General features: G+C 29.4%; 6 protein-coding genes and 1 long non-coding RNA gene across 11 annotated transcripts in view; 2 read left to right on the top strand and 5 right to left on the bottom strand.

The window, feature by feature from the left end:
- The window catches only part of LOC107436947 (potassium voltage-gated channel protein Shaw), a 295,041-nt gene extending 286,086 nt beyond the window's left edge, over window positions 1–8,955 (bottom strand). For 2 of the 4 annotated variants that reach the window (XR_011636124.2, XR_006226018.3), the window contains exon 1: window positions 8,772–8,955. The gene's annotated coding sequence lies outside the window, so the exon portion shown is untranslated. The remainder of the gene's footprint in view (window positions 1–8,771) is intronic. The other 2 variants (XM_071177434.2, XM_016048787.4) reach the window with 1 other exon arrangement.
- A 29,153-nt stretch (window positions 8,956–38,108) lies between these two features.
- LOC107436948 (uncharacterized) lies at window positions 38,109–55,980 on the bottom strand. The gene is made up of 6 exons (XM_016048788.4): window positions 55,877–55,980; window positions 54,142–54,428; window positions 50,625–50,872; window positions 48,982–49,119; window positions 45,688–45,836; window positions 38,109–38,384 (listed from the first exon to the last, which is right to left on the bottom strand). The coding sequence occupies exons 2-6, from the start codon at window positions 54,418–54,420 to the stop codon at window positions 38,191–38,193; spliced, it is 1,008 nt and encodes a 335-aa protein (XP_015904274.1). The 5' UTR covers window positions 54,421–54,428; window positions 55,877–55,980; the 3' UTR covers window positions 38,109–38,190.
- A 48,337-nt stretch (window positions 55,981–104,317) lies between these two features.
- Window positions 104,318–106,181, top strand: LOC122270820 (NADP-dependent malic enzyme, mitochondrial-like). The gene has a single exon (XM_043049737.3). It carries the CDS (start codon window positions 104,341–104,343, stop codon window positions 105,964–105,966), a length of 1,626 nt encoding a protein of 541 aa, XP_042905671.2. The 5' UTR covers window positions 104,318–104,340; the 3' UTR covers window positions 105,967–106,181.
- A 1,527-nt stretch (window positions 106,182–107,708) lies between these two features.
- On the bottom strand, window positions 107,709–175,651 carry LOC107436928 (sphingomyelin phosphodiesterase). 2 transcript variants are annotated; one of them, XM_087157218.1, is made up of 13 exons: window positions 175,389–175,651; window positions 166,304–166,504; window positions 152,787–152,981; window positions 146,336–146,500; window positions 144,676–144,903; window positions 141,764–141,933; window positions 138,981–139,091; window positions 133,791–133,871; window positions 122,492–122,579; window positions 114,653–114,735; window positions 113,031–113,217; window positions 112,071–112,255; window positions 107,709–109,633 (listed from the first exon to the last, which is right to left on the bottom strand). In XM_087157218.1, exons 2-13 carry the CDS (start codon window positions 166,469–166,471, stop codon window positions 109,507–109,509), a joined length of 1,788 nt encoding a protein of 595 aa, XP_087013344.1. In that variant the 5' UTR covers window positions 166,472–166,504; window positions 175,389–175,651; the 3' UTR covers window positions 107,709–109,506. The 2 variants fall into 2 exon arrangements, with proteins under 2 accessions (XP_087013344.1, XP_087013345.1); XM_087157219.1 differs by lacking the exon at window positions 175,389–175,651 and adding an exon at window positions 166,822–166,961.
- Window positions 175,652–201,917: 26,266 nt separating this feature from the next.
- LOC147815182 (uncharacterized) lies at window positions 201,918–208,404 on the bottom strand. The gene is made up of 3 exons (XR_015431349.1): window positions 208,285–208,404; window positions 207,215–207,359; window positions 201,918–203,126 (listed from the first exon to the last, which is right to left on the bottom strand). It is a non-coding gene; the product is annotated as an uncharacterized LOC147815182 (long non-coding RNA).
- A 298-nt stretch (window positions 208,405–208,702) lies between these two features.
- Window positions 208,703–232,761, top strand: PpD3 (protein phosphatase D3). The gene is made up of 14 exons (XM_071177432.2): window positions 208,703–208,907; window positions 210,636–210,805; window positions 213,404–213,475; window positions 214,783–214,930; window positions 218,335–218,456; window positions 219,246–219,311; window positions 222,101–222,199; window positions 222,690–222,795; window positions 222,874–222,938; window positions 225,815–225,892; window positions 228,020–228,107; window positions 228,748–228,967; window positions 230,082–230,163; window positions 232,538–232,761. The coding sequence occupies exons 1-14, from the start codon at window positions 208,838–208,840 to the stop codon at window positions 232,592–232,594; spliced, it is 1,443 nt and encodes a 480-aa protein (XP_071033533.1). The 5' UTR covers window positions 208,703–208,837; the 3' UTR covers window positions 232,595–232,761.
- A 3,540-nt stretch (window positions 232,762–236,301) lies between these two features.
- Ndg (Nidogen) lies at window positions 236,302–272,455 on the bottom strand. The gene is made up of 21 exons (XM_043049784.3): window positions 272,162–272,455; window positions 263,448–263,584; window positions 261,620–261,761; window positions 260,051–260,259; window positions 259,058–259,320; window positions 257,521–257,754; window positions 256,165–256,365; window positions 254,139–254,348; window positions 253,132–253,278; window positions 252,410–252,532; window positions 252,030–252,260; window positions 250,311–250,536; window positions 249,745–249,898; window positions 248,130–248,506; window positions 246,989–247,164; window positions 245,080–245,319; window positions 243,677–243,848; window positions 241,551–241,708; window positions 238,977–239,100; window positions 237,767–237,882; window positions 236,302–236,631 (listed from the first exon to the last, which is right to left on the bottom strand). Exons 1-21 carry the CDS (start codon window positions 272,354–272,356, stop codon window positions 236,498–236,500), a joined length of 3,969 nt encoding a protein of 1,322 aa, XP_042905718.2. The 5' UTR covers window positions 272,357–272,455; the 3' UTR covers window positions 236,302–236,497.
- Between the last annotated feature and the right edge of the window lie 15,903 nt (window positions 272,456–288,358).

Below are 288,358 nucleotides of genomic sequence, written 5' to 3'. Positions count from 1 at the left end.
GAATATAATCCAGAAGTTGAGAAAGCTTTTTACGGAATGATATGAACTAGTTTTTTTGGAGGATTCTTGAGTAAAATAAACAGCATTTGTGCTAAAAGGAAGGGAAAACCACGCGAAAGATCCTATAATCTAGCTACAATTACCCATAATCCAGCTACCAAAGGAGATGTTTTATATCATTACTGTGATCGATGTAAATTGAAAGCAATATGCAAACTGATAAGCCATAGCTGGAACTGGGACTTCATTGAATGGTGACCTTATTCTCTGAGCTCGAGTAATTAACTGTCATTAAAGGAAATTCTAAACATTTAAGAACCCAAGTAGAAGCAATACTAAGCGATAGTTTGCTATAAAACTGTCACCTTTAGACAAATAGTGTGGTTCCTACTATGTAGCAACCCAGGTTCGAGTCCCAGTGATGGCTCGTCGATTCGTATATTGCTCTCATGTTACATCCATCACAGTGTTGATATGTGGAATGGAAATATTTACTCAAAAAAAATCTTTGAAAACCGTTTGCTTAAATTTGCTTAATTTTGCGTTAATTGCAAAAATTTTATTTTAAAATAATTTAACTGACAGAAAAAAATTTTGATGAAAATTTAGAGAGCAGTAAACCCTTCCGATATCCTCTAAATTAAGTTTTTAATCAATCAAAATTTCAGAAGAAATTTCTAATTAAAGACCGATCTTAACATTGGTATAAATTGCATATTTTGAAGAAATTAATTTTAATTTCAATTATTTTACTTTCCCCATTATCCAAGATTAAAATTAATAGCAAACGTTTTTTTTAAATGTAATTAAAATAAAAATAGACAAATGACATTTAATAACTTATCAACAAAGATTTTCAATTTCGTATCTAATTTGTGTAAGGTACATTATTAATATTTATTCTTCCATATACAATGAGAAAAAAAGTATGATCAATACTTCCAGAATATAAGAAAATTTAATTTGACTTTATATTAAGCACAAAAAAGCTCGATAATTTCTACCAAAGCTCTTAGGTATTGATTTTGGTACAATTAACAAAAAATATGATTTTATAATGTGTGATAAGTTTGATAAATGTGAATTTGATAAATGTGTAATTTTACCACAATACCTTATAGCATGACATAAAAACCATTTATTTGGTTAAATTTTCTTTTCTGTTTTGTATTATTTTCTACATGTGTAGTAATAAGAACGAGAAATTTGGAAACCAGAATTTCTAATAAACCGTTACCATATGAACGGAAAAATGACCAAATGACTGATTTAAAGACCGTATGATATGGTTTTCAGTGACAGAATTATAGTCTTTTAAGAAAAATGTCCTTGAATTTTTAATAAACCGTTACCATATGAACGAAAAAATGACCAAGTGAATGGTTTAAATACCGTATGGTACGGCTTTTAGCAACAGAATTATAGTCTTTTAATAGAAATGCCCTTGAATTCCTAATAAACCGTTACTATATGAATGGAAAAATGACCAAATGAATGATTTAAATACCGTATGGTGTGGTTGTTAGTAACAGAATTATAGTCGTTTAACAGAAATGTCCTTGACACACAGTGCAGTAATTTGCCATACTTTTTTTTCCTCCATGTATTAATTTCACCTGCATGACAATTTCTCAAGAAAGAGACTTTGGATGAAAACAGAAGAGGATTAGCATCTGTCAAATGTAGTATACGCAGTAGAAAATACAACTCGATTTGCAAATAAGAACCTAAATTCTAATTAAACTGTGGTGATACTCAACTTTCTGGTTTATATTATTATATTTTCATAAATAAGGACAAGATATTTTAAAATTTTCTCAGAAGCAACTGGTACGAATTATTAATAAGTTTGTTAATGTCTTATAAGAATCTTTTGTTTCCTTCATTAGTTTGAAATATAGATTTTTGTTGGAAGCTTAGCTTGGAGTTTTGCAAGGATTCATATTTCTCCGAAGGCTTTATTAAAACTTTATAAATTCAATTGGCGAAAAATTCAATTTTAAGGTTTAATAAAGTATGCGGAAAATGAAATGAAAAGTAGAAAGAAACTTAAAGAAAAAGAATTTTAAGTGGATTTTGTGTGTTGATCATGTATATTTTTTTCAAAAAGTATTCATCTTAGTAGAATTCTGAGTAACGATACAATTATATAAGTTTGCTTACCTAAAAATTTGTTTTCAGTTCAGCGTAATTCGATGGAATTACATTAATTTTACGTGGAATTTTGTTTAGGGAAAAAAAGTTACGCATTTTGGTTAAAAAGTCTTTTATTTTCAAAACTTCACTTGAATCTTAGAATTTTAGTTTTAGAGATTTTATGACTCGCGTAATTTTCTGGGATATAATACATTTTTAAAATAAACAAATATGAATTCTTGAAAAGCTTTTAATCAAAAATAAACATTATCATAAATTATTTTTGGTTTGAAGTCTTAAATTAAAGTTAAAAAATATTAGTAGATGCTAAATCAAATAATTTCAAGCCGTAAAAGTATTAATAATTTTTTTGATAATTTATTATTTATTATATTTTAGTAGTTTAAATTAAAATATAAACCAAAATAATTTCGTTGAACAAATAAATAAATATAAATAATATGCAAAGATTTAAAAAAAATAGTAAATAACAATGATATTTAACATAAAGTTGAAAATAATGAATGAAATTTAATAAGAACAATTTCGAATAAAAAAAATGCATGATGAAAGAAGGTATAATTATAAAACATGAAGTATATCATTCATAATTGGATTGATTTTCTTAGAAAATTAGTAATAAAACTCGATATAATTCCGTGAAATATTTATTCAATATGAACTTCATTTCATCAAAAAAATAAAATTTCTAAGAAGTTTAGGTTTCTTTGAAAATTTTTATTTTTTATATTTAGTTTGGCCTAGTTATATTTCATTTAAACTTTTGCCCATTTTCCTAACTAACTATTCGAAAGACATTTTTCAGTTTGCTGTTACCCAATACTAGATCTCGCTATGCGGTTTGGGTTTTTCTTTTCAAACGAAAGCCAAATCAGTCGACAAAAAAGGGTACATAAATAATACAAAACATTTCATATTATGTATTAAGTGACAAAAAAATAGATCATTTTTATAATTTTTAGACAAAACACAATCCTTTGTATTAAGTAGTTCTACACTGATTAAATCACTTTTCGAAAGTTTAACACTGGAACGACGGATGGGGCCAATTTGGCCTCTCTTGTTTTTTGTTGCTCTGTAATTCAGAAAAACATCTTACTGAAAGTGTTGAGTATTTCTGACTTTTTATAATTTGTTTATATAATATATTATAATTTGTTTTATAATAATATATTTAATCATTCATGTGTTAGTCTTATAGAAGCGAATATATCGACCTTTTCATTTAGAATGATGTTTAGGGCCAGAGTAATATTTTGGTAGGTATCCCAAAACCCCAGGTAGGTTAAAACATAAGGTACCCTTTGATAACTATAAGTTACCCAGCTTCATTAAAAAAGGTATTTCAGGATATGTATGATTATGATTCATTCAGTAAAAGAAACATAATTATCTATGAAACTAACATATAAATATAATCAAAAAGTATTTTATTTAATCAAATATTTTCGTGAACCAAATAGAAGGAACCGCCAAATAGTTTTTATGATCAAGTCTAAAATAGGTTTTTACTAAATTAATTACATAATATTTTAAGATTTTGAATGTTTAATTGATTTACAAGCAAGCTAAATGGGAAGGGCCAAATTTGCCCCTTCTGTCTTTCTAGTTGTACAGCAATGTTCAGTCTTTCCATTAAAATTTGGCCTAGTTAAAATTTTGATTTTTTTAAGATTCGGCCTAGTTTTAGTTACCTTAATGAGATATAGTTAAACTGTCTAAGAACACATTTTATTTTCAAAAATGCAAGATTGATGCATTGTTCTTCCCTTTCTTTTTTAGTATTTAAAACAGCTGAATTAAGCAAATGAATGTTTCAGAAATTTGGCCTTAAAAATTTTTTTTGAAGTTAGATGATTTCTAAATTTTTATTTTGAAACTTTTAAAACTAATTAATTTTTGATTTTATTTTTTACATGATTCTAAATAGCGAAAAGATTCATTTTTCTTTTTAAATTTTGAAAATCTTTATTCAGAACATTCTTTCTATCCAGAGATGAAAATGCTTAAATTACATGAAATAAAGGAAGAGCTTCCTTTTTCTAAAATGTTTTAATTAATATTTACACATTTTTTAAACTGCTAAATTTTTTGTTCACTTAGCCGTTATTACTATTGTAGAACATTTATAAATAGTTTTTGCTACGCATGTGTATGATACATTAACATCGGTGTGCTTGTAATCTTCAACAATATAAGCAGTTTGTTTACCAATTTCACCATAAGATTTTTTTAGTAAATAAGTTTATTGTTAGTTTTCTAGATCAAGTTTTAAATAAAAACAAAAATTTGAATTAAAAATGTAAATATTGAAAAAACACGTCTCCAAATAAGTAATATCTTCTTTAAAAGTGTACAAATAAGCCAATAGTAGTTTTAAACATTATATTTCTTTCCTTTGCCAGTCCAGAATATTTAAAAACAACTACTTGAAAAATTGAAAAACAATTCAATCTATTTTTCCGTTATATATTTTCAAAAGGCATATTCAGTGAATATATTGTTCTGATATACATGCTTTTAATCTTCAAATAAATAAAAAAATATCTTTTCCAGTATTGATCTATTCCTCGCAGAACTTTTTGCTAGTTCTTCAAACTAATGTCTATTCAATACTAGGAGCTCTATTTTTTTCTCTGACTCTCTTTCCAAAATACAATCCATGGTTCGTGTTTAAAAGCAATTTCGCTGCTCCTAATAATCTTGTTTTTAATTACTTTCCATAACAGAAAGGGTATTTTTACTTTTTATTTATATGTAAAAAATATTTCCCGAAGATTTGTCAAAAAACCAGCATTACTGTTTAAGCGATTTCATACTATGTTCAATTCATTGTTCAAATTATAAACAAATAAGCAAACGAAAAACTGTTTTAAAAAAAGTACTATTTATTTTTCGAAAAATAATTCGAAAAATTTATAATATTTTCTGTCTTGAACTAATAAATAAATTAATTTAAAACTTATTTCAATTAAGTCAATTTTTACTAAACGTATTAAAAAATTTAGTTTGAGAAGAAATGCATTGGAGTATTTTCGTTTAAATAACATTTAATTGTTAATTGAATAAAAAACATTTTTTATTAAGTCAATCCTAATAGTGCTAAAAATCCAGCCATTAACTAAACTTTTAACTTTAAAGAGGGCAAAAATTTCTTAAAAAAAGCATCATCGCTTTTCAGGCTTTCTTAATCCATTCTAAATGAATACATGTTTATACAAAATGATTCCAAATAAAGTCAAATTACTATTTTTAGTAATAGCAGTTGCAGAATATAACTTTATATGATAGTATTGGGTAACATTATAAGGGATTATTCAGAAAAGAATGAGGTAAGTAATTATAAAGAAATATTAACATCTGCAAAATGCTTCTAATTGAAATTCACTTAAGAAAGTAATTGATGATTAGATAATTTGATATGAACGTTTTTTTCTTTTAAAAAATGACGCATGATTTAATTAATGTACTTTCATTTATTAAAATGGAAATTAAATTATTCGCACCACTAGCAATATCGATAAATTTTGGATAAAGGAAAGGAAAGTTTTTTTTTGTTTAAAAATTGGCAAAAATTTCAAATGTTTCAAAAATTGGCTTTATTTTTTAGTCCTATTCACTAAACAAAAATTGGTCTTATCAGCAATTTTCGGACACAAACATGATTTCTCTAACAATGTAAATACTTCATGAAAATAAAAGTTATGAGCATTATCTTCCGAAGCATTGTGAGAAAATTATTTTTATAGAATACATATATAGCTTGTCAAATTTGGGGCCTTGTAGCAACCAATGGACAAAGAACCACAAATCGTTTGGTTACTCAGAAGGAGCAGAATTTAATAGCAAAACGTACTTCAAAATAATATTTTTAAACGGATTAAAGCCCCCCGGACAAAAACTTAGTCATCTACGCATAGAATAATCATGAGATTCAAAGTCCTGTTCTCACCCTCCTAACTTGATTGGAGGCAACAAATGCCCAAAGTTATGTATAGTAGTGGCAATCTGGTTAGAGCTACTTGGAGCTATTTGTTGGTTGCGACATCCAACAAATTTCGGGGATTTGCTATTTTCAGCACTCCCTGTAGATTTTTTCTAAGGTTCAAGTAGCATTATTTTGCTGGCTATTCAAAATGTAATTAGGTTTATAGAGTAATAACAAGTCTTATATTCTTCCTGGGTTTTTTTTTTTTTTTTGTTACTGCCGTTGTCCGCTTTAAAGGCTTGAGAATCAAACGATGATGAAAACAAAAAGACTTCGACCGAAAGGCAGCACTTGATCACAAACGTAAAACGTTGGTTCAAAAAAGTTATCAAATCAGTGAGCTTTTACAAGGAGAAAAAAAGTCTGGTAAAATTACCATACTGTACGGTAATGACATTTCTGGGGGGGGGAATTAGCATTCTGGTTTATAAAGTCAAACTATAATTCTGGTTAATAAAGTGAAACTATATATAGTATATAAACCACTCATTTAGTAATGTTTCCGTACATATGGTAACGGCTTGCCTTAAACTCTGGTTTTCAAAATTATAGTTCTTATTACCACAGATTTAGTAAAAAAAAGAACTCAAAGTAAATTTGACCAAATAAATAGTTTTTATGCCATTTTTTACCTGATGAAATTAGTTTTCCACTATAAAACTACATTTTGTTGCTAAATTTACCAGAGTCATTGCCAAAGCGATTCGGTAAGAATTACTGAGCTTTCTGGTGGTTTCGTAAAGAAAGAAGCTTGTTTTATTTTACCATATTTTGGAAATGCAATATTTTAAATCTGGAAATCTGACCATACGTTTTTTCCAGTGCGCAATCTATGTAGTGTGAAAAGCACCCACAAATTATCAGAGACCCTGATTTCATGATTTAAGGGTTTAATAATTTTTTTTCCCGATAGCTTTTGTTTAATTTAAGATCGATGCTAACCTTTGTCCAATTTCGAAAATTCAGTAAAAAAAGAAAGAACAAAATACCACAAAAGAGTACATTTTCCCTACTCTAAAAAAGAATATTGCTATCGAACACAAAGGTGTTTTTTCTCTGAATAAACATACTTTTTTTCACCGGATTCAAATTTCCGACCCCCAAACTATAGAGGATAGCCGAACTATGGGAAGTATGGTCCCTTACGTCTGGTCAGAAGTTATTTTTATGTGAATTTTGTTTTTCTTATTTCGTCACATCTCGATATTTTTTTAACGAATTGAAAAAAAATAACACTGAATTTTAAAATTCTCCTATTCAAATAAAAAGAATAATTTTCAATTACAATTTATTACTTTTTATTATTGATAACTAATAATAATCGAACAATTTTCGTATTTAAATTATCTATACATTTGCATTTTTTCAAAAAATATAATTTTATAAAGCAAAATATTTAATTTGAACGCAAATGGTCGAATAGTTCCGAACTTTAAGCATCTGACTTTTTAAAAATTCGAGCATTTTACCATAAAAAAGTAATTCTTATATTTCATTTTTATAAATATATTTATATTCATATTTGATTAAAGTTAAAAATAAAATATGGTTTTATAATATGTGATAAAAATTTGATAAATGTGGTAAAATTTAATAAAGTTGTTTTTATTCCTTATAGCATGACATAAAAGTCTTTTTATGAGTCAAATTTTCTTTTCAGTTTTGTATTTTTTACTAATTGTCTGGCAATAAGAACAATAATTTGAAAAACCGAAATTTTTTGTCATCCGTTACCATATGATCGGAAAAATTATCGAATAAAAAGTTTAAAAACCATATATTTTTGTTTTTGATACCAAAATCAAAATCATGTTTTTTTTGGTATCAAAATATATATATATAGCATATATATATATATATATATATATATATATATATATATATATATATATATATATATATATATATATATATATATATATATATATATATATATAAATATGAATAACGATAGTAATTTTTAAAAAAAAATGTTTAACAAAAAAAACTTTTTTTTGTTGAACATATGTCACCAAGTACATATAAAGACCATTTTTTTTCTTTCTTTCTTTTTTTGTCCTTATCTTCTTCTTAATTAAAAGATGCTGAATGGGATTTCTGCGTCATAAAGTGTTTCTTCGCGTTTTGCGCACTCATTCAAACTGTATTTTGCAGCATTCAGCTGTTTTTTTTCTTAACATGTAATTTTTGACAGAACCGAGTTCTGTTACAATTATTTTGCAACATTCAAGATGTTGGCGATGTTTCGAATTTTGTTGCATTTAATAATTCTTACACACCGAATTTCGAATTGCATAATTTATAAATAACATTTAAATTTAATCTTTAAAAAAACTAAAAGACCAAATGCTTTGTAGAAAATATTAATGTTATATCATTTGAAAATTAAATAGAAGATGAATTTTTATCGCCATTATCTGCAATATGAATATTAGATACATTTCAAATTATTCCGGTAGCTTAGTATTTTTCTTATTACTCATTGCATCATTTTTTTAGATGTTCCGCTAAAACAAATAAATAAATCATCACATTCAATGAAAACTATTTCGAAATATTTGCAAAATACAGCGTAAATGCTCAATACAAAACATATTGCAAGCAATAAAAAAATCATAAACATTACCTGAATGTAAAGTCATATTCCAAATAAAATCCAAAACTTTTTGCAGAAATTCTCTTATGTGCGAGACAAAGTATCCATACCTATATCCAATTGCAGCGGCACGTATGTAGCGATCTGCCGCCAAAATAACACTTTTCAGACGATTCAGAAGAGGAGCTATCACTCATTCAACTGTGCGATACCGGCGACATCTTGCGGGAACAGATGGCGTTTCTTTAAGTTTTCTTCACTGCTGTGCTACTTTGAAACGACAAGAGAAAATGCATCTCCATTTATCATCATTTTCTGAATGCGTAAATATTATTTGTTGTAGATTAAATAAAGCTATTCAAATCCAAGAAGTACTGAGAAATAATTTTATTTATCGTTATGGCTCTTTTTCTTAATGAAAATTGAATTTAATCTTTACAAATGACTATGGAACTTTATTTACCACCATAGTAGCTCTTTTATTATTCTAAGAAAATAAGAGTAGAAAAAATTGTTTTACTATTATTTCATGATATTTATTTTTCACTTTAATTTTATAACTTATTTCGTTTTCTCCTAATAACTCGAAAAATATTTTTAAGCTTCATATCACTGGCAATTTAAGAGATTTATATTTAATGGACTTAGAGCAGTTCAAACATAAGAAGACATTAATAACAAACATTCAGAGAGGGAATATATCAAAAATAAAATTTATACTTTTTAATACTAAATAAAAATCTGATTTATAATAAATTTTAAAATATTAATAGTATCAAAAAAAATTTTTGTAGATCACAGACTGAAATTAAATAAAAATGGATTAATGTTATTGTTTATTGATGAACAAAGTCATCTGAAAGTACTTAAAAAAGATATTATAAACTTAGAATTACGATTTCAGTCATTAAAATATATCGAAAGCGAGAGGCTGCTCCAAAATAATAAAATAGTTAAATTTCAAATAATATGAACCGAAAAAAGAATTTATTGCATAAATTTGCTTTTTTATATCAATCGAAGAATCAAGTTGTTGAGAACGAACTATTTAAGCCATAAACTCGCTTCATTCAAATACCATTTTTGGAAAATAGTTACTATTAGTATATATTACGCACATCATCTGTTTTAAGAGTAACTGAAGTAAAAATATTTAAAGCTCTAAAAATAACGAAAAATTTCAAAAGCTACTTATGAAATGTCCCTTGAATCATTATTTAAGACGCTTTTTGGCGAAAATAAACACAAAAAAAACTTCAAAAAAAGAAAAGAATTTTTTTTTCAACAACTATTTTTAATTGAAAAATATTTGGATCTATTTAAACGAATTATGCGATATAAAATGCTTAAATTCCAAACTAAAAATTCCATAAATGAGTTAAAGAGTTAATTCCATTAATTGTTTGTTTTATAACCGTCATTGAACGGCCAACCTAATTTAGGGTTTACGACTACCGATGTTCAACTCCGTAGCCTTGTAATTTAGAATCCAATACAGAAGACAAGAGAACTCCTGGATCAAGTATTAGGAGAAAATTGCCTTCATGGAGGATTTTTTGATGGTATTAACCCTCATTCACATTACATGGAGAGGAAAGCCTTGAAAACCTCCCACGGTTATCCTGACACCAAGAGGACTCTAACCCATGATCCGTCTACCACTGAGGATATTTTAAGTCAGCACTCTTATCGAAGTGAGCCGGATAAAGAATTCGTATCGACCGGCCATCGCTGGGGTTTTAACCCTGGTCACCTCACTGGGAGGCAAACGTCCTTTCTTCTAAGCCACTATGGCTCCGTTAAATGAGTTTCTAAATTAACGTTTTTCGTGTTACTTTTTGTTCAATATAAATCTCAAAGTACACTGAGAGTGTGAAGTCAATTTAAAGAAAGACGGGCATAGAAGCAGTTCATGTTCAAAAATATGCTGGTATTGTAGTAGAAATACTCAAAATAGGTATCTGTTTTTTCTTACAAAAAAACTGGATTTACACGAACGCCATTTTGTCTGGAACTCAAATTTAGAATTTAAAATGAATGCAAGTTTAAATAATGAACCGCATTGAACTATTATTGATTGAAACTATTTGTGTCTAAATTGAAATGATGTTTTGCATTGAAGTTTCCTAAAATGACTATCTGACGTGTCCGTTATATTGTTACATTTAAAAGATGAACAATAATTTTTTTCCGGTTTTCTTGCTCACATTTTATGGTTATATGGTTAATATTATGGTTTAAAAAAATCTCAAAAGACTGTTTAGAATTTTTGAAGGTGTAATATATAACTTTTAAACATTTTAAAGAATATGAAAAAATTCCATTTTCATTCCTTATTTCTGGAAAAAAAAATTTTTTAATCTTTGCATTTTGAATGACTTTTATGTTCTTACTAAATTAGATTAGTTGAAAAGTAAGGGTATATTCAAAATGTTTTAATAATCACTACTGTCTCCAATGTATAATTTTGCTAAAATTTATACACAAATTAATATTGTCAAAACATTCCCTGAATTGAAACAATAATTCCTTTAAAGAAACTGAAAAGTGATTTTCACCATAAGTTCAAATTCGGAAAAATCCTAATGTATGAAGATTGACAAAATTTTACCACTTTTCACATTTAAATTTTTATCAGCATCAAATCCCTGACAATTATATTTTAAGAATTAAATACAATTATTCAACTACTTTTATTGTTTTTTTTTGGTCATGAGATTTAAGCAGTAAGTACGGAAAATTCATTGTCTTCGTTAAGTCTCTGAAAGTAATACGATTTAGGAAACTTGTTGCCTAATTCGTACCAACTGATTCCAAAACTCACACCAGCCTCTAAAATATTTAGTATTTAAGATTAAAGAAATAATCAAAGCACTTAAAAGTGTGTCACAAAGCAATTGTTTTAATAACATAGGTATAATATAACAGATATAATAAATGTGTAAAAAAATTTTCGAACTGTTACTATTACAGTATTATAAGTCTTTTAAATATTAATAAAACTGAATGTTATATACTTCAAATTTTAACAGTGACCTTCATATGTGCTGCTTTTTAAGATATATATGTGCTGCATCGTTATCTATAACCAACTTTCCTTCTCTGTCGAAAAATTGTCAATAGGTCTAGGTCTAGACTAGCAGAATCACCAATAATTAATTTAAAATTTTGATTTGATGTAATTTAAAATAGAGACATTAAAAAAAATTTATTAATTTAAACCACGCTGATTAGATCTGAAAACAACTTACAATATCTTCAAAATTGGCGTTAGTCTCGTTTCTTTCTAAAAAAAATTTATCAAAAAAAATTTTATTTACACGCGACGTTCATTATACTGCATTGCATGCTTCCTTATTTTTCTTGCTGTTGTTAGCCTAACTTTCTTAAAAGTCTTAACCTCCTTATGTTTCAAAAAAGGGTTCGATTAAAGCATAGGATATACTTAGAGTTTGATTCATCAAGTCACATTACGAACTAATATTTGCAAACTCATTATTTGGCTAACCAGAATCGTCACTTTTCGTAGTTTTTTTCTTACGTTATGTAAAAAAAATATATCTCATCGTAAAAGGATGTTAAATCAGTTCAGCTACTGAAAGAGTATTGTTTCTTTCAAATTGATTACCGTATCGATGTTTTTTGCAGTAAAAAAATGAGTTTACTTAAAAAGTGACGCACCAGAATAGTTTAATCCTTTCAGACAGAGTTCTCAATTGTTGCAGCTTGATTATAAGTTTCACTTACGAGATGATAAATTTCATATTTGGTGCAAGTTAGCCCAGAAATACACTGAATGAAAATTACTAAGGACAAACCATTATAAAAAAAAATTAAGCGGGGTTAAATGGCAAATGAAATAAAAGAATGCAAGAATGTTTGCACATTAAAAAAGGGATAATTTATTGCGCTGTTAAACCCAAAATGTTTGAAATATGTTCTAGGAACAAAATAGTCGTTTTGTGCTGAAAACATGAAATTAAGAAAAAAAATTTAAAATACCATTGTTAGGCATCCTGGAGTAAGATGTCAATAAGAGGTATGACCACAATGGAATCCTATGCAAGTTTCCAGATTTGCATAACAGTATTCTGCATCTAATGGGGCTATTCGCCCCATCCCTCTGTCAGTGCGCTGATCAACATATCCTTGTTTTTTGCAGGATGTCAGCAGTCCTCCCGAAGCATCCCCACATTTTCAAAGATATTCAGATCTGGAGAACGTTTTAGCCATGCGAGGCTTTAAATATCCTCTCTCTGTACACACTCTTTCACAGCGAGTGTTCGATGTTCTGTTGCTATCCATAAAATTTAACCACACACCACAGAACAAGTAACACCTCAGAACAAGTCAACATGAGGCAGCAGAGTGTCATTAAAGTAGCGTTGGCCATTAGCAGTCCCAATTGGAAGCACATAGGGGACGTACGGCAATTAATTATTATGCCAGTCCACACCTTACACGTGTAGAGTATCGGTCGTTCTTTTGTGCTTTCTCGACTCTGCACAGTACCAATTTCACGCCAGTTCATTTAATTTCGACAATCAGACGAGAGACTGAATCTAGTTTCATCTAAGAATAGTACGCAAATCAATTCCTCTCCGCTTCAAGTGCAATGCTGAAGACAACATTGTAACCGGGACAATGGTAAGCACATATGTCGGCAGACGTATAATCCTCCTGCTTGCAAGCGACTTGCTTCAGTTTTCAGGGAGATTAGCAAGAAAAAAAAATTACTTCGAAAACTTGGTAAAAACTGATTTACTTAAATAAGTACTGAAGGCAAGTAAGCAGCAACTTTCCTCTTATGCGTGGAGATTTATGCGAAAAAGCTTCCGAATTTATCCACTAGAGTGATCTCAATGCAATGCGTTTTTAAAAATCAGAGGTGGTACAATTTGAGAGAGGTACGATTTGAGAAATTTTCATCTACAACATGCTTATTTTATGAAACTACTCATTACTACACTGTTTTTAAGAATGTCTTCTAATGAACTCTAGACTAATGGGTTGTTGTTGCCGTTTTAATGTTTCAGGACATAGGCCAGTAATTTTTTTTAATAACTTAAATACCTGTTTAAGAAATAGGAAAAGTCCATAATTTCCGTAAAAAGAAAAATTTTAAAAAATAATTAAGTTAAACACTTCTACAAGAATGCCAAACTGTAAATATTTTGCCAGAACTTCAAAAAAAAAAAAATAGTGCGTGGAGTCCCTGCGCGCGTAAGAAGTTAAACTTCGTAATGTGGAAATGGAAATAGGAAAGGGTAGAAATTCATTTTTAGTGAAATAATATTGTTTCTTTAAGACAAACTTTATTAACAATGCTTACAATTCACAATTGATCGAATCTTTTAATTATCATTTTCGAGTGGAGAAATGTCCAAATCTATAACATTTGCAATGGGATTATGAAAACTAAAGTAAGATACGAAATGTTTGAATTCTATTTTTTCAATATTTCTTGCAAAAACTCCATCAATGGTAGTTACCCCTTTGGTTGTTGGATCATTTCTACCATTTATCATTTCCAATCCAAATTTGTATTTAAGAAAGGTTAATAATGTTTCAACTTCAGGTAATTAGAAATTCACATTAAAATCTCCTGCAAGGATCACAGGCCGCTCACAGTCACAATAATCAATTTCTTCACCAGTAACGTCTGCCAGAGCTTGTGAACCTGCAGTGGATAGCGGCAATAAAGATTTTGCTATAAATAATTTAATATCTGTATTTATTAATATCTCATGACTGCATTTGGTGAAATATAAATGGCAATTAGAAAAGAGAAAACCTAACAATCAATTGATATTCACAAGAGACGTACAGTCCGCAAAAAAAAAAGATATCACCCTGAATAACTTTCGTTCTAATGATCGGATTTTCACGAACTAAGTGTTAATCTTAATGGTTCCTGGGGGTGACCTCAAATATGCTAATTAATTAGTGCTAACTATGTATTAATTAAGTTACGAAATCAGACACAGAAACGTACTTTCTCTGAATAAACATATATTTTTTCTTACATATTTGGATTCTTAACCTTCAAAATATAGGGGGTAGCCGCAATCTGGGAAATATGATCCCCATAGTTTGGTCAGGAGAGCGATCGAAAGTTCGTATCCCTTAATGTTAATTTCACTTTTTACGTTTTTAGTCATATTTTAAAAACTAATAAAGCAATTCGAAGAAAATTTCACCCAGTCATAAAACTCATTTACCCAAAGATAATTTCACGAAAAAAATAATTTTTAATAATTGTTAATTATTTTTTATTATTTAATTAAATTAAGGATGAAAAATTTTTGAATTATAAGGTATGAATTTTTTTATACCATATTAATCTACAAATTTTTCAACTGAAAAATCTAAAGTTTCAACTGTTTTTATTTATTAGAAGCTGAGAAAAATTAAAATTTATTATTTTTGAAAAAATAATTTGGCGACAATGAAGAAATGATTAAATGGGGTGATTAATATTAAAATGTGATAAACTTGCGAGGAATTTGACTTCGCGCGCTTAGCATAAAATTTCATTCATATTTTTTTCGCTAATAATCGTTTGCTTATCTTTTCATTTTTATTTTTTTAAGCTATAAAATACGATGTTTCTTTTCTAGTCGTCTAAAATTCTATTTGCAATTTAGTAAAGAAATTTGAATAAAACATTTTATTGAGTAAAATACATTTTATGCAGAGAATGTGGAGTTATATAAAAGCATGCTTCTGATAGAATATGATCATACAACAGATGGTGCTTCTTTAACGTGATTATTTTTTTTTCAATAACTGATAAAATTTCAATAATATACATACGAATGAATAAATTTGGAATAAAATATTCATCAATTTCTTGAATATATATTTTATGAATATTAATAAAAATACGTAGTCAACATTTTTAAGCATCTCTCACAACATTGCAAATTTCTCAAAATCTTATAGGGAAAACTAACCAGTGAAGGAATATTTAAGCTTAGCTTGTCTTTAAAAAAAAAATCATAAAAATTTCAAAATTTGTAATTTTATGATTAAATACGTATAGCTAAATGACGTATTTGTTATTAAATGCATGTCGACAGCTTTGTTATTAAATGCAAATTATGTAAAAAAAATTTAGATAACTTACATAATATTGTTTTAAGCTTTTGGTGGTTTAAATAATAAGTAGTAAGATAACCAAGTGAAGGAACAGTTCTTAAATTGAATAAACACTAAATTTTCCAGCGAATGAACACTTAATTTTGAGAATGTTTGATGCTCGTTAGGAATCCTTAGGCCACGCAGATATCTATCGCCCTGTAGATGCCTGAATTGACGGATGTTATGACGGACAGGCGGGCATTAGGAAAAAAAAATTTTTAAGTTTTCGTGCCCCCATTTCAGTATCTTAAGGGCCTTACGAGCTCTGTTTAAAAAGAGAGTATCATATCAGATATATATATATATATATATATATATATATATATATATATATATATATATATATATATATATATATATATATATATATATATATATATATATGTATATATATATATATATATATGTATATATATATATATATATATATATATATATATATATATATATATATATATATATATATATATATATATATATATATATATATATATATATATATATATATATATATATATATATATATATATATATATATATATAAGAAAACAAAAATAATCATAGTAGCAGTATTTGGTGGTAAATGTAGCTTATCGTAATTGAAGAATATGCTGTGCGACATTTTATAGTGAATTTGCGAACGTAAGTTTCAGAATGTATCGAAACATGTGGATGCTATTTGCTAATCATCTTTATCCAAAGAAAACCATGTAACGTAGATATCTAGCAAAATGAAGCAATTTTTAAACAATGAATCATACAATATGCAACATATTATTTCAATATCTTATTCTTAAACATAACATATTTCAATATTTTTAAAATGCCACTAAACATTCAGCAATTCATTGAGTTATAGAAAAAAGAAATATCGTAAATTATAGAAAACCTTGTGAATGTGCATTAGAATTACTATACAATCTACATTTTATTTTTCAAGCACTTTTTTTTCCTTCAAACTTTCATGCCTAGAAGACTCGATTAAAGCTGTAAAAATCTCTATCCCTAAAATTTTGTATATAGCTATTATAAGTTATGTTAATTTGATTTTAGTATGAAATCCTCAAATAAACATAGCAAAAATAGCATAATCTAAATAATATCAGAAAAAAAGTTCATGTATTTAAATTCTAAAAACTTATAAATCGATTCAAATTTTCTTTTCAAGGGAGATTAAAAAAAAATTTTTTTTTTTTTTCTTTTTGGACATAAATAAACTTAAAAATTGTCTATTGCCTAGAAACTTCGAGATGTTTTCTATTAACTATTAATTAAACCTCTCAGAGCAATCACAAAACATTATTTCAAATTTTTTACAGTCAGAAATTGGTTGCCTAGCAACCTAGTAAAATTAAGTGTTTCTCTTTTAATCAGTCAATGGGTTATCTTAAAATATTTATTTGCGCAGGCGACTTTTTTTGGCGGTTTTCTGGACTATCGCCAAATATATAAACCTTTATTGCAACCCAATTTACGACCCAATTGTTTTAAAATTTTGTCTACCCCCCCTAATTCAAGTGTCTAGATTCCAAATATGTAAAGAAAAATATAGGTTTATTCAGAGAAAGTACGTTTTTGTGTCTGATTTCGTAACTTAATTAATAGTTAGCACTAATTAATTAGCATATTTGAGGTCACCCCCAGGAACCATTACGATTGACACTTAGTTCATGAAAATCGGATCATTAGAACGAAAGTTATTCAGGTTGATATCTTTTTTTTTTTTGCGGACTGTACCTTGACATAACCTTAAATCCGTCGCATTGTCCGTGGGATTGGTTTCACTCATTTTTTACAATTGTTATCCGCTAAGTTTGAAAATAAAAAATACTATCCTATTAAATTATATGTGTATCTAATCAAACTGAAATATTTATAGAAAAACAATTCGCGATCGTAACGAACTATAGGTGGCGTTGTTGTATGAGACGGATACTTGCGAATTCTATATGAACAGTGATTCAGTTACTCTAGAGACGTCGTTAATGTAGCACGTAGCATTGCAACGTTCCTTCTTTATTGTGGCTAATTAAATTTAAAAAAGAAAAATGTTTGATATTCTTCAATAAAAATCATTATTTAGCAACACGAAACGTAAAATAAAGAATGCTGACGAAACAAAAAAACAATTCTTTTTTGTCGCCATTTTTCGTGCTACGAAAATTCGTTTTCGGGATTTGCCAAAAACAAAACAAGAAGCAATTTTATTTTTTCAGGAGGGAAATATTTTACCGAAAAAACGAAAATGTACCAATTCCCACAACATGAAACCTTATCTTGGTAAGCGTACGTTCTGGAAATGTTCATTTGGATTTCATTTGGAATCTTATTTATCAGAGTTCATATGGCGATATGATTGTTTTGAATCTATGCTAAACTCTATAACGGCTCATTTTCCACCGAAATCCGATTGACTACTTTGATTTTAAATAAAGTGTTTTATTTTATGATTTGTCGCAAAAATTTTAAGTGTAGATTGGCGGCACTTATGAGCCACCAAATCTGTAGCGGTGATTGCGTTAATACGTAAGTACCGAATTTTTATTCCATACTTTTCTGAATCATATTACTTCAAACATTAGAATATACAAGAAGTATACATAAACACATAATGTTATACGATTTAATTTTTCAAGAAAAGTATTTTGACAACAATTTTTATCAAAAAATTATAAACTAAAATACGGAAAATAAAGAATTCTTAGGATAAAAAACGATTTTAAGAATTCTTTACATTGAAATAAAAACTTTCATATTGCTTCTTTTTTTAATATTCTTATAGTTCTTAATCAGACGTAAAAAACCATTCTGTAGAGAACTATCATCAAATAAGAAAAAAAAATATTCACAAGGAAATTTTAATTATAAAAATCATAACACTCACCTGTTTTATAAATCCGCAGAATTTCAAATGAAATGTTCTTCCTTTGAAAATTTTATTTTCAAAAAATATATGCATAGATTATCCCTTCATTACTTTTAGATAACATACTACACATCAAAATTTTATAAATGTAAGATCTCGATATGAATTTGAATATGTAGCTTTAAAACAGAATAGCTGAATTCTAGTTTAAATTATTCCTTCAGAACTAAAAAATACTTACCAAGAAAACGATACAAATTTATTAATAATCAGCACAAATGAATCTATTTCAAGTAGTTCGGATGATTCTTTATTGTTATTTTACGAATAATATAGATACAGAAATATATACTATTCTGTAAAGAAGAACAATATTCTATAACTATTATACAGTTCTGTGCATATTCTGAATTCTTATTTATTCATTGGAATGACGAAAGCAATGATGACTTCACTTTGATTTGTAATGAACTGAAGACAGAAAAAAATTATTTTACCTTAATACACACAATCTGTAACAGCAAGTGATCATGAAATTTGAAGTTATGTTGTTGGTAATAGAAAGGTAAAAATTATTGAGAAATTGTTCTTCAAATGCTTGGCGTGTTCTGATTCAATGTTTGGCATGTTCTGGTTAGTTTCTTCAAGAAGTTCTACCTTTTCCTTAGGGAAATTTTGCTTCTTATTTGCTGCTAATAAAATGGCGTCCGTCATTGTCAATGGTTTTGTGGGAACTAATGTCCGATATTTTCAGTCTTCCGCTAGATGGCGTACTCGAGCGTTGCGATCGCGAATACTTTTATGACTTTTATTATTTTTATGCTAGTGAGAACCGAAACTATATGAAAATGAATGAGGGAAAACTGGATCCTACTACGTGATTTCCCGGCCAATAAAAAAGCAGTGTTAAACGTTTAACGCAACCTTGTTGGAAGTCGCATAAGAAGTATAACTTCAAAATAGTTTTCCAAATTTTGAAAACTAGCGATATGGAAAAGAAATTCTACTATAAATAGATAAAGGAAAAATAAAATACAATTTTAATGCTAATCACTGTTACGAAAAGATGAATTTTATGCAAAATATTTTAAATTCACCATAACAAAATGCTCTATCAACATTTTATTTTGTATAACCATAATGAAATGTAAAAAAAAAAATCAGCATCTCTTTGCAATTTACAATGTACTAATCATCACTATTGGCTGTTTATATTGCATATTTTAAATTGGCTGATAATTTCACGTTTTAAATTGTCAAAAATTAAAACCTGAAGCTAAAAATACGCTTTTCTTACAATGAAAAACAAATTTTATAAATTTTCTCCATTAAATTTTTATACTACACCAAATTTTACTGCTCAGTTCAATATAGATGACATTGAAATTTCATAGCAGTTGCATAAATGCATATGAAAATTTTGATTATACTATCTATATTCACGATTAAAAAGAAATTTTAGATAAGAAAAACTATACACAGATCCAAAAGCTCTAGAAAAACTATTGATAAATATTTAGAAAAACATGATTTAGTTTTTGTGAAAGTTCTATTCAAAAGTCTTCTTAAGTTAAGTACATTTCTTCTTCTCTTAGTCTTCTATTCCGAACAAAAAACTTAGTTGTTCTGTGTACCATCGTTTCTCTATGAATATTGTTTAGCATTATGAACAATAAATGGGGAGTTTACAGTGAATAATAGGAAGTGATAAAAATAAATTTTACAAGATTTAAGAATAAGGGTTGAGATTTATTTAAAAAAAACTGATAAATCCAAACAAACCTGCAAGCGTTTTTTTTTTTTTCAAAACTGGAATAGGGAAACATTCTTTTCAAAAGTTTTTATAAAATCATGGTATCTGAATGAATGGAATCAATCTTTCTTTTTATGCCTCATTAATATCAGGTATTTTCTGTTTCTTCAAAAATTCTTTTATTTTCTTGAATGCGATTTATGTTCCTTTTTTGAATTTGAAAATGCTTAGTTTTGCTCAAATTCGTTGAATATTTTTATTGCCTTTGTTATGGATAACAGAGATGGAGTAAAGGGAGGTTAATCATATGTTTTGGCGAAGAATATTAATGCCTACCACCTCTCCAACGCCAAAAAATAGTGAGTTGCTACTAGATCCACCTATGAATAAATTTTGAAACTAAATAAAGCAAGCAAACGCTTCAATGAACAACAATACTTTTGATTGTTTAACACCTTTTCAGTGTTAATTCCTCAATTACTAGCCATAATTAAATTTTTAGACTTATTTTAAAATTGTTACGATATTAGCTACCGGCTTTTAGGTGGTGCATCATCCGTAAAATCCAATTAACCGTAAAATCCATTTTAACCGTAAAATAGCGCATCGTAATTTTTGCAGTAATATTTATTTAACTAGAGTGTTTCTGCGATTTTACATAATTCTTACTGTGAAAGTTACTGTATATCAGATTTTTGTTCTGTAAAATGTTCGGGTAAAAATAGATTTTACGGTAAAAGGGAAAAAATTGTACTTTTTACCGGAATTAAATTCGGAATTTTTAACAGTGTTTGATGCTTTAATTAAACCCTTTTAATTTTTGCAGTCATGTTCCAGGTGTAATCCTTGATTTCAGTTCTAAAAACACTTGTGAAACTCTATTTATTGACATCTGAAAACTCTATGTGCTCGCAAGTCAGATCTAAAATATTTTCAATTCAATGTGTACATATTTATGTACATTATCTTATGAGCATTTTTGATTTTGTGACTAATATGCATGCCAATTGATTTTTTAAGGTATCCGACTAGTTGCGGAGGCATTTTTTTTTTTAATTTTTTGTTATGTAATATTATTTGTACATTTTTTAAAACATCATAGCTTAAAACTTGCTACTAAAGTAATAAAACAACGATACAAACATAAAAAATATTAAAAATGGTTCATTTTTGGTAAAAAATCGGCAAAAAAATTGAATAACGCAAAACACTCTAACAAAAAATGAATTTAATATAATTAGTTTTCCTTTAACATGTATCATTTTATGACATAGGAGCCACAATTACCCAAAAACTAAGAAAAATTTTGAAAATTTAAAAAGTTATAAGCTTTTGAATGTTACAACACAAAAATTCTTTACATTTTTGGGGTAGCAATTAAGAAAAAAACCTCTAAAATAACAATCATGCTATATACACATTTATCAGTGGGTCATTGCCTTCACAAAACATTAATTAATAACTGTGAAAAATTTCAACTTGATTACTTTGCAAGTTTTTAAGATATAATGTTTTACGAATGCTAAATGTACTTAAAAATAGATTTTTCAATAAACGTGTTTAAAGTTTACATTTCAAGATTTTTGTGGTATATGTTGCTAATATTATTCTAAAATAACTTCATTTCTAGTTAGCTAATCTTCACAAATAAAACAGTTTTAGAAACAGAAGTGTGTGGAGAAAAAAACTAGTTAATAAAAAAAATTTAAAATTTTTGTCAAAATTGACATTCTAGACCTAGTCGGATACCTTTCTTATAATGAAAATGCAATTTATATAACTATAGTTCAAAAAATTCTAGAAAAAAAAATTTGACTCGTCTTGTTTAGATACCGTAAACCAGGGCGAGTCTACCCATTTTTAAAGTTTGTCAACTTTCAAGTGGTCAAACTTTTGTAAATATTAAAGAAAAAAGGCTTTTAATAAGTGTTTCGGAATCGCTATTTATCCCTCTTTAAAGCTGTGAAATCGATTTTGGAAAATATTAACAGTTACGCTGTTACTGTATATTTTTATAGAACTGCTGACAAATCTCTCGTATGGGGCGAGTCTACCCATTCTACTAAAATGAATGTTAACATTGTAAATAATTAAATTTTACTATTAAATTGTTATTTTAGTTACTATATAGGATATTTATGAAGTAAAATTCATAACTTTATTATATATTCCATTTTTTTATTCATGAAATAACACAAATTGAGTATTTGATCGATTATCACATTTTGATCACAGTTTTGTTTTTATAATCATTAACACTATAAAATAACATTTTTTTTCTGATTATTGTTGATAAAAATAAATTAAAATTGATATAAATTTACAATTAAAAAATTAATAAATAATAATAATTAAAGATTATTAACAAAATCGAAATTCAGGTGGCATTTTTTTGTAACATTTAAATCCATTTGTTTTGCGAATATAATTTCGAACCATCTGCAATAATAAATAATAATTTATTTAACTTGCATTAAATAAAAAAAGTTAATTTTGTAATATAAAAATTGAAAAAATAGGTAAAATAAACATATTTTATATTTACATTTATATTCAACCTATAAATTTTCTTATTAATGATAAATTTATCAATGCAGAATTAAAATAATATACTCAAATTCATTTAAAATGACTTAATTTTAATGTAAACAAAGTTCTAAATTATATTATTATGCTTTATTGAAACTAAATACCAATGGTTAGACTTGGTATTTAGTTTGTTAGTTTGTTTAGTTTAGTTTGTTTAGTTACAATGGGTAGACCGTAGACCCGCGAATTCTGGCTTTTTGTTTACAACAGCAAAACTTGCATTCTTTTTGGGTTTTTTCATATAAAATTAATGTAATCTTAGTCTTAGATAAGTTTATCACTTAACCAAAGTGTAAATAGTAATAATAATATACTTGCGGAGCACCAATTAAAAGTTTGCTGATTTTCAATACAAATCTCTCAAAAGACGTTTGAATAGGTCGGTTAAAAAGACACCAAATAAATAAAAACGGATCAAACTACTACAGCGCCATCTTCCTTAGAGTCTGAACTAAGTCCTCCGTCGGTAAAAAAATTTTTTTTTGCAATTCAAAATAGTGAAAATTAAATAAAACGAAAATGGGTAGACTCGCCCCGGTTTACGGTACATTTATTGTTAATACTATTCTTTATTATACCTTGAAACTCCAGAAAAAACCACCGCTATGTAAGTTCATGACGAAAACCTTTAGAAGACATAATTAAAAACTCTCCCAGAGACTGAGCAAACATCTGCACTAAATGCAAAAAAGGTCAAATAAGGAAACACGAAAAAAGTATCAAAACAAAAATTTAACAGAACAAATTAGTAGATTAAAATGTATTCGAAATATTTGTGTGAGGCTCTCATTCAAAGAGTTCTTTTTCAGAATACAACCTTATGTTTCAGTCAGAGTGCACTAAAAACTATGTTACCAATAATTTACTTTTAGAGTTGGAAAATTACGAAAAAACAGTTATTTTAGTAAAAACAACGATCTCAAACAAACAAACGTCGTCTCATTTTTTAAAGCTAACTAATTTTAATGATATAAAATTAAATGTAAACTTACAAAAAACATAAATGTTTTTTTTATTAATAATAGGTTTATTTATTAACAATTGGTAGATATGTTTTCACACATAATTTTAGCAGTTGGGATCATTGTTATAAACGCTAAATTTTATTCATTGATTCGTGTTTTCATGACGCCAACAAAAGTGGCATTTCCGAACCAAGAAAATGACACTGAGCAAAATTAAAATCATTTGCGCAAAATCATGTGTCTTTTATTTTATTACTCAACCCTGTCCGCCCCCTGCAGGGGGTATCCAGGGATCATGTGTCTTTTATGGCAATTTTCAAGTCAATGGAGATAACTTCTAAGAACGATCAACCTCCATTAACGACCATTTTACTGTGAAACGGAGAGTGGTCGCTCCCCGGAGGTTTCACTGTATTTAATTATTCATTAATCAGCTAATTGATGCGATATTGATTTTCTCCCATTCAAAATCTTCGACATCTAACACTTTTGTGTGCCATTAATGTTTAACATTTCTCTACGATAAGGATTCTAGAAAACTCAAAGCAGTTCAAGTTAAAGTATGAGCTTAGTAAATTAAAGTATAATGTTTTAGTTTTCGTAAGTTTTTATTTCTGCTACAAATTCACAATCTAGTCAATTTGACGGCTAAACTTTTGAAATCAGTGACTGTATATATATTTTATAACCATACCCTGTTGCAAGTTAATAAAAAACCATTATCTCTATGGAGAGAACCTGTTTGCATCTAAGTGCACGCTAAATGGATGCCAAAATTCCCAGCCTGAACTTTTCCATGCCGCCAGCTTTTGAAACGAAGTAATACAGCCTCCTTTTTGTTTGCTTTCTTAACAACAATAATCAATTAATAAGTAAAAATAATTAATCGAAATTATATCTAAAAATCATAAAAAAATTAACATCTTTTTGTTTGTATTTAAAGAAACTGATGAAAGAATAATAAATATTGTTCTTGCAGACGATTTTCTTCCACAGCGAAACAAAAGTAAAAATTCTTTATCTCGAATTCGATTTAAAAGCATTTCAGCATACGACGCGCCATTTTTGGGGTCCAATCAAATCAAAAGCTCTAGCAATGTTATAGAGTTGTTTCTTTTCCAAAAACGAATGTTCTCCTTATTTAACAAAATATGTCGCCAGGTCTAGGATTCTAGTAAGACTACGAAACTATAAACTTTTTTTTTAATACATTTATGATATATATCATTAATGATAGTAAGAAATTAAATTTTTGTCTGACGTGTTTAACTTTCAAAAGCTTTTTACATTATTTTGAAAGCATATTTGTATAATTTGATAACGAAATAAAACATAACTATATGCAGTTGCGGTTGATTACTTAAATCCTATACCACAAAGGTAATTTCTTAACTTGCAATGGAGTATAAATATAGGCTAGTGTATTGACACTCGCAACAAGAAAAGGAAATATATATTATTAAAGTGCACTTGATAGAAAAAAGAACCATATCTTCACTGAAAGAACTCGGAACAGAAAATTCTGACTACTCTTAATCTTTGCAAACTCGAAACCAAATTCAACTTTTCCTTTTCCAAGTGCTTTACTTTAGGGAACAACACTTAAAAAGCAAGGAAGATTTCTTATTCATTATGACGAAAGGGCTTATTTATTCCGAGTTATTAAAGATTTGAGCTAAAGCACATACTAGTTAACGAGGTTATTTCTTGAAGAAATATTTTCTTTACTCTTTGAACTAAATCTTAAGACAACTTTTGAATTTTTTCATCTTAATAAGTTAGAACATTACACTTATGCAAAGTTGAGTTTATACATTAATTTTCACACGAAATGGGGATTTTAGAAGAGGCAAGTACTTCTTTTTTAGCTCGTAGAAACGTTTCATTGTTGAGCATTAGTTTGTTTTTTAATGATCATTAAATGTTATATAAATGTTTCGTTAATTGTATTTTAATTTGAGGTATAAATCTTTTGTTTCTTGAGATTAATTATTTAAAATAGAAACAATTGGTTATTTCAATCAAATTCTAGTTGTGACGAAAAATTATCTAAAATGTTATATACTATCGTACAGAGAATTTATTGTGTATCTATTGTTTGGCTTTAGTTAGTTTTTTGATAGCTTTCACAGAAAATCTAACTTCCCTCTTTTCTACACCCGAAAAGAAAAAGATTTTTCTCCTAACAAAGTTTCGATTTCTCGAAAAAAAATATGTTATTAACAGTTTTAATCTATGGAATTTGATATTAAGTACAAATTAGTACGAAGAATGCTTTCAAAGTTACAAAAAAAAGAAGAAGAAAAACTACTGAAACTCACACACTGAAGCAATTAACACATCCATTTTTCTAAATTAGAATTGTCCGCAAATTCAAGTATTTTGTTAAAATTTATTTTTTCAAAATTTTTTTCTAGATTCAAATTTTCTCATTTTCCGCACAAGAATACTTGATTTCTAATAAACGTATTAAATTAAAACTTGGCAGTTAAGTTTAATATATCATATTACTTGAATTCACACTAACTCATTAATATTGGTAAATATTTGTATTATTTTTTGGCAAAAAAATTTATTTTGTTTCCTTGAGCTAGTATGGTTTTACAAAGAGCATATTTGTAAAACCATACTAGCTTAAGAACCATAAAGAGTAAGACGTCATGGCCTCTTCTTTTCTCCTCAAGTTTCAGCTCTAAAAAATTTTAAACTATAAAAGTTTTTTGCATTGTTTTACAAAAGTGTTTGAATTTGAATAATGTCTTTGTCTCTGATAAACTTTTGAAAAAATTCGGAATCCCAAGCTTAAATTTAAATATGTGTTAGAAAATAAAGGTACATTGAGGATTTTTTGATTAAATCAGAATCATTTATACCCCTTAATGCTTCTAAAATGTCTTAAAATAAAAACTAAAATAAGTTGAAAATGTTTCAATTTGCCAGAATCTGTATGACATTGAATACACTGATGCCATCTATTTATTTGAAAGCGGACTAATCGATTTAAAGAACAAACAGCTATATCAAAATTAAAATGTATAGTAAATTAAACTTTTCCTATTAGTTCCATTTAAACAATTTCTACGTATTATTCTCTCATTAGGATTCATCATTTCGACTTATATTCTCTCGACAGGGATCATAATTCTCTCATCTCTTAGAGACGAAAATTTTTGTCAACCAGACCCCATTTACAATTTACAGTATTCCATAAAAAAGCGAAATTTATTAAAAAAATTATTTTTTGGTCGCATCAATATATATAAAAAAAATTGAAACGGAAGACCTAAAATTAGCAACATTTGCAAGCAAAATAAAATGTTCGGTATGAAAAAGCTCACTTTTGATATCAGAAAAACATTTTATGAAGAAAGTTTAATTTATTTGTTCTATGTTTTGAAAAATTAAATATTTCGGATACGTATTTACTGTATCGTAAAATAATAAATAACGCTTTTTTTAACGAAGTTATTATATGCCACTCATTTTTCAATTTATTTTTTGATTTTTGAGGATCCTTAATAAGAAAATGTTTTCTTCTTTTTCTAGTATTGTAGAAAGGTCTTTTTATTTATTTATTTATTTATTTATTGTCCTAGTTGCTTTAAAATTCTTTCAAATTAATATAGACTTGAAAATGATGCTACTTCGATCATGTTTTGAAAGTATGAGTTAAAATTATTTTCATAACATTAATTCAGTTCGACCGTTTGTCTTACTAATTTTAAAATTCTCTATTGTTACTAAAAACTTGAAAATAATCGCTGCCTTAAATGATATTTAAAAAATATTCAATTTTAAATAATTTTTAAATGCTATTTTTGTTTTTTGTTTTTTTGTTTTCTCATTTTGTCTAACTGATTAAAAACTATTTATTTTATTTTTACAAAATCGAAATCATCGATGCCATAAATACTGTTTTAAAAATGTTTGTTCGATATTATTTTAATGTTAGTCTTGTTCTGAATTTTATTTTGGCCTTTTTAAAATGTTTTCCAATTCAAAAAAAAATTTGAAACATGCATTAAAAATACTTGTTCTGTATTATTTAAGCATTGATTTTGTTCTCTCTTTTGTCTAACTCTTTTTAAATACTCTTTAATTCCTGAATTGAAAACATGTATTAAAATGTTTATTCTACATTATTTAAGCAATAATTTAGCTCAGAGTTGTATATTAATCTTATTTTAAATATTTCCTTATTCTTAACACGAATTAAGAATATTTATTCTTTATTATTTAAACATCAGCTTTCTTATGTATTTTATCTTACTCTTTCTTAAATGCTTTTTTTATTCTAAAGAATTAAATATAATCAGATTAAAGTAAGTTTACAAAATATTTTTTCAATTTTTATGTATAGGTCCCTTTGTAAAAAAAAACAATTTTATTTTATAATCGAGTTGTACGCAATATTTTAATTCTTTAAATACATACTTATACTCTTGTAAACAAAACTTTTAAATATAAAACTAAGTATTCTTTGAGAAATTTATTACAAATGTTACGTAATACATTTTTATAGCGAAATATGAATATACAGTAATAAAATATAACTTTTACCCAATTTAAAACAAAATTGCAATTTTTAAAAAAATAACTTTATTTTATAATCGAAATGAATATAATATTTTTATTTCTTACTCTTATTAACGAAAATTTTACATCTAAATCTAAGTTATCTTTCGAAAAATTATCGCGAATACTTTGTAATATATATACTTATAACGAAATATGAATATATAGTAATAAAATATAACTTTTCAGCAATTTAAAACGAAATTGCTTCCATACTAAAATGATAGGTTATAACAGGAAAATCTTTTTCTAATTATTTCTGATGTTATAAATGAAATGTGAAGCTTCTCTGCTCCTCCCGGGAATCTTAAATCAGTTCTTAAAATACTGAATTATTTTTCCAATTTTGACATCATTTACCAAATTGAGCCCAATCTCATTTAATAAAGGACGGTAAAACTTGAGCCGAGCAGGACTATTATATGTATTTATAATCCAATCTAATTCAGTAATAATTACTTATGTTCCCGTTTTTCCAGGTTTTTATAGCTTTCGTTAAGAAATAAAAAAGACAATGAATAGGAGAATTTCCGGAGCTTGAGTGGTTCATTAGGGTCGATTTTCTTCCCAAAAGAGATTTTCACGAATAATGAAGAAAAATCTTTCTTTTTTTGGACAGAGAATTTCTTTCTAACTTTTAAGGGCTTTCAAAATACATCTATATTAAGGTTATGATAATAAAGTTCAAAGCAAGATATTTGATTTCGTTTTAATCTTTTTATTCAGTTATTCTTTTCATACATCAAGCTTTTTTATTGTATTTTTAGCAGCTGTGGTCTTAAAGAAAGGAATCTAAATTTAACGCTGAATCGCATTAATAATACAAATTTAGTTTTTATCACAGAAATGGTTTAAGTAATTATATTAATCTCATAATGAAAAAGCAATTCACTTATTTGAAAGAGTTTTTATTAACGTAAGACTTTTTTTTAAAGAAATATTACTTTCATATCTTCGGCGCAGTATTTTTTCAGAACTTTACTTGCACTTCAGTAAAATTAGAGTTTTTATTTGGAAAAATTAATAACTAAGTTTTATTTTTTCATCGAATTATGTTCTCATAAGTGGTACCTAAAAGCAACCACCTTACTCTCCAATGTACGCTTTCTCCTTTTCTTATTTTATTTTAAAACCGGTGTTCAACATCTGACTTAATTCTGAGTTTACGTCTATCAATGTTCCATTCCAAACCATTGTAACTTTGTACACAACTTAGAAGATAAGGAAACTCTTGGATCATGCATTAGGACAAACTAGCCATGGTTTTGAAGGAAATAACCCACATTCACGTTACATGGAGAGGAAAATAACGAAAACATCTTTCTGTTAGCCGGATGGATATCGGATTCTATCCCATTATCCGTCTTCCCATGAGTATACTTTACATCAGCATTGCGATCGTTGTGAACCGAAAGCAGAACTCGTAACAACCACCGCTGGGATTCGAGCCTGGGTCATCTCATTGGGAGAAAAATGCTCTATCCTTGGGCCACAGTGGCACCTTCCTCCTTTGCTAAGGGAAATGGGGTGATTTAAGGCAGAGAATTTGATTTCTTTTACACGGGCAAACGTGGCGTTGTTTCTGATATATTTTTTCTCTCCGAATCAAATGAGACCATCAATCACGATATCATCAGAGGAAGAGTTTAGAGGTAGCAAGAATTTTATGTACAAAAATGTACAATTTTGTATGCTTATACATCATACTTTGCTACTTAACGGGTGATGTATTGTTTTCTATGTTTTTAATCGAATGAGACTATATACTAGTCAAAATGTTTTCTGAGAGAAAAAATCTTGAGTATTAATTTTCCGTACTTATTCAGTACTTATTTAGTAATGCTGAAAATCTCTAAATGTATGTACTCGTAAACAAGTCATAGAGGGTTTATGGTCAAACACTTTAATATCTTATAATATATTAAATTGTTTTTTGAAAAAAAGTTTTTAGTTCTACTGATAAATGTTTAATATTGAAAAGATATCCAAAAATATTAAAATATATATTGTTTTTTTTGTAACCGAGTGAATGGCACCTTGGTACTTTGAAAAAATTATTTTATTTTATTTTAGTTTTTGTAACCTCAGCAGAAATATTATACGTCAACTTTTATTCAGGATTAGGATTCTTAACATTTATCTAAAATTAAGAAATGCGAAGAAAATTAACAAAATATTAATTCACTTTTAAAACAATTGATCTCCTTCCACTTCTCTTAATTATATATCTGATTATGGAGCTTTTAATTAAGCTAAGTATTATTAAAATTTGCTGTTCAATTCACGCTTACTGTTTTTGTCTAATTTCATTAAACTCAAATGTTTTCGCTCACTTTATAGCTGTCACTCGTCATTTGGAATCATTTTTCTGCAGGTAGTTTTTTTAACCTAGAATATAAAATATAAAACATATTTTACAAACTTTAAGGTAATTATTATAAGTTATAAAAAATATTCTTCTACCTTAGATAAGTTTTCAAAAAGAAAACAAAGAATTCCATCCGAAAACAACGTACTATGTTGGGTGTAAAGGATTGGTTTGGTTTAAGATTTTTTCACCTCTTAAAAAAATACAAATCTGTACTGTAAAATAAATCAGTTTAAACAAACTGAAGTTTGTATATCAAAGTAAATTACTGAAATAAAAATTTTGTCTTTTGGGTAATAAATTCGAAAAACTTTTACATAACTCTGCAGCTTACAAGTACTTTTTTTAAATATTATTTTAATCATTTAATTCGAATTGAATCTTTTGAAATATATATATATGAATATACATTTTATTATTGTCTTCTTAAGTAAAAAAGGGAACTGTTACTCATTTTTGCCTATTTAGCTTTGTTCTTCTGGGATTCTTCACAATTTTCTTCACAATTTTTTTTTCAAAATTATGGGTTTACAAAATATTATAACTCTATAACCAAAACGAACTAGACAAAATGTCTATAGATTACAGATTTGCCTGTCTTTCAAATCCCTGTTTCATAGCGAGTAAATTATTGTCCTAACTAAACATAACTCCGCACTTACTCAATTTCTACTCCTCCGATTTTGATTTATTTTTCCGTGTTATAAGCATTAAGCATGACTTTCTTCTTCTGAACTTTTTTTCTTACATGAAAACAGACTTTAATGGATCATTGATAATTTTTTGACGAAGAAATAATCTTATAAAGTCGTAAGAGAATTTTTAACTACAAAATTTAAATCTAAACACAATTTACTTATAGTAATATTTACCATTAAAGAGTAAACTATTTAGACAACTTTTCATTCTTATTTTATACGAAATCTTCAAATAAAACAGTTTGGATATGAAATCTAGCATACTTTTACGACTGAACGGTAATATAAATATCATTCCCAAGTTTATTTCATTTTTTTTTCTTTCTACTGCACCACAGTAGCGTCCAGATCAAAATATTAAAAACAAGAATACGAATGAATTTTTTTTTAATTTCTTGAGAGATCTTTAACATACATTTCGACGTTTTCTGGAGTTTTGAACATTGGCAGACATTTTTAGAATAGATGAGTTTGCCTTAAAAATTGATTTTAACTGAAGGGAGAACAGTTAGAAACATGCGTGGTATGTTAGAAGTATTATTTCTTTAAATGCAAAGTATATTGAAGTAGCAATTATTTATGCGATTTAATTATAAATAGTTGAAGTAACGAGTTTATTTGTTATCTAAGTTATCTAAGTTAACTATGATAAACTTAAATCCTATATATATATTTTTTTAATTTGCATTGAAATCTGCATGTTTTTTTATTTTGATTAGCCCTTTGATGCAGATGGAACATCAATTTCCCTTTTATATACTTTTTTCTGTCACTCTAGTAGCAAGTAAAAAATATATTTTAGTATTTTTTAATTATGAAAAGTATTCTACTAGTTACTAACAAAATATGCTAATTTCTCGAATTATATTTCTAATAAAATATAAAATCCAGAAAAAGGTAGTTTGAAAATTTTTCTTTTCATTCTCATTAAAAATTTTATCAATAATTGGTTTTGTAAATTAAAATAATTTCAATCATGAGAAACTTCTTCTTTTAAATATAAATAACTGCAAATAAGTGCAAACAACGAAAAATTATTGTTTGGAAGTGAGCCGTGTTTGAAAATTTTTACCTTTAACTGTAAAAAAAACAACGGTAATTTATTTCCAAAACCATAAATTATTAAAATGCTAAATATAATATATTTCACTTATTTTAACCAAATCTAATACAAAATAATGAAAATAAATGTGAAAAATATGTTGCATGGAAATTTTGCGTGAAAGTGATAAAATAATGTTAAATTATTAAACACAGGGAGGCAAAGCCCCCCTGTTCCCTGCTACTCACCAACTCCGATGATTGCTTCTCAATAATTTTTGCTTCCTGTCAAAAAAAATTTCTATTAAAGTTAAAATTATTCACTTAACATATATGTAATAAAGGGAATTATGTTCGCTTACGCTTGTACCTCTACTGCTCACGTCCATGTATTATTATCTATTAGCATTATAAATATTTAGATCGATTGGTGAATAGAAGTAATTATTTTTCAAGCAATCAATTTTTAAAATAACATTTTTATTGTTATTACATTATGTAACATTATATTATCCAAGCAAATGTTATGAGTTCAAAACCGAAATTTAATATTTTCGCTTACCAAACGGGAGGATATATTAAATACTATTATTGCTTGCATCTCATTTTGCATGAAGCTGATTGTTGCGTTCTAAATCATTTAGCAGATTCCTTTAACAACAATTTATAACAGTGCATTATTGTTACTTGCACTAAAAAAATTACTGTAAAATGGTTAATAAGATTAGACCACCTTTCTAAATAACTTTATCTTCAAATGTAGAGCAGGATTACATTATAATGATAATAAATTAAAACAACTATCTTATTCTTAAACTCTTGAATTAAATGCCTAGTAATAGCAGTACAGGAAAATAAATAACTTTTAATTAGGGATACAAAAGTATTTATAGAAAAACAATACCTTTATGACTTAATTTTATGCAGATGACAACCAAAACAATATAGATTTGAATGAGGGAAAACTGAATCCTATCACGTGATTTTCCAACCAATCAAAATGCATGGACAACAATGGAAAAGTTGGATATCATCATTATATTTTTACATATAGTAAGACAAATCCCGGAGCAATGAAAGCCCGTATAAGAAATTAAAAAAATGGAACTGGAATAAATATTTAAAATATATTTCTGTCACTTGTGAACATTGAATCAAGATAGTGACTTTTTCCAACTATAAAAAGGAGTATGGAAATAATACTATTCCGCCATAGAGAATTGCTCACATTTAATTCTGAGGCGTAAAATTCAGCATCTGACTATTTTGTCCTTTAAAGAGGGATTATTAAGCTGAAGGAGTTCAAAAATTTAATTAAATCACACCATTCCTCAATCTAAGAGACCATTACCATAACCATGCAAATGCTCTCTTCATCTTTCACCGTCATAAATTAAAGACTGAAAAATCAATTGTTCAATTTTTTATAGAGTGAATATACAAAAATACTTTGGGATATCCAACATATTCCTTAAGGGAATATTAGATTAATAGGAAGGAATATGTTATGCTCAGTTCAAGTTTGGTTTAAATGTTTATGTATAATGTGAATACTTTTAAATGAAAAATCTCTCCGTTAAAAATTATTTTCATTTTGAATTGTTTTTATTTAAAGTTTAATTAAAAAAATAATGTTATTAATTTCGTATTTTGTAGAAAAGAATTTTTCTAACTAATTAAATATTATTTTGTCAATAACTATCAATATCTTAGTTATGGTGCGAAAGATACAAGATATCGCTAAGCTTTTAAACAAAAAAAACTGCTCAAATATTTAGGGCACAACTTAGAATTAAGAATAGTTCTAAAAGAATTTAAATGCCGTAAAAATATTTCAATATGTACCAGGGCACAATAAAGGTATATATTTCTACAACTAATGCAATGGTATTATTGTTTCAAAATTAATGCAGTAATTGAAGAAGTTCTAAGACCATGGTGACTATAATAATTTTATCGGAGTTATTTTACTATTAAATTAGAGGCATATATTTAATAAGCTATGGTATTATATTTTAAAAATTTATGCAAAAACCGAAACACTTTCAAAACTCTTTTCTCTATAATCTTTTTTCGATATTATTTTACTAAAATATTGGAGACATGTTTCGTCAACCAGAACTATGGTTTCAAAATTAATGCAGTAAATAAAGCACTTCTAAAACCATATCGACTACAATCATCTTATCGAAATTATTTTACTTCATTTGTATTAAATTATTTGTATTTCGTCAGCTAGCAATATCGTATGAAAGTTTCAAAATTAATGCAGTAATTGAAACATTTAGAATAATGATGAGTACTTTTGTCATATATAAGTTTTTTCACAATCGAAAAAGAGATATATATTTCGTTATCTGGTACTATTTTAATAAATATTTTTTTCTGCCTCCTTTAATCGAATGGTAATATGATTTCTATGTGGTTGTATTAGACAGAGATGTTAGAAATACTAACTGTATTACGATCAAATTACTATAATTTAAGTAGTAATCAAATGAAAATATCAGCCTCTTTGTCATCTAATACTACAATATTCAAATGGAGATTTTTCAAATAAGAGTACTTTTTTACTTTCATTTATGATACAAAAATATGCAAATTTAACGATATCAGCTAATCGGTGTTCAACTGCATTAAAATAATCGCTTAAAAATATTCATTAATTTTCGTCTTTTTTAAAATTTGTTTTGAAAACTTGTTATAGTTGAAAAAATATATACTTTTAATTAATAAATCGTTTTCAAACTATTATTTTCATTATCGTACATCTAGGCTGCTTTCACCTAACACGCTAAGCAAGAAAAGATGAATTATTTTTTGAGACAGTCATTCAAATCATTAAAAAAAATAATCTAAAAGAAGGAACTTTTTTTATTTTTGCAATTATAGCTTCTTGCTGTAGGGAATTAAGTATTAATATTGCTGTATTGCCGCAAAGGAAATATTATAGATACTGTATAGGAGTTCAAGAGTTTTTAATTTTGAAGACTAAAAATTAAAATTTAAATTTACTGCCTAAACAAGAAAAGGAGAAATACAAATTAATGTGCAAATAGTTTAAATAAATATATGGTAAAATGCTTTGACATTAATTTTTATGCTCTATATTTGAATACTAGTTAAAATCTTTATTTACATAAAAAACGCAAAGTAAAACTTAATATAAACTATTTTTAATAAAATAGGGGCAAAGTAACTGTCCAAATAATTGCCCATCATATAAAAATTTGTAACATTTAAAACAGATTTACTTGATTAGAAACTTCATTCATTTCAAAAATATGCAAATTGGAAATAACGATAGTTATGTTTCAAGCACTCAAAAATAGGCACCCATTTTCAAGACTTGCCAGAAGTAAATGAAAAAAAAGTGACTTGAAACTAGAAAAAACGTTGCCAGTGAAAAATGGAAAAATAAAGATGAAACGCAAAACTACAAATATCACAGTGGTGAAAATTTCAAAACCATTTTTGCGATTTCTCAAGTTTTTTTTCTTCTTTTCTCATTCTTCTTTTTTTTAAATTTTCGTTGGCAACTTTATGTTTTGTATTTCAAATCACTTTTGCTTATTCTCACACAAATCCAGCATATCTTGAAAATGGGCGTGTATTTTTGAGATCTTGAAATCCGCCCATTGTTATTTCCAATTTGAGTGTTTTTAAGGGGAATAATTTAAATTTAAATAATTTTTTTGATTGCATCTCTTGTTGAAGTATAATAGTGCTAAAGTATAACATTAAATTAAATTTTTGAATGTCAGTCTTTATTTATTCATTTATGTCAAAATCAGAAACAGCTTTTTAATCCTTTCAATTTTTTTCAATAGTTTTGTTAAAGTAACCTTTTAGAAAATAAGGAGGTAATTAATAGAAATGTGCATAACAAACATCATAAAAGAAATCAATCATAGTAAATGTTAAGAAAATAACTTATAAAATTATAATAATAAATATTTAAACATAAATTTTAATTTGCTAAACACTTCTTTATTTTTATTATTTAAAAAATAGTTAAAAAGAGAATTACTCACTACACAGAATTATTCAATACATTTAACAGCAAATTTATCAGCAATTAATTGTTAATATTATGTAGTGATTTACTTATTTATATATGTAGTGATATATTATATATGATAGTGATATATTATATATGATAGTGATATAATATTATGTAGTGATTACATTATTTTGTGAAGCGACTTATAAATGTAATACAAAAACTCTTAAGTCAAAGCTAAGTCATGAAATCATGGTCATTTATTTGCCTGAGAAATATCTTATTCATAAGTGTTGAAAAGTATTTCAAAAAAACTAACTACTCTTCTAGCTCACAGAAAATTTGAACCCTAAGAAAAAAAGTATAGTAGCAACTACCAGATTATAGTAATATTTACAGTTCTTCTGGCTCTATGGGGACTCAATTATTTTTACCAGAGCGCTTTGATCAAAGTGAGAAAGCAATAACTCTTACGTCAAAGTTAAATCATGAAATTATGGGTATTTATTTGCCTGCAAAATATTTGATTCATATGCTGAAAAGTACTTTTTGAAAAAACTAAGTACTCTTCCAGTTTACAGAAAATTTGAACCCTGAGAAAAAAAGTATAGTCTTAACTACCTGAACATAGTAAAATTTACAGTGTTTCTGCCTCTATAGGGACTCAGTTATTTTTACCGGAGGGCTTTGGTAAAGATTTTGGTAATTAGCAATAAAATATAATCTTATAATGATAAAATTTAGTGATTTGAATAATAAAACTTGATAAATGTGACAAAATGTAATAATTTTGTCATGATACCTTACTTAGAACATTGCATAAGAAACATTTATTTATTTATTTATTTTAAATAGCAGGCACTGAACTTTATTCTTCGCCTTAGAAGATGCCGGAATTGTTACCCATTTTACGTTACCCAGTGGGCACCTGTGAACCTAAGTCACGGAGGCGAGCAACGTTACCCACGCCACACTGCCACAAACCCGTTCATAGGGTGGGACACATTCACACATCACACACAACAGAGAACAACACAAAGAGAGAAACATCCATGCCCAGAGCAGGATTCGAACCCGCAGCCATTGGTTTCTCAGTCAGGCGTGCCAACAGCTCGGCCACCTGGCCGGCTAGGAAACATTTATTTGGTTAAATTTATATTTCAGTTCGTATTTTTTATTGACTACATGGTAATGAGATCTGTAATTTTGAAAACCAGAATTTTCGGTGAACCGTTACCAAAGTAATGGTTTGAATAACGAATTTTGCAGTTTTATCAACCAGAATTACGCTGCTGTTTTTATTTTACCAGAAATGCAATTACCATACAATTCAGTATTTTTACTTAAATGTTTTCCTCCGTGAACGTGTTTTACTATTAAAATTTTATTATGATACATTATGATACAGCAAATGAAAAAAAAATATTATATGACTAAACACTCTTTAGCTAAATTTCATCACAAAACCAGCAATAGAATTCATTCTTTGCCAGCTTGCGCAGTTCCACCAAATCAGGGTATTTACATACTTCAATAGGACGAATATTTTTCACTGCATTTGAATTACACTTTCCATAGAAATGCTGAGGCAATTTCAACTCTGAAATCCACTCAAGATTGCAGCCGCAATCGATTGGATTACCTGAAGCAAAATCAACAATTACTTATACATAAGTTTTAGCAATAATATATAGAGAGAAATACTACTCTGAAATACTACTTTTTAACACAATCAACTCTTTTATTCATTTAGTTCAACTTCGCACAGTAATAAATAGATTTCTGCTGCTTTTCCAATAGAAAAGTTCAGTTCTTAAAATCAGCAGAAATATGAGTTTAAAATTACATTTCATTCCATCAAGAGACACGTTGTTTTAGTAAGCAATTAAAATCTGTTGCCACTGTGACACATTTCATACGTTAGGTGCAGATCTTTTTTTTTATTTCGAATATTTCTGATTTTTTTTTCCTTTTTTTGCTCTGGTAACAATCCTGCCATAAAAAATTTAAAAGAACAATACAGAACTAAATATAAAAGAACAAATTAAAACTAAAGAACAGAATAAGGTATGTTATAAACTAAGACTTAAAATAATTATCTGAATCATGTTTATTGTAAAAGAAAACCGTATGTAAAATAATGAACTCCGACTTTCAATTAAAAGTAAGTTGTTAAACTCAGATTTTTAACAATTCGAGGAAAAGCTTAGACTCCTAACTAATTTTTTTTTAAAAATACGAGTCTAGCATTTATTACCTCATTATTACCAAACAATACAAGCGCCATAAAATGAAATTACTTTGCCCAGTCAAAAGTACATTAAAAATGTGCATGGTGTTAATTTTTTAATTAAATGGGTTGAGGTTTTATGGTTTTAGACGTAATGCAGAAGAATCAATTTGCAAAAGAGTCAATTTCAAGACAAATAGTTTATTCCAAGCCAAATTTTAAATGTGTTAAGTTCGTACCGAAGCAACGACATTAGGTACCGAAAGTCTTAAAGTTTTACAAAAAAAATGGAAAAAGTGGATAGATATTTAAGTTACTTAATTGTCAAATAACACTGTAAAAAATAGATTCTGAAGTCTCACAAATTCTTCATTTTTCCTTGTAAATGCTCCGAGAAAACATTTCGTCAAAATTACGAAGTAACTGTCGTCTCTTCTTGGAGAAAACGAATTTCGTCAATAGTAAAGAAATACTTTGTCATTCTATTTTATTTATTCATTTTTTTCAAGAAAAAAAATCCTAGTGGTTCATATATTCAAGTTTTCAAATAATAACTTTATACAGCTTTGACAAAGTCAACTTAATAATACTAGGAAATAAATAGAACAGAGAGATAAATAGATAAGTTATACCCATGTCCAAAAAGGGATTCGAACTCGGGATCTTTCTATCACGTTGTCTACTACTTGACCACCATACTACCGGTCGGCATATTTAGTCACTTTATCGTCAAGTTTTCATCCTAGTTTCGTTATTCAAGTTAACGATTTCCCACAACGAACTACGATAGGTTTCGTGTCGAGGAAACATTTTCGTCATATATTTGAGACTTCCCATTATGTCACAAATTACATAATTTCGTAACGAAATAATACTCAAAATTAACTAAATATTGCTCAAGGATAGCTGAGTCGTTCAAAGTAAGAGTTGAATTTAAACTCGACAAATACTTTGAACGGTTAATTAAAATTTGCGAAGTTTTCCAGTCAGAACAAAGAGCGTTATAAGAACGTATAGCATATGATTGTATTTAGTTGATATACAGGGTGTTTTGCAATGATATATTTTTCAATTCTTATATGCACACATACATATCAAATTGTGCACATTAAGGGCTGAAAATTAATATTTAATCAGAAAAAAAAACACAAAAATGCTAATAAGTCTCATGAATCTATAGAGTAAGAGCCGTTCTGTCAACATTTAAACATGTTTGGTAGAATGAGAAAACGAATGTAAAATATCATCTCAGGTAATAAACTAATTTTGCTGATTTCCATCCCGTTTTACTCACTATCTACTCGATCGAATCAAATAGCTTGTTCTTATCTTGATCGAATAAAAATTTGTGATCCGAGTGTATGCATAATTTTGACTTCAGCCTTGGCAAGAATAAGGTTGTTATTTGTAATGACACTTGGACAAGCAGTGCTCACCAGCCATTGGCCTTTTGAGATTTAAGTCAGGGAGGTGCGCCTTTCATTTGACAAGAAAGCACATCGAGAAAAATACGATTTAGCTCAGAACCTCACGGATAGATGGCAGCACTACTCGTTAATGAGGCCACTTCCTAAATTTAGACATAGATCAGAAAGGAAAGGAAATTTTTCCTGATCCTTGTACCCATGGTACTCCTCAGCGACCAACCACAAGATTTTCGATTCCACAGATATTAAGAGCTAGCGCTAGAAAGAAAAAAGTGTACTAAACTCCTTTATTAGGAAGCAGCCATCATAAAGATTGGTATAAAAAAGTAATTTCTAATGTAAAGCAAAGCATTTTTCAACTATTTTAAAACTGAATACTTTACTTTTAACAAAATAATAATGACAACTGATATACCGGTATTTATACGTCTTTTATTTTACAAAAAATGTAATTCTACAATGTTAAATGTTGAAAATTGTGAGGTTTTAATGTCTTGAAAAACATTAAGAAACATAATAAAAAGTGGCAGGCCTATAAAAAGGTTCAAGTGGCAGGCCTATAAAAATATTTAAGTGGGAGGCCTATAAAAAGGTATAAGTGGCAGGCCTATAAAAAGGTATAAGAGGCAGGCCTATGAAAAGGTTTAAGTGGTAAGCCTATAAAAAGATATAAGTGGCAGACTTTGGGCATTGTTATTATACGAAAGACTTTTTTTTAAAGAAGACTTTTTTTCACCAAACTGTTTACTGTTGATTCACATTGCTCTATAAAAGGCTTCAAACGAAATTTTTTTCTAGATATTCACCACAATTTCAGAGAAAACATCTTATTGATTTCACGGAAATCGTGGTATTTTAAACAAAAAATACCTTCTGAAGAATTTGAAAATGCTGCTTATCTTTAAATTGAACTTAATCCTTCATATAATTAATAATTCGCACTTTCATACGCCCTTAGTTATGAAACTAGTATGTTTTTCTCTATAATAATCAATTCATTTGTTATATATTTTGATCAAACAAATTGAAAATTATAATTGGTTGTGGATAAATTAGATTTCTTCCTTTTCATACATAGTTCAAACCGTATTTAATAAGTATACATTATTAGATATATATTTTATGCAATTCAATAGAAAAGATACTTACATTTTGCATAGCGAAAAGTTAGTACATAATGCGAGTAATTTAATATTTCGACTACACAAAACACTTATGTATTGTGAAGATATTTTACAAAACTCCTATTTTTCATGAATTAAACATGCATTTGATTCAGTTTCCCCTCCTCTAAAATTGAGACTTATTTAAATTGAAATTGCAAACAAAATTATGGTACTATATAAACCTTTAATTTTGCTACATACTTTTCGTTGCACATTCATAATGTTAAATATGGTGAAATAAAATGAAATTCCTGAATAGTGGAAGTCGGTTATTTAACATAAATATTCCAAACTTGAAGATATTCAAGCTTCAAGTAGATTCAAGAAAGTTAATTTAACAAGTCAAGGCTTATTTCAGTAAGAGAGAGGCGTACAATAACATATGGAAGAGAAGCATTCAAAACGCTGTTAAATACAAACTGTGAAATTCCAAACTTTCCAACTCTCCAAATAGGCTTTCGAGCATTCATTTTCCGCGAGAGTATAAAGTTTATTGTTAACCAAATAAAGTATCCATAATTCAATTATCTCAAGAATAAGTTTTCCGGTAGAAGTCCCATTTTCTTGCCAATTTTTTTCACTCCACCGGAATTTAATTGTGGCCAGGATATAGAGTGTTACATATGATAAATATAATCGATGGGTATTTTATTTATTTCTCACTAATTGTAGTCTCTCATTTAAATAATTTATTTAGAAGAAAAATAATTCATTGTATATATAAAAGTTATAGGGGAGAGTCGGGTAACCCCGCCCACTTAAAGGAATATTGCTTATATTTCTGTATAATATTGAGTAATAATCAATATTTTTGTATGTTTCTATTGTTTTATCATCTAATTAAATAATGCAAGAAGAATAAACTAAAAAAAAGAATAGTTCTTAAAAATAGAAATTTAAAAAAACATATTTTTCAGCTCTTTTAAAAATGTGTCGGGTAGCCCAACCCAGTTACAAAAATTATGTTTTTTGACTGCTTTTTCAGGTGCAAATGAAAATGACCAATGTATTAACAATAGATAAACCTCATTTATCATTTTTATCACAAAATTATTTTATTTATTACATATTTATATACTTTTAGTGAATTCTATCATTTAAGAGCAATCATTTAATAACAACAATATTTGTTGTTAAAAATGCATATAACATTCCAATTTGAAGCAAGAAAATAATAATCTTTGCAATCGTACATTTATAGACGAAATAAAATTGGACGGTGATACCCGACATTCATGTGAGCGGGGCTACCCGAAATCCAATTTTTTTGTAAATTTGAAATCACTCGAACAATTTTTCGCATATAAACTTCTTTCATTGTGCAAATTAAACTTAAGACATACTTTAATGCTGCATGTATAGAAAAAATTATTGTTTTAGTATTAAAATGGTTTAATCGAAACATTCAACCAATTTTTCTTAATTTCATGACTACTGTGTTCAACATATTTTCAAAACTATAGTTTACCATGTTATCAGCTGCATAAATACTTGAAACTTTGAAAATATTCTTTTCTTAATATAACAATTAATGTCTGATGGCCCATTGACATGAAAAAATATTCTATTCATATGAAATTGACAGTGGGCGGGGGTACCCGACACTCCCCTACATTATTCGAATATTAGATATTTTGAGCAAATATATCACATGAGTATAGTTTACTACTTGCCTCATAAAACCACTACTTTTCCTTCATCAAATATGGGATATAGTTTTAATTTATTCGATTTCTTAAACTATGCTTCTAAAATTGAAATAATTCACATTAAATTTTCCCTCAAAAAAATAGTAAACAATTTATATTCACAAAAATAATGTAGCAAAAAATATACACTTTGTTGCACAAAACTTCTATGTAACAAAAAAATTGAAACATCAGATAATTCATAATAATAATTGGAAAAATTTATGTAGCTACATTCTTGACCTCATAATATTCTGTTATTTTGTTTGATATTCTACACAGAGAAAAAACATGTCCGATCAAACTACCGTGTTTGATCATACTTTTGGTCAAATGTCCAGCATGGGCAAATTTACCGCGTTTCTGGTTCTGAAAATGCTCGACCAAAGTGTTTTAATAATGACGTTATTCAAATTAACAATAAAATATGGCTTTAAATATATGATAAAGTTTGATAATTGTGGTCAAAATGGCAATTTTATCAAAATACTTTAAGTATGACATAGAAACCATTTATTTGGTTAAATTTTCTTTTTTGTTTTGAAATTTTTACTAAATGTATGTTAACAAAAACTATAATTTTGTCCAAATAAAGTATTTATAATCCTATTCAGCTCAAACTAATTTCAACCCTTTAATTAAATTGTTCATATAGAAAAAAATTATTATATATGGAAAAGTTACAAAATAATCTATAAAACATAGAATAGGGGAGAGTGGGGTCAATTGCAACAGGGTACGATTGTAACAGAGCAAAAATTTTGAGTGTCGGGTTCTAGATTTGGTTCCTAGGTGGCGCACAAGGTGTATTTAATAAATCTACATGTACACCCCTGCTGGCAACCATTTTTATGTACTTTTGAAAGAGTTGCATCACAAAAGATATTTTCACGCTACGTAAGTACTTTTTTTGGTATTAGAATATTATATTGTAACAAAGTAATTTTGTTTTAACAAATAAAAATTATTAACCGAATATGTAAGAGGACACCTTAATTAACATTTCAAAAAAAATATTAGTTTTGTTAATTTGTTAATTAACTAGCATTGTTTTTAACAAATGAAGCTGAAATGGCGTCTTGGGGACGATTGTAACAATAAGTAAACGGACGATTGTAACAGCTGAAAATAAATTATCTTATGTTTACAAACCATTACTTAACTCTTTAAGAACCACCAATAGTTTCCTATATCATTTATATTATGTCGCATGTGCATTATTTTATTCGTCACCTTTCACAGCATGAATTAAAATCTTTAACCCTTTATAGTTAAAAGTTTAACCCTTTAGGTCTCTGCTTCATTATTATTTTTACTCCTAAAATATCACTACTATTTTGATCAATAAAAAAATCTATCACAACTGTGATAATATGTATAATTAACTACGTTTTAGTTGAATTTATGAACTGTTACAATTGACCCGGTCAGTGGGGACAATAGTAACAAGTGCACGACTGTCAAAAATTTTTAATAACTAGTATAATAAAATTTAAAATAAGGTATTTATTATTTTTTTTCTAGTGGAGGATAGTCTCTCATCTGTCAATTAATACTAATAGTATATTGCATTTTTTGTTAGTTAAAAATAGTTAAGTAAAAACTGTTACAATTGACCCCACTCTCCCCTTTTAATTATAAAATAAATTATAAAATGTCGAAAATTTGAAGCTTATAAAAAGTTAATGCATAATTTGAGTGTTCAATATTTTTAACAAACACACTACGTGAGTACAGCTTAGAACATTAGTAATTCCATATAAAATTACGGTAAAATGTACTGCTTCCACCCCGAATACATCATTTATATTATTCATTTTACCTTAAAATCCATTTTTCCAAAAAAACTCTACACCATAAACATTGTAGTAATATTTACTTCATTTCAATGATTTTACAGTAAGCAGTTTCGTAAAAATTACGATATATCAGATTAATTTCACGGTTAAGAGTACCGGCACCCCGAGTGTCATACTTTTTGTCATAACTAGATCCGGAATTTTTTGCGGTGTAGACATTTCAAAAAAAAATTCTACTTTACCTTCATTGAATACGTAATATATCGCACAATTGATTCACCTTCATAAAATGTTTTCTTTTTAATTTTAATATTGCAATTTTAATTTCCATAAAAATAATAAATAGTCTCTTTTTATATTAAAACAAAAGAAAATTTATACTTTGTGGTGTGAAAAATCTGTAGAACTGATATGTGATATTAAATATTATAAAAATAATGTTTTAGATCGTTTGCTTGTAGAAATTCATGAAATCGTAAAAGTCCGTTATTTTGCATAATATTCTAAACTTGGAGCTATAAGACTTCAGGAATATTCAAGAAAGTTAATTTAGCAAGTCAAGTCTCATTTCAATAACAGAGAGAAGCGCAATAACATATGGAAGAGGGTTATTCAAAACGATGTTAAATACAAACCGTATAATTCCACACGTTCCAGTTCTCCTAAAATGGGTTTCCATACATTTTCTGCAAGAGTAGAAAGTTTATTGTTGTCTAAATAAAGCCTCCGCAATCCGAACATCTCATCGAATAAGTCTTCCGGTAGAGAGCGCAGATTGTTGTCACTATGACAGAGAAAAAGAGCTTTTACAACCCATGTTCAAAATAAAGTTTATCTTTAAATCAAAGCACTCTGAGTAAGTGTTTACGTTTCCTGAGAATTTAAAAGGACCTTTTTCCGATTTAGGCGAAAAGCCATAAAATAAATATGATGGAATTTCATGAGTTTCATTATGGGCGTTGAAGTGATAAAAAAATCTTTCTGATGATTGAAGCTAGATTTTATTTATTTTTTTAAGATCTGTATTATTGGAAATAACATTTTATTTTAGACTTATGGTCAAAAAATTCGCAACTTTCTGAGAAATTACTTGTTATATACGTATTGACGACGCTTTAAAAACAAAGCACGGTGAAAAAGTAACTACAAAAAGTAATTGCAGTAAGATATTAACTATTTTTCTCTTTCCACGAAAAATATTTTGTGGTCATTGAGTTTTTTCTATAAAAATATTTAATCCTTCAGATTTATGTTGGTTTCTTTCCCCTTGTAAATCAAAATAGATATCATTCATAACATTTCCTCAAATGATATTATTATCTTCAGTAAATAAAAATATTTTTACTAGGTCATATTTTCTATACTTCTTAAACTTGTGTTGATTTCTTGCAATTTTAAAGAACAACTCATATATCTGTAAAAATTCAACTAGTTTATGACCAAAACCAGCAAAATTAAAATTATAGAATTTGCTGATTACGTGCCGTATAATCATAAAAATACTTGCTTCTTTATGAAAGTTTGTTTTTTACCTTTGTTTTATGGGAAGTTAAAGTCTGTTATTTCTTATGTCATTTTTTAAGTTCTGTTTTATTGGAAATGAAATTTGATTTTAGACTTATGGTAAAAAAAACGTAACTTTCTGAGTAATCATTTGTAATGTATACGTATTGACGATGCTTTAGAAACAAAGCACGATAACGAAAGAACAACAAAAAGTAATTGCAGTTAGATATTAAAAAATTTTCTCTCTGCTCGAAAAATAATTCATAGCCAATATATTGAACTTTTTCCTTATAAATATCATAATCCTTTATATTTATGTTGGTTTCCTTCCATTCGTAAATCTAAATAGATATCACTCATAATATTCCCTCAAATGAAATTGTTATCTTTAGTAAATAAATATATGTTTGCTAAGTCATGTTTTCTAAATTCCTTTATTGATCTCAGTGTAACTTTTTATTTTTGTTTGTATAAACTTATGTTGATTTCTTGCAGTTTTAAATATATAATATATATATATATATATATATATATATATATATATATATATATATATATATATATATATATATATATATATATATATATATATATATATATATATATATATATATATATATATATATATATATATATATATATATATATATATATATATATATATATATATATATATATATATATGTTTGGAAACATTTACCTTGTTTCGCTCTATGGGAATGCCAAAAAGCTGAATGTGCTTCGGTTAAGATTTCGGTAAAATAACAACAAAAAATCGTTTTATATTATGTGATAAATGTGCGATTGTGGTAAAATTTAGTATTTTCATTATTATATCTTAGAGCATGGCATAAAAACCATTTATTCGGTTAAATTTAGTTTTAAGTTTTATATTTATTTCTAAAAGTTTGATAACAATGCGTCTATAACGATAGAAATCAGAATTTCCAATGAACCGTTGCCACACGAACGAAACATTAACGAATTAAATATTGTATATTTTGGTTTTATTATCAGACTTGTTTTTCTCTAAATGGTCACTTCCCTACAGTACGATAATTAATTACCAGATTTTTTTTTCCTGTTAGGTTTATAACTTTTTAAATGTAGCATATTTTTCTGATTGGTCTTATCTCCTTGCTTCAAAACCCTCAAAATCTTTAATCATTAATATATTTTGTATCTCAAATGGGACTCACAAACTTTTCATTTAGACCCCAGAATTTTAAAAGAAAACTCACCCTACTAACTCGCTAACAAACATCACGTGTAATGGTTCATCTTTTTTTCAAAATATTCAGATAAACCTGTAACTTTTACCGTTGTAATATATCTAATGGGATAATAATATTCAGAGAAAGTTATTTTAGAAGCACTCCACATAAAAATTTCATATTTTGCAAACTACCTTTTCCAAAAAATTATTAATATTTTTTTATTTCTCCAAAACATAAACATTTTAACGCTCAAGAAGTTCTGTCATGTTGTGATACAAAAATTTGAATGAACAAAAAAAGTTTTAATGACCTATAAACAGGTAAAATTTTTAAAGGTGCTTTTAACATATTTAAAAGGGATTATTTGCATACTCAATTGTATAAATTTTTACAATAAGCAAGTGTTATGGTATATAAATTTTAATATCAAAGAATAAAAAATTGTGCTTTTCAAAGAAATTCTGGCTTATAGTAATTTTTGACTTTTTAATTCAGTATCATTGCAATATTTTTGTTTATAAGTTATTAATTTCAAAAATGAATAGCACTTAATACCTTTTCGAACAATTTGTTCTTGTCAATTTTCATATTTTTGTTGAGTTTCTGATCAAAAATCAAGATAACTATTAATTTTTAAAAGCTCTATGCTTTGTTAATCCTCTAACATCGATATTCTAAAATATTTTTAGCCTTTCGAATATGTTATAACATATTGTTTGTTTAAAAACGTATTACTTGCATACGTTATATTAAGTTTTTATTTAAAAACATATTAAATGAAGCAACATTATACAGTGTAACAAATTCCGAATTAAAGCACTGCAAAAAACATTAGCACCCTGAGTGCAGCATCCATAAATTCTAAATTTAAAATTTTTACTGTAAAATTTTATAAGGTAATTGTTACAGTAATATTTATTTAACTATAATTATTCAGTGATTTTAGAGTTAAAATTAGTGTAAAAAGTACGGTATACTAGATTATTTGTTTCTTAATATTTTACGGTAAAATTTACTGGCACCCTAAGTTTTGGTACTTTTTACTGTAATTTGATCCGGAATTTTAAAAATAATAAAATTCACGAAATAAACTTTAAAATACTGAGCATAAGTTTAAGGATTTTTTTATATCTAAAACAAGATTTTCGATATATATATATATCACATTGCAATACATTTTCAACTCAAGTGAATAATAATATTTACCTGAGGCGAAGAAATATAAGTTCATTTCCCGGATAAGGAAATAAATTTCTACTAATTTCAGATATGCTGTTGCTTGATAAGTCTAGTTCGTTAAGTTTAAACATGTAACGAAACGCTCCAGGTTCAAGCTGTGATATCCTAGAAACATGAGAACTTTTGTAACATTTCATATAATTAAAAATGAATGCAATGTTTATAATGTACAAAGTGTTTCATAATTATCACCCTTATCAAATATTTATTGAAATAATCTCAAAAATGTATTCGAAAAATTATACAAATCAGAGTTCTCAAATTAATATTTTAGATAAGAAAAAACAAAAACTATACCAAAATCTAAATAAAAGGCTGGACAGAAAACATCAAAATCTAAATGATTCTCCGATGGAAAAAAAAGTTAAAAATCTATCATTGGAAAAACCTAGCAATTTCTTTGGGCAAATAAACTGGATTTGAAATATAAGTTCAGTTTTCCTCAATAATGATTCGAAGACTTTGTATAGAGTATTTGTTTTTCTTTGCCTAAATATTATTTCCCACTTTTTACCTATATGCTTTTTGATAAGTAAAATATACATTAAGGGTGGAAATTACGGAACACCCCGTAAAAATATTAAAATTTAAATTAAAGATAGTTTTTAATTGATGATTTAAGAGCTTAGTTCTGAAACGTGTTAAATGAAATTGTAAAGATCCTTACATTTCGACATTGCGAAAATTTGTATCGATCTGTAAGCTAAAAGTACTTCTATGTCCCAGCAAAAGATCTATCAATAGTTTAGATGAATCACTGCATTATAGAAAAAAATTATATCATCTCTTACGAACAGCTTACTGATTTTTTTATGCATTTTAAATCAGATTTTTTTCAAATTTTTTCAACCAAAGAAATACCATGCATTTTACATTTTTTTATCTGTTCGATAACTATTTCAATTTACATAAAAAATTAAATACTCAAAGCACCACTTAACACATTAAACTAACTACGGATTCCATTTTGAAGATATAATTAATAATTTTTTTTTTAAGGATTTCAGTTCGTAAATGATTTATTGATTATTAAACATTTGTTTTTAGCTTTTTAAGTCACTATATTACGGAGAACACAAATAATATCTCAAAAAAATTTAAAGTCACAAAATTTTGCAAATAAACCCATAGTCACATTTTAACTAATATCATAATATATTTACTTGATTAAAATCTTCATCCACTTTAAAAATATAAAAACAGAAAATCCAATTCGCCATGACGCACTCTAAACTAGGTGCTTATTTTCAAGACTTCAAAAATGGACGCCTATTTTAATCTTTAAAATGGGCACCTGTCCTTGAGCGCTTGAAACACGTCAACTGTTACTTCCAATTAGCATATTTTTAAAGCGGGTGAATTTTTTAATCAAGTAAGATCTTACCTCTTCAGTTTCTTGCGATTAGTTGTTTAATCATAATATTTTATTAAGGTTATTAGCGATTTATTTTCAAAATAATAAACATAATAAACTATAAGCACGGATATTTCATTTGGGACTTTAGAAAACTTTTTTGAAATAAGATTCTGAGACCAATTAGATTCGTTTGCATAATCCTATGAGCGAAAGAATTTTTGTTGAGATGTTCAATCAACAAAAACATACTTACTGATTTTCTTTTAGAATTAGCGACCTCAAGCTTGGAGGAGAATGGTAAAACCACTGTTTGGGTACTTTTTTCAGTTTATTGTAAGAGAGGTCTAAATAATGCAATGCACGTAATTCAGCAATCATTTCCCAACTCAATTCATCACCTAAACTGCATCGTCTCATTGAAAGAAGCTCTAAGTAGGGTTCTTGTCCAAAAAATGCTGATCGTCCAGCTTGAGTAAAGTGACTGATATTTGCATTTTCAACCTGAAATTTAAAATTTCTGTCATAAAATGCTATTTCTTTTGACTTATTATAATAATTATCAACAATATTTGACAGAATTAATGGAAAACAATAATTTTAATTACTAAAAGCCAAAAATACAACATTTTAAACAAAGAATGCCATTGGCAGATGTAGAAAAGCACATTCCCTACCAAATTCAGGATCGAATCAGGGTATAAAATACGGGCACTTTGGGTGCATCATCTGTAAAATCTATTTTTAAAGTAAAATAGTATACCGTATTTTTTTAGAGTAATATTTATTTAATTAGATTTTATAATAAATATCCTTGTAAAAATTACAGTATATCAGATTTTTGTTTCGCAATATGTTCCGGTAAAAATGATTTCTCTGTAAAATGGACCGGCAACGTGAGTGCCTGCACTTATTACAGCAATTTGTTCCGGAATATCTTACAATGCCATACCTGCCAACTCTTCCGGATTTTCCGGAAGATTTTATTTTCATATTTAAAGTGGTAGTAAATATATACTATTTTTTCTTTTATAAATTTAATTTTTTAATGATTTTGATCACCACTATTCTTACAAAAATTAACCACATATATCAATATGCGTTACTATCATGGTTGTCAACTTAAGTTTGCTCAAATACAACGTGTTTGTTTGCTTAAAATTGAAGTTTTAATTCCATTTTAATACCACTGGGAAAAATTATACTGGAAAGGATTAAAAGTTGGCAGGTATGCAATGCATTCTTAGCTTATGGAACCAGTTTTCTGTGTGTTCTTAGGTGGAAAAACAATCTCCTTAATTTCTCAAAGTTTGAAAACTATAAACGTATAAAAGTATGAGTTTATCGTATAATTATTCCTTAAACATATTCCGGTTAAAATAGATTTTATGGTAAAATATACCGACATTCTGACTGCCTCTACTTATTACCGGAATTTGTTCCGGAATTTCTTACAATTCATTCTTATATCGAACCATCTCTTTGTATGTTCGTAATTGGAAAAACAATCTTTTAAATTTGTCCAATTTTGAATACTACAGACGTTTAAAAGTTATAGTTTATCGTATAATTAATCCGCAAAATAAATTCATAAATACGTTCTGGTAAAAATAGATTTTACAATACCGGAACTTTGATTACCTGTATTTTTTATCATAATCTGATCCGGCATGCTTTTAGATGGAAAAACAATATCCCAAATATTTCTAATTTGGAAAACATCAGAGGATTAAAATTCTGAGTTTATCGTATAATTAATAAAAAACTCGTATCATTAGATTGTATAATTACAGTTGAATCACGTAAGAACATGATGTTAAATTTTTACTTTAAGTAAAACTCAAGAAAACAGCAAACTAGCAATTAATAAAATTTCATATGAAGCAATTCCATCTAGAACTTGTGCAGGTTTAATCCTCGCGTCCATTTATGAACAATTACAATTTACTAAATACTGAGTTGTTCACACACAATTTACTAAATACTGAGTTGAATAACTGTGTTAAATATTTTCAAAAATTTAGAAGATAAGTTTTGCGAATTGGGGAGCCCGAGGACTGTATAGAATGTCTACTGGTGGTAAACTGAGTTTAAACAGTTCATTTAGATTGATCAGGCCCACTGAGAAGGTATTCTGGAGTTAATTGGGCTTAGAGACAATGTCTACGTATCTGACGAACTTGTCTGGAGATATTTTCATATCCTTGAAGGTATCTCCAAAAGACATGAAGATACAAAGTATCCTCTTTAATATGAATCTCTAATATTTTTACACAAAAGGGTTAATACATCACGTTAGTTGTTTCTGGAAGGTGAATGCATTGCTGGCATATTTCAGGACCTTTATATTTGGTACATGAGGGCTTCATTAGGATATCATACTCGAAAATACATCATGTCATCATCATAAATCATCAACATACATCATGTAATGTTGATGATTTATTTAAATTGTGGGAGGCATATAGGATAGACGTGCTGAATTGCTGTTGGTAACATAAAGGATTCTTTTGCCTCCATTTCTCCACCCTATTGTGCTTAAGTTGTATGAATTTGAAAGAACTATCCGTCATCTTGATACCCAGATTGCCATTCTCACGTTACTGGAACGCGCAATGAATTTATTACAAGCAACCTACAATTATTTTAATCTAATCATAAGTTTTTAAATTAATGAATATCTATATAACGTAAAATATTAATACATATATTGTCACGAAATTGGGAGGTCACAATTCTCGCATTTGGAATAAGGAATTAAAAACGAAAATATAACTTGCACAAGCAAGTACACTGCAAAAAATTCCGGGTCAAATTGCGGTAAAAAGTAATGACACTCAGGGGGGTGTCAATACTTTTTAGCGTAAATTTTACCGGGACATGTTTTACATTAATAATTACCGTAAAAGCACTGAATCACTCTAATAAACTATAAAAATTAGGATATAGATTAAGATTTTGCGGTAAAAATAGATTTTATGGGTGATGCACTAAAGGTTTCGGTACTTTATGTCATAATTTGATCCAAAATTTCTTACAGTATAAGCAGTTATCAGCAGATAAACGAAAACATCTTATATATCATATATATTTAAGCGTAAACCATTTCCATTTAGGTATGTCTTTTCAATGACCTTAAATGAAACACAAAGGCAAAATTTCTTTTCTGTGAAACAGCTTTTTGCCACATTTTTCAAGAAAGAGATCTTTCAGTTCAATATATAGTTTAATTATTGTTATATCTTCAATTCAATCGGAATTATAAATTTTCAGACTATCCCACTTCCATGGTGCTTATTATGAATATCATTTCTGAAATTTAAATCAAAATTTCTATTTTAATTCTATTCTCCCTTATTTTCTTTGGTTTTGGTTTGTTATATTCGATGAGTCAACGATAGAATTAAGGATTTGAAACTGTTGCCTGACCAAAGATTAAAATTCAGAAATGTATGATTAGAAATTCCAAATGTAATTTCCAAGAAGTATTAAAATGCGTATAAATAAAACGTATACAAATTAAATTGTAATATGAATGAATTTAAAGAAACATAGTACTATTGTTTCGGATACATTAGAATAATAATCAAATAACGCAGCAATTTTTTTAGAAAAATATAAATTTTAAATTCGAGGTAAATAAAAAAATCGGTACTTAAGAAAAATCGCACCCAGACATTGTTTATAATAACGCTGCAGAAATTTTAAAAATTACGAATGTTTTTTAGAAATATTTTAAAAATTTATATTAATAAAATCGTTGAATATCTTACCTGGAATTCGTGAACAATGTTTTTGAAGAAAAGGTTGCTTGGAAGATAATCGATGTTGGGTGCTCTGAGAAAAAACTTATGAATTGTGCGTCCACAAAAACTGTCACGCAACATTGTTGTAAGCTGAGGCAACTCTAACGATTCACAAAAGACGCTCATTTCTCCATTCTGGTATTGACATTCACAAGGAGCAATCGATGCACTATTTGGACACTCACTTTTTGTCCAATGTACCAACAATAGAAGAAATATCACCAGAAGTCTCATTTTAAATCCCATGTTTTTAACTATAAACAAAATATCGGGTTTAATATCACTATTATTAGTTCATGCATTGCGATAGATTACTTGTAGTAATATATATTGTAGTACAAAATACAATGTATACCTTTGAACTTTTAGGTAACAGCCGTAAAGGAGATTGCCTTTTTAAAGCTTTAGAAAAATTATGCATTAAAAATATTAGTTGGTCTCATTATTCGACTCTTAAATTCAATTTTTTTTTTGAAAAAAGCGAATGCAATTTATAAAGAAAAGCTATATTAAAATGATCATTGTATATCTCTTGCAAAGTTCTGTGTGGTAACCACTTAACAGATTAGTGCTCATTTTTATTAACTTTGTTAAATTAATATAATGTCTTACTGATATACATAATTTATTATTGAAAAACTTGATGAATATTTACAAAATTACTTCTTTCTTGCACATGAAATCTATTTAAACGGGAATTAACACCAATTTAAGATGGTGATTTTCTAACTTCATTAAGTATACTAAGCAGTCAACAGGTAACGCCACCTGCTGTCAGTAACTGCAAAATAATGAAAGTGGCCCGACTAATAAGCCGGCCCAATAATAAATAGCAAATTTCTTTTATAAATAACAATAACCGTTGGTTTGTCTATTTTAAAAAAATATCCCTACTATTTATGAATAAAAATAAGTATTAAGTAATATATATTAAAAATGCATTTGTAAAAATAAATTTTATTATTAAAATTAATTTAAATTGAGTACATGCAAATCAAGAACAAGTAAAAGTCGTTATGCCCAACCATGTGATTTAAATCAGATTTAATTGGATACCTGAAATCAACGTCACTCGTGTGTGTCGAACCTGATTGGCTTCTGAATCACAAATACCACGATTTATATACGATGACGTCACTTACAGGTATCGAATTATCAATAAGCAACAAGATAATTCAAATTCTTATTAATATTAAGAGCTAATTTTTTTAAAAGTTATCTATATATATATAACTCAATTATATTAACATAATTATGTACTGATATTTGTATAATTAATTTAAGCAATTTGAAGCTTCATAAGTAAACTCATAGATAAACCATATAAACATTATTTACTGTCTGCAGAACATAAACATCAAGCCACCACTGTTTCAAAAATGAAAGTTGTGAAGTTCAAATTTTCGCCATAACTATTTCTTGTATTCAAGGAGGTAATCGGGCTAACTAAATTATTTTGCGTAATATCATCACGAATTAGAGCTTAAATAACAAATATAATTTACATACTTTGTTAGATAACGTGTATTTGTTTTAACTATAATATATTGCGTCGCTAAGTAAATAAAGGCTCTATATTTGTTCCCTATATTTTACTTTATATTATTATTAAACTTAATTAGAAAAGTACTTTTAAAAAAATATTAATATTTACGACGGTTTAACTGTTTCATAAATCTAGGAAATATAAACATAGACTTACCCAACAGCTATCATTTTTTGGCTCGAAGTTACTCTGGTTTAAACAACGGCTAAACATTTTTCCACAATGAAAAAAAAGTGTTGCTATAGAAACTATCATCTACGTTTCATTATCAGTAAAAGATATACCAGGCTTAGGAGGTTTGTTAATCTTTTTTTTTATTAAACTTGTTCTGTTTTATCGAAAGTCTTAATTAGTCTTATATTAAAACATTTCATTAAAAGAATTGCGTTGTTTTAATTTTTATTATTTTTTTATGTTCGGTTGAAAATGAAAAATTCTTCGGATTGTACCTTTTTTGTTTTCATAGTTTTTTTCTGTACTTCTTTAATTTCAATTCGATTGTTTGTCTGTGAACTTGAGAAAAAAGCATTTTAATAGTTATTAAATTAAATAAGAGTTTTAGCACATGCATAAGTTGACCGCCTTGAAATATGGTAATACTTAAAAAAAGCATTAAGAGAAATAATATTTTAGCTTGTTCACTTTATATTTATTAAACTTTAAATTTTCATATTACAACTGCATCTAAAAAATTATAAACACGAAAAGCATATAATATCATGTTTATAGGGGCCATAATATATCTCCTCCAGATCAAGAAGGTATAACTATTTATGCAAACGGAGAATAAAATCTGAAAAAATCACCATACTTGGATGTTAAGGACATTTGTAGTGAAAAATACCAGATTTCCAGAAATTATACCAAGGTACACGGTATTTAAATTAGTCATATGGTAATTTTTCCGTTCGATGCTGTTACTGTTTACCAGACGCTCTACTTTCCAAAATTTTAGTTCCTTTTAGAATATATTTAGTAAAATACGAAGTAAATACGAAGTAAATGTAACCAAATAAAAGGTTTTTATGCCTTGATTTCAAGTATCACGAAAAAATTACCAAAATGATCTTCAGATTTATCAATTATTTTATGATTTATTTGGTAATTTTAACCTTTTGATGTCCTTGCCTTTTACCCAAAAGAAAGGTAATAATCTGTTTACACGTCTGCAGTTAAATGATAATTTATTTAAATGGTTGAAGGGAATTAGATGACTGTTAACTATTTCTTCTAATATAATTTCTCAATTATAACAATGTTTGAAGGGACGCGAATTATGGCTTTAAATATTTAACTGAATTGTTTTAAAGGTACTGAACTCAGATATATTATGCTATGGTGATTATGCTAAATTGACGGATGTTAACACAGGTGGGCATGGGAAGAAAAAAAAATATTCTGCAGTTATCTTTGCTCTGTTTTTCTCATTTTTATGCTATTTGTTCTGCAGTTTGATAAGAGGCAAGAAATTATATGCATTAAACGCATTATCATGTATATGCATCTAAACCGAGTTTACTTATTTATTTTCTATTACACATCCATGGTTACGCCTTGATTCAAACCCTCATCCTGCATTTTATATAGCATTAAGCGGATAGACAAGATTGGTGTAAAAACTATTAAAAAAACGTTATTATTCTAAGAATATTTTTTTTATTTATTGTTATACAGATGCAGGATTTGCTTGCTATTTACTAAGTATAATTTATTATAAGTCCTAGTCAAGTTGTTGAGCAGATAGCAAAAGACGGATGAACATGAAAAAGATGCATCGTTTCAAAAGTTTAAAAAAATTGAATTGGCAAAATTTAAAGATAAAAAATTAAATCCCTAATTAAAGCTCGCTATATTCATAGTATAAATGCTGATGTAAATACGAACTCGTACTAGAAATAAATAAGCATGCGAACCTAAGTTGCAAAAAATTTAAGATATACTATATTTAACCAGCACAAGTAATTTTAAACGCAAATATGCGTATTCTTATTCGTAAAAACGGCATTTTTATTTCAAACGTTTCAAATTTATTAAACTCTTATAACTCTGTGTACTCATTTGAAGAACTATTAAGTCGCAAACCTTGGATCTAAAGATTTGAAAAAAATTGTAACATAAAAAAATATTTCGTTAAAAAAAGTTAATAAAGTTGATTGGTCTTTAAAAGTCCATTTTAATTAATATAATGATGCTTCAAAGAAATGTAAGTACCGATTTTAACTTTTTTAATAAATACTCATTTACTTGATCAGGCTATCTTTGCAGCAGTATCATTAAGATATTATTTTTTTCAATTGGTTTATTTATTTATTTCGCTAGTCAACATATTATTTACAGCTTTAGATTTGCTTATTCTTTTAACTTCAATGAAATCTATAACAGTTTTAAAAAAACTTACAAATAAAATGCTTTTATTTGCAAAGGAACGTTACTATTCTCTATTACTATTATTATTGATAACGCAATGATAATTAATAATGGAGAATAAGCACACAGTTTTACTACATAAAAATTACCCATTTGTTTTATTATTCATCAAAAGAGTCATTAAGCTAATTCGTATATTTTTTTGCTTAAAATTTTAACATATGTTGTACTAATCATTTTAATAACTAACTCACCACGATACCCATTTTCATCATATCTGAAAAATTCCTCAAAATATCCAAAACCTGAAAGTGCAAACATGTTCAGTGGCATAAATTAAATTCATTCCCACTTGAAAACTATGAGAACTATGAATTTATACTTGCATGTTAACTTGATTTTTAACTACATGAAGTTATTTTTGCATGAAATTAACTTGGGATAAACGAATTTTATGATTATGGGCAAAAATTTTTCAGTTCACCTTAAAAGTTCTCAAGATATGACGAACTACGCAAAAAGTGACATTAACATTATGGGATACAGATTTAAAGATCGCTCTCTTGACCAAACTATCTGGACCACATTTTCCAGATTACTTCTACTCTTTCTATTTTGGGGGTCAGAAATCAAAATCTGACGGGGGGGGGGGAAATGTACGTTTTTGTGTCTGATTTCCTAATTTAAATTTTCGTCTACACTAATTAATTGTACTCAATGTAGTTTACTCAAATGTAGTTTACAAAGTTGCTTTATGCATAACAAGCAGTTAATAAGGTTGCGTTAATTAATTTTGAAATGTTGCTAAAATAAAAAAATACTCACCATCTGAAAACCAAAAACTTTTTCAAAACATTCTTTCAACTAAAGATGGTTTTTAAAAAGAGCTTCTCCCAATTCCGGAATCCTAAAGACAATATTAAAAAATGATTTCACCACTTACTAAGTAACTTTAAATATTTTGATTAATTACTTAATTTTATTAATTACTTTTGGTTTATTATTTCATATGGGCAACTCAAAGCAATTAATGTTCACTGAAGATCAAATATACCCATGGAGTGAAAATACGCAGGCAGCAATGTGGGTGATCCTGTTAAAGTAAAGTCTCTCTACGTCAAAAGGAGGGTATCCCTCAAGGAGAGCCGTGTCGTCAAGAAGTGCAGGACCATCAAACACGTGGAGAGGAGTCAGTGGTGTACCTGAGCAATTGTGGTAAGATCGAAAAGTTCTTAATCCATCTCAGTTGAAAGTTCTGCAGTTAACTGATCGTTAAGACACGGTTCCCAGCAGATCACCGAAGTCAAACTTCACTGACTGCGGTCAGTGTGCGGGTGGGTGACCACTTTGATTAGTCTGTTTAGGGACTGAGGGCGTGTGGTATTGGTCCTCGTTAAACTGTTTTACCGAAAAGTGCTCGACTTCGCGTGCAGGTCGTCACGCTACCGAAGCGGGGGTGCCATCCCCTCTGCAGAGGATCAAAATTGTGATGGCATTTCTTCGGATGATCCTCAGGGATGCTTCCCAGACAGTCGCCAATGGCCCATTGTGCAGCTCTAGTGTGACGTAAATGAACAACAACAACAACAATATCTGTTGAATCAATTTTAAGAATATTTATGGAATAAAAAGTTGGAAAAAAAGGGTGGAGTTAAAATTTATTGTTATGAATAGCCTATTTTCCAGAATTGCTCTTCTGGCGGTATAGCAAATGGCCAAAATTGGGAGAATGTTAATCCCCATACTAAGATTCCCTATCTCATAACATATAAAAACCGGTTTTGCTATGCGGGGAAAACTGCTGGTTAAATTCTGACTTTTTGCTCGCAGAACCGTCAGTGGGTTAAAAATTTACATAAAAATGGCTTTATGTAAAAATGGTAAATTTAATATTTTACGTAATACGTCCTAATAATATGTATTGATAATAAAAACATCTAAGCCTACAGGTTACTAAAAATGACTTAAATTCAAAATTCACCCTTAAAAAACTATAGTAATACATGTTAAATATTTTAAAAGGAAGATACTTGCTTTTTTTTGTAAACAAACGATTAAATTAATAGTTGGAATATAAAACCAAACTTAAGTTTAAAAAAATTGAGAAAATTTAAGAATATGTTTAATACATTTTACAAAATATTTTAAAAATTTAAGAAGAGTTAATTTTACCAAGAAAATTACTAGAGTTTAAAGGAAGAATGGGAAAATTCTTATATGAGTAATATTTATGCCAAATGTTTCCAATCAATTATGCTGAGCTTTTAAAATTTTAAATGCATAGGATGATGTTTAAAATGTGGTAATTTATTCAGACAAGGAAAATAAAATGTTTTCATTTCACTTCTGAGTAGACGAGAGAAAATTTACGTTTAAAGCCATACAGTTACTCTCTGTAGAATAATACTCTCTATAGAATATACTCCAGTTTAAATGAATGAAACTGACATCAGTAGCAGATTCTATCACCATTTCTCACAATATGCATAGATAAATGAATGAATATTTGAATTAAGTAACACATCTATTATTCTAATTAAACCTAATTTATCCAGTAAATAATTAAGCCTATGCAAATTAATCGGAAAGGATTACTCAGAGATTTGAAGCAACTGAAGAAGATTTTGAAATTGCATTTTGAAGCTCAAGTTAATTAAGAAAGGGATAAATTAATGTTTGATGTATTTTAAAATTCAGTAATGACACTTTGAAAAAATGTCGAATGAATCGTAATTGACGTTTCAGCACCGTATTATTTAAAAAGAACGTATGAATTAGAAAGTTCGCAAAAGCAATAACATAATAATTTTGAATAAATAAAAATAATTAGAAAATTTGCTAATTAGATAATTAGAACACTTAAAAATTTCTCGTAAGCAAAGTAGTGTAAATTGAAAATTTAATAAGAGAATTTTTAAAATTTTGAAATTTTAAAGATTAAAATTAAGTGAAAATTTTCTATTGACACTGTCATATTACTTGAAAATTCTATATAAGCATTGCTACTTCACAATTCCTTATAAGCTGTGTGAACAATTTATTAGAAAATATTAAAATAACCCAAGCTATTTTGAGCTATTGATAACGTAAATGCACAAACTTAGCTTATTTCTTCCTATTTGAATTCATTGTTTAATATATCAGCGTATAAAAATAAACCACTAGATTTAAATATAGTACAAATAATATTAGTTTCCATTTTTCATCAAATTCATATAACTATTATAATAATGTTACTTAGTTTAAAAAAATGATAGAAAATCACTTTTTTGCAAACATATTGCAGACATACCAAACTATACAAACTCTTTTTTTAAAAAATGAATATATTTTCGTGTAAATAACACAAACTATTTTACATTCTTCGCATAAAAATATTCTTTTTGATGCTCTCTGTCGAAATTCATAATCTCAGTAGAGATACTCGTTTATGAAAAAAACTACACATGTCTTTCTTTTCATTTGTGTCGTATGGAACATGAAAAAAAGAAAAAAACATTTTTTCCCAAGTATAAATGGATGCAACACTTCCTAAAGTCTATTTTATGGGTTTGTTTGCTAGTAAAAAGCTGTAAAATAACATTCATGTTTTTTTTACATTTTTCTTGAAGATACAAAAATGTCAAACGTTTAAATTGTTGGTTCATGTGGTTTGGCAAGTAAAACTAAAAGTTCGCAGTTTTCTGAAATAACTTCGTAGAATATTTCAAAAGTCATAACTTTTAAAGTACCGTACTCAGGGACTGAAAAACAAGAAAGGAAAAATACTTTTTAATAAAAAAAATTTCAATTTTTTTTGTTCCAAGTTATCATACATGATAACTGTAATATTGCACTTTTTACGTTTACGCTCAGCAGCAGATAATGGAGACATTTTTTGAATTTGTAAATAAATGTTAAAGTAATATTACCCTTAAAATTTTTCAACTAAATGCTAATCTTAGTTGCTCAAAGGATTAACCTAAAAGATATTAATCAATTACTCAGTGTAAAAAACAAATTTTTAATATCTGTTACATTAAAATAATTGTTATAAAAATTATGCAAAATTTCTGACTGAAATGTTGGCAGAGATTATGGAATAAAAAAAGACTCACATTTCCTGTTACGAAAAACTGCAGAAAATATCTGTGTGCATCAGATATTTTCCGATGATCACGGTACGGCAAAAAAATTAGGCATAGCGGTACCTTTATACCCTGAATAAACGTGCCCTTTTTTTTATTTTATTTTTATCGGATTTGGATATTCGACCATCACAGTTTGGAAAATGTAGTCTAAATAGTTCACTCAGAAGAGTGGTAAAAAATTTGGGCTTCAGGGATTAATTTCTATCATTTAACCATGTCTCGAGTTCTTTGTAAGCAAATCCAAAAAGAGATAGAGCATTCGCCTCCCAAGGAGATACCAAGGTTCGAATCTAAGCGGTGATTGATTGATACAAGTTCTTTCTGCTCGGGCTCGCACCAACCACAGTACTGACTTAAAATAGCCTCAGTAGTAGACGGATCATGAGTTAGATTACCCTTACCGTTTGGCTAAACGTGAAAGGTTTTCGTGGTTTTCCTCCCCATGTAACGCAAATGCGGGGTAGTTTCTTCAAAAAGTCATCCACGAAGGCAAATTTCTCCCAATACTTGATCCAAGAGTTCACTTTTCTTCTGGGTTAGGTTCAAAATTACAAGTCAACTGACTGAACATAAGTTGTCGTGAACCTAAAATTGAGTCGGCTGTTTAACGACGGTTATAAAATAAAATATTTATACAAACCTCAATTTTTTAAACTTGTACATTTTGGCAGTAAATGGACTAAAACTGCCATATTAAATACATTTCAGATGCAAAATCAACGACGTGAAAATATCAAAGATCCGTAAACTTATGCAACAACAGAAAACAAAAAAAAAGAATTTCCCTGTGTAATTGATCAGAAAAACTTTTGTGTTGAAATTTCTTTGGATAAGCGAACTTTATAATGATACGCAGTTTTTTCTTTTCTATTGACTTCAAAAATGCCGGAAATATGGCAATAATCAAATTAAAGAACAAAAGTGGAGGAAGCGAAATGAACAAAAGTGAAAAGTGCGGGACGCCCTCTCTCTCGACTAAATTGCCAGGGCCATATTTTCCTGATTTTGAGTACGTATATTTTAATGGTCAGGAACCTAAATCCGTTAAAAAAAATTTATGATTATTAAAAAACATTTAGTATTTTTTTCCATAAGGTAATTAATTGTTAAGGCTAATTAACTAGCACTTTAGAGGTCAATTCTCAGAACCCATGAATACCTGGCACTTAATACGTGGAAATCCAATCATTATAACAAAAGTTATTCTAGGTGATTTATTTTATTTGTTTATTTTTTTGTTGTAGATCACTGTGCACTCGAGTAATTAAAAAGGATTATTTTGCATTTAATGTAAATAAGTTTCTAGAATAAATTATTATGAATAATAATAATATATTTATTCTTATAAGTAGCGTTAGTTATGCGGAAATTTCTGCCCTTAAAAAAGATACTGTGATTACTTTTTACGAATATGTTGGTTTACTATAAAAGAAAAAAAATACGAAAACAACAGCCCATAGATACTTTTTCGTGGATATTTTAAATTGTGACTAACATAACACTAAAATTCGTGATCATTGTGATCATTTATAAGCATATTTATATAGTTCAGTTTATTAATTTATTTTAAATGAAAAGTATTTTCTCTAAAACCTACTGCTCAAAAAACAGATGCTTTCAAAATATTATTTTCTCGTTAAATCGTTGTTAACATTGCCTACCTAATTTTAGGTTTTCCACACAGCCATGTGTATTCTTCTCAAAACATGAATATTAAATAAAATAATTCAAAACTGTTAGCAGATTTTTATTCTATTCAAATACATGTAAAAAACATGTTATTGTAATAGTTAAGCAATATAAAAATTTCATTTCCAAAGAGTGAACCCCTGTTATTATCGCTCTGAAACATATTTTCTTAAATCTGAATCTTTCTCTTTCACATTCAGCAATGAACGTACAAAGTAGTAAAATATTATCTTATAAATAAATTTATAAAATTAGTAGTAAAACTGTAAAATAATAAGACATTGTACGAGGGTTGCTATTTATATTTCTTAACTTGGCAACAGTAAGTGTTGCTAGGCGACCGCAGACGATTTTAATCGAATGTTTGATATTTTTAAACTTAAATTCAGCAGACAATTTACCATTATAGTTTCATTTGTGTTGTTGACAGTAAATTGAAAAGTTCTTCTCTTTCAAAAAATGGAATTGAATCGTGAACAATTTCGTGCCATTATTTTTCATAACTTTCGACGTGGATTCTCAAGACAAGAGTGCTTCGATGAACTTAATTCTTTATTCAGCGATAAAGCGCCATCCTACAGCACTGCAAAAAATTGGTATAATGAATTTAATCGTGGTCGATGTTCGATCCAGGACGAATCCCGTGCAGGTCGTCCACAATCCGTTGTTGTGCCAAAAAAAATCGATGCTGTGCGTGAACTGATAAAGCAAGATCGTCATGTGACATACCGTGAGATAGAGGCGTCTTTGGACATTAGTATGATTAGCATCAATAAAATATTGCATAAACATTTGAGCGTAAAAAAAATTTGTTCGCGTTGGATCCCGCATAATCTGACAAACGCTCAAAAAAAGGCTCGTGTCGATTGCTGCAAGGAAATGTTGGAAAAATACGTTCAAGGTACATCAAAGGCTGTGTATAGCATTTACACAGGTGACGAATCATGGATCTATGCATATGAGCCGGAAACAAAACAGCAATCAACTGCATGGGTCTTCCAAGACGAGGCAAAACCAAGAAAAGTTGTTCGAGGAAGAAGCACATTGAAACAAATGATTGTCTGTTTCTTCGGCATTAACGGTCATGTGGCAACAGTGGCGTTTGAGCAACGCAGGACGGTCAATTCTGAATGGTACACGACCATTTGCTTGCCAGAAGTCATCGGAGAAATTCAAAAAAAGCAGAAGAACAGGCGAATCATTCTTCATCATGACAATGCGAACTCTCACACATCGACTCAAACAAAGGCATTTCTGACGGAGCGAAAGATCGAACTGATGGGTCATCCACCGGACAGCCCTGATTTGGCACCCAATGACTTCTTCTTATTCCCACACATCAAAAATAAATTACGTGGACAACGATTTTCGACCCCCGAAGAAGCGGTTGATGCATTCAAAACGCATGTTTTGGAGTTACCTCAATCGGACAGGAAAAAGTGCTTTGAAAATTGGTTCAAACGCATGCAAAAGTGTATTGATCATCATGGAGAATATTTTGAAAAACAATAAAACCAATTTCGATCTTACATATTTGTTTTTTCATTATTAGGCCAGAAATATAAATAGCAACCCTCGTATAAAAATATTCAAAAGTTAATTGTCTTTAAAAATGACCACTAACTTATACAAAGCTGTGTTTAAATTTAAATCCATCTCAGCATAAAATAGGAAGAAAACAAAATTTTAAGCTATGATTAAGTCACAATAGATTATTATTGATATGAGGACAATTTCAATGAAATAAAGTGCAAATTTAGTACTTTAAATCTAAGGAACAATATCATTTAAGTTATTTTAATATGTTAAGTGCAATATGTTTGAGTAGCACGATTAAATTGAAATTTAACGAATTTTTTTAGATGAACAAATGAATAAGAAAAGAAATTCTGTCGTCGTTTAGCATGCATTATTCATTAAAAAAGAATTCTTTATATTTTTGCTTCAAACTTTTTTTTCGTTTCTTTATCTCCCATTTTTTTAATATCAAGTTCTTAACAATTTACTCAGTTGATTACTCGGTGCATTACCTTCCAAAGAATTATTTTTTAAAATTTAATTAAGGGAAGAGGTACCCAATAAGAAGTGATGTGGGAAAAGAATGGCTTCGAAAATAATTAATTGAGTTCTTATGAGGAGTTTTTAGAGACTCCATTCAAATGTTTTGTTTTCACGCAAACGGGTGTAAGAAAATTGCTACTCGAGAAAAAAAATTAATTTTACGACATTTTCAAGTTTCTAACAAACGTGAAATGCGAATAAATAATTAATTTAATTCGCTAATTACATCACGTTTTTTACAGTCGCTGTTTTTATGGTGCCCATTTTGATTATTTTATTGTCATACAGAGATTTTCTTGCCCAGCATAAGTGATACCAGAAATGCGAAATAGATTAACATTTAAAATGTGAAATGCTCAAAAATGTTTTTGAGCAATCCAACAGTTTATTTTTTAAATTTATTAATTAAAACGTAATAGCGCTAACTTTTTTTTTAAATGTTAAAACTGCTTGTAATTCCTTGCGATGAATCATTCCATTACTTACAATTTTACTTTCAGCTTCTTTAATTATTTCAGAAAAAAATTAAGATAAAAAACTTAAATTTATGTTAGAAATTTATCGGAAAAAATGGTAAAATAGCTTTTTATTTAATTGCTTTTTTAACATATTTAACCAAAACAGTCGAATAACCATAAAAAGGAATGTATTCAAACTGTTAACTAAAAAAAAATATTGCTTGTGACAGCTAAGCATGCAGAATTTTATCCGGGCCAGACGGGCCCACAGCTAATGAGAATCAAGCGTGCGTTCTTCAATAATTTGGAAGTCAAGCCAAAGAATGTAGAGGGGCTTTCCTCTATATTGTTTGGTTAAGCCTCATAATAGAGATTATAAATTCATAATTTAACTTTCCATCATCGAATGCCTAACACGGATGCCAAATAATCTGTGTTGTGTGTGTGTTGCGAACACGTTATTAAGCCACTTAGTTCCTTGATGCATACTTCAGCATCCAACAAGTTGAGTGCATACATTAATTTAATATCCCTAATATTTTTTTTCAAGTTTCGATTTTATCAAGGATTTTAAAGGTTGTTAGTAAGAAACAAAATTAACATTGTGGGGGCGGAGTTATCGAACATGCCAAACTTCATCTAGCAAAAGGTACCTCGTGATTGAATCAAGTTAGCATGTCTTATATACCAGTGAATTGATGTTTAATATTCGTAGTGGTAGTTACGCCACAATACTCCCCCACCAGAATTTTATCGGGGATAGAATTCGATGAACGGATACCACTAGTTGCTGTACTTGTTAAAGACCGGGAGAGCTGGTCTTAAGGTCACCGGGTTTTTGAGTGCTGAATGTGAGAGGTGTATTAACTTCACGTAGTCGCTCCTGTGTTGCCATTAGCAGTCGAGTGTATGCAGGCAAACGTTGTGTTTAATTGAGACGAGACTGAGTAGCAAGGATTATGGAGGTTGATTATGTCGCAGTCACAAGTAGCAAGTCAACAGTTCAATGTGGATCATCCAACGAAGTAGACGTTACCAGATTGAAGTGGGCGCTGCTGCGTGTTCAAATCACGTCCAGAGGTCACCAATGAGGGGCGGTTTCATCGACCATGCCAACCTTCATCTATCAAAAAGTACCTCGTGATTGAATCAAGTTAGTATGTCTTATATACCAGTGAATTGATGTTTAATATTCGTAGTGGTAGTTGCTCTTCAAATTATAGAATCTCAATCAAGCAACCCTAATATTTATAAAATCATAATTATAATTAATGTAAAGTCATAATCTACAAAAAAAAGCTTACTTAGTGCGTGAGAGAAGCACGCTAACATAAAGTCGTGGCGATAAATTAAAAATAATTTTGCTATGTTTTCATTCCCTTTTTTTATAGTTTTATTATTATGTCTTTTTTATCGTTCATATTTATGCATTTAAAAATCAATCCATTTTCAAGAATGAGGAAATTGAACAATTGTGCAAATATAGTTCTTTTATTTACGCCTCATACTTAAAATTTCTATTTTTAATTAATACATGTACTGCCGACACTGTAAATTATATTCTTCATATTAAATGTTTCGATACCAAATAAAATACATCTTCCTAGAAATGTTGCTCAGAAGCAACCTAGACAAAAGATTTCACAAATTAAAATACAAATCATTATAAAAATGAAAACAAAAATAGCATTACAGAGAATCGCTCTTTCAAAATCTTCTGAGCAGAATTGGTTTGTTTTGGATGCTTAAATTTAAAATACACTAAAAGCAGAGATTTCAGATCTTCTAAACAAACACTGTTTGATCTGACAAAATATCGTCCTTTACATCCGCGCTAGAATGTTTCCCGTCTCGCTGTTATTTTGTAAGACTTGTTCATTTCAAAGCAAAGTCAACAACATTTAGTAACGAGAGATGCTCACTGTGAATTAGAATTCTGATTTCCGAATCAATAGTTTTATTTATAGAAACATAATAAATATTTATACGAGTACTAGTAAGAATGTAAAATTGTGATTCATACTTAGCCTCTTTTTTGGAAGAAATATATATATTTAAGAAAAATATATGTAGAACTTTTGACACTTCATTTTTTTCAATACGAAATTTGCGATATCGTGCTTGTAAAATCTGTGGAATCAACAGTCCTGTCGTCGGTCGCTCAGCAGTACCGTGAGTACAGGGATATGGTGTAAATGCTCTTCCGCTTTAGATCTATGTCTAAATGGAGGAAGTGGTTTCACGAATGAGTGCCATCTATTCGTGGGATTTAGAGATAAGACGCACTTCCACCTTTGAGGTGTTATTTAGAAAACAAAGGGCACCCTTTTCTGCCTTAATTCGCATGAAGGCAGGTGGCTCGTGAGCTTGGTTTGCCCGCATGTCATTAGAAACAATAACAACTGCAGATTCGGAAATAATGGTGGGGGAAAATTTCATTTTCTTTTACTCTTTTTTTAAAAAAAAATGCACTATTAATATCTAATAATAAGAATATGAACCATGAAGTCTTTTTAAAATTCAAAAAAACTTTTTTTTTTGAGTAGAAAAAAAGATAGCAGCCTTGTACCTTCAAACATTAACTTTTAATTAAGTAATACAGTGATTCTCAACCACTGTGCCTCGGCACTTTTGTGTGCCGCCAAATATTAGAAATGATACAATAAAAATTATAATGCTTTTTTTTATTATGAGTACAGTTTAAATTAAAGAAAAGTGTATATATATATATATATATATATATATATATATATATATATATATATATATATATATATATATATATATATATATATGCTTTTAATAATTTTACCATGCTTTAACCGCTTGAACATCTTTGTCGGCGATTGTATTGTCTCTGACAATCTTAAAATAAGATGGAAGTGCTTAAATTGTATATGACACACAATTTTAAAAAATTTTGTAAGAGCTAATCATCAAAGTAAGCTATGCAATTAATAAACAAATTAACAAAGGATAACTAAGAAAACAAATATATAAAAACAAATTGACAAAGGATAACTAACAAAGATTAAGCTAACAATTAATAATTAGCAAAAAAACTAGATAGCAAGAAATCACAAAAAAATAACAGTTAATAATTATAGAAAGAAGCTAGCATATAATAACTAGCAAAAAAAATAAATAACTGTTACTAACTAATAAAAAATTGGTCGAAAGAAATAATTAATCTTTTAACAAATGTGCTTTTGTAGTACATATTATTTTAGTTCACATTCAAAATTATTATCACAAATTTAACACAGTGTAAAATAGGTAATTAAACAAATTTTAATCTAATTTTTTTCATTGTGTGCCGTCAAATTTCGAAATCGTAAAAAGTGTGCCGCAACAAAAAAAAGGTTGAGAATCACTGATGTAATATATAGACGATTTTCGTACTTTGTCAAAATATTCAATTTTGACTAGCAAAAAACAGACCAATGCTTATTAACTGCATGTTTTGGAACTATTTGAAATCTAAAGAAGTTATATTTTATAATTTTCTTATCAACACTAAAAACCTATGAAGATCTTGAGTCCCATTTTCAAATTACCCACAGCGTCTTTCCTGAAAAATACCATGATTTCCTGTAAGCAATAAGATACCTCAGAGAAATGATCTATTAGCTAGAAAAACTTAGGAAAAGTTCAATGCAAAAATGTCATCTTTGAAAAAAGTTTTGCTTATCACTAGTTTACTAAAGCTAATATGATTGTTCTTATTCATTAGTTGTCAAGGCAACTAGAATACGTATCTTAATGTTTAATGTCGAAATTTAATATGTTAAGTAACGTAAACGATTGGTTGTGTCAATAGCACCCTCAGGAGCATTAGAGTTGAGATTCAGATTTAGACTTAGGAGCATTAGAGTTGAGATTCGGATTAAATTTAGAAAACGCGCAAGCCTGTATGCAGGCGGTTACAGTAGAGTTTAGGCGACGATCGAAAATTTGACTGATGGAAAATTCCTTTTGTCGATAATTAGGTAATAAATTTTGTTTGCACCGTTCAGACATCAAATTTTATCACTCTAGCGAGTCTAAAAAAAGTAAAAATTTAGTAAAAAGATTAATTTTTTGGCTATAATATGGTAATAATTTCGGTTTATCGCAATAAAAAAGAAATTGAAACTTTTTGATGGAATTTCGATTGATGCAAAATTCTGTTTGACCATGAAATAACAATGCATTTCTACTTTTAGACGTCAGGAAATAATTGAAACTTTTGTTGTCATCTAACATAGAGCTCCAGTGAAGATTTGAGAACTCTTCGAATAAATAAGTGACCGGAATTTCCATTGATTTTACATATTCCATTTGACAATAAAAGGACAATTAATTCTGCTTGTAGAAATGTAGAGACAACAAAAACTTTCATTTCTATCCAAAATAGCACTCCATTGAAAATTTTATAACTTTTGTTGTTGATAAGCGTTTAAAAATTTTGATTTGTTTTAAATTCTGTTTGCTAATAAAATGACGATAAATTCTGCTTGTGTGAGTAAGGAGACGATTCAAACTTGACCTGCCTCCAGCAAAAACCTCTAGTGAAGATCTCAGAAATGAAATTGAAATATGGGGAAAATTTCCATTGACAATAGTTTCTATATTTCGCTATAAAAATGATAAATTCTTCTTGTTCAAGCCAGGCAATATTTGAAATTTAAATTCTCGTCAGGCATAGATTTCCGGTAAAGATTTGATTGCTCTAGCTCGTCAGAAAGAGAGTAACGTATCTGTAGCAAGATAGCAGTTTACCAAACACATAGCGAGTTAATTAAAAACCTTCTAAAACAACTTTTACAATTTTTTGTGTGTTTTATGTATAAGGTATAAGATTTATTGTTGCATAATTTAAGATAGATTCTTAAAATATTTAAACCAATTTGCTAAATATTAGTATTTTCTCCCGAGATAATGATTTTAGCTAGCTAATAATTCGTTTAACTAGTTAGCTAGCAATAATTAACAATTTAGTTAGCTAGCTAATAATTCGTTTAAGCCGATAGGCCTGTGTAGGGGGCAGGGAACTGTCCTTGTATCAGAAAGGTTCTGGGTTCGAATCCCGGGCAAGGCATGGATGTTCTTTTCTTCTCTGTACTATCTGTCCTCACTGTGGGAGCGACTTTGGCCCTCCTAATATGGTGAAAGAAAAAGAGAGGCCCCTGAAAGAGAGGCCAACAAAATCGCCCTGTATATGTCTGAATTGACGGATGTTAGCACAAGTGGGCATTGGAAAAAAAATAATAATTCATTTAAATTATTATTCATTATGAAATTGCCTTATGCATTATTTAAAGATCACTTAACAGCATTATTGAATATTCACTTACTGAATTTGAATTTAAATATGAAACAGAACATTTTATTTCTCATATTAATATTAAATATTGCTTAACATTATGGCCACTAAGTAGGCACTTTATGGGATTTGGATATCCACAGAGGTTCCTTTGCCCTCTAGTTATCAGTAGTAGAATTTGCAAAACTATCGATATCATCAGTGATCAAAGCAGAATTGTTTTTGCTGAAATTCTAATATTTTATTTCAAGCTAATTGGGCAACAAAGAAAATGGCCTTAGTAACCTAACTTAATGATAATCAAATGTGACGAAATAGTTTAGATAAGTTGATTTAAATTATACTATAACATTTATGTATCTTATCTTGTACTTTTAATTTAAAAAAAAATAATAAACGTTAATAGTGTCACGCATATATGGCAGTACTTTTACTTTCGTTACTTGTACCGCCGGTGCAAGTAAAAAGTACGTACTTTTACTTGTAGTTCGTTACTTTTTAAATTTAGTACTTTTACTTGTACTTTCGTTAATTTTTTAGGGAAAAAGTACAAGTATATGTAACGGAAATGTCGAATAAAATCGTTACTTTTTTCTAAAACTCGGCAAGCTTTCTAAAAAAAAAAAGATTAAATTAAAAGTAAATGCTTATGTTTTTTCTTAATTTATAAAATAATGTGCAATATATATGTATAACTCTAACTTCGTGTTTAAATACCTTGACCTTTGAAAATTGTCACTCCTGAAAGGGAAAAGACGGCTCTTTTGAACTGCGAAAGGTTTCGCGATGTGAAATCGCAGCACGATTTATTGTTTGCTGCAGGTCTGGTACTTTGCATCAAATTTAATTGGTCGGAAGAATAAACAAGGGAGGTGGCTACAAAAAAAATTGAAAAGAATTGTCCAAGCTGAACACCCTGCTATAACTAATAACGTAACAGAAAAAAAAAAACAGGGAATTTAAATTTTCTAAAGCTGAAAACATCATACCAATCACCAGCGACAGAAGAATTTATGGCATACATGAGCTCAAATGTCGAAACGGAAAGCATATAAATTTTGAATCGATTTTTTTGCGATTGGATAATCGCAAAAAAATTATATGTGAAATATAATACTACAGTACCTTCTAGTGCTCCCGAGGAGCGCTTATTCAGCGTGGCTAAGCACGTTATGAGAAATTCTCGCAGCAGACTCACTGACACCACTTTAGAAATGCAATTATTTTGCAAAATGAATAAAAATATTAATTAGCAAGTCATTTTCATTCATTTTCGAGTTTTATGCATTTATTTAATACATTTTAAATAAAAAATGTTGGATTTTGTTATTACGTTTTTCAATTTTCGTTTGAACTCATTAATAATACATTTTTGTCTTAATGCATTTTTTACTAAATACGTTTTTACCTAGTACATTTTTTACTAAAATTATGTTTATGCCCGACCTTGTCAAACAAAGCCCAGTCAAATCTCGAAAAACTTCAGAACTATTTGTGCTATTGAAAACTATTATAATTACTATTTTAACTCTTGAAAACTCGAAGGTATTAATTTAGCCGCTGATACTAAAATTCGTTTACAAATTTTAATTATTCCGGTAGGCAGAAATTTTCGGAAAATGATTTTCTCGCATGACTTCAGCATTAGCCATCGTTACAAATAAAATTGTAGACTGTTCTATTTCAACTTATACTGCACATGCAATTATTTTTTACTAGCTCAAAGATCACAAAGCTATATGAAACCCCGTGTTTGCTTTGTTTATGTTTGTGCTTTTAAAACGCGTTTCTATAGAGTAAAACAATTTTAAATCAATGGTAATTTGAATAAATAAAAATAATAAACTAAAAATTAAAATCAATAGTTAAAATTTCTTTTTCGTGCAAATCCAAAAATAATTGATATTAAAATTATATTTGATTTTAAAATTACACTACCGTAAACCAGGGCGAGTCTACCCATTTTTTTCAGTTTGTCAACTTTCAAGTGGTCAAACTTTTGTAAATATTAAAGAAAAAAGGCTTTTAATAGGTGTTTCGGAATCGCTATTTATCCCTCTTTAAAGCTGTGAAATCGATTTTAGAAAATATTAACAGTTACGCTGTTACTGTATATTGTTGTAGAACTGCTGACAAATCTCTCGTATGGGGCGAGTCTACCCATTCTACTAAAATGAATGTTAACATTGTAAATAATCAAATTTTACTATTAAATTGTTATTTTAGTTACCATATGGGATATGTATGAAGTAAAATTCATAACTTTATATATTCCATTTTTTTATTCATAAAATAACACAAATTGAGTATTTGATCGATTATCACATTTTGATCACAGTTTTGTTTTTATAATCATTAACATTATAAAATAACATTTTTTTCTGATTATTGTTGATAAAAATAAATTAAAATTAATATAAATTTACAATTAAATAATTAATAAATAATAATAATTAAAGATTATTAACAAAATCGAAATTCAAACATTGGGAATCATGAAAAACCCTTTCCCCATTCTTTTGGGAGGTGTGATTTTTCTTACAATGTTTTCTCGTTGAAATCTAATATTAAATAAAAAAAGTTAATTTTGTAATATAAAAATTGAAAAAATAGGTAAAATAAACATATTTTATATTTACATTTATATTTAACCTATAAATTTTCTTATTAATGATAAATTTATCAATGCAGAATTAAAATAATATACTCAAATTCATTTAAAATTACTTAATTTTAATATAAACAAAGTTCTAAATTATATTATTATACTTTATTAAAACTAAATACGAATGGGTAGACTCGCCTCACGAATTCTGGCTTTTTGTTCACAACAGCAAAACTTACATTCTTTTTGGTTTTTTTTCATATAAAATTAATGTAATCTTACTCTTAGATAAGTTTATCACTTAACCAAAGTGAAAATAGTAATAATAATAATATACTTACGGAGCACCAACTAAAAGTTTGCTGATTTTCAATACAAATCTCTCAAAAGACGTTTGAACAGGTCGGTTAAAAAGACGACAAATAAACAAAAACGGATCAAACTACTACAGCTCCATCTTCCTTAGAGTCTGAACTAAGTCCTCCGTCGGTAAAAAAAAATTTATTTGCAATTTAAAATAGTGAAAATTAAATAAAACTAAAATGGGTAGACTCGCCCCTGGATGGGTAGACTCGCCCCGGTTTACGGTATACGATTATAATAAAAAATTATATTATAATATTCGTCCGAATTTAAAAATAAATTAATGTCCACAACTTTCAAAATTAAAAATAATTAAATAAATAACAACAATTTTGCAAAAACATTAAAGAGCATAAGAATAATATTCAATAAAATTATAGGTTACTTTGAATTTTCGATTTCCTAGAAATGTACTTTTAAATCATTACTTTTTCTGTTTAGTACTTGTACTTTTGCTTGTACTTTTCACACGTTCCTTTTTAAAATAAGAACTTTTTACTTTTTACTCGTTACTTTTTTTAAAAATACTTGTACTTTTACTCGTTACTTTTTAAAAGTAACGTTGCCATATATGATCATAAACCAATAAAATTGGGTCTGCTGTTCAACGACGGTTATAAAATAAACCTTATGTTTCACACAGCTATCGCTATTGTATTTCTGCGATCTTGAAAGGAAAAAAAATCTCAGTAGATTTTAATCAGATTTTAAAAGATTTTAATAAAAAACTCCTCATGGGGAATATGAAATGGATTGGCTCTGAATCCCCTTTCGTACGCGAAAAAGAAGGAAGTGTTAAGGCGTGCGGCATTCTGATTGTTCACAAAGTGTTATGACATTCTGTTTGGCCATGTCACAAGAAATGAAATCTTAAAGAATAACAAACAGTTGTGAAAAAATATACCCCAGAGGGTTTTATTTACTTAAATTATAATACGATACATTCAAATTTACAATACAATATAATACCATCAATACTATACAATATTTACATTACATATGCGTTTCCTTTGTTTGTTTGTTTGTTATTTGCTGATAAATCCAATGGTGTTTCTGGATTAAATGGATACTGTCTTTTCCTACAGTGTTTCACAACTACTCGTAAATCCAATGCCTTCAAAGATTCCGAAAAATAGCTTAAAAAGTATCAGATGTATCCCATTCTTGATCCTCCTTTGGTGCAATGAGTGAAAAATCCACGTTAAAACACACGCCTAGGAACTCTTGAGATTCAACCAACACTTGAGGCATATTCAACACTTCTGATTCAACCAACACTTGAGGCATATCCAACACTTCTGTTTCATCACAAGGCACTTGGACTTCATTCAACACTTGAAGTTCCACATCCCCTTGAGGTTCGTCACATGAAGGTTCGTCATTCCCTTGAGTTATATCCAACACTTGGTCTTACAGTCACCGTAACTTACAGTTACAGACCAGGCTTCGACCGCAATCGATGCGAGACTACGTAACGTTTAGCTTAGCATACACCCCTCCCCCACGGATGCTACCTCATTGCAACGTAAAAGCCAAGCTTCAGCTATGGAAGCAACAGCCAGCGTAGCCTCGTATCGACTACAGTTGAAGCTCGGCCTGCAACCTGTAAGTGAAGGGGGCTGTGGAGCCCGGAGTCGATGATCGGCTTGTACGTTACAATTCTGTAACACCCGTGGTAGAGGTGGTGGATGCTCGACTCAAGCATTACGTAGCCTCGCAAAGACTTCAACAGGCTGAGCAAACAGCAAGCAATCAATGCGAGGCTACGCAACATTTGAGCTTAGTATTCACCCCTCCCCCACAGACGCTACAGCGTTGCAGCGTACAAGCCGAGCTTCTTCTCCGTGCGCTACAGTCACCGTAACTTACAGTTACAGACCAGGCATCAACCGCAATCGATGCGAGACTACGTAACGTTCAGCTGAGCATACACCCCCTCCCTCGGATGCTACAGCATTGCAACGTAAAAGCCAAGCTTCAGCTATGGAAGCAACAGCCAGCGTAGCCTCGTATCGACTACAGTTGAAGCGCGGCCTGCAACCTGTAAGTGAAGGGGGCTGTGGAGCCCGGAGTTGATGATCGGCTTGTACGTTGCAACTCTGTAACACCCGTGGTAGAGGTGGTGGATGCTCGACTCAATCATTACGTTACCTCGCAAAGACTTCAACAGGCTGAGCAAACAGCAAGCAATCAATGCGAGGCTACGCAACGTTTGAACTTAGCATTCACCTCCTCCCCCACAGACGCTACAGCGTTGCAGCGCACAAGCCGAGCTTCTTCTCTGGGCGCTACAGTCACCGTAACTTACAGTTACAGACCAGGCATCAACCGCAATCGATGCGAGACTACGTAACGTTTAGCTGAGCATACACCCCCTCCCACGGATGCTACAGCATTGCAACGTAAAAGCCAAGCTTCAGCTATGGAAGCAACAGCCAGCGTAGCCTCGTATCGACTACAGTTGAAGCTCGGCCTGTAACTGTAAGTGAAGGGGGCTGTGGAGCCCGGAGTTGATGATCGGCTTGTACGTTACAACTCTGTAACACCCGTGGTAGAGGTGGTGGATGCTCGACTCAATCATTACGTTACCTCGCAAAGACTTCAACAGGCTGAGCAAACAGCAAGCAATCAATGCGAGGCTACGCAACGTTTGAGCTTAGCATTCACCCCCTCCTCCACAGACGCAACAGCGTTGCAACGTACAAGCCGAGCTTCTTCTCCGGGCGCTACAGTCACCGTAACTTACAGTTACAGACCAGGCTTCAACCGCAATCGATGCGAGACTACGTAACGTTTAGCTTAGCATACACCCCACCCCCACGAATGCTACCGCATTGCAACGTAAAAGCCAAGCTTCAGCTATGGAAGCAACAGCCAGCGTAGCCTCGTATCGACTACAGTTGAAGCTCGGCCTGCAACCTGTAAGTGAAGGGGGCTGTGGAGCCCGGAGTCGATGATCGGCTTGTAGGTTACAATTCTGTAACACCCGTGGTAGAGGTGGTGGATGCTCGACTCAAGCATTACGTAGCCTCGCAAAGACTTCAACAGGCTGAGCAAACAGCAAGCAATCAATGCGAGGCTACGCAACGTTTGAACTTAGCATTCACCTCCTCCCCCACAGACGCTACAGCGTTGCAGCGCACAAGCCGAGCTTCTTCTCTGGGCGCTACAGTCACCGTAACTTACAGTTACAGACCAGGCATCAACCGCAATCGATGCGAGACTACGTAACGTTTAGCTGAGCATACACCCCCTCCCACGGATGCTACAGCATTGCAACGTAAAAGCCAAGCTTCAGCTATGGAAGCAACAGCCAGCGTAGCCTCGTATCGACTACAGTTGAAGCTCGGCCTGTAACTGTAAGTGAAGGGGGCTGTGGAGCCCGGAGTTGATGATCGGCTTGTACGTTACAACTCTGTAACACCCGTGGTAGAGGTGGTGGATGCTCGACTCAATCATTACGTTGCCTCACAAAGACTTCAACAGGCTGAGCAAACAGCAAGCAATCAATGCGAGGCTACGCAACGTTTGAGCTTAGCATTCACCCCCTCCCCCAAAGACGCAACAGCGTTTCAACGTACAAGCCGAGCTTCTTCTCCGGGCGCTACAGTCACCGTAACTTACAGTTACAGACCAGGCTTTAACCGCAATCGATGCGAGACTACGTAACGTTTAGCTTAGCATACACCCCACCCCCACGAATGCTACCGCATTGCAACGTAAAAGCCAAGCTTCAGCTATGGAAGCAACAGCCAGCGTAGCCTCGTATCGACTACAGTTGAAGCTCGGCCTGCAACCTGTAAGTGAAGGGGGCTGTGGAGCCCGGAGTAGATGATCGGCTTGTAGGTTACAATTCTGTAACACTCGTGGTAGAGGTGGTGGATGCTCGACTCAAGCATTACGTTGCCTCACAAAGACTTCAACAGGCTGAGCAAACAGCAAGCAATCAATGCGAGGCTACGCAACGTTTGAGCTTAGCATTCACCCCCTCCCCCACAGACGCAACAGCGTTTCAACGTACAAGCCGAGCTTCTTCTCCGGGCGCTACAGTCACCGTAACTTACAGTTACAGACCAGGCTTTAACCGCAATCGATGCGAGACTACGTAACGTTTAGCTTAGCATACACCCCACCCCCACGAATGCTACCGCATTGCAACGTAAAAGCTAAGCTTCAGCTATGGAAGCAACAGCCAGCTTAGCCTCGTATCGAATACAGTTGAAGCTCGGCCTGCAGCCTGTAAGTGAAGGGGGCTGTGGAGCCCGGAGTTGATGATCGGCTTGTACGTTACAACTCTGTAACACCCGTGGTAGAGGTGGTGGATGCTCGACTCAATCATTACGTTGCCTCACAAAGACTTCAACAGGCTGAGCAAACAGCAAGCAATCAATGCGAGGCTACGCAACGTTTGAGCTTAGCATTCACCCCCTCCCCCACAGACGCAACAGCGTTTCAACGTACAAGCCGAGCTTCTTCTCCGGGCTCTACAGTCACCGTAACTTACAGTTACAGACCAGGCTTTAACCGCAATCGATGCGAGACTACGTAACGTTTAGCTTAGCATACACCCCACCCCCACGAATGCTACCGCATTGCAACGTAAAAGCCAAGCTTCAGCTATGGAAGCAACAGCCAGCGTAGCCTCGTATCGAATACAGTTGAAGCTCGGCCTGCAACCTGTAAGTGAAGGGGGCTGTGGAGCTCGGAGTTGATGATCGGCTTGTACGTTACAACTCTGTAACACCCGTGGTAGAGGTGGTGGATGCTCGACTCAATCATTACGTTGCCTCACAAAGACTTCAACAGGCTGAGCAAACAGCAAGCAATCAATGCGAGGCTACGCAACGTTTGAGCTTAGCATTCACCCCCTCCCCCACAGACGCAACAGCGTTTCAACGTACAAGCCGAGCTTCTTCTCCGGGCGCTACAGTCACCGTAACTTACAGTTACAGACCAGGCTTTAACCGCAATCGATGCGAGACTACGTAACGTTTAGCTTAGCATACACCCCACCCCCACGAATGCTACCGCATTGCAACGTAAAAGCCAAGCTTCAGCTATGGAAGCAACAGCCAGCGTAGCCTCGTATCGACTACAGTTGAAGCTCGGCCTGCAACCTGTAAGTGAAGGGGGCTGTGGAGCCCGGAGTAGATGATCGGCTTGTAGGTTACAATTCTGTAACACCCGTGGTAGAGGTGGTGGATGCTCGACTCAAGCATTACATAGCCTCGCAAAGACTTCAACAGGCTGAGCAAACAGCAAGCAATCAATGCGAGGCTACGCAACGTTTGAGCTTAGCATTCACCCCCTCCTCCACAGACGCAACAGCGTTGCAACGTACAAGCCGAGCTTCTTCTCCGGGCGCTACAGTCACCGTAACTTACAGTTACAGACCAGGCTTCAACCGCAATCTATGCGAGACTACGTAACGTTTAGCTTAGCATACTCCTCCCCCCACGGATACTACCGCATTGCAACGTAAAAGCTAAGCTTCAGCTATGGAAGCAACAGCCAGCTTAGCCTCGTATCGAATACAGTTGAAGCTCGGCCTGCAACCTGTAAGTGGAGGGGGCTGTGGAGCCCGGAGTCGATGATCGGCTTGTAGGTTACAATTCTGTAACACTCGTGGTAGAGGTGGTGGATGCTCGACTCAAGCATTACGTAGCCTCGCAAAGACTTCAACAGGCTGAGCAAACAGCAAGCAATCAATGCGAGGCTACGCAACGTTTGAACTTAGCATTCACCCCCTCCCCCACAGACGCTACAGCGTTGCAGCGCACAAGCCGAGCTTCTTCTCTGGGCGCTACAGTCACCGTAACTTACAGTTACAGACCAGGCATCAACCGCAATCGATGCGAGACTACGTAACGTTTAGCTTAGCATGCACCCCACCCCCACGAATGCTACCGCATTGCAACGTAAAAGCCAAGCTTCAGCTATGGAAGTAACAGCCAGCGTAGCCTCGTATCGACTGCAGTTGAAGCTCGGCCTGCAACCTGTAAGTGGAGGGGGCTGTGGAGCCCGGAGTCGATGATCGGCTTGTAGGTTACAATTCTGTAACACCCGTGGTAGAGGTGGTGGATGCTCGACTCAAGCATTACGTAGCCTCGCAAAGACTTCAACAGGCTGAGCAAACAGCAAGCAATCAATGCGAGGCTACGCAACGTTTGAACGTAGCATTCACCCCCTCCTCCACTGACGCAACAGCATTGCAACGTACAAGCCGAAGATCTACTCCGGGTGCTACAGTCACCGTAACTTACAGTTACAGACCGAGCTTCAACCGCAATCAGCGCGAGGCTACGTAAAGTTTGAGCTGAGCATCCACCATCTCTACCTCATCCTCCCTTGACAGAAACTTTCCCTTCGATTTGAAATCGCCTACTTCGATGGATTCCCCATTGAACAGTTGACTTGCTACTTGTGACTGCGACATTATCCTCGTCCTGGCTCCTTTTCTTTAACCCATTTTGTCATGGAAACGAAATTGGTTTCATCTATGGAGCTAAAATTCCAAAAATAAATTAAAGAATATGTTTAGTTCATCGTTACATAAAGCTCGGCTGTTATTTTTTTTCTTATTATTTTAAAAATTTAAAATGTTTCATTCGTGTGGTTTTTTCCTTCCAGCTGCTGTCTGCAGCTTATTTTGAAAGGCGATATTTTCAAACAAATAATTTTGCTTCCAATAAAATAAATAATATAATTTCTGAGTTCATATCTGCTCCATTTCCTAACATATTAGTAATATTGAGTTATTCTGATATGTTTGAAGCGTACAATTGTTTTAGATACTTATAGAGAGATTGTTTAAAAGGGTAATATGGTTGCTATATTTAGAAAAAAACTCAATCTTTTTTCAGTTCAAATTTGGCTTAATACTATGAGGGGCTCCTTCTCTGAAAGAGTGGTCCCAATTGTTAAGTAATCAAATGGAGGATAATTTTAAAAGTCAAATTGTTGGATAAAATATTATTTAATATTCTGAATAACATTATTGAATTTGATATTATGTATTATTGAATATCATATTATGTATTATTGAATATAATATTATGTAGTATTGAATGCAATATTATGTATTATTGATTATAATAATATTTTATGTAATATTATGTATTATTGAATATAATATTTTATGTAATGTTATTGAATATTTCATTAGTTCTTGTATTAGCAGTAATTAAATTATTGTGCATCATGCTGGCTGTTCATACCAAAACAATTTTCATAGCTTATTTATCAAGCATATAATAATTCGTTAATGTGTCTACTTCTCTATTTGGTTAAAGCTTAAACAGAAATTAAGCATAAGATGCTCGTATATAGCTTATCATGCTTATGCTATATAGACTAGCTTTTTAGCACTTCATGCAGGTTAGCATTGTGAAACATATAATCTTGCAGACATAAGATTGTAATCATAACAATACATAGCAGAAACTAGCTCATTCCTGTTGTTACTATTGCTATTTCTAGCACGACACTTTTGACTTGGGAATCCTTAAATTTTATTATTATTAATAATTACCCAATTTATGATCTGTTATGTTATCTGATTTTAAATTTTTATTCTATCATTTTAAACTCTGTTTACTATGCAATTTAAACTTCATTACCTGGTCACTTGATTACCCGATGTCTGCCATATTTTGAAGATAACTGTACTTCGTGTAACTATTTGTGACATGTCATTTAAATCGACTATGATATTGATATGTGATCTTGATTCAATATAAAACGATGGAGTGTTTGGTAAATTTTAATCATGCCCACTATGCAACAGAGTTGTTGGGAAATATGAAAATGATCTCATTATAAAACACTCTTTTTATGCTGGAACATTAATTTACGACACCTACTTTTTTGCTAAAGAGTTTGTTGTAAGATAATTAATTAGATTTGAAATTTTTAGCCTATTTCATTTGTGAAAACCTTTTTTTTTTTTGCTTTTTTTTATTTTAATCAAGCGACTCAGGGGATAGAACACAGGTGATAGGATGGATCATTTAGCCTGGATACCGGACATAGATTCCCTCCGTCAAATAATTTGGTGCGTTCATTTGACTACTTTTTAATCATTTTTAAGAGGTACTTATTAAGTACTTATTTCCAATTCTGTTTTCATGGTACGAATAAAACTAGTCAATTTATATCAGTAACTGCAAATACTGTATTGTAAAAATTTGCATTTCTTATTTAATTTTATTTCTTTTTAAATCAATGTTGTTTGGTTAAAGCCATGCAAAAATGCAGAATACATTTAATGAAATACTGAGCGATAGAATTGCACGTTTTTCAGAAATGTTATGTATAATGATATCGACCCTACTAGCCCATAACTAGGAATTGGGCATATAAAAATCAATGACTGTTTAATTCAATTACCTTATATATAAGTTCTTTTTTAATATTAAATATTATAACTTTCGGCCCGTGATCGAACTAATTTATAAGTGAACTAATTATAGGACATACTGGCTATAATTAAGCAAAATGAGAACTTTTTTCAGCTAAAAGCACTTAATTGGTTATAAAGAGTCTTAATTTGCACTGCGAAATAAATTAAAGAAAAAATCTTTCAAGTAAGGAATATAGTGCAATTTAAAAATGTGTTCTAATACTGGGACACCAAGGCCGTAGAGGTTAAGTTTTCTTTATTCTATTAAATGACTTTTATTAATAAGCTGTGAAGAAAAGACGCTTAATTTACAAAAAAGGAAAACGGAAATAAATAAAAATATCATTAAAATAAAACTACTTACAATTTTCATGCGAACTTCAATGTTGCCTTCAGTCAAGAATTTTTTTGAGAAGAAATGACAAAGCATTTAATCAATCGAAGTAACAATTGCTTATGGCATATTGTTAAAATAAAAGTTTCCATTGTTAAAGCATACGAAAAATGTTACAGCTTGTTTCGATATTTTATGTAAGAATAAATTTTGTCGTGTTAGCAACAATGTGTATAATTGTTTTTTAACATTGTTTATTTAATAGTTAATTTAATATAAAAATGGTTTGAGTTAGTCGATTAAAGACAAGATAAAAAAATAAAAAAAAGGTATGGAAACGGTCAAATACCGCCAGAATACATCAACACAAAAATCGAAAAATACACTCATAATATCATATCAAATGAGGAATTCAATTACACAGCTTATCCTTTAAATCTCCCCCCTCCCCGGGGGGTGGTTGAGTGGAGTCAACTTCAATATCTTAAAAATAAGCCCCTGTTTTTTGTCTTTTTTTTATCGTAGATTAAAATTTTCCGAAAAAGGACGAACCCCGATTTGACTTGCAAAATGTTCTTAGATATCATTATTGTTTTATTTTGCATTATGAGAGGTGTTAAAGACCCACCCATTTTTGTGTTTATTACTGTCAATGTTCAACTCTGCAGTCTTCTGATTTTGAATCCAGCCACGAAGACAAGTGAACTTCTAGATCAAGCATTGGGACTAACTTGCCTTTCTTATCGCCGATTTCCTCTGGTTTTTGCCATTTTTTTAAAAAAAACTCGTCTTTGCATAGCATGCAAAGGAAAGCCACGAGAAAGTCCCACTGTTAGACCGATGGCAAAAGCATTCTAACTCCAAGTCTCTGTACGACCACTGAGAATATTTAAAGTTCATTCAAACTGAATTAAAAAAAACACGAAAACAATAAATTCGGAGATGAGAACGAGACACTAACTGCCGAAATTTTTGCAAGTAAATACATTCCACCAATCAGGTTTGCAATCGCATCTCTACTTTTGCTTAGGCGAATTTTTCGCATATTGTGTACACGATCCCTTTTGACAGCTTTGTGGTCGGTGCCAGCAAGGAGCGAAACCAGCTAAGGATACTTTTCTGCTCGATTTTCGGTGCAAACCGGATGCATTATACAGAAGCATCACCAAATGATCAAAAATTTCGACGAGTTCCGGGTACCCGAACTTATTTATATTTCATGTAGCTATAAATTACTAAACTTATTTAGTTTTATAAAAAAAAAAGCTGTTAAATTATAAATACCTTTGAAACGACGTTCATTCTAGTAGCTGTCGATTACATCAGAACCAATATAATATGACATCCTAACCAAACGTGAAGAACCTAAAGTTGCAATTCAATAGTTTAAAATTTTTTTAAAAGTCTATAGTTCGTGATTCGAATTAATTTTCAATAAACTATAGATTCCATATCCACATCACCTTACCTGCACGAGTTTCAGTTACTGCAGCTGATTGTGTGGAGAGGATATTTCCAAACAGATAAATTTGCTTCCAATAAAAAAATTTATTTAAAAAGAACTCGCTTTTTTGGAAATGCCGATTTGGCTTTGATTGACTTAATTATTAATATTTGTTTTTCTTGTGTTCTTACATACGTAAAAGTTAGTATTTAGTTAGAGTATAGCTAGAAAAAGTACATTTTTCAAATTTTTATTTAGATTTAAGTTTCGAAATTTGTATATTGTTGATAAGGTAATCAGTGTTTTTAAAGCTTAGATTTTATTCTAATTTTTAAAGTTTTATTACTTCTCAAACACCTGTTGTTGCACCAAACAAGTTGAGCTAAATAGTCTCAAAATACAGCGGATAATAACTCTGAAATATAGGTGGTAAAGAGAAAATGCAGCGCTCTCTAGTAAAGAAAACACCAACTTTTCTGGTATAAAATTGCATTGACAAGAAAGGATATTTCATGAAGAACTTACTGTTTTCTTTCTCAAATAAATCTTTATTTATTAATAATATAAGGTGTTCCTTCCCAAAAAAGTCGTCCCAGTCTTTAAGTAATGAAATGGACAAAAAGTTTAGAAGTCGAAATGTTAGATTGAATATAATTTAATATTACATTAAACCTAATATTATTCGCATTCAAGTTATTTGTAACACGTAAGGACCTCTTACCAGCACATTATGCCGTTCCTATTTAAAATGTCTTCATAGTCTATTAATTTAAGAAGTATTAACACAACGCAATTATTCATTAAAGTACCTATCCACTCATGTTTGGAAAATCGTGTCCAACAAATTAGCAATTCATACTGACGCATAGAGCGTTATGCTATATCCTCCTAAGCTGCTTACAAAACATATTACGGTGGCAAGAATTAAAAAGCATACAATAGCACGTTAATGTGTCTCCATGCCTTGGAAGAAGCGTTAACAGCAAATTAGCATAAGATACTTGTATGTACCCGCATGCTACTTGACGGGAGTTGGACGGAGTTAAGTTTTGATAAGATACTTGTATATAACTTATCGTGCTATTGCTATGGTAACTCGATATGCAGAATTTGATGCTAGCTAGCAATGTGCAGTATATAATAGCTTGAATAAGAAACAAGCCTGTTATGGTTGCTGGTACTAGCATGAATTTTGACTTGGGAATCCTAAAATTTTATTATTAATTATCCAATTTATGATCTGTTTTCTTATCTGATATCAAATTTTTTTCTATTATTTTAAACTCTGTTTACTATGTAATTAGTATTTCATTACCTCAGATCCGATGTCTGCCATATGACGAAGACAACTGTACTTAATGGAACTATTTGCAATTGTTACTATGATATGTGATTTTAGCCCACTATAAGACAACGGAGTGTTTGGAAAATTTTAATGAAGCCCATTATAAGACAGTGTTGTTGAGGCAACATAAATGAGGTCGATGGTCGTATTAAAAAACACACGTTCTGTTGGAGCATTAATTTGTGATATCTACTATTTTGTTTTAGACTTCGTTGTAAAATAATTAATTGGATGTGCACTTTTGGGCCAGTTGTCATGGCAAAAAGTTATGCATTTTTTGGATTTTAGATTAACACCACGGTGGTGGCCTAGCTGGGTCGTTTGACTGGGGAGCCGGACTTGGGAGGTTCAGGAAATTCGGTGAGTTCACTAGATGGAAATGATTAAATGCGTATGTCTTTACTTTTATACTTCCCGAGTAAGTATAAAAGTTAAACTATATATGTAACTGCAAATGTTGTAATGCAAAAATTTAAATTTCTTAATTTTTTAGGAAATCCACATTGTTTGGATAAGGCCATGTATAAATTCAAGATACGTTTAATGCAAAGCTGAGCGATACAATTGCAAGTTTTTCAGAAATGTTATATATACTGATATTGACATTTACGTTCCATAACTATGAATTGGGCACGAAGGAAATCAATGACGGGTTAGATACACTGATCTATACAAGTTTCTTTAATATTAAATGTTATAACATTCGGCTAATGATCGATTGATGTAATTGTTGGACACACAAGCTATAATTAAACAAAATGAAAGCTTTTTTTCTTTTCAGTTAAAAGTACTGAATTAGTCATTAAGAGACTTAATTTGTACTACATAACAATTTTTAGATGCAAGAAACTACATATAATAATATTTTAAAAATAACAAGTAGATAAAAGCAGTTTTATTTATTTTGTATGTTGCCATCAATTGAGCGGGTCTCTATTTTTGAACAACGTTATTAGTAGAACGCTAGATTTCGCAGTTAAAAAAATATATATACAAAATAAAGGAATATACTAATAATAATATAATATACTAAGAACAATATAAAAATGAACAAAGTCCTAATACCTTGACCTCAAGATCGAAAGAGTGAAGTTGTTTATATTACATTCAAATATTTTTAATAGTATGCTGTGAAGAAAAATCATGTAATTACAACAACAAAAAACTAACATAATTAAAACTATCAGTAAAGGGAAATCACTTACAATTTTCTTGCGAACTTCATTGTCGATTACTATCAAGAAATCCGATGACTAAATGAAAGAGCCGTTAAGATTTAAAAACAAATATTGTCTATATCATTATTAAAATACATGGTTACATTGTTAAAGCATACGAATACTGATACAACTTATTTTGACATTTTAAACAAAAACGAATTCTGGTTGAAAAAAAGAAGCAACAATGCTTGTTCGTGTTCTTTCACTGTTTAAATAATAGTTAATTTAGCAATAAAATGTGTTGAGGTAGTTGAGTAAAGACAAGGTACAAAAAAAAATATGGAAATGATAAAATACCGCAAGAAGTACACATCGACTCAAAAATTTGAAAATACACTCGTTAAAATCATTTAAAATGAGGAATTCAAATGCACAGAACGTCCTCCCAATCTCTACCCCAGAGGTAGTGTGGGGTCAACTTCAGAATCTTAAAATTATACCCCTGTTTCTTATTGCAGATTTGAATTTGCTAGAAAAAAACAGAGGTGACTTGCAAAATAAGTAAAAGAATACAAAATATTTAATTCTACGAGTATAATAACAGAACTTTCTTTGAAAGAAATTTTCAAAAGAAAGAATAATTGAAACAATAAAGAAAAAAGAAAAACAATGGAAATAAAAATATGGCCACCGAAGCCGACATCTTCAGGGGGTACCAGCTCCGGAAGCCATTGAACAAAACCTTTTCTGTTTAATTTTTTTAACTCTAAACAATTGAGAAAAACAATGCGAAATTAAAGTCTTAACTGAGCAGCCCCAGTTAAGCATTATATTAATCTGTTTCGCAATACTTCACCTTCCCTATCATTTTTTTTCTTCTACTGCGCATTTTAATAGAGGGTGTTGTTTTCTTTTATTTCAAATGTGTCTTTTACATTGAGTGTGTTTCAGAAAATTGCTGTTTGACCAATTTAATGTGAATTTTCGGTTTTTCATTCTTGTATTATATTTTAAAGATTATGTACGAAATTTCTCTTTTGATTAGATTTTATGTATTGCTTGTATTTTTCCAGGACTTTTGCAAAGCCTTCGGGGTGTTATTTCCATATATGGCAGTACTTTTACTTTCGCTACTTGTACCGCCGGTACAACTAAAAAGTACGTACTTTTACTTGTACTTCGTTACTTTTTAAATTTAGTACTTTTACTTGTACTTTCGGTACTCTTTTAGGGAAAAAGTGCAAGTTTTTGTAACGGAAATGTCGAATGAAATCGTTACTTTTTTCTAAAACTCGGTAAGCTTTCTAAAAATAAGAAAAAAATAAAAAATAAATATTTTTTTAAAAAATGCTTATGTTTTTTTAATTTTTAAAATTAATGCGCAATATATATGCATTCACAGCTAACTTCGTGTTCAAATACCTTGACCTTTAAAAATTGTCATTCCTGAAAGGGAAAAGACGGCTCTTTTGAACTGCGAAAGGTTTCGTGGTGTGAAATCGCAGGACGATTTATTGTCTGCTGCAGGTCTGGTACTTTGCATCAAATTTAATTGGTTTGAAGAAAAAGCTAGGGAGGAGGCTACAAAAAAAATTGGAAAGAATTGTCCAAGCTGAACATCCTGCTATAACTAATAAAGTAACAGAAAAAAAAACCAGGGAATCTTAATTTTCTAAAGCTGAAAACATCATGCCAATCACCAACGACAGAAGAATTCATGGCATACATGAGCTCAAATATCGAAACGGAAAGCATATCAATTTTGAATCGATATCCAATCGTAAAAGAATTATACGTGAAATATAATACTGCAGTACCTTCTAGTGCTCCCGTGGAGCGCTTATTCATCGTGGCTAAGCACGTTCTAAGAAATTCTCGCAGCAGACTCAGTGACACCACTTTCGAAATGCAATTATTTTGTAAAATGAATAAAAATATTAATTAGCAAGTTATTTTCAGTCATTTTCGAGTTTTATGCATTTATTCCATACATTTTAAATAAAAAATGTTGGATTTTGTTATTACGTTTTTCAATTTTCTTTTTGAACTCACTAATAATACATTTTTGTCTTAATACATTTTTTACTAAATACATTTTTACCTAGTACATTTTTTACTAAAATTATGTTTATGCCCGTCCTTGTCAAACAAAGCCCAGTCAAATCTCTAAAAACTTCAGAACTATTTGTGCTATTGAAAACTATTATAATTACTATTTTAACTCTTGAAAACTCGAAGGTATTAATTTAGCCGCTGATACTAAAATTCGTTTACAAATTTTAATTATTCCGTTAGGCAGAATTTTTCGGAAAATGATTTTCTCGCATGACTTCAGCATTAGCCATTGTTACAAATAAAATTGTAGACTGTTCTGTCTCAACTTATACTGCACATGCAATTATTTTTTACTAGCTCAAGGTCACAAAGCTATAGAAACACCGTGTTTGCTTTGTTTATGTTTGTGCTTTTAAAACGCGTTTCTATAGAGTAAAACAATTTCAAATCAATGGTAATTTAAATAAATAAAAATAATAAGCTAAAAATTAAAATCAATAGATAGAATTTCTTTTTCGTGCAAATCCATAAAAAGTTTGATATTAAAATTACATTTGATTTTAAAATTATATTATACGATTATATTATAAAATTATATTTTAATATTCTTCCGAATTTAAAAATAAATTAATGTCCATAGCTTTCAAAATTAAAAATAATTAAATAAATAACAACAATTTTGCAAAAACATTAAAGAACGTAAGAATATTATTCAGTAAAATTTTAGGCTACTTTGAATTTTCGATTTCCTAGAAATGTACTTTTAAATCATTACTTTTTTTGTTTAGTACTTGTACTTTTACTTGTATTTTTTACTCGTTCCTTTTTAAAATAAGAACTTTTAACTTTTTACTAGTTACTTTTTTTAAAAATACTTGTACTTTTACTCGTTACTTTTTAAAAGTAACGTTGCCATGTATGGTGTCACGTTATCTTTTATTAATGCCTTGGACAATAAGTGACTGACGAAGTAATTGGATATGCATGAAAATATGGAATTGCCTTTTCAATCGAATGAAATATATTCTTTGCAGCAGTGTTCCCCTACCTTCTTGTAGCCGCGAACCGGTCGACATTTGATGATTTTATCGCGGAACGCTGAGAGATAGACACTAACTTTTTTTATATTTAGTCAGTTATGATATAATAATTTTAATTTAATTATATTTAAACAGGCTTTCAAAATACACTTACATGCGACGCATTGATGAGGCTTCAGATGACGTCTCTCAGCTCCCGTTTAACATGTTGTCCATGGAAAGTTGTACAAACCCTAGAGAAACACACGACAGTAAATAAAATTGAAATAATTTAAAGTCCCTTGTACGGACAGGGGGGTGGAGTTCTTTCGTGATCTGTTTTATAGTATTATAGAACACAATTCTGCATCAAACGTCTTCAATGACATGCTAATTATATTTTGACTTCTTATAAATAGCTTTAAGCTTTATTCATAATTAACTTCTGATCATTTCTACATTCCGTGTAAAAAAAATATATATATATATAGCTAATGGGCTGCGCTCCCTGCTCGCTAACGCTCGCCAACCCCCGAAAATTGCTACGCAATCTTATATGGTTTGCTTCGCTCGCTACTAACTTAGGTACATTGCAAATGCACAAAATTCTAATAATTCAAAAAAATCATATAAATCCATATAAAAACTTTTTTTTTCAAAGAAATTACATCTTTTTAGTAAATACTAAGTCATTAAAATAAATTTGAATTCAAATAAATGACATGCAAATTCGTTAAACCTATTAGAAATGTGCTATAGTATAATTCGTGATATAAATCAAAAATCGTCAAATAAATTCGAGATATATAAATTCGTGAAAAAAAGCCCTTTCGAAAAAAATACTAAAATGGAGATCTATCGACAAAGACTTCTCACTTCTGCCTAGCTTAATAGTATGAGATTGCCGCAGCTGATGCTCTCTGGTTATTTCAGTTTCCGTTTTCAAAAAAACTATATGTTGAGCCACCTCAGCTAGATTCGGCATGTGACATTTTTAGTGGCAATCATTGGTCGATTCGCCGTGTAAGAGAAATAGTAAAGTAAACAAAACAAAGCAAACGTTGCCACCGGCGGAAAAGAAATACAACCAACATTTGAGAGCCACGTAAGAGAATTATATATATTAGATTCTACATTAGGTATACACATATTGATTAATCTCAAAAAATTTTGTTAAGTAAAATATTGCTGATATACAAACATCACGCGTGGTACTGTTAGTTGGAATTACTTTGATACTAAATCTAAAAACAGTTGAGTATATCCAGGAAAGACCAATTTTACAATTTTACAGACGCTTCTAAATATCATTTCTTATAATTTTTATTCAAATGCAGCTAAACAAAATAATTATTTTTCATTTGTTGATACACAATTAGGCAATAAGCACTTCAAGCAAAACAAATATAGTATTAAAAATTCTAAAACCCATTAAATCAGCAGAATGAAATATTAATCCATCTCTTTACTAGGACGAACTCAGATCCATTTTTATTTATACCAATTTTGAAAAATTTTCTAAGGCATCTGGCTAAGGATCAATAGAGCAAACAAAATCCCCAATACTAACTCCAAGAAGCTCAAATTTCCAGTAAATGAGTAGTTTCTAAAGGACACTTAGCATGGGAATAAATTCAAAATTTGGTGAGCTATCGATAGATTATGTAGCCTAAATATAGCCATCGATAGATAATATAGCCCATCCCGCATCATTAATATTAAATTTAAAGAATCTGACTACAGCTTAATCACCAAAAACACGGTTAGAATTTAATATAAATCTGTAACTGAAACATTTTTGTGGTTAGAGAAATAAAGTAACTTAAAGAAAAATACCGTTAAAAATAGATTTTGGTATTCGATTAGTCGCGGCACTGAATTAATGAGTTATACACTTGTATTGAATTAAAAAGTTAGCTGATACATCGAAAAAAAAAATTTAATAAATTTATATTTGCTTTTTATAAATTGTAATAAAAATTAAATAATTGATTTCATTTAATTATAGCAAGATTGAGAGTGATTTAAAAAAAATAAATGTATGAAATTGAAGAAAATTTAAGAACTAGGAAATATGTAATGCCTATTATGGCATTACAAGGAAATTCTGCAAACAAGGGCTGAGTCCACTAGTTTACATTATTTATGTTACTCTTAATAATGATTAATTAATTGCTCTTTTAGTTTAATTTTTAATTTAACTATTATTATTTACTGATTTACTCTTAATAATAACTAAAACTTTCAAGTACAGTATGTATATTAACTTTTACGCATATAACGTAGAAACGCTGAGAAATTTCAATGAATTTCATTGGAGATATATACTTAATATCTGAAAGTAGAACAAAGAAAGATAGAAAAAAAACTATTTTGATGTTTGAAAGAAAGTATCAAATGAAATTAATATCTTTTTCAAAGGATTTCAGACAGAAAGACAATTCCTTTGGTATAGCTTGGCTAAAATAAAAGTTAAAATGTTATGAAAAAGCTATTTTCATCTTGATAAGACAACAGTTCTTTAATGCTTTTAGGTAGGCTACACACTGAAGTGACATGTGGTAACGATGCGAAGCATACGCGAAATACTAGCCTTTCACAATAGAACAGCTGCACAACAGAAGCTGCAAGCATAGCATATGTGCATACATAGGTAGCATAACATAGGTGTATGGAGGGCGGAGTTAACGACCATGCCAACCTTCATCTATCAAAAGGTACCTCGTGATTGAATCAAGTTAACATGTCTTATATACCAGTGAATTGATGTTTAATTTTCGTTGTGGTAATTACGCCACAATACTCCCCCACCAGAATTTTATCAGGGATAGAATTCGATGAACGGATACCACTGGTTGCTGTACTTGTGAAAGACTGGGAGAGAGAGTCACCGGGTGTTTGAGTGCTGAAAGTGAGAGGTGTATTAACTTCACAGTCGTAGTCGCTCCTGTGTTGCCATTTACAGTTGAGTGTATGCAGGCTGACGTTGTGTTAAATCGAGACGAGACTGAGCAGCAACAGCATGAGGAGGATTGGATAAAATCGCATTCACAAGTAGCAAGTCAACTGTTTTTTAATGTGGTCTATCCATCGAAGTAGGCGTTACAGTCAAGTTATTTTGCGTAGTGGGCGTTACTGCGTGTACAAATCACATCCGGAGGTCACCAATGTGGAGGGTGGAGTTAACGACCATGCCAACCTTCATCTATCAAAAGGTACCTCGTCTCGTCATTGAATCTAGTTGGTAGAAGCATGTCTTATATACCAGTGAATTGATGTTTAATTTTCGTAGTGGTAGTTACGCCACAGGTGCATAGCATACAACAATAAAGCGGTACGTATAGCTTGCGTTATTTTTTGCTGGTACTGCGTGTTTATTGAGGTTATTGCCAGATATTCAAAATTTTGGCTCATATCTGCAGAGAAATTTGAATACATATGCTGATGAAAACTAATAATTTGTGTTTTTTTAATAATAATTGTATTATTTGTTTATTCACGGAAGCATTTTTTATTTTTAATTATTATCGGATGTTTGTGCTCTAGCATGACAGTTTTCTGTACAGTTATTGCTGATAGCATTTTTTTAGAAATGACTGAAAAGCTAAAGATTTGAATAATTGAGCAAGTGCGTTTATTAAGACTTTAAGTACCGGTATTCAATTGTACATTTCAGATTTTCCACTTCTTTACTTTTTCTCTCCTCAAAACACACGTTCGAATTAGATACATAAGACTACCAATTAATGATTATTTATGTGCGTTAATATAATTTTAGTATTAAATTAATTTTCGTTATTTTAATAACATAATACTACAATTCTGTGAATAAAAAGTAAATTTTTAGAAAATAATACTATAGTAATTTTAAAATTTTAGTCTTCAAAATGTTAGCAATTTTCACACATGATTATAAATAATAAATTGAATATTATTATCATTTCTATAGAAAAAAAATTTCAAGAAATTGGTGTTGAGGACATAAAATTTTAATTCATTATAGAGCAGTGTTTCTCAACCTTTTTTGTACCATGCCCCACCTAAGCCTTTCTAAAATTCTTATGCCCCCCTATGTAACATATACAAAATTTTTAATATTAAAAAAATCAAATTGTTCACTTAAGAAACTTAGGAAATTGTTAGCGAAGCAAAGTAAGTAAATTTTCAGAACATATAATGAAGAACTAAAATTCAAATTCGAAATAATTTTAATAAATATTTTTCTATAATAATTTAATATTTCAGTTAAGTGAGATTCTTGCCCTTGATGCTTGCTGCACGTGGAATTTATCTTAGGTTCCAATTTGGTTAGCCTCAGTCTCAAGTCTCCCCGTTGTGTTATATCTAGACGATTTTTTTTTACCAATAAAATCATTTACAGCACTAAATCCACATTCAGCTAAATATGAAGATGGAATCGGTAACAATAGTTTTCTTGCACCTTTGATTGAATTTGGGTATTTGTTTTCTGTTTCCTCACGAAGCCATGCCATCACTCCTTTCATATTAAATAAGGTTTTAACTGGCTCATCATTTTGCATTTCTGCAAGTTCTTCTTGATATATTTGATATATCAGACAAATCCACTAATATGGACTGCAACATCCATGTTGGAAAATAAATTTGTTTTAAATCAGAAGATCTTTCTTTTCAATCAGCCGATAGAATTTTCAGATGATAGACAATAACAAGTATTGACCGCAATTATTTAAGAATTTGCTTTTTTCTTTCGATTTTGTCACCGAAATCTCGCATTGCATTTAAATGGCCCAGAGCAAAAGGTTTAAACTCATGTCGAGTCCATTTTTGAATTGCCCCCCTTTGCAATTAAATTGCCCCCCGGTGGGGCGTGGGCCCCACGTTGGGAAACACTGTTATAGAGATTGTCGCCAACACGAACACTGGTATAATGCAAACATGAATGAGTGCAATTATATATTTACGTGTGTGTACATAACAAATTTGGCTTAATGGTCTTTACAATTGTTAAGTACTTTTGATTGTAGATATAGAAGATAAAGATAAAAAGTTTGAGTATAGATAAAGAACTTTATTTAAATTAAAATTAAAATGCTAATATTATTTATAATATTATTTTAATATTATACCGATCGTTCTCTGATTCAGATCAAAATTACGATCTGTGAATGAATGAATGGATGTATGAATGGATCCGCCCTGGGGTCCGAACGGGTGCGACGTTTAGTGTGGCAGAAGTCGAATTCTTGGCCATAGATGGCGCCACTGAAAAACAAGAAATGCACACTCCGTCTTAAATTTGTTCGGTCTCACCAAGCAGGCTTGCCCGTTTAGCAAGTCGCATTAAAAGCAACAACAACGCAACATAAGTGTATATGATAGAAATTAGCTATAATATTTCTTATTTTAGTTAAACTAGTAGATCCATGGAAGAAATTTCATACTGAAAATAAGCAACAGAATCTGTATATAAAATGTTATTATCTGAACAGAAACAACAGAATAATTTCCAAATAACAAATAATATGTATTTTATTTTTAATGATAAAGAAATAAAATCAGTGGGAGTATGCTATTTTATTAAAATTATTTTGTATTTGCATGGGAGCATTTTAATAATTAATAGTGGTTGTTTGCGAGTTAGAAAAGCAAATTTCTTTACAAATATTATTGCTTACTAGGAGGCTCCACCCCCTGATCGCTAACGCTCGCCAACCCCTGAGAATTGCTACGCAATCCTATGTGGTTCACGGCGTGAACCATGGCTCGCTGCGCTCGCTCGCCAATGAACACAATGTTCTAGCACAAAGACATAATATATTATCATCAAAGACATAGTATTTTATCATCAAAGACATAGTATTTTATCATCAAAGACATAGTATTGTACTTATGTAGATGAATTCTACCAATGTTCTTATTGGCTTTTAAAAAAGTATATTAGCTATTTAGATTGTGCATGGTGAAAAAATCAAAACATTAGCTAAATAAGAAACATATTAGCAAAATAAATTATCAAATATTGCTTCACTAATATTCTGCATTTTAAAGCGTGAAAATCCAATGCATAAATAAACGCGAAATATAAAAAAATTCAATGCATTCAATACAAACACTTAAACGTTTTTTAGACGTTTAGGTTGCTCCCAGTAGGAAAATATCAATTCAACAGTGGCCTTTTAAAGCATTCTCACTTTAATTAATTAATTCCTAATTGAGTTTAAATTAAATATTGTCATGTTTTTAGTTCATGAATCTGAATTGAACAATCTGATAATGCTCACTCTGGTTATTCGCGATCGCAACGAACTATAGGGGGCGTTGTTGTATGAGACGCTTACCTGCGATTTCCATATGAACCGTCATTCAGTTACTCTGGAGACGTCGTTAATGTAGCGTGTAGCATTGCAACGTTCCTTCTTTAATGTGGCTTATTAAATTTAAAAAAGAAAAATGCTTGATCTTCTTTCTTGTACAACCGAAAACAAAATGGTATCTCTTTTTATTAGAGAAGGAATATCCAAAACACATCGGAAAAATATTTGTACATTAACAGAAAAAAATATGTATATTCTTATAAGAGTTAAAACCTAATGCCCGAGAAATAGTATTACTAAATTTAATGATATAACATGAAAGGCCCATTTAAACTTTACATTCTATAGTTTTAAGAATCATATTAGTTCAAAAATTAAAATGAACAAAAAGTATACATAAGCCTCATAATTTTATGAAATTTAATTTTGTAAACAACGTTTTTTGACAACAATTTTTATCAAAAAATTTCAAGTTTCAATAAAAATCATTATTTAGAAACTAAGAAACGTAAAATAAAGAATGCTGACGAAACAAAAACAAAAAACAATTCTTTTTTGTCGCCATTTTTAGTACTACGAATATTCGTCTTAGGGATTTGCCAAAAACAAAACAAGATGCAATTTTATTTTTTCAGGAGGGAAATATTTTACCGAAAAAACGAAAATGTACCAATTCCCACAACATAAAACTTTATCTTGGCAAACGTACGTTTTGGAAATGTTATTTCATTTGGAATCTTATTCATCAGAGTTCATATGGCGATATGATTGTTTTGAATCTATGCTAAACTCTATATCGGCTCAATTTCCACCGAAATCCAATTAACTATTTTGATTTTAAATAAAGTGTTTTATTTTATGAACTGTCGCAAAAATTTTAAGTGTAGATTGGCGGCACTTAAAAACCGCCAAATCTGTAGCGGCGGTGGCGTTAATACGTCGTAAGTACCGAATTTTTATTCCATACTTTTCTGAATCATATTATTTCAAACATTTGAATATACAAGAAGTATACATAAACACATAATGTTATACCATTTAATTTTTCAAAAGTAATTTGAGAGCAATTTTTATCAAAAAATTATAAACTAAAAAACGGAAAATAAAGAATTCTTAGGATAAAAAAAACGATTTTAAGAATTATTAACATTGAAATAAAAACTTTCATATTGTTTCTTTTTTTATTATTCTTATAGTTCTTAATCAGACGTAAAAAACCATTCTGTAGAGAGCCATCATCAAATGAAAAAAAAAATATTTACATGCAAATTTTTTATTGTAAAAATCATTGCACTTACCTGATTTATGATTCCCGGAGAATTCCAAAATGATAAGTTCCTTGTTTGAAAACTTTATTCTCAAATAATAGATACATAGTTTATACCTTCATTACTTTTAGATAACATACTACACAGCAAAATTTTATAATTGATATGAATTTGAATATGTAGCTAAAAACAGAATAGCTGAATTCTAGTTGAACTTATTCTTTCAAAATTAAAAAAAACTTACCAAGAAAACGATTTAAATTAATTAAGAATCAGCACAAATGGCACTATTTCAAGTAACTTGGATAATTTTTTATTGTTGTTTTCCGAATTATATGGATACAGAAATATATACTATTCTATAACGAAGAAGAATATGCTATAACTATTACAATTCTGTATGTTCTGAATTCATATTTATTCACTGGAATGACGAAAGCAATGTTGACTTCACTTTAATTCGTAATGAATTGAAGACAGAAGAAATGCATTTTACCTTAATACACACATCTGTAACAGTATCCGAAATCGGAAGTCATCAGTTGCAAGTTTGTTGATAATAGAAATTAAAAATTATTGAGGAATTTTTCTTCAAATGCTTGGAGTGTTCTGTTCCTGAAAGATTTACTAATAATCTGGAGATTTTTTTCAAGTTCTTCGGCCTTTTCCTTAGAGAAATTTTGTTTCTTATTTGCTGCTAAAAAATGGCGTCTGATTCAGTCAATGACTTTGATGGAACTAAATGAAAACGTGATAAATTAATGTCCGATATTTACAGGCTCCCGCTAGACGGCGTACTCGAGCGTTGCGATCGCGAATTGTTATCTGGTTGCTCACTACGTGCTCTTGCGCGCCGAATCCAATAAATTAAAAATGAAAACTGTTGCCAGCGCGAGAAAAGAAATATCATCGTTTTTATTGATACATACATACATACGTACGTATTAGCGTTTTATATAATAAGAAGATAGATTAGGGATACAAAAATATTTATAGAAAAGCATTACCTTTATGACTTTTATCAGTTTTATGCTGATGATTACCAAAAGAATATGGAATTGAATGAGGAAAAACTGGATCCTACCACGGGATTCTCCGAATAATTAAAATGCATGGTCAACAATCGAAAACTGCGACACCATCATTAGATTTTTATATATAGTAAGAAATATTTTTAGGAATGACTAACTCAAGATTTAATAATAACTTAACATATGCATTCATTAAAACTACAATCCGAATACCAGTTCTTTGTATGGAGTAAAAATTAAACATAATCATGTGATTTTTTTTCTGGTACTTATCCCTATAGGGGCACTGTAAAAATCCCTTTTTTACATCATCTTCATTGAAACTTCCCATAATTGATGCAATTTTAACAGGTATCAAATATACTATATTCCTATATTTGTACATTACTCATTGAAACTGCATCAATTACTATAATACCAGTAGTGCCTATTACCAAAATTAATTAAGCATCAATAATGTGGCGATTTGATACATTTCTCTTTAGCGAATTAGTGACATTTCTCTATTAATATTGCTTTATAGTATTTAGAGTGTATAGCTTTTTCAGTTAGAACCTTTGCATAAATTAATTCAGCATCATTGGCGTCACTAATAGTTTGGCAATTTTTTATAAATTATAAGAAGAAAAACCAGTAATTTAAGAAGAGATATTAAAAGTATAAAAAATTATTATAGAAGAATATAATAAAAGTAAACAAAACGACAAATAGAGATATTTTTAAAGCATATGTATAATTTAATGAAAAGACTTATGCCTTAAAATATGAATTATTTATGAATAAATGAAAATATTAAAAGAATTATGTCAAAAATTATAGTATTATTAATAGAGATCGTAAACGATAGATAATCGTATAAAGATATCGCCTACTCAAAATATAATAAAAATCTAAACACAAAATGGCGAATTGCCGTCACTTCAAACAATTTCCGGTGAACCCGGATATTTTTACTGAGCATGCGCGAAAATTACAACTGTCGCTCCAGTCTCATTTAAGCTGCTGAGACGTGCGACTGTCACGTATATACCTTACCGCATGTCACGCCAGTGCGTGGTCTGGCTTACTGAATCATTAAAAAATAGCCAAAGCAACGGTAGCAGTCTATGTGTCACACTGGTCTTAATTATTTACCTATGATCAGTAGTGTGATAATTTGTTTCAGCAAACTAAACAAAGCTCAGTGCAAATTCAAACACATTTGATCATCAATCAAAAATCGTTCAATCTAAAAAAATATTTTTCAGTTTAAGAAATGTACTAATTAACTTCTCTCTCAATTTCCAAGAAGAAAATTATTTGATTATAATTTTACATAATTTAAGACATAATATCAATCTATAATTGGTTACTTGCAATTCGTGAAGAAGTGACGTGATGCCTAATCCTGTGATTTAAATCAAATTTAATTGGATCCCGTCAGTCGACGTCACGCGTGCTTGACGAACCTGATCAGCTTTTTAATTGACAAATGTCACGATTTACCTAAGGCTCCTCTACAGTGGATCTCTCATCTAATTCAGATGCTCTAGATCAGTGTTTCCCAACCTTTTTTGTACCATGCCCCACCTAAGCCTTTCTAAAATTCTTATGCCCCCCTATGTAACATATACATAATTTTTAATATTAACAAAATCAAATTGTTCACTTAAGAAACTTGGGAAATTGTTAGCGAAGCAAAGTAAGTAAATTTTCAGAACATATAATGAAGAACTAAAATTCAAATTCGAAATAATTTTAATAAATATTTTTCTATTATAATTTAATATTTCAATTAAGTGAGATTCTTGCCCTTGATGCTTGCTGCACGTGGATTTTATCTTAGGTTCCAATTTGGTTAGCCTCAGTCTCAAGTCTCCCCGTTGTGTTATATCTAGACGATTTTTTTTTTACCAATAAAATCATTTACAGCACTAAATCCACATTCAGCTAAATATGAAGATGGAATCGGTAACAATAGTTTTCTTGCACCTTTGATTGAATTTGGGTATTTGTTTTCTGTTTCCTCACGAAGCCATGCCATCACTCCTTTCATATTAAATAAGGTTTTAACTGGCTCATCATTTTGCATTTCTGCAAGTTCTTCTTGATATATTTGATATATCAGACAAATCCACTAACATGGACTGCAACATCCATGTTGGAAAATAAATTTGTTTTAAATCAGAATATCTTTCTTTTCAATCAGCCGATAGAATTTTCAGATGATAGACAATAACAAGTAAAGGGGTATCATTTACTTCACATTTTTGGAGCCAATGAAACTGTTCAAAGCTTTTGTTGTTAATATATTTCTGACATAACTCAATAAGGGTAATGAAGCCATATATCTTCGCTTTTGCATCAACACGGTTTTATTTGTTCCTTGAAGTTTCTTATTTAATATATTCAGTTTTTTAAAGATATTGACTAAATAACTCACAAATGCTTTACCATCGACTGTAAACAGATACTTCATTTCAGGTTTGTCACTTAAAAAATCCTTCAGTCACATAATTATTATTGACCGCAATTATTTAAGAATTTGCTTTTTTCTTTCGATTTTGTCACCGAAATCTCGCATTGCATTTAAATGGCCCAGAGCAAAAGGTTTAAACTCATGTCGAGTCCATTTTTGAATTGTCCCCCTTTGCAATTAAATTGCCCCCCGGTGGGGCGTGGGCCCCACGTTGGGAAACACTGCTCTAGATCTTTCTTTCTCTTTCTAAATTTAATAAGTCCGTTTGTATTATGGAATCGTCCTGTACCTAGTCGCTTGCGTCCAACGCAAACATTATCTCGCATTGCGCATGCTTTAATAACGTAATCAAATATTTATTTTGAATTTGTATTGATTTTGTTATTGTCGACTAGTGATTTGGAGAACAAATAATGACTTTGTCCAAGAAAAAACACATTATAGTTTAGCTAAATGAAGAAGAAGAAGCTATGTTTAATGTTGAAATCAAAATCTTGGCTGATTTCAATGCTCTGTTGGATGTTGTCCGCCATTGGTTCTGTCTTAACGCTACGTTGTAATCCAACAGCAGTTGATTCGGGCGTCAGTCATCGTTCAAGCTGAGCGCTCGATGACGTATGCCATTTAGCTCACAAATTGACCAATCAGGGGTTAACGCTGATTTCCAGCTGACGTTGTGTAACGCCGACCTGTCCTAAGAAACCAGTCCTTATAAGATTTACCTACGATGCCATTACTTGCAGGTATCTAGTCGTGCATCACATAAGAAGTGAAAACGCGTTAAAGTTTATCATCCAAAACTCAAGAAAGCTTGTGGAAACTACTGAACTTATGCAAACTTCTTGTTTTTCATAGTGTAAGAATCATGAAAATAACAATAACTTGTGATTAAAATAAATTTCGGAACATATATAACGTATTTAGCTGAGCCACTTGAAGGAGTTTTAATTTCTGTTTTTCTCAATTTTGAAGGTTTCATTTATGTTAATCGCCAAGACCCTCGCTCATATTGGGTAAGCGTAAAATCTATATTTATGTGCTAATTTATATTTATGCATATAAAAATGAATGTCTGTGTGTTAGATGTGGGTGTCTTTTATAGACTCCTAAACCATTCAACCGAAATCGATGAAATTTGGCATACAGATACTTTGAAGCAATAGGAAGGTCAGTGTCGATATTAGAACATTCTACGAAGAAACGCTCGAACGAGATGAGAGAACAAAGAAATGGAATTTTCTGATTGGTTAAACGTCAATCATTGTTTTAAATTTAACCATAGACAATTCAATTTTTTACATATTTTAAGAATAACGACAGATATAATTTCTAGCTTATGGCTCAATTCGATCGAAAAATAGTTTGTTGCACGTATTCTAATATTGAATTATTTTATATTCACTATGTTAGACAAATTAAATGAACAACATTAAGAGGTAACACGCATGGTCTACGTCACCAAATTAACATTTTTAAAGTTAAGGCTCCTATACTATCAGGGCTAATTCAGGGGCTCTATTTAAAGTTATCTGATATCACGTGTTTATTTTGCTTATAAAAATTCTTTCAAAATGTGTTTCTATATTTAAAAAAAGTAATTTAATATCAACGGTAACTGTAATCGAAAAAAGATCAATTATGTATTCGAAGGCAAAATTAATAGAAAAGTAGTACTGATTCGCTAAGCCGAAGCGTAAAAAAGTCGTTATACTGTTATTGTCGATAATGATGTTCAATTAATGTTGATAATGAATATTTATTGAAATAAAACAATAACCTATCTGCAAAAAAGCAAAGTTTGTGGCGAAAAGACATTTATTCATTTTTAGTAAATATTTGCTATATTATTATTGAAACCATTAATAATAGTACTTAATATTGATAATATGTCTTAATTGAAATAAAATAAAATAAAATAAGCTACCCATATTGATGCAACCAAATTTTACATTATTTTCTCCGACTCATTAATTCCCTAAAAATTTCACTCACCTGGTTCTTATATCTATCTCTTTAATTGGGTATACTATAGCCTACGTCACAGGTCGTGTTATTCCTACTAAATTTAACTAGTAAACAGCATTTTCTGCGAACCTGATTTCTAGCAACATTAAACGAAGTGTGTTGTTATAAGTCGTTACTCGTCAGGTTGGAAATGTATTAGTCTAGTTTCTTTTGGAATAATTTATTTTGTTATTTTATCTAAGTTTATGAATTTTGTAAATATATTTAAAACTCAACTTATTGATTAAACTAAAAGGTAAATATTATTCCTAGTAAAATGCTCGGAGTGAAAGTAATTGTGTTTTTTTTTTCATATTATACCCAATTGTATGCTTTGCTTTTTAAATTTTGAGCATGATTTCGTCGTGTCGTCTCTCAGTACTGATTTATTAATTCTTTACTTACTTTCTTTCAATCCGGCGAAGAACGGGTATTCAGCCTGTTAAGTAATAAAATGATCTTACCGCGAATATTATATTTTAAAATAACTAAAAGAAAAAAAGGTTTCACCAAAGTTTTCAGCTTTTGTCTCGTATGTACTATGGCTCAGTTTAGTATTATTAATTCGGCTTATTATTAGTTTTACTGTTTAAAACATTACATTATATTTTATTCATCAATATTAAATAATCCTAATAATATGTATTTCTTCTTGAAATAAAATTTTTAAATAAATGAAATTAATTGAAAACTTCATTTAAAGTTTAAACTTTAGCATTTAGTTGGAGTTAAAAACTCACAAAGATGTTAGTTTTGTTGTAAGATGTTGGCAACATCACTTAATATCCGAATCAAATAAAATAGATGATGATGTTGTTTTTCAAATTATGGCTGATTTCGCCATGCCTATTATATGCAATCCTCTAAAATACAAAGGCTTGGCACATAATGAAGAAGAGAGAGACCGACTTGGCCTTCGCGGAATTTTACCTCCTGCTATTAGACCTGTCGAATTGCAAGTGGAAGCATCATTAAATGGTGTGAGGAGTCACCACACAGATCTAGATCGTTATTTGTTTTTACGTACTTTGCAAGATACAAATGAACGCCTATATTACCGAGTACTGTGTGAAAATATTGAAGAACTCATGCCTTTTGTTTACACGCCAACAGTTGGACAAGCATGTCTGGAATATAGCCAACTGTTTATCAGACCAAGAGGAATGTTTCTGTCTGAAAAAGACAAATATTCCATATTTAAAGTTCTCGGAAACTGGCCTGAAAAGGATGTAAAAGCTATAGTGGTGACAGATGGAGAGAGAATCTTGGGACTTGGTGATCTTGGCAGCAATGGTATGGGCATTTCCATTGGTAAATTATCTCTTTATACAGCAGTAGCTTTCATTCCACCTTCTGCTTTATTACCTATTGCTCTCGATGTTGGTACAAATAATGAAACCTTATTAAACGACCCTTTTTACATAGGACTCAAACAACCCAGAATACTAGGTGAAAAGTACGATGAGTTTATTGATGAATTCATGAAAGCAGTCGTTAAGAGGTATGGAGAACACTGTCTAATTCAGTTTGAGGATTTTGGAAAAGAAAATGCTCAACGTTTGCTTGAGAAATACAGACACGACTATTGTGTATTTAATGATGATATACAAGGAACAGCGGCAGTAGGATTAGCTGGTATTTTGAGCAGTGTTAAAATAACAAAGACTGATGTGTCAAACAATACATTTTTATTTTTTGGTGCTGGTTCTGCAAGTTCTGGAATAGCCGACTTGTTGTCACTTTATATGATAGAGGAAAATTTTCCGGAAGAAGATGCTTACGATCAAATATGGATGATGGATTCAAAAGGTCTTCTAGTTGAAGGTAGAGATCTGTCGCAAATAAATCCTTCAAACAAAAAATATGTGAAAAAATTTCCAGAAATTTCAGATTTAGGAGAAGTTGTTAAAAAAGTAAAACCAACATTTCTGATAGGTGCTTCAGCACAGTTTGACGCTTTCACTGAAAATGTGATAAAATCCATGCCAACTCATCAAACTCCTACAATATTTGCTCTTAGTAATCCAACTAATAAAGCAGAATGTACTGCAAAGCAAGCTTACGAGTTCACCAATGGGCGATGCATTTTTGCAAGCGGTACAGCATTTCCCTCTGTCACATATAAAGATAAGACGTATCATCCTAGTCAAGGAAATAACGTTTATATATTCCCTGCTATTGCAAGTGCGATTATTGCCACTAAGGCTTTACGAATCACTGATCATGTTTTCTTGGTAGCTGCAAAAGCCCTCGCTGCGCAGGTCACTATGGAACATATGTCAGAAGGGCGAGTTTATCCTCCTATAAGTGCAATCAAACATATTTCTTTAGCCATTGCAGTTGAAGTTGCCAAATTTCTGTTCCAGGAAGGTCTTGCTACATACGAGCCCAAACCTGATGACATGGAAGAATTTTTAATTTCAAAACAATATATATATGACTATGATGTGTAAGCTTGAACTAAACAAATTGAAAAATTGAGGTATCGGATTGATAATCAATGTTACTTAATGGACTGACCTCCTAAACACGGTGATAGTAAAACTTTTGATTTTTAACCATATATATTTAAATTTTTAACAATATATATTATTGTATGTAAATTTTTCATATAGAAATAAAAAGCTCTCATGTTTGTCAATATACATAGATATTTGTCTTGAGTGACTCTAAAACCACGAGTATTTTTTTATCTCAGCTGGAAAAACTCAAATGATTGTAAACTAAAAAACTTAAAGCCTTTTAAGAAGTGTCACTAATTAACATTGCGTTAATTTAAAAAAGAAGTACGATTATTATTTTTTTTTTACCCATTGGCAAAATGGGTGTTGTTTTGGGTTTGATGACGTGTGCACCTTATTCGGACGTCATCACGCTTTTCAACTGAGTTCAGGAGCATTAGTAAATAGCGCGCATGCGCCGTCATTGCATGAGCTGCTATGACGACCGCTGCTGTTTGACAATTTTTTTAGAATTCTTTTTTCTTTTTCTTTTTACCAGCGTGTATTTTTAATATTTTCATAATAAATTTAAGAAATTTTATGGCCTATTTATGATTAACTTATTCATAATTACTGTCTTGGTGGCGATTTAGACATGAAAACTGAAGAAGGAAAAGACTATTGTGACGTCTTAAGAAATGTATATTTGGCTGAAATTGAAAACCAATCCAGCCTTTTGGACGGCAAGAGGACAGAAATCATTTGAAGTAGTTTTTTCAAGCATGACTTGAAATGTCATGGCGCTTATGACATTCTGCTCAGGGAAAAAAATTTGATCAATGGATAACCAGTGATCGCAGTAATGCGATCACAATGTTTTCCATTTTTTTTTTTTAATTTCTTTTCTTTTTTGAATTGTTCACATGCAATGTCATAAAATTTTTATATCATGTTCATTTCCGCAGTCAGTTTCGATGGTTATTTTTTTCACTTTAAAAACAAAATTATTTTCTTTGAGCATCTCTTGTAGCTGACAGAAACTTAAATAAACATGCTAATTTTCTAGTTTCAAGTGCTACTACAACTTATCTCACATAAGTGTATTGAATAAAATTGAAGATTTCGTGCCTTTTTAATGATAAGATATATTTTTTTGAAAGTTATATTTTTACATTAAAATGTACCTAAGTATTGTTTTCAGATTGAATTTTCAACTTTCTAGAACATTTATCGAAGAAAATATTCATAAGCGAGAGAATTTAGTCCAAAGGATGTTCAGTAAACACTGCCCTTAATATAGAATTCTTATTAAAAATGAGTCACAAATTTATACATATCAGGGGTGACATATAAATAATATCGAATAGATAAAGCAAAAATATCACAAAAATCTATCGAATTACCTCCTGAGAGAAGCATAAATGAAAAGATCAAAACCGATTTGATATTTCTGTAAAACGTGAAGAAATGTCTAATAGTCGTATTTCACCTCTGCACATCTTCCTACATCAGTCAAACTGGTTTTAGAGTTTTAAATCTCTTCTCCCTCAATTGTGATTTCTAAAGTGTTGCTAGTATTTTGCACTTTTGCTAAATTAATGTTAATTTGTGACCCTAAAAAGAATATTTTTTTATAAACGAATATTTAACTAAGATTAAAAAAATATTGATTAAGAACGATGATTACAATTAGATATGTCCTGTCAAGACTATAATTTCATTCGATGAAATAGACTAGAATAATAAGAAACACATTGAAAGTAACTTTTTATTCGAAATTAATTACAATCAATCACTTGTAACAATTATTCAATAAATAAAACACAAAACATAAATAATACCGTTCAATTGAGAAATCAAATAAATACGAACAAAACATAAAACAGACACACATCCACGCAAACTGAGATATATTTTTTAAACTTTCTTTAAAACAGTAAGCTTTAAAACTCAAACTAACACTATACATTTATAAGAAGAATTTTTGCTTCATAAGCATAACATGTGGGGGTGCTAAAGTTTTAAACTATTTAACTTAATATTTTTCAAATATTTAAAATTTTGAAACATCATCCTACAGTGATAGATTATAAAAGTCTCTTTTCTGAAAATATTTAAAAAAGTTTATTATGTAATAATTACACATAAATATTATGCAATAATAAACAAATATATAGTGTAAATGTTTTTTTCTTAATTTTGTGCGTCGCTGGCAATGATTATTTTTGTTAAAAATGTCGTTATTTGTAGTCCTTACTTTCCAAACTATAACATAATGATATTTTGAACTAAATAAATATTAAAAACAATTTATTTAAAAATAATTCTTTTTTAAAAATATAAGTTAAGTAGTGTACTTTATACCCATATCAAATGATCTTCATCCTATAAGTATTTGAAACGTTATGCTCTTAATTCGGATACAATTTGTCCCAACACATTGTTTTTTATATGAATTTATTGCGCTATAATGATGAGCTTTCGTCATTTTATACTTATATAGCCAAGCTGACATCTTAAGCTTCATATATTCTTTTTTCATTTGATTTTACCTTTATTATACTCGCTTTAGTGAAATGGTGAAATGCAGTAGATTTTTTTAAATAAACTAAATATTTATTTGCTTGAAAATTGTAATAAACATTAAATATGTCAATAAAACTTTTATATTGGGCACTTTTTTACCAATAAAAGAGTTTCGCGCGGGCATGTATCTCATTTCCTATAATTCATTTTGCGCTTAATTTTTTTATCATCCTTAGCATTGCTGTTATTTATGTTTAAATCAAATTTTTTTTCCTAAATTATTGTTGTCAAAATGACTATTATCAGAAATTTTATTATAGTTGTTTAGATAATTATTGTCGAAAGTTATCGTTGTCAAGAAAATCATTGTCGAAAGGTATAATGCTGTTGTCACGAAATATTATTTACATTGCAATTATTTACATTACAATATATTATTTGCATTACAATATTCATAATTGATTCATTATGTAACATTTCAAGAAATCTGACTTAAGTAAATAAAATAAGCTTAAATAATTTTTTCTCAAATGTTTATAATCAATAGATAGGACTTTAAAACGAATAAAAAGTGCATACAGAAATTTTAACCTTCAGTTTTTAAATATTTATAATCATTAATCAAGGAATATGACCTTTAAATAAATAAAATAGGCTTGAAAACTTTTTACAACATTCAGTTTTCAAATATTTATAATCATCAACCCATAAATATGACTTTAAAATAAGTAAAATTAGCTTAAAAAGTTTTAAAACCTTATGATTTCAAATATTTCAAATAACAGCAATATTAAAAATTTTATACATGTATTGCACATCACAACAGGTAATAAGTAAGACTTCTAATGTTCAAGCATTTTCGGTGGTTCGTTAAATGCCTGGTAAAAAACAAACTCTTTAGACTGTCTTGTCTTCTACGTCATGTATGCCATCTTTTAATCAAGGCATATTTTTCGATAAAAAATGGCGGTGCTTTGTACACGTGTGTTGCAGAAAACACTAATTTGTGAAAAAGAAGAAAACATATTAAAGGAAAGGAGACAGACAGAAAGACGAATCATGAGAACGTGCTGTACGCATGCGGCAGATTGTCTCGTGTTTGCATTCACCCGTACAAATTTCCCTTGGAAAATCACTCAAGCTGTATAAATGCCTAAAAAACAAAAGGAATAAAAAAATTATAATATAAGTTATCAAAATAAACTATTTTCATGTACAAAGTTTCGGCTGCTTGATTGACTATTCAAAATTAACATTTTTGCTCTGGCTCATGTTGGTTTTTTCGTAAGACGTAGTCAGAGCTGTCAGTCAGTGCTATTTATTGACGAAATTTGTGATCATTTTTGAAGTTTAGTATTAAACGTTTTTCGATCTTCTTAACAAGGAGCAAAAAACGATACATATCGTGGACCTAATTATTGTCTAGGGCCCATAAAATCTGAGAGATCTCAAAAGTAATAAAATTATTACTATTCTTTTAATCTGATATTTTTTAAATAAAACAAAACAATGAAAAATATTATGTTAAATTTTGAAATACTTTTATTGCTTTTAACAAAGCTATCGTTTATTTAGCTTTAATATTTGGAAAAGTAACTTTCAACTGCCTGCTGTCAAAATGTTTAAAAATATTCTAAAAATTATTAGGTTGCAAAAACGTTTAGGAAAAGCTTTCAAACCTACAGGCGTTTTTTTTCTCGTATCAGACTGTAGTCATCAGCAGGTTAATTTCAAAACATTAATTAAGAGGTCCAGAAAAATTGGTGAGCTTAGGACTCAAATTTGTCTTTTATATTTCTATCTTGGGTTTTTTTTTCGTTTTCATTTCTATTCACTTTCGTTTATCGATTTTCCAACTCGGTGATAATTTTTAGAGCACCTGGTAACTATAATCGGTGACGTAATTACAAATTTAGTGTTTTATTTAGTGTAGTTAGTCGTCTAACTACACAAATTTAGTGTAGTTAGTCGTTCTATAATTATAAAATATAAGCCATTACACTGTTGAAAGCAGAAAAAAATTTATATTCTTCGCAAAAACAAAATAATTTACATTGTCAAACAAGTCATAATTCAAAATTATGTAAATATTTTTGAATTATGACTTGTATGTAAGAATGTAGGAGATTTTTGGAACATCCTTTTTGATTTTAAGATTATCTCTGAGAAATTTTAAATAAAACAAATGTTGCTTCTACAACAGACATGTTTCACGTTTATTGACGGCAAAAAAAATTCGTCGATGAATTTTTTTTCAGGTATATAGAAAGACGCATTAGAAAACTATGTTATTAAAGTTTTCTTATAAACGCTTTAAATATATATACATATATATACATATATATATATATATATATAAATACAAGAAAACACAAAGAAAGTTAAGAAAAACAATAAGTTTCACTTATTGCGCTTAAGCTGCAAGTAAACAGAACTCATTAGATAAGTTCAAAATGAAGAATAAAACAAAGAAAAATTATAGACATATGAAGAAAAAAAAAGGGGGGGGGGAATAATAAGTAAAAAAATAACAAACAACAGTTTATATAATAATTTTAAAAAAAATGAAATTTTATTTAAAAAACCGGAAAAAAAACCGGAAAAAAAAGATATAATCTTTTCTTCAGCCCACACGATTATATCCGCAAAACAGAGTGCTTTCTGATATTGTGTGGGCTGAAGAAAAGATTATATCTTTTTTTTTTCGGTTTTTTTTCCGGTTTGTTTAAATAAAATTTCATTTTTTTTTAATTATTATATATATATATAAACTGTTGTTTGTTATTTTTTTACTTATTATTCCCCCCCCCCTTTTTTTTCATATGTCTATAATTTTTCTTTGTTTTATTCTTCATTTTGAACTTGTATATATATATATATATATATATATATATATATATATATATATATATATATATATATATATATATATATGATATATATATATATATATATATATATATATATATATATATATATATATATATATATATATATATATATATATATATACATATATATATATATATATATATATATATATAATATTAATTACCTTAATTACTTGTACCCCGTGATGCCATGAACTCTCTGGGCCACTAATACAACAACTTTTCAATTTTTCCACGAACATTACAAGCGATATCTTACATGTGATCTTAACAGCAAACAAATTAGTGGACTCTACATTCGTACATTCTAACTGTCCCATGACATGGAAAATCTCATGTAGTAAATGAAAAAGTTGTTGATTCGTGGCCTTACAGGTTAAAAATACATGTGCAGAACATCAGACAGCATCAAAAATTAGACCTGTTTACACAATGAGGGAAGCAAAAGGAGGTATTGCATAATTTTAGGCATTTCATGTTATGTATGCAGGCAATTTACACCTGCTAAAAGATGTGAAAGTGAACTTCTGCACTTCTAGATCAATTTAATTTCTCTCTATCAAGGCAATTCAAGACTTGACAGCATCGACAAATAAAATTTAGTGCATTATGTCGATTGTTATAATCTCTTGCAAATTAGTCCTACTCCAACTACTGTATAAGTAATCTCATTAAAAATATTAATATTTCTTTACTTACCGAGAAAATTTCTGAAACAATTCTTCGTCCATATGAAAACGATCCAGGAGTTTATGCCATTGGTAAGGAGAAAGCGATGGCATGCCGTATTCTTCCCGCGCAGAATATGACCGTCGCCATATTGGGCGATCATACATGTTAGCTTCAGTTAAATTCAGGTAAAACGTTTCAGAGTCCAGTACAGCCTGCAAATAAAGCAAATAACTCAGCAATAACTTTATTTAAACCAGTATTCTGATTTTTAAACCAAGTATTTTTAAACCAAGCACGGAAGCATAGTTCATTTTACCCTTTAACGGTCGCATAATTTTGAAGAAAACGATCATAAAAGTACCCATTTTTTTATTCAAGAAAATTATATAAAGCTAAGAATACAATATCTATAGTCATTTTTAATTTTGGGATGAATTTTTTGCTTACGTGTTTGATGAGTGCCGACATCTAGTTTAAAATAAACTATCTCTAAACACATGACAAATAGTCAGGCACTGCCATCTGATGTATATATGGAGAATTAAACATGATTCCGAACATAAGAAATACTTTGCTTTAATCTTTTTGTCGCGCTATTTGTGAACACACTATCCTAGAAATATTACGGTCACGAGAAATAGAGGGCGAAACTTCACCTTGTCATTTTGACGACAGAGAGAAGGAAGGGGTTTATGTAATAATCGTATTAACTAAACTATGAAGTTAAACTGCTTTTTTGAGACTTTTTCAAACGGTGGACTAAATCCGGTTACCTAATAATTTAACCAAACAACGTATACAATTTTGGTGTGGTTTTCATTAATGGCAAAAAAGTTACATTTTTTGAAAAAACACACTATTTATTAATAAAATGCACTGTTTATAAATAAAATGCACTATTCATTAATAAAATACGCTATTTATTCATTAAATGTATTATTTATTGAAAAACTACACGATTATTATATTGTAATATAATAAACTTACACATGTTGTTTCAGGATAGTACCCATCCACTGTGTAAATTCTATAAGAAGGATTAACTCCGTCGTAACTAGTGACTGATGGTCCTATATAAGCCATAGATGTTGGCCTTGATTTATCCTCGTAGAACACTTCAAGCTCATCAAGATGACTGTGTCCAAAAAACTGACCCCGCACTGTGTTCTCAAACCTTTTTTTTTAAAACAAATGCATCAAATTAATATTAAATTAATATATAAAAAATTAATATTCCATTTGAAAAACATCTTTCTTTAATTTAATAAAACTCATTTACATTTCTAAAGTAGGACACCGACGTCAAAGTCTCGGTGCAATATTTTCTCTTGACGTAAAGTCATCTGCGCAGGCGCAGAACATTGAATTTAAAAAATATAGCGTCAGAGAAGAAGACACAGGAAGAAACGCTTCCAGTTTTTGATATTTTTTTCAAGAATTTTTCAGAAAATACTTAGAGAACACTTTTGTAAGCTTAGAAGTGTTTAATTCATACGAATTTTCATACTTAGCAATAGAGTTTAAGGCTTTCAAAAGTTTGAGAGACTGACAATAAATTACGAAAGAAAAAAAAAAGTTTTTTTTAACACCCTAAACCAAAAAGTCAAGCAATAAGATTCTAAATTCTCTCAATTACTTTGGTTTATATTTGCAATAACTACATAAAATTTCGTAAATCTAGCTTAAAGATTCATAGAGACAAATTAACATTTTCGTAAAAAACTGAATTTTTTTTTTATTATTATAGCTTTCAAAATATTCAGTGAAATTGACAAAATTTTCGGAGAAATTTAAAGTTAATTTTCATAAAATGTTGTAATATTTGAAAAAAAATGCTAAAAAATGCACAAGATATGAGCATTTAAAGTAGTTATTTTGTATTGCGCATGCAATTAAAAAATTTAAATAATAGCATTTAGTAAATCGTTTTTGGCAACTTATGGAAAAGTAAAAAGTTTCACGCAATTAATAATAATTTTTCGATTTAAAAAAAATCAAAATAATCAAGGGTTTTCTACAAACTGTATTATGTAGTATTGCAAATTACACGACCTTATAACCGACAGCAAAAACAAAACTAAATATGTGGAAAACCTCTTATCATTTTGATCTTTGAAAAAGTACAAAAACTACTTAGAAAATTGCTTGAAATTTTTATGTTCTTAAGATACTTAAATCAAATTTTTTCATTAGTTTCCAAGTATGATCCCCTATAAAATTGAGAGAAAATAATTTTAAATTTTTCCACACATGCGCGTTACAAGAGAATTGCTTTAAATGCGCATCTTTTAACAATTTTTGTTCAAATTTTAAAACAATAATTTTGCAATTAATTTTTAACTGCGCCAAAAATGGCATCAAAGCTTACATTAGAGTGATTTTTAATATACAGAATGTTAATGTACAGAGTGAACTTAATATACAGAGAGTAAAGAAAGATTAAAAAGAGTAGAAACCAAACTTATAAAAAAGTAATTACCAATGATTATAATTCTTTAAAAAGAAGCATCTCACTGTGATTGTAATTGAATACCATATATCATTAGTAAATTAATTCATAAAAATTTTAAAATTACTTTTTATCTAAATAAAAATTAGCAAATACTTGCCTGTTAATTATTCTGTGATAATTAGAGCTCCACACTGGCAGACAATCACTATGTCCAGGTGGAATATGTCCAATAATATGTACCTGCAAAATTCAAGCAACCATTTTCTAATAATAGTTAAGTAGCTCTTCATTTCGTAAATAACTAACATTTCTGAATGTAAGGAGTTAGTAAAACCTCGTTATCACACAAATGATAAAGAATTTATTTACTATTACAAAAATAAAAGAAAGACAACAGAAATGCAATTCAAATATAGGATATTTTCTTAAGCGAAATTATTCATTTTCGAAGAGAAACATTAAAACTTTCAGATTCCCGAACCTCAATTTAAATAACATTTTTTTTTCATTTATAATGGCAGGCACTGAAGTTATTGTTCTTCGCCATGAAAGATGTCGGAGGTGTTGCTCATTTCGCGTAGTCTGGTTAGCAACTTGTAGCAAAAGTCACGGAAGCAAGCAACGTTACCCACTCCAGATTGTCACAGCTAGGGTTGGGCCTCGTTCACACATAATACACAGAGAGAAACATCCATGTCCTGAACGGGATTTGAATCCACAGGCATTGACTTCGCAGTCTGGCACGCTAACCGCTCGGCCACCTGGCCAGGATTTAAAAAATAACCAACTATTTTTTTTTTATAAAATTTCAAAATGAATTGTTAAGAAATTTTCCTCTTCAGTAGATTTTACAAAACAAAATTTTACAACTTCTCGATTATCAATTTCTCGACAAATAATAGCTACACCCGTGGAAAAACCTTTCACTGTAAATTCTATTTTAAATACATTATTGATTTAAAATTTAATGGGCAAAAAAACTAAGCCAAGATAAAACTAGAGTAAACTGTGAAGTTTCTAAGTCTTAAGTTCTTTTTTTTTTCAACACATCAAATTGCAATTATACACTATCAGACAAAAAAATTTCCAAACACCCAGAGTTACGAGCTAGAAGCTCCCTGAGGCAAGTATGTTTTTTCCTCGTAATAGCAGATAAATTTGCCATAATATATTTGCAATTTGATACTTCGAAGGAAAAAAAATCAGCATTTGAAGCTTCCATACTTCATTTTTTGCTTATTTAAACACATTTTTTCTGTACTTTAAATTTGATATTATTAATGTGGTTGAAAGAAACTTTACCATGAAAGGTTACTCCCACTCCGTAGCATATTATTAAGAGTCTAGCTACCTTAAGCGAGCTACCAACATTTAGCTACAAGCTGAGTCACTTTTCAAAATTATCTTCTGCAGCAAATTAACTTTAATGTTAACCAAACCGAATGTACAGTACAATTGTATTTAAATATTCCAATTTTTTAACTTCTCCAATCCTAACACAGTGGCTAGTTTTAAATAATGCATTAACTAAACTTTTCACCATCTAGCGGTTGACCGTGTAGGAGTACTTGGATTTTTATTTTATTTATTTTCAAGTAATGTCCATGATATAGTCAAAACTCTTATGTAATTTTTCTTAGTAAAGTCAGTTTTGAAGCTCATAAATCCCACAAACCATCGTAAGTGTGAGTTCAGGAATTTCAACAAAGTAGGCACCAGAAGTATTAAAACTATATCCATCTCTGTGAGGTAAGAGAAAAAGCTGATCCAAATCCATCGTAAGTGTGAGTTCTGGACATTTCAACCTTGTAGGCACCAGAAGTATTAAAACTATATCCATCTCTGTGAGGTAAGAGAGAAAGCTAATCCAAATCCATCGTAAGTGTGAGTTCAGGACATTTCAACCTAGTAGGCACCAGAAGTATTAAAACTATGTCCCTATCTGTGAGGTAAGAGAGAAAGCTAATTCAAATCCATCGTAAGAGTGAATTCAGGACATTTCAACCTAGTAGGCACCAGAAGTATTAAAACTATGTCCCTATCTGTGAGATAACAGAGAACGCTAATTCAAATCCATCGTAAGTGTGAATTCAGGACATTTCAACCTAGTAGGCACCAGAAGTATTAAAACTATGCCCATCTCTGTGAGGTAAGAGAGAAAGCTAATCCAAATCCATCGTAAGTGTGAGTTCAGGACATTTCAGCCTAGTAGGCACCAGAAGTATTAAAACTATAGCCATCTCTATGAGGTAAGAGAGAAAGCTAATCCAAATCCATCGTAAGTGTGACTTCAGGACATTTCAACCTAGTAGGCACCAGAAGTATTAAAACTATAGCCATCTCTGTGAGGTAAAAGAGAAAGCTAATCCAAATCCTTCGTTGCGTGCTGTACTCCGTCACGAATAATTGGTATGACTAGAGTTTACGCCAGTATGTCGACAAACATTCTGTAAATATCGCTAAAATCATACGCATGGGCGACAAATTGTCGCTTAAAAATACATTTGGAATTTATAAAGTAGTAGCGAAAAATTGTTTTTTTGCATGGAATTCCACGCATTTAAAATAATTATTGTACTAATTTTATTGTTTTAAGCATGGTATAGAATTCACATGCGAGGTATTCAAACGGAAAAAATCTATGTGTCTGGTACAAAAAATTTTAATATTAAGTGCTACAATTTCAAATTTACATGTTGTGCATTCAAGTAGTAACAATATATTTGATCATCAATAATCTGTTTTAATCTTTTAGAATTGACTTTTATAACTTTTAATTTGAATTTGTAATCTCTGGATTTTTAATTTTTAATAATAAAACATTGTTAGTTCGTAGTCTCTCTGTTTTTATTATTTATTTATTTTGTCTCAACATTTCAGTCTCTGTATTGAATCTATTAACTAATATTATTTTAGCTTTTCTTTTCACTTAATTGTAATAAATACTAATCTTTGATCATTATAGATTAATTAAACTAATTAGATATTATAGTCATACAGACGGCAATTAATATTTTATAATATATACACTGGTTATCATAAATTAAGGAAAAATCACAAAAATAGCGATAACTCTTTCAAAAGTAAGCCAAACCGTGCAAAATTTGCATATGTTGTCCACTAAGAGTAGCTGAGTAAAATTGCAATATGCAAATTAGTGGCGCTGCACTCGGCTTACGTCATCTGCCTGGAGCATAAAAGTCCAAGTTTGAGAGAAAGCACACAAATTTTACTGTGATTGCGACATTGAAAATCTGAGATAGCCAATTCGTAATAATGACCTCTAGGCATCATTTGCCTGAAGAACTACGATGGAGAGCCATCGGGAGACTAGAGGCAGGGCAGAGTCAATCAGAAGTGGCCAGATGGCTAAATGTGAGTCCATCTGTGGTTCATAGACTTTGGAGGCAATTTCAAACCACAGATTCGGCATCTAGGAGGTTCAGTCAAGGACGGCCAACTGTTACGACCAGTGCCGATGACCGATATTTGACATTAAGTGCACGCAGGAATAGAACCGCTACTCCGACACATCTTAGATCCTCTCTTGCTGCAGCCACCGGAAGGTTGGTGTCAACGTCAACTGTGCGCAGAAGGCTCCACGAAGGTGGTCTGTATGCGAGACGACCAGCCATTTGCGTGCCGCTCACATCACGCCATAGGAGAGACCGTTTGCAGTGGGCCCGACAACATGTCCACTGGACGTCAGATCAATGGAGGCCTGTTCTCTTTACGGATGAGTCCAGGTTTAGTCTAGAAAGTGACAGTAGACGTTATTTGATATGGAGAGAACCTGGGACCCGTTATCATCCATCAAACATCCGTGAAAGAGATGCATACGGAAGAGGCAGTGTCTGTGTTTGGGGAGGCATATCCTTAGGAGGGCGCACATACCTCCATGTCTTTCCAAGGGGAACCGTGAATGCTCAGGTTTATCGAGACAACATCCTTGATGCTTATGTGCGCCCATATGCCGGGGCAATTGGTGATTGCTTCCTGTTACAGGACGATAATGCAAGACCACACAGAGCTCGCATTGTTGATGATTATCTTCAACAGGAAACAATTACTCGCATGGAGTGGCCAGCTCGATCCCCGGACTTGAATCCTATCGAGCACGTTTGGGATGCTCTAGGGAGGCGTGTATCTGCCATCAATCCGCCCCCTCAGACCCTTGCCACGCTTGCAACTGCTTTACAAGAGCAATGGCTCTCACTTCCTATTGAACTGATAGACCGCATAATTGAAAGCATCACACATCGCTGTTTGTGCTGTATTGCTTCTAGAGGCAATCATATTCCATATTAAAGGTACTTTTTCTATTGCAAACCGATACTTCCAATTTGTTTATTTTATACATGTGCTAATTTCTATACTACTATTAATGTCTGATAATTTCTTTTTATGTTGTTTAATACCTTACTATGTGTTGTATATTGTGGGTAAGTTTCATAAAATTCCATGTGTAATTTCTTGAGTTATCGCGATTTTTGTGAATTTTCCTTAATTTATGATAACCAGTGTAGTATATATAAATTATATAACTGCAAAGCTGGGTTTTTTTTCCATAGCCGTTTATGCTTAAGCTTTCTACAGCCATTTAAGAGAGAATTAAAAACAAATCCAAATAATTACTTCATAACTAAGATTTTATTTCGATAAAAATGCAAAATTATTCTGTATAAATACTTTTTGCGTAATAAACTATTCAATACTCTTAATATTATTACTCAAGGTAGCCTAACATATATATATATATATATATATATATATATATATATATATATATATATATATATATATATATATATATATATATATATATATATATATATATATATATATATATATATATATATATATATATATATATATATATATATATATATATATATATACACTGCTGGACAATTGCTAAGGACGGATCACAAATTGCAATGTAGCATAACATTAAGCGAGACATGAGACCTAGTAGGATAAAGTATAGTTGCCACACTGTTCAGACATTAGAATAAAGAACATTCATTGTTCTGGAAAGTACAAAAGCTATGAAATATCTGAAAGAAAAAAATGTTCATTTGATTCTGCGTTCGGAATAATGGAACAATGCATTTAACTTGAGCAGGCAACTTGAAGAAAGGTGTCAGTACGGGATATGTCCACCGTGGAGTGTGATGCAACATTCTACAGGTCGTATCATACTTTGCACAACATTATCTAGCAGCTGTTGAGGCAATTTATCCCATTCTTCTGTCAGTGCACGGATGAGGGTGTTCTTGTTTGTCGGAGGATAGTTTCAACCAGCAAATTGCCTCCCCAAAGCATCTCAAACATTTTCAATGTGGTTTAGATCTAGAGAACGTGATGGCCATACGAGACGTTGAATACCCTCGCTGTCTAAACAATCCTGAACAGCGAGTGTTCGATGACATGTTGCGTTGTCGCCCATAAAAACAAATTTATCACCGACAGCACCATGGAAAAGACAAGTATGAGGAAGTAGAACTTCATCAAAGTATCGTTGGCCCGTCATAGTCCCATTCGCAACCACATGTAGGCGCGTGCGGCCATTGATCATGATGTCAGCCCACACCATGACACTGCATGTCGGATATCGGTCCCTTTCCTGAATATTTTCTGGACGATAACCAGTACCACTCTCGCGCCAGATCAGTTGACGTCTACAATCCGATGACAGACTGAATCTACTCTTATCTGAGAAGAGTACGCATGCCCAGTCCTGTTCAGTCCAATTGTGATGCTCACGACACCATTGCAAACGTGCAGTACGGTGCTGTCTGGTCAATGGGACGCACACAACACGTCTGCGGGCGTATAGTGCTCCCCTCAAACGTCTGGCAACAGTTTTTCGGGAAATCTGCTTTCCTGTGATAGCCAGAAACTGATTTGCCACCTGCTGAACTGTGGTGCGCCTGTTCCTTTTTACTGATAGGAAGATGTATCTGTCTTCAGCAGGCGTCTTACTTCTAACACGACCTCCCCCATGCCGCTTACTACACATTCCAGTAGTTTTAAAAGATTTTCACAGCCGTTAAACAACACCGTCAGCGATGTCGAACTCCCTGGCAACGTCTCTTATTTTTCGCCCTTCTTCGATCTTTCCAATATATCGGCCACGCTTAAAATCATCTAAGTAATATCGGGAAGACATGCCGAAAATTTCAAGTTCGTCAATTAAATCTTTCCTGTAAAAATTTGACTTGAAACAACAACTCTCCACAACGCGTCAAAACCTTTAAAGCTCTTATCAGCGCTATCACGTGATGAACAAACGTGGAAAAAAAATTTACATACGCATACCCCTTCTTACTATATCCCGCACTTATTCTAATTTTCCACATTTTGCTTCCCTTCATTTTGTGGTTGCTATGGATGATAGTGTTATCCGTCCTTAGCAATTGTCCAGCAGTGTATATATATATATATATATGCGTGTGTATGTGTGTTAATTGTTTTTATACTTAATTACTGAAACGCTATTTGATTTAACATAAACATACTATTTGTTCTTACTTCTGATTTTAAATATATTTTAATATTCAGCTAATCAATTTGCTAGATAATGTATTTCATTTCTTGAAAATTTTGACACCTATTTTCAAAAAAATATAAGCAAAATACTTTCACAGCTTCAAATCGATTTTAATAATGAACCTTTAAACAAATGAGTCATAAACTTCGTGTTGTATTCAATGCTTATGAAATTCAGCGTCAGCTTCCTAATAAATGATCCTCCTAGATTCAAGTACTTTTAAATAAACATTCACACTAATTCCCTTTGGGCATCCAAATGCCTAGAAAATCAATGGATTTCGTAAGCAATCATATTATAGCTCGAATAAAACTAAAATAGCAAAATAGCACCTGACGACGTAAACATCTTCGTTTAATAGAATTTTTTAATTCATTTTGTGAAAATCAATACAATTTTCTGGGTTACGAAAACAATACGCATTACTTCGCAATTAAAGGAATTTCTGGAAAAGAAACTATTTGGCAATTATAGTTTCGGGGTGTGGCAATTTGTGTAATTTGTTCTTTCATTGTCGTCTGCAAAAGACTGATCATTATGTTAAAATAGTAAATATGAGGATGTCTCATAATTACGTTTGTTTTCACGGTTCCTTGAGATAAATAATGGACACTGAAAAGCTAATTTAAAGGCCTGAATTGCATTGCATTAAGCAAATTGATTTTTAAAACCAAAAAATGGAGATCATTTTTTGCATTTTATTACGTTAATAGAATTCCCAAAATAAACCAGAATCATAAAATATCATATAGTATTTCTAGTGCATCAGTGTTTTAGTACTCATAAAATGCATAAAGACCAAAGAAAAGTGCAAGAAAAGCTATAATAAAAGTGCGAGAAAAGCACAATAGTAAAATTGCTAAAAAGGGAAGTTGTTTTTCTGGGCTTAAACAGAAATTTAAGTTCAATTCCGTTAAACTGTCATTCAATTTAGTGAATGATGTTTCAAAAAGTAAAATGATTAATAAATAAAGTAAATAGTATTTTGAAAATGTATGTAATGTATGTTAATTTAAGTAAGTGTAAATAATTACATGTTTCCAAAGATCTCTGAAATAAATTACTAACTTTTATTTTCTAAATAAAATTAATACATTTTCTCCTGTAATAAAATTAATGTCTTTTCTTCTCTAAATAAAATAAATACATGTTATCTTCTTAAAATAATTAATACTTTTCTTCTCTAAATAAAATGTATACCTTTTCTCATTAGAATAAAATTAATTCCTTTTCTCCTTTAAACAAAATTAATACATTTTCTCTTCTAAATAAAACTAATACCATTTTTCCTGTAAATAAAATTAATACCTTTTCTTCTCTAAATAAAACTAATACATTTTATTCTCTAAATGAAGTTAATGTCTTTTCTCCCCTAAATAAACTTAATAACTTTTCTCCTCGAAATAAAATTTATTATTTTTTTCCCTTAAATATAATTAATACCTTTTCTCCTTTAAGTTCTGATTCCTGGAGCTGATTCACAAGCCACTCCAGTTCTCTTCCGGGATCTGTTGAATTCAAAAGCATCCACCTATAAACGGAAAAGCTTTTTACTATTCAAAATTTCGAAATTAAAATATCTAGTTCTTAATTAAAGCTCCTGTATCTAACGTAATTTGAGCTTTAAAATTGCCTGAATAAGAAATATCTCGGAGTCCACCACACTTAACAACATTTATTTCTAACTTAGTCCACGACAAAACAATATTATATGTATCGAACTATGTTTCTTTTCTTAACAGCCTAAAAAGAGGCCAAGCTACACTATAAAAAAATTTCTGATCAAACTACAGTATTATTCAAATTTTTAAAAGGTATTTATTTTACAAATATATGGCCATAAAATAACATGAAAGAATGGTCATAAAAGAGAAAAAAAACTAGAGTTATGATTTAGAGTTGTAAATGCATCTGGTGTCTTTTCTTTTTTCTCATTCTGTGAGAGACTTTTGCGCCTTTCTACTGTCAAGAAAACACTCGCTAACTACGATCAGAAATAGCTCTAAGTATCTATCTTATTTTATAACCTACGATCAGAAATGGCTCTACGTATCTATCTTATTTCATAACCTACGATCAGAAATGGCTCTAAGTATTTATCTCATTTTGTAACCTATGAACAGAAATGGCTCTAAGTATCTATCTTATTTTATAACCTACGATCAGAAATGGCTCTACGTATCTATCTTATATTATAACCTACGATCAGAAATGGCTCTAAGTATCTAATATATATAATTCTCTTACGTGGCTCCCAAATTTTGGCTGTATTTCTTTTCCGCCGGTGGCAACGTTTGCTTTGTTTTGCTTAGTTTTGAAAACACCAAAGTAGTCTGCCTTTTAATGATGTGTTTCTGATCTAATATATATAATTCTCTTACGTGGCTCCCAAATTTTGGCTGAAGTACTTTGTACAACTAAATAAGATTCTTTTCACATCACTTAAATATTTACTTCATTTTCTTCATTTATAGAGAAAATAGTCGGCAAAGAATTCTGTTAGGTTAAAAAACATTTCTCTAAAAAAAATAACGAATTCTAAAAGAAATAAAAATAAACAACTTAAAAAATAAAAATGCTGCTGCCAGCCATAGAATTTTTTGAAAGTTAACTTAGCAACATAAATCAAAATGACATAGAAGCGCAACTAGATCAAAATTACGATACCTGAGCGCTTGACGTAACAAATCCTTCAATTTTATAAGTGTTGTATCGCCAAATGCCTAAATTAACAATTGTGTTTTTAAAGAATTTCTATAAAAAGTTTTAAATAAGCAACCTACTTCTACAACTGCTTCTTGAAGAACTTGGCTCATTGATTAAAAATATTGTTTCAATTTTACAGTACTAACTTTACTTCTACTTTCATTATTGCTATGACCCTCTTTCATTACATTTTACAACTTCATGCTAAATTTGAGGACTAAGTTGTTTTGTGGTTGAATACTGACATTTAGAAATGTGTGCATAAAAAAAATAATATTTAGACGTCAAGAGTTGCCTCAGAAAAATTTGAATTCTGGCATTGAATTTAACAATGTAAACAATCGTTTTTGTGAAAAATTGAATTGTATTGTTGACATCAAAACTAAAATTATTGTGTTTTAACTTAACAATACTACCTTAATTTATACTTTAGAATTGCCTCGGGGAAATTTGAATTGTTAGCAACGACTTGAACAAAAAGTTTTATTTTAACTGATAAATACTATATTATAATTTAAATTTTTTCTATGACTATACTCTTTTTCTTTGTTTTTTATACATTTTATATTTTTGTGATAAAATAAAAACTTATAGTTGTTCTGCTTCTGAACACGGATGAAAACACAAAATGATGGGCTTCATCAACTATCAAAAATATATACATTTATTTTACAAATTCCATATTATTAGGGTGGCGCCCTTCAGAGAATTAAAAATACAAAATTATCTTCATCAAAGCCGATGCTTTACATCCGGCGTTCAGTGGCAGACTACTATTTCATATTGTTTTACAACACATGGCTTTATCCCTCTGGTGGGAAAGACTTTAAAACAAAACTTACAACAGTTACTTTTCTCAACAACTGAAATTTAGAATAGTGTGATTATGCAAAATATGTGAACTGTTTGCAATTTCAAATTAATATTGAAATGTACATGTTTAGAATTTTCTACAGTGAAAAGATTTTGGAACTTCAGTATTCAAAAAAGTATACAGAAACTAGACGTTAAGAACGTATCCAATGAGCGAGCAAAGCGAGCATCGGATTGTGAAGCAATCCGAAATGAACTGCGAAAGCAGTTCCGGGGGTTGGCAAGCGCCAGCGAGCAGGGGGCGAAGCCTCCTAGTTTATTTTATTTTATAACCTACGATCAGAAATAGCTCTAAGTATCTATCTTATTTCATAACCGATGTTAAACAGCCGACTTAATTTTGAGTTTACGACTATTAGTGTTCAGATCCAAAGCCTTGTAGTTCTGGACCCAACCCAGAGGGCAAGAAAACTCCTGAATCAAGCTGTGGTACAAACTAACCTTCACAGAGGACTTTTTGATACCACTTTTGCATTACACGGAGATAAAAACACTACTAAAACGACCCAAGATTTGACCAACAATAAAGGGAAATTCTAAGCTATATCTGTCTACCACTGAAAATATTTTACGTCAGAACTGTGATTGCTGCAAGCTAGGAGCAGAAGCAGTTATTACTGGGGTTATTACTAGGATATCGAGCAGTTATTACTGGGAATCACACCTGATTCGCCTCATTAGGAGGCGAGCGCTCTATACCCTGAGCCACCATAGCTGCTTTAAATATCTACTGTATGGAAGACACACTTTAAAAAAACTTGAATAATAATGATGAAAATTAATCTGCATTTTTGACACCAAATGATACTCCATTTAACAAGTAGGTAATAAATGGAAAACGATTTTTTTTTTCATTTTTTTCATTCTTATCTGCTTGGAGTCCTTAAAACAGCTGCGTTAGCGGCAACATCTGATATGATCAAGATGTTCTTCTATGACCAATTGGTTAGGATATACAAAAATTGTATTTAACAAAGTTGCCAAATTTAAATAAAAGTGGAGTGAGCTTGATGATGTTATGGTTGCCAAAATTTCCCTAGGAGAGCAATCTTGGCGACTGAGACCTATTTTTAGAAATTATTTCTCTACACACTTAATTTTCGAAGTATAGTTTCTTTTTTTTTTAGTTTTGTCGATCATCTGTAGATTTTTGTTTTATTTTCCAATATCTTAAAAAAAAATTTATTTTTTTTTTACGTAACGTAGGTGCAGGTTATTTATCCCTAGAAACTAGCAACCAATTTGATTTAAAACTTCGCTTAATTTCAAGATTCCCATGCCTGGACAAACTGTTCAGCAATGAGATGTTGCCACTCACTTCAAGTTTAACATTTCCGTCATGTTTTCTTCTAGTTAATTTTGTGTTAGAGTTTGTGAATCTGGCAATTATATTTTTATGTTCTTTTTATGTTTATAATATTACGTTAAAGAACTTACGATACGTTGCGTTTAAGAAAATTCGATACGATTTTCATCTTTATGATGTAAGTTTATGCATCCAACAAATACATGTAAATAATATATTGTAAATAGTCCTATTATTCTGAGTGTTGTATTGTAAAATAAAGTAATTAGAAGCAAAAGAATCTCGAGTCATAACAAAGTGGCGTCCGTGACATAGACATTGTACTCTGCATTCCGATGTGAATTAGAAGACGGCAAAATTACGAACAAGATATTACTTTGTCAAGGATTAAATAGGTACGAATAATTTTGAATTTTGGTTGTTTCTGTTATATCCTTTTTACGAAGTCTTCTTTTATGCACAGTTTATATGTTTGATTTGAATTAAGTTTAAGAACGAAAAATAACTCGAGATTTAGAATAAGTAGAAACTGAGGGCCTATTAAGTGAATTTAGTTAATAAACCGACTAAATATTATTTACATTAAGAATATGGATGCTCTTAAAGTGAAAAGAAAGTCATTAAGAACAACTTTTACGACCACGTCGAATAAGTTGGCGCAATATTTGGCGGCAGCGGAAACTGTTGCCAAGGATATTAATCAGTTGCACGCACTAAGGTCACAATTGCAAGATAAATTTTCTCGTTTGAATGAAATTCAAAATGAAATATCCTCAGTACTTTTAGAAAAACCTGAGACCGTTGTTGAATACGAAACTGATTTTGAAGCAGCGGAAAATTACAGAGATAATTATCTTGAACTAGACGCAAAAGTCGCAACTTTTTTAAATAAGAACTCCGGTTCCATCGCCAAAAGTTCTTTAGAGGATAATGCCGTGAAACTAAAACTACCGAAATTTGAATTGAAGACATTCTCTGGTGACCCTAAAGAATATCTCACATTCTGGAGTATATTTTCAAAAATTCATGAATCCGAAGATTTATCTGCGATCGACAAGTTCCAATATTTATACCAATCTATGGTACCCGAATCCAGGGCAGCAAGATTAGTTTCCAGTTTCCCAATAACAGCAGAGAATTATCCGAAAGCCATTAAACAATTGAAATTAAGGTTTGGCCGAGAAGATCTTTTAGTACAAATATACGTTCGAGATCTCCTTTCACTTGTTATGAAAAATGCTACTGCCGGAAAGAATTCTCCTGATTTAGCAACCCTCTACGATATGCTGGAAACAAAATTAAGAGCTTTGGAAAGTTTGGGACGTACGAAAGAGAAATTTGCTGATTTTCTAGAGCCTCTTGTGGAGTCATGCTTACCTGAAAATGTTATGCGAGCCTGGGAACGGAGTAGAATTTCTGAAAATACTGATGACGTTACCAGTCAGAGATCCCTTGAGAAACTAATGTGCTTTTTGAGACATGAGGTCGAATCTGAAGAAATGATCAGTTTAGCTCGTGAAGGGTTTGGTAGAGATAAGGGAAGTGGCGAGAAACAAAAAGATTACCACAAATCGATCCAAACAGATGAACCTATTGCTACTACACTGATCGCCAACATATCAGTAGGAAAAAACAATTGTATTTTCTGTGACTGTTCCCATCCAAGTCAACACTGTCAGAAAATAGCAGAAATGAGTTTTGAGGACAGAAAATCCCAAGTTATACAAAAGAGATGCTGTTTTGTCTGCCTCAAATCTGGTCACATGGCAAAAAGATGTCACAGTAATGTAAGATGCTTAGTTTGTAAACGGAGGCATTACACTATACTTTGTCCAGATCTACGTAAAGGAATTAATTCTTCATCTAAGGACACAATAGCAGGTGATGAACAGAAATCAACAGAAATATTGTTTACGAATCGTCTTTCTGAACGTGAAATCTATCTCAAAACAATTACGATCAGACTACGAAACGGAGACAAGGAAGTCTGTGTTCGAGCACTAATGGATGATGGATCACAGCGTTCCTATATTGAAAAGAGTTTGGCTAAAGAACTGAAACTTTCTCCCTCTGGAAGCGAAGTGTTTTCTCAAGGACTGTTTGGCGGAGGAACTTCTCCTGCTTCAGAGCATAAGAGATATATGGTAACTGTTGAAAGTTTAAATCGCAAATATACGACTTCAATATCTCTTCTGGACCAGGCAAAGATTTGCTCAGAGCTACTAAGGATACAGGATAGAACTTTACTTGCTGATCTAGCTTCTCGAGGAATAAAATTAACAGATGTTGGAAAAGATACGCCCCCTATAAGAGTTCTTCTAGGAGCTGATGTACTTGGAAGAATTCTGACTGGAAAAATAGAAGTGTTAAGATCGGGAGTTTCAGCCATAGAAACCTTACTAGGTTGGACAATTTTAGGTCTAGGAAGAAAAAAGAAAAAGGTTAACTTACAAGGGAAACTAGGGAAGTGTGACTCGCCAATTTTGAAATAAACTAGTGGGATGTATGCCTTATGAGGAATTATTTTAGGGGGCAACATTCGTTTCGGCCCATAGAGGGTCCTATGAGAGATAAAAAATAATTAAGTATGTAGAAAATTCGGTATTTCTTTACTTCAATGCAGATTATTAGTTATTGTAATTATCTTATACTCCAATTAATTTTATGGTACTTTCACGTACTATATAATGCATATTTATTGTCAAAATTGATTTCGAAAATTTTATATATCTGTAGTTTTTCAGAAAAAAAATTAAAAAGAATTGGCATTTTTAAAAAAAATAAATTTGGCATCAAATTTTTAAAAAAATTTTTTTAAAAAAAATATTCCAATATTAAAACTAGTAAACAGTAATAAATTTCATTTATATGAGAGTCGAAATATAATACGCATTTTACCAAACTGATGGAATTTTTTCATATTTAATGTGTATCCAAAAATGTGATTTATAAAAATAAAAAAAAAATTTCATATTGTTAGATCTTGCAAAAAAATCTGAAATAATTTATGTGATTGCATCAAATTAAATTGCATTTATAAAAATGTTTTCAAATTTGTTTGGCGGAAAATTTGAACTTGAAAAAATATTTCAGTTTTCAATGATTTCTTTTTTTCTTGAAAGGTCAACCGTACTATATAAACAAAATTTGTAAGTATTTGTCGCTTTAATAGACACATTTTTTTCTTAATTTTTTTTATTGCACAACTGGTAAAAAAATGAAAAAAAAATAAATTTCAAAAAATTTTAAATTTTTTAACATATTATAAAAAAAAATTGTCCTGTGAATTGTTCAATATTTTGTCAAAACATTGCTATTTTTGAAATATTATTCATACAATTATCTTTATACCTGATTTCCTAGCTAATGCCAACTTTTAAAGTTAAATATTTCAAAAATTAGCTAGGATATCAGATATAAAAATAATATTATAAAGACAGCAATGTTTTGACAAAATATTGAACAATTCACAGGACATAGATATCAACGGATTTTCCACTTAAAGTGACATATCACTTCAAATTTTGTGTATACAGTACAGTTGATCTTTTATGAAAAAAATCGAATTGAAATATTAAACATTTTTTAAGTTCAAATTTCCCGCCAAACAAATTTGAAAACATTTTTATAAATGCAATTTAATTTTAAGCAATCACATAAATTATTTCAGATTTTTTTGCAAGATCTAACAATATGAAAAAAAAAATTTTTTTTTTGTAAATCACATTTTTGGATGTTAATAAGCTATACTCACAAAAAATTCCATCAGTTTGGGAAAATGCGTATTATACTTCGACTCTCATATAAATGAAATTTATTACTGTTTACTAGTTTTAATATTGGAAAATTTTTTGAAAAAAAAAAAATTTTAAAAATTTGATGCCAAATTTTTTATTTTTAAAAATGCCAATTTTTTTTTCTTTCTGAAAAACTACAGATATATAAAATTTTCGAAATCAATTTTGACAATAAATATGCATTATATAGTACGTGAAAGTAGCACAAAATTAATTGGAGTATGAGATAATTACAATAACTAATAGTCTGCATTGAAGTAATGAAATACCGATTTTTCTACATACTTAATTATTTTTTATCTCTCACAGGACCTTCTATGGGCCGAAACGAATGTTGCCCCCTAAAATTATTCTTCATAAGGCATACATCCTACTAGTTTATTTCAAAATTGACGAGTCACACTTCCCTAGTTTCCCTTGTTAGTCGCATTAAGTTTGCAAAATATGGAGTTGCCAAAAGTATGGGATTTAGACGTTTTAGGCATTGCAGATCCCATGGGAAGAAAAAATAAGATCCAACTAGGGGACGCAAGAACAATTCGATGTAGACGTCGAATAGTACCGTGACACGAAAGAACTTGTGAACTATTCGTAATTTTTAATTTCTTGAAATGTTACAGCATTAGGTTTTTTGTATTGCTTCAGAGCAATACAAAGGTGGGAGTATGTTGCCACTCACTTCAAGTTTAACATTTCCGTCATGTTTTCTTCTAGTTAATTTTGTGTTAGAGTTTGTGAATCTGGCAATTATATTTTTATGTTCTTTTTATGTTTATAATATTACGTTAAAGAACTTACGATACGTTGCGTTTAAGAAAATTCGATACGATTTTCATCTTTATGATGTAAGTTTATGCATCCAACAAATACATGTAAATAATATATTGTAAATAGTCCTATTATTCTGAGTGTTGTATTGTAAAATAAAGTAATTAGAAGCAAAAGAATCTCGAGTCATAACAGAGAAGTAAATAAATAAAAAGGATGAATACCACTTGGTTTAATTATTTCAATTAAATGTTCATTATTTTTGGGGGGAAATCGACACGTGGAGCAACATTTTGATTTGTTCACGTGAACTATTTTATTAAGCTGAATTAAAATGAAAAAAATAAAGATCGTTTTAATTTTTTGAAAGCTGCAGAACAAGGAAATTATGTTTATTTTTATTATTTTTTATTATTTTTTATTATTTTTTATTATTTTGTAAAAAGCATATGTGATTGTTATTAAATATTTTTTATTAAGTTTACACACAGCTTAAGTATTATTTAAATTTAAGCATCAAAGCAAAGATTCGTTCAGCATTTCGTTAGAAGTTAAACCTGGTTGATTCGAACTTGTGAAGATGAGGTAAAGATGATCACATAATTTTTAGTAGATTTTTAAAATACTCAATATTATTTTAGTTTACAGTAAATAATTTATCTTTGACTGTTTTATATTAAACCAAAGGGAAAAATAACTATAATGAACGAAGATGAATTAAATATGTAATAATAAAACTAATTACAAATTTAAACTTAATAAAATGTTACAGCAAGAAGTTTTTATAACAATTTGATAAACAGAAGTAAAGAAAAGCATGAATTTGACATATTTCTAATTGATGTCAATTAATAGTTTTTCTAAAACATATAAATTTTGAAAGATAAAAGAAAAGTCCTGAATGTTCCTCAGTTTCTCTTAAGTTCTCTGAATTTCAATACAAACCAATGGCTTCAAATACACTAAATACAATTTCACTTTCATTTTTCTTAAATTTCTCAAGAAATAATCAAATGATTATTTTGTAACTTGAGAATTATTTAAATCAGGCAATTTTTCACACTTTGCAATAAAGTTTAATGCCTTCAGAGGTTTGATAGACTGACAATAAATTACGAAAAAAACTAGTACTTTTAAACAGCCTATGACAGAAAATCAAGAAATAAGCTTGTATCAATTACTTTAATTGTTATTTGCAACCACTACATAAAATTTCGTATTTCTAGCTTGAATGAGACATGAACAACTTTATTAAAAACTAATTTTTGTCCAATATTTTTTTGTTGTAACTTTAAAAATATTCCGTAAAATTAAGCAAAATTTTTGAAGCAATTTATAATTAATTAAAATACTTTTTTTCTTCTAATCTTGAAAAAAGTATCCCTGAAATCACGCCAGATTGAGTATTTAAAGTAGTTCTCATGTACTGCGAAAAAACATGCACGATAATTTTGTAGTAAATCGTATTTGGCAACTAATGAAAAAAGTCGTATTTGAATATCTTAAAAAATCAAAAATCTCCCTTTAAAATAAAGCTCAAAATCATCAGGCGTTTTCTACAATTTTTTTTGTTTTTACTGTCCAGTTACAAGGTAGTTTCATTTGTAATACTACAAAATAAAATTAATGGGAAACCCCTGATCATTTTGAGCTTGATTTTAAGAAGTACAAAATTTATATACTAAATTGCTCGAAACTTCGTACGTTTTTAAGATATTGAAATAAAACTTTTTTCATTGATTGCCAAATACGATTCACTACAAAATTATTATGAAAAAAAATTTTTCTTCGTTCATGCGCAGTGCAAAAGAACTACTTCAAATACTCATGTCTTGCTAAGTTTTAAGTGAAATTTATTCAAATTTCTTAAAAAATTAAATTGCTCTACTAAAATTATAGTGAAAAACGTAAGCCAAAAAATTAGTTTTTTACACAAATTCCCCTATCTCTATAAATATTTAAGATAAGCTTACGAAATTTTAAGCAGTAATTGTAAATAAAAACTGAAGTAATCGATACAAGCTTATTGCTTGATTTTCTGGCATATGGTGTTCAAAAAAAATTCTTTTCTTTCATTACTTATTGTCGGTCTCTCAAACCTCTAAAAGCTTTAAATCTTATTGCTAAGCTTGAAAAATTGAAACTCTAAATACAACTCTAAAGTCATAAAATAATCTTCTGAGTACTTCTAGAGAAATTTAAGAAATGTTAAAAACTAAGAATGTTTCTTCCATTATGGTAGAGCAGTGTGTGAACGCTTAAGAGTTCAAAAATTCAAAAACATTTAAAATCTATCACTTCAGCAAAATTAGGTTTTTTTATATGCAAAATAGCACTAATACATTTCTTTCAAATATTTATTTTTAACTGACCACCGAACAATGTTAGTGCGTTTATATATTAAAGAATATATGTACATATCCTAACTAAGTATGCCTAAAATCGTAGTAAGCTTTCATTTTATAATAAAATTACATTTTAGTATTTTATAAAAGGAAGGTTTAAAAAAACTTCTTTCAAAAATGAACTTCAAATCTTCTTATGGTATTTTAAAAAAGCATTTTAACAAAGTTAAAATTCCTTAAGAGATGCTACGGAAGAGCTTAATATAGGAACAAATCAGTTTTCCAAGCTCAAGTAAGAATTCTTCGGTAAAAAATTCAATTACACGTTGTATTTATCCTAGACCGGAAATTATTTCGATGTTTATGCAATAAAAATATGGTATTCCTTTATTTATTTATTTTTGGAAAGAGGAAAATGCACTTTTTTTATTTTGAAAATGCCTTTTTATAACAGTACTTAAACACGAAATTTGGTTTACAACTCTGCGGTTTAAATACGCTGATAAAATGTTTTTCACATGTTAAGGAACACATAAACATTATTTATAAGTAAAATAAAAACGGTTCTAATTCTTTTTATTTTACATTTGATGTATTAAAAGGCTTAAAAAATCTTACCCTCTAGCTTAAACTGCATATTGTTTCAATTATTTTGGTTTCTTAAAAAAAGCAATGTAATCTAAAAATAACACTCAATAAGCAATAGTTTTTAGAAAAACATAAAATTATTGATGCTTGATTCTCTTTTTTGGCAACTTTTAAAAAGTTTTATGATCAGCGGATACTAGTTTCAGGTAATGTGTACAAATAGCGTAAAACTGCAAAAAAAATCAAGGATGAGGAAGAAAGTTTATGTTGCTGAAATACGCATAGTTGTATATTTTTCATACAATACATCTTATCTTTCATTTTTTATAGTTTTCAGAGGAAATGAAATACATATTTACCAGTTTTGAGTGTTGCAATAGTTCATATTCAGAGACACAAGCTTTAATTTTGGATTAATACGTACTGCATAATACATTCCCCTAAAAAAGAAATTACATAAAACATTATAAGAAATGCAATATATTACGAAGTTTCAGAAAAAAAATTTTAATTTCCCGTAAAACCTTCAGGGTCGGATATCTAGACTATAAAAATTTCCGGATTAAATCACGGTATAAAAAGTATCGTCAATTGGGTACATCATACGTAAATTCTATTTTTACCATAAATCTTTTACAATAAGGTAATGACTTGCCAAAATTTCTGATTTTTAAAATTATAGTACTTATTACCAAACATTTAGTACAAAATAGAAAATTGATAAATAAATTTCACCGAATAAATAGTTTTTATGCCATAATCTAAAATATTAGGATAAAATACCTAATTTGACCAGTTACCAAATTTGACCAGTTTTTCACACGGTATAAAACTATATTTTATTGTTAATTTTACCAAAATCGTTACCATAGTGCTTTGGTAACAGTTACTAAGCTTTTTGATATTCCCACAGAGTCAGAAACACTGTAAATTTTTCCATATTCTGGATAGTTTTGACCATTCTATTCGTCTCAGTGAATGAATAAACTTAATATAACAGCGAAGCTTTAAAATATAAGATATTTGAAAATAAATATTTTAAATAACGAATGCTATTTTTAATTAAAAAAAAGTTAGATAGCAAATATTTCTCAATCTTTAAATTATATTAAAATAAAAATTTGTGTTGGAACCTTGTTGAGGATTAAAGCCTTTTATATTTGATAATTCATACCTTGAATTGTGTTTTTTATTATTAATATTTAAAAAATTAAATACCAATCGCTAGAACAAAATGTCAGGAGTCAATAAAAAGACGCTTTGGCTTCAAAAAATTTATAAAATTCGAACCTGATAATGAACTGGTTAAACTTCGAACTCATAGTGAGGTTTCAACCCTGGTTAGCTTAGGCTCATACCCAAATTGGTCTCTGGTTAAGTTAAGGTAAGATTTATTTTAATCTGCGCGTTTCAGTGCCTCGAGCATTTTTAATGATTAATAATGGTAACAGGTAACTAATGATCATCAATTACCATCCATCTAGAGCTGGGGGAAAAAAACAATCAAATCACTCATTTCTTTTTTTTTTTTTTTTTTTGTCGTATGCCTGTTTGCGCAGTGGGGGTGCGATTGTTCCTGCCTTTCAGTGGCGCCATCTATGGCCAGGAATTCGACTTCTGCCACGCCATTCACACAACCACAACCCGTTTACAGGACGGATCACATTCACACACAAAGGAGAAAGGACACAGAGCAAGCAGAGCGAGTAAGAAACATCCATGCCTTCTTCGGGATTCGAACCCAGGACCTTTCTGGTCCAAGGACAGTTCCCTGCCCCCTACACAGGCCGGTCGACAATCACTCAATTATACATTATATGCAAACTTTTAGTTGGTTCAGTGTAATATAAAAATTTGAATAAAAAAAAGGAGTATATTGGTCCTCTCATATGTTCTAGAGATTTGAAATTTTCTATGGAATAGGCAATAATGTAGAAAATTCGATTATGTGATGCGCTTTTCCGTCAAAACAAGAAACAAAAGTGCTCTGTTGAAGTTAATATTTATGGGAAATAAATGCGAATACCGATATACGTATACATTTTCAAGCTGTCATCGATTACTAGACTATCTTTCAAAAAATATGAGAGTTAGTAAAAGTCTCTTTCTCCATTTTTCAAACTTGACACATACATTCAATGAGAAGTCTACTTTTCAGATCTACTTCAAAAATGTCAAGATAAAATTGAGTTTAGAAGTACGATGTAAGTTGTTATTGTAACTATAGTTATGTTTCACTAATAAATATTAAAGTAGGAAAACCCTCAGAAAGTAGCTTATTAGGGAAGAACTCTTAACAATATTACAATAGAATTCTGTTTTTTTTTCTTAGATATTTGATTTTAAAAGTATTTTTTTTTCATACGATCTACTTATTCTGAACCGAAATGAAATAAAATTTACAGTTAAAGATTGAAATCGTAAATTCATTAGGGGATTTTTCTGTACATATTTTTCAACTTTCGCACCAAGTAGCCATAAAAGGTTGTTCTAACGATAGGTCAAAAATTATTCGTTATTGGGTAACAGAAATCTTCCTGCACGGCAGCAGACACTGCAAATTATCACAGCATCTGCAGATTAATTTTTCATCTCAACAAGAATTTATTTCACCACAAATGATCTGCAGATCATTTGTGGAGAAATAAATTCTCATTTCTGAGCTGTCTAAAACCATTTATAATCAAAAACAAAAAAAATAGCAAATAAATAAATAAATAAAATAATAATAATTCTGCGGATTACATTGATTTCTAAAAATTCCTCTGATTTTAAAAATATTTTTTAATACAATTTGCTTATTCTGAACGGAAATGAAATAGTATATGTGGAGAGAGGAGTAGTTATCGACAATGTCAACCTTCATCTATGAAAAGGTACCTCACCATAGAATCGAGTTAACATGGCTCATATACTAGTGAATTGGAAATGTATTTTTGTAGTGGTAGACACACTACAGTACTCCCCAACCAGAATTAAATCTGTGACAGAACTCGATGAACTGATACTACAAGTTGATTCACTGCTGTTTTTTGAGAAGCCGGAAGAGCTGTATTAAGTTCACGTTCGTGGCCTCTCTTGTGTTTCCTTTAGCAGTCGAATGTATACGCTGTGTGTGATCAAGACTGAGTAGCAACAGCGTGAGGAGGATTCTAATGTCGCAGTCACAAGTAGCAAGTCAACTGTTCCATGTGGACCATCCGTCGAAGTAGGCGTGTTCAGATCAAAATAGGCGTTACTCTCAAGATAGGAGTGTTCAAATCGTAGTGGGCGTTTCTACAAAGGTAGGCGGGTTCTCATCACGTCCGGGTCACCAATGTGTAGAGAGGAGTAGTTATCGACAATGTCAGCCTTCATCTATGAAAAGGTACCTCCCCATAGAATCGAGTTAACACGTCTCATATACTAGTGAATTGGAATTGTATTTTTGTAGTGGTAGACACACTCTAGTATTCACAGTTGAAGATTGAAGTCGTAAATTTTTGTGGGATTTCTCTGTATACACATTTTGCATCTTTCGCACCAAATAGCCGAAAGAGGTTGTTCTAAGGCTAGGTCAAAAATTAACCGTTACTTGGTAATAAAAACCTTCCTGCACGGCAGTAGGCACTGCAAATTATCACAGCATCCGCAGATTATTTTTCATATCAACAACAATTTATTTCACCACAAATGACCTGCGCATTATTTGTGGAGTAGGAGAGATGAAATAGTTTTAAAAATAATGAAAGAAAGTGATTTTTCTATCCTCCTTGAAGGAAAGATGGTTAAAGAAAGACAATTTTTTCCTTTTGAAATCTGACACAAAAGGTGAAATACCATAAGAGCTCCAAATTGGGATTTTTTTTTCCTTTGCGTATACAACGATTTTCTGAGCTGTCCAAAACCATTTATAATCAAAAACTGAAGACAAAAATTTGAAGATTACATAGATTTCTAAAAATTTCAAAATCATGTTTTTAACTTACTAAATTTAATAAAACACTTTGAAAAAGAATGAATATTTGAAAAAGTTATTAATTTCAGAAACATTTTTTTTTACTTGATTTCAGCTTGAATCAGAATTTATTTTTTTAACGCATTGTCGCATGAAATTCTCATTAAAATAATATTCATTTTTATCAGCCTAAACTGTTTCTGTATAATTTTTATTAATCTTACTTATTCAAATTTTGCTTTATGTATTCGACATTAAGCCTAATTCTCACGATAATCTTCTTTGAGTGATAGCGTTGGGATAGCAGATAAATTTGAATTTATGAAGATAGATTAACTCAAGTTCTGAAGATCACACTAATCCTTTTTATCATTCTTTAATTGCTCGTAAAGAAGCATTAGGCAACTGTAAAAATAAGTAAAACTAGAAACTTGAAATGGAAGTGAGAAACAGGATTTTGGATTCAATATTTAAAATAAGTTCATTAAACAGGGTTATTAGGCTACTCTGGGAAACGATTTTTTTTTCTGTCGCATATGATACTTTCGTATCGCTGATTTCAAATGATGTGCCGTAACTCCCTTAGAAGTTTATTGCAGCCTTTATGCATTTCCCTGTTATATATAACCTTTATTAAGTTTACACATTTCAAAAATAAATAGGCAAAAAAGGTCATTTTAAAAAAAAATCTGTAGCTTAGAGAACGAAACCGATTGCATATTTGAAACCCCCTCACCCAAATTTAGAGAAGATCAAGTATTTGTATAAATGCAACAAAGACTTGGTTTCCCAATGTTATTTAATCTAGCTTGTTGAAAAGGTGTCATAATTATGATTAATGATAAACTTGACAGAATTTTGAATAATTATAAAATAAACTTGATAAAATAAACTTGAAAAGAAGTGAGAGCTCCAGTGAAACTTTGAGTACTCTAGTTTGTCGAAAAGTGGTCAAAACTGTGCATACAAGATTCTAACCTCATTTGCAAGAAAGCTTTTCCAACAATTCCGAAATATCCTGCAGACCATTCCTTTTCCCCTAATTCTCTTTTGTCCTTTTATTTTTATGCCAAACATAGCTTTTGACACCGAAATTTTATTTTTATTTCATTTTATTTTTAACGTATTTTAACTTGACAAAACACAGCAACTTATTCACATCTGTCTCTTACTTTATTCCATTGTATATTAACTCAATCAATTTTCAGACGTTTATAGTCATGTAAAATTAACTTTATAAATCAAATAAATATATAAATAACAATAACCTTTATTAAAGTATGGTGAATGAGGTGGCCATTGCTCTCTTAAATTAAGAGACAATAACTTTCTTAAGAGATAATAAATAAATGACAATAAACTTTAATAAGTTTGGTGAATGAGGTGGCCAGTGCGTATAACCACAACTCAAGCTTAAGAAAATGATCTTATAACATTGATCAACCTTGTATTACAAAAATAGATAACGAAATAACAAAGACACGTCGATATTTGCCAATATCAAATAGAGCATAATTCATTGAGGTTCAATTAAATGTAAAAAAGCTAAGTCATAATGTTTTGCAATTTCAGCAGAAATAAAGGCAGTAATTTTCAAGCCAAATGAACTTACTTCCTTAATGTTTTCAATGCATCTGCAGGTAACCACTTCCCCCATGCTTTAGTAACTTCTTCATGCAACCATTGTATTGAGAATTTTCCCTTCACTTCTGGTTGAGGAAAACTAAAAAAAAAAGAAAATATTTGAAAAGAGTTAAACTGCTTAATTCTTTTCTTTAATATAAAAAGAGGGCAATTCCCTTAAGAGTTGGAGATGGAAAAATCAGTCAAGTAATATTACCTCGGTTGATTTAATTTCACCTTTAGATTTCACGCTTGATCGTAAGAATTTCTTAAAGAGTAAAATGGATATTTTACAATGTTTTTTTCACAGTCTTACATTTACAATGTACCTGCTTCAAACATTTGCACAAAAAATTATTCACTCTATTGTGTTTTTTTCTAATTTACTTTTTCAAGAAAAAAAATATCATAAGATAATGTTTACAAAGATAATTGTTTAATGCAATTTAGTTTGGGTTAGTTTACTCAACGACACTTTAAAACACTTTAACGTAAAAACGTAATGTTAGTTCTCACTCTTAAAATCCATTACTCTTTTTATATTATTTATCATTAAAGTATATTACATACAGTATGTTACAGCTACATTTTTTAGTTATTAATAATACTTCTTGATGTTATGATAATTATAACTGTAATTGTTATTAAAGAAGTAAATTACTATTTTTATTCTTACAATTCATGCTATCATACTAAAAAACTATTTTTAGTAAATATCCAGATAGTGACGGCAGTAAATGCAATTCAACCGAGGCGTGGTAGCCCGGTGGTTGAAGAATCATACTCCTGCCCAAAGGACCTCGACTTCATAAAGACCCCCCCCCAGTACATTGAAATGTACATGCTCGCAATAACTGTTAAAACGGAAAAAAATTCCGGTGGTCGATCACTGAATAGTACCATGGATACAGGGATCTGGACAAAATTTTCCTCCCCTTCAGATCTAAGCTTAAATTGAGGAATAGTTCTCACGATTGGAAGGTGCTGACATCTATCCGCGGGGTTTTGAGCAAAGATTTTCTTTCACCCTTGCAGTGTGATCTCTTGTGAAACGAAAGACGCACCTCCCTGATTTAATTCACAATAAGGCCAATGACTGGCGAGCTTGGCTTGTCATTAGAAACAACACAACAACTTTGACTACGTTGTAATCCATTTAAAGATGGAATCTGTTTCAAAACTTTAGCTTTAATTTCTTTATTTTAATTCACTTCTTCCAAATAATCTCGTTTCTAATCACCTACAGCAAATTTCTCCTCCGGCAGTAAACTTGTTATCGAATTACGTTCAGTTAGATGCGTAAACACATTTTATTCGTTTATTTGACTTCAGCATCATTCATTTTTCATTGACGATACTAACCACAATATGTAGGAATTGAGAGAACATTTAGACTAAGACACCTTTAATTGTCATTTCTCAATTAAGTCTAAATAATACACCTATTCTTTTTAAATATTTCGTGGGCTTTCTGGACTTGATATTTTAGTACAAATATAATTCCAATAATCTAACAAATGTTTTTAATAATATTATTAGACTGTTTCTTATAATAAAAAATTAACAAATTACATCGGCTTCAAGTTTAATAAGCCATTTAATTAAATATTTGAAAATAAATCAGGTCGTTGTTATATTTTGCTAACTTTCAAAATATTCAAATTGCAATCCAAATTTAATTCCAAGTTAACGCAAATTCCGAACGTGATAGTTATTTTAAAGATATGCAGATTGATTTATAGAGCAAATTTGAGTTCAGTACTAGAGCAACTTTGACGTTATTTTTTTTTCCAATTGACTTAAAGTTTAACTTTATATTCTTAAAATGCTGTATTTAAAAAAAACGCAATAAAGTACCAATTTAAAAGAAAAACTGGTGGGAAAATATATAGTTCCTGAAAAATTACATGTTGTTGTTGTAGTTGTATTTTAATTACGTCGCACTAGAGCTGCACAATGGACTATTGGCGACGGTCTAGGAAACATCCCTAAGGATGATCCGAAGACATGCCGTCACAATTTTGATCCTCTGCAGAAGGGATGGCACTCCCGCTTCGGTAGTCCAGTGACCAGCACGCAAAGTCGAGCACTGTACGGTAGAACAGTTTAACGAGAACCAATACCGCACACCCTCAGCCCCTACACAGACTGATCGAAGTGGTCACCCACCCGCACACTGACCGCAACCAGTGATGCTTGACTTCGGTCTTCAGCTGGGAACCGTGTCTTAACGATCAGTCTACTGCGGGGCGGAAATTACATACATAGTGTGTTTCAGTACAGCGAATACAAACATGGGGGAAGAGAGGGTACATCTTAAGAATTGAATATCGCATAGCAATTCATAGCCAAAAAATCTCCTTCTATGACACTAGAACCGAGCTTTTCCCTATTGTGGGCTGGCTATTCGTGCTCATTTGCGCCAGTATTTTTATTTATCTGAATAATATTACATTTGCGCTAATTTTATATTTTTAACTATTATTATCTAAAAATGAAATCAAGTGAGCCCAGAAAATATTATTTTATCCTAAGTGATTTGGCTACCAAGCGGGCGAATTCTGTTGCTATAAGCGTAAATTCAATTAACTACGATAAAACAGATAATCCGATAACTCCCAATTGTACACCCTACATTTCCCCCAATCTTGTGACCACTGCACTGAGTCCCTCTTCATAAACAAAACATAGAGTGGAAGCAATAAAAATATAAAAGGAACTATTTCGAATTCCCTGAGATAAAGAAGAAATGAATATCCTTTGATATCTCACCTATTAATCTTGGCACTTTCGTGATTTCCGAGAGCGGGATAAATGGGTACACCTGGCAGTTGTCGTGCAAGGATTCGTGACACTAAATGAAGCAATTTCACCTGCTCCGACTGAGTGGTATTCCAAACATCATGAGGAGGGATATCACCTGTCCAGAGAACGTAATCTATCTGAAATGAGAGTTATTAAACATTCCATATCATCCCTTCATATGACATTTAGAGCCATTTTTATTTTCTTTACAATAACATTGGTATAGCAATGTAAATAAATGGATACTCAAAATTCGCGAAATCATCTTCATTGTAGATGGAACAGTTCATTGAGAATTTTTTGAGCTAAGAATTTCGAAAATGCAGGAGCCTTAATTGTCTGAAGTTGCGAATTATGTAAAAAACTACACATCGATTAACTTATTTGATTTTTAAATACAATGTAAGGAATATCAATGAATGAGTCGACTCAATCATCGACAGTAATCGAACATAGGAAATTCACTTGATAAGATTCACTTCCACCCCTTCATACAGTGAGCAAAGGATTTCGAAATCAGATAAGTAAAGAACTATCATAATTCAATGTTACATTTTTTGACAGATATCAATGAGACGTCTGTCAAAAACTTGAGATTGCATGTTTCGTAAAAAAAAATCACGTGATTTCGTGGGGAAATGAGTGCCAAGTACAGCTTAAGATTTTGAATGGACTAAAAGATATTTTTGTGTAGTAGGTGTGTGCAATATAAAAGTAAAATATTCCTGCAGCTGCCCATTGGGACCCAAGGAGTAGTGCTGATCAAAACTCCACAATTTAGTGACCAATGGCATATTGGCGGCAATGTGGTCAACGTTGCGACCTTAATCCAGAATGTTGTAATATGCAAATAACCTTGATAATTTTCACATTACCTGTGGGGGTCATTTTTTAATTTTTAAAGTAAATACCGATTACGTATCCTGTCCAAGAGACGTCAGTTTAAGGTCGGCAACTCTTCGGAAGTCTCTCACTACGCAGTTATTACGTTTCACATCTCTGCCGGTGTTGGTTGTATGATTATATTGTTTCGTTTGTCACAAAGTCAATTAGTAATCCCACCGATTGCAAAGTGCGTTCAGTGATCCAGTTGTTAAATGTAAACAAAAAAATTAGTCCTTCTGAAATTCACCGGCAGCTTGTTGAATTTTATGGTGAAAGTATAATGAATGAGAGGGAAATGTGTAAATTGTGTAGCCTTTTCACTGAAGGAAGAACAAATTTTCAAGATCTGGACGACCTACTGTCATGAAAAAGGAGTACTGAATCATCTGCCATAAAGCCCTACTTTAGCACCTCTCATCTGTTTCCAAAAATTAAAGAATTTTTTGGAGGAAAGCTCTTGGAAAATGGTGACATGTTGATGGAAACAGTTTCTAAGTGATTTAAACGATTAGGCGGCAGAGTTCTTTGAAGATCGGAACTGAAAGCTGGTACCACGACTTGACAAATGTCTCAAAGCTGCTGATGGTGAATATGTTGAGAAGTGAAAAAATGTCTATATTTTAGTTTGTGATACAATTTACGTTCAACAATAAAGTTTATTTTACTCCATTTACAAAAGGTTACTCCCTTACAAAAAAATGATCCTCGTACTATAACTCTGCTGGGACAACAACAACTTTTATGTACGCTTTAATTGATATAATGTTTCTTATTTACTTTTTTATTTCTAATGAGCTAAGAAAATGAAATCGAACAATCGGCAAATTGTTTGATAGAATTAATTATCAAAACATCAATAAATAAAGAACTAGGTATGAACTAATAGTTAAAGTGTTTAAAATATTAAAAATCATCTTAATATTAAAAATCATCTTAATATTATTAATTTATGTAACGATAAACAAAGCAGACTTTTAAACATATACAAAACAGAAGCCATTCATGCGCACACTACCTAAATAAAATATGAAAAATATAGACTCTTCACTTTAACGGATCACACTAGTTAATCTGTAGATTTGCTATAACAGTTTCCCAGATTTAGCAATAATCGATAGATAATACAACTCAATACAACTCAATACTAAAGAAAAGATGCTCATTTTTTTCTACGAAAAATACTTTTCTCATTTAGTAACAAATTTACTCGTAAACAGTTATTTCAAACAGAAGCTAAATACAAAATTAATTAAGCATAATTTAATAGCATATTCAAATTTAATAATAAAGAGGAATTTTTATAACTTTATTTAGAATTATTAAACTTCATTAACAGATCCTGAATCTTTTAAATTTTTCGTAAGGATAACTCCTCTTGTGACATGAATATTTAGCAATCATATGCGTCAACATGACGTCTTTAAATTTAAGCACAGTTTAAATTATTTGAAATGATAAAGCAGACTAGAATGTCTATTTATACTTCCAATTTAATTTGAATCTCTTTCCAAAAAGCATAGTTTCATCATCACACGTACATTCTCTTATATGTATTTGTTTTCCCTTTAAAAAAATCATCCGGTTACGGTGGAAAAGAAGAAGGATATGCCTATCACATGTACAAAAAATTGCTATCAAAATTAAATTAAAAACTGTAGACTTCATACTTACGTAAAAAAAAAATTTATTTGCGTGAGACGCTACTCTTTAGAGAGAGAGAGAGAATAATTTTCATCTTTCTTTATTTCGAAATATCCCTACTTTGAAGAATGTATCCTGAAGAGAACTTCTTTACGTTTTAATCATTAAAATTTCTTGGTTTATTTTATTTTCTAATTCTATTATTGTGTTTACCTCTCGCCGTATCTATATATACATACGTATATATATATATATATATATATATATATATATATATATATATATATATATATATATATATATATATATACATAGCATACAATTAAGCTATAATGCAACAAAAATAAACTTACTTTGTGTTTGGTGGCAATATTCTTGAGCATATTTTCTAGGGTTCTCAATGGAGTATCACAGTTTCTATAATCGCCCCACTTCCCGGCTGCTTGCGCTTTTGTCGCAGCCCAACCATCTGTTAGTCGACAGCACATGAGTTCCTTACAATCAGCATTCGAACCTTCTTGGTAATAAGGATCCAAATGAGTGTCAGATAAGTGTAACACTTTCAGTACAGGTGCTCCTGGCTACACATAAAAAAAAAAATTGAAAATTAACTTTAAAATGAGTGTAGTTATTTTTTTGAACTAAAATTTATCGTTATAGTTAGATAACATTTTTAAATTAAAATGTGAGTAAATTTACTTTACAAAAATTAGAAACGTGATAGTACAAATCTAGAAGAGCAAATTTACCATCTCACGTAGGGTCACACTCCAGTGAGAGAGGCAGTTCTTTTAGTGAAAATTGCGTTAAACGCATCAAAACTAACGTTACATATGGAACTTTCGAGAAGATTGCTTGTGAGAACTATGTAATGCAGCCACCCAGGGCCGGATTAACCTATAGGCACACTAGGCACGTGCCTAGGGCCTACGAAATTCAGGGGCCTACGAAAAACTTGGGAGAAAAAAATTTGTTGACAAAAATAATTTAGCTTTAAAAACAAGTGTATTTTGCACAAAATTATGAAGATACATATTAAAATATAATATTTTTCGGTAATAAATTATTTTGCAGAATCTTATGATCTAATATATTACTTTTTCGCGATTTTTGGATTCAACGAAATCTTGTATTAGCTGACGAATTCCAAGACTACGCAAAATGTCGTATTCAATAGACATAAGTGCGAGTGATGCTAAACGATCATTGTTGAACGCAAATAATTTGTTATCAATTTTAATCTGGAGAACGATCTTTCTCCTTCTGCATTTGATCCAAGAATCGACAAATATATTCTTAATGCAATGTGAGCGTTAGGAAAAGTATTCACAAGTTTATCTTTAACATTGTTATCGATCGAACTAATCATAATGGTATTATCGATATCTACTGCAATATCGGCTGTATGTCGGTATTGCAGATAAAGTTCGATAAACAAATTTGTAAATTAAAATCCATATTAATAAAAATGTTTAAAAAAAATATGCAAGAAAATTTTAGCATATATTTTGAAAAGAGGGGAGGAGTGGGGGAAGGAGGGGAGGGCCCAAAAACGGCTATGCCTAGGACCCACGAAAGGTATAATCCGGCTCTGTGCCTAGGGCCTACGAAAGGTATAATCCGGCTCTGCAGCCACCTCTTGGAGCTCATGCTGTGAGGTTTCCTCAGATCCAAAAAATCAGATCATACAACATTTGTAATCGTTCACTCGCTTTCCCAACACTGTTGTAAGTTAATGTTGAAATTCTAATTTTACTCTTTTCTGCTTATCAGGAGAGAAATACAGCATTATGTCTTATGCTAAATACTCGTCTCAATGGATACTATCATTTCTGTAAAACCAATTTAGACTTAACTGGCTAATTTAGTTTTGAAAATTGTCAGAAAATGCATTGAAAACCTGGAACTTAAATAAGTGTTTTTTTTAATTTAATAATACATAATCTTTTGTATGTATACAATTATATAAACAGACTTTTAAAAAAACAGTTTACTAAAAAATGGAATCCTTACTGGTGGATCTCTGACGATTTCAACTGGAGGTTTAGGGAATGGCGTAAGGGGAACGGTCCAATTATGAAGAGGTGATGAGACTCTGGAACATTCGTTACCCATCAGAACACCGCACACTTCCTGGGGACCCAGTGTTGTTCTTTTAAATATGTAATAAAACTCATCCTAAATAATCGAAAAGATTTGTAATGAATTACTTTGGAAGAGAATATATAACAAAAATATACAATTCATAACGTGATAAATTAAATATTCGCAATGTAAAGAAAGAAAATAAGTAAAACCTATATTTGCATCAATTGCACACTTCTGAACATCAACAAAGAAAAGTTATTTGATTATAATAAAAATTTATAATGTTCCCGTTTATGACTTTATTTAAATTTATAATATCAAAATGTATGAGAAACGAACAGAGAGCTCAAAGGAAATAATGAAACAAAATAGATATTTTAAAAATTGCATTTTTAAGCAAGACAAAAAAGAAGAACATTAAAATTTGTTAAAACCGAAAACGAAACATGCATGGCGTATCACCGTCGAAAGTCATAGAAAGTCGAGATAAAAGAACAATATAAGTGATGAGCCCTACGTTTTTTGTTCTTCTTCTGACCCAGCTTTAAAAGAGAATAATTTTCTCCTTTTTAACGCAACGTTTGCCGCAAAATCAAAGAGTTAAGTTCAAAAATATACTTCATTTAACATGCAAATTATATTAAAGAGAAAAAATTTTAACTCTTACTTCAACATTTTTTTAAAATTTTCCTAGCTTTTTCCTTACGAATATATGACCCTATTTCTGAAAAAGGGCTTTTTAAGCATCACTTAAAGGTTTTTTGAAAATAAAATAAGAATTATGTACTCCACTTTTTGACAGGTGGCAGCACTAAAACAATACAGCACAGAGTAACAGTAAAAATAATTTATTCACTATTGTATTTTTTATTTAAAAAATAGTACTTTTTAACGTTATGTCTCCATTTTTCAACTTTAACTTTATTTTTTTCTACTTAATAACTTTATACGTGTTATAAGAAGTATCAGCTTAAGCAATAACCTATTGTACGCTATTTGAAACTTTACTGAACTCTTAGTATTAAAATTTTATACCAGATGACAGCACTAAAGCCTCTTAAGTGAGATGTTAATTGCATCGAGAGAAAAAAATTTCTTATCGAATTTGTAGCAGGTATATAACATGAATGATTTTTTGTTTTGTTAGTACAATTCAATTTCTTTTATTTTTTAAAAAAAAGTATCCTACTTTGCCCATTTTACTTTACCTGAATTTTTTATGTAACATTATCCATATATCCCTTATTGTAACTAATATATAGTCACTTGATTTTACAACTTATATCCTACAAAATTTTTATTTAATTTTCACTGTATTCTAAATTAAAATCATACCGACGTTATTTGAATATAATTTTAAAATAGAATTCTATACATTCGGATAAAGGACATGGAATCTTGTCCCCATGATATCTGTCCCCATGAAGTCATTCTGTTATATTGTCATTCCGATCTAAGCTACTTTTTAAGACATCTGAAATTTCAAGAGCATTTACTTTAGAAATTAATTTAATATTGTAAGACTAGGGTCTACCTACAGTTACACTAGATATTTAATTGTATAAAAGTTTTCTGAAAATTGTAAGAATGTTATCTTAACTTCTAATTTCATTATTTTTTTATTTTTAATGAGTGGTGTTTGAAAACAACCGGGAAACGGGGGCAGTTGATAAGAAGAAAAAAAACATAAGGTTTTTTTTTTCTAATTTAAAAACGAAAAACATATAAATGTATTCCTACATCATCATGAACAATCACTCCCTGATCTGCGAACAATATTATAATATTTCAAACATACATTTTTATAAAAATAATCGTTTTCAAACATAATTATTTTTTATATAAATAATCGTTTTCAAGCGTCATGACTTTTTATATAAATAATAGTTTTCAAACGTAATTGGGTATAATATGAAAAAAACACAACTACTTCGATTTAGTAGGAACAACATATGACGCAATGCTAAACGAATGGAATTTAGTTGTTGTTTATTTAGTTATTGTTATTAGTAATTGTTGTTATTTGTTTTAGTTGTTGTTGTTTATTTAGTTGTATTTTGTTTCAATAACTTTTCTTTATAATGCAATAAAATCTGGCGAGCAGCTATTTAAACGATCGAACACTTCGTTTGTTTATTTGTGGCTTGAAGTTAGGCTCGCAGAAAATGCCGTTCATGGGTTAAATTTAGTAGGAACAACACAAACTGTGACGTAGGCTATATTATACCCAATTACTTTTCATATAAATAATCGTAGTTCGTAAAACCAACCAAAAAGAAATTTTACTCGGATAGTGGGCCAGCAATGAAAACTCTGACAGATTCAAGTTGCGTTTAAAAACGATAAAATTATATTGGTAAAATTAAAACAAAAATACCCTGTAAAGGTTGGTACATAAAAAGATATGAGGTTCTAAACATGCACTGAAGACCTACATTGTCTTGCATTTAAGGATGCCATTATGATGCTTTGCATTATGATACCATATTCCACGCCTTGCTCACAAGTGATTCTACAGATTTCGATACCATTCTTATTTCATCCTCATATAAATATTGATTTAAGATCCTTCATCTGTATACTGTTTTGACTTAATTTTTGACAAGAATTATAAAATATATATTAATAGCTGCAATTACAGAACACCCAGTGTTAATTAGCGTAACAAGGATAAGCATATTTCAACTAAATGTATGCATTAAATTCAGTAATTATAATTTGTTTTCTTCTCTTATTTTAAGAGCAATAAAATGTTTATATTTTTGTAGACATTTTTTAAATTAAAAAGGGAAACACACATTGATAAGATACAATTTATAAAGAACGAACAAAACAATATCGCATTTGCGATCAAGAAAACTTGTTAGATCACTTATTAAAAATAATGACGTCAGCAATTTATAAGAAACATATAAACGAAAATAAAACTCAATCTTTAGATAGCTAAAAGAATCAAAATATTTATTTGAAAAGTACACATGATATCATTCTAATTTAAAATTCAATTTTGCACTGAAAATGAAGTAAATAGGTCATACCGAGATACCCTCACATAAGTTCGTTAATCTCAAACCTTGACTAAAAGTCATAGACAAAAGCAGGGTTTCCGCTACGGTAGCTTTTTTCGCAAAATGCGAAAGGACCCCTCAAAAATGCTAAAATTCAACAAAGCATTTTCGCATTTTTGCTAAAGGATTTTACTAAATTCCATTTAAAAAAAAGCTTCCGCGAAAAACCATGACGCTAACATCCATGAAAAAAACTTGATCAAACAAGAAGGAAAAAAATCTAAATATCTTGAATGAAAATATTACTGATAGATTGGGAGATTTGGATAAAATCGAAATGTTCAATATATTTATACCTAGCAGGATGCCCCATAGTTCGGAAGAATTACAGCATTATGGTGTAAAGGAAATTCGTTGCATTTTCAATTTGTTTTCGGAATCTCCCAGAAAAGATTTTCAGTTTACAGAAACTGAGTTACTTTGTGAATGGGGATTATTTAAACACATCTTAATGCAACGATGTAAAAACATGTCATTTAATGAATTACTTTTATTTTTATATACCAATGATGTGTCTGAACAGTACCCATTAATAACTTCTGTTATAGAGTATTGTGCAACAATACCAATGCACACTGTTGACTGTGAAAGGGGCTTTAGCTGCCTTAATTTGATTAAAACTAATATTCGAAACAGGTTGTTAATCAACCATGTAAACAATTTGTTAATGATTAATATTGAGGGCCCTGAAAGTGCATTTAACTTTCAAGAAGCATTTGTAAAATGGGCAAACATGAAAGAAAGGAAGATTGTTAATTATAAACCAAAATGTTTTGATAAATAATAAATGTGTTTTTTTTTGTTGTTGTAGGTATTCTTTTTGATATTCTTGTACATTAAGCTATTCTTTGTCAGATAACTTACAGTACTTGTTTGATATAAAGTAATTTTATAAGCCTAATAGCATTTTAGCATTTTGCTAAAACTTTTTTTCAGATTTTAGCTTTTTTGCTAATGAATTTTTAGACTCAGCTTAAACCCTGGACAAAAGAGTGATCGATTTTTTACAGCTCTTCAGATTCGATAATTTACGAGGTTATTACTACTATGGGGGAAAAAAAATACATTTTAAGCAATTTTATTTATGGAATGTTATTGCAGATTCTAGATAATTTTTTAAAGAAACTAATTGCAAATATGATTGTATTTGAAGAAATTCTGAAAATGTAGATAAAATCGGACGATTTCATTTTAGAAGAGAATTAACAATTAACATAATTTTTCGTAGCTCTCTCGCCAAGGAAAATAAAAAGAGACACAAGAGACAATAAGTGCTTTACACTTGAAGAAAAGCTAAAATTTTAAATTATCTATACAATCTTGTAGTGAAGAATTCACTGTGCTTTAGAACGGACAAATTACTTAAATATTTTAAAAATTATTAAACCTTTCTAAAAATTGCCAATTTGGCGATATTTTTCCACCTTGATGAAAATTATCATAATCATTGCCTTATTCTCAGTTTTTGAAAATTTTTATGAGCCCAGATTATGTCGCATATAAGTAAGTTTTTAAATGTTAAAAAAATGGCACCACAAACCCTTTTCATTTTCACTAACTGTGGCTTTTCTCCATATTAAAAATTTGCGCTGTTTTCTGAATAAGCTTAGAGAGCATTTACTATACATAGGCTAAAAAGTCATGAGTTGCTAAGCAGTTATGAAAATAGCATATAATTTGCAAAAAAGCATTCGTGCCTTCGAATTACAGCCAGGTGAGGAAACTGAAGACGGGCAAAGCTAGATTTATTTAAGACTAGAATTGACGTAGAATGACAAAATCATACTGGTGATTTCATAAAGATAAAAAAATTAATCGGTTTTGTCTGAAAAAAAAAGTGGCGTATTAAAACTAAATATATATCACTGTGTCTGAAGATAAATGTTTTTAAACAATGTGCGCTGCTCGCACTTAATAACGAAGTAAAGGACTTCGGCATGCAAACATTTGAAATACAAAATCATGACAATATTTAAAATAACACAAGACACAAAATAATGTTTTGCATAAGTATTTAAAAATAAAAAAAGAGTCGAAAACGTTAAACATTGAAAGAATATCAAACAAAAGTCTTAGATGTCATTGAAAGGTTTAGAGTTGTAAATCGTCATTGGCAAACCATATATAGCTCGAATAATTGACAATTGCTTTTTTCTCATATTTTAATTTGATATCTTCATGGCATCAAAAGTCAAGGAAAACGACAAAAGAAGTCAAATGAAATTGAAAAAGGGCAATTTCATAATTTATAAATGACTCATTTGCAAATTTCAAATGCATATAATTCAGTTAAAAATTAAGTAGTTCTATAAATATTTGCAAAAATGACTTTTGGTGTTATTTTCACCAGCTCCATTTTTTTCAGTAATGCCAAACGCATAATTTTTCGTAAAAATAAAAACTGGATGTTACGGGTGTAAAACAATATGTGATATGAGTAACAATCTGTTTCTAATTTTTAAAAAAAAAACTCCAAATTATAAAGTCATCAAAAATTAGAGTAAATATAAATGACTACAAGAGTTAACGCTGTTTTTCGAATCTCTGTCGCCAAAAAAAAAAAATAAATAAAAATAAAAAATAAAAAAGCCATAGTTTAAGTTTCTTACACTTAAAGCAATGCAATCATTTTAAACTATAAATATAATCTTACCGTGAAGAATTATCTGAGCTTTAGAACAGACAAATAACTTACATATTTATAAAACTGTTAAACTTTTTTAAAAATCGTTAATCCGGTGACATTTTTGAACCTAGACGAAAAATATCAAAATCACTGCCTTATTCTCAGTTTTAGTAAATTTTTATAAGCCTAAGCAATGCAGCATTGGAGTAAGTTTTTAAATATTAAAAAATTAGTCCTCAAACGTTTTTCATTTTCACAAAACTGTAACTTTTCTCCATATTGACGTTTTGCGCCATTTTCAAAATAAGCGGAGAGAGCAGTTATAAAATTAGCATATTATTCGCAAAAATCCTCATTTAATATTATGATGGAGCTTTCGAAAAACAGCTTTAACAATAACTATTGGAACTTCACTTTCTAACTGAGTTCTATGCATTTAAAGTCTCAAAATATGATATTTTTAAATGGAGTTACTCAATAGTAGCACGTGTGGATTAAGAAACAAAAGCAGCAAATCGAAATCTGTTTAAATATTTGAACGAGAAATTGATAATTATTACAAATGCAAATAATAGCGAGAGAGAATTTTTCCTCTAACAAAGGTGCCATGACAAATTAGGTCATACAACAAAAACATTTTTTTTTTCAAAGAAAAGAACAAATAAGGTTAGTTTTTACTTACCTTGAAGAGATCAATGATTCCTGAACAAACCCTATCACTGTCCAGTTTAAGCGTTGAGCAAATGGTATAAGCAATGTGTGCTATTTCCTCTTTTGGCTTATCACTTTCTACAAAGTGTTGTAGAAGAGCAATTCCAAATTTACAAACAAAGCACATTGTTGGAGAAGTTTTGCCGACTTTCAGCTCCGCAACCACCTGAAATAAATTATTAATCAGTTTTATAATTATTCTCAAAGAAAAATACGCCAATTGATCAATATTTCTTCCATAGTTTAAGAAGTTCTACAGCTTAATTTAGCTTACATCTTTAAAAAACAAAAGATAAAAAATTTTGGAAGGAAACAATCACGACTGTCATGACGTATTCTCAAAGAAAAATACGCCAATTGATTAACATTTGTTCTATAGTTTAAGAAGTTCTACAGCTTAATTCAGCTTACATCAACAATACAAAAAGATGAAGTTATTTAGTTATTTTGTTAGTTATATTTCCAAGATGAAGTTATTTTTGTTTCACAATCAAGCATGGAAAATAGCAAATTTCTGAAGATATAAAATTTAAAATTACAAAAGATTTGATATTTTTCAGCAAGCTAATTTAAGCTATCTCTTATTTTAACCCTTTGAAGCAAAATTTTTATTAAGCGCATTTTTTTCATTGTTTTTTAATAATTAAAGACAAAATAAGTGAAAAATATCATATTCAGCATATTAATATTTTTTAATTATGAAATACAGCATCGGACACCGGTGTTCCTTTTTCAAGACATGGCTTGTTTCTATACAATAATTTTTCAAATTTGCACTTATTTGCAGATATTTGGAACAAAGAGAAACAGTAATTCATCATTGAAATTTTTAATTTACAAAATCAATTATTTATAATTTTTTTAAATATGTATGAATAACTTTTTTGTACTACGTTTGTTTGGATTTAATATTTTAAAACAAATATGATTCTGATAATCTAACAAGTGTTTTTAGTAAGTTTTCAGACTGCTTTTTTTATAATTAAAAAAAAAAAACAAATTTTATTTTAATTGTAATTAGAGACGCAGAATAAATATATGAAAGGAACACAGGCGTTTGCACCGAAGGGATAATATATTTGACGCAAAAAAATCAATTTCTTAGTAATTTTAATAACATTTCTATACAAAGTATATTTTATAAAAATACCTAAGTTTGCGGGCTATAAAAATTTTATCTTCGTAATTATAAAAAAATAATCAAATAATCATAAAAGCTTGCTTGATCATATGCATTATTTATTCTTTTTCATCATGTCATATTTACGAGCTTTCTTTGTATAATAACAAGATTCTTATAAGATCATGTCCGTTTCTTTAACTGTGACATGAAAATTTATTTTTATCTTAAAGTAATATCCATTTAAGATTTTTATGCAACTTCACGAAATAATTCTTTTATGAATATTTATATCTCATTTTAATTTTTAATTCAATTACTATACGCTTTTAGTTGCCAGTTTAGCTTGGTTTTTTTATTTTTCAGAAAAAAAGTTTGCATTTGTTTCACTCCAAAAACTTTTTCTTGATAGTTTCGCTTATTGAAAGGAATAAATCCCAAAAATTCATATATATTTTTTATAATCTTTTATCCTGCAACCATCCAAAGACTCGCAGTAAATCTTCTTTATGCAATAGCATTCTTGAAGCGGTCGAGACTTATAATTAGAGTGTGACATTACGACTTATGTCTTTAAAACTCTTTCACCGAATGAAGTTGAATCAGTTCACTTCTGGCCACAAAGACTTTATGTCTTGAGGGAAAGTTTTAAAAGTTTGAGTTCGTTGACAGCAAAAGAATCTCTTCCTTTCAAACAAAAGTAGTTTAATTTGTTTTGTGGTTTTATATTCTTTAGTTAGAGTCTTTGAGAAAGTTATTTTTATCCCTTTTTCCGGGTTCTCTAACATCTAATAAAGTTTCTAGTCCATTTTTGGAAAAAATAGTACTAGCTAAATGGGTATTAACAAAAATTTAATAAAAGTAGACACTTTTAAAGGAAAATCTGATAATAAAGTTATAGAACAGAAACGAGAATCAGTTAAAAATAATGAGAAAACAGTTTATTAAATTTTGTGAGTTGAAATATTGTGCGTTATCATATGTAGATCTCACCACAGCAAGCTGTTGAATACTTCATTAAACCAAGTAAAAATGATTAAAAGCTTTAAAAAAAATTGTGTTATTTTTATTGGCAAAGAATATGCTAAATAATGATATTCTTCAACCTTAGACATTGAAATAAAAGTCTGATTCATAAATCTGTTATTAAAAAATGTGTTAACTCCGTAATTATTTTTAATGGATATTAAATTATAGAGAATTTGTTTGCATAATAATTGAAGTGTCTTGTATTTAATTATAGCTAATTTAATCGACCTTTAATGTTTTCTGTAGCATCTAATAAAGAATTTTACACTTTCTAAATGTTTTTCTTGCGTAATTTTACACAGAATTTTTTATTTCGTAATATTTTGCTTGCGTTATTTTAATACAGAATTTATTATTCCGTGAAGTTTTTTTGTATTATTTTATGGAGGATGTTTATTTCATAATGTTTTTCGGCATTATTTTGTCTAGAATTTTTCCTTTCGTAATGTTTTTCTGACATTATTTTACTCAGACATTATTTTCTGTTTTTCTTGCGTTATTTTACAAAGGAATTTTCATTTTGTAATATTCCTATGCGTTATTTTAAACAGAATTTTTCATTTCGTGACGTTTCCTGTATTATTTTATAGAAAATTTTTCATTTCATATTTTTCATTTTTTTTTTTTTTAGAAAACTTGATACCTTTCTTAATGTTTTTCTCACAACATATTATAATTAATTTAATCAGATTTTAGTTTTTAATATTCAAACTATTTGATAATCCGTAATGTTCTCTATAGATTATTGCTTCATTAATCTACAGAGAATTTTTTTTTCATTCCACGATGCTTTTATTAATTTTTTTTTTTTCAAATTGTTCACTTCGTAGTGGATTGTTTTTATAATACTATAAGGAATTTGTTATTTTCTAATGTTTTCCTTACACTAAATCACAGCAAATTTAATCAATCGGAAACGTTTTCTTTTTCTTTCTTTTTTTTATTTCGTATAAATGTTTTTGTCTCTGTAACTAATTAATAATCCAACTACCTTTAACGACGAGCTCTCTTTTTTGAAGATTTTTCTTTTAGCTGTAGTTGGTCCCAATTATAACGCGAGCTTTCTTTTCTTTTAAAATTTATTACTTGAGATACAAAAAATCTATTGGAAAGTTTTTGTTTTTATTTAAGAAAATGCAAGACAGGAGAATGGGTCGTTGAAGGCCGCTAGATTGGAAAATCGCGACCAGGTCCCGTTACCATCCCGTCTTCTCGGTTTTAGCACTTCGGTTACATTAGTAATCCGATTCCTAGCTGTTTTAGCTTTTCTTTTTTACAAAATAAAATTTCACAACGTTTTCCAACTATGCAAAACATCCTTATCTGTAACGATCTTCGCATTTTTTATTATATTTTGTTTGCTAACATGCAGCCTCCCTTCAAACATTTTCTTTTTTTTAATTTCAACTTAAAAATTGCTTAAAAAGAGTTTTCACATTTCCTCGCTTGGTGGTTGTTAAAATATTAATCATTTTTTAATTTATTTACTTGTCTTTGCAATAATATATTTTAATTTAATTTGAACTTCACTATAATATATTACATATATAACGGAAAATAGGAAAAGGATATTAGAAATTGAAATTTATAAAATTATTTCTCTGATTCTTTAGAAAATAGTGTTACAATAAACCTCGTAAGCATTTTGCAGTGTTCGATTATTTTAATTATTTCGAAAACCTTTAACGATTTTCGAAAATCTTTCCCCCTTTTTTTTTATTCTACTAATAATTTATTCTGACAATTCGAATGTTTTTATGTTTTAATGTACTTCCGTATTGTTAAATGATCCACGTTGAACTCATTTTGCATGCTTCAATAAATAGCTACTACATAATATATTCATAAATCGGAAGTCATCGTGGAGAAATCTTCAGAGGAAGGCATTGGCTCACATTGGGTTGTCTGACCAACTATGATGATGTTAACATAATATATTCAGACAAGATTCACTATTTCAGGTACTTTCAAACACATTCCATATTTTTCAGAAGGAAATACACTGTATAAGAGGGTTTCTCAAATCTGTGTCAAAATAGCTCCAAAACAAATATAGTCGAATTTGGAAACCCATGCGTATAAGTGAATTGTCCAGGTATAGTACCAGCCTTTTTAAACATGAAATGTTCGGATAAACCAAAATGACCCTTTGAAGTTGATAACTTTTTTAGCAATTTTGAAATAATTCTGTAGGATTGCAATATTTCTATAAGACTCTTTTTAATTATAGTGATATTGAAAAATTTACTTACTCTTTTAACTTACTACCTCAATTTTGGTCTATGTAAATTTTGCATAGCTTAGAAGAACATCATTTCTAAAAGCTTCAAGCATGATCTTTAAAACTATGCCTTCCAAAACATTTACTGCTTAAAGCAAAATTGTTTACATAGAGCTAATATCCAAAATGTTTCTGTCAAAAATTTTCCATTATTTTGATCAAGCCCTGTAAAATTAGTGTTACAAACAACAGATATACATTGCGTGGTTCTAGATTACAGTCTTATTTATTTTACTTGTATTTTATAAATACTAAGTCTTCCTCTTTGAAGTACAGGGTACCCATAAGTTGGCTTTAATGACCAACCTATTTCAAAACCATGCAGCATAATTTCATCACAATCCGATAGTGACATAATAATATGATGAAAAACTTCACTCCTAGATCACCAGACTTGAGCATATCCCACTTTTGCTTTATTTTATTTTATAATCGACATTGAACAGCTGACCCAATTTTAAGCGTACAACTATCAATGATTAACACCATAACTTGTAATTTTGAACCTAATCCAGAAGACAAGATACCTCTTGAACCTCATCGGGACAAATTAGTCTTCGTGGAGGACTGTTTTATGGAACTAACCCGCAATTGCGTTACACGGAGAAGAAAACCAAGGAAACCTTCCACGGTTAACCCGGCACAAAAGGGATTCTAACCCATGATCTGTCTTACCACTGAGGATGCTTACGTCTTTGGTTGGTGTTAGTCATGAGCACAGTTCGTATCAACCAGCCATCGCTGGGATTCGAACCTGACTCACCTCATTGGGAGGCGGATGCTCTAACTACTCCGAGTCACCGAGGCTCAATTTGACTATTGTTTCGGGGGACACCTAAATAATTTAGTTTACCGGTGTCTCATTGCATTTGTCTTCGAACACAGCACACACTAAGTACGCAACATTCCCTACCAAACATAATTTTCAATGATTGAACATGGGATTTTATGACTCCAGATTATGATAGACAATGCATGTTTCGTAAATAGAAGGTGGTTAAATTTCTTATGTCATTGATTGTTGTATTCACTATAAAGCTATGATACGTCACTTTTCTGGAACAAAATTATTTTTCGCTATAAAACATTTTCATCAGTTCATTATGCTATTATCTAATTTTCATTAAATTCTTCAGCACTGTTTTTGATTTAGGCTGCTCACTAATGTCCACTATGGGCACCGTGAATATCAAATAAAAATTTTTAAAAAAGTCTTTCCACTCAGTTGCCAATACATTCTAATTTATTCAAAAGTACTATTCAACTCGACAAGAAGAAATAACAAGAAAGAAATAAAAAATGAGCCGTTCCCAACTATCTCATTTTCCGGTTCACAAGCCGCTCCCTGGTGAAGATAAATATCATCTAAGAAGACCATCTTACCAAAGCTTCTCTGATTGCAAGAAAACAAGACTATCGTTCCGGGTGAATGACAAGCGAGAAATCCGCTTTTCTACTAAGTGGCGGTCATTCGGTAAAAAGGAGAAATAAATATTTACAGTTCCTTCTTCTTTGATTCTTTGGAAGTGCCAGATATGGAATTAGAGCTTCACTTTAAGTTAAAAGACCCAGTGACTTACTGATTCAAAAGAATCTCTTTAGTTGGAAAAACGACACTTAAAACGTTTCAACTAGAATATTTATAGTATGCGAAGATTATTTCGGAGACAAAGCTTGGGAATCTTCTCGGGTCAAAACCTTTAAAATGTCGTTTAAGTTGCTCTAATTGAAAAGAAATTGTCTTTACTTGTGGGGCAGAAAATATTAGGGTGTTACACTTTGAAAAATTCCGGATCAAATTATGGTTTAAAATATACCGGCTTTCATCATTCGCAAAATGTATTTTTCCTGCGAAATATTGTACTGTAGTTTTTACAAAAATATTTATTTAATTAGAGTGATTCAGTGGTTTTCGGAAATACTTACTCTAAAAATTACGGTACATCAGAGTTTTTGTTCCATAGCATGCTCTGGCAAAAATAGATTTTAGCGTAAGAAGTAAAAGGCACCCTGAGTACCGGTACTTATGACATTTAATATATTTGGGGAGGAAAACGGCTCAAAATATTTTTTTTTCCCAATGCCAACCTAAGGTATTACCTTTCGTCATACAGGCATCTCGGGGGAAGATTTGTTGGCCACTTTTTCAGGGGCACCATATTAGGTGGGCCAATGTTACTCCTACTGTAAGGACAGTTAGTATAGTGAAAGAAAGAGTGCTCATGCCTTGCCCGGGATTCGAACCCAGAACTCTTCTGATGCAGGGCAAGTTCCCTGACCCTTTCACAGGCCAGTCGGCGGCTCAAAATTTGAAAACTAAAAGATTTTACAAACCATTGAGGCTCTTAATTTTTATTTCAAATAACCTTGCCATTTTTGACAAATAGAATTTGTCACTGAGAATCATTTCTTGTTTATATTAAGATATCTGATCATTTTACTTAAACAAGAATATTCTCAATTCTTATCGTGAATCTTCTTGGTTAAATTTATTCTTCTTCGAATCTTCTTGTTTAAAACCATTGAATTTCCCAACGTTGAAGAGTATAACTAAAAGTGTGCCTAACACGAAAGCCTGAATTCGAAGCATTAAAACAAAATTGAAATATTTTCTGATTTTTTTCTGATATAAAATCATTGAAAATAACCGCTTATATAATTTGAACAGTTAATGCAACTGTTTATTTAGAAGAATTTTCCCACATCTAATAATTTTTATTCAAACTTTATGCTTTCAAATTTCGTTAAACATTTGAAAATACTAGTGAAATCATCTTAATATTCATAATTTACTGTTTCTCACAATGCTAGTTTAAGAGAAGCACGAAATTGTAATTTTACCTACTAAATTGTTAGGAAATTGTCGCCCGGAAAATAGGGTCACAAAGCGTCAGCCAATTCAATATTGTTCTAATATTTTGCAAAAATGACTTAAAGACGAAAACTAAAAATAATTATAATAATTTGATATTTTGGCTATCGTGCATTACTAGTTAAACACAAAAAATTTATCTAACTTCCCATTTTAAATCTAACATTTAAATTTTTTCATCAGTTGAACTTTTTCGATAAATTAAGAATGTACTGTCGAAAAAGCTTTAGATTTCCTGTTATAATAAAAATAATGAAAAAAACAATTATCATTTACATTTAGTTTGCCCCTATTGTAATTATTTTTCAGAATTTCGTTATCATCCTGTAGACAAACCGGAAGCTCAACACTAATTTATTTTGCAAAAAGAACATAAACAATATTAAATTGGTCAACTTTCTGACATCATCTCTTAAGCTAATAAACTTCAGGTAAAAGCTTAACTTAGATAAACAGCATAATTACCAAACATATAAATAAGTACGGTTTTTTGTTTAAAAAAAATTGCATATAATTATCCATTACCGAGATCTATCGACATTCATTTAGGATAAAAACTGTACATCCTCGTCATTTGTTCGCATAACATCTAGAAAAAGTTAAATCAACTTAAGTTGACCTACAAGGTAAATTCAACTTTTTTATGTGGTTCCGCTCTTGTATGACCTTTATGATTCAAACATTTCGGCCTTGAAATGAGAGGTGAAAAAATGTATCAAGAAAGGAAAAAAAATTCACTTTATGAGCTTGAAATCCGCAATCGGGAATCAGAAATGGGTGAATTACGTCATTTTTAGGAGATGCTTAGTTTTGATTTTAAAAAATTCAATGCAACAAATTCATATTTTTTGAAAAAAGAATAAAAATATATAAATATTATTAAAATGCATTAAAAATATGAGAAATATTATAAACAAAAAATGCTTTTTTTTTCAATGGAAGCATGTTTCGTGCATTGTTATTATTATTATCATTATTATTACTATCATTATTATTACTACCATTATTATTATTATTATCATTATTATTATTACTATTATTATTATTATCATTATTATTTTCGCTAATATGATTAGTATTATTATCATTATTACTTTCGCTATTATGATTATTATTATTTTGATTATTAATATTATTCCCACATTTAACCTTCAAAAGGAATATATATGCCTAATATTTCAGGTTAATATAATGTAATAATGAGAAAAAAAATCTTTTGGTAATTGATTATTTTTCTTTATAAATTTTATCCGCAATTAAAACACCTTTCTGCTCATATACCATAACATTACTATAAATACCATATAATTTTATTTGATAGTAATGGATATACAACTAAATAAGCAATATTAACATACTTATGCCTTGCTTTTTCTTTAATTTTAATATTATTTAAACTTATACGTACGCTCTAAAATTTTTTTGTGTACCTTAAAACCGAAAATGGTGGCAACTACTTAACACAAAAGTGATGCACCACTTCACCAAGAACCAAGGACAGTTCCTAGTGTAGTGAAACACCAGGAATTTTCCTTTACACTACTTGGTCTGAACTAGCCGCCACCATTTTACCATTTTTTTTAATCAGTTCCACTGAAATTTAAAATTACTGTAAGATGTAATGCACATAATAGTCAATAAAGTTATTTTTACGATGCGATTTAAAATAAGTCTAATTAACTTAGAATGCATGTATACAATATTTCTTTACAAAAATTAGTTTGTTAATCAAACATGCACACAGCACAGAGAAAATATTAATATGAATTCGAACTAGGCTTAACAAATCCGAAGTGAATACAAGTTAAATATAAAAATTTTTAATACAATTGACAGATTTTTGGAAATCTAAAGAGAACATAACCATCTTTATTGTACAACTAAAAACACGCATGCCTTTTATAATATTTTATATGAGTAATTTGTGAAATCAAAGCGACAAGAAGATAGAAACTTATTTGATATTAAATAATCTACGAACAATTCGTCAATTCAATCCGACAAATAGGAAACCAATTACTGTTACCAATGTGCTATTGAGTTTTTATGATGTTTAGAACTACGATAAAAACGCTTTGAAAATCATACCAATTACTATTGACAACAATATGAGAAAAAGAAGGATTTAAATTTGTTCCTGGATTAATTCGAAAAAAAAGATACATTTCAGCCCCGTTGATCCAATTAAATGCTTTTTTATTACTTTAAGCCCATCTTTGTCTTTTATAGTCTGTTTAATCGGCTAATAACCTTAATAATTTGGAGAAAAAAAATTTCTGACTAAAAGATAAATTTATAAATGTGTGACCTCTCACTTCTATGTTTGCATAGTTGTAATTGCAATTATTAAGCTGTTAAGTTTACATAAAAACACTCAAGTTATTTAGCAATTATTTTAAACTACTATTTTAGCTTGCTGGTGCTTAGAATTTTTTAGAATCTTATTCTTAGAATCTTTTAGAATCTTTTTTTAATTCGTTAATACACAATGTAGAACATACCGATTAGAGGTGGAAAAAGATAAAACTTCTTATACTTCATTTGATTAATTGTATCCCTATTTCTTTTAAAAGTATTAAATGTGAAGTTTTTTATAACGAAAAACGCTATTAAAAATAAATATATATATATGCAAATCCGCTATCGAGTTGTTTGGTGTTGTGTTTTTAAGCCATTCAATACATATAGTATATGATACATAAAAAAAGGCATTTTAATAGTTTATAGACTATAACAAACAGGAAACTAACAACAAATGATTACCTGAATTCAGCAATAGATATGCTAAAACTTATCCTTTTTTAACAAAAGGTATCTTGCACAATAAAAGGGAAAGTTTTTCGATGCTTCAAAGCTAAACAAGGAAACGGATCCTTGTGTCCCATTAATGGAAGTTATCGAAGCTTATCACTTTACGTGAGTATAATGCTTCTATGCTTGTGAAAATGAATAAATCATTTTAGCATTAAACGATGTTTTAGAACTGAAGTCAAGCTTAGTATGAATTAATGTTGTTAATCACCAACCTACAATTGATAAAAAAAAAGTTTGGTCAAAACTAACAGAATATGGTAAAATTTAATGTGTTTCTGGCTCTATGAGGACACCGAAAAAATTCTGTAATTTTTTATCAAAGCCCTTTGGTTATGATTTAGGTAAAATCAAATGTGTGACGTTTGATAAAATTAAATTTTGTAAAGTTTTATAAATTTTTTATAAATAATTGCTCTAATTTTTGTAAATAAATTTCGTAAAATTTGGTGTAAAGTTTTATAATGTGTGATAAATTTTATAAATGTGGTAAAATTTAGTAAATTTATCATGAAGAGAGACAGTGTATTTAGAGTATGGCTTAAAAACCACTTATTCGGTTAAATTTTCTTTTCAGTTCTGTATTTGTTACTAAATTTGTGGTGGTAAGAACTATCACATATTTAAAGCCAGAATTTCCGGTAAACCGTTATATGTTAATTATATGAAAGGAATGGTTCAAACACCGTATATTTTGGTTTCTTTAACCAGAAGTATGTTTTCTTACCAGTAATTTCCTTACCATACAGTAAGTTAATTTTACCATAATTTTTTCTACGTGTAATTTTAAACAAAAGCAAATATAATAAAATTAAGTTTAAAAGTTTGAAACTATATTTAATATAAATGGCTTGAATTAAGTTAGGCTAAGTTATTTTTCAAAAGTTGGCTTGGTTTCGAAGGCTTGGCTAAGTTATTTTTCAAAAGTGCATTTTTGAAATAAACTGTTGCTTCTTCTTTTCTAGAAGGATAATTTTCAAGTTTCTGAAATTTCCAATAAATGACAGCACAATACACAGAAACATATTGTTGCTTACATGGAAAATCATTTGTTTCTCTCCAAAAAGCTCAGTTACAAAAACGTATTCCTGTATTCTTGATCAATTTAAAAAACGTGACTTATATTTGCCCAAGACTCTGTAAATGTATGTAAAATGTATGTATTTAAATGTATGTAAAATGTATGTCTAAATGTATTTTTAAATGTACAAATATAACAGAAATCACAATAAACTTTAACTAGGAAAATAGGAAAATCTTATAAATATTCATATGTCATGAATGTTCATAAAATTCCTATGAGCATTCATATGTCTCTTTTACAAGCAGTAAAAGTCATTAAATTTTAATTACTCTTTGTTGTTGAAATCATTGTTCAAAATAGTTAGTTCTGCTCATGTGAATTATAAATGAACTTCAGTAAATGACATGGGTGGAAAATGCTTAGTATTATTAGTGCAGTTTTTTCAAAGAGATTTAGGAGCAAACTTAGCCACAAATTACAATTTAAATAATAAATACTCTAATCATTTCAATTTAAAATTGACAAAAATGGAAAGATATCTAAATATATTTAAAAGAAAAATGTCGAAAAAGTTTGAAGGCTAAAAATTTAAAGATTTAATAACATTTTCTGTATGAATAATATACAGTTGCTTTCTGATACTTTTAGTGAATTTCAAACAAATACAGTAGTCAAACTGTTTTGAAGGATTTAATAATGAGCAATAAATGTCGAAAATGATTTTTTACGACAGGTAGCCCTACTGGATTTATATTAAAATATTTGCTTAATTTACATTTTGTTTTTACCAAATTTAAAATGAGAAAAATTATTAAGTGTAAAAATATTTAATAAACCTTGAATATTGTAAATGCATGTTAGTTTAAGAGTTTTTATTAAAAAATTACTGTATGCCTTGGTAAAAAAATATTTTTTTTTATAAAATATTAAATGTTAATTATAGACAGTACTGTTAATTTACTTGAAACAAACATAACTACGCAAATTGTTTATTCGACCCCATACTGAATAATATTTGAGTTGCATAATCTTAATAAAACTATATCGATTTTGTGATCGATGGTAATTAATTTTTTTTAAATAAATTAGATTTTTAATTTAGCGTAATTTTAATGTCCTGGTGCCTTAAGCATACATATTATCTTATAGCATATTTTCTGTCAAAAAACTTTTTCTTTCACTGAACTAATACCAACAGTGATCACGTTCCCCTTCTATGACAACATAATATCACATAATAAAAACAACTATCGCTATGTTCTCAACCTTAATCTAATCCTCAGAAGTTTTATTCCATAAATTTATAAGCTAAACTGAAATCATATAACAATTTTTATGACAAGATATAGTTCAAATAACTTTGCACGTGATTTTGACAAGTTTTGTAAGTAATACATTTTTCCGCAGCCGACAATTAAGTACATTTAAACACGGGGATACCTGTTATTTAAATTATTGTCACTTTTATGTTTTATTAAAATTTACATGTTGAATCAAAGTTTTATAATATATATATATATTTATTTTTTCTGTGTCTGATACAGCTAAATTACTAGGTCCCAGCCTTCTTTGCCTCTTTTTATACTGTAATTAAACCAAGAGTAATTAGGATTAATTTTTAAATATCTAGTTTAGTTACCTGCTATTTGTAGTAAACAGAACAGCTTATCGAAGATACAATTTTAAAGCTACTTTTGAATAAAGTTCGAATCTTTAAATGTTGTCCGACTCAGCCACCATAATTATTGTTTTAAATTATTTCCTTTTAGTTTAGCAAAAATTGTTCCCATGGCTCCCTGGATAGTCTGTTTCCAGAAGAGGTAGCCATTTTAAAAATAGTCATTTTATTTACTCAATTATAAAAAAATAAAGCTTTGACAAGGTCAGGTATTAGCTTTCTCCTTTGTTACTAGTATAATTATTTTAAATTTGTAATTTAAATTTTCATTTGATTCTTTTTCATAACATAGTTAAATATTTCGTAAGATTAAATTACGTTTTTCAGTTTTAATACAAGCATTTTTTCCCCAATTTGTGGCCTGCATTCCCCAATGCCCATTACCTAACGAAAAGCCTGGCACCAATGTCAAGTTAAATTTCATTTCTACTGTTTTTAAATCATGCTAGTTGAAAATGGTTACAAAACCATATAATTTTATATTCATGGTCTTATAACCATACTAGTTGCAAACGATTTCAAAACCATTAAGCTAAAAAAAAATTTATTTGCCGTAAACTTGACTGTTGATTGGATGAACAAACTGCTGCCGGTTATTTTGTCACAATTTTAGAATAATAATTCTAACAGTGTATAATACATAATTTTCTATTAAAAAGAATTAATAACTTACCTTTCGAAAACTTAGAATATCGAATATGTGAGAGAGCAGTTTAGGAAAGAACTTTCCTTCTTCTTTGGTTGGTTCGGTCACTTCATTAGATTCGGACTCAGATTGACCAGTGCATAGTGGAAGCATTAACATACAAATAAGAACACACATTAAGCCCTTTTGAACCATAATTGCTTTATTCTTTGTTCCACTCGTTGATCCCTAGGAAGGTATACGTTTTTTAGAATAAAAAGAAGTCTTTGTGCTAAAAAAAAGGGATCAACACCACATCATCAAAAATACACTTACAAAAACATGCCATGAACGTTTAGCAACAATAGGTTCATATAAAAACTTATTTCACAGATAACGATAATATTTGTTTGAATGATAAAGCGTAATTGTAGTAAACGCCAAAACCTTTGTGGGAATTCCGTTTCCAAACATTAGAAAAAATTAGATTATATCAAAAAATTTAAAAAGCAGTTTCAAAATCATCTAGATTAAAAACGACTGAGTCAATATTCTTAAGTACTTACTTATTCAAAAACGTGTTGAACTATGTTGAGGATTAGTGCAAGATCACGTTAATGTGAGTCGTTAAACGTGACAAAATTCTTGTTCTACGTTCAAAAGTATCAAAATGAGATAGCGAATTTGATTGGTTTCTGACTTTAACAATCTTCATGTGAAATTCTAATGCAGTACATTTATATAATATTCGTAAGTTCATACGTACAACTGATTTCAACCTTTTTCCAAATAAGTTTGATAGGATCTGTATTTGAATTTATTCAATCCTTCGATCTAAATATGAAAGCTTCTGTTTTTATTTAGAATTCTATTTTTAATATGAAACGATCTGTTTTTATTTAGAATTCTATTTTTAATATGAAACGATCTGTTTTTATTTAGAATTCTATTTTTAATATGAAACGATCTGTTTTTATTTAGAATTCTATTTTTAATATGAAACGATCTGTTTTTATCTAGAATTGATATATAAAAATATAAAAAAATTGAGGTAGAGATACCGTACTGTATCGGTAATGACATTTCTAGTGAGAAAAAAAGGAAACAAACATTATTCTTGTTAATAAAAGCAAAATATACGGTTTTTAAACCATTTATTGGGCAATTTTTTCGTTTTTATTGTAGCGGTTTACCGGAAATTCTGATTTTCAAAATTATAGTTCTTATTACCACACATTTAGTAAAAAAACTGAAAAATAAATTTAAGTAAATAAATGGTTTTTATGCCTAGCTCTGAGACATAGTGATAAAATTACCAAGTTTTACCACATTGACCAAATTTTACCATACATTATAAAAACATATTTTATTGTTATTTTTACCAAAATCATTGACAAAACGATTCTGTAAAAATAACTGAGCTTTTAAGTGTTCCCATAGAACCAGAAACACGGTAAATGTTACCATATTTTGGCAGTTTTCTGTGAGTTAGAAGATTAATTTCTTTTTTAAAAAAATCCTTCCGAACAGGGAGATAAATGCCCATCAATTCATGACTTTAGATTAAAGAGTTTTGATGTTCCTATAAAGACAGAAACATGGCAAATTTTATAAAGTCCTGGTAGTTTTGACCATTTTTTTTTCTCAATGATGTCTTAACATTGTTTTCATTTACAAGTATAATTTAAAACAAAATTTAATCTTCTCCGCAATTGAAAATCTCTCAAAATGTTTGTCATTTGAAAATCTCTCAAAATGTTTGTCATTTGAAAATCTCTCAAAATGTTTGTCATTTGAAAATCTCTCAAATGATTTTTTATCTATTGACATTTTATACTAAGATATTACAAGCATAGCTACATTTTTACTAAATATTATTTTGATAATTATATCATTTAATTTAAGGCAAAAAAATTACAAATGCAGAATTTAATAACAAATGATATTACCTTACAACAAACGCTCATAGACCAAAATTTGATTGAATAAGGAAAGAGCACAGACAAAAGAAAAAATACTTTTTATGGGGGATGATCCCCAATAATGTCTTTCTCATTTTTAATAAATCTTGCTTAATAGTACAAAATGATATTTGGAAAAAACCCTTTATCAATTTGAGCATTCTTTAAAAAGTACGAAACTACTTAGAAAATTGCTTGAGACTTTTAAATTTTTAATAAACTCAAATCGAACTTTTTTTTTATTAGTTGCCGAATACGATTCACTACAAAATTAAGTAAAAAAGTCTTATATTTTTTCCCAAGCATGCGCAGTGCAAAAGAGATACTTTAATTATAATCATATGTTTCACAGTTTTAGAGGAATTTTTCTTAAATTTTAAAGCAATAATTTTGTAATTAATTTTAATTTAATCCAATTTTTTTTTTAATTTTATGGAATATTTTCAAAGTTATTGTATAAAAACTTAAGGGAAAAAAATTAGTTTTTGATAAAAATGTCCATACCTCCATAAATGTTTAAGCTAAGTTTACGAAATTTTGTGCAATTATTGCATGTAATAACCAAAACAACTATCACAAATTAAAAACCTATTACCACAATTTTTGGCATAGGGTGTTCAAAAACAGTATTTTCCGTTTGTAATTTATTTTCGGTCCCTTAAACGTCTAGAAGTTTTGTTTTATGTATATACATTGCTAATACATTGACGTGAACTAAACACTTCAAACTGATTCTCTAATTACTTTTTGAGAATAATCGAGAAAAAGTGTCAGTATAAAAGCATTTCCTTTATTTTGTCCAACCCTTGTAAAGGGCTTATAGAATATTTAATTTTCCAATTATTTTTTTAAATAAGGCAATTTGCATAATTGCAAGTGTGCAGAAAAATTGATCTGAGGTTGATATAACCCAGAAACTACTTTTATTACTCACTAAACTTGCCTATTATTATTAGATCTCATATTAGTTTTATCATAATAAATTATCAATAGGGAAGTCAAGATTTCCCAAACATGGCCTTAAAGTCAATTTAACCAAAAGTCACAACGGAAATCAGTATATATTCACCATATTTTTGTTAGCTATATATTTGGACTATGATAAATTAAATAATAAAACAGGGGGAAATTTTATCCTCATTTGAGTAAGATTCATGCATTTCGAATAAAATATTAAAACGCTTAATATTAAATTAAAACATACCTTTGAACATATTCATATATTTTTATCATGCTAAAATTTTAAAAAAATATTCATTAAATTACCTAAAAATAATAATTCATTTTTAAAATATATTTATATCTGTTTAAAACTATATTTTGTATTGAAGCAAATTAAATAATAAAACAAGGGAAAAACTTTGAATAAGTTTCGAACGCCATTTGAATAAGTTTCGTGCATTTCGATTCATATAATAAAACTCTAGAAAACAACCTTTTGAGCATATTAAAATATTTTTCTTATGTAATTATAAAATATTTCATTAAATTAACTAAAAATAATAATTCATTTTTTAAATCCAATGCTTTTAAATATTTTTTAACCAGTCAAATATTTATAGGAAAAAGATGAAAAGCAAATTTTGCATTTTTTGTTGCTTTAAATTTAAATGAGTTTTAAAAACCACACTAAACTCATAATATTTTAGACTTAATTGTCTTGCTAAGTACCGTTTACATTATATACAAACTTATAGACATTCCTCTTATATAGTGGAGCATTAATTATTATTAAATAATTAATAGGAATTTAGAGGCTGCATTTATTTCGCATCTTCCGAAGTTGTTATTATTATTGTAGCTGTTATAATGTAATTTAAAACTTGTTGTAGCTGTGTATAATTTATATTGAAAAAAAAGTAAGGAAAACGTTACATGTATTGTCATTTATACAATCCTCAAATTGTTTTTCATAATGATGTAAATTCTGTGATCTTGTACTTAAATTATTTTTCGTTTCTTTTTGCACGTTTCCACCACCTTAAAAATCTTATAGCTAAAACTCTCTCTAATATAAATCTCTCTTAAGCTAAAATCTAAGCTCGGAATCACTCTTATTAAACAAATATTTCTGTAAAATTTAGGGTGTAATATCTTATGGTAAAAATGGATTTTACGGATGATACACCCAAAGTGCCGGTATTTAATACCGTAATTATATCCGGAATCTTTTACTGTGTAGTGTTTTTAAAATCAAGCAGATTTTAATTACAGATTTTAATTACAGATTTTAAATTTAGTTTAAATGGATTATCTAGTTCATAGTAAAAGTTTTTTTACTCAATATTTCCCAAAAAGATATCTAAAATGGACATAATAAGGTATTAAAATAAGAAACATTTTATATGAACACATTTTAAAAATTGAGTGATTAGAAAGACGCGATTTGTAGGCATTGAAAATCATATTTATTATTTGCAAAAAGTTAATGGTAAGTTTTAAGTCGTTACGTTATGCGTTAATAGCCTGAAATTGAAATTTTATTTTCTTTGTAATTTATTAATTGCAATTTTTGTTTTAATAACGGGTCTTAGAAAACTGCTGGTCTAAAAAATCATTCCATTAGTAAGATTGCTGTTAAAATCTAGAAGCCCTATCTTGCCCCCTGGTGATCATGATGATCACGAAGGAGGGATCAAGATTGAAGCAATTAGATGTTAAAAATATCAAACAGCTCTAGAGTTGTTTCTTTCAATCCGACCTGCTTTTCTCGAAATTTCACTATTTTTCACAATTTTCACGCTATCTTTATTTTGCAATACAGTACCATCTACGAGCCAAAATACAAAAAAATTGTATGTCAAATTGAATGACATTCATCTGAAAAAAACCAAATCTACAATAAAATACATATATGGATTCCTCTGAATTGATTACTTTCAATTGGCTCTTTACATACCTGTAGCAAAATAGATTGGTGAATCAAGTTTTGTATCATTGAAAGCAGTTTTTGAAAAGAAAAAAGAAAAATTTCGTGTATTTTTGAATTTTTGATTCTGTGTGCATGTCTCGAGATATTTGACCATTTTCATACAATTTAGACCCTTGTAAATGGGTAAGATTAGTTTAAGGAGAAGAGAATTATATCAACATTGACCAATGAAGATGTACGGAGAAAAAAGTGTGGTCAAAACTACCAGAATAAAGTAAAATTTACCGTGTTTCTGCCTCTATGGGAAAAATCAGAAAGCTCAACAATTTTTTACCGAAGTGCTTAGGTTATGACTTTGGTAAAATTAACAATAAAATGTGTGTCTTTTTAAATATGATAAAATTTGATAAATGTGGTAAAATTTTCTAATTTTTTCATGAAGCCTTAGAACGTGATGTAATAAACCATTTATTCGGTATTAAATTTACTTTTCAATTTCGTATTTTTTTTTTCTTTTTTTCACCAAATGTATGGTAATAAGAACTATTTTTCAAAACCAGAATTCTCGGTAAACCATTTTCATTAGCTTTGTTAATTAGTACGGCATTAAACCAAATAACTGGTTTAAATACCATATATTTTGATTTTGTACAGCAAAATAATGTTTTTTTTTACCAGTAATGCCAGTACCATACCATTTTTTTACCAGATTTATTTCTTTGTGTACTTATTGTTAGTTGAGCCCAACTTGATACATTTTCAATTTATTGTTAATCTAAAGCTAGCAAATTTGTCTACTTTTTTTGCAGACAATACAATTGTTAAATTGATACAGTTTTAATGACTGTTGATTGATGACTATCTGATTTGCACCAAAGCTTTTAATTTTTCTTTTAAAAGAGGCGTTTATCCTTTATTATAATAAATAATTTTGGCAAAAAAAAATCTGTTTTCTCTTAAAGTTTCTTTCCTTCGAAATATTGCAGATTTTTTTTTCATTATGTGGATAGATAAACAAAAATAAATATTTATTTTCACGATAAATCTATTTTTATTTCATAAACTTTGATTTTAAAGCATTCTTGATAACTTATGAAGAGATACATATTGCGATACATTTTTATGACGAATAAAATCTTTTACTCGGATTAGTCTGTTATAAAAACTGGTAAAAAAAAAAAAAAGCTCCATCATGATGATTCTCATTTATTCTATCTGCAAAATAAATCTAGACAATATTTTTTGTATAGACAATATTATTTAACGAGAATAAATTTAATCATTGCTTATAATAAGAAAAATATTTTTAGAAGCAAATTATTATTCTGAACCTCTTCTGATAAAAAAAAAAGAACAAATGAGTGTAAACTTAAACGAAATAAGAAATTATTTTTTGAACAACTCAACTCAAAAACAATGCCAATAGAGAAAATTCATAAGTATTATACCTAATTTTTTTATGCTCTTTAGAAAAGTCATGTCCAGTCAAGTGACCACCTCTACACGGAGAAAATTAGCGCAACTGTACAGTAATGACACTTCTGGTTTTAAGAAAAAAAATTTAAGAATTAAAAACTACTTAATTTTGCTCAATAACACTTAAGTATACAGTATTTAAACTATTCATTTAGTAATTTTTCCTTTCATATGGTAACAGTTTATCGGAAATTCCAGTTTTCAAAATTATAGTTCTTATTACCACAATTTAGTAACAAATACAAAACTGAAAAATAAATTTAACGGAATAAATGGTTTTTATACCATGCTCTTGGGTATCATGATAAAATTACCAAATTTTATCTCATGTTATAAAACTATATTTATTGTTAATTTTACCAAAATCATTGCAACATCAAAATTATAAAAAAAATTCGTCCACGAAAATTATCGAGGATTTTTGTATTCCTATAGAGCCAGAACCATACTTTTGATCATTCTTTTTTTCACAGTATAGAAATAATGAAAAGTAAGGACCAGATCTGATAATTTAGAAGTCCATTTGATATTTTTGATGATCAATGATTATTTAATAAATAAAAATTAAGAAAATATATAATAATATTTCTAAATTCCTCGCCCTTCTAGAAATACAGAAAAAAGTGATGTGGCCAATTATCAGGAACGATTTTTCCGATCCATTTTAACGATGAAAAAGGTATCGATGAAGAAATCAATCGGAATTTCAGAAAATTTTCTTTCACTTCCTGAATTGTTTAATAAACAAATTATTATTAACGTATCATATTCAAATGCCATTCATATTCTATATTATAATGTTAGATAAATTTCTACACATAATTTATTTTTAATTTTAAAGCTGATATTTTATAAGTAAAAAAAAATTATTAGCTTAGTGTTGTCTCGAGGTCTGTCGAATTTGTGTAATGAAACATTTTAAAATTGGCTTTTTATGTAGCTCTGAAAATTATGTGTTGAACAAGTTTGAGGTACAAATATTATTCTACATTCTGAAAGAAAACATCCATATATGTGCCAAAATATTCGCTCCAGTAATATGGCATTTGTAGTAACGAATTATACATTTTTTTTCACTGATAAAAAGTATGGTCAAAACTACCAAAATATCGTATCGTTTACCGTGTTTCTGGCCTTCACTATGGTAACAATGGTAATTTTTACCGTAGCGCTTTGGTAAAGATTTAGTAAGCTTAACACTAAAACATGATTTTGTAATATATTACAACATTTGGAAAATGTTATAAAATTTGGTAATTTTATCATGATACCTTAAGGCATGGAGTAAAAACAAGCTATTCGGTTAAATTTTCGTTCCAGTTTTGTATTTTTTACTAAATATGCGGTAATAAGAGCTATAATTTTTGAAATACCAGATAAACCATTACCATCTGAACAAAAAAAAATAGCTAATGTATGATTTAAATATTATATACTTTGGTTTTATCAACCAGAATTATGGGTTTTTTTTTCACCAGAAATGCCAATACCATACAGAACGGTGATCTTACCAAAGTTTTGCTCTCCGTGTATGTCGCTCAAAAAATTGAGAGCAAAGAATATTGCAAGATCTAATATTATTCGTCATTCTTAATGGAAGCATTCATATTTGTGCCAAAATATTCCCGTCAGAAATATGGCTTTAGATTTGCAAATTTTACACGATTTATTTATTATCTGTTTACTTATTTTTTAATTTTCTTAATGCCTAAGAAAGCATATGTTAATTATAACTAATTTTAGTTAAATATTTTTCATTTATATAATAGGATGAAAAATTTAGTTTGTTTTAGTTCATTGTGACGTTATTTTCAAAGTTTTTTAAAAGAGAAATTTTTCGCAGCTGTATCTCTTAACCCTAATGTAATAATAATCCTCTAAGCCTAAATATTTTTTTTTCGCAAAATAGTTAATTTAAGGCATTTTAAAGACCATTTAATACAATAATAACCTAATTAATTTAATACATACAAACTTAGTGCTTTTTTTCTGCCTACAAGTGAGCAACTTGGATTATTTTAATGGAGCTTTTTAAAAAAAAATTTTGATTTTGATTATTAAATAAAATACTTAGTTTTGGTATAGCATGAGAATTTTTTAAAAAATAAAAAAAAAACAAATACTGTCTGATTAAAATTATAGTGATAAAAATTTTTGAATAATTTTTAATTAAAAGCTACCATTGAACTAAGCATAATGTTAGTAATAATTCCTGTTGATTGGAGCAGTCATTTTAGAAAAAATGTTCCTTTTCTGTTGAGTCGTCAGCAGTTTTTTTGAAATTACATACAAGTAAAGCAAAAAGGGAAGTTATTTTAGAATTATTTGTATCTGAATTTTACAACAAGGAATCAAAATTCAGATCCAGAATTTTTAGCAAAGGAACGTGTAATGACCTTTCAACTTTACAAAAGTGCAGTAAATAAATACTTTTTAAAACTAAAGCAATAAATATTTTCTTAACAAAAGGCAATAAATACTTCGATAAAACAGTGGAAACAATATGTACTTTTAAAAAAAACTGGTGAATAGACAAATATGCTCTGTTGTTTACATACAACCATTTATGACACTTAAATAGACATTTCTTCTTCTAATTTGCTCCATCAAAATTAATTAATTGCAAACAAAATCATGTTTTTTAATTTGTCTGCAAAGGACAGTATTCTTTCATAAAAATTTAATATTCTTAAATAAGTAATAAATATTAATACATTTCAACACGGCATTGTAGTTAGAATTATTATTTCTCAAATACATATAAAAAATGTAAACACGAAATGTAAACATGCCATCTAGCTATCAAATTTGTTTATTTACTCACCTGTTTCTTAAAGCCGTTCGCAGCGAGTGGGCATACGTCTTCCACAGTGTCCCCCTAACCGAAACCAAAACCAGGAAGCTGAACTTAATCTTCAGCCGTCTCGAGTACGACTGCCAACTTGAGGATTTTCATCACTCGCAGAGTCGAAGTCAACGACCTTGGCCGTGGTCCCTTCAGGGTCACTGGGGCATCTGCGGAATTCGCTCGGGGCCCACAGTCGACCGATCGACCACTTTCGGATTCGATCGTAACTCGATTTGTGAGAAGATGCGGAAATCATTGCCTGCTAGAATTGTCTTCCCAGTATTAAGGATGTAAATAGATTTATAAATGAATTGGCATTTTCCCCACAGGTGGTAAGTGAAAAATTGTACTGGACTTTTACTTGCTCTTTTTTTTTTTTTTTTTTTTTTTTAAGTATTGTTTAATCTAACTTCAAGCAAGGGGAAAACAGGGAAAGTGTTTAAAATAATTCAAATAAGAATAAATATTTTAAAATATTTCTGGACGCTCAATAATTCTTGGCTAATTTTCTCTCCTCAATATATTTGAATACACAATCAAATTAAATCCTGTCACAATTTTAAAAATAAAGTATATTCAGCATTTATAATGTATTCAGGGAAAAAATTACTATTTTTTGTTACGGTGCTAAGCTGTAAGTAAAAAAAAAAAAATAGAGAGAGATTTTAGTGAGGTGTAGTCCCCGAACCAATTACGTGTAACGTCCCACAAATATTATTCGTCCAAAATACAAATTTTATGAAAGCAATACAATTGTATTTATGAGTATAAAATTATTAGTAAATAAATTCAAATGAAAGAAAAAAAAATTTCAAGGGAAAACAAATCTTATACATTTTGTAAAAATTAAAATAAAGGAAACAATCCATCAAAAGATGAACAGGTATGCTAATATTTTGACTTTTTTCTGAAACTCAACAACAAAACATAATTTGACTTTAAATGTACTCTTGAAAAAAATTTCAAAAGTGTCAGTTATTTTTTTAAAAAGAAATTCTAATAATTGTCTCTTACGGCAGGGCAGACTTTCCTCAAATGAAGGGTTTAAACCTATATTTCCTTAAAGAGTGGCCGAACGTGCTCAAATCTTGAGAACATGTCTCGAATTTCAATAGTTATCTTTAAAAACTTTTAAGCTCTTTGAGAACAACAGAAAAAAAATGCTCAAATCTTAAAATTTATCTTCAAATGTCGAATTTCTTAGAAAACATCTCCTCTTTTTCTTATATATATACACTTAAATATCGAAAAGTCAAAAATGTATATGTTTTTCTTTTAAACAAGATATTTTTCTCCTACAGAGAACACAAGCGAAAAACAAAAAAGCACTAAGCTAAAACTGACTGATGAAAACTCTAAACTCATTTGAAAATAATTTCAACAAAAAATGAACAAATTTTAAGAATCATGTACTTATTCATTTCATGTATATGTTAAACAAATGCCGAATAACATAACTAATATGTTAAGACTGTTTTGTAATATAATCAAGTCTGATTAAGATAGTTTTTCTCACCTTATATTGGTTAACAATTTAAAATAAAACAAAATTTTGTTGCACGAGTAAGTTTATATTTTCCATAAATATATGGGTGTACTCCATTTGCAGGGCCCACGCTAATCATTCGCTACCTCGTCAAATGAGATAAAATCGTAAATTTGGCAAAATAAATTCTGTTTTGGCAAAAATATTGGCTAATGATTTTTTTCAACCGAAAGAAAAATAAATATTGTCAAAAAGAATTTTCCTGAACAGGTTACGTCCATACGTCCTAGATACGCTCATACGTCCCATAACAGATTGGAACTATAATAAGTCCAGATAATGCAAACCAAAGCTACAAAGGAGATTATGTAAAGCATGAGACAAACTACTGTAAAATACAGATTAATAAGTTCGTTACCGGATTGCGCGATATCACGTCACGAAATTCTTTCCTATAGTTTGTGTCAATAAGACAGATTAACCCCTTCCTTCTCGCTCCCGTGAAAATGGCGGGTGAGGTTTCGTCCTCTATTTCTCGCTCCCGTGATATTTCCGGACTGGGGTGTCCAGTAGTACCACGCCAATAAGAATGTAATTCATTCATTTCTTTTGCTCGGAAAACATTTTATTTCTCATTTTACACACCAGTGGCAGTACCAGGATATTTTTAAGGTAATTGTTGATAGTTAGAGAAGAGATGAAAACAATAAGAGATGTAGGAAGGAAACTCAGTACTACTGTCCAGATTGTGACGTTGGCCTCTGTATCTCATGCTTTGAAATTTATCACACAAGAAAAAATTACTAATCTTTATTTATATTATACTAAAGTTTAATAAAATTCTTTTTTAATTTTTAAAACACATATTTTTTTAAATTTTCCGTGCTGGAAAACCAACATTAAGTCATAACAAACCTGAATGTTAGCTTTTCCGAAAAATTTAATTTTTTTTAAATTTCAAGCTAAAAACAAATCAAAAATTAAAAATGAATATACATATATATATATTGTTCATACACATATTTTTATATAATTTTCAGGGATTAAAAAAATAGGCACTTTTATGACCGTTTTCTTGAAAGTTAACCGATCGTTAAGGGGTTAAAGGGGTAGTCAAGATGCGTATTATAATCTAACTTTTTTTGCAGAAAATATTTTTCTCGTGACAATAACATATCAATAACGTGACAACAACATAATTTTAAACTTCGTAATAAATTTGTATTTTGTTTCAAAGTTTTCACCTGGAAAAAATCAATCATAAACAATTTTTAAATTTTGTCTTTGACTAAGAATTTCAAAAATTGCGAATACCTTTCATATTTGGCTAATTTACTGGCTAATAATTTGGAGTCCTTAACGTGGGAACTGACATCGTAAGATTTTTAGAGGACGCTCCACCACTAATTTCTCTTCAAACTATGGTTTAACACCTTAACATTACACATCCACTGAGCGACACCTGCTCAAGAGTAGATCTTAACAAAATAAATAAATAAATAAAACGTGGACTTGGATTTATTTAACTTTAAAGATCTAACTGATAAGTAAAAAAAAAATTAAAAATTGGAACATTTGTTTAGCTTAGTACAAAAACGTTTTTCGTTACAGCCAAAGGATGTATTTTTACTATCAATAATTCCCTCGTTTTTTAAGTGCAAGATGTTCCCCTCGAAGAATTTTATGCGAATCAAATGCAAAATACGTAATGACCACCCATAATGAATGTTTTTAGAGTTCATGTGAAAAATGAAACTAAATAAGTACATATGCATCGTGTATCGCAAACTATTTTTAAGTGCAAAAAAATAACAAACAATCAATACCCAATGAATCATTGCTTAGGAAGGCAGAATTGGAAGAAAAAAAATCAATGCTTGTTATATTGCACGAAGAATTATAGAAGAGATGAAATGCGATTATTGATAGTAGTTTGGAGTTTTTTGTCCCACCGTCCTCAGTAACAATTTGTTCGTTTCCACTAAAAAAATAATTTCCTTTTTTACAGGGTTGCCCTTTAATGTGCATAGTACTTTCTTCACCTAATTTTTGACAAAGATTCTAAAATTGTTTATTAAGAATGGACGTTGTAGATCATCCTGTTTATCAAATCAGATTGAAGCATTCACTCAAACAAAGTGGACAGGGGAGGCAACTATATTCATCTTTTTGTAATGTTACGACGACATTGTAGGGTGATGGGAAAGTAGTCTAGGATGCCCTCGGTGTTATCAGTATCTTTGAAATGGGTATTTATAATTGAATATGATTTTAAAACCTATTTCTTTGTTTTTTTTACAGTGTCTAATTTTCTATACACGGAGCGAATTTTCGTTAAGCTAATTACTAATTTGTGTTACAATTATATGTGTTTATCTTTTTTTATCTGAGGGTGATTGACTATAAAAAGATATTTATTTGAAAACGCTCAATCGTAAGTATTAAAATGTTCATGGAGTAACATATCATTTAAATTTACCTTAACTTAAATACTGTGTAAAGTTTTTCCATATTATCGTGAAGATTATACTTTCTTGGCAATGATTATGAGATACTATGGTTCAATTTGAACAGAAACATGATTAAATTTAACCTTATACACTGTTATGCTGCAAATTAGTATAGTATTATGATTCAATGTATATCAGTATTTTGGTTTTATCTTTAAACCACTTTTCAAAAAAAAAAAATATTCGTTATTGCCTCAAGCAACGAGTCAAGAATGCTTTTTTTCCCTTTCAATAATCCTAAACCATCAAACTAAAGCTCATTACGCACCAAAAAATAAAACCAAAATACTTTTATTCTTGTTGTGCAGCACCATATTGAAAATCTTTAACAAAGTATGCATTGAACACAAAAGTTCTCTGGGGTGAGTTGTTTTTTGGTATACCAAATAATTCAATGTTCATAATAAAAATCTCAATAGAAATTCCTTAATTTGTCATTTATAAAAAAATTTTATGATGAATAATATGCATCCATATGTTTGAGACATATTTGTTTTCAGTTTAAATTGTCGCACATCTCCTTCTACGATGTGAATTGTTGCTGAGTATCATACAAAATATATAGCTATAGAGTTTAAATTATTAAGTTTTGTAATTTTAAACCTTACTTATAAAATAACGCAACACCAGAATATAATAGAACAAACTAAATTTCGATAATATTTTCACTGAAATTTACTCGTACTTGCAACATGGGAAGGGGTAAATGGTCCCTAAACTATACTATCAATGCAAATCCAACCCATGATTTATCTATGACAAGTGGTATTTTTTAATGGAACTAAATTTAGCGCAAGTCTTGAGAAATGTAAAAACCCTGCAAGCATACGCCGTAGCTGGTATTCGAACTTAAAAGTCATTTTCTAAATTCAGTTTGCTAGCAAAGTGCAATTTTAAAACTAATCAATTTCCTGAATATTTTCGACTGATCCTCACTTAAGTAGAAGAGAAAATATTCATCTTCGAGTGCTGCTAGTACAGTGTCATTAATTTCGCCTCATTGATTATTGATTTACATCATTTTGTACTAATATATCAATTTTTTAAAATACAATTGACCCATACTCTTATATAAAAAGTAAAATATACCTATATTTTACATATATACCTATACTTTATTTTCGAATTATTTTTTTCACCGCACAGAAAACGAGAGAACACTTGAGTGAGGAATAGCGACGAAAACTGCCTTCGTGGAGGAAGTAATCTCTGGGGTATATGTGGATTCTGAGACTAGTTCACGACCCTATTTTCAACAGTCATACATTATATCAAAAAAAATTACATAGCTGTGTTAATTATGTTCATATTCTAGTACATATTACCCCATTTCCATCGTCATAATCGTTCGAATTCATAATATGTGCAGTAAACAAGCGAGTTCCTAACAGGCAAGTTGGAAACCAAACTTCGTTAAGTTGTATAAATGATAGGACAAAGTTGCTAAGTCTTTAGAAAACCTTGAGTAGAAATTCACGAGACACATAAATGACTGAACGTCTTGAACATCTCGTGGTGCCTTAGCATTTTTAGTTGCAGCAATTTTCTCCGATGTTTTTGAAAGTCCCTTAGAACTTATCCTATATATCCTAAAAACTCAATTTCACTTTGAAAGAATTTACTTTTATCCTTATTGATCTTCAGGCCATGTTCTTGACATATTTCAGAACATTTTCGTAACCTAAAATAATGAGTTTCGTTATCGGAAACTGATATGCGTGCGACATTAAAAAATACTTCGACTCCTTCTTATCCATGGAATACACTTTCAATGTATTTTTATCAAATGGCTGGAGCCGCATTAATATTTTTGGGGTATGAAGATCTTTTTCTGTATTAATGGTTAGGAGTTTCTGACTTTCCTTTTCAACCTTCATTTGCAAATAAGCTTGGCTAAAATCAACTTTAGAAAATACCCTGTCATCACTGAGTGAGGCAAAAATATCTTCAGTTCGAGGAAGTGGGTGTTTTTGTACGTTTAAATGTTTGTTTATCATTATTGTGTAATCAGCACATAGCCTAATCGATCCGTTGTGTTTGACAATCGGAACTATGGTCTTGACCCAATCGGATATGTTTACTTTTCGATTAATCCTTCCCTTTCGAGTCTTTCGATTTCCTGGTTAGGGAACACTGATATAAGGATCTGAAAAAGAAACACTCCTTTTTGCTGCATATTGCATAAATCAGTGGCAAGCTCTTTAGCAAGCTCCATTCGAGTTCGTCACTACACTCTCCCCCAGAGAACGGAATAGATGAAGCGATTGCGATGATGGGGTCATCCCTACGGATTGATGAAGTCAAGTGATACACTACTGACATTGTTCCCAATACATCAGCTTAAAATGGGATGTTTACAAGTACTTTGCTCACATCAAATTTTCAACCTTTATCGAAAGAACGCTAACATCATAATTCACAATCTAATTGGGAATGATGTCTAACGTTAAATAAATGGTTTTCGGTCATAAAGACGCATAAAAGAGAACCATGACGAAGCATTGTAGCGATCCGGTTCGAGAGAGAAAGTATCCATATCCGTTTCGTGGTCTAAAAAATTGCAGACGTGATGCCGCCCGCCCTGTAGTGAAATCTGTTATGCATACAGCCCAGTTCTTGAATATGATGAGAATGAATTGTGTGGTTACATTCCTAGGAGAAGAATACCCCTTTTTATTGCACATCACAGCCACCGGTGCAGGTTTGCTATCCCAAAGGGTACATCTAGCTTAAGCTAACTGGTCATCATCAGGCACCACTACTGTTCCCTAATAAGCCACATCGTATCAGACTCACTCAATGACAGCTATTGGCGATCGAAATGGGCTACAGGTGGCGTAGAGCAGAATTCTCTACCTGTGGCAACACTTTGCATGCAGTGTTGCCAGATTGGGCTACAAGTAGCGGATTGTGCTACTTTTAAAACTCCCCGCTACACAAAATCGAATTTGGGCTACCCGCTACTTTTTGGGCTACTCATTATTTTTCAAAAGCTACAAATCTTAAAAATGCGCTACTTAGAGAATTTCATGCTACTTATCTCACAGAAGTACTTAAAAAAAAAAAAAATTCCTATTATAAAATGAGAGATTCTGTAAAGTCTGCAGTTTCTTTATCTTTCTTAAAAATATTTTCTATTATTTCTGAAAACGCATCAGCTTTAGTTTTGGATTCTTGTTTTGTTTTGCCGTGCAGAGTCCAGAATCTCTCCATATCTATGCTTCAAATCATAGACTCGTGAAAACGCAAAGATATATATGGAAAAATGCACGGCTAGTATGGTGGGGAAAAAAAGCTTTAACTCCAACTATTATTAATCGCTTATCATCTAGAAAAATCGCGTAACCTGTAATCTGAGCTAAAACGAAATATTGAATTTGGCAAAAGTATGAACGCATTGAAATTTAAGTCCCTCAGTGGACTGATTGTTAAGACACGGTTCCCAGCAGATCATTGAAGTCAAACATCATTGGGTGAGCCGGGATGGCACAGGGGAGAGAGTGTTCGCCTTCCAATGAGGTGAACCGGGGTTCGATCCCGGCAATGGCTGGTCGATACGAATTCCGCATCCTGCTTGCACCGACCACAGAGCTGACGTGAGATATCCTCAGTGGTAGACGGATCATGGGTTTGAGTCCCCTTGCCGTGAGGCTAACCATTAGAGTTCTCGTGCTCTTCCTCTCCATGTAACGCAAATGCCGGTTAGTTCCATCAAAAAGTCCTCCACGAAGGCAAAATTTCTCCCAATGCTTGATCCAGGAGTTCCCTTGTCTTCTGGATTGGATTCAAAATTACAAGGCTACGGAGTTGAACATTAGTAGTCGTAAACCCAAAAAATTGGGTCGGCTGTTCAACGATGGTAATAAAAAAATAAATAAAACATCACTGGTCACGCGGTCAATGTGAGGGTGGGTGACCACGTGGATCAGTCTGCGTGGGGACCGAGGTCGTGCGGTATGGGTCCTCGTTAAACTGTTCTACCGTAAAGTGCTCGAATTCGCGTGTAGGTCGTCGGGCTTCTGAAGCGGGGGTTGCCATGATCTCTGCAGGGGATCAAAATTGTGATGTCATGTCTTTGGATCATCGGATGTTTCCCAGCCGTCGCCAATCGTAAATGAACCACAACTACAGCATTGAAATTTAACTTATTTTTTTTATTTAGTAGAATATATATATATATATATATATATAACGTAGCTTTTTTTGGGCTGCAAAATGTTCGAATCCGCTACTTTTGAAGTTCACATTCGCTACTTTATAATCTTAAGTTCTGCCAACACTGTTTGCATGCTTTTACCATTAGCGTGTGGAGAGTCATAGAAGAAGGAAGTGCGTTAGTTTATGTCTTGATTTTCATATAGATTAAAATCTTTTAAGTTGGGAAACTATATGGAACTGAAAACTACATTAAACATAGTTTTATAAGAAAGCATCACGGAAATTTTAAAAAATATTATTATTAATTAAAAACGAAAACTATTAGGAAAAGGAGAAATATCGTAGTGCGTTCCTATACAACTGAAAAGAAGAGGAGGGGGAAAAGCCAAGGGCATGGAACCGGTCTTCTTTTCAGATAGCTTATTCGAGCGTTGCGATCGCCTATAAAACGTCGAAACTGATAACTGATTATATTCCATTCTAGCTGTCGTATGTTAATAATTTGTCCGACTTAATTTCTACAGTTACTACGGAACACGAATCTACATTTGATTGTAGCAATTCCAAAATCACACGAATCTCCTTACGTAGAAGGAACTTGAATATACAGGGTGTCTATAAAAGAACTCCGGGGTTCAGAGCCGTTTTTAAGGATGGGCCAAGTGGGCCCTGGCCCAGGGCCCCGATTTCTAATGGGGCCCCCAAAAGTCTAAAATCTCATTGCATTAGTTTTTTCTTTTTTAATTCTAACTCATTTATTATTTATAACTTAAGAGGACACCCAAACCCCACTTTTTTCGTCTTTTTTTTAAGTTTTATTCAGAGCTGAGGCCCTCTGAAGCCCATAACATACATATTTTTTTCTTTCTTACATTGTCGGATTCTTTTCAAAATCTAATCGAAGTGTTTACAAATATAAAATAGTTGTTACTCTTCACTTTTCTAACTAAAAGAGCAATAAAAACGTCTTTCCTTTAATGAAAATATCCCCATTTTCGTAGCTACCACCCACAGAGTTGTCAAATAGCCTTCTCACCTTACACTGTGAGAAAATGTTTTTATCTTCTTTATATTGCCTCGGAAACACTCTTTTGTCTGATTTCTGCTCATAAATTTCTAGGAAGAAAAATTTCTTGGGTTGTAAATGGGGGGAGAGTCTTCTTAGAATTCCTTGGGGTCACTCTGTCTTGAGATTTCCATAGTGCCTTTAAATTGGACCTCGTTCAATTCTAAATTTTCTTTCATAGAAAATTTAGATATTTTTTCTAATTTATTATAAAAGATTTTTTTCTTTTAATCATCTTAAATATTTCAACTAGCCTAATAGTTTTATTTACTTAATTTTTGAAGTTGATTTTATTTTGTTATTTTTCAAATTAATCGTAAGAGAATCCGTGAATTGGAATTTCTACCTCAAATTTTCGTTGAATATTAAGAAGACATAAATCTTTCACGTTGGAGGTAAGCAAATGTTTTTATTATATCAATTTTGGTTGTGGTTAGGGAAAACATGAAAGCTTTGCGCAGTTTTTTATATATACATTGTGAATTTTTTTGTTTATTTATTTAAATTTCGGGCCACTATTCAATTCCTTCTTTGACTGGCCTATCTGCCAAAATTCTTGATTTAGTCTGTTCTGGATGAAATTGAGATAACAAATGTAATTTTATTTTAATTTCCTTACTGATAATAGACAGAAACAACATAGGATTTTGTTTAATGGAGCATTGAAATCAAATGTTCATCAGCTAAACAAATGTTTAAACACGAGAAAAAAACTTTTTAAAACTCCTGTATGACCAAATTTTCCATGTTTCCCCTAAATATGAAATATGTTTAATTTGTAATATTATATTTCATACGCAAAATTAATTTATTTAGTTAGCTTATGATTTTATTGTCTGTTGATTTTATTATTTCTATTTTTAACTCCTTGATTTTTGTTGTTATTATGTGTCTAAAGTTGATAAGGCTTCGCAATTTTTTAATTAATAAGGCTTTTAAATTTCCAAATCAAAGTCGAAACAATTTCTTAAAATTGTAAATCGAAACTATATATGAAATTTTGTTTTTATTTTAAACGTGTGCATTTAATTTAATAAAATAAAAATAAATGAAAAAAATATAAATAAATGCCTGAATAAAATAAAAAACTTCGTTATCATATCATCTTTTCAACAATTTGAGTATTAATAAATTATTTAAAAATTTATGCTCGCAAAAATGTGTTAAGCAAATTTTTAGTTTAAAAGGTAAAAAATTTTTTTATTTGTTTAAAAGGTAATTATGCTCCATTATTCGATGATGAGACTATTTAATATCAGTTCCTAAGGATCAGAATTCTCTTTTATTTTACTTTATTGTGTGATATATTTAATACTTTCATGTGATATGCTGCAGTTTTAAATGCCTAAAAGATGACTGAAATTGTCAATTCAAAAAAACAATTAATACTTTTGAGCATGAATTTAAATAACTCCATACGTTTTGTTTGGTTATCTCATTTTACATTATCGCAGCATTTAGAGCAGACAGTTGCTTGTCGGTGTGGATGATACAAGTAAAAGAAGAATACAAATAATAATAATATTTCAGTTAATGTCCTCAATATTACATTTGTAAGTTTCTCGCAAAAATGTGTTTAAAACATAATTGTCACAAACAAATTAATATTAAGTAAGAACGAAACAAAAATGATATCAAAATGTGCTGAATCACTAGTGAGACAGGTGTGATGAGAGACATCGAAACCAATTTGATTGAATAGTAAAACTAGAAGGTGTTTTTAAAATCCGGAAATCAATCAGGTTTCAATATTTTTAGTCACAAAATTTATCAGGGGCTATTCGTTAGATTTCAATATGGGTTATGATTTTTCTTTGATTAAATATTAAACATTAACAAATATTTGTCTTTTAAAACCTTTCATTCTATCATAAAAATAATTATTCTATAGTTGTAATTCTGAAACTAATTGCTAACTGATATAAAGCTTTAGTGTGTTTCATTGATATATTAAATGTCTTCTATCGGCGAAACCCCGACATTACGATTAAAGTTTATTAAGGTAATTACGAACATTATAACCTAAAAGCAGACTATTTTTAAAGTATTTAATTGGGTATAATATGAAAAAAACACAACTACTTCGATTTAGTAGGAACAACATATGACGCAATGCTAAACGAATGGAATTTAGTTGTTGTTTATTTAGTTATTGTTATTAGTAGTTGTTGTTATTTGTTTTAGTTGTTGCTGTTTATTTAGTTGTATTTAGTTTCAATAACTTTTCTTTATAATGCAATAAAATCTGGCGAGCAGCTATTTAAACGATCGAACACTTCGTTTGTTTATTTGTGGCTTGAAGTTAGACTCGCAGAAAATGCCGTTCATGGGTTAAATTTAGTAGGAACAACACAACCTGTGACGTAGGCTATATTATACCCAATTAGAGGAATGTAGATTTTTCATCTTTTTATCATTATCAATCTTAAATAAGGTTTTATATCCGACAGTTAAATTTGCAGTCCTTGTGTTATATACAGTCTAGTTTTTAATTTATTTTTGGTGCATATACATAAGCTGAAAATAAATAAGATAAGCCGAATTATGGTTTACTTCTAAATGAACTGAAGATACTTGTTACAAACGTTAAAATTTGTAATTTGGAAAGAATTTTTTCAGAATGTCAAGTATCCAAATGACTTAATTTATTAAATTTTAAAAAAAAATATTAAAGAAATATCCGCAAGGCAGGTATGTATATTTGGGGCTGATGATTATGAAATCTAACACAAAACTGTGAGATCGTGGGTTCTTTTCCATCTGATGACAGTCTTTAATTACTTTTTATTAATACTGAAAAATGTTTTTCTTATTTTTTTTAAATTATGCATGTTAAAAACTAATAATTTAACAATTATTTAAAAAACTGGACGGCTCCGCTCCCTGTTCCTTATCGCTCATTAACCCTCGTTGTTGCTTCTGCATTTATTGCAGAATAAGAGGAAAAACAGTTTATTTCCATTTTTTTTCTACAAAAATTACGATTGAATTACCATTTACATTTTGAAGATGACTAAATTTCGGCAAATCAATGAAATTGGAACCAATTAATAAAATTAGAAAATTGGCACCTGCCGCAGAGTTATTACTCAATGAAGATGGACTCAAGGAATAGAGCATTCTCCTTGAATGAGGTGCACCGAGTTCGAATCCCAGTGATGGTTGATCGATATGAATTTCACACCCAACTTTTACCGACCGCAGTGCTGACGTGAAATATCCTCTGTGGTAGGCGGATCATGGGTTAGAGTCCCTTTAACGTCAGGCAAACCGTGGAAGGCACTTGTGTTCTTCCTCTCTATGTACCGTAAATGCGGGTGAGTTCCATCAAAACGTCCTCCATGAAGGCAAAAATTTCTTCCAATCCTGGATTCTCTTGTATGATGGATTGGGTTCAAAATTACAAGGCTACGGAGCTGAACATTAGTAGTCGTAAACTCGAAATTTGGTGGGCTGTTCAATGACTGTAATAAAATAAACTAATAACTTGGCCACGATAGCTTGGTTGGTAGGGCTATGGACTCCTGCTCGTGAGAATGGAAGTTCGAATTCAGCCGGCCGAATAATACCCATGAGTAAAATGGTGACTGGTGCATATTATATCTGTCGGGGTCATAAACTCCTCCAAGTTCTTATGACAATTCAATACCTCTGGGAACTGATCCAGGAATTTCCTTGTCTTCTGGATTGGTTTTAAAATGTCAAGGCTACGTAGCTAAACATAGTCTCAAAATTGAGTCAGTTTTTCAACGATTATAAAAAAAAACGAATAATCAAACTGTATTTTCTAGTATTCTTTCTAACTCCTAGCATATTTTCTACACACCTTCATAATTTGATGTTTCTAAATCTTACGGATTTTAAGCTGGAAAGCAAACTGTATGTCTTACAGGAAATTGATTTTGATGATGTGATAGAAGATTCGCCTATCAAAAAGCGCGAAAAGTATTGTTACCTTAAATTTTCGATAAAAATAATGTATATAAGTTTTTATAATTAAATTATAAATTTTTTACTCTTAAAATAAAATAATTTATAAAAATTATTCAAAATTAAATTTATTTCTCTAAATTTATTCATAAAGGGCCCCCAGATAATGACAGGCCCAGGGCCCCTATAAACATAAAAACGGCTCTGCCGGGGTTTTAAAAATTCATATCTCACTAACTATAAAAGATAGCAAAATTTAGTCGATTTCTCTGAAAAGAGTAGCTCAAAAAGTTTTACTCATACCAATTGGGAATGTTTGTATCAACTGTTGGCGGCGCTGCAGGGCGTTGACCTTGAAATGGCGTCGCGAAATTTTAAACGATGGCGACTCCGTAACAAAAGGCTCAATGTGTTATTTGGCTCATAGAAACGAAGTCTTTAGTTACCGTACAAAGAAACTTTCGACGTAACTATGGTTTTAACCCGCCTTCTGACAAAACCATTCGTCAATGGTTCAGTGCATTTAATGAAACAGGAAGTGTTTTGAAGCAAAAGTCGCCGGGTAGGCCGAGTGTGTCTCAAGAGAAAGTGGACAGAATCCGAGCTTCATGCCTTCGAAGCCCTAAGAAATCGTTGACAAGATGCAGCCTGGAGTTGGGATTACCAAGATCTCAGGGAACGAATAGTCAATTGTGTGGCAACCGTCCCCCCAGACATGCTCGCCAGGACATGGGAAGCGGTAGAATACCGTTTAGACGTCTGCCGTGCCACTAACGGGGCTCATATAGAACTTTACTAAGTGTTAAAAAAAAACTTGATAATGTAAGCTTTTCAGTCATGTATAAAACATGTATGTATGTTTTTTATTTCATTAAAATATTTTGCCTCAAAACCCCGGAGTTCTTTTATAGACACCCTGTATTGTCATATCTAGTATAACTTCCCTAATTCAAATTTTTAAGTTTCTAATAAACAAATATAACACATTAGTGACATGAACGCAGTTAGTTTTTATTATTTATTGTTACATATATATCCGTGCAGGCTTAAGTTTTCAAAGTAAGGGTTATAAGCACAATGATAGCACAAATTAAAGAGAGTCATCTCAAAGATTTCATCCAGGATTACAACGGGATTCAAACCCGTTACCTCAGTGCGGGTGCAGCGGAGTCTTGAATGTAGATGAGACCAAATTCTGCTTTAAAAAAAGCAGGGATTAGCGCTTTTCGCTTCCATAGAAGGATCAGACTTTTTGCATCAATTCTGCATTCAAACTTACTACGCCATCTTTATGAATCGAAAAAAGTGTGTAAGGGCACAATTAATTCCTACAAGAGTATTTTAATAAAAAAATATTAGGGATGTCTGCGTCTCACGATGCTTTACAGCCTTCTAAAAGGGTCTCTATCTTTTAAGGAATTGGTAACTAATTTTAAACCATAGTTTCTACTACAGAATGGCAACAAGGAAATGATAACGTCGGATGAATGGGCTTTTCGCACTGTGATTGGCTGTTGACTATCACTCATGGTTGCAAGAATTTTGGAAGTTATCGCGTTTATTGTGAATTAAAATAAAAATTTCAATAATTTTGTGCACGCCAGTCTATGTTCTCGCGTAATCTCGTACTTGGTGTGATGAAACAATTGGTTCATTGATGGATTGTGTTTACATTTATTTCGTAAACAGCCACTGGAAAAGAGGAGATTTGTGTTTAAAAGAGAAATTAGGCGAAAATGTTTTCGAATTTTTCGATATTTATAAATGTAACAATAAAAATGAATGTTTTCTTTGCTATGTTTATTATTTGTTTTTAAATAAAATTATGTCATTTTGATATTAAGAGTATGTTAACGAGTGCTCTTAAATACTTTTAAATTAAGTATTCTCTTTTAAAAGCTTAGCTGCAATATTTATATAATTTTCTTACGTTCTGTTGTAAGGAAAAGAAAATTCGGATCTAAATTAAAAGAATAATTATGCCATGTAATGTCTAATCATCCTATGCATATTTCCTAACATTTGTACTTAATTATTAAGCATTGTAATTGTAACATAAAAAATAATTCTGCAGTAAAGTTCAAATTGATGTTTAAGTGTTTATATATTATGTTTATTCGACATTAAAAGTGTTTCTACTTATAACATTTTATAAATGAATTTGAAACGAGCAGTTTTAATAAAATAAAATTATGGCTAGTTAATAAAACTATGGCAAGAGTTAAAAATGATCGATAAAATTTTTATGTGGTTATCAATTATTCTATATTTATTTGGAAGTAATGAAAAGTAATAATATATTTGTGAATCTAAGCACATCATGATAAACAATAATATTGAAATGATAAAAATTCTGTGGAAATAACAATAATATTGGAAATGAAAAAAATTCATGTTACATGAAATTTATTTTCGAATAGTTGACTACTTACTTTTATGATGATAGATTAGATTTTTGATTACATATTTACTGCTGTGTATTAAGAGTTAGGTCAAATGTGCATCAAGTGGCTAGTATAAAAATTTTGCTTTTTTTAAACTTACCACTGCCTTATTAGAAAAACAATTTTCTAACAATCAAATAATAAATATATAAAAATCTATATTTGAAGCATATAAGAGTAAAATTTTTTATTTTTTGATTTAGAAACTATCGATCAAAAAGATCCTTTAAAGTTTAAATTATATTTATATAATAAGTAGAAGGAAATATTAGCAAAGGAAAAATTTCATAATGAGTCATTCCACAACAGATCAATCACTTTTGAACTGACCCCCCTACTATTTTAATGAAATTTGGTGGAACATGCACACATGATAAAGTAAACAATTCGAATAGTTTTTAATTTGAAATTTGTCCAAGTTATAAACACTTGAAAAAATAAAATTTTCATTGAAAAAACCACTAACTTGCATGCATATAAATAACTGCAACTTTTTTTTTTTTACTGTTACTTTAAGAACTTTACTTTATAAGTTACTTTTATTTTACTTTAGAAGAAAGTAAATGGTGTTTAAGAAAAGATTTGAAACACCATTGCAATAAACCTTTCATTTGATACCTTATATGACTTTCTGAGGCTAGGTCAACTTTCAAAGCAACCTGATTTGACCTGTGATATGTGGTCTCAAAGAATTATGAAAGAAATATTTTTTTTTTATTACAACATTCTTCTACACCTTTCAAATTTGTAGCATAGAAATTAAAATTTAAAAAAAAAAAAAAAAAAAAAAAAAACATTAATTATTGCAAACCAGAATTTTTATTAATTGAAAGTGGTATGCTGTACAACTTTTTTCCCCTTTAAGACATTTCATACAATATACATGGAAAACTGAGTAAAAAGCCTAAAATTCTTAAACCAATATATAAATCAATGATCATTCATATCAAAAGTAGTATTTGTCCCATACTTTTGTCTCCTAAAATGTATCGAAAATAACATTTTTATTTTTAGCAAGTGTATTATATTTTTCTTATTAAAAAATGGTTTACCTTTTGATATGCAAAAAATATGTGAAATAGTTACAAGATATGAATAACATTTATTTCATAGAAAATATTTTTTTTAAATTATGATTATTAACTCTGTTACAATATGTTATGAACAGAATTAGTAATTTTTTAAACATATAAGCATTATAAAATTTTATGAAATAGTTAGGAATGATGTAGTGCTATTTTTTTGTTAATTATTTTTTCTCATTAGACGGTATGAAAAAATCTTAACCTGTTGTTATTAGTACTTCAACCTTCTAAATGATCTGTGATTTATTTACTTTCAATATCAAAGGCTTCTGTGGGTACGAGTATGACAGTGAGGGTCCATGAGGCTGTAGAAAACGTATCTTAACTTCTTCGTAGTTTATATTTCCATCTAAAATATATCGTATCCACCATTGGCTGTACTGCAAAATTACAACATACCCTCTAATATCTTCTAAGAGCAGTTCTAAAGGCTGTAACACCACTGACTGGATCTTACTTTCAGATGAATTTTAATACGTTTTCGTTTTAATTGATGTGTGGCTTTCGTGTCTGTTTTCATATATTTTTTTGTGTACCGGAGATTGTGTGGCTTTTCAAAAAAGTGTCTCTATTTCTCACAATCATAATATGATTTTATAATACACAAAATTTGTTTATTGAACACAATATTAAAAAGTGAAAATAATTTACTCTAATTTTTATTTCATCAAAGTTTTTTTTTAAAGTTTTTATAGGATTGTTTTGTGTTGAATGAATATCTAATTTAAATTGGTCTAAATGTTGCTAGCATATATATATAGATTTTTTTTTCTGAAAAAGTTATGTATGAATGCTGAAACATGAAGGAAGAAATTTTTTTTACAGTACAACTATCGTTTTATGTTAAAAGGGCATTTATTTTTTATGCTTTGTTTAGAAACATAAAGAGACCAAAGAACATCTTAAGGGATTGTGGATCTCATTTCAAATCAGCTTAAGTAAATAGAATTAAATTGTTTTTTATTATTTGAATTAACAGTATTTGTTTATGCTTACATGGTTACTGCTACTTTATAGCCTAAAATAATAATTTCTTGTTTTGTAATCAAATGGAGAAGTGTATTATTTCTTCTTAGTCTAAATCAACTACAGTTTAAATGGTCATAAAAAGTATATTAAATTCTTAATTTATTTACCATTTGTATCAATGTTAATGTACCCAAAGTTTGGTATGAAATAAAACCTAATATAAAAAAGAAGCTGCTTTTGTACATAGTCTTAAAAAAAAGCTACAAGTAAAGTAAAGTTTCATTTTTTCATAACATGTTACACATATATAATTTTTTTTTTCATTTTTTTATCATGACTAAAATAAATTTTCATAAATTTAATACAGAAAATGAGATTTGTTAAATATTTAGTTAATTTTTTACTCATGAAAAAAAAAATATATATAATTTTTATTTTATTTGCATGTATAGAATTGGCATTTTATGTATAATCTGCACTAAGGCTCTTTCTCATACTGTTTAGCAGTTTTGGAATTTTGACATTTTTTTCAAAAAAATTATTGAATATAGCTTTTTTTATTTTATTTATTTTTGTCATTTCTTAGATGACCCTTTGACTATCCTTGGGCTGCAACCCGCAAACAGTAAGCCTATACTTATCCCCATGATTCATGCATAGAATAAAAAGGCATACCCCATTAATTTAACAGTACTTTTTATTATTTATTTTTAATTGTTTATTTGTAAAATCGCTGTTTGAACTCTAATGCACCATTGAAAAAGATTTTCCTTAGAGCATGAGTGGTGAGTTTTCATTGCTTATTACTAAGGAAAATAGTGAGGTTAACTGGTAATCAATAAATAATGTTTCAATTTTGATTTGCTACGTTTTATATATGAATTAATTGTATTTGAAGAGAAGTGTGCTTAGGATAAAGCTCAAACTGGACTGACTCTTTCTAGATGAAATTTCAGTTATAGTTTAATGACAGCATTACCAGAATCGACTACACTGTTCCAAACATCAATGATATTAAAGAAAGCTCATCAATATTTGCAACATGCCTGATAAACCTAGTATGAAACACAAGGATAAAAGCAGCAGAATTTTATTTATTTACTTTTTTTTTTCCAGCGTGCCTTCGACATTCTAAATGCTCCTCAATATCGTTTGAACACTAAGTTGTTCTTTTTTTCGTAAAATCTATGCAACTTTTTACAATAGCTCATTCTAAAGAGCGTTCGAAAATATGAGCACAAATGCTATGACAATTCGCATTTCCGTCGTATCTATGAAGTTAAATTCAAGAATTTAAAAATATTTTCACATTACAGTAAAATTTATTTGTCCAAAACTAATGTTGAAGTTCCTTTAAGAATTAAATATTATTTGTATTTTATTCATTAATGATTATAAAAAGAAGTGTATTTTAAAAGGTATGAAACATTTTATATCATTCTTAACATCATAATTTTTCAACATAATTTTGAAGAGACGTAGTAATTACAAGAAGTTAAAAAATGTTATTTTTAAATTTTAGGTATTAGAAAAGCTATTTGATTGTGAAAATTACCTAATTAATAATCACGTAAAATACTGTATATCATACAGGGTGTTCTGTAATTACATCTAACACGTTGTAAAAGCTGCAAATTGATATTTCATAGAGAAGAAAAAATGACAACTTCATCGTATCAGTTAAATTAATTGGTAAATAGGCGGTATGAAAAATAGAAAACCAGTTTGAATGGCCGATGACACACGAACGTGTTAAGTTTTAATCGCCTTCTAAGTTTTGTTTTCTCTAGTAATCACAAGTTTTTAGTCAATCCCACCTTCATCAGTCGTGATTCATTAAATTTTGATTTTTTTTTACCTTGCCTAAATATTAATTTATGACCCTTAATGTGTGCACTCGTTTAAAAATATACATTAAGGTTGAACTTTATGAAATGCCCTGTTTAAGTTGAAACCTTTTATTGTTTTTAAATGAAATTATTACGACAACCAGTTTCGACAACAATGATTGTAATAGGATGATTTGAATGCAGTCATCCAAACTCAAATATGTTATGCAGTTTAAGTAATGATATTTAAGAGCTTTAAATCTGACTCTCCAAAAAAAAAAATCGGGATATTACTGAAAAATATTGTGATTGGAGCGCGTGGTTTTTATTTTATTTCATAATCGTCGTTCAACAGCAGACCCAATTTTGGGTTTACTGTTACCAATGTTCAACAACGTCGCCTTGTAATTTTGTACCCAATCCAGAAGACAAGGGAACTCTTGGATCAAGTTTAGGGAAATTTTTTTTATTGAAACTAACCCGCGTTTGCGTTACACGAAGAAAAAAACCACGAAATCCTATAATCCGTCTACCGTGGAGGATATTTTGCATCAGCACTGTAATAGGTGCAAGCCGGGTGCGGAATTCGTATCGACCAGCCATTATTGGGATTCGAATCTGGTTCACCTCATTCGGAGGCGAATACTCTTTCCCTTGGTTCCATCTTCACTGAGTATTAACTCTACAGGATGTTCCAATTTTATTGATTGGTACCAATTTTATTGTTTTGTCTAAATTTAGTCATCTTCAAAATGTAAATAGCAATTCGATCGTAATTTATGGAAATAAAAGGATTTTTTCTCTTAATCCGCAATGATTAATGAGAAGCAACCATGAGGGTTGATCAGCAACGTAAACAAGGGGCGGAACTTTCCAGTTTTTAATTATAAAATTACAAAACTACGGAGTTGAACATTAGTGGTCGTAAACTCAAAAATTGGATCAGCTGTTCTACGACGGATATAAAATAAAATAAAATCTATCTATTATAGGCCTGGATAGTAGGGCACTGAACCCATGCCCAAGAGTTCGTGGGTTCATCCACAGCCGGCCGAAGACTGCCCGTGTAGTAAATGGTGACTGATGCAAGTTAAATCTATCGAGTTGCAAAGTCCTCCATGTTCCTAATATAACAAATCAATACCTCTGAGGGTACTGAAACAAAAATTTCCTTGTCTTCTGAATTTGTTCAAAATTACAAGGTTACAGAGTTGAACATTAGGAGTCGTAAACCTAAAATTGGGTCGGCTGTTCAACGACGGTTATAAAACAAAATCTATATTTTAAATAAGGCGAGTGAAAAAGTCTTTCTCACAGTTCAAATAAGGGGAAAAATCAAAACTGTTACTCGAGTAACCAAAAGTAGATTACAAGACAGGATGTGAATATTAAAGTGCAAGAGCGTTTAGTTTAGAATAGTAAATTAAGAAAAAGACTTCGACAAAGGAATAACATAAAAAGATTAGTTGAAGCGCTTTATGTTACACACACACATATATATATATAGGGAGGGGGGAGAGACTCCCCCCACTCTATAGGTACTGCCGCGGTCATAATTTTACTTCTTATAATCTTAGCTTAACTAAATTACGCCGAAGGAAAAAAATGTAGCTTTAACTTAAACTAAACTCAGTGGCGCGACAGCCCCTAGGGGGCCAAGGCCTACTGGGCCCATCTCAGTTTTCTTGACATTGGGCTCTAGGGTACAGGAGCAGATGTTCCAGTTAGGTGGTCAGCCGAACGCGGAACCCCAAGTGTTTAGTTCCCAAGCATGCTTGGTACTCATTTGTCTACCCACTTAAGGGATGAAAGGCTGAGTCAACCTTGCCCGGCCTGAGGATCGAACCCAGGACCGGTGGCACGGGAGCGCAAAGCACTACCACTCAGCCACCGGGCGTCTAGCTTTAACTTAAGATAATTTAAAATCTGTTCTCCTATTTAGATCCAATTATGTTAGAGGCTATGTGTCCTTTTCACTCGCACTCACTTGTTTTTTCCTATATTTTAAAAACATGAATGTAATTATAAATGGATGCAGAATTTAACAGAGTATTTATAGTTTGTCTAAGCTAAGAACTCCCCCCGCCACATGGTCTGAGGCCGTCTGCTGCTATGGATACAAGAATAGCGTATTCCAGGGAAGGTAGCTAGCCGACCGGCCTGTGGAGGGGTTGGGGAACTGCCTTTGCACCAGAAAGGTTCTGGGATCGAATCCCGGGCAAGGCATGGATGTTCTTTTCTTCTCTGTACTATCTGCCCTTACTATGGGAGCAACGTTGGCCCACCTAATATGGTGCCCTTGTAAGAGAGGCCAACAAATCTGCCCTGTTAATGTCCGAATTGACGAACAATGTTAACACAGGAGGGCATTGGGGGGGGGGAGGGAAGGTAGCTTCTCTTCACTCTAGGGCTAACACAATAGACTGGAAAAAAAGTCCTCTTACTCTCGCTGAATCTTAGCCAAAATCTGTCCTAAGCAATGACCCCACATCCCTTGAAATAGTTAGACCTCGTTACCATAGTCACCGCCAAGGGTCTTGACAAATGGCTAGGCGAGTTTTTACTTTAGACAAACTATACATTAACTAGTTCATTAAACATTTTTTTAGAAAAAATTGCACGTTGAGACATAAAGGTTTGCCACCCCTGGACTAAACCATCCGACAGAGAGCAATGAAATTTGGCATACTAATAGTTCGTCGCACGAAGGTTACTGTTCACATTAAAACATTATATTACAAACCGTTCGAGCAAAAAACGGATTGGAACTTTCTTGCGTCATGTCCACTTAATTACATGTCGGATAATCGAACAACAAGCTTACACGAATGGAACCAAATCATTTTGTATGCAACTAATGTTAAACTTCCCCGTTTAAACTGACATTCTTTGTTTTTTGTCCCCGCCTAATTGCATGAAGAAGAGGTACTGAAATGAAAAAAATTTGTTTATTTTGGAGAAATGCTTCACTAACTAAAATGAAATTTTCGTTTTTCAGTTAAGAAAAGGATACAATAGGTGGTCACTTCAAAAGGGTCCTGTTCATTAGTTGGTCTAAACAGGTGTTCGGGTTAAATTGAAAAAAAAAAAAATCTAATCTTGCTGCTAGTTATACATTGAAGTGAGCGACGAGTGTTTTACCCCTCTTTGAATTATAGTTTGTTTACGGTAAGAGCTCCCCCCGCCACTAAATCTGAGGCCGTCTGCTGCTAAGGAAACAAGAATAGCGAATTTCAGGGAGGGTAGCTTCTCTTTACTTTAGGGCAGTGTTTCCCAAACTTATGACTTTTGTGTACCCTTTCTAAATTTTTCGTAATGCTGTGTACCACTAATAAAAAAATGAGTGTATTTTTTACTATAAAAAAAAATTGCACAAAAGTTAAAAATCACAACTGGCTGTTGACACCACTAATTATTAACTGCAAACTCCGCAAAAAATAGCAAATAGAAAAATACGTAATTGTAAATTTTCATGGCTAGCTTTGTTTTTAAATAAGTTTGTTTGAAATTTTCGTTTATTGCAAGATATTTCGCATAAGGACGCGTACCCTCGCTAAACTGTTCCCGTACCCCTGGGGGTACGTGTACCACACTTTTGGAAACACTGCTTTAGGGCAATATGAAGAAAAATGATTCCCTTTCTCTCCCCCACCCGAGACAAAATATATCCTAAATAGTGACCCACATCCCTATTTGAAATAGTTATACCTTGTTACCATAGTCACCCCCACAGGTCCAGACGAATAGGGGAGTTCTTACTTTAGACAAATTGTACTTACTTACACATCATTTAGAATTTTAAAAAGGTACAGAGTGATTTGTTTTGTAGTCAAGATTTGTGGTCCCCTCCTGGTGCGCTATTAGCTTTCATAAGAAAAAATTTCAAAAACGTAACAAATCAGTATACAGTGTGTCTTTCTCTTAAGTAAGAATAATTATTGCTTAATCCCGAGAATAACTCTGAGAATGATTGCAAGTTCAGCGAGAAAAGGATGGATTTGAATTAATCGAGGGGGGGGGGGCAATGAATCTGAGAAACGATATATTAAAAAAAATTCCAAACTAAAATAGCTCATTAATTTGGAAATTCTCAAGACGAGGTTAGAAAAAAAAAATTTAAAATAAATTATCTGACTATGCGTTTGAGAGGAATACGCAATTATTCATGAAAGTCTTAATAGAAACTGAAAGGGAAAATCTAATTTTGATAAATTGACGAATTAAACGGGTATAAAAATAGTCTTCAATTATAGATTTTTTCGGAAGGGATCAAATAATATTTTAGTACCTACATATTATACTATTCACTAATATTGATTTATTTTTATATAACTTTAAATGACATTTATATTTTATGATACTAACACAGATACTAGTAATCAAAATTGTTTATTGATCATAAAACTAAGTTTATTTAATCAAAACACTATAATTTGCATTAAATACCATTAAAAATAAAATTTCGCAGAAATTTAGGATAGAATATTGCACTATCCTTTTAATCGAATAACCCGCTCAATTGCATAGATTTGGCTGGAACTGATATTCCTTTAAGCGGGGTTGACTGGTTAAGCCTTAGATGTTGTTTCCTCAAAAATCTTAAAGATAACATCATTGATACTTTATAGCTCTATTTAATAACAATAAAAAAGAGTTATTGCTTGTACTTTATTTATTTTTTTTTTCTCGCTACGTCATAATTTCAATCAACAACAGTTCCGCAATTGACTGATTGTTGACACGTTCTCAGCAGATCACCGAAGTCGAGCATAACTGGCCGCTGTCAGCGTGCGGGTGAAAAACTACTTGGATGAATCTGTGAAGGGACCGAGGGTGTGAGGTATTGGTTCTCGTTAAAATGTTATACGTAAGTACTTGACTTCACGCGCATGTCGTCGGTGTATCGAAGCGAAGGGAGCCTCACCTCGGCAGAGTTCAAAATTCTGATGGCATGTCTTCAGATGATTGTCAGGAATGTTTACCAGACCGTTACCAATAGCCCATTGAGCAGCTTTAGTGCGACGTAAACAACAACAATGAAAAAAAAAATTTACGTGGTAGCACTATGTCACCAAATTATCTCTAAAGTTATCTGAAATCACGTATTTAATTTGTCACGTCTGTCAAAATGTGTTTCGGTATAAGTAAATAATTTAAAAACAGCGGTAATTAAAATTAAAAAAAAATTCTTTTGCAATGAAAGGCAAAATTAATGGGAAAGTGGTACAATTTGCTTAGGAAAAACGTAGAAAATTACTTCAGTTTTATTAACCGCTGTCCCTCTTTTCTTTTTCTCTGGCCTTTTAATTCCTAGTAAGAATATATATATTTTTTTGGTATTCTCTCTTTAAAAATAAAAAGTCAAACAGCTGATAAAAAATATTTGTTAGATTACGGAATTATATATTTTACTGAAATATAAAATTCAAAATAATTAGTTTGGAAAAATCTTTTTTTGATTCATATTCAAAAATGTATTAATGATTTTGTAAATTAAAGAAGTTTCAATTATAAATAACTGTTTCGCTAAGATTTAAATAACTGCATATTAGTTAAATTGTTTGGAAGTGAACCGCGTTTGAAATATTTGACTTTTTATGCAGGAAAAGACATGGTGTTTCACGTTATATTTCATCTCACCAAATATTATTAAACTTCAAAATTTATTTCTCACCTATCCTGACATGAATAAATGCAAAGAAATAACGAAAAAAAAAATATATTTAATGAAAATTCTGAGTCAAAGTGTTAATGCTGACGCTCAGTTCATTTAAGTAAAGTAATAGATGCATATTGAAATACTAAAAAGCAAGCCATTATGTTACAAAAAGCAACATTTATGGAGTTCAGGTACTTATTCGTATAGATTAATCGTAAACAAGCGCCATACTATTATTGTCGCCAATGATGCTTAATTAATATGGGTAATTCCTATTATATAAATTAAAAAAATTACTTATTTACAAAAATTCCAAGTTAATGGTTAATTTCGATATTATGCCTAGTAATGTTGAATACAGTTAATCTCAATTTTAATGGGCTGAACAACAAAAAACAGGTTTTGTTATGTTTTTGCTTATTAATTTTGTCAGTATATACCGTTCAGTTTTGTCCACGATTTCATTGGGTTGTTCAGTACCGAGTTATTGTTTTTTTGATTTTATTAATCCTGTTCGAAGAGTGGATATTCAGCTAGTTGAAAATAAAAAAAAGTTGAATTACAGTTCGTTAAAAATAAGTTAACTAACGCTTTTCGTTTCCCGAAACTCTTGTTTTTTTCTCAGGTCAAGAGCTAGCCCTTGTACAATACTTATCAATATTTTAGTCAAATAACTTCTAAACGTACAATTGAACGCATTTTCAAAATTTTAATTAAATATAGTAGCATTAAATTCTAACTTGAGATTCATTTAAACTGAAATAGTTGCAGTGTTATAGTAGTAGCACCTTGGATACATATGTATTATAAAATAGTATCTTTCTCTTGATATACATCTTCAAGAAAGAATAAATAAATGAGATAAATTTTCTTTTGAATATATTTATTTTTAGTGGTAAGAGTACAGCATATGTAAAAAGTATAAAAAAGGAAGAAAAATTTTTTATTCAAGTTGGATCTGAGAATTTGAAGCAAGTATATTTGTTTTTGTTCTTACACAATAGACAGAGTATGGTAGCTAGCTTGACTCTATGAAGGTGCTTGCAGATGCAATCATATAAGGTCTATGACCACTATCAGTGGCATCATCCTGAGAAAAAGAGCAGCTAAGTCTTTCTTTATAACTATTGCATAGCTGCCAACCTTAGGAATCAAAAATGAGGAACACTATATGCGACAAAATTATACGCACTAATTACGAGAGTAAGATAAAAATTTAATTATTAAATCATAACATTAATAGACATATATTTAAATATGTAAATTAGTAAAACAAAACTATAAATACTATCTTTTGTGGGAAACTTATAATATTAATGTTTTATAATTAGGAATACCGGTATAATATATTAAAAACAAACATTACCTATTAATATATAATTATTTATCTCCAAATTATAAAACACTGGTAAATAATAATCTACATCATAAACAAATATTTCTGATGCAAGTGTTTAAATACTACAAAAAAAAAAATTTCCAAAAATAATAATTTAGTGAAATAATCAGCAACAGACAGCTATTGGAATAATATTTTCCAATAAAAAGCTACTAAAAATTACTTTAGCACAATAATCACAGGATGCATGCTTGTGGCGATCAGAAAAAAGGATTGGTTTAAAATCAAAAATTTTATGAAAATTCAGAATTTTTATAAAAATATCAGATTGGATTTAAAAATTAGGTATTATCCGAAAAATTCTGAACAGTTGGCAGCTATGCTATTGTCTGCTTAGTCAGCTGTAAAATAAAAGCATTTTTCTAGATAAAAAAATAGAAATCATGTTACTTTAAAATTCTACAGTGGATCAGAATCCAATCAAAGACTTCAGTTATATTAATAACTGACAACCGTGCCGGAAAATAAAGAGCTTAATTATTTTTATGAATTTAAAAAATATACAATTATATTTAATACATATAGCAAAATCAATGACTGAAATGTTATCTTGTTACGGTACAGAGATATTCTTCAAACTAAATGAGACTCTGCATAAACCATTGTAGAAAATCAAGTCCTGGTAAATATATCTCACAGAAAAGCTTTAAGCAGACAATGCTGTGAGACCATTCCCCGGGACAAACATGAATCATCAGCAGAATCCAGGCAAAAGCTAGAAGAGAACAAGTTGCTTCAAATTAATATTGTAATCAAGATACCTTGTTAAGATTTCAACCAATGGTTAAGAATATAGATAAAAGCACAACTCTTCAAATTGTGAATCTAATAAAGGATTGCATACATTAGTTTGAATCAATTTGAATTACAGAGTGAAAGAACATTTAGCACAGAAGTATAAGTTTTAAGTTATAAGCACAGATTAACAGAAATTTTTTTTAATATTATTAAATCTGGCATATCCATCTTTTTCCACGCATATGGCATACTTGCGACACTTTCAGAGTGGTCTCACAACTCTTTTGGGTGGAAGCATCACTCAAACTCATACTCGGGGATTTGACACATCTGTCACTTTAAAATCAAGACATAAAAAAGGAGTGTAAATTATTGCAACATTAGCTTTGTTGCTCGATTTTTTCTTTTTGCAGATCCCCAATTTAGTCAGGTTACTTACATCTGAAAGAGAGGAAAAGTGTCTGATTAATATTATTTAATATTTCTATTGCAGCATCAATCAGGGTTTACATATAAAGACTAATGGCTTTAAGAACAAGACAATCACAGGACATTACATCACAGCATTTAATAGTTAGTCACAGCACAGATTTTATTATATTTTCTTTACACAACATAAATGACCCCACAGCCAATTGTTCAGTTGGTGTGTGCACTGTTGAGTCACCGTTTACCCTAGAGACAGCCACGTAGGCTTCTTAAAGGCACGAGTCCATGATGGATCATGGAATGTGCATGTTGTGTTATCCCCACGCTGACTTTTAATGATGAGCCAGTACATGTTGATGTGTTTGTCCATTGTTCAGGTTTGATTGCACTGTTCCCAGTTTTTTAGTATCTCATCATCTAAATTCTGTCGACATCACCAGTTCCTTAATGAATATTATTTTCTAAACCTTTTACAAGAATAAAAAATAAAATCATAAATTAATTTTCTAAACTTATTAGTATCTAGATCAAACATTAAATTAGTTTTTATTTAGAATGCAATAAATGCCACTGATAAAAACAAAAGTAATAAATATTTTTGAAATAATCAAAGTAAAAGAATATATATTATTAATAAAAGAGGAATATACTAACTGGTAGGGCACTGTCTTTTCCTTAACCACGGTGTGATTAAAGACAAATACTGATAAACATTAAAAGATCATTTAATTCATTCTGACTTTAATTATTTTATTAATACTGTAATAATTTATAAACAGTGCTGTACTAACAGTAAACAATCCGTACTATAACAATACAGTTGGGGAAAAAAAACTCACAACGATTAAGGTATAATGCCACTGTTAAAAATATACAATTCTCCGAATAATCAAAACATTATAGTAATAAAAGAGAAAGATACTAACTGAGACACTCATATTAGCTTCTGTTGAGTCTAGATCTCATTTAAGCTAACAAAGAATAGAATTAGATCAATCTCCGTGCAATCTAAAATTTTTTATAATCTCTTCTAGTGTTGAACATATACCCATTGCTATTTAGAAATAGCAATTGGCATTATTCATTAGCGTTATTAGCATTATTAATTTAGTATATTTTACCTAAGGCATTTAAAGTGGCAGAGTATTTATAATTCAGGTACAATGCTCTAAACAATCTTCCCTCTGTCCTTTAAGGGTAGAACCAGAATCATTGAGAGAGAACTAGTCATAAAATATTCTATTGCATCTAAAAAATTTTCTGCATTGTGTAAAGTAGCGCAGATAAGAATATTAGAAAAAAACACTCTCTACTGAATATTTTTCTTTACAGCATCATAGTAGTAAATCTGTTCAAGTACTGTCAGGGATCTGTCCAAACATTCTGTAAAAGGTCCGTATTTGTAAAATTGGGAAAAAATTACTTGTAATTTGTGAATATAAAATAAACGTTAAGTCACATTCTTTCAACCAGGGTCCTGCTTTTGTGAATTTGTGCAAATAGGGTCTGTTATTGCAAAAAAAAAAAAAAAAAAAAAAAAAAAAAACTTTTTCAAGGAGTTTTTAAATTGTAAAGACTTACAAACAGGGTTGGGTTTTTGACGTCAAAAAGTGGTTTTTGACATGACAAGGGTATAATACTGGTTTAAACCGTCAAAAATGTCAAAAACTGGAGTTTACCAAGAAAATATATATACTTCATAACTACCAACAGTTGCCATGCATTATATTGAAATTTAATTATACTATAGGTAATCAGCAGATTTTAAAATATTTTTTAATTAAAATTAAGGTAAAATAACAGATTTAAAATCTCAGAAATTTATATTCAAATGCATGTGCAGAAATTTTTTTTAAATATTTATATTTTGAAAAAAAAAACAATTTTTTTTTGATACTTAAGAAAATTAAAAGTTTATTACTATGCATTTTTGACACATAAGGAACATATAACTAATATTTATAAGGAACTTACAAGCTATGTTGTATAAATACAAACTTGATTCAGGTGTATGAGAAAAATTTTTAATGTTATACCGAATATCTTTATTATCCAGTATGTTAATTTGAATTTAAAAGTAGTTATAGTGAATAATGATAAATATAATTCATATTGTTTATTATATTTATTTATAATTATTACACTTATCATTTTAAAACAATTTTTACCTCTTAATTTTTTTCCCCACTTGTATTAAGAATACAAATAATGCATATCTTGAAAGCAAGAAGTAATTATTCAACAGCTGAATATTTAGATATTCAACAAAACTATATAGTATTCAGCAAAATGAAATTCATAATTATTTGGATAAACTAAATTTTCAGCATAGTAAATGAATAGGCTGAATATACTGTAAATCGACACTAACTACTCTGTGTATTTAACAGAAAGCACTTAAATTTGTATTGTCTTATGTTAAAAAGATTATTAAGAAGATTTAAAAGAATATTAAAAAGAATTTTCTTTAAAAGATGTCTAATGTACAAAACTGCTAATGTTTATCTTTAAAAATGTCTAATTTTTAGTATAATCTATACTATACACTAAATTTGGTTATAAATAAATTTCTTAATAATATCACTGCAGATTTTCAATAACACATGAAAATGAATACATAATATTACAAAAGATGTGAGCTTTCAAAAGTACAAGATTTTGGATACTATTCAAAATATAAGTGTTTCTTCAAAATTTTAAATATATTTTTTCTAGAACATATTTAGAAACACTATCCCTTTATAAAAAATATATAAATTTCATGTATTAATTAAATTTCACATATGAATATAGGTTTTTGACATTTTCGACAGTGAGGTTTTTGACGTGACGGTTTAAACCGTCAAAAACTGTCACATGTCAAAAACCTGCCAACCCTGCTTACAAGATTATGCCCAACACTGTAAAATTATAATTAAAAAAATAAACAGCAATTGCTGCTACTAAATTAGAGATGCAACACACAAATATTTGGTATTTTGCCTATACTGCTGAACGCAGAATATTCATTTCGGACGAATAAAGGAAGAAGTGTCTGCCGAAGACAAAATTTATTTAGATTACATCTGTCGTTCTGTCGAAAAGGTTTATTCGATTTACAAAGCAATAATGAAGATAAACGAATTTGTGAAGGGTCTGAGTAAAGGATAAATTATTTTGTGAAATGTCCGTTTTTATGGAAAGATATTTTGTGAATAGTTCGTTAACGGACCCAAATCTCTTCTAAACAGATATCTGACTGTGACTACTCTTTCTTATTTGTATGGGATGAGTTCTGGTTATCTGGCTAAATGTCAAGACAAGATTACAATATTTTTATATTATTAGTATATAAAGTTGTGTATAAATACACTTCTTTTTTTAGCAACTTTGCTATGCATTCTTCAAAGATGTTTGCCAGTTGAATATGGCCCTGGCAGTTTAAATGTATGTGGTCTTAACCAATACATCCACAGATAAAGCTGATTCACAGAACATTAGCCCAAGTAAAATTCACAAAGTTTTAATTACTTCTTTGAATCGCTTTATAGTGACGTTTTCAAGATTAACAAAATGTTGATGCATACGCTGATCTTTCAGCAAGAGAAATTTCTAAACTCTTCGTTCGAGAAAAACAACTCAGAAATATTTCTGTATTGTGATCTGCCGTGCCAACTACAATCGCCAAGGTGCTAAACAGATTTTAAACTTGCAAATTTAATAACAAAAAAAAAAAAAAACATGTGGATAGTTGTCCGGGGGTGGTTACGAGTTATACCTTCTGAGTTCCCTTCTCTTTTTATTAGTTCCTGGCGGCTGGCTACCCAGAATTATTCTCCCACAGATAACCAAACAAAATCTCCCCAATAACCCCACAAATTTTATTAACCACACAAGCCAGTTTTTTAAAGTTGGGCATTGTACCCAATTGCACATCATTAGTTCCTTTATTTTTAAGAAAAGCAAAATAAATTATTATTTTATAGCACAACCATAAGTAATATTAATAAAAAAATAAATAAGTATCTGAATTAGAATAGTTACACAAGATACTAACAATGCCAACAAATGGTTTAGATACATAATCATTAAATATGTAAATAAATTACATTTCAACTTACCAACATGAATTAAGACAAAAACACAATCGTCCCTTCACAACTGCACACTTAATTTGTCCACACCGATTCCAGGGTGTGCAAACATCGATATCCCATTTTCATTCAGCATTTAAGTAATTAGCCAAATACTTCTCCAGGGAATCACCTAGTAAAAAAGCATTTTATGAAAAGAAAGAAGAAATATGAAAAGTTTGCTTTACATTGTCCACGTAAACTGTCAAAAATCTTAGGGTAATGAAAAAAATATAATTATAGATACAGTTTGAGAAGTTAAATAATTGAAAAAATTCAATTTCATATTAATATCCAATAAAGATAACTTAAATTTAAGATAACTTGCTAATCTGAATTATCTTCTAATTTATTATAGTATTTGTATTATGTATTTTAAATAAAATAAATTATTGAGTACAAATTGTTTTGCACATAAATGTGATACACCTATAGAATTAAAATTTTTTTTTGAAAGTATGCATGCTCATAATTTATTCAATAGTTAAGACAACCTAAAAGAATAATAATGAATGCAGTAACTGTGAATGAAAATGATAAATATTATCTAAATTTGTTCCATTTCTCTCAGAATTTTTTTTTTTAGATTAGTTTACAATAAAATTGAAACAAATTATTTGAGACATGATCAAAACCCTCTTCACTATTTTTAAGAAAATTCAATATTAATCTTTCTACATAAAATAAATTTTAATTAGCAATATATTTCATAGAAAAAAAAGATACCTCTGTATTATGTCACTAAAATAAACATAAATCAAGTAATTTGAATTGTAAGTAATCTAAATGAAATTTCATTACTAAACTGCTTCACACATTTTCGGCAGATCAAACAAAGGATTTCTAAGGAAGCAGAGAAAAACTTTGATAAATGAATTTTTATAACGATTTTCTTAAAATACATACATTTTACAAACTATTTACTTTAAAATCTAACGCGTGGTATTCACAGATATTTAATAAAATTCATTAATCTTTTTAAAAATTTCATGTAATTTTTTTATATACTGCTATGAAACGTACACTAATATTATAAATTTTTAATTAATAAGAATTACCTGTAATTAAAACTTTCATGATGATAAAATATGAAATCCCGCGCAGACAAATACAGAAAGTGGCTTCCTCTAACAATAGCTTTTGTTTAAACAACGCCAATTGCTTTGGCGAAAAAGTTTGGTCACACAATCCATATAGGGTTATAAGAAGATTGATGGATAAAAGCTAGCGTCAAGCTCACTCCGCCCAGTTACCAATTCCTAAATTGACCAAATATCCTTCTAAAAAGATTACTTTTTCTTTCCACTGAAGTATTATTATCGACTGTTGCAAGTTATATCTTTAGAATTAGTTCGTATTATTTGATATTTGCTGAATATTGTTTGTAGAAAAAGATTCTTTAAAGTTTAAAAAGTTTAAATCGAACATACAATTTTACTAAGGGGGTTGATCTCCAGCTGCATAATTAGGTATATTCTGGCTGGCAATCCTGCAATCACAATATGGCATTGGCATGTGGTGATTTTCACCCTTCTGCCTAATTATTGTAGATGTATTCTTTAATAATTTAATCAATAACAATTTGAAATTCGCACAATCAGCATCGTAATCATGTCGGTTACAGATGATGCTAAAAATAAAGCTGAAGAACTGAAAGAAAAAGCAAATGTTTATTTTAAAAGTAAGTAAACCATGCCGGTAATAGCACCGGTTGTCTCAGCAATTATGTATTAGCAAAATTCAAGCCATGTTTTCACTCCTTTCAAATTATGACTTTACTAATAGTTCATGATTCATGCTTTTCTTCGATCGTATCCCATTTTATTGCAAAACATCAATGTCTTATCTAGCTAATCATGTTATTTATTCCTTCATTGCTAATTGGTGTACATGAGATGTTTTATATATGATATATAGGAATATTTTCTGTCACTTTCAATAATTAAAGTGATTCAATGTATATTTGGATCCTCTTTCAGTTTCAAATTTTACCTTTAACTAATTATTTATAATTTAACCAATCAACAAGCTTATTTTGTAGTTACCTTAATGCTGGTGTCAAGCTAATTAATCTATTTTGTTGTTGAATAGTTTTTCATTGTTATTTGACATTAAGGTAAATTGTCTATCTCCAGTTTTAATATATTCAAAAGATGTTCTGCAACATATACTATTTACACTTAATTTTGTTAACTAATTAATTAAATCATTACTAGTCAAAGTTGTTATGTAACATAGCCATTAAATAAAGATAGTTATTAATAGTTTGTTTCAGATTCTATTGGCATTGTTTGTGTAATTTCTGACTTTTGTTTTATTAAATCAATTCAAACAATGTATTAAGTGTATTTTAAAAATTAGATTTGAATTAAGTTAATAAATTGATTTTCCACTATTTAATTTCAAGTTATAGTCTTTCAGTTACTGAAAATAAAACTTTTCCGTTTTGCCAGCCACAGTAATTTTACCTATTTTTTGAAAAAATAGCTGTCATCTTAAAAATAAAATCAATTTACTTGTGTCGGTTAACTTTGTATTAGCGAGTTTATTGCTTGTGTCAACAAACTGACAAAGTATCCTGTAAATCAGGGACACACAGCCAGATTCAGGCTGGGGGCCACAATAACTACAAAATATAGTATTTGAAACCAACATTAGCATAGTGCTATAATTACAAAAATGTGTATAATATTTAGATTCTGTTCTAAAGTAAATATGTTTTACAAATTTATAAGTAATTAAATATAAGCGTAATTACATAAAAATAGTTATAGGTAATAATAATAATGTAAACAAATAAACTTATTAAATTGAAAAGCAAATTATTATATATTTATTAGCAAACAACAACAAAGCAAACATGAATTTATATACATTTATCCTAAAAGTTAGCTTTAACTGTTCAAAAAACAAATTTCTTTCTTACACAGCATTAGATTGAGATGACTTGCTAGAATTTTGAAACATATATATATATATTTTCATATTTTGATACTTGATATTTAAAGAATAGTTGCAAAAAAGAATCATAAATTTCTGTTACAGATGAAGGCAGGAAAAATCATATTTTTATTAATAATTTGAATAGTTTAGGGATAAAATTAAAAGGTTTTGGAGGCCACTTTTGGCCTGTGGGCCATAGGTTCTGCATCCTAGTTGTAAATATTGAACTGCTCTGGTTAAGCCTTAGTTGTAGCTGTTGAAAATTATCTTATGTGACTAATTTTGAAAATCACCACTGATATTATTTTAATTTTATCTTCTAATTAATAGTTTTTGTATATTAATCGCAATTTTTACATCGATAAAAAGTTAGTGTCATATTTAATGTTCTTTATTAGTTTCAACCTGAATAAGTTTATATGTTCTTTTTCTTTTCTTGGTTTAATAAATTGACCTTATTTTTTAGATAAAGATTTTGATAAAGCAATCGAAACCTATTCTGAAGCAATTCAACATAACCCAAATGTAGCAGTATATTATGGAAATCGCAGTTTTGCGTACCTTAAAACTGAATGTTTCGGTTATGCCCTTACAGATGCTTCAAAAGCTATTGAATTAGATTCTTCCTATGTTAAGGTATCTTCATAAGTTTTCCTATTGATTTAGTTTCTTTAAATAAAAATGTTTTCCGTAAATATGTTTTATGTTTAAATTACAAAAAAATATATATTTTCCATTTGCTTAAATCAGGATGGTTAAATATAATTTAATATCTTTATGGATGGAATACGTTTTAATTACATGAAATAAGTAGTTAAATTGTACCATGATTATATGTTTGAAAATATCCATTTTTCTTTATTATATATGGTACAGAACCCGTTATCCGGAAATCAGAAAACCGGAACAAAATTCGATAAATATTCTCGCCATTTTTTTTAAAAAAAAATTTTTTTCCTCATAAAATTTTACGATTTTTCTTTCTTTTTTTAAAGATGTTTACCTTACCATCATTTTGAAAAGTATCGTTAGTGTATTACTTCATCGTTTTATCTTCTTTTTAAGATTATTTCCAATTTTTTTTTTAGTTGAGTTTAACAATAAAAAAACTGCTTTTTGTAGCGATTCAGAAAACCGGAAAAATCAGTTATCCGGAATAGCGATGATCCCGACCGTTCCAGATAATCGGTTCACTACTGTATAATTAAATTTTGACTTGTTTTCCCTGGTATACTTAATTTGTTTGTTAAATATTTATACCCTAAGAATAGCTTCCTTTTATTGACTAAGCTCGAAGAAAATTGAATTTTTGTAAGTTATTTCCAGTCTGTTAAATGATTGTCAGTTCCCTCATAAATGTTTGAAAATTTTTCTTCACACCCTAAATGAAAAATTGATGGTGAAAATATCAACAGGATTTGCACAATTAAAAGAAAACACTTTCATAACTGAGAGATTTAACAACACTCCGATTCTCAAACACATGGGGATTCATCATGTAAGCAAAACATTGAGTTATGATGTAACGAGGAAAGATAACAATCATTGCCGCAACTACCTCTGTACACTTACGGAGGAGAATGCTCTTCTTGCGAACTTGCAGACATCGATGTGCTATCAGGAACACTGTTCAATATTGCGTGTGTAATCATGGATGTCAAAGACTCGTCGGAAAACATTGTACACATTTTAGTATGTCGCAATTTTCGATGGTGCGAAAAATCGCCAATCCAAACATTGGATCGGCGATGATTGTATACCATCGATATTTTCCGATGCATCGATGTATCACCCAATCCTAATTAAAACTAAAGTAATTTTATAATATATTGAAAGAATTGGATTTACAAAATCATTTATATATTTTAACATGGATTTAAAATCATTGCTATTACAATTACATGCATATTTCATTTATATAAAATTAATATGAAATAGATAACTAAAATATTTTAGGGTATTATTTATGTTCTTATCACTTAATTAACAATGGGATAATACCAACCCTGGTCCAAATGTTTGTTAATTACGTTAATCTTGTGACTCATTGTGTAAGATAGGTTACTATTTGAGGCTACTTCCTGTTCTAAGAATTCCATTGTTCATTTTGCTATTAAATAATTTTAAGGTTTTTTTCTCTTTTTTTAGTATAGCTTAACAGTATAGCCTGTATCACTGTTATAAATATAAAAAAGCTTTAACTGAAAAAACCTGTTTAAAAACCTTGCTTCCAGAATTAGAATCTGCCAAGTTGTATACTATTAGAGTTAAAAAAAAAAAAAAAGCCCCATTAAAATTTCAGTTTATTTACTTTAAACCTAGCATTTAGGCTGTCCACCTTCTTCAAGAGAGGTCCAGAGTTCGAATAATAGCTGAGACAGTTGATTTTCATCTCTAATTTTCTTTTCTGAAAAAGATTGATGACTATTTAGTGTGTTTTATTCAATTTATAAATTATCATTTTTCAATTTGAATTAATTTTTTCAATTTTTAAAAGCAGAAAAATGAGTAGAATTTTATTTATTTTATTTTTTAATTAAAATGTATGGAACAATAACAAAATCTTAAATTATAAATTTTTTAAATTATCCATGTACTTTAGTTAAAATATAAAATTTCTATCATTTTTAAAAATTTACAAAATTTTTATACAAGTTTAAAATTACAAATTTTTTTCAAAATTATCTATTTATTTTTTATATTTTTAGAAAAAAAAGTACTTTAAATTAACAAATTATAAATTGAAAAAAAAAAAAAACATATTAAAAAGTCGCCAACATTTTTTAGAAAAGAAAATTAGAGATAAAATTCAATCCTCTCAGCTGGGATTTGAACTCCGTACCTCTCTGGTAAAAGGCGAACAGCCTAACCGTTTCACTATGAATACACATCAGCTAGATAGTTTTTGCTCGTTGAATGTAAATGAACTGAAACATTATTGGGCAGATTTTACCCTTTAGGCAGCTTAGGCAACTAATATATACCCTATCCAAGGTTTTGAAACATGTTTTTTAATTTCTGCTAAACTTTGTTTTAATAGAAATGTTCGAGATGCATACTTTCCTTGTAACGATAAAAAAAAATTTTTTTTTGTTACTATAGTGTATTTCAAGTTATCGTTAGATATTGACTGTATGTTTCTCCATTTCAATCTTAAAATGTTATATAATTTTCAGTTTATATCACATATGCTTAAAAATTTAAATTTTTCTATTTATTTATTTTTTTAATTAGGGCTATTACAGAAGAGCTGCTGCATATATGTCCCTTGGGAAATTCAAGGAGGCTTTGAAGGATTTCAAAGCTGTAAGTTAAGAAACATTTTCATTGTTATGTTGATAATACTATGGCCTGAAACATAAAAATAGAGGATATGGGAATGTACTGTACCAAAGAAATAGTTTTAAAAATTAATAACACTCATTAAATTTGTTATTAACATCTTATGGTATTTTTATGTGTAAAGAAAAATAAGTCTCTTTCAAATTTTAATTATAAATTCATTTATATTTTTTTATTTCATGTTTTTAACCATTTTCCCTTAATTCTAGTTTTTTTTTTTACTGAGATGTTATTTCGTAATTTTATTTTATTTATAAATGTGGCGAGCTGTTAAAAAGAGGGACTGTATTTTTATAGAGAGGACAACTTGCTTGCTTTATGTTTTTTTTTTCTAGTGATAACATAGTTTAAGTTTTAATGTATGGTTCTTGGATAAGTAAATATCATTTAAAGTTATTTTACCTACCTCTGTGTAGATATAATTCCAAAAATCATATAAATCTCCACTTTCTTTCAGTGACCTCATTGTGAACCTTTTAAATGTTAACATCAACTAAATTTTTCTGCAAATGTTGGTGTTAAGTTATATACCTCTATATGAAATATTTTTCAGAAATTGGAGCATTTGGCATCCCTGTTTTTATGTTAACTTTGCCTGTGTCAGAAACATTGTCTTAACTTATTTTGGAATTTTGATCCTTTATGTGACATTTAATTGTGTTGAAAAAATTTTTGGTAAAATGAGTTAATATATAGAGTGCAAAACAAATGATTTCAAAGTGTGCTTTATGGTTTAAATCTTATCCAAGAATTCCACGTACGTCAAATATTATACATTAAAATTCTTTGTCCAATGATGTTAGGAAAATTTGACTATTTTTTTACATTTTTTGCTCAAAAATTTTAATTACACTGTTTTACTGTGTAATCTTTCTAAACACTTTTTATATAATTGTGTGCTAGTGCAGCATTGCAATGTGGCCTACAGATGTACAGTTTCATAATTCATCAATATACACAAGACTTATTGTTTTCTGGGTTCTTTGTATCAACCTCCTAGGTCTACAAAATTGGAGCAGGGCATGAGATTTTTTTCGAAAATTTCGAGGAATTGTGTGTAAAGATCATTGATCCTGAGATCAAATCTCATTTCTAATGTATGTATGTATTCTAATATATATGTATAATAATAATTCATAGTTCAATTCTGTAAACCATGATATAAATTTCTCTAAAATATAAAATTTTACAGCCTTGGCTTAATTTCTATGCTTTGTTATTTAATAGATAATGTGGTGGTACCTTATTATAATGTATAATTTTTTTTTAAGGTAACCACTGCAAGGCCAAATGATAAAGATGCAAAAACTAAATTCTTAGAATGTTCTAAAATAGTAAAAAGAAAAGCATTTGAAAATGCTATTTCTGTGGAAGAAACCAAAAAATCTGTTGCTGACTCTTTGAATTTAGAAACGATGAGTAAGTGTGTTCCCCTCTAGTTTATATGTTTAATTTTGTCTATTTAAACATAGATGACAAATTACTTTTCCTTTCATTATTTAGCGCAACTGATCTTCCAATTTTTTTGTCATTCTCTTTATTTTAAATATTTATATTTTTGCTTATGCAATCAAAGGTTCTGTAATATAATGTTCAAGTACAGTACAGAACCCGTTATCCGGAAATCAGAAAACCAAAAAACCGGAACGTAATTCGATAAATTTTCCCACCATTTAAAAAAAAAACATATTTTTTTTTTTCCTTATAAGATTTTAGGATTTTTCTTTCTTTTTGGAAAGATGTTTACCTTACTATCATTTTGGAAATAATCATTAATGTATTACTTCGTTTTTTCTTCTTTTTAAGATTATTTCCAAATATTACTTTTTTTTAGTTGGGTTTAACAATAAAAAAAACGGCTTTTTGTAGCGATTCAGAAAACCGAAAAAATCAGTTATCCGGAATAGCGATGGTCCCGATCGTTCCGGATAATCTGTTCCCTACTGTATAAATAAACTCTATACTCTTGCTTTTTACATGAATGTGTTGAAATTAGCTTAAAAAATTTTTGCATTATTTAAGGGGAAAAAAATTCTGTGACACTAATAATATTATGGAAATATTCTACAAATTGCGTAATATTTAAAAAGAGGAATGATGTATTTCTTATAAAATGTGTGAATTTAAAATTTGTTTCTATATCTTAATATTTTTGGAAAATAGCTCTAAGATTTTTTTAATAAGTTTGAAAGAAATTTCGATTTTTTTTTTTAAAAACAGTATCTGTGGAAGATAATAAAAAATCAGTTGCCGAGACTTTAAATTTAGAATGTATGAGTAAGTTTATTACTGTTGTTAGATTAAAGAGTCTTACTATGGGAGAAATGAAGGGACCTTGTCTTTTTCTTCATTGAACAAATAAATAATGGTTTTAAACAATATTAGTTAAATTTGTTATTTATCAAACATTAATTTAGTTTTTTTTATTCACATAAATAGATGCAAAACCTACTAGCTGCTCTTAAAACATAACATGCTAAATGTGTTGAGTAGAATTTTAAAATACAAACAAGTGTGTGTTCATATTTAAGTTGAGAAAAGGCATAATTCATTATGTTTTTGCTTTTAAACAAAAGTCCCATTAACATTCTTTGCACCTAGTATATTCATATCCACATTAAAAATTGCTTATTTAATTTTAAATTGCCTTACTTGTATTGCTAATATTTTGTTAATATTATTCAATAAAATGTAGTTTTCATCCAATAGTTTATAGTACTGTTTGTTTATGTTAATTTTTATGAATAATTTTATTATAAGCTGTGTTAAAATTTGTTGCATATCACATTACCTGGTGCGAAGGAGAAGAGGGGCTTTTTCTTTTATTAAAGTAGGTGGTTAAAAAAAAAACTTTTCATGTAAAAATAAAATAAAAAGGCAATGTTTTTAAAGGAGGGGTGCTTATTTTCACAAAAAGGGCAGGGAAGGCACATTTATATGGGTCAAAGGGCATGCTGCCTTTCTAAAAATACTTACGTAGAGCATTGGATATGTGTTCATTTACTGGTGTGTGATATATTTTGCTTGCTTTAACTATATTAATGCGATATTAAAAAGCACATTATCTGCTGATATATAAACTGATGACAAAACTATATATTTTCATTGTTAAATAATTTAATTTTATTTGTGTTTTTTAATTTTCTACTTTTTTAAAATGCTTTTTTCTTTTCTTTGTTTTATATACTTTTATAAATGGTAGAGTGCACCTAACAATTCAGAATGATAATACACATAATAATGCAATCCTAACTAAAATCTAGTTAGGATTTCGGGAATCTATTTTTTTAGAGGAAATTTTTTTTTTTTAAGTTTCTTAAACACTTAAATCATTTGATTTTAGTTTTTTTTTTCTTTTTAAAATTAGGTGCAGCTTTTTGATTTAAAAAAAACTGTAACACAACAGCTGCTAAAATAAAATCTATATTTTCGGCAATACCTTATTAAATAATACTGTGTTTTATTCCAAAAACAATAACGAAATTGGAGGAATTAGTTCTTAAAGATTGGATATTTTTTAGAACATCTGGTGTTGAGAGAGAAGGGGAGAGTTTCAGAGTAGGTTGGAGGAGGAAAAAAACTTTTGTTCTTTGAACATTTTTTGTCAAAATTAGAGTGATTTGTTTTTACATTTTATTTGTCAGTTTATTTTTCTGGTAAGGGTGCCCCTTAGAAATCTTAAAATTAAAATATTTTTGTTCGAAATTATTTACTTATTATGATGCTTAATGTGTGCTTTATTAAATTCAGTTAATGATACATATTCTCCATCTTTTGACGTTGAGCAAAATAGTTTTTCTTGTTATAAATTAAAGCAGAAAATTTTTTAGTAAAACAATTTTTATAGATATCGCTCTGTTAAAAATTTTTGCAACAAGGATTCCTTCTGTTTTTTTGCACATTAAAAATGTATTACCTTCAGCGTAAGATGCCAATTGTTATTGTTAACTGACTAAAGATGTCGCCAAATAATATGACACCAATTGCTACCCCATCAAGACATTGGCTGGAAGGCCTGAAATCTGTAAGCTTTCAGTTTTTGCTGTAAACGGGAGTTATATGAGAAAGGTGGACTATCCTTGCTTGCCGAGCCCAAAATAAGGTTATTTAAATATAGTAATGGCCAAGATCCTTCCAAATTCTGATTTATAATATTAATGCATTATATTTGCTAGTACTGGAGTAAATATTTTTTGAAACTACTGAAAATCTGCTGTGATTGGTCGGTATGATATTATAATAGCATCCTAAACTGTATTAATGAATTTGAATATATTTTGTATCTAAAAATTATGCATAACCTTTGTTTGATTTAGTAATTCAAGAAACTTATATAGATTTTTAACTATCAAATCTTGTTGCTATTATATTTTAATATAATATTTCTCTGAAGAAAGTAAATGAATATTAGTGTTTTAAAAATAATGAACACTAGAATGGGGTTTTTAATCATAACATATTTAATTTAAGAGATTATGAGTAAAAAAGGATTTTTTTGAAACAGTTTTTTCATACTTTTTCGATTTCAATGTTGAAAATTTGCTATCATGCTTATCTTAAAATGGTTTGTGAAATTTTAAGTAAATTATTCTAGCTGTTTTGGAGTCCAAATAAACAAGTATAAAAACATTAATCTGTGCGTAAAAAAAAGAGACGCGCTTTTGCTGGTAGCATTTTCTCCTCTTATCTGTCTAAAAGTGACCTTTTACTGTAAATGTACCAAGAAGTTTCAAAGCTGGTCTCAGATTAATTATAATTATTCTGAAAGCCAAAGCAAACTTGTTAAAATAGTGTATTTTCTCACAGATTTCTTTTTCTTTTAGCTATTGAGGACTGTTATAATGGTCCTAAATTGGAAGATGGAAAAGTAACATTAGATTTCATGAAGAGTCTAATGGAAACATTTAAGGAGGGTAAAAAGTTGCACCGGCGTTATGCTTATCAGGTAATCAAAGACATTCAGTCAAGTTCAATTGTACAGGGTATTTTTATTATGTTTTGTTAAAACAAAATTTAATATTTAGAGACAAATTAAAGTTTATTTTAATGCTGCTATTTTGCCCTTGCGCCAATATTTTTTGTGCAAAATTAGCATTTTACCCAAGAGCAGAAAAAAAAGAGTCTGCATAAATTTTATTTTTTTAGTGCTTTAATAAAAAATCAAAAAAATAATACTGTTAGACTTAAGTGATAACTCCAAACTAAGAATCTGAGGCTCTCTGAAATTGTATTGGTTTGCTACTGCTGACTTATGCCAGGATCGAGACGAAATTATTCACTCCACACTGTTATCCAAAATAATTTACCCTCGAGTCTGATGTCTGGTGAAGTTCTGAAAGCTGCTAAATGTGATGTGTTAACGATAACATTATTTATTTAGATAATATTTAATATTTTCAATACGAAAACCACAACTTTGAAATTTGATATAAAATAAGATGTACTATCATTTTTTCCCTGTCTTTTAAATATAATTATTATTTAATATAATTATTTTATTTCATAGGATACATATTTAAATGAAACTATACCTTTTAACAAATATTTAGATTATGCAAAATTCCTCCAATAGGATAGAATTAATAATAAAGTAAAAGTTGATAAAATCTCTACTAGTTTATGTCTATATGCAATTGTACTTTTTTGCAGTGCAGTTAAATTTTTGATAAGACTTATGATTTTAAATTTTCTTTTGTTTTTTAAATCTAATCTTAATTATTATGTGTGTTTATAGATCTTACTTGATGTCAAAACTCTGTTTGAAAAGATGCCTACAATGGTTGAGGTTCAAATACCTGAGGTAAATAGCTGATAACTTATTTTGTTGCTTGAATCAGAGCCTTTACAGATTTTCAATTATTTATTTGTTTGCAATTTTTCTTTCTAAATTTATATTGAAATACTTAGGAAATGTATGTAAGAGGATTAAATCATTTAAAGGCAAAAAAAAAACATAGCTTAAATCATTTAAAATACTATATTGAATTCCTTAAGTCATTTGCTAATTATTCATTTTTATGTTTTTCAAATGAAATATTTACTATGGTTTCTTTCAACTGTTTGTATTAGTTTTTTCTCAATATTTACTTTTTTTATACTTCTTAGTAATCTGCGAACAGTCATAAAGTAAACCTTTGAATAAAAGAAGAGTATTTTTCCCACAAACTATGCTTTTCTCCCGTATACTTGTCCTGTTTTTTATTAATAATCATTGTCCTATTAAATCAATTAATAAGCTATAATTTTCATGATAAATTTGATTGGAAAGGCTAGAGATTAACACAATTTTTAATTCTAAACTCGTACTGTGTCTTTCTACATTGTAATTTTATATTTTTGTACACTGGAAGCTCTAATAGTAATATTTTTTTCATACAATACCCGCACCACCTCTGTTACGAATCTGGTATGTCACTGGAATCATTTTCATAAATCTTCAGTTTTCATTCTTAAAATATTAAAAGCAAACCTCTCATTTAATTACTTAAGTTCTTAATTTGAAGTGTTTTTCTTCTGCCATTTAAGAAAATAAGCCATAGTTTAAGTGTCTAAAATTTGAAGCGATTCTAGTATATTAGTCATTGAGCCTTAAACTATTTTCTGTGCTTCAGATTGGACAAATATATAAATAAATTAACTTTTGATAATCTCCAGTTCGGCAAAAAAAATTTTACTTTGATATTTTCTTTTTGAGCCCAGATAATGCATCATTGAAATATTAAAAAATCAAATTGCAAATTCTTTTCATTTTTACAAAACTGAGACTTTTCTTAATTCGGTATTTTGCCCATCATCATCGCACTGAGTGCTGGATAAAGATAAAACTTAATTTAACGACTATAAGTAACTGTTGAAAATGGTGCAATAATTTCATTAAAAAACATTCTTCCATATACCGTGATAATCTTTGAAAAGCAGCTTTAATTTTTGTCTAGTTTTCTGATAGCAGAAAAATCTGAAAATCATTTCAACTTAAAAGATTTTGATTGACAGCTTGCTTAACATTTTTAAAAGCTGCTGTAATGTTCCGAAAGATGTTTTGTCAAGGAATAGTAGTGAAATATATGAATTTAAAATTAAATTAGTGAAATTAATTATAAAGAAAAAATTATGAAGTTTGAAAAAACGGCTGTTAATGAAATAAAATTTTTATTCCAACAAAATAAGAAAAAAACTTCATTTATTTTTGTTTATTTAATCATTTTTACACTAATGACAATGTCACTAATAACAGGGTGGTCACACAATAAGCAGGGGTGATTGTGCTCCGCAAAAAATCCGGATTTCCGGAATTTTCGCTAACAGTGATCTGGAAGTTTCCGGAGATCGAAGGTCCAGACGTTTCAAAATATCATTTTTTACAGAAGTTTCCGGAAATCAAATTTTCTAAGGTGGAACTTAAAAACACAGTTTATTTTATTTGTTTGTAAGGGAGTGCCAGAGAGATACTTTATAAGCTTATATTCATGATTAATATTAATTTTTTATCAGTAAATAGTTGTTATAATCATAAACTCAAGAAAGAAAGACATATTTGTAAATTTTAATTACTTCTCCAGGTCATCCTAGCTATGTGTAAATGGTATAGGTATGTGTAAAATTTTAAGTAAACTAAGAAATATAGGAAAAAAACCTTGTTTAAATTTTTTTCAATTTAAGCTGTTTTTTGTTTTTTTTTAACTCAAGAAATTTTCCGGAATTTTGACTTAGGCTCACAATCACCCTTGCAATAAGTAAAACACAGTTAATTTTATCAGTCTGAGAAAAAATCAGAGTAATAACATTGAATTCATTCAAATACTGTTAAAAATTATGGAAAGGAGTAAGACTTTAAGTGTGAGTTTGATTGTCAAAACATTTTCTTCCAAATTGGTATGAATTTGGAAAAATTAGCCCAATTTGTATCAATAAATATCTAATTAAAGTTTAATTATTATATTTGTAATAACTATATTAAAAAATTGTTTATTCAACTTCAATAACAAGTAAACGTTTTAAGTATATTTTCACTCTAAAAACAATCAACTATAAAATTTATTCCATCAGCTGCAAAAAGCAAGGATATTTTATAAAATCAGTCTTGAAAAATCTGGGATTTTTTTTCTTCTTGAGTGCATGTGTTTATTCTATGATACTTTCCCGATAGATATAACAAAAAGAATTTTGTAGATTAAGTAGTAAAAAATCAATTTAAAAAAATCAGCTGCTGGGCAACTTTTTCCAAAATTTAATTGAAAAATTGGATTTTGTTCGACTGCAGCAGGTGTTAATGCCGAGTTTTGAATTAAAAATTCTGTTTATTCCTACCCTTTCCAATCAAGTTTGTCATAAAAATATAGCTTATCAATTGATATAATTATAGGACAATGCTTATAAATTAAAATGTTTTTAAAATTCCAATTGCCAGTTTGTTTACATTCGATCCTGTAGTCAGCAATCATGATTAAGGATTGATTTGAGAATGACAAAAATTTGTTTTTGTACATTGAGCAAAATGCTTTTAACTTAAATCTATTTTTTTCAATCAATAAGTATCGTACTTGTTAATTGTAATTATAAAATATTTATCACATTTCATTTTATTTTTAGAATGACAAGTTTACTGTTTGTGGAGATATTCATGGCCAGTTTTATGACTTAATGAATATTTTTGAAATGAATGGTTTGCCATCAGAAACAAATCCTTATGTATCCTTGTAACAATTATTTATTGCAATAGCAGTTATAGTCTTAGTTTACATATGAATTAACCATCTAAACTGAATTATTCTTATTCAGAAATATATATTTTAAAAGTAATAAAAGCATTTAATTGGAATAATAAATGTTATTCATTTAAGATATAATCATAAATAAAAAAGGGCTGCAGTTAATTTAAATTTAATTACAAAAGCTATATTAGGGTAATATAGCTTTTGTAATTTATTGATTTCAAAAACCACAAAAGTTCTTAATGTATAAGACATTTGAGATTAATCAGTAGTTATGCCATTTTTATTATTTTGTAAAATTTTGTGGATTTATTTTTTTTCTCTTTCATGTTGCTAACTTTGTATGTTCAAAATAGGAATGTTGTAAACAGTATAAATCTTTCACTGCTCTTTTTTCAGCATAAAGAATATCGAATCAGTTTTTTAAAAAAAACTCAAGATACTGTGTTTTCCTTAATTTTATTAAGTTATTCAATGGTGATTTTGTTGATAGAGGCTCATTTTCTGTTGAATGCATTTTTACCTTATTTGGTTTTAAACTATTGTTTCCAAATCATTTCTTTATGTCACGAGGTAAGATGCCTTTGTAATGGTCTGCATTATCATATTTACTGAATTTTAGTTTTGTATTTATTAAGATTTTATTTTTAGGCAATCACGAGAGTCAAACTATGAATCAGATGTATGGCTTTGAAGGAGAAGTAAAGGCTAAATATCCTTTTTATTCATTATGTTTTGAAAAATTAAAATAGATATAAGTACAGTAGAATCCCAAGTTCTGACTATCCTGTCTAATGTGGTTAAAAAGTAGTTAGAATGACAAAATATTTTGATAAGACAAATGTCCATTTCCTGTGCACTCTCCTTTATAATTAAAGATGTATGTTACACAAGATAATTCATTAATGCAAAACGACTCAATGTTTGTTAATTAACTGCACAAATATGAAGATTTAGGATTATTTAAGTCGAAATGTGAGATACCCGCTTTAGCTTTCCCCATTTTTGCCTTCTCCATTTGCAATGGCAGGTTTTATTGGGAGCCTATTTCACTTAAGTGAAAACAGTCCTGCATTGAAACGTATATGATTATTATTAAAAAAATTTACAAGATTCTTAGGTTCTTTGAATTTATATTTACATCCTTAATATATATTTTTAAAATTTTGTTAAAAAGGGGTATTAACCATTTTTTTGTACCATTTTTAATAGTTGTTGAGGTATAAGTTAAGGGCAGTGATTATGAGACAAGTTGTAAGAAGTCAATAGTAGGCTCTTAAGAAATTCATTTGCATTAATATTTAATTTTGTTCAAACGTTTAACTTTTATTTCCTAATACTCAGATTCATAGCTTCAATAATTTTAACTATCATATCTTGATTTTAACAAAACTAGTTAAGTAACTGTGATTTAATGATTAAAGAAATGAAGGATGGTGTATTTCGAAAGCAAAAAAAAAAAAAAAATTCAGAAAGCTTTGAAGTTGATTTCTACGGTGTCCATTGAAATGCAATATGATTGGGTTTAATTAAACTTCTTGGGGTTATTTACTTTTCAGTTCCTAACGAGAATATTGACTCTTCCGAATAAAGTTGCATGTCTGAAGATCCTCCAAAGTTGTCGCGCATGTCCGTTGCAACACTCATACAATTACTTTTCAATATCTGATTTAATCGCTGTCCTCGATGAGAACGATGAAGAAGAGAAAAAAAAACCACAACTGATCAAGAGTTTGAAAGCATGAAACACTGAAAAAGTACACTTTAGCTAGGGGTATTATTGAAATTGTATCTCAAAACAAAAGACATGTGAAGATTATACATTTTTTCTAGTAATTCTTTTGATAAGTGTCAATTTTTAGGGAATATACTTTATTATTATTATTTTACCCCAATTTTACGTTATACCTGCTTCGCGTGTTTTTTTAATGATAGTCTGGCGGAATATGTAAGATCGGATTTTCACTGTATTTGAAATACTAAGTTTCTTAGGTAGTTGTGAATAGAAGAGGGCCTATTTTTTTTTATACTTTTCTCTGTTAACTTTCAGTGTGCGTATTCTATCTTAAAATTTTAAAATGTTTTTAAGGGTTCATTCATGACTTAAAATACGGGGATGAAAGACTGCCGCAAAAAAACGGAAATCCGCTTTTTTCTCCAAATTTTAAAATTTTCCGACCCTGTTCCAAATACTTTTGGTTAGTCTAATAAGAGAAACCCAAACCGTACGATGGATAGTCGGCCGCTAATGATTGGAAAAAAGAATTCTAAGTTTCGTGTTGGCTGCTGATATTTGATTTCTTTTGTTTGGCTGATTTTCAAAATTTTAAATATTAGGAACTGCGTCGGAATCAGCTAAAATTGCGATTCTTATTCAGACGATTTTTATGTAAATCATCAATTTTCGCATTTAACTCATTTGAAATTTTCTTGAAGCAATTTGTTTTTATGCGATTTAAAAATCGTACTCGCAATTTAAAAATCCAATATCGCGATTTGTATTTAAGCGTTTTAAAAAAAACCAAATATCACGATTCACATATTTTTAAAATTCAATATCGCGATGCGTTACCGCGCGGTTGTAATATCAAGCATCGATTTTCGTATTTATACACGGTTTAAATATTACTCGTTGCTATAAGTATTCGCCGGACCTACAAATTATGCATCGTGATTCTCATTTACGCGATTTAAAAATTCACTATCGAAATTTGTATTTTCGTGCTTTTAAAATCCAATATCGTTATTCATATTCACACGGCTTTAAAATCCAGCATCGCGATTCCTATTCACGCGATTTTAAAATCCAACATTTTGATTCTTATTCACACGATTTTAAAATCCATTATCGCGATTCCTAGTCACGCGATTTTAAAAACAAGTAAGCAGCTATGAGTAAACTGAATTTATTTTAACGATAGTAGTTAATTTAAAAGACAAACGCTAAGTCCATACATTTGATAATACTGACAAAAATAAATTAAAGTTTGATTGGTCAAAATGACTAAAATTGTTAGTAACAATCTATCAGAGGCTATTAAGATGAAAGTTGGCCACTGTTTTTATTTAAAGTGATTGACCAGTAATTAATTTAAAATTACAATTAAGCTGCGACTTCCTTTAATTGCTTAATTTTCTTTAATATGGTAGTGAACCAAATTTTAAAATCATATTTGTTAAAAGAATTTAATTTAATTTTCAAAATGCTTTTGTCACTTTAAATACTAAATAAAAATCTCCTGGTCGAGTTAAAAGTTGCTTTTTTATATATCTCCTCGATATCACAGTATTATATAGAACACCCCCCCCCCCCTGCATTCTAAAAGTTCAGCTTTTTTTGTTTTCGACCACTTTCATGCCTGTAAAAATCATAATTCTCTATACACACTCTCTATTCTCATTTTCAATTGGTAATGGATGCTATTTCATCTTTTTTAGACTTAGACAGTTTAATATAAATGAGGCATTTATTTGATTTAACATAAAGTTTTGCTTGGGCTAAATAATCGTCCGTAAAATATAGCGATTACAAATATAGTTATATAATCAAATATATATTTTTTATTGGAATATCTTTAACATAATCAAATATTCATCCCAAATGTCAGAACTCTTCACTGAAGTATATAACTGGTTGCCATTGTGCCATCTACTAAACAATAGAGTTTTGGTAAGTATTAACTATGCATTCTGTATTTCTGAAATATTAGAGTATCTGGTGTATTTAAGTCGCTGAATAATTTTTCACTTAATCTTATTCATATTTAAAATTTAATTTGGTTTACTATTTGCCTGATTAAAAAATTACAATAACTGTTTTTTATTTATAATGTTGATAAGAACCTTACTTTAGTGACATACTTTTTTGAATTCTATTTACTTAAACATTTTATTGCTCTTTTTGCATAATTTTCCTCAAGTAGCACAACAAGTTGATATTTAGAAACTTCAGTTTGTATGTGTAATATAAAGGTTAAAATATTTCTATTTTATCACACATGATGAATAACATAAGTTGCATTCTTTTTGTAATAAACTTTTATCACCGTAAGGAATCCCATGTCTTTTAAAAGTGATGCACCTACTTTTTTGTTTTGTTTTAGGTGTGACGATAATAAATTATTTTTTGCTTTTAGTCCACTGAAAAACATAGTTTTTTGAAATTTTTATTATTACTATAATTCTAGATGTAATATTAAGTATCTCGGATGTGAAATTTCAAAATTAACAGGTAAGAAAAAGGGTATTTTCTGTTTACTGGAAATTTTCTCATGTCAATTAAATATGTAAATAATGCTTAGCAAATATATATAATATTGTTTGACATTGAAAAGCGTTTTTGTTGGCTTCTCTTAAGATTTTGTCACCCTTACATATATATGAGTCAATTTAATCTGTAATTCTTGACTTGTAGAATACTCTCTAATTTTTGAAGAATAGTTTTAAAATCTATAATTTTGAAAGACTTGAACTTTTTTACTCTTAAAGAAATAAGTCATATTAGGCTGTTTGAAAAGTAAATATATTTTTCCCCAACAGAGGACATAATTGTATTTATTTTTTTTTCACAGCTAATTTCACACTCAAGCCACATAATCGTTAGTTTGACAGCTGATTTAGCAAGGCCTACTTGTGGAAAGTTTTTATTGTTTCTATTTAATAGTTTTTATTTCGTACTTTTTCAAATATGGAGAGTGAAAAACTGCCCTCCCACCATATTACTATCGAAAAAGTAAAAATGCTTTTAAACTAAGAAAAAATCCGATGTGTATGGAGAAGATGTGTTGACAGAACACTAATTCCAAAACTGGTTTGCTTAGTTTCCATCAGACAATTTAGATGAAGATGCACTACAATCTGGGAGGCCTGTCAAAGCTGATGACAATACAATGAAGTCAAGGATTAATGCAAATTGGCGAATAACAACTTCTGAGATTGCTGAGAGATTAAATTTATTGATGCTCTTGATCATTTGAAACACATGGGTTTCATTTCAATGCTACACACATGAGTTTCTCATGGTCTTGTGGAAAGAAATTCATGGTGTTGCATTGATGTCAAGAATTTGCTTCTCAAAATCAAGAAAATTATAAATTTTTGAAGTGTATCATCACTGGGGATGAAAAATAGATTGTCTACAACAACAGTGTTAAACACAAGAGATCATGGAGTAAAAATGAATCAACTCAAAACACTGAAAGCCAATATTCATCAAAAAAGGGTGGAATCTTTTTTCTTTTTTTTTCTTCTATCGGACTACACAATGGTCAATTCTGAAGTGTACAGCTGGGCAAATTTAATTATTCTCTTAAAGAGAAAAGGACAGAATTGTTCAATAGAAAAAAAGTGTAGTGTTCCACCAAGATAATGCAAGACTTAGTACAAGTTTGGTAATGGATGGGGTGTACTTCCACACCTAGCGTATTCTCCAGATCTGACACCATCTGGTGATTATTTGTTCTGGTGTGTGCAAATTTGTTTAGATGGATGGTAAAACATTAACTTCGAATGGAAAAGCCACAAATCTCCCAGATAAGTTTTATCCAAAGAAGAACAAGACTTTTATGTATGTAAAACCAGAATAGGCAATAAAAGTTCAATGAACACTTATTCACTATATGAAAATAATCTTTTATTTAAAAAAAAAAATACTTTCCAAGCAACCTAACAAATTAGTGATTTAGTTTTACTTCAATAAGAATATTTATTGTTAACATGCTATCTTTTATAGGTGTATAACTAGCTTGATTATTATATGGAGTATTGTTGATTTATATTGCTAAATTTTTTATTGTAGGTAATGCATGGTGGATTGTTCTCAGAGCCTGGAGTGACACTAACTGACATTCGCAAAGTTGACAGAAATAGGCAACCTCCTGAAAAAGGTAATTCCAAAATGTGTTACCTTTTATTTTAGCAATTTTTGAACACCTTTTGTACTTGTTTAAAATCTGTTTGGTCCAATTTGCTACATGATTGGGCCTTGTTCGCTAAAAGTTTAACTTTATCATTTTAATAATGTAGATTTTTTTTTTACTTACATTTAAGAGCTAAATTACAAGTCAAAAATCTACATATCATAACAGTGAAGACTCACACCTGTCCCTAAAGCAGTGTGTTTTACCTCTATTTTGAACTGTACTTTTTGACAGTGCTTTTGACTTTTGATAATTTTTCACTTCATCTATTTGTATAAAAAATTTAGATCCTTAAAAGTAATTATATTCAAAAATATGCTGGTAATTTAATTTGATATTTAATTTAAATTTTATAAAATTTAAGCACGTCAAAAATATAATAATAATAAAATACATAAAGACAATTAAGTTTTGCTGTCACTTTAAATTCATACCATCCTGTGAAAAATTCAGAAGAATGTACAGCTACATATTTATGTAAATATTTTTATATATTGTTTTTACATCTGATACCTTTTTACAAATGGTATTTTATTTTTTTACTTGCTTTTAGAATAATGGCACAATATATTTCAAGTGTATGTATAACTACAGATTTTCATTTCAGGACTAATGTGTGAGTTACTCTGGTCTGATCCTCAACCCCAGCCTGGTATTTCACCTAGTAAAAGGGGTGTAGGAGTTCAATTTGGCCCAGATGTTACAAAAGAGTTCCTTGATAAAAATAAATTAGACTATATTATACGTAGTCATGAAGTTAAAGCTGAAGGATATGAAGTAACGCACAATGGAAAGTGCATTACTGTTTTTTCTGCACCTAATTACTGGTATAATATTTATTTTTTTTACTCTCCTATTTATATTTTAATTTTTTTTATGTGCAATAGCTATCTTTTAGACATAAGCTTATTTTATTTTACAATTTATTAAATTGAATAATTTCAAGTGTATAGCTGAACATAGTAATTGCATAAGTCATTTTGTGAACCTGAGTCCTTGTATTTAATCATATTTGAAATTGTTCTTGGTGATATTTTTGTTTTGGAGGTTGTAATTCTTATATCACTAACAATATGTAAAGTGTGTACATAATACGGGGTAGAGTTTAAAAAAACTCGGACGAAGCTGTTGCATCATAGAAGTTTACTAACTTCTTTTTAATCTGTGTTTTCATTTCTTTTTGTCTACCATTCCAATTATAAAATCCTTTAATATATCTTTTAGTTGATTTTTTTTTGTTGCTTTTTTTATTATGTCATGTAAAAAAAATGTGCTGTTTTAGAGTTGTGTTAGCAAGAAAAACAGGTGTAAAATTGTTTGTTTAATCTGTGCACAATCCTTGAATATGAAAGTCTGAAGTAGTGATCCCCTACCTGTGGTACTGGTTTGTATATGAAATAGTAGCAGGGCATGCAAGGAACATTGAATTATTTCCATTTTATTTACTGTGTTTCTCTTGGGTTCATACTTTCTATGGACAAGAGTATAACCTGGAGCTGAGAAATGTTACCCAAAGCTGCACCAATACTGCTCATGTAACTTTATTTGGAGATATGTTTAAACACTATTTAATTAAAATTGTTAAATAAAAGTAATAAACTTGTAGGCTGCGGTAAAATTTTCAAACATTGACTGTCCCTTGAGGATAAAAAGCGCACTAATCTAAGATAGTAACTTAGGCAGGAATAGGCTGGATCAAAAGTAGAAGACTTGTCATACATTGCTGAAAATTTCAATAAGTGTATGCCCCTATGCATAACTGAGTATAGTTCAGTAAAACATTTTTACTTGCATCTGTTTTGGCAACATTTTTGTTTTTCACTTTTTTCTTTAGATTTTATTAGTGGTGTTGAGCATTTAAATTGCAAAGTAGAGTGTTATGTTAAATTATGATATTGATCTATGAGAAAAATAAATCTTTAATTTATTTCATATTTTTAGTGATACAATGGGAAACAAAGGAGCCTTTATTACCCTAAAAGGAAAAGATATGAAGCCCAACTTTGTTACATACACTGCTGTTGTAAGTATTTTTTTTTTCTTTAAATTTTTATTTTTGTATTCATCTGTGTATTTCCAAAAATGATCAGAGCTATAAAATTTCAATTTAAGGAAATAAGAGACTACATATATATATATATACAGTACAGAACCCGTTATCCGGAAATCAGAAAACCGAAAAACCGGAACGAAATTCGATAAATTTTCCCGCTATTTAAAAAAAAAAAAAAAAATTTCTTACTCATAAGATTTTTGGATTTTTCTTTCTTTTTTGAAAGATGTTTACCTTACCATCATTTTAGAAATAATCATTAGTGTATTACTTCATCGTTTTTTCTTTTTTTTAAGATTATTTCTAAATATTTTTCTAATTTTTGTTGGGTTTAACAATAAAAAAACCGCTTTTTGTAGCGAATCAGAAAACCGGAACAATCAGTTATCTGGAATAGCGATGGTCCCGATCGTTCCGGATAATCGGTTCCCTACTGTATATATATATATATATAATAAATATATGCCTTGCTGTATTCTGCTTAAATAACTGTGAGAAAGTGAAATTTACTCAAAATCCATTATTATATATTTAGTCTAACCTTTAAACTATTTTAGAAAATTTTAAAAGACAGCAAAAATGTCCCTCTCCCATGCTTTTTTATGTGAAAGAATTTATGTCAAAAGTATAAAAAAATTTGGGTGTACTGGTTTTATCTTTTTAAAGTTTGTAGAAGCAAGCCAACATATATGTAAACTATTTTTATTATTTCTATATATTATTGGAGAGCTACTATTGGCAACTAAAACTATTTTGAAGAAAAGGTGACATGGATAACTATTTTTTGCTAAAATATATTAAAAAACGACTATTTTGCAATCAGTTATGAAAAATGTATACTTTTGTTACCAATTAATTATGAAAAAAAAGAATAAATTCACTTTTTTTATTTTTTATTTAGTCCTGTCTACAATATGATAGTTAAGCTTGTTTTTTGATAATCTAACAATTAAAAAGAAATTTAAGTAAGCCGCATTTCATGTATATTTAATTATAAATAATAAAAGTTATTGTTAATGAAGTACTACAGCTACAGTGTTCACAATAAAAAGGGTATCACATTGAATAACTTTATTTCTAATTATTACATTTTTACAGATTAAATGCCAATAATAATGATTTAACAAAGCGAAATCTAATATGCTAATTATTTAATTATAAATTAAGCTACAAAATCAGGCACAGAAATGTACTTTCCCTGAATAAACATACCTACTATTTAGTCATATTTGGTTTTTATATGTGCAGAGTAGCCTCAATCTAAAAAATAGAGTATTAATAGTTTAGAAAGCAAAGTTTGGATCCCTTCATATTGGTTTGTTATTTTCCAAATGTTACTGCTTTGATTAGTATTTTATTTAACTTTTTTTTTTCTTTTAGAATTTTTCAGATGCTGGCTGCTTTTTTTTTTTTTTTTTTTTTTTTTAAAAATGCTAAATGCTGGCTGCTTTTTTTTAAAAAATGATTTGAAAAATGCTTGCACAGAATTACTAATTTAGCTAATCAAGAGATAGTTTTATACATTAAAAAAAAATTATTCTTAATACTTTTTTTTTTTAATTTTTATTTTTGTATTAATTTATTAAAAAATTTGAATGAAAGAACTGCAACAGAGTTGTTAGAATAATTCTGGAGAACTAGAATTTTAAAAATATGACTTTTTTAAATATTTTCAGCTCAAAAATATTTATATTATTTTACCTATTTTTTTTTTATTTTTCCTCTTAAAATTAGGTGTTTTAAAATGGTGTAATTTATTGCATCCAGTAATAAAAAAATTACACATTTTTTTTTTTTATTGGAAATTTTGTTGAATAAACAATTTTTTTAATTTGGTTTCAAGCTGCTTTAAAACCTCTTGATATAACCAACTATGCAAATGTTGCTGTTTGATTTGTTTTTGCAGCACATACTATGTATACCATGTAATTTTTTTAAATTTTTTTTTTATATATATAATATCTTGTTTTTAGAGAACATCTGCATATCAGGACATCTAATACATCTTTAACAGATTGAGTTTAATGCTTATGCATATTTTAAATTGGATTATTATCACATATATTTTTGTATGAGCATCTATCTGTAATGTAAATTATTTATTTCTTTGGATTATGTTATATTAAAATATGAATGATTGTAAAAATATATTAAAAGGGGAGACTATTTTGGCAACTATTTTATGCATCTAGAAACTATTTTTGAGACTATTTTTCATATTTGAACAGCTAAAGAGCAACTAATTTTGGAGTTTTACTCCAGTAACAGCCCCGTAATTATAATTGTAATAATTTTCTTTGTCTTGTTCGATGTTAATTATCTATATTTTTTATTATTATTTCAGCCTCATCCAAACGTGAAACCCATGGCATATGCCAGCAGCTTGCTTGCTTTCATGTGACGTCGGTCATCTTAGATAATCATAGCCTCAGGAAATTCTGTTATGTAAATACAAACTCCTTTGTTGTTGTTTTCTCAGCATCTGTTTCATTGAATAACTCTGGAGATGTTTATATTTAGAATTATACTGTTTTAATAAATACTTGTATATAATAATTTTAATTTAAAGCACCATGAGCATTTCTTTCTTTTTTTCTCTTTACACATTTGTTACATGTAACACATTATTAACTTTAATTACTTGTTAAAAGTGGTGTTAATAATAAAACTTCTGGAAATATTAGATATTTCAGCAAATTCCTAAAAATTTAGGAATAAAAATTTAATTTAATTAATAACATAGTTAGTGTAAGATTACCCTAATTCTTATCAGCTTAAGCTTCCCTATATTTAGTTTAGATCCATAACTTACAGAACCAAAATTTCAAAACTCCTTCAATAGAACAATTGAATCAATTTTCATAACTATACCTATATTATCACTTTGCTAATATATAATAAATTCAAGGTATTCTCCTCGAAGAAGGCAAGAGATTTTATCAATCTGAAAAAAACAAGTAATTTAACAAAAATGTTCTATAAGTCGGGATAAAATAAATTAATTTGAAATGGAATAACTTGAAGATCTAATATTTTTTGCAACAATTGAAAAGCTTTTTTCAGCATTAATATGTTTTTCCCTTTGTGTGTATGTGTTTTTATTTATCATAATATATGAACTCATTTCTTTAATATAGAGTTAGTAAATATGTTTCATTAAATCTCTCTCTCTCTATATATATATATATATATACACAGTCGCCCCCCCCCCCACACTTAATTCCATATCGTATAGTCCGCTTATACGAATAAAATTTCATAACACAAACAATTTTTTATAAAACTAATGTTATTTACTTGTTTAAACGGTTATTTCTTGTTACCATTCCTCACTTAGTTGCATAAAGAAGATTTACTGAAATGAAAATGTGAAAAATTACTTATCTTTTAAGAAATGTTTCACCAGCTAGAATGGAAGTTTCGTTTTCCAGTGAAGAAGATAAATAAAATATGTGGATCTCAGATAAGCAAGGGGGTTTTACATCTCCTAGATTCACATATTTAGACTGTAGGAAGGCACAGAGTGATTAGTTTTGCAGCCAAAACCTTTTCCCCTGTTGTACACTAATTTAGCTTTGATAAGAAAAAGTTTAAAACTAGTGTGCAGTTTTTCTCTGAAGTAGAATAATCATTCCTTACTCTAGTGAATAACTCTGAGTAGCTTGCTAGAAAAAGAAGGATTTAAGATTATCGATAGAAAAAATAGAAGTCTTAGAAGCAAAAGATCCTAAGCTTTAATTGCTGATTATTTTGGAATTCTTAAAGTTTTGAGGATAAAAGAGATTTCTGAAAGCATTCAAAAGGAATGCTCAAATAATGAAAGTCTTAATAGAAAGAGAAAATAGATTTTTGTTGAATTATACTGGCATCAAAACAGTCTTCAATTACAGATTTTTTCGAAAGTAATGAAATAATTTAGTACCTATGTTATGCTTCTAATTAGCATTGATTTATTTCTACATAACTTTATATGACATTTATATTTTATGATATTAACATTGACAGCTTTAATTATATTTGTTTATTGATCATAAAATTGAGTTCATTTAATTAAATCATATTAAACATTAGATACCATAAAAACTAAAAATTTAACTTTTAAGAATGAATAATTCTCCTTTTTCTAGAATATCCTATTTAAATGAGTAGAGTTGGCTGGAACAATGGTATTCCTTTAAGTATGGTTGACTGTGCATGTATATATATAAATTCAATAAAATAAATTTGAGGGGAAAAAAAACTTATTTTTCCCCCCCCAAGTATTTGTGGCCTTCCTGAAGTTTAACTGTGATATAGTTAGAGGTGACGCTTCCATTATCTATAGAAAGAGTTTCTGTCTTATAAAAAAAAGAAAAATAATAATAATGTTCAGTATGTTTTAATTTTAGCACAATCATAATAGTTTTGAATTAAAATGCCAAGGTGTTCTTAAATTCATTCATATTGCAAAAAATAGGAATGGAAGTTGTTATTTAGTAATAAAAATGATCATTTAGTTCTAGACAGGGCCTTACTTGCTAATCTAGTTTTTCAATGAATATTTACATTACAGTCTTACATTATGGATCTTGGAATTATCATCTACGTGGTGTGTAGTGTTTTTAAAAAATGCTTATTTTTGTTTTTTAAAAGCCTTTAAAGGTGCTTTTTTCATTGGGTGCTTTTTCAAAAATGAGATTTTTTTTCTTTACAATCTCGATTTTCACCACATATTATGCAAAAGCATGCTTTTTACATTGTTCTATCCAACATTTTCACAATTCATTCAACAACAATCCATTTTGGCGTACCTTCAGTCCATAGCATATTAAAGCTGCAATCATTTTACATGTGTAAGGAATTACTTGCGAGTCTGCATGTGCATCTACTGTGAGATTATTGCACTCTCATGTGCAACTCTGCTGCATTTTGCAAGATACTCTCAATTTCAGGCTTCATTTTCCACCCTCAGATATCGAATTGAAAAATCTCTTGATCATTTTATAATGGCTAATATAATAAAGAAAATAGTTCTGTCAGAAACTAGTTATTTTGTCTTGATCGTGTAAAGTCTTTGAAAATTATTTTGCATTTTGTTAACGTACATAGTGCTTAAAAGCTGCTTATTTTTTGTCGGAAGATTTGGCTACACACCCTGATCTACCCATAACATATTTAAATTCATAATGATTATAATTATTAAGTTTAAAAAAAAAGTGCAGTATGCTCTCCATATCTCGAATACCCTGTTATGTCAAAAAAATATTTTTTACCCGTGCCATTACATATCCACATAATGTTAATTTGAATTCCTGTGTTGAAGAGTTTCTTCTCAAAACCTGGTTATGTCGAATATTTTTCGAAGTAGAAATGGAATTTTTTCAGAAAAATTACAATTATGTAAGTTTATAGTAAACCAATTATTTTTTTATTTAATGCATAATTACTGTCTTACTTTAAAAAATGAAACTATCATTACTGTATTTAGACTTATAGTCAATTATCATTACATACATATTTATTAGTAATTTTTATGTTTCATTACTCTACTTTTTAGTGTATTTACTAAGAATATATCTTTCCACTTTCTAGAACATATTTAGTTCTGAACATGCTATCTCGAAATTTTTTTAGCATCTCTTCACCTTTGAGATATCGAGAGTATACTGTATTTCGAACTTGAGAATTCAAACATAAAATTTGGTTTGAATACCTTAAAAATGATTCTCAAAAACGATATAATAAAATCGTATATAATGTGCATCAAAAATTTGTGTCACATCTCTAAATCAGCATAAAATAAAAGTTCTCTCTTACTAAGTATATCCAAATGTTAAAAGTTTCTAATCTCACTTACTGCCGTTATTGTTTCAGTAACTTAGTTTTATAACAGAAAAAAGTACTTTTATGACTTTTTTAAGTAATAAATTAAAAGGTCAATCACTTTTTTTAATATTTTCATTAATTGTTAGGAATCATTTTGCAATATGCCTTAATTCAGTTAGCAAAATTATTCACTCCCACCGTAGCTTGATTTTATAATAAATCTGCATCCTTGTATATTTTTTTTATTGCACCTATACTTATTATCTATGGTCATTTAAAAGAATAAAATAATTAACTGGCATATTATAGATAAAAATTGTTTATTAGATGAAAGAAAAATGAAATACATATATATATGTGTGTTGCTCCACTAAAAAAATTCCATTTATGTACTTAAATGCTTATGAAATGAACTGACAGGCATGCAGCATGAGTTTTTCATAGGAATGATGAATCAAATGATTCACTAATTGTTCATTCATGGGAAAAGATGTTTAAATCAAGATCTGTCTGAGCATTCAATCTGTTCACCATCTTCACTTGAATCTGGACAGACGCAAGATCTGCTTCCTTTTCCATCAGGCAAGCATAGGTATCTGCACCCTCCATTGTCAACGGCACATGGACTGCCCACTGAAAAATAATATGGTGAATATAATGGAATGTAGGATATAACAATAAAGGTAATAGAATATGTTCATAGTAGGAGGCAATAGCTCAAACCACTGATTGAGCTAGGGGTAATGAGTTCAAGCCTGATAGCCAACAAGACAACTGGCGTGTTTATGCAGTAAGGGGAATATAAATCTGTTTGTGGCTGAAAGTCTACTTGTTGGTTGTGATGTGGAAGTTTGGTGGGATGGGTACCAGCACTGGTGCTGACCAGGATCAAAATTATGTGGCATTCCTACCATAGTCTTTAAAAGACTGAGCCCTTAAAATGGTTGAAAGTGCTGTTCATGGTAGAAATAAAGAAAACATTGTAGTAGTAGGCATTCTCATTTATCAATTTACCAAAGAATTTTCAAGAAACTAGAATGGGTGATGAAAGAAGGGATTGTGTTTCGTAGCAACTATACTGTCCCAATTGTTATTAGATCCTAGATTAATTAAACTAATTTCAGGACAGACGTAGTTTGGTTAATGGATTTTTTTTTTCATTGATAAAACTATAAAAATCAAGCCTATAGTAAATAAAATAGTAGTATAAAATTATTTTTTTCGTTATCACCTTAATAGTTATTTCCTTGTCAAATAAATGTATACTTTACTTCCATTCATTTTGAAGGTGAAACTTTTTTATCTGTTGATTACTGTATCTTAGAAAGTCTTTGAATAACTAAGAGTTTCCTATTAATTGTTTGAAGGATAAATCCCCTTCTATAAATGAGGAAAATAATTCACTTCTTTGTCAACTATCGCTACCAAGCAATGCACCACACTCATTTTGGCCATCACTATTTTCTAAAAATTTGAGTAAAAGTGCATTTAAAAGAAAGACGAAAAAAAGGATTATATGATAAACTTTTAAGATTTTATTACATATGAAAATTTTTCAATGATAAACAAACTTTGAATATCTTTTTTGAACTAATTGTTCCAGATACTGCCACACCTGTTATAACCGCGATAAAAAATGATAGATGAGCTAATGTAATTTAAAATTATTAAAGTAAATGTTAGCGAAAATTGTGAAAAGATATTTAATTTTTACGTTAGCTGAGGAAAATGAATAATTTTAGTATACAATAATGGTAAACATAAATACCTGATGGACAGTATGAGGGTAACGAGACTAATCCATACATTTTTCCACTACCTCCTGCAGGTACTTCTAGAGGCTCTGCTTCGCCTCCATTAACATCCACTCGGTGTAAGAATTTTCTAGGAAAGAAAACATTTTTTATTGTAAAGATGTCTTTTGTGTTCTAAAAACAGGAATTGTTGAAATATCTATAGTGATTTTAAACTGCTTTGGTAAATTCCAGGTAGCTCAGTAAAAACTGACTAAATATATGTGCATCAGTTACATTTACTGTCTCACCATATCCGAAAATTGGGAAATAGGATGCTACATTTTATTTACCTTCTGTTTTAAGTTTTGTTTGAATTATTTGCTTTACTTTTTTAAAATTGTAATCTTGAGTTCAATCTGGAAAGAAAAAAAAAAAACATTACCATTGTAAGGCAACATTTCCCAAACTGTAGGTCATCACCATCCAGAGGAGCAAGAATCGATTTGCGGCAAGATATTAAAAGTATGTTTGTTTTCTATTTTCAAAAATTTGAAGAACTCAATAGTTTTCTATATAAGAAGAATAGAATAAATAATGTATGCATTATTACATATATCCATAAAGTCGCGATCGCACTGTGATTAAAGCACTGAGCACCCTATGAAAGACTATCTATTCCCGGTGATGGTGTAATATTCCACCCTAGCTTGTCTGAGAAGTAAAACTCTGTTCGTAATACTGTCCACATTACCTTTGCTTTTGCCACGAAATTAGTCTCTAATTAGCTGATATGATAGTTCTTTTAACTAAATCTTTCTCATCAGTAGGATCTTTGTAACTAAGAGACTGGTATTTATACGAATCGAACTTACCCTTACTTAATTTTATTCGTTTTTGCATATTTTAGTCTTCAATAGCATTACTTATATTGGAAACGTTGGTTTTGCATTGAAAGTTGATCCTATAACGGCCTAACTTTCGCATTATCTAATGTTCTTTCTTTCTATCTTTTTTTTCTCCCCAAAATGATTAAAACTGGTAACACATTTTTTTAAAAATTTATTTTGATAAAACAAGTAATATAATGTAAATTATGTTTTGATTTGAAATTATGGATTTTTAAGACCAAAGGGGCAGCCAAATAAGAAATTATCACCTTAGCTTTAGCACTAAATCTTCAGCAAAAAGGTACTTATTACTACAAAGTTTGATGGATGGGTTGAAAAAGAAAATTATTCTTACATTTCCCAATCTGTCCAATAGATATGGTTTTCATGGATTGCTATACCAAATGGATAAGCTGCTGGTGTGTACACTATTCTTCTGCTTTGGCCGTTTAATGCTATACACTCTATTCTTCCTAAGCCTGTAAATAACATTAGATAGTAAAAATTGAGAATCCTTTGGATAGATTCTAGTACAGTGAGCAGAAAATATCACCCTGAAATAGCATTTATCAAATGATCGGATTTTCGCCTACTTAATAATTTAAAAGATTTTCCAATCTTAATAATTTAAGCGATTGGCCTCAAATATTCTAATTAATTGGTACTAGATATTAGTTGAATTAAAGAATTAGACCCCAAAACATACTTTCTATAAATAAACACCCTTTTTTTCAACGAATTTGGATTTTTGATCATCAATAGTATGCAATCCCAATAAGTTTAGCTAAGAGAGTAGTCAAAAGTTTGTACCCAATAGTGTTTTTTTTTTCCTTATCTCGAAAAGTAATAACACAATTTAAAAATTCTTGCTCTCATCTACTGAAGTCGGACAATTTTTGAATCAGAATCCGAGTGTTTACATTATTTTAAACAATGTAATTTTATCGGTTGATTAGTTTCTGAGTTTTATAATTTAAAAAGGATTTTATTTAAATGTTCACTATTCATAAACTATTTGAACGATGAAGTTCGAATTTTTTATTTTGTCATTGAAGTTACATAATCTAAGATGGTGTTGAAAATGAATGCCCAAAAAGTTCAAAATTTCTTTGGCTGTTGTTAAAAAAAAATAATTATAAAAAAAAATTTTTATCCATGAAACTATCTTTCGGTTAACGAGTCTCATGAGTGGATGGTTATACATTTAAAGATGTGATGGAAAATGAGAAATAAACAGTTAGGGTCCCAAACTTTCCATTACTCTCCTGCAAACTATAAGAACCTTATTTTCTAGATTGTGTTAACCCCCTCCCCTATTCCGATAATCAAAAATCCAAATTTGTCGGGAAAAGTATGTTTTTATGTATAGTTCCGCAACTTAATAAATAGTTATCATTAGTTAATTAGCATATTTTAGGTAAAATAGAATATAGAATTCATACCATTAAAATAAGTTATTAGTAAGTAAAAATGTGATTATTAGAACAAAAGTTATATAGGGTTATGTCTTTTTTTTTTTGAACATGAAACCTAATCTGCTGTAAAGAAAAATATCTTTTGCCCTGCTATTTCACTTGATTCTGCCTATAGCAGGATAAATCAACATTTTTGGATGATTTTTTAGCATTTGTTTATTAATGCTTACTGCCTTTTTAAGGGATAGTTCTAAAAATGCATAGCAAGTTAACAATAATTTTTTTTTCATGAAATAAGTTAAATTATTTTGCATTTTTTTCTTTCAAATTTTATCTGATAGCGCACATCAAGCAATAGATTCATAATGTAGACATTTTCACTTTGAAGGCAGACTCAAAATTAGTTTTTTTTTTTTTTTTTTCCTTCCAATTACCAGAAGAAAAATGATTTTTTTTTTTTTGATAATTTGAGAAATTAATTTTCCTACATTTAGCAAATATTTAAGTAACAATTTTTTTTTTCATTTTGTAGTTTTTTTTTTTTTTTTAGTATTTTGCACCATTTTTTATTTTAATAGTTTTTTTTACATTTTTGAATTCCCGCTCAAAATTTTTTTTAATGTTCATGCATTTTTTTAAAGAAATTTTCTAGTTCATTTCACTACACTTAATTTTATTGCACACAAGTATTGGAAGAATTAACAATGCAGTACGGATCGCTCGCTACCTTTAAAAATCCTTCTGGATCTCGGGCCAGAGGAAGACCTCCAACTAGATGGCTGGACGACACTACTAAAGATCTCAAAGTAATAAAGATTAACAACTGGAAAAAAGTCGCCATGAATAGGAGGCGTTGGAGGCTACGCGTGGTTGAGGCAGCCAAGGCCTGTACGGGGCTGTCGTACTGAAGAAGAAGAATTTCGACGTAGAAATGGATTTTTTAGATTGCACAGTTCAAAAGATAATTATTTTGAGGTAATGAGAAAGAACTGTTACTCATGACTGTTAGGTCAAGTTTAGCCTATATCTAATGCCAGCGGTGTCTACGCTTACTTTGAAAATGGCACAAAACGTCAATATAGAGAATAACCACAGCTTTGTGAAAATTAAATGCGTTTGTGATCTAATTTTTTAATATTTAAAAACTTACTCTAATGCTTTACTGTTTGGACTTATTGGCAAAAACTGAGAATAAGGCAGTGATTTTGATAATTTTCATCTAGGTTGGAAAATGCAGCAAAATTAACGATTTTTAAAAAAGTTTAATAATTTTTAAAACATTTAAGTTATTTGTCTGTTCTGAAGCCCAGATAGATAATTCTTCACGGCAAGATTATATATATAGTTTAAAATGAAGGTATTGCTTCAAGTGTAAGGCACTTAAACTCTGGTTTTTATTCATTTTCCTTGGAGACAGAGTTTTGAAAAACAGCGTTAAGCTTGTATATAGTAGGTATTTTTTTTTTACTATTTGGTGTTGCGTTATATACACTTAAAAAGTTAAAGTTTCAAACCTGAATCAGTCCAGCATAAATTATTTCGGTCAAAATCAATAACGATCATATTAGGGAGACCGAGGTTGTCGTTCACTAAGTCTGATCTTCCTGTACCGTCCATGTTAGCCATTTCAATTTTTGGTGAATTTCTACTCCAATCAGTCCAGTACATTTTCCTGTTAAAAGTAAAAATTATTCTTGTTTTAATAAATAGCTTATAGAAACGTAATAACCTCGTTTAAGCAAAAAATACAGTCGGTCGTAAATATGTTGGTTTTAAGCTCCTCACGGGGTTTTCCTAAATCATACATTTTGATTTAATAAAATAAATTACGTTACACGCTTATAATGTTTTTTTCCCTCCTTTTTAATTTTTTGTAGTAATAATAGCAAGAAAAAGCAGCAAGTTAAAAAAGAAAAGATTACGATAGCATTATTTTATTGAATTTTCTTGGATTTTTCGATTTCATGGTTGAAAAAAAATGAGTTATCTAATGAGCTCCCAAACACTATTGCTGAGATAATAAACCTAATCCTTACCGTTCACTGTTGAGAAATTTAATCTCCTATGAGTCACCTCAACAAAAGGTTAACCCCTTAACAGTCGATTAATTTTCAAGAAACGGTCATAAAAGTGCCTATTTTTTTGGCTTTTGTATTTGTATTACGTAATTGATTAGTGCTGCAACTAGTTAAAAATAAACTATCTACAATGACCTTAAAAATATCCTGGTACTGCCATCAGGTGTGTAAAATGAGAAATAAAATGTTTTCGGGGCAAAAGAAATGAATTAGTTTTATTCTTATTGCCGCGTTACTACTGAACACTCCAGCCCGTCAATATCACGGGAGTGAGAAATAGCGGGCGAAATTCCACCCCGTCATTTTCACGGGAGCGAGAAGGAAGGGGTTAATGTATAAGCATTTTATTGTTAAAAAATATACTGAAGGGTAGGAAATGTGCACAAAGAAAACAAATTCTAGTGAAATTACTGCACTCTAAAAAAACAACATTATTTTGATAATAAAAACCAAAATGTATATATATCATTTATTTGGTAACCTTTTTGTTCATATTGCAATGCTTCATCAGAAATTCTGGCTTTAAAAATTATCCTTCTCATTACCGCATATTTAGTAAAAAAATACAAAACTAAAAAGTAAATTTAACCGAATAAATGGTTTTTATGCCATGCTTTAAGGTATCATGATAAGATTGCCAAATTTTATCATTGATTTAGAAACAATATATTTTGCTAATTATACCAAAATACTTTCTGATGCACTTCGGTAAAAATGAATGATATTTTTGGCGTTCTCATAGATCCAGAAACTCAGTACATTTTACCATATTTTGGTAGTTTTGATCATTTTTTTTCTCAGTGTGTGTAAAAAGGTTACCCATCACTACTTAACGTATTCAATAAATTTCTTTATAACCCCTTAAGGATCGGTAATTTTCAAGAAAACGGTCATAAAAGTGCCTATTCTGTCAAATACACGTATTTGATTAGTGCTGACATCTAGTTTAAAATAAAATAACTATCTACACTAACACTATTGCTGAGCTATTATCAAACTATTATCAAACACTATTGCTGAGATAATAAACCTAATCCTTACCGTTCACTGTTGAGAAATTTAATCTCCTATGAGTCACCTCAACAAAAGGTTAACCCCTTAACAGTCGATTAATTTTCAAGAAACGGTCATAAAAGTGCCTATTTTTTTGGCTTTTGTATTTGTATTACGTAATTGATTAGTGCTGCAACTAGTTAAAAATAAACTATCTACAATGACCTTAAAAATATGCTGGTACTGCCATCTGGTGTGTAAAATGAGAATAAGATGTTTTCCGGGTAAAAGAAATGAATTAGTTGTATTCTTATTGGCACGTTACTACCAAACACTCCAGCCCGGGAATTTCACGGGAAGGAGAAATAGAGGGCGAAACCTCGCCCCGTCTTTATCACGGGAGCGAGAAGGATCGAAAATTCTTTTCATAACAAAAATATGCGATTTTCATTGAAAAAGTGTCGATTTAATTCCATTACATCATTTAGACATTTCCGTTTTAATCTTCTCCTTTTATTGTACGCATCTCATTATAGAACTAATTTTACAAGTATGTGTGATATACCTACCCTAATCCTGGATGTATTGCTATGCCTCGCGGATTGCTTAAATCTTCAGAAATCAACACTTTTCTAAACTTGTTTGTTAGGCCAGCAACTTCAATCGTATCCTTTCCTGAATCAGTCCAATATAAATTTCTACCAGGCCAATCGATTGCAACACCTTCCGGAGATAACATATCTGAAATATAAATTCATATTTTAACAAGATTATAAATACTTTATTTAACTAAGTAATTTCTACGTCTTTCAAAAACAATGCCAAGTTTGAAGCTATTAAATTTGGATTTTATATTTTTGTGCAAATATAATTTTGATAACCTAACAGATTTTTTTTAAATTACTGTTAGACTACTTTTTTCTAATTAAAAATTGTTTAAATATATATTTTTATTGTTTAAATATATATTATATATTTTTGCTTGTAGTTAGAGTGTCGGAAAAAGAAATGTATATTCAAAGGACACCACCATAAAGAAATTTTCCCCTACAATACACCTAAATATTCATTTATTTCTAATCTACTGGATTTGTTATAAAAGTTTTTCTTCAAGCAACAACAAAAAATTTAAGTTACAAATTAAATTACAAATTTTACAATAACAAAAACTTTTAATTAACAAATTTTAATCTAAATGTTTCGGTTTTGGTATTGTTAAAATTAAACTGGGAAATTTACACTTAATATATATATATATATATATATATATATATATATATATATATATATATATATATATATATATACACCGAAGAGCCATTACATTATGACCACCCTGCTAACAACATGTAGGACCACCTTTATCCCTCAAAACTGCTAGCACCCGCCTTGGCATTGATTCCACAAGGTAGTCTGAGGTTTCTGGTACCAAGCGCTCACCAACTGGTCCTGCAATTCCCTCACATTGCGAGGGGGTAGCGTGGCATCACGAATGCTCTATTGGATTAAGGTCAGGTGAGTTTGAGGGCCAAGACATGATTTGAAAGTCACTGGAATGTCCCTCGAACCAATCCATAACGATTCGACCCTTATGACATGGTGCATTATCCTGTTGGTAAGCACCATCCCCCGCAGGAAAAACTGTTGCCATGAATGGGTAAACCTAGTCTGCAACTATGTTCAAGTAGCTTACAGACGTCATGGATTGTTGCATGAGGATTATGGGTCCTAATGTGCACCATGAAAACATTGTTCCTGGCCGAGAAACCATGAAAACCTGGGCGAGCCCATTGTTAGAGATGGAGGGTGGTCATAATGTAATGGCTCTTTGGTGTATATATATACACACATAATTATAAGAGAGGCACATAGATAAGCTATATGTCAATACGTATTTTCTTTTCAATTGATTGGTAGTTGTTACTTTTATCATCATATGAACTTTATTAAAAATTTTAATATTTTCACTTACCATCCGAGATAACCATTGTAACTTCTGAACCGTTGTAATTAGCTTTTCGAATTACTTTTAAAGAAGCATCAGCCCAGTATATTTGCCCGAGCTTACAATCAGTGGCTAATCCAACAGGCGTTTGATGAGGCTCCATCAAAAGCAGTTGTCCCGGATTACTCTTGGTTGGCACGGATGGTACTCGAAGAAGAGACATACCATGAGCAAACACCAAATGTCCACCACTATGATGTGCTAAAGCTACAAAAAAAGAAAGAAAAAAACATATGTATTAATAGCCATTCTATTTCAAGTAGACTATTATCGCGTCCATCTTAAACACTTAACTTAAGTCATCTAATAAATTACCGATTTACATCAGTTTTGAGATGTCGGCATGCTGTTTTGAAACATTTTAGCATCTTCAAAGATTGTGAAAACAAAATTTTATTACTTATAAGAGCAGGGTGTTCCATAGTGACCCGCTCTTAGTTTATATATTTAAAATCCTTATCAAAAGGGAAAAAGAGGACCAACTTTTGACTTAATGATTGGATCTTCACGTTCTAGGACTCAATCTAAATGGTTCGAGGATGTGATCTGAAATATGCTAATTAATTAGTGCAGACGATATTTTAAGTTATGAAATCAGACACAAAAACGAAATTTTTCTGAATAAACATACGATGGATTCAGATTTCTGACCCCCAAAACATAGCGGGTAACTTGACCAAAATATGGTCCCCATAGTTTGGTCAAAAGAGCGGTCTATTGACCTTTTAATGTTAACTTTACTTATTGCACACTTCGCCATATTTCGAGAAATTTTTGAGCGAATAGAAAAAATTTTGCACACAATTATAAAAACTGTTTAGCCAAAGATAATTCAATGCAAAAAAATAATAATAATAAATAAGTTTTATTAAATATTTATTAATTTATTTAATAACAGTCGAACAAAATTTGAATTGCAAGGCATGCAATTTTTTATATCATTTTAAATTTTCTATGGTAAAATACAAAATTTGAGCGAAATCGGTTAAATGGTTCCTGATAAATGGAATTTTAAAAAAGTCGTATATTTAAAATTCAATTGAAGTCTGTCGAATCACTGTTGAGAATGTTCGGCCTTAAATTCAGTTTGCCTCATCACTAGAGGGCGCTATTATTCATGTTCTATTTTTTCTATTAATTTTGTTGTTCAGTGTGTGTGTAAACAAAGAGGAATAAAGTTAGGTTTAGAAGCGCGTGCTGTTTCTTGCATCGTCTCATCAGAGAAAGAAAGGAGGAAAAATATCAAAATCAGTTTGATTGTCTAATAAAACTTTGAAGTGCGTCGAAATGTCACTTTTCACCCCATTCTGTTTTCGCCAGTTCTCAAGCCCGTTTGAAAGTTTTCTGCCACGCCTAACGAAATAGGAATTATTTAAATTTCCGAAGTGCTTTCGGTTTTTCTTCCGTTATTCATTCATTTTTGACCACTTATATGCAAACTTTTTTGTTTTTATTTTCACTAGGTTTCTAAAAATATGTATTAAAGGTAATCCATGCGGAGCATTTTGGATTTTAATAAAAAAATTTATATATTATCTTTAATATAAATGTTTGTTTTTTTTGAAAAATATTAAATTTTTATAGTGCAACAATATCGTGTTAACTGTCTATTACGCGAAATTTTAGATGCAAAATCTTTAATTATTGCTAAAGTTGAACAATATTTTTATTATGTTGAAACTGATCGAAACTGAACAACTATCGAATCGAATGTTTATATAGTTTAATAGTTAATATAGAATTAATTCAGCAGGTTTAGCCATTTGTGTCTCAAATTTTATCAAAATTGGCAATGGTGGATTTGGAATCACAGAACATCTTAATACATGGAAGATTTACACAAATTTATGAGTCGTAAGGAAATTATATGCCTTACCAGTACAGGACAAACCATCTCCGATAAATCCTTGTAAGCATCGACAATCATATTGTCCACTTGCGTGATTTGGAACACATTCTGCGTTTCGATCACATTGATAGCGATCTTCTACGCAAGATCTAGCAGCTCGACAATAGTGACCATCTCCTTCATAGCCAGATATACATTGGCATCTGTGAATAATAAAAATATACGATGCATTGAAATCTATAAATATTATAATCTACAAGTAATGAATCTCCGTAAAGTTAGAGAAAAAGAATCTTTACTCGAACTAGCATTATTTTATAGTTAGTGTTTTTATAGTATTTCCCGTCACTATGACGATTGTTGGTTTCAGGTATTTCGTAAGAAATCATTTTTTTTTTTTTTTAGAATATCTGTGTGTTTGTCTAGTTATTTTATTTTCAAGAGGTAATTTTTACGATTGTTTACTTCATTTTTTAAAACGTATAGGTTCACGAAGTTGTGGAAGTTGTTATTATAAATGATTTTCGATTTAGCAAATGAAGCGTATAAATAAAATCTGCGCACCGGTGAATAAGCGATGTAATCTAATAATTAATGGGGAAATCAGTAAATGATCGAATCAATAAATGGTTGAATCAATGAAAACGCTAAATAAATTGTAAGTAAATTAAAGAAATAATAATATACAATTTGTAATACAGCTGTAGACTGCACAATATTTCTTTAATACTAAAATGGATGATAGAAATTAATGTATCGCAAATATTTCAAAAGAAAAGAAAATTTTATCGGAAAAGTTAAAGTAGATTATTCCAAAAAAGACACTAAAAGATTTAAAAAAAATAAGCTATTCCATTTTCAATAAAAAAAAAGGAAAATTATGCATAAAAGTTGTCTTCAGCCGATTTAAAGTGTTAAACTCTATAATTTATTGAAAACATAAACAATCAACTATTAAATGAGAAAATAGGGATTAGAAAGAATAACGGAAATAATACCTTTATACATTTTGAATTACAGAATCTAGAAAAATTACGAAACAAATGAAGTTCTGTTAAAATTATATCAAAATTTTTATATATCCTTGGTTTTGCTTACATAAAAAATTAATTTCGAATTTGTTTCTCGCTATGACGCAGTTATACATTTTGTGATAAAAATCACATACCTGTATCCTCGTGATGATGGATCATATAAGCATTCTGCTCTCACGTGACAGCTATTGATGACGTTACATGCTACGGCAGTTTTTTCACATCTATGTCCGTCTCCTTCATAACCTGGATTGCACTGGCACCTGTATCGTGAGTTAACGTCATCATAGATGCAACTTGCACTTTCATGACACGTGTTTCGAACGTTGCACGATGCTTCGGGATCTGGGAAGCAAGTGCCTCTGCCACCCCTGCCTTGGTATCCGGGAGAACACTGGCACCTGTATCGTTGAGTAGCTGAGTCGTAGACGCACTGACCATTTGCATCACAGTTCTCAGCTGTATTACATTCGTCAATAGGATCACACGAAAAACCATCTCCTTCATATCCCTATCAAAAAGAAATAAATAAAAAAACATCCTTGAATTATCCCCCAACCTTAAGGCAAAAATTATATTTTCGTTTCGGTTGGCATAGAAAAGATGACTAATTAATTATTTTTTGTACTTAGTGGAAATATTAGCATGCCAAACTTATTTCCTTAAAGATTTAATAAAGGTATGCAAAAAATATACAAAAAATTATCATTTTTCAGCTTTTACTGACAACTTTGATTTTTTTTATTAATATTCCAACTTTGTCCAGGCTCTCATATGCAAAATTTTTTTTTGTGTTGAAAACTTAATGATCAGGCCAACCTTTATCTTTAGTGTTAAAGAAAGTACATAAAGGCCTGCGCAAATACACCTTGTTTTATTGGTGGTTATAAAATTTAAGATAAAACTTGAGAAGGTGAATTTATCCTTGGTTTGAAAACGCTTTCTAATCTTGATTTGTGGTTGATGATTCATCCTCGATTTCAAAAGGTTTTTCAAGCCTTATTTTGTAAAGGAAGGTTCATTCTCGATATAAAAGGGCTATTTATGCAAGCTCAATGCGAACTTCATAGCGCATAAACTAGCATAGTTAATTTAACATTATTTCAAGCTTTACATGTTTAATAAAATATTGTTGCTGACATTAAAATTAAATTTATATTGCTATCTGGAATAGGATCAGGACATTGATTGAAAATATTGCTTAAGGAGCTAGAAAAAGGAAACGATAGTAACTCTTCTTCATCAAGAAAACGCATCTCATCTCACTTTGCTGCTGATTCACTAACTTTAAGCCAATGAAAAGGACAGAACCATGCGATTTCTGATTCTTTCGAAAAGGAAAATATTTTGACGCCTTTTCTGAACAACTGCAGTGCTGCTGAAAACCCTATCGACAAACGCTATAAATTAAAGAATAATTCGAACTTAGACATTTTGGTGAAAGCTAGGCTGTATCAGGAAATCTTAGCATTAACCAGATTTTAGGTTCTTACCGAAACAACTGTAAAAGCCGGATTAACACTAGGTTTTACTGGTAAAAAATAGGATTTATTAAAGTAGCTTGGTAACTACTAAATTTGCCGATAAGTCTTGGTAAAAGACAGAAATGGATTCATATTAAAGTATACTTCATACCTTTACCAAGCCACTGTGGTAAAAGCTAGGTTCTACCAGTAATACTTAAGATTTACCTGACCTTGGGCTTTTGCAGTAACACATATAAAAAGAATGAGAGAGAAGTAAAGATACCTCATTACAACGACATATATATTTTCCAGAATATTCTTCTCTAATGCATTGCGCATGTGGGGAACATCGATTTATCTGGTCGCATGTAATTTCTTCCTCTCGATGGCAATTTCTACCGTCTCCTCTGTACCCAGCATTGCACCTACAGTGATACCTGTTCGAATTGAAAAAATATAATTCGATTTAATATTTTCAAAATAACAGCTAATCGTTGTAATACTATACTTTTACTATAAAATCAATATCAAGTTATCTAAATAATTGTAATATCTTTTCTTCTTTTTTGACAGCATCGTTTTAATCATAATTTTTTATTGAATTTCTCTTATTAATTATAAATACTCTAAGATCACCTTCTACATATATAGCCCTGATTAAATTAATTTTTTTAAATACTTTTAATTAAGTAACATGTTTTTTCATCCTATAAATATTATTCTATTAAAATCCTGTAGTTATCCTGTAGCAAAAAAGATTGAATATCTTTTGTTATTATAGAGTTAAAAAATACATATAGGCTGTGCGCGAAATGAAACTTTTATCTAATGGTTAGAAATACGGAATACCTTTGGTCCTGTTGGTCGTAAAGGCATTGTGCAAATGGATGGCAGTTGTTAACGACATCACAACTTGAGAAAGATTCTTCTGGTAAACAGACGTACCCATCTCCCGAAAATCCTGGCTTACACGCGCAATAGTAAGCTTCACCCTCGGCATCATACAAGCAACTTCCATCAGGACTGCAATTATCAGCAACATCACAACTGTCTTCAACACACACAATACCATCACCTGCAAGAGAGAAAATCTTAATTTTAAGCGAAAAACCATATGGTCATTAATTACTTGGTAATAACATTGTATCATAATTCTAATTAATTATTGTAACAATAAATTTACTTAGGCAGGAATAACTAAGTTTTTGGCTCCGAATAGGTATATCTAGCTAGAATGATTGTTTTTGATTTGTAAACCATACAGTCATAAATTACTAGTTAATAACATTCTATCATAATAATAATTAGTTAATGTAAAAAAAAATATTTTTGAAGTTATAAATAATTTTCGGCTCCGAATTGGGATATCTACATAGAATACTTGGATTAAGGTTAAATTCAGTCATTAGACTGAGATATAGAAGACGGAACACAAGTATTTATTATACATAAAGTGGGACAAAAGAAGATGAAAAAACATATTTTTCGGTTGTTTTAAAAGTAAAGAACAGTCAGTGCATTTTTATGCGAACTTACTATTCTTGGTTCTCAATGACCAGTCACAGAGGACGTGAGAAGATCTTGTCCCCGCACTTCAAATGGACAGTTCTCACAACTCCATTTCGCCCAGGTATTAGTTTGAGAACAAGAGCTTTGAAATACCCTACTAATACCTGGGCGAGATGGAGTTGTGTGAGAACTTTTTTAAAACATTTACAGTGAATGAAAAATCAAGCTATTATAGATGTGTAAACGCATCTATCTCAGGCAGTTACACTTTTATTGTAAATGAAATTGTCTTTAGAGGCAGAAGTTAGTTTTAATGTGAAAATTTATAATCTAAATTTAAAATGATCACTATCTAGAACAAACAACTGGGATATTTTCTTTCTTTTGGAAGGGTATGTATTAATACCGGATTCGACAAGACAAACTAGAGAGAAAAAAAAAACCATCCTCTCCCATGAATTCATTGTTAATCGAAGAAACATGACTGGTAAGCTCTGTGCAGCATTTTTTTTTCCAACTCGAGTAAAGGACAGTCACCTTCTGCAATTGAAAATCATGCTACCTTGCGTTATTCTGTTCTACAGGCAACCTTCGTAGAGTGACTGAACATTTATTTTAAATGTCTTTCGTCTGAGATGCACTATCCTCTTTCCTTTTTTAACCATGAAAGGAAGCACTTCTATTGCTATCGTATTTCTGACGAAACCACATGCGTAAATTTTCCATTTGGACAACCTCCATGAATAAATTTTCTTTAAAAAAGTCATTTTGTATGAAATGAGATTATCGTATAAAGGAAGGACGTTTGGGACAAATTTGTTAAGCATATGTTTCGTATGAATTTTATTCTATCCATATTCCGAATAAACTTTAACTACTGAAATATTGTGTAGTTGGATTGCGTATGAAGTGATTTTTGTGAATAACACGGTAACATTCTACTTTATTTCGAATAACGTAAGAACATTTCGTTTGAGTTGATGAAGAAACGAATTCTTCAGCTTCTTATAAACATGAAAGAAATTTTTGTTATGAAATAAGTATAACAATTTTAATTACCTGTGTAGCCTCGTCGACAACGGCAAGTGTGTTTATTCGTTTCCTCCTCGTAAATACACTCTGCTCTCAAATCACAATAACTTACACTTCTACAGTCGCCACCATCAGAAACTTCACAGGTTTGGCCGTTTCCTACATAGCCAACTCGACACCGACACTGAGGTCCTCTCAATGGTTCATCAACACATTCTGCATTTGGGTCACAGTTAATGTCGGAACAGGATCTTCTTCCTATAATATAACCACAAAGTCATAAACCAAGCATGATTACGTATTTTAAAAGCTAATTTCAAATCGTTTTGAACCAGAAAAAAATTGTTCTTTTATTCTATACGTAAAATACAGTGCTTATCATGCCATTCTTAGCATGGTATACTTACGTTCACACGATACTCCATCTCCGTGATAACCCGCTTTGCATCTGCACATGAAAGAACCTGGCAAATTAAGACAGTCTGCAAACACGTGACAGTTGGCTCGGCCTATAGCACACTCATCAATATCTACAAAATAAAAATATGTTATTTGAAGGACTTTAAGAATATGTAATTCAAACCTCATTATTCAACTTAAAGTTCAGAATTCATAGATAATACTTTTGCCTGGTTTAATAGAATAATTCAGCATATAAAGATTATTATTGTGCTCGCATGTTTACTATTATTAAATGTACGCGTTTATTAAAGAACGTTTTAATGTAAATGTTAACTGATCTTATTCAGTCTGGCTATTCTTTAGATTTATTTTCTAGGTTGAATGTACACTACCAGATTAAATACTTAAATAAGATGTATATTAGATTCGAATTAAGATTAAGAGGTCCCTCGACTAATTTTTGCTTACAGCCCCTGATATGGATGACTCAATTAGAATCGAGCTATGTCATTGTGTTCTGAATAAGCATCTTACAAATATATGCATTCGAATAATGTTTATCAATGATATTACAAAGTAACTACGCCTAAAGTGGGTCTGTCAATCAGTAGCCATTGTTTAGACTTGTAATATTCATTTATATTGAAATACGTGCTATTTAGTTAAAACATTTTATTATCTTATTTATTTATTAATTTTTTTTCACGAAAATTGAAAGTTTACATACCAAAGCATGTTGGACTTCCTTCCCCTGCGTCTTGTTCATAAAGATACTGGTAACCTTGATTGCAAGGACATCGGAAGGAATCACCTTCAACTACGCAATTGCTGTTTGGACCACACTGGTGACGTCCTTCTTTGCACGGATCTTCAACTGAAATTTTTAACGAGGACATTAATCTTACAAACATTTGGTGATTTGCGTGTATTATCTATTAATAATTATTTTGACACCTGTAAAAAACACAGAACTTATTCATATTCAGTAGTTGGCAAAGCCTCCGCAAGAAGCAAAAACGTCTTCAAACCTCCAGGGCATGCTTTCTAGAAGTTCTTGTATGGCAGCTAATATTTTCTACCACTCGATTAGGAGAAGGCATTTGAGTTCTCCCACCTTTTACGAACCGTTGTTTCAGTCCTTAATTCGGTGACCTAACTCCTCTTGGAGGTACTCAAGTAAATTCAGATTTGAGTTCTGTACAGGCCATTGATATGATGGCAATTCATTGCCATCATATCAGTTTAAGGTGGACCCTGTTAAGTAACACATCTAGCGCTGTCGTTTTGAACGAAACATAGATTTAACCAAAAAAAATTCACAACTTTACTACTCCAAGTTTGACTTTGTATATTAAACTTAATTTTACCTATAAAGAGTTCAGAAGTAAATAGATATAATAATTGGTCTTCTACGCATTTTATAGCTCATTTACGATTAAGCATAAAATAACAACTCTAAGCTCTCGTTGTTTACACTCTGGCTGTTAAATTTGATAGTCAGATCCCTCTTTTGAAAATAAAGCCAGTCCCAGAAATTGTAACGAACTTTAGCAAAATTTGTAGAGTTGACTGTTAAATTAAACGGCCAGCTCCTTTATTTGAGAACGAAATCTTCCAAGCATAAAAATACCTTCCTTCAAAAACAAATTTCACAGTAAGCAGTCTTTTATCCAGCGGTAAAAAATTTTATTGGACTAATTATACATATTCTGAGTTCAATTATTTGAGTCTCACCTGATAGAGGAGATATCTTATTCGTCATAGCATATCGGACTATTTGTTCCTGAGCGTCGTATACAATAAAGTTCCTTGCTACTTTCAATCGAGTGCTTGACATCGGAACTTCACATTCGGTGTAAGAGATGGTTTGGTCCAAGGTAAAGGGTACTTCAAGACTGTTCCCTTCTAATCTATAAGATCTCGATGAATGTGAACGAATCTGCCCTGGAAAAGCATTATGTACAAAATATTAAAAAGTGAAAACTGCATTTGAAACTTATTAAAAATGGGCACAAAAAACTGCTTTTCAGAAATTTTGTTCGGATGAGCAGAAATTTATGGTAACGCTTAAAGTAAGAGGCCGCTTCATTCTCATCGGATACGAACGGAGTTCATGTTTTTAATCATTGATAATTAGTTTTCACTTATAAACTGATAATTAGGTACTTGCAAATAGAGAAGAACAATACCGCTGAAACTGCTAAGTTGTGCGTTAACAGTACAACTATTATCGCGCTGAATTAATTTTCGGAATGCATACCAAGGACGTCACGCGTGTGTGTCGAACTTGATTGGCTGTTGAATTGTGGTGATTTGCTACAATTTTCCAAAACGTGACGTCATTTACAGGTATCCAATTATAATTTACTCTACTCGGCAGTATCTTTTCCACTCAATCTATCAGAATCAGAAAAATATGATAATTTTGAACTGAAAGTTTTTTTTTTGGTTAAAATTTTGCTAAAACAATTCTGCAATCAGAATTTTCAGAAAGGTAGATTTGTATTATACCTTTTCTGTCTTTGAAATTTTATAGATCTCCTTGGTAAAATGTATAGATATGCTTGGAATTTTTTCCTAAGCAAAAGTAGATAATAGCTAAAGTTAGCTTAGCTTAAGGTAATGTAATTAATAAATTTGCTAATTCTGATTTACGTTAGTTAAATTATTTATTATAAGCATATAAATACAGATTTTTATTAGAATAAAAAGAAAATATGAATTTTAGCTTTCTTTACCATTTAATTCTGCTAAATTTGGTTAAACATTTTTTTTTAAAAATGCTTTGAATTTTTGTAAATGCTTATGAAGCAAATTAATAGCAATAAATTCTTCAATAAGTATTTTTTTAATATAATTGTAATTTTAGATTGAAAAAACTTACTGATATCTGATACTGAAAACTTACTGATACTGAATAAATTTACTGATTACATAGGGGAAAAAAAAATTTTCCTGTTGAATGAGATTTTTTAACGAATTTTTTATATTTTTATGTCGATTTCAATTATGCATTCGGTTTGTCTTTTCAAACCCCAGTTATCAATACCTCTGGGGGTATTGAAGTGGAGATTGATCATTCTTTCTTTCAGGTCAAAATTACGATCTGATGATAACTAAAGGGGTGTATGAATGGGCTCACCCTCTAAACCAGGCTCCAGACGTGTATGGCTGAAATCGTATTGGTCATAGGCACCGCTGAAAAGCAAGAAACGCACCCTATGCCTCAAATTCGCTTCGTTTCACCAAGCAAGCCTGCTGATATTTGCACGTCCCATTTGAAACAACAACAACAAGCTCCATTTTTTTTAAATGATGTTTTAAGTCTATTTTTTGTTAAAATGTACAAGTTTAAAAACGTTATTTATAACAGGGATACAATAAATGTTACTACAAAAATTAGGACACATCATCAGGAGTAAAATTGCATAGAAATCCATGCTCGGAAATGTCGTCATACGCTGCTAGGAGCGTTTCTCTATTATGAACTATTTCTACGTGAGCTTCCAAACAGGTTATAATAGAAAAGTTTCCCTAACCTCGAACGATGACATTTCCCGGCTTGGCATGGGTTTTTACAAAATTTTAATTCTGATAATGTGCCTCAATTTCCCAAGAAAATGAATCCCCACACCTGAATTAGGCAAGATCAAGTATTTATATAGATGCCCTCTAGTATAATACACAGCTTTTTTCTTTCTTTTGAAAATGATGAAATAAGAAAAGTTAAATTCTTATAATTCATTAATGAGATAAAAACCTGGAGAAACTCTGGTGTATTCTTCTTCATAATCTGGAACTTCAATTTTGGAACCTACAGGAACAGACGGTACACTTCCTCTGAGTTTTACTTGAACTCTCATGTAGTTGAAAACATCGGGTCCCAAGAACGTTTCTTCAATATAAACGTGATGACCTGATTGAGGAAAGTCAACTTCAACAGTTCTGTTAAAAGCTCCACCTGTAGAAGAAAATAATTTCCTTTTCAAATTGATTATTATGCTTTTCATAGTAAAAACAGTAAAAGAATACTGTAAAAAATGAAATATAATATATATTTTAAGGACTGCATTTTAAAATATCATAAAAAAGGAAAAATAATGTTTTTTTTGTCTGACCTAAAACGAAATCCGTTTCACAATCAGGAAATCACGTCTTTCATAAGTATCTTTAGCAATTTCGATCCAATTTTCTCAAGTTACTTTCGAAAGTTGCGGCTGTTACTTTCTGTGGTGATAGAAGTTAAACTTCTATCACCACCGAAGGTCTGACGCCTTTTAGGTCTCGCAAAAAGATTATTATTTTATCCTATTTAGTATACCTAAATGCGTAGTTTTAAAATTTTTTTTTATTAGTTTCGTGCTTATTGGTTTGTTTTGTTGGAAAAGTGTCAACATTTTAGTGGCCGAAATTTCGACATGAAGTTTGCTTGTTCGCGATCGTAACGCTCGAATATGCCTTCTGGGGAGCAGACCGGTTCCATGTATTAACACTCCTCCCCCCCCTTCCTCTCCTCTTCTTCTCAGTTGTATGCGATTGTTTTATTACGATATTTTCCCATTCCATAATATTTTTTATATTCAATTGCCAAAAATATTTTCTAAAATTTCCAGGAAGCTTTCTATTAGAACTTTGCTTAATGCAGTTTTTTAATTTCATATAGCTTCTTAACTTCAAAGTTTTTAATCAATTTGAAAATCAAGAGAGAAACTATCGTACTTCCTTTTCAAACGCTCTAACTATTCGAAAAGTGGTTAAAAATCATATTGACGATAAATTGTACAAGCTGTGGTCAAAAAATGGTTAGAAATTAAATTGTAACTAGGCACAGTGCTTCTGCTGAGATTTGAGCTCTCATTAGTTGGAATTTCGGTAGACGATAAAATCTGTTCGGCGATAATGTGATGAAATTTTGCTAATAGCTGTCAGAAAAAAATTTAAACTTAGATTAAAAGCAGTTTATTGGTTGCAAACGAGACCTTTCCGAAAGTGGTCCAAATTGTATTTGCAGAATTCCACCCTCACAAATACGAATGAGTTGAGTTTTTGAGAGGTAATTGTGATTTTAACTATGTAGCATTAAATTCGCTGACAATAAGGAAATAGCTAGTGATACCTGTTATTGTGAAACCGTTTGGAGCGTCACTTCTAGAAACTGCAAAAAGCCATCCCACGATTCCGCCAAGGGGTGTAAGCACTTGCAAATCTGAGCCAATGCCTGGTGGTACACGACTTACTGCAGTGTATGTCCTACCATCTTCTGTAACAATATAAGCATGAAGATCTGCTTCGTGGAGTGGTATATCATTAATTGTACCACTGACTTTTCCATTCATACGTTGAGGAGAATCTAAAATGTATCCAATAAAAAGGCAATTTTAGTTATCAACCAAAATTATTTTGTATCATTATAAATCTTGTGTTTTATTCTAGGTAACAATTGTTTTAATGTTTTACAGCCTTGTAGGGGAAATATTAACTAATCATCATTAATACACTTCCTTATAAATAGTGTAGAAATTAAAACAAATAATGCTTAAGTCATGGTAAAATCATTATTGTGACTACTACGAAAGGAAAAATCTTTTAAAGTTAAAGAATGAGATATTTTCATAAAATTAAATTGTGGCCCATTAAAACTCTATTTGATAGAATATTCCTGAGTAGTCAAGAACATTTAGCATAAGAGTTAAAATAGAGACAATAAAGTAACTACTACGAAAAGTAAGCCGGTTGTAATAAAAGTAAATTAAGAATACTTTTAAAGTTTAATTACTTTTAGCGTGGAATTAAAATCTGTCTAATAAAACTCTATTTGTTATCATAACGAAGAGGTGCCAAAAACACACAGCATAAAAATAAAAACCTTAAGATAACCACAAAAATTAAGAACTTTTAAAAGAATACTAAGTTAAAAGTACTTTTAAAGTACCTAAAAAGTTAGTTTTTGAGTGAAGTTAAAATGTGGTCCAATAAAATTTTTAATTGTAGCCTAAACAAAGTCTAATTTTGAAAAATAAGATACTTTCTAATTCTAGACCTTGCTTTTTAACATTTGTTTGACCCTTTCCTGAAAATAAATTAGACTACCATCATCATTTATGTAAATTACATTATGCACATACATAAGTTGTAAATAGTTTTAGTTAAAATAATAAAAATTATAATAACCAGAGAATATGCTTTTCTCATATGTTATCTTTAAAAAATAGTTTTACAATTGTTTTGGTATCACATAATTTATTTCGTTAAATATTTTGAATTTAGTTGGAAAATTTAAAATATTGTGAAATTTATTATGAAGGGTTTTTGACAGTACAATGATAAGCAACTTTTTCAAATTATCTTTCTATTAAAAAACACAACGTTTCCCATACAGCTCTCTGCATTGTTTCTCTGTAAGTTCTCTGAAAAATATTTTTTTTGTAACGCAATGTCATCTCGAGAAATTTTAGAATACCCGTCAGAAAACAATATTAAAGAAGAGTTTAAAATAAAAATAGCACTTTAAAAAGTGGCTTATCATTGCATTTTACCAAAGTCTTTATAAATATGATTTCATATATATTATGTAGTTCATAAATTTACTTAAAGAAAATGGCCCTTTCTCAGGAAATCACAGTGATGGTGCCTTAATTGAGTGTTAAACCTACTTTTCTCAACACAATTTCTCCCATTTCCAAAAAAGCTTTCTTTACAGATGCAGCAAAATCCGCTTTTGTCTGGATTGTCGACGCAAGTCGAATGAGGTGGACAGGGCAGTAATGTGTCTGCGCATGTTGATGTTGAATGTCCATCTTGTTTACCATCCCCTCCTTCCTGAGAATCCATGTCTGGTGGAAGGACATTTCCTTCAGATCCAACGACGCGTCCGATGTGGAACAGCCAAATGCCTGCTTTTCTTGCATTGGACATTCTAAATATACGTAATCAAATTACAAATAACAATAATCAAGACAGATATACAATGTGTATTTTTCAGTTAACAAACATCTGTTTTGAAAAGTCACGGTTAATTAAAACATTTTTAGTTTTTAATTTTTTTTAAAAATCTTTTTAATTTTTTAAAATTTCTATTTTTACTCACACCAACTTTGACGAATGATGTGACTACTAAAACTGCCTGAGTAATAATGAAATTTAATGTTACACCTAAAAAAAATAGATTCACGGAATTGTTCCAATTAGGCTAACTTAACTGATGCAAAGAAATAACTTTAAGAACTTTTTGAACACTTTTAGAACTAACTTTGAAACTAACTTAAGTTACTGTGTAATAGTAAGTTATCACTTTTCTAGATATTGGCACCTTTTATTACAACATGACCCGCTGTACCCAATAATATTCCGACATTCATAAGGAAATAATATTAAAAATGCATGAAATCTGTAACTGGTTTTTACTCTATCACACCAGGGTCGCTCTACTAAGCCACATAATTAGATTTCATTAAGTTCATTCTTTGTTGGAGGGTATCTGTAATAATAATTATTTTTAATGGTTAAGATGGGCAAAAGCATCAAACGCATTTACCCATATGAGATTATTTGAATGACAGATGGTTTTTTTACTCTGCATTTTATTGGGAAAATGTATAGTGTTTGTTTCCATATAGAATGTTTTACATCTGGCTCATTGTGCTTACCTGTCGAAGTTTTTAGCCTGTTCTGTGCCTGATCCTCTAAGAGTGTAGAGTCGTCCATCTCCGGACATGAAACCTGCCTGTGCTCTTGCATCTGGCAAGTTAGGATTCTTTCCCTGACTTTGAATCCACTGAACGCCTCCAGTTGGATAGAGAAAATAAGCGTAGCTGTCCTCTCCATTTGATGCTATAACCACTTGAAATGTATTAACCTAAAGAATTTTATTACAAATAAATGTGTGGAATAAAATTCAAACCTCACACGTTATTTTGTACTGCTAATCCTAAAGTCATTAAGAAAACGTAACTAAAACTGGTTTGATCCCGAATACAAGTAAAGTGACTTTGACACTGTGTTACTGAGACTCGCTCATAATTATTTCAATCAATAAAAATTTTATCAAACTGAAGCAAATATGTCAGATTTTAATCTAAATCTAACTCCAAATTTACAAAAAAAATTTAAAAGTAACTACAGATACCTCAAAATTGTTTGTACTGATTTTAAAACTAAAGGAATATTGAAGCTGCATCACGTAAATATAGAGTCAATTTTGCCAAACACAATGAATAAACATTTTCTCAAGGGAGGACAAATGTGTAGAAAGTCATCTATCAAGCAGTCTATAGCTAAAACATGTTTACTTTATAATTAAATCAAACATTTCAATATCAATTTTTTTTTATTTAATTAAGGAGGTCTTTGCATTTTATAAAACAAAACAAATTCCGAAAAAAGTAATTCTCTTAAAATTAGAGAGTAATTTCTGTTTTATTGCATTTATTTTCAATTTTCTGAATATTTTGTTCACAATACTTCCTTGCATTTTGGAAAATCAACTTTTTCTATTCAAATTTGATACCAATAGAGTTTTTAAGTAATCAAGTTAATCTTTCCACTCAGTTTCTTGGGATTATTATTTTAAATATACTCAGTGTAAATAAGCACGTTTCAAAAGGAGAACATGCTTAGAAACAAGTTTCAAAAGCGTAACTTGTAAACATGTGGTTTTATATAGTTTTCAAAATGCTAATCATCCATACGTGCCAAATAAATGCAATAGCGTCATCCATACGTGCCATCCACTTTGATTTTCAAAACTAACTTTGAATCAAAACTTAATAATTATTAAAGAACGAGCAATATAAACTGCCTCTGAAGCTCGTTTTTGATTGAAGCAAACATCACTTAGAAAAAAAACGGAATCTTTTGTAACAATACATAATGCTAATTCTATTTAAAAAGTTTGATTTTCACATCTCCCTCCCTAACAAATAAATCTACTTATTGGACGATTTTTAGAACCGAAAAACTGAAATTTCCGCTTGTACCTATTGCCCAAATTTCAAGACCCATGCACAAACGTTTCGGGAGTAATAAAAGAAACACACGCCCAAACTCCTATAGATGAGTTATCATTTTAAAAATCAAAACTGTCTTGTTTATTAACATGCATAAATGAACTCCATTACAAAGTTGTTGAACAAATTAATTGCTATCATACTGTTCTACTTTTAAAAAAAAGCACCTTAATGCACCAAATCATTTTAGAGAGTCATAAATCATCTTACTTTGTCTGTTCTCTTATCATAATAGCCGACTTCATCCCAAGTGGCGATGAAGAGACTACGAGGTTGAAAAGTGGCAGCGGTTGAAAAATGAGCTCTTATATCTCGAGCAGCTCTTTCTAACAACTCTTCTGCTTGAGTCTCTCTGAAAAAAAGAAAGAGCAATTCACGTAAACATTTGAAATAAAGAAAAACCTTAGTTCCATTTTTATTAAAAATTTAATGAAGTGTTGTTTTCGAATTAAACCACAATATCGAACAAATTTGTTGCAATTTTTTGTTCAGTGACAAATCGGGTCATATTAATTAAACCATCCCAAACATTATTAGATTAAAAACTTCGATCGCTTAAAAAATATATAAATAGGAAATAACAGTCGGCATGTTTCAAGTGCTCAAAAACAGACTCCGATTTTCAAGTCTTGCCAAACGTAAATGAGAAGAATTGAAAGTGGTTTAAAACATAAAACGTAGATTAGTCAACGAAAGACGGAAAAATAAAGGCGAGAAACAAAAAACCGCAGAAGCCGAGAGAGAAAAAAAATGAAAAGCAGAACAAGAAAAAAATAGTTGCCAAGAGGGGTAAATCAGGGTAAAATGCAGTTCCACGCGCTATGGAGGGGTGTTGAGAAACTAATGTCTTTAACAAAGCAATCAGCATTTATACGATTAAAACAAGATTCCAGGACATCAAGATGAGCTGATGATGAGTGTGAAAGTAATTTTGGCGTTGTGAAATTGAATTTATGAGCAAAATCCAAACAATGTGCAGCAATTGATGATGAGGACACGTCTATCGTGTTTCGTAAGTTTAAATTTTAAAGCCCATCTTGTCGCCAAGGTCATCCTAAACATGTTTGAACCTTTGGACAGAGATGATTTGCAATTTATAAAGATTTCGCACACTATTATGGTTCAAAATAAAAATGTACTTTAAATCATTTTAATAACGGTAACGGAATTTATAATAACTATATTATAGTTCAAAATTGAGCACATTTTTCTGGAAGCGAATTACATTATTAATTTGTACTGTACTAATGTTCACCAAAAGTAAGTCAAAATTTAGGTACTTATAAATATTTTGGAAACACACATTATTGCTTGCGAAATATTTCTTCACTGTTTTATAAGTCCGAATTAGTTATAATTGTTTCCTAAGCATGCACCAAGAACAAGTGTTCCAACGTTTTTTAATAATTTTTCTATTCATTTTATATTTTTTGTATTTTATGTTAATTCTAATGTAATCATTCGCTCGGTAAACTTACAGAACGTTTTCATCTCTCCTTTTTTTCATTTCCAATTGATCAAAGCAATAATAAAATTATGCTTGATTTTTTTTTTAAAAAACTTAAATATCCGATATAGAAGTTTTAAAATGAATATAAAACTGATGAGAAATTGTGAGGTTTATTTCCTGGAGTTAAATGATTTTTCAATCATTTATATTTAATTGATCTTTGAGAAAAGGAAAAAAACTACAATTTTATCTCTATTTAAGGTTGAAAAATTTATTCAAAATGATGTTATTTCTACTCGTGACCTCCTCTTGACCTAATTTTTGAGCTCTAATCATTGAGATATTGTTGTATAATATATCATACTTTGAGAAAGAGCGTCGGATTCGGGCAATCTAATTATGACCCCCTTTTTTAATTTTAATAATGAATTTTTTATTATCAGACTCATCCAATTCGTTATTTTAAACTGTTTTTACTAAATTGAATTTGAAATAAATACGAATATAATAACTCATGCATTTTGTAAATAAATCAAAGTAAAATATTGAAATAATAAAAAATAAGGAATTTTTTTTAATAGTAAATACCTGTAATATATTCTTCCTGCACTTCTTACATCAATATCAGAGTACAATGGGGCAATGATTGGATAAGTGAGTGGAAATTGTGCATTAAAAAACGAAGGAACTTCTGTTAGAAATGAAAGCAAGCCATTATCGTTTACCTGAGAAAAAGAAGAGAAACATCGTTTAGTTAGAACATGAATATAAACAAAAAAGTTATAAAATTTTTTCTTCCAATAAGTTTTGAATAATGACAAAATTGTTTATTAGTAAATATTATTAAAAAAGAGAGACAGATTTTTTTAATTCGATAACTAAAAGACATTTACACATATTTAAAACATTTTACAAACAGTTCGTATTTCGTCTCATATCACGTAATTACGAGACGAAATGATTCTCAATATAAACGAAATACAGCTGAATCGCCAAAAAACGAGAGTTTTATTTCTGAGAGTATTCCCTTACCTAATGTCAATCTCTATCTTCAAAATATGTCTACAGACACTAATAGAAACACCAATTGGCACAAGAATCAGTTTTTGTTTAACTTTATAAGTGTTTGAGCAAAATAAGAAAAATCACTTTTCGAGTTTACTTTGGTGTCCACATTAAAACATGCATTTCGATGTCTGAAACCACAACAAAAATTTTCATATTGATTATACCAACAAAAAAATATTTAGAAGTCTTTTAAATCATTCTACATAGAGAAAGAAAATCTGGTAGAATTTCAATACTGTATGGTAATGGCATTTCTGGTAAAAAAAAGAAAGAATTTTGGTTAATAAAACCAAAATATATGTTATTTAAACCATTTTTTGTGTGACTATTTTTCTGATCATATGTCTATCTGAACTATTAATGGAAATTCTGGTTATACAAATTATAACCATATTTCCATATGTGTAAAAAACAAAAATTTAACCATAAATTTAACCGAATAAATTATGTTTATGCCAAGTTCTAGGATATCTTGATAATATAATAAAATTTTACTACACTTTGCAATTTTTATGATATACTTTTAATATATATATATATATATATATATATATATATATATATATATATATATATATATATATAATTTCACCTTTTTTCTTACCCGTTTTGCCGTTTTGTTGGCTTCATAAATGGAAATTCTTTTTAAATAGTTATAAATTTCAAAACTAAGTCAAATATTTTACAGAATTTACTCAGAAATTTTTATAAGTTTACGTGAAAAGCTTCTGAAATTTTATCTATCAAGGTGAATTTTATTTTTTTTTTTTAAATAATCTAATTTTTTTTTAAAAACTGCGTTTTAGAAATATTTTTTTCTTAACAGAAGATTTAAAATAAACAACTTTTATCATAATCCACTTTTAAACTACCTTGAGACTTTATTTACGTAATAGTTTATCGGTAGTCTACATTTTTTCCATTCTCAAATTGTTTAAATCCCGACACTTGTTGAAAATTGCTGATTACAATATTTTCTTTACGATAAATACTACCCGTTCAATTTTTTTTTCATTAATAAAAAGCAGGAGCTAATCTTTGCATGAGAGATAAGTATAGTATGTCAAAATTCAACAAACAGATAAGTTTAAGGCGGGTGACATGAGTGTTCGATTCACTGATTTAAGTCATTCAGTTGTTTTCTAAAGTCAAAGAACTTCACAGCTTGTTTTATCTTGAAATTATAGCTTCCTTATCGGAAATCAATTTTCAGGTATTTTGATAAGAATGCTCTAAATTAGATAGGTTCAGTTATAGGTTTTATGTTGTATTTCCTTGTCCTTGCTTTTGCCCATCCATTGATAACTCTTAATAAAAGTTATAGCAATTAGATAAGAAATATATTATTATGAATAAATTTTTACGTACTTTTTTTCTCATCATCAGCATATGAATTCTCAATATAGATTGAAATTTTATCTAGAGATCTCTTACGTACTTTTTTCCTTATGAGTCGCGTATGAATTCTTAATTTGGAAAATTTTAAAAGGAGAATTCAGGCGTATGAATTCTCAAAATAGAATGAAGTTTTGTACAGTGCGAATTCATTTTTTTTCTTTATCGCCTGCTTATGAATTCTCAAGATAGAATAAAACTTTGTTTAGAAAATTCTTGCGTGCTTTTTCCCTAATCGACAACCTATGAATTCTCAACATAGAAGGAAATTTTATTTAGAGAATTCTTACGTGCTTATTCCCCCATCAGCAGTGTATGAATTCTCCAATTGAAAAATTTTATAAGGAGAATTTGTGCGTACTTTTTTCTTCATCAGCAGCGTATGAAATCTCATTGTAGAGTAAAATTTTATAAAGAGAATTTATACGCAGTTGAAAAAAAACTCGTGACCAGGCTTTTTTAAAATATTTACTCATTGTTGAATTGTTTCAACAAATATTGTTCATGTAAGCTGAAAATGTCTTTGATGAGAGAAAAATTAGCTTTAAAAATTGATTTTCGAATTCTGGAACCCTGATTCGAACAACGTCGCCAAAAAACTTTTATACTGTTATTTTGAACAAATTTCATGCTTTTATTTATCAATTTTGTAAGAAAGCATAAAAATGTTTATACTTTTCTCTTAGGTAATAAAAGGTAATAATATAAGCTCTAAATAAATATTCCTGTTCTGAAAATTATTTCCTACTGTTCTGAATTTGAAAAATTGTGAGATTTTATTTTTTTAAAAATGACAATTCATTTCGAATAAAATATTGACTTTAGAAATTGACGAAAACTTCCATTGGAGCATAATTTCGAGATTTCTAAATAAATAATATATTCCTGTACATATTTTTTTAAAAATTTAAAAGAGAGGTTCTTTCATAATTTTAATGAAACAACACATAATTTCATAATTTTAATGAAAATAATAGACACTGCTTTCTGAAAAAAGCAGAGAAAAGGTTAGTAGAGAAAACACAGTTTTTTTTAAATCATTATTAAGTTCTTTCTTTCGTTAGAAATACGTGAAAAAACTGACAACATTTTGAAAATGCAGGTTGCTTAAAAAGAATGTTTGCAAAGTTCCATTATAACGTAAAAAGCGATTTTATTTTATTATTATTTTCAACGTATTTTATCATTTTAGCATTAATTTTTATTCAAGAGTTTATTTACCCATTTTTTAAATATGAAATGTTTCCTAGATTATTATGTTATTTCAGTGTAAAAACTTAATACTTCACGGAAATTTAAAAGCAAAATAAAAACATTGCATCATAAATAAAGAATTCAATAGTTCACAATTTTTCAATAAGACTTCTATTTTTCATTCATATTATACAGTTATTTATAATAAATTGAGGTGAAACAGATTAAGTAATAGTGAAGCTAGACTAAAGATCGATTAAGTAACTGAATAATTTTTAATATAAACTGATTTTAAAAAACTATTTTCAATACAATTTACCTAAAAAAAAATTTAAAAAATTTCTTGAACCTGAAACTAATATATTATTCCGTATAATTTCTTTCATTTCATAATAGCTCGTGATTTAAATCGAAACTTATCTTCTATAAACCGGTTATAAAATATAAATGAAATAATTTTAATTGTAAAAATTTTAATTCTGAATTTTTTTCTAGTTTTTAGCGTATAAATCAATTGACTATAAATTTATCAGCTAGTTTTAGGTGTTAAGTAAATTTACAAGATTGTTTTACAATTCAACTGTTAACTAGAACATAAAAATAACGATTTTGTAAAATTTTCCAAGACAACTTTAGCAAAAGATGCAGTAAATCTGAATGCATTCCAATACTCAAAAAATATATCATTCTCATAAGCTTTGAACATTATTTTTTAAAATCAACGTAATTCAATTCAGGTCACAAAATTTCAGGTCTGAAGGTCCTAGTCAGACTCAAAATTTTTTCTCAACACTAAAGTCACAAAAAATATGTAAACTAATGTGTTGTTTTAAACCGACAGGCCTGTGTAGAAGTCACGAAACTGGTCTTGCATCAAAAAGGTTCAGGGTTCGAATCCTGGTTAAGGCATGGATGTTATTTCCTTCTCAGTACTATCTGTCCTTACTGTGAGAGCAACGTTGGCCCACCTACCAACAGTGACCAACAAATCTGCCCTGTAATGTCTGTATGACGAAATATCACTGCTTAGTCGGGCATTGGAGAAAAAAAATTTATTACTTTAAAGTGTTATAACTAATGCAGTACAAAGAACTTTTTGGTGACCCTGACCAAAACTATAAAAGGATGTATAAAAATGGATACATATTTATTGCAAAATAATAATCTTTTTTAAATAAGGTTGTCAGAAGGTTTTGATGATAATATCATCCACATACTATTAATAGGCATTAAAATACGAAAAGTAACAAAAGTAAAGTAAGTTCGATGCTATTAACACTTCATGCTTTTATACCACTGCCTTTTGACATTAAAATACCATTTGTCAAAATCAAAATAAATCAGGGGATGGATTTATTGAAATTCTGAGTAAATCTTTCGAGCTAATTTCGAAACTTGCGATTTCGAAGGCTTAGCGAAATTGCGTACAGATATTTAGATATTTTCCCCAAATTTTGTACGTAAACACTAACTCAGGGAAAAATACGGATGATAGATTGTTTTGAAACACAAAATCGCATTAAACAAAATTTACACGCCTTTCTTAAACTTTCCGTCGTCAATGGCGAGTTGGCAAGTGAAAATTATGCTCCTGCTTAAATTGCATATTAATTTATAGTCAAAAAGGTGATTTCCAGCATAAAAAATTAACATTTAATTACATTTTTTTAAAAATTTTATTGAAATTAGCTGTAAAATTTTACTCAACAACAAAATAGCAAATGTTAATCATTTATGCATAAAAAAGACTCTTTTTCTCTTCTGTATTAGTTTAATTAACTAAAGAGATTAATTGATATAATAGAGCAGATACACTTTCCTCAAAGCAATGTGAAAAGGATAATAAATAAATTAATAAGCTGTTATTAATAAAACAAACTCCAATATAAAATTCTAAAGACGGTAAAATTAAAATTAATAGTGTTTTTACAATAACAATATGAAGTATTCTTATTATTATGTTATAAAATATTCTCTGTTTAATCAGTTTTAGTCTTTGTGTCTCAGAGAAATATAGATTTCTGTATTGTTAAAACCTTTAATACTATTTAGCAGTGGCAAACTTAATTTTAGGCTAATGCTTGTAAAGACAAAGGATGATAACTTTTCTAAAATAATATTATCCTTTGCCCACAACATATTATCCCATCCTACAATAAGGTACCCAAATACTTTCGACAGCAAAATTTAAAAATTTTTGTTTTGATTTATGTGTATATTATACACTAAAACATAGTATGAATACAATTAAAAAAAAATCGGTCAAAAAAGACCAAAAATCAGCCTCTTTTCAAAATCGCATAGCATTGTTGAAAATTATTATTTTTCATTATTCTTGCTTTATGATACTCATAAGAACTCAACTTAAGGAATAGAGTACACATTATACAGAATATTAATAGTTATTGTTTTAACAGGAAATATTGAAATTTATTTGTCTTAAAAAGGCCAAAAATTTCTATTATTTATTTTTGTTTTAGCTGTAAAATATAAAATAATAGTTTCATCAACTAATCTGTAACCTAATCTAAATTTTGCATGAATATTTTTCTATGTATAGAAAAATATTCATGCAAAATTTCAAGTAATTCGAAATGAAATATTTTCAGATTATGGCATTTAAAAAAAAAGGAAAATAACCAGAATAGTAGTTTTCAGAAATAGAACAAAAAAGGCACTATTATCAATGTAATAATCAAAATAAATGATTTTTTTTAAAATTATCATAACTTCCATTCGACTTGGAGTAAAAACAAAATTCAAAAGATTTTACAAATATAAATGTTCATAATTTTATTTTATACAAAAAAATAGAAAACTGATTTAACTGTCAGTTTAAAAAAAATAAGTTTAATCAGTTTAAAAAAAAGATACTCAGCTGCCTTCAATAATAATTTCATGATCAAAGAATTAAAAGAAATGTTTTATGACCAGATTTCAAAAGTATCGATGGCAAAATTATTAAAAGTTATAAATGTTTTTGTCAAGTTTTAAGGTATATGCAACTTCAACAACTAAGTTTTTTTAATTTATGTTGTTTACCAATTTTAACATCAATATATCAGGTGACAAAACAAGTTTTTTATATATTTCCTTTCGTTCGTATTTTTACTTCTTTTTTATTAAAATATTATACGCTTCCCAGATTTTAAATTCTAAAATGTTCACTTTATGTAAATAACAGCATAATTGTATTTTTAACGCGTCATAGTGAAGAAGAATGCTTTAAAGATGAATTTCTCAATTTCCATTAGATTTAATTTCGTCAGAGAATTTAACATACATCAATAAGCTTAAGCAAAAGTAAAAAGAAAATATCTGTAAATAGCACTTTTCCCCTGCCAACAAATCCTTCAATGCATATGCCTACTCTATTGTAATCTCAAAATCTTTCTAACAAAAATAAAAGGCAGAACTTTTTGTGTTTTTTTTGCATCATACGCGAGAATAGGGTTCTGCAATCGAAGAACAGAAATAACTTCTGAAAATATTTCAAGAATACAATTACATTTCTATATTCTCATAAAAATAAGCAACTAAATACAAAATATTTCACGCTTAAAATAATTTTTTATTTCAAAAGTTTCTCCTATACGCTATAAAGAAGTTCCGAATCAAATTACGGTATAAAGCACCGCCATTTTGGGTGCATCATCCGTAAAATCCATTGGTACCTTTATACGTTATACCATAAATATCACAATAACATTTATTTATTTAGAGTGATTCAGTGATTTTACTCTAATTATTACTGTAAGACGGTATATAAGTTTACTGTAATATGTTCCGATAAAAATTTATTTTACAGTAGAAAGTACCTGTATCTTGAATGCCGGTACTTTTTATCGTAATTTTTAACTGGAACTTTTAACAGTGTGTTTTAGTAGAATGAATAAAGTTAAATAGTGTTTGAAAAGGAGTTCTTTTTTTCAAAAAATGTATTTTTATAATTATCCATATTTCAAGAGAAAGTCTTAAAATGTGGTCAATATTTGAAACTTATTTTTTAAAAGCTAAACTAAGTTCCCTAAAATGCATTTAATTAAATAAAACGAACGAAGGATATGATTTAATAAATTGGAAATTAGTGTTTTTATAATTTTTGGAATGGCATTGGAAATGAGGAAGTTAGAATCTTTGTCTAACATCAAATCAATAACAATAATGACTCCTAAATGTACAATGCAAAAAATTCTGGATTAAATTACGGTAAAAAGTACGTGCACTCAGAGTGCCGGGTTTTTTTTACCATAAAATCCCTTTTAACCGGAACACTCCAAGGAACAAAAAATCTGATATACCATAATTTTTACTGAAAAAATTGCAGTGAACGGACTGAATCACTGTAATTAAATAGATATTACTGTAAAAATTACAGTATAATATTTTACGGCAAAATTAAATTTTACAGTAAAATGTTTTTTACGGATGATACATCCAAAGTGTTGGTACTTCATAGCATAATTAGATCCGGAATTTTTTGCAGGGCAGTTTCTGCACATTTTTTTAGAAATATTTTTGCTAAATAGTTTTTTATTAAAGTTTTTTAATGTTTGCTTTTATGTTTTCATACTTTAATATAGTGATTTATTATCTTTCCAGCAGGCTCATGTATGAGATGGATTCACATATATGAGCTCACATGCATGAAACAACACTCGGATACATATGCATGCTATATCACAAAGATTTATTTTACTATTTTCAATTCTGAGGACACCGCAAAAATAAGTTCTTTTTCTGTAAAAAATTCCGGATCAAATTACGTTACTAAGTTCCACCACTTAGCGTACCACCCATTTCACCGTAAAATTCATTTTTACCGTAAAATATTAAACCGTAATCTTTGCAGTAATATTTATTTAATTTGAGGGATTCAGAGATATTATTGTAATTATTACTGTAAAAATTACATTTTATCAAATCTTTTGTTCCGTTATATATTCAGGTGAAAATGGACTTCACGGCAAAAAGTACCGGCAGCCAGAGTGTCGGCACTTTTTACCTTAATTTGACCCGGAATTTTTTACAGAGTAGTCTATTCCTCCTCCTCTTCCTCCTTATTGTCATCTGAAGTTTGGGAATGTATTTTGTTCAAAATGCATACGTTAGAAACACTTTATAAGCATTTGCTTTGCTCTATGCATTGCTCTTATGAAATAACTATGAAACTAATTTCTCTCTTATTACATATAAATTTAGAATATCTTTTTTAAAACCGTGAGTTATCTTTTTTGCCAACTTTTTTTGTGCTTTTTTAATAGTAAATATCTTTCTCTGTTGAGATATACGCAAATTAATTAAATTAAGATTGAAATCATATCAGTAAATGCGTAATTATTTATTTTTCTTATCATTACTTTTCCATTATTAAGGGAAAAATAATTAAATTACTTGTAATGATTTATTATTTTGTGCTAATTACAATATTTTTCTGATATTTATACTCATAAAAATATATATTTCATAACAGGAAATACGTGTGACCTTTCAAAATTGCATGAAGGGCACACATGCAGGAAGATTAAAGTCACTGCAAATTTCAACTATAATATACATGAACACAATCATAAAACATAACATTATAAGCTTATCGTAACGTTAGAAACGTTAGTAAAAAGACTGCATTTGAAATATATACTTACATAAATAGATCGATATTCATTTCCATAAAATACAATTGGTACACTTAGGGGCACTTCTGCAGAGCTGACATCATCCAATGATTGCAAGTACTGCTCGGTACCAAACGGGAATAGTTCACTTTTAGGAAATGCGGTGCAGCCCCATAAGTATAGCAAAAGAATTACAGAAAAAAATTCCAGTTTTCTCGCAGCCATTTTGTCAGATATCTTAAAGGAAAATAACACAAATCATGTGCTTCTCAATGTTCTGGGGGCTTATCCGAAAGAAAAGTAAAGACTCTTGAGCAAAGATCGCGATTATCTTTTTTTCTTTGTTTACCTTATTCTCGACACACAAATCAAAGTTCTTTTGAACTTGTTGAACTATTCTTATTTTCCCAGAGAACTTTTGAAGAATTTTGAAAAACATATAAACGAATTTTCTGACGAATATTCGATAATAATATGTATGGATTTTATCTTGTTAATTATAAGTTAGCTACGATTTAAAAAAATAATATTTATTTATTTATTATTTAATATTTAAAACATAAAAATGTCTCTCATTCTGATTTGAAACATATGAAAGCCCTTTCTGGAAAACATTCGCTTAGAATATCCATGGAGTTTACCTTGATACTAATTATAGCTTAAATATTTCTTTAAAATAATAAATAAAGTTAGAAAAGTAATTGTTTTTTACACAGAAATTAGTTTTTTTTTATATTTCTTTGTTCCTAACTTACATTTGTGATCTGAATTTGTGTCGAATTTCACTAAAATTTATAATACAATTAGGAAAATTCCCATTTTAAATGAACTTACTCTCGCAAAATTCTTTAAATTTATATAAATTGTATGTATTATGTTCAGCTATGTTACCAGAGTTAAAAACTTATCTCATTATCTACTATCAGTATAGAGCGGCTTTGAGGAGAACTCCCCTAGACTAAAAGTCTGGGGCTTGTCTGCTACTATGGTAACAAGCGAAAGCAAATTTCTTATGGGGGTGAAATGGAGGAAAGAAGGTGTCGATTGGTTTACACACGACGACCTATGCCGAGATTAAGACCAAATTATTCACCCCACACCCCTATTTGAAGTGTCCTTTCTTCGTAACCATAGTACTACTCGCTACGACGCGAGACGGGTGTCTGGAGGAGTTCTCTTGAAAGCCGCATTATACAAAAGATTTTGCCCCTTTTTTCCACCTCCGCCTCTCCTTTCAAAGCACTTGACAGGATTTTGTGGGATTTTAATGTGAAAGCTAAATAACTGAGACTTCCATAAACAAATTCCAATAAGTCCAATTTTGACATTTTGAATGTCTGCCTCAAGACTTAAATTGGATGGACTCTAGTAGTAATTTTGTGACCACTACTTTACAGAGTTAAGGCACTGAGCTATAATTGTGAAGTAACAGGTTCTATTCCCCGTGACGGCTTGAAATCCCGTCAGCTTTAGAACAATTGGTATCAATACATCCTGTCTGGGAGGTGAAGCTTGCAGGTGCGCAATGGCGTGACAACATTGTTCTGTAATGCAGTTGGTCTGACTAGCAAACTGACTGTTGCGGATGTTGTTGTTGTGATTTATAAGTTACTTTATGAATCATTTATGCATTATATAATGAAAAACATTTTTTGAAAATTATTTATGATAAAAAAAACTGGTTATTATAATTAAAAATTTAATTTTATGAGTAATAAAATCTTTTAATAGAAATTATTTTTTTAAATTTTTTTTTACTTTTTTATTAAAAAAAATTATTTTAACTGATTTTGGATATAATTGTTTTTGTTTCAAAAAAACGCTTTAAGACGAAAGTTAAAGCATATTAGCAAGTAAAGAAAATTTTTATTGATAGTTTAAAATTCATAGCATTCATAATTACAAAAATATCATTAAACTTTTTTTAAAAATATCTCTTAAATTTTGAAAAACATCTATGCTTATGAATATACTAAATTTGTTTCAATACTTGGGTTACCGTAATGAATCGAAGCAAATGTATCTAGTTAACTAGATCTTTCTGCATATAACATTAACTATTACGTTATCGATTTACATACATTTGGCATATTAAATTAATATCAGGTTATATAAAACTAAGTTCGAAATACATCATTCTAAAAGCTTCACATTAATGTTTTTTCTTTTATTAGATTTTGCCCATTATCGATACATTTATTTAAGTGTCAGAAATATATAAGTATCATTTATTTATTTTTATTTCTACTTCTCTTTCATGGGCCGGTATAGCTTGGTTGGTAGGGCGTTACACCCATGTCCAAGAGTTCAATCGCCTCCGGCGAACACTCAACGTGTAATAAATGGTAACTAATGCAAGCTAAATCAGTCTTAGTCACAAAGTCCTTCAAGTTCCTTTAACAAATCAATACCTCCGGGAGTACTGGGTGGGAGATTAATTGTGCTCTAGTTCTGATCAAAATTTCGATCTGCGTATGGAGGGAAGGTGTGTGAATGCTTCCTTCCTGCTAAACGAACTGTGACGAATATGTGTGGTAGAAGTCGAATTCTTGTCCATATATGGCCCCACTGGAAAACAAGAAGAAAATCTCCCCTATGCCTTGAAATAAGCTTGTCAGTAGTGACAAGTTGCATAAGACAGCAACAACTTCCTTATTATATTTTTGATTTTGTTTGTAACACTTTTATATCCAATTTTTACGACGGAAAATAAGTTTTTTATAATTTTTCATTGCAATTTATCATGGATAGAAAATATTTTAACTTGAAGGTCAAATTTTTTTTGTGTTTCCGTCAATTTACTTCTTTGAAGCCTCTTACAAAATCTCAGCTGAGTACAATAAATCTCTAAATAAAGTCCTTTATTTAAAGTTAAAAGTTCATCTAAAAAGTTCTTTTTACTTGCAGTTTTAGGCATAAAAAAGCTTTTATCCTTATTGTTTTAATAGTTTTTAAATTATATATGTATACTGCATGTGATACAATTTTATAAAATTGTATAACAATTGTACAATTTAGTCTAAGAAGATATTGTTCGTAAAACTTGATTTTGGTTTTCAATTAATTTCGTCACAATACTCATACGCTACACTGCAGTTTTAATTATTATCACATTGATTACAATATATATTCAGGAATTTTTTTTTTCATTTTCTCGAAATGTGCAAAGTTTTTATTCATTGTACAAGTAATGTTTAACAGTAATACTACAAATAGCATAAATTCCCTAATCAGAAGGTAATTTCGTTATCTTACTTTTTGTATTGTATGGATCAGATGTTCTACTGAATGCAAAAATATATTAACTTATAGTAAGACCGCACCAAGAAATTACAATGACTATGTTAAAAAAAGGATGAGCTTAACTCTGTCTTAAATGGAGAACTTATCCGTCTTATCGTGGATGAACGAATGTTTTAAACAGTTTCTCCCAACTATTCCTACGCAAACAATAAAGACGCCTTTTCGACAAAAATTAAAATTCCATCGCAATAAAATAATTAATCTCCAAAGAAAAGAAATCCAGCACACATGTCCAAAAACACAAATTTTTCTTACACAAACTTATTCTTTACACAGTTTTTGGTTTATAGAAATGGGACTTCTTTTATCTGAGGAAAATAATAAGCTCTCTTAATTAAACAGTCAAGCCAGGTAAATTTTTAATAAAAATTAATAATTCCTATGCGTAAATAAGTAAATAGTTTCTGTACTTCAGTTAAACGATATTCTAAGGGAACTTCATTTCAGTTAAGTGATGCTTTTCCTAAAAGCGATACCGTGAAGAAATGTTTATAAATATTCTCATTTTTATTTATTAGCATTCATAAGAAATTTCATGTTTGAAATTTTGAAGAGATTGTTGCAATTCTCTGTAAAAAAATTCTATGCTTTTAATTGTGGAAAAAGAATAGAATGTAGGATCACAAATTTTATTTGATATCTTATTAAATATTTTAAGTCTAGTTTTAAATATACTGATGAAACTAGTAGCCATATATGGAAACGTTACTTTTGAAGAGTAACGAGTAAAAGTACAAGTATTTTTAAAAAAGGTAACGAGTAAAAAGTTCTTATTTTAAAAAATAACGAGTAAAAAGTACAAGTAAAAGTACAAGTACTAAACAAAAAAGTAACGATTTAAAAGTACATTTCTAGGAAATCGAAAATTCAAAGTAAGCTAAAATTTTATTGAATAATATTCTTTAATGTTTTTGCAAAATTGTTGTTATTTATTTAATTATTTTTAATTTTGAAAGTTATGGACATTAATTTATTTTTAAATTCGGAAGAATATTATAATATAATTTTATAATACAATCGAATAATATAATTTTAAAATCAAATGTAATTTTAATATCAAACGTTTTATGGATTTGCACGAAAAAGAAATTTTTTCTATTGATTTTAATTTTTAGTTTATTATTTTTATTTATTTAAATTACCATTGATTTAAAATTTTTTTACCCTATAGAAACGCGTTTTAAAAGCACAAACATAAACAAAGCATACACGGGGTTTCAGATAGCTTTGTGGTCTTTGAGCTAGTAAAAAATAGTTGAATGTGCAGTATAAGTTGAAACAGAACAGTCTACAGTTTTATTTGTAACAATGGCTAATGCTGAAGTCATGCGAGAAAATCATTTTCCGAACATTTCTGCCTAACGGAATAATTAAAATTTGTAAACGAATTTTAGTATCAGCGGCAAAATTAATACCTTCGAGTTTTCAAGAGTTAAAATAGTAATTATAATAGTTTTCAATAGCTCAAATAGTTCTGAAGTTCTTAGAGATTTGACTGGGCGCTTTTCGATAAGGTCGGGCATAAACATAATTTTTGTAAAAAATGTACTAGGTAAAAATGTATTTAGTAAAAAATGTATTAAGACAAAAAATGTATTATTAGTAAGTTCAAAAAGAAAATTGAAAAACGTAATAACAAAATCCAAATTTTTTTATTTAAAATGTATTAAATAAATGCATAAAACTCGAAAATGAATGAAAATAACTTGCTAATTAATATTTTTATTCAATTTGCAAAATAATTGCTTTTCGAAAGTGGTATCACTGAGTCTGATGCGAGAATTTCTCAGAACGTGCTTATCCAAGCTGAATAATCGCTCCACGGGAGCACTAGAAGGCACTGCAGTATTAGATTTCACATATAATTTTTCTACGATTGGATATCGATTCGAAATTTATATGCTTTCCGTTTCGACATTTGAGCTCATGCATGCCATAAATTCTTCTGTCGCTGGTGATTGGTATGATGTTTTCAGCTTTAGAAAATTTAAAATCCCTGGTTTTTTTCTGTTACGTTATTAGTTATAGCAGGGTGTTCAGCTTGGACAATTCTTTCCAATTCTTTTGTAGCCTCCTCCCTAGCTTTTTCTTCCAACCAATTAAATTTGATGCAAGGTACCAGACCAACAGAAAACTTTTTTTAATTTTTTTTTTTTTAGAAGGCTTACCGAGTTTTAGAAAAATGTAACGATTTCATTCGATATTTCCGTTACAAATACTTGTACTTTTTCCCTAAAAAAGTAACGAAAGTACAAGTAAAAGTACTAAATTTAAAAAGTAACGAAGTACAAGTAAAAGTACGTACGTTTTACTTGTACCGGTGGTAAAAGTAACGAAAGTAAAAGTACTGCCATATATGCTAGTAGCCTAACTCTTCAAAGTTACTTGGTACAAGTTGCCGTTCTTATGATTCATTATATATTATATATTATATATATGATTACATATTATATAAATCTCCCTGCTTTTAATTATGAAAAAACAACAGAATGTGGAATCGAAAATTTTATTTGATATCTTATTAAATAATTCAAATCAAGTTTCAAGTATACTAGGGAAATTAATAGGCTAACTCTTCAAAGTTACGTGGTACAAGTTGCAATTTTTATGATTCAGATTATATATTATATAAATTTCTCTTCTTTTAATAATGAAAATTGAATAGAATGTAGAATAGCAATTTTTATTTGATATCTTATTAAATATTTCAAATCAAGTTTCAAGTATACTAGTGAAACTAATATGCTAACTTTTCAAAGTTATGTGGTACAAGTTACCATTCTTATGATTCAGATTATATATTATATAAATTTCTCTTCTTTTAATTATGAAAAATGAACAGAATGTAGAATAGCAATTTTTATTTGATATCTTATTAAATATTTCAAATCAAGTTTCAAGTATACTAGTAAAATTAATAGGCTAACTCTTCAAAGTTACGTGGTACAAGTTACCATTCTTATGATTCAGATTATATATTATATAAATTTCTCTACTTTTAATTATGAAAAATGAACAGAATGTATAATAGCAATTTTTATTTGATATCTTATTAAATATTTTAAATCAAGTTTCAAGTATACTAGTTAAACTAATAGGCTAACTCTTCAAAGTTACGTGGTACAAGTTACAATTTTTATGATTCAGATTATATATCATATAAATTTCTCTTCTTTTAATTATGAAAAGTGAACAGAATGTAGAATAGCAATTTTTATTTGATATCTTATTAAATATTTCAAATCAAGTTTCAAGTATACTAGTTAAATTAATAGGCTAACTCTTCAAAGTTTCGTGGTACAAGTTACAATTTTTATGATTCAGATTATATATTATATAAATTTCTCTTCTTTTAATTATGAAAAATGAACAGAATGTAGAATAGCAATTTTTATTTGATATCTTATTAAATATTTCAAATCAAGTTTCAAGTATACTAGTGAAACTAATATGCTAACTTTTCAAAGTTACGTGGTACAAGTTACCATTTTTATGATTCAGATTATATATTATATAAATTTCTCTTCTTTTAATTATGAAAAATGAACAGAATGTAGAATAGCAATTTTTATTTGATATCTTATTAAATATTTCAAATCAAGTTTCAAGTATACTAGTTAAACTAATAGGCTAACTCTTCAAAGTTACGTGGTACAAGTTACAATTTTTATGATTCAGATTATATATCATATAAATTTCTCTTCTTTTAATTATGAAAAGTGAACAGAATGTAGAATAGCAATTTTTATTTGATATCTTATTAAATATTTCAAATCAAGTTTCAAGTATACTAGTTAAATTAATAGGCTAACTCTTCAAAGTTTCGTGGTACAAGTTACAATTTTTATGATTCAGATTATATATTATATAAATTTCTCTTCTTTTAATAATGAAAAATGAATAGAATGTAGAATAGCAATTTTTATTTGATATCTTATTAAATATTTCAAATCAAGTTTCAAGTATACTAGTGAAACTAATATGCTAACTTTTCAAAGTTATGTGGTACAAGTTACCATTATTATGATTCAGATTATATATTATATAAATTTCTCTACTTTTAATTATGAAAAATGAACAGAATGTATAATAGCAATTTTTATTTGATATCTTATTAAATATTTTAAATCAAGTTTCAAGTATACTAGTTAAACTAATAGGCTAACTCTTCAAAGTTTCGTGGTACAAGTTACAATTTTTATGATTCAGATTATATATTATATAAATTTCTCTTCTTTTAATTATGAAAAATGAACAGAATGTAGAATAGCAATTTTTATTTGATATCTTATTAAATATTTCAAATCAAGTTTCAAGTATACTAGTGAAACTAATATGCTAACTTTTCAAAGTTACGTGGTACAAGTTACCATTTTTATGATTCAGATTATATATTATATAAATTTCTCTTCTTTTAATTATGAAAAATGAACAGAATGTAGAATAGCAATTTTTATTTGATATCTTATTAAATATTTCAAATCAAGTTTCAAGTATACTAGTTAAACTAATAGGCTAACTCTTCAAAGTTACGTGGTACAAGTTACAATTTTTATGATTCAGATTATATATCATATAAATTTCTCTTCTTTTAATTATGAAAAGTGAACAGAATGTAGAATAGCAATTTTTATTTGATATCTTATTAAATATTTCAAATCAAGTTTCAAGTATACTAGTTAAATTAATAGGCTAACTCTTCAAAGTTTCGTGGTACAAGTTACAATTTTTATGATTCAGATTATATATTATATAAATTTCTCTTCTTTTAATAATGAAAAATGAATAGAATGTAGAATAGCAATTTTTATTTGATATCTTATTAAATATTTCAAATCAAGTTTCAAGTATACTAGTGAAACTAATATGCTAACTTTTCAAAGTTATGTGGTACAAGTTACCATTATTATGATTCAGATTATATATTATATAAATTTCTCTTCTTTTAATTATGAAAAATGAACAGAATGTAGAATAGCAATTTTTATTTGATATCTTATTAAATATTTCAAATCAAGTTTCAAGTATACTAGTTAAATTAATAGGTTAACTCTTCAAAGTTACGTGGTACAAGTTACCATTCTTATGATTCAGATTATATATTATATAAATTTCTCTACTTTTAATTATGAAAAATGAACAGAATGTATAATAGCAATTTTTATTTGATATCTTATTAAATATTTTAAATCAAGTTTCAAGTATACTAGTTAAACTAATAGGCTAACTCTTCAAAGTTACGTGGTACAAGTTACCATTTTTATGATTCAGATTATATATCATATAAATTTCTCTTCTTTTAATTATGAAAAGTGAACAGAATGTAGAATAGCAATTTTTATTTGATATCTTATTAAATATTTCAAATCAAGTTTCAAGTATACTAGTTAAATTAATAGGCTAACTCTTCAAAGTTTCGTGGTACAAGTTACAATTTTTATGATTCAGATTATATATTATATAAATTTCTCTTCTTTTAATTATGAAAAATGAACAGAATGTAGAATAGCAATTTTTGTTTGATATCTTATTAAATATTTCAAATCAAGTTTCAAGTATACTAGGGAAATTAATAGGCTAACTCTTCAAAGTTACGTGGTACAAGTTGCAATTTTTATGATTCAGATTATATATTATATAAATTTCTCTTCTTTTAATTATGAAAAATGAACAGAATGTATAATAGCAATTTTTATTTGATATATTATTAAATATTTCAAATCAAGTTTCAAGTATACTAGTTAAATTAATAGGCTAACTCTTCAAAGTTACGTGGTACAAGTTACCATTCTTATGATTCAGATTATATATTATATAAATTTCTCTACTTTTAATTATGAAAAATGAACAGAATGTATAATAGCAATTTTTATTTGATATCTTATTAAATATTTTAAATCAAGTTTCAAGTATACTAGTTAAACTAATAGGCTAACTCTTCAAAGTTACGTGGTACAAGTTACCATTTTTATGATTCAGATTATATATCATATAAATTTCTCTTCTTTTAATTATGAAAAGTGAACAGAATGTAGAATAGCAATTTTTATTTGATATCTTATTAAATATTTCAAATCAAGTTTCAAGTATACTAGTTAAATTAATAGGCTAACTCTTCAAAGTTTCGTGGTACAAGTTACAATTTTTATGATTCAGATTATATATTATATAAATTTCTCTTCTTTTAATAATGAAAAATGAATAGAATGTAGAATAGCAATTTTTATTTGATATCTTATTAAATATTTCAAATCAAGTTTCAAGTGTACTAGTGAAACTAATATGCTAACTTTTCAAAGTTATGTGGTACAAGTTACCATTATTATGATTCAGATTATATATTATATAAATTTCTCTTCTTTTAATTATGAAAAATGAACAGAATGTAGAATAGCAATTTTTATTTGATATCTTATTAAATATTTCAAATCAAGTTTCAAGTATACTAGTTAAATTAATAGGTTAACTCTTCAAAGTTACGTGGTACAAGTTACCATTCTTATGATTCAGATTATATATTATATAAATTTCTCTACTTTTAATTATGAAAAAAGAACAGAATGTATAATAGCAATTTTTATTTGATATCTTATTAAATATTTTAAATCAAGTTTCAAGTATACTAGTTAAACTAATAGGCTAACTCTTCAAAGTTACGTGGTACAAGTTACCATTTTTATGATTCAGATTATATATCATATAAATTTCTCTTCTTTTAATTATGAAAAGTGAACAGAATGTAGAATAGCAATTTTTATTTGATATCTTATTAAATATTTCAAATCAAGTTTCAAGTATACTAGTTAAATTAATAGGCTAACTCTTCAAAGTTTCGTGGTACAAGTTACAATTTTTATGATTCAGATTATATATTATATAAATTTCTCTTCTTTTAATTATGAAAAATGAACAGAATGTAGAATAGCAATTTTTATTTGATATCTTATTAAATATTTCAAATCAAGTTTCAAGTATACTAGGGAAATTAATAGGCTAACTCTTCAAAGTTACGTTGTACAAGTTGCAATTTTTATGATTCAGATTATATATTATATAAATTTCTCTTCTTTTAATTATGAAAAATGAACAGAATGTATAATAGCAATTTTTATTTGATATATTATTAAATATTTCAAATCAAGTTTCAAGTATACTAGTTAAATTAATAGGCTAACTCTTCAAAGTTACGTGGTACAAGTTACCATTCTTATGATTCAGATTATATATTATATAAATTTCTCTACTTTTAATTATGAAAAATGAACAGAATGTATAATAGCAATTTTTATTTGATATCTTATTAAATATTTTAAATCAAGTTTCAAGTATACTAGTTAAACTAATAGGCTAACTCTTCAAAGTTACGTGGTACAAGTTACCATTTTTATGATTCTGATTATATATCATATAAATTTCTCTTCTTTTAATTATGAAAAGTGAACAGAATGTAGAATAGCAATTTTTATTTGATATCTTATTAAATATTTCAAATCAAGTTTCAAGTATACTAGTTAAATTAATAGGCTAACTCTTCAAAGTTTCGTGGTACAAGTTACAATTTTTATGATTCAGATTATATATTATATAAATTTCTCTTCTTTTAATTATGAAAAATGAACAGAATGTAGAATAGCAATTTTTATTTGATATCTTATTAAATATTTCAAATCAAGTTTCAAGTATACTAGGGAAATTAATAGGCTAACTCTTCAAAGTTACGTGGTACAAGTTGCAATTTTTATGATTCAGATTATATATTATATAAATTTCTCTTCTTTTAATTATGAAAAATGAACAGAATGTAGAATAGCAATTTTTATTTGATATCTTATTAAATATTTCAAATCAAGTTTCAAGTATACTAGTTAAATTAATAGGCTAACTCTTCAAAGTTACGTGGTACAAGTTACCATTCTTATGATTCAGATTATATATTATATAAATTTCTCTACTTTTAATTATGAAAAATGAACAGAATGTATAATAGCAATTTTTATTTGATATCTTATTAAATATTTTAAATCAAGTTTCAAGTATACTAGTTAAACTAATAGGCTAACTCTTCAAAGTTACGTGGTACAAGTTACCATTTTTATGATTCAGATTATATATCATATAAATTTCTCTTCTTTTAATTATGAAAAGTGAACAGAATGTAGAATAGCAATTTTTATTTGATATCTTATTAAATATTTCAAATCAAGTTTCAAGTATACTAGTTAAATTAATAGGCTAACTCTTCAAAGTTTCGTGGTACAAGTTACAATTTTTATGATTCAGATTATATATTATATAAATTTCTCTTCTTTTAATTATGAAAAATGAACAGAATGTAGAATAGCAATTTTTATTTGATATCTTATTAAATATTTCAAATCAAGTTTCAAGTATACTAGGGAAATTAATAGGCTAACTCTTCAAAGTTACGTGGTACAAGTTGCAATTTTTATGATTCAGATTATATATTATATAAATTTCTCTTCTTTTAATTATGAAAAATGAACAAAATGTAGAATAGCAATTTTTGTTTGATATCTTATTAAATATTTCAAATCAAGTTTCAAGTATACTAGGGAAATTAATAGGCTAACTCTTCAAAGTTACGTGGTACAAGTTGCAATTTTTATGATTCAGATTATATATTATATAAATTTCTCTTCTTTTAATTATGAAAAATGAACAGAATGTATAATAGCAATTTTTATTTGATATATTATTAAATATTTCAAATCAAGTTTCAAGTATACTAGTTAAATTAATAGGCTAACTCTTCAAAGTTACGTGGTACAAGTTACCATTCTTATGATTCAGATTATATATTATATAAATTTCTCTACTTTTAATTATGAAAAATGAACAGAATGTATAATAGCAATTTTTATTTGATATCTTATTAAATATTTTAAATCAAGTTTCAAGTATACTAGTTAAACTAATAGGCTAACTCTTCAAAGTTACGTGGTACAAGTTACCATTTTTATGATTCAGATTATATATCATATAAATTTCTCTTCTTTTAATTATGAAAAGTGAACAGAATGTAGAATAGCAATTTTTATTTGATATCTTATTAAATATTTCAAATCAAGTTTCAAGTATACTAGTTAAATTAATAGGCTAACTCTTCAAAGTTTCGTGGTACAAGTTACAATTTTTATGATTCAGATTATATATTATATAAATTTCTCTTCTTTTAATAATGAAAAATGAATAGAATGTAGAATAGCAATTTTTATTTGATATCTTATTAAATATTTCAAATCAAGTTTCAAGTGTACTAGTGAAACTAATATGCTAACTTTTCAAAGTTATGTGGTACAAGTTACCATTATTATGATTCAGATTATATATTATATAAATTTCTCTTCTTTTAATTATGAAAAATGAACAGAATGTAGAATAGCAATTTTTATTTGATATCTTATTAAATATTTCAAATCAAGTTTCAAGTATACTAGTTAAATTAATAGGTTAACTCTTCAAAGTTACGTGGTACAAGTTACCATTCTTATGATTCAGATTATATATTATATAAATTTCTCTACTTTTAATTATGAAAAAAGAACAGAATGTATAATAGCAATTTTTATTTGATATCTTATTAAATATTTTAAATCAAGTTTCAAGTATACTAGTTAAACTAATAGGCTAACTCTTCAAAGTTACGTGGTACAAGTTACCATTTTTATGATTCAGATTATATATCATATAAATTTCTCTTCTTTTAATTATGAAAAGTGAACAGAATGTAGAATAGCAATTTTTATTTGATATCTTATTAAATATTTCAAATCAAGTTTCAAGTATACTAGTTAAATTAATAGGCTAACTCTTCAAAGTTTCGTGGTACAAGTTACAATTTTTATGATTCAGATTATATATTATATAAATTTCTCTTCTTTTAATTATGAAAAATGAACAGAATGTAGAATAGCAATTTTTATTTGATATCTTATTAAATATTTCAAATCAAGTTTCAAGTATACTAGGGAAATTAATAGGCTAACTCTTCAAAGTTACGTTGTACAAGTTGCAATTTTTATGATTCAGATTATATATTATATAAATTTCTCTTCTTTTAATTATGAAAAATGAACAGAATGTATAATAGCAATTTTTATTTGATATATTATTAAATATTTCAAATCAAGTTTCAAGTATACTAGTTAAATTAATAGGCTAACTCTTCAAAGTTACGTGGTACAAGTTACCATTCTTATGATTCAGATTATATATTATATAAATTTCTCTACTTTTAATTATGAAAAATGAACAGAATGTATAATAGCAATTTTTATTTGATATCTTATTAAATATTTTAAATCAAGTTTCAAGTATACTAGTTAAACTAATAGGCTAACTCTTCAAAGTTACGTGGTACAAGTTACCATTTTTATGATTCAGATTATATATCATATAAATTTCTCTTCTTTTAATTATGAAAAGTGAACAGAATGTAGAATAGCAATTTTTATTTGATATCTTATTAAATATTTCAAATCAAGTTTCAAGTATACTAGTTAAATTAATAGGCTAACTCTTCAAAGTTTCGTGGTACAAGTTACAATTTTTATGATTCAGATTATATATTATATAAATTTCTCTTCTTTTAATTATGAAAAATGAACAGAATGTAGAATAGCAATTTTTATTTGATATCTTATTAAATATTTCAAATCAAGTTTCAAGTATACTAGGGAAATTAATAGGCTAACTCTTCAAAGTTACGTGGTACAAGTTGCAATTTTTATGATTCAGATTATATATTATATAAATTTCTCTTCTTTTAATTATGAAAAATGAACAAAATGTATAATAGCAATTTTTATTTGATATCTTATTAAATATTTCAAATCAAGTTTCAAGTATACTAGTGAAACTAATATGCTAACTTTTCAAAGTTATGTGGTACAAGTTACCATTATTATGATTCAGATTATATATTATATAAATTTCTCTTCTTTTAATTATGAAAAATGAACAGAATGTAGAATAGCAATTTTTATTTGATATCTTATTAAATATTTCAAATCAAGTTTCAAGTATACTAGTTAAATTAATAGGCTAACTCTTCAAAGTTACGTGGTACAAGTTACCATTCTTATGATTCAGATTATATATTATATAAATTTCTCTACTTTTAATTATGAAAAATGAACAGAATGTATAATAGCAATTTTTATTTGATATCTTATTAAATATTTTAAATCAAGTTTCAAGTATACTAGTTAAACTAATAGGCTAACTCTTCAAAGTTACGTGGTACAAGTTACCATTTTTATGATTCAGATTATATATCATATAAATTTCTCTTCTTTTAATTATGAAAAGTGAACAGAATGTAGAATAGCAATTTTTATTTGATATCTTATTAAATATTTCAAATCAAGTTTCAAGTATACTAGTTAAATTAATAGGCTAACTCTTCAAAGTTTCGTGGTACAAGTTACAATTTTTATGATTCAGATTATATATTATATAAATTTCTCTTCTTTTAATTATGAAAAATGAACAGAATGTAGAATAGCAATTTTTATTTGATATCTTATTAAATATTTCAAATCAAGTTTCAAGTATACTAGGGAAATTAATAGGCTAACTCTTGAAAGTTACGTGGTACAAGTTGCAATTTTTATGATTCAGATTATATATTATATAAATTTCTCTTCTTTTAATTATGAAAAATGAACAGAATGTAGAATAGCAATTTTTATTTGATATCTTATTAAATATTTCAAATCAAGTTTCAAGTATACTAGTTAAATTAATAGGCTAACTCTTCAAAGTTACGTGGTACAAGTTACCATTCTTATGATTCAGATTATATATTATATAAATTTCTCTACTTTTAATTATGAAAAATGAACAGAATGTATAATAGCAATTTTTATTTGATATCTTATTAAATATTTTAAATCAAGTTTCAAGTATACTAGTTAAACTAATAGGCTAACTCTTCAAAGTTACGTGGTACAAGTTACCATTTTTATGATTCAGATTATATATCATATAAATTTCTCTTCTTTTAATTATGAAAAGTGAACAGAATGTAGAATAGCAATTTTTATTTGATATCTTATTAAATATTTCAAATCAAGTTTCAAGTATACTAGTTAAATTAATAGGCTAACTCTTCAAAGTTTCGTGGTACAAGTTACAATTTTTATGATTCAGATTATATATTATATAAATTTCTCTTCTTTTAATTATGAAAAATGAACAGAATGTAGAATAGCAATTTTTATTTGATATCTTATTAAATATTTCAAATCAAGTTTCAAGTATACTAGGGAAATTAATAGGCTAACTCTTCAAAGTTACGTGGTACAAGTTGCAATTTTTATGATTCAGATTATATATTATATAAATTTCTCTTCTTTTAATTATGAAAAATGAACAGAATGTATAATAGCAATTTTTATTTGATATATTATTAAATATTTCAAATCAAGTTTCAAGTATACTAGTTAAATTAATAGGCTAACTCTTCAAAGTTACGTGGTACAAGTTACCATTCTTATGATTCAGATTATATATTATATAAATTTCTCTACTTTTAATTATGAAAAATGAACAGAATGTATAATAGCAATTTTTATTTGATATCTTATTAAATATTTCAAATCAAGTTTCAAGTATACTAGTTAAATTAATAGGCTAACTCTTCAAAGTTTCGTGGTACAAGTTACAATTTTTATGATTCAGATTATATATCATATAAATTTCTCTTCTTTTAATTATGAAAAAACAACAGAATGTGGAATCGAAAATTTTATTTGATATCTTATTAAATAATTCAAATCAAGTTTCAAGTATACTAGGGAAATTAATAGGCTAACTCTTCAAAGTTACGTGGTACAAGTTGCAATTTTTATGATTCAGATTATATATTATATAAATTTCTCTTCTTTTAATTACGAAAAA

This window comes from Parasteatoda tepidariorum, chromosome 2 (genome assembly GCF_982258835.1).
Source record: "Parasteatoda tepidariorum strain Cologne lab strain chromosome 2, Ptep-v5.0, whole genome shotgun sequence".
NCBI lineage: Eukaryota > Metazoa > Arthropoda > Arachnida > Araneae > Theridiidae > Parasteatoda > Parasteatoda tepidariorum.
The sequence above is the reverse complement of the archived record's forward strand: the minus strand, read 5'-3'. Positions and strand labels throughout refer to the sequence as shown.

Excerpts from the sequence above, each read along its gene's own strand:
- LOC107436948 (XM_016048788.4), bottom strand. The coding sequence starts at position 54,420 with ATGGGATTTAAAATGAGACTTCTGGTGATATTTCTTCTATTGTTGGTA. Across the intron at positions 50,873-54,141 it reads ACATTGTTCACGAATTCCAG|GTTGAAAATGCAAATATCAG; the intron begins GTAAGATATTCA and ends TTTAAATTTCAG. Across the intron at positions 49,120-50,624 it reads CTAATTCTAAAAGAAAATCA|GATATCACAGCTTGAACCTG; the intron begins GTAAGTATGTTT and ends TCATGTTTCTAG.
- PpD3 (XM_071177432.2), top strand. The coding sequence starts at position 208,838 with ATGTCGGTTACAGATGATGCTAAAAATAAAGCTGAAGAACTGAAAGAA. Across the intron at positions 208,908-210,635 it reads AGCAAATGTTTATTTTAAAA|ATAAAGATTTTGATAAAGCA; the intron begins GTAAGTAAACCA and ends CTTATTTTTTAG. Across the intron at positions 225,893-228,019 it reads TACTAAACAATAGAGTTTTG|GTAATGCATGGTGGATTGTT; the intron begins GTAAGTATTAAC and ends TTTTTATTGTAG.
- Ndg (XM_043049784.3), bottom strand. The coding sequence starts at position 272,356 with ATGGCTGCGAGAAAACTGGAATTTTTTTCTGTAATTCTTTTGCTATAC. Across the intron at positions 256,366-257,520 it reads AAACGGTTTCACAATAACAG|GTGGAGCTTTTAACAGAACT; the intron begins GTATCACTAGCT and ends TTTCTTCTACAG. Across the intron at positions 252,261-252,409 it reads AGATGGAGTATCGTGTGAAC|GAAGAAGATCCTGTTCCGAC; the intron begins GTAAGTATACCA and ends GTTATATTATAG.
- LOC107436928 (XM_087157218.1), bottom strand. The coding sequence starts at position 166,471 with ATGGTTCAAAAGGGCTTAATGTGTGTTCTTATTTGTATGTTAATGCTT. Across the intron at positions 133,872-138,980 it reads GCATTGAAAACATTAAGGAA|GGGAATGTATTATGCAGTAC; the intron begins GTAAGTTCATTT and ends TTTCTTTTTTAG. Across the intron at positions 114,736-122,491 it reads CAGAACTTAAAGGAGAAAAG|GTACATATTATTGGACATAT; the intron begins GTATTAATTATA and ends TGAATTTTGCAG.
- LOC122270820 (XM_043049737.3), top strand. The coding sequence starts at position 104,341 with ATGGCTGATTTCGCCATGCCTATTATATGCAATCCTCTAAAATACAAA.